Consider the following 288,358-nt stretch of genomic DNA (forward strand, 5'->3'; position numbering starts at 1 on the left):
AGACACAGGTCAGTTGTTCATCAAATGATTTTATGTAAGCTGCTGGATTCTCAAGCCTGCCCACAGGAGTGTAAGAAAGAAACACAGTTTTATTTTTAAAGAAGCAGTCTGAAGCCTTTATGCAAGAGTGTGACATGAGGGTTGCTGTTGTGACTCTTTGGACTAAAGATGTAAAGTATCTGATGAATTAACCAAAAGATCAACGATTCACTGCTCGTAACTGATGCTGATGTGCCCTTCAGCAATGATTATTAACAACTCTGGCGCATCTGCTGCCAAACATCCAATTCTGTGTGAGCTACCCACAGTAGAAAACAGCAGAAGGAGCTAATGTTATTCAATTGGCGCTGGTGTTTCATTACAAACCATTAGGTATCACTGCAATCCATAGACCTGCAGGATCAATCTGTGTGTTCAACTGCATGAGTAACCTGCTGTTTTTTCATGTCTTCCAATGATGTGTCCTTGACTAAGACTCTTGAACTCTTTCACTCTGCCAACTTATTTTCTGTTTAACTTTGTTTTACACTACTTTTACACGTATTTATATACAGTAGTCTTTTATGTGCATGTCTTCTTTTTCCTCATCTTATGAACCACTGGAGAAACTTAATTTCATTCTACACTGTGCAATGACGATAAAAGCACTGAAGTGAATTGAAGCCGTGCACCTCCAGTTGTAAATCTGAGCACCAGACTTGTAAATGAGGACTCCTCCTCAATGGTTTTTTGAGATAACAAAAAAATAAAGGTTTAAATCTAATCACGATTGGAGATGTCAAACTTGTGCCATAGATGTTTGTTGTGTTGAAATGTTATTGTTATTTTTCTACATGAACTCACACCATCTATAATGTAGACCCTTTACTTTACATAGAGCACTACTGAACCCTTAACACATTATATGTTTATAAAATATGCAATATATAGCAGTGGTGATGGGTGACTCTTACAGAGAGACAAGCCAAGCTAAGCAGAGCAGAGCAGGCACCTGGGTCTTCAGGAGTTGTGGCAAAGAAAGAGGCTAAAGTGAACATACATGCACATTGTATACAAAAAGCAACTAGCAGTTAGCTCGTTATGCTAACTGAGCTGGGTGAAGTGCTAGCTCTCTCTCGTGCTAGGAAGTAGGGGAGGAAGAAGGGAAAGGAGAGGAGGAAGGAAGGGAAAGGAAAGGAAGAAGAAAGTGAAATCAAATCAAGCAGCTTCTCTCTTTTCACTGTTTTGTGATTGCTTATTTCTTTTATTAATAAATAACAAATTGTATATTTAAAAAAATAATAATAATAATCAGAGTTGTAATAAGCTATGCTTCAGCCTATGCCTTTTCGGTCCAAATTTTCTTTTTCTGTACTTATTTTACTTATATTTTATTGTTTATTCAGATTGATGTTATTTTTCTTTCTTCATTTATTTTCTTTCTGGTTTGTTACTTTTCTTTTAATGACATGTATTGACCGAAATAGCCTAAACTAAACTAAACTAAACTAAAAAAAAAACTAAAAACTCTCTCTCTCGGCCATAACCGGCCTGAAAGGAGCTGCTGTAGGCTACTCCTGTGACAATACCATGTCCCAAACTTTTACAGCAATGCTGAATCAGTGTAATTTTCTCGCTTACGTAGTAACGTTACCTGCTCCTGTTGTCTTGCAGTTTCCACAAGTCTCCGAAGTCGGAACTGGGCTTGCATTGCATAAATGCGCACGCGCAAATTCCAGCCGTTGATTCTTGCTGCGTTCGAGACAACTGGGAAACATTTTTTCCGACCTCCTGAGGGTATGGACCGTTAATATAATACACCCATGGTATGGACCTCCTACTTGAAAAAGTGCAATGCCAAAACGCCACCGGAGGTCGGAGCTCCCACTCCGGGAGAGTCAGAGAAAAAAAAAATCTACCCTGACTTCTCCAAGAATCGGTTGTCTGACGCCACACAACAATCTTCACTTTTTACAGTCTATGGTGCAGAGCCACACCGTCGACGGTAAAACAACAGTCAAATACATTTGAACGTTACTTAAAGCAGAAGTAAGCGGAATTTTTGTGTTAATATATAAGTCTTAAATAGTTATATCTTCTGACAGCAATCACTTAGCCTACATAGAGTGTTTGGTCCGAAACACGGGTCTGTCAGTCACTCTGCTCTGCTGTAAGCCGAGGAGAAAACTTCTTGTATACTTCCTTGTATCCTACAACCTTTATCCAATGAGGAGAGAGAACGGCATGAAGGGCTGTGTGTGCAGCCAAGGGATGCGCGTGAATGTGGTGACGTAGGGACGAGGACCAATAGATCCATGACGAGGGCGGGGACTGCTAACTCCGTCGGCTGAGAAGAAGTTAGCCAAAACGACCGGATCGCTTACTTCTGCTTTAAGCTGACAGAATAGAATAGAATAGAATAGAATAGTAGTTAATCCTTTGCAGGAAATTATTGTGTGACAGCTCCAATAAAATTGGAATAAAAAATACGGATATGATAATAGCTATATAGAATAGAATAACTTAGGCTATACTAAGGAAACAGTAACAAAATCTGAGTAAGGAGACATAAAACATATTTACAGTAGCTAATTCAGTTTGGGCAGGATGAACAATTGTGCAATGTAACGTAATGTAGAAGTGCAAGTGTGCAACTCTTTAATAATAATTATTCTGTGTTACAGAGTCTGATGGCTGCCGGCAGGAAAGACTTCCTGCTCCTTTCAGTCTTCGCACCATCAGTCTATGACTGAAGGTGCTCTGCTGAAACACCTCCAGCTCAGTGGCTGTGAAGCATTGCTTCGGATGGAGGCCAGCATCCTCACCTTGACCACCTGCTGGACTGAGTCCATCTCAGCGCCGATAGTGGAGCTCGCTCTCTTAATCAGTTTGTTCAGTTTATTAATGTCTTGAGCTTCTCCCCAGCACAACACACCGAAGAACAGTAGGCTACACTGGCCACCACCACCACCGTCTGGTAGAAGGTGCACAGAAGAAGTCTGCAGATGTTGAAGGATTTTAATCTTCTCAGGAAATACAGTCTGTATAGCTTATAGCTTATCCAGACGCACTCCCAGATACCTGTAGCTGGTGACAACCTCAACCTCCTTGCCTTGGATGGCGACCGGGGCCAGTATGGGCCTCCTCCTCCTCCATAAGTCAACGACCATTTCTTTGGTTTTTGAGGTCAGCTGAAGGTGATTGAGGCTACTCCATTCCACAAAGGCCGCAATCGTGCCCATGCACTCCTCCTCCCAACCTCCTCTGATACAGTCGACAATCGCGTCAGAAAACTTCTGGAGAAAGCAAGCAGCATCTGAGTTGTATTGGAAGTCTGATGTGCAAACTGTGAAGAGGAAAGAGGACAATTGGGGCTCCTGTGCTACTCAGGAGTGTGCTGGAGACACAGTTCTTCAGTCACACAAACTGTGGCCTGCAAGTCAGGTTGTCCTCCATCGTCCAGTCCACCAGTGCTGGCTCCACCTGTAGCATCCTCATCTTCTCACTCAGCATTCCCAGCTGAATTGTATTGAAGGCGCTCAAGAAGTCGAAGGTCATGATCCTAAGAGGAGGGCCATGGGTACCGATATTGGGCTGGTATGCGAACTGTAGTGGATCCATGAGCGTTCTCCGCCTGGGTCTTAGATAGGAGAGGACAGGCCTCTCCAGTGTCTTCATGAGGCCTGTAGTCACTGGCATCAGCAGGAAGAGTCTTTTTGGGGACTGGAACGATGCATGACATTTTCCATAGTGTGCAGACCTTTCGTTCTGATTGAAGAGGTGTGTGAGGATGTTGCACAGCCGACTTGAGCAGATTCTAAGAAGTCTGGGACTAAAACCGTCGACAGGACCAGCTGCTTTTCCTTTTTTTTTAGTCTGTCCAGTTCTCTCTCACATGATGTTGTGGAACACAGTAAATTCATGTTGTTATTTCTCTTCAATTTGATCTGTTTCATTATTTTAAAATGCTTCATCTTTTTTAAATTGTTTTTGTGCCCTTTGTTATGTTTTTATGCCTCATGTGAAGCACTTTGAATGCAAAGTATGTCCCAGTCCCCCATGTTTTTGGTTATTGTTTTTGGTGTCACACGACCGAACGAGGCCAGAAATCAAGCTAGCTGTCATATTAGCTACATGATGAGATATACTGCTTCCACTCACTTCTTCTATTTGATTTTTTTTCTTATTCACTCTCAGCCTTGTTTTGTTTTGCCCTAATGGTCCATGGTCAATAACATTTTCCCATTTCATTATCAATAGTCCTCATGCCCATAATGAGGTCACTAGACACAGTACTAAAATGGACAGATGCATAAAAATGGTCATAATGTGACACTTTTGGAGCAGTGACTGGAAGTATGAGGGCATCATTTGAGTCTTTTTTTTCACCCTTTTCATTAGTTTTTGGCTGAAAATCCTCTTTTCATTAACTCTAACATGAATATATCTGATAGCAGACTGTAGCTGTCCTTGGTGGGAAAGGTTGATCTATATTCAGACTTTACAACCTTTTCAGCTGCACAAGGAACGATTTAGAGTTTGCTACTAACACAGTTGTATTCAATTCAATGTTACTGGCACTACTTACCTACTCACCCCATTTAGTTGTAAAACCTACTAATAACTCTGGCCTCATACAAATTGTTTAGAGCACAGTCACATGCATCAGTGTAACTGACCAGAATATTAAATGTTTTGTCACAATGAATCGTCCTTTCAGACTTTGCAGTGTGTGAGTTATTCTGGGAGACGGTTAACAAACTCCTCTGGGGGAGAATATTAGATTTGTTGGGATAAAATTGAGTTTAGCTTTCACGAGATAGTTGCTGTCGGTACATAAGAAATGTCTGCACGTCACCATGTCTTGATGGCGCAAAACGTGCGACAGTCAACAATCATCAAATTAGCCTTTCAAGTTCAGGTTTTTTCTGTCTTATCAAACTAAGTGCACAATTAACATGTACGATTTGTAGAGTTGTGAAAATTTTTTTGAAAGCAAGTGCACAGATGGGTGAAGTGAAAAGAATTAAGTATTTGCACAAGGTTATAAAGGTATGAATTCTTTTTTTTTTCCCAAATAAAAAACTTTCTAATCATAATGCATCCCAATACAGTCTCACTTACAGTTTAAAAAAAGTTAAAGCAACATCTTTCTAACATATGAAAATTAAATAAAGGCTATTTGTTGCTGGGTGAAATTATTTTTTTCTTGTGTTAATTTCAAAGATGTTGGAAAACTTAATTAAATGCAACAGTCAGCTGCAATCCAGCATTTATACTATGACATTTAAGGGCCATATTAACTTTCTGAACTGATGGTATCTTCTAAATGACACTTCTGCATCATGACTTCTCAGCTTGTGTAGCCGATGTCGATCTGGCCCTCTGCGTTGTGTTTCTCACGGCCTGCCGTAGGTGGGGTTCGATCCCACGACCTCCCGCACCGGAGGCGACGATGCTAACCTCTTCGCCAAGAGGTTGACAACCACTTGGCGGGTTGGTTAGCACGTCTTTTATGGGTGGAGTGAGTGCACATCCGTTACACTTGTAAAGACTTCTTATTTAACAAATGTGCTTCGAACAAAATGAATGCATTAGTATAACCGGGGAAAAAAAATCATTATTGTCATCTTAAGAAAGTACAATGGAAGAAACATTCATGAAAAGTGATACTGTGGCACCAATTAAAAGCTCTGAACAAAGAGGTGGTTGTGTTTTCCCTCATCTCTCCAACAGATGTCGCCCTAATGTCATATTTTCCAGCTCCACTTACAGTAAAAAAGAGTCAGAAAAACATAATCCAATGTTTATATTGTAGATATATTTATATAATATCTTTTTTTTCTTAACAGTGGAATTGAACCGTCATACGAGATGACCAAAAAGAAACAAAGAAAGAACACAATACAGTCAATAAACCAAACCTATAGAACATATGATTGTCACTTACTGAGAGTCACAAAAAAGTACATACTGTGAATAAATAATCTACAGAAATATGTACAATATGCACAACAAGAACTCAATGGAAGTGCAAATAAAGCTTTGGATCCCTGTACAGGAAATAAGGAAAGCAAATGTAGACTGAGCCAACTGTCCCCAACACACAGTATGAAGCAATAATTATCTAGAAGTCATAAATTTACAGGACATTTAGTAACATTTAGGCTTTGAACTCCTGCATTTAATGACTTTTTAATAATGAGCAGAACCAAATAAAAAAAAACAACAACTGAAATCAGAGTAAAATGAACACATTACATTATGTACAGTGTATCGCATTCCACACAGAACTGGAGAGTATTTTAATGCTCATCTTCCAATGAGGATCAAGGCAACAACCACGGGACTACAGGCGGCTGAGAGCGATAGAGACAGAACGATAGAGGGACCCAGAGAGGAGGCGACTCACTGCAGAGGAATTCAAAAAAAAAAAAAAAAACTGACTGTGCTCCTGCTGGCTTCCTTCGCCGGTACGGACAGAAACAGGCTGCGATATTTAACACTGTATAACTCTGCTACCTTTCCCATCTACGCCAACCGAAGACCAGGAGAACAAAGGAGCTGGTCAAAGGTGGAGCTGCTCGTATGGTTGTCGTGTGTGTACCTCGTTCCTGTCGAGCTGATAACACACAAACACGCTTAGAACAATGCACACATGTGAGAGCTGCAGTCGTCTGAAAAGTCCCAAACTTTTAAGTCTCTGAACGTGCTCGGTAACTCTGAGTTACCCAGAGTTCAAGTACTCCAGTGCCACCTCGTAGCAAAACTTGTACTGGTCCTAGAAGACAAGAGGGAAAGAGAGGAAAGATTAGAGAAAATGAACCATCTGATTCGAGGTTTGCTGCTTGGTAAATTAGATTAAGTATTATTTTATGAATATCAATCACAGAAACACAATATGAACTGAAATCACGGTCTTAAATCTACATTTTAACAGACTTCACCTCTTCAACACATATCACGTGAGCTGATATTGTGCTTTAGTGGTGCATATTTCCATATTACAACAGTTACACATAATCAAATTACAACCAACACATTTGCGAAACAGTGAAGCTGAGGCTGTAGTGCCTCAGGCTAGATGTCTGATTTTCTTTAATCAAAGCATAATAAAAAACAATTTTGAAGCAAATAACAAAAAAACTTGCAGATAGCCATTTGAAAGTCATCATTTTGTTCTGTAATGCCTTCATTGGATGGAGTATAGAAGAAAGCTGACAGAAAATGAAGGGTAAAAAAGGTCCAACCAGAGACTTAAAGCTGTAGCTGACCTGAACACCCTGCAGATAAACTCTAAGTATATTTTCAGTCTCCATTATCCAGAAAAATACAACAAATTTCATTTAATTTTCAATACTCAACTATGGAGGGAATCAAATCCTCAAGCCACACATTTTACAACAAGAACACCACTTTCATGAATTAGTGAAACAAGCCCTTTAAGCAATCAATAACCACATTAACAACATTTTACGAAAGCCATCTCTGAAAAAGACTGTTGAAAGGGCTTCTCACCAGTAGGTCCACCATGTTGGGTTTATTGTTCCTCAGTGTTTTGACGGCGTGGAAAACATCCACAGAGCGCTGGTGCTGAAGCATCTCACAAACGATGCTGATGGCACAAAATGTTCCGCTGCGGCCGCCTCCGTTCCTGCAGTTAGAACAGAGGAGTCGAGCATTAGAAAATGAAATTTGATCTAAAGTGAGTTACAGAAAATTTGAAGTTCGATATAGAAGGTTTAGGTCTGAGAGAAAAGCTCATGTTGCACTGAGGAGTTGCAGAGTCGAATTTTTATTTTTGCTGCAGTGAAGCTTTTCAGTCAGTAGGTGGAGATGTTTCATTTTTAATGGCAGCATTGGGTGAGTGAACTTCTTCCTGCACTTGTGAGTGTTGTTGTTGCATGGAGGGAAACTTACAGACAGTGGACCACAGTGCGTCCCTCTCCCCCGTCGTACTCCTCCTGCCATTTGTCCACCTGTCGGATCAGCTTGAGGAAGGAGCGCTTGGACATGGGCGTGTCTCTGTACATGGGCCAGCCCAGGAACTGGAACTGCTGCACCATCCGGTAGCCGTCCTGAGGCTGGAGGGGAAGGACGGACACACCACACCGGTTATCCCAGGTTAACACACATAGACAAGGTGGGGGGGCGGGGGCGTTAATCGCTTTGTGTGTGTGTGCAAAGATGCAATCTGACTGTAAAGATGCAGGGCTGAGCTATAAGCCTCGATGGGCGACAACTAGGACAGGAGATGGATAAGGGCAAGAGGAGTCGCTGATGAGATGAACGGAGGAGATAGACGGGTTGATAGATGAGCACAGTTACTGCTGGAGACGGATAGATAAGCAATCTGAGATACAGACTCTCTAAATCACACTCAGACATATTGATCAATAACACTTGTCCGTGATCATGTGTGATTAGACTGTACCGCACTTAACATGCCGCTGGCGCCTCTGCCGGCCGCGAAATGCAACATGTAAATGTGACAAGCGATTATTGACAACCCGAGGCAGACTGTGTGTTGAGGTAAGGAGCTTACGCAGGTGAGCGCAGGTTACGCCAGATCCTGTCTGTAGCTCAATGTTAAAGGGTCAGTTCACCCAAATCACAAAAATCTGGACCAGACCTGCGCTGATAAAGTGTCTAAATAACATATTTTTGATTTTATTTGCCCAAGCTGTGAGACGCCCATGTCTTTGTTCCTCCATTCATTAAACAGTATGTGCACTGAATTTGTAAATTGATATATGACATACGTATGTGTTTAACTACTTATTACAGATCACAATCGGGTCTTTTTCCTTGTCTGGATCTTCCACACACATCATAGAGACTCCTTCTTCATAAACTAGTTCCAGCACTTCGATTATCTAGAGCAGTGGCCCCCAACCAGGAGGTCAGGGCTCCCCATGGGGTCCCAAGATAAATCTGAGGGGGTCACAGGATGATTAAAGACACAAATATATTCATTCTGTCAGGCTGCTAAATGTAATTAAAATTAAACTACCGTACAAAAGGAAAATTTGGCTGAACTGCTCACCAGTCATACTCATTACACAACTGAAAGCTTTAACTTGTGATCAGGGGTTATAAGGAGTCACGGCCTCAGTTCTGGCAGTGGAAAACCAAAAAGTATGGAGTCCTGAAAGTGTAAAACTATCAATTACTGAACAGAAGGAAAGTTAGAAATGCAACTCCCTCTCAATGCCATTAATCATCATTGTGAACCTTGAACACAAATTATTCATTGTGCATTGCAGGTATATGTAAAACTAAAATTATTTACACATCTAGATATAGTTCTCTTGAGAAGAGAAAATGTTCTTTTTTTGTAATTTGGGTGAAACAACCCTTGGAGACACATCCCTGCTGTACCTAAAAGGTGTTGATTGATGGAAAACTCAGAAAGTTCAACTTGTTTTTTACCTTTTTAACTAGATGTGAAAACTTCTTGAAAATAAGCTGCCGAAAAGACACGTGACTCGTGGCAATCACACCTCAGTCCAAGCACTGGTGCTGAGGCATAGTTAAGGAACATAATGATTGCCACTGCACAGCTTGAATGGATGGGCCAGCATATGAGTGGGATGTGTGAGGTGTGCAGTCACAGAGTAAACTGGCTGTTGTGATCACCCGCAGGGAAGAAAGACAAGCAAGTTAAAAAAAAAAAAAAGGCAGCAGAGCAGAAAAACTATGTGTCAACCTCCTCGCATAAATGAAGTGATTGTTCTTTTCCTCTAAACAAGTAGTTTTTTCTGTTTGAAGCATGACCCTACTGTGTCACCGTACCCGTGCTGCATTGTAGATCCTAAATATTCTGCTGATGATGTCTTCTTCTAAGTCGGCAGAGACGAATTCAACCTGGATAGGTCCATGGCGGTGGACTCCGTTTTCTGGCCAGTACTGTGGGCACAACTAAACAAAATAGGCATGTACACACACACACACACACACACACGTCCATTCGCACACAGATACATACAGGTATACCAGCGCACGCACATTAAAACACACACACACGCACGCACACAGGGAGGAAAGAAAAAAAGAAAAACACACAAGAAAAACAAAGAGAACAGAAAAGGATTCATTAGTTTTGGAACGAAAACCACGCAGAGTGATCCAGTGACATTCATTTAAACGCGTTTGAGAGGTTTACATGGAATTACAAAGTTCGAGGACACCAATGATGAGGCACAAGAGGTAAAAAAGAAAGAAGATGAATTGCGTGCAAGAGTGAAGTGCTTTCTTTTTAAAGTATGATGAATTGCTTCTTCAGTGGAGAACATTCAAAGAACAGCTGGAATTTCTGATCTGCCCAAAAAAACCAGACACAGATGTGGCGCAAGTACGAGAGCTTTCTACTAATCATCTGGCGCTTTGCACAACAAATCAAACAGAAATTCCTCAAAAACCTTGGCTAATTGTTTGCACCTCTTCAGCAACAGTGGGTTTCTTTTCTTTTTTTTTAAACTATATTTTTCAGACTGAAAGAAAACCTGAAAACTGTCTCTATGAAGAAAAACCTAATAAAGATAAGTTGATAAAAGGTTAATAATTTAGGTTATTGTTCCCAATCCGCAGAGCTACATGAACTCCTGCACTCATTTTCCAAATGTGCTCATTTAAACTGAATGTCATTTAATATCGACTACGAATATAAAAAGTGAATATTGTTAGATAGACTTTGCGCACAGTCAAACTATTATTATTAAGGTTGGTTTTGTAAAGTTTGCCTTCAGACATTTCAACCATTCTCTCACTCTGTATAGCTATCCATTAACTCCAGATAACAATATCTGTTTAAGCTCATGCTTTAGCTGATTCACAGTTGAAATAATCGGCTAATGGTGACATTTTATCTGCTACTTTTAGCTAAATATTTCAGTAATTTCTGATAAACAGCATATCTAGTTTAAAACAGTGGATATCTTTCTCTGCTACTTTTAGCGTTAACTATTTCAATAGTTTGTCAGAAACGGTCTGCTCAGTTAATCCACTGTTTTTAATCAGCTATTTCAGCTGTTTAGCGAAGGTGAATTTTAGCTAACTATTTCAAACATTTGTTATCAGAGTGTTAGCTAAAACTATAGTGGGAAAGAAGTAGGAAGAAGTAGGAAGAAGTAAGCTAACCCATATAAATGTATAAAGCAGGGGTCATCAATGTTTTTCAAGCGAAGAACCCCTAAACTGAAGGAAAGATGGAGCAGGGACCCCCTACTATAAAATTATGTTTTATATTAAACTGGGCCTAGTTCCATGAATGTACCTTGTTTTTGTGCATTCAAAATTAAACTATTCAAATAATACACCGGTTTATATATTAAACAGGTAGGCTACAGTGAGTAGGGGGCCGTGCCACTGCCATTTATAAACAGATGTTGATACCAATGCCAATATCAGCAATGTCTGTTAATTGCATGATAACCATGCATACAATCTATTCAAATTGGCATTTTTATTTGAAACATAATGTGGAAACCAAAAAAATATTAAAAAAATTCTAAACAACCAAAAATTTCACGACCCCCCCTGCAGTACCTTTGCGGACCCCCTGTTGAAGTCCTCTGGTATAAACTTTATACCAACTGTTTATTTGTAATAAAGCTATTGACTATTTCAACCATTTCACACTAGCTAACCATTTGAACTGCCAATTCATTAAGTAGCCATTTCAACCACTTCTTACTCATTACTCTCCCCATTATTTCTCTATTTGCTCCCTAACAAATTTATACTGTCAATTGTAACCCTGAACAAATTGGCAATTTTCTTTTTATATTATTGTAAAGTCAATACTTATGACTGATTTTTATAGTGCTAAATGCAAATTATTTTAATTGCCCCCATTGGATTTAAGAATATAGATGGTACAGTTGGTAAAAATACAAATATGTGGTAGGCCTAGTTCTATCCTTAATTAAAAGTATTAAGAAGCAGGTAGCCTTTTGACAGGCAGTGTTACTGACTGGCAACAGTGATGAAAAATACAGCAGGAGAAATAAACCCCTGGGACATCTTCATAAGAACAGCAAAATCTCCCCTATTTCTGCTCCTCAGGAGAGAGAAGCCCAGTTAAGAACATGCACCTGCCGAGCACACTGCCAGCCTCATCGCACTAAATCAGACTGCTGGAAGTGTACACACACCAAATGAACAAATTCTGACCAACACACATGCCCACATGCAGTCACACAGTCATGAACAAACACAGGGGATAAAAAAAGGGAGAGACTGAACTTGAAAAGAAGACAAATAACAGGCCTGGGTACATGCATACAGATGGACAAACAAATATATGCTCACTTTCTTTCTTTCTCTAACATGCAAAATAGCACAAACACATATACAGTCTGAGTGTGACAGCTAAAGCGTCTCTCCCCGGCTTCCTTTGAGAGTGCGTCAAAACCTGACAAATTCAACAGATGCAAAAACAAAGGAGCCGATGGAGGAGATAGTACACCACCACCACCTGCCTCGCCTCTATCTACGCCTTCCCGCCTTCCTCCCACCCCACCTGTGCTGTTTCCTTGGCTGGCTGACTGGCTGCCTACAGTGAGAATATTGAATGAAAGGCCTTTTCTACCCAGCCAGTCAGCCAGTCAGTCAGCCACCGAGGGAAAGGGGATTTGGATGGGGAGAGCAGCCTGGCTTCAGGCTTTGATCCCCGGGTGTTATGACAGAGCCTCGGGCTGAGAAATCTGGAGAGTCTCTTCCACAGGCCTGTCTCTCCATCTACCCTGCGCTTTCACGGCAAGTCCTCTTCCACTCGGCAGCATCTACCTCATTTCAAACATATTCTGTGTACACATATATAGTATATGTGTTTGCCGGCGCGGATACATCCTTGGGTTCATACTTGGGGGAGGAGAGAGAGAGAGAAAAAAAGAGGCAATCTTTCTCTGAATCCAGTTCCCACGCTGTTTGTGTAACTTTATTAGATACAGACTTGTGATGAAAGGAACTGCTCCGGGTGTCGTCTGTTTGTGAGCCTACCTCCGGCAATATCCCCGGAGGATTATTTTGTATATTCTTTGTGCGCGAGTGTGTTTGTGCACATGTATCAGGTCGGGTTTACCTGGGCTGGGTCAACGTCGTTGAGCATTACTATGGAGGTGCAGTGGTAGTCCAGCACCAATCTCCAGAAGTCCTTTACTGTGTTTGGCAGTGGGTGCTGGGTCACAATGAATGCAGAAGGCTGCTTGTAACTCTGGAGGAAAAAGAGAGACAAAAAGAAAGGGGGAAAAGGAACTGGTTATATAAACATATCACTGAATACATCTCATGCATATTATACAGCATGTAAGCTGATGACTTAAAATAAAACTATAACCACATCTAAAATAACCTCCATCCTTTGACCTGCCTCTCAGTGAGCGTTGTTTTCTAATGGAGATTCCATGTTAGGGAGATTATATTGGGATGCTGCTCTTTTAATGTGCTTTCTGGCTCCCGGAGGTAGCCCATATTAACGGAAAGGATCCTGTAAAAGGTCACCGACTCAATCCAGGCGAGAGCCAAAAAGTCCATCACTTGTCAAGGTGTTCTTTGTTAGGTCCACCCTGAATAAATTTATCACTTGAAAATTGCTATACATTGCATTTTCTGTTGTCTTGTGCTGCCTTTTAGTTATTGTGACATATACAACCACAGACAATTTAACCTGAGCGCAAGACAGAGGTGTGTTTAAGTATTTGTGGGGCAAGTCTGTCAGAGCAATTCGAGTCAAGTCTCAAGTACAGTGAGTCCTTGAAGGCCTGGAGGGAAGTATTTCAGGGCTGAATGCTGACAACTGAAATGGAAAAAAGAAAGAAAGAAAGAAAGAAACGCAATTTTTAAAATCTACAGCTCTATGACAACGATGTGAAATGATCCAAAGCTTTAAAACGGCTACTGGACCTTGAAGTGAGTAGATTTTGTCAGCTGCTGTTACAAAAGTGGAGAATAAACTTTTACCTGAGATTGAATGGTTTTGCTTTCACAGGGGACTGAAGGTTCAGTATCAAGGTAATCGTTCTGTTTTAACATAAAACCAAATGCAATCGATCTCACTTTCCTTTTACCGAGTTAACAATGTTCATTGACACTCAAGCTACAATGTGTATCATTGCAGTTGTTCTGAACTAAACTTCATAATATTGAGACACTTAATTTTTCTGCCCACATCATTTACAAATACAAAGGGATTATTAGGATATTAGAAACACATACAATTCAGCCCAGTGCAAACGATGACCTTGATAATAAAACAGAGCTGCATCAACACCTCTTTGACAGTGGCAACCAAAAGTCATGTTGAATTGAATTGAAGGCATTAAACTGGGGACATGTAGAAGAATCCTTGTTTTATAATGGACACAGCTCACAGTAAAATTGTGATGTTTTTCCTTGTACCAACTTGACAGAAAAAGCAACACAAGGGAAAGTTGCAGTTCACACAGAGACGGGGCAGCTGTAACTTCTTGTCCGTTAACCACTTTAAATTACAGTGATGCAATTAGGGAGAATCCAGATCACGCTGCTCAGGAATGTGGGAAAACCGGCTTAAAGGAATAGTTCACCAAAAAATGAAATTCAGTCATTGCTGACTCTGATTGTTTTTTTTTTCTCAAAGTGCATCTGGAGACCCGGGAGGGGGGTTCGTAGTCCAACGAATTCCTTATATGAGAGTCAATAGCGCCCGACACAAAAACGTCCATAAAACTACACAAAAACCCTGTAATATTCCTCCATGCTCCTCGTCCGCTGCAATCCAAGTGTCCTGAAGGGAGATAGTCCAGAGTTTACTGAAACAACGTCATTTAGGACATTTTTACAGCCTAAACAGTCCTGGATTGAATTTGCCTGGGGCGTGCTCTCGCGTTCACACGATGCCTAAATTACGTTGTTTCGGGTAAACTCTGGACTAGATCCCTTCAGGACACTTGGATTGCAGCGACCGAGCAGTGTGGAGGAATATTTCAAGGTTTTTGTGTAGTTTTATGGACCTGTTTGTGTCGGGCACGATGCACCACGAGAGCACGCCCCAGGCAAATTCAATCCAGGACTGTTTAGGGTGTAAAAATGTCCTAAATGACGTTGTTTCAGTAAACTCTGGACTATATCCCTTCAGGACACTTGGATTGCAGCAGACGAGGAGCATGGAGGTATATTACAGGGTTTTTTGTGTAGTTTTATGGATGTTTTTGTGTCGGGCACTATTATTCTCACAAAGTTTTGAACGCCCCTCCAGGGTCTCCAGATGCACTTTGAGGAACAAAAAACTACTCCAGAGTATTCATCAGCATGAGGGTGAGTCAACAATGACTGAATTTCATTTTTTGGTGAACTATTCCTTTAAAATTTGACGACTTCTTTTTTTTTTTTTTGACTCTTACATCCATGAGTGCAGCGTTGATGTAGTTGGAGCTTTCCCCGTCCATGGTGATGAGGAAGGGGAGGCAGCGGTCCGGGGGCAAGACGTCCATGCAGCGGTTCTTCTCGTGGTTCCTGGGCAACAGGGCGATGCTGCAGTCCTCCACCCGCAGCGTGGGAGTCACCATGTTCAGAGTCTGTCGGGGGTTGAAGCAGAATGATTATACAGTGTCACATTGACACTGGAAGGTACGCAGATACAGTACTAGGCGTCTTCGAGTGTGCTAATTATCTCCCGATATGGTAATTAACAATGCAATTCTTTAATCAGTTATGTTAGTGATAGCTCCGACTCCCCTGATGCGACCGTGATGAAACTTAGTGGGACATATCACTCTGATTGGTCCGAGGAGGGGTGCAACTATTACAGATTTAAGTGATATATTTGCTCCTGATTGGCCCAGAGGGGGACTGTGCCATTCATCAAGAGACAACATGTTTACTCTTGTTGTGAACTTATCCTGCACTTCAGATTAATGCCCCGTTAGGGATTCACATACAGAGACTTTTTAAAGGGATAGTTCACCCAAAATTCAAATTTCATTCTCATTATCTACTCACCCTCATGTCGACTAAGGGCTGGGAGAAGTTTCAGAGTCCTCCGTGCCTTCTCTGAGTTACAGCGGGGCTCCCTGCAGCACTGCATGTCCATATGACGGTTGCGAACGGAGCTCACTTTTCTTTGTCCAAAGAGACACACCAAAAAACATCCAAATACCTCCATACTGCTCGTCTGTAATGTCCCTCTTGTATTGAAGCCCCAACATGAGAATTGTTCAAAAAAAAAAAAAAAAAAAGTATATGTTTTAAGCTTGTTTGTAGCGGAAGCTCCCAGTGTTGCTCTGCCGGAATCTCGCACGATTTGCGGAGCCGTGAACTGGGTGTCAATGCAAATCGCGCGAGATTTGCACTGACACAGGCAAAGCAGTGAACTGAGACACTGGGAGCTTCTGCTACAAACAAGCTTAAAATATATAATATATATAATTTTTTTTCGGAACAATTTCTCATGTTGGGGCTTCAATACAAGACGGACATTACAGACGAGCACTATGGAGGTATTTGGATGTTTTTTGGTGTGTCTTTTTGGACGAAGACAGTTGGTATCCATTTGCACCCGTTATATGGACATGCACTGCTATGCCGAGACCCCCTGTAACTCAGAGAAGGCACGGAGGACTCTGAAACTTCTCCCAGCCCTTAGTCGACATGAGGGTGAGTAGATAATGAGTGAAATTTCAATTTTGGGTGAACTATCCCTTTAAGGATTCGCATTACAGAGACTTTTTAATGTCCTGAAAATGTCCTTACCCTGAACTCCTCCTTAATGGGGCTGGAGTTGGTCTGCGGATCCAGACGGTTCATGTCGTAGTACACAGAGCGGAGTTGACTGGCAGGTATAGTGGTGTCGCCACAGAGGCATGCCTCCAAGATGGCATCATGGATGAAGACATACTGCTCCTGCAAAAAACAGCATCCTCATTGCGAATCTGTCAAACCTGCTCAACTTGTCACAGCGGACAACGCTTGCAGAATACAACATTGTGTTTTTTTTTTTTTTTCTTTTAGCAGAGATACAGTACATGAGCCAGTGTTGCTGAGTATTTTTGCTGGGAGAATTCAGTGACCTTTCAGCAACCTTAACATGATTATTCTTTTAGTCCCATGGCAGTTTCTATGACTAATATTTGTCATTGTCCATGTTCAAAGGTTACATTACATATTTTTGCATTTTTTTGGTTCAAAGCTGATTTGATTTTCTTACAAAGCTCCACGAATAAAACTGAACAATCCATGACATTTTGAAAAAAAACCTTACACAATAAAGAGGCTTGAAAAAAAAAAAAAAAGGTATATTCTTAAACTCCCTGGCCTTTTCGGGTTTGCAATGAGTCTATAAAACCCAATGACCCCAGCAAGGTTGAGATTTCATCATCATTGTTGTCAGGATCAAGGCATGAACAAGGTTGATGTCTGAACAACAAAGACAATCCTCCTCGCTGCTGCAGAGTGAAACAGGAAATCGCGACACGTTTCTTCCTCCTCCTCCTCCTCCTCCTCACATCAGTCAGTCAAGCAGTCGACATGGTGACACGGCTTGAGGCTTGATGTAAATCTCTTCTGAAGTGACATTTTCAGCTGACACTCCCCTGTCACTTCGGACCAAAATCCGCACACATTCACAGGGGTCACTGATTTGCAGATTTACACAGAAACACGTGTTGCCATTTCGTTAAGTCTAGTAACCCGGGTTGGGGAACTGGTGACCTAAAGTGTTTCTAGACTATCCCGGGCCGGGTCAAGCAGGTCGGCGGTTGAATTAAGGCGGTCGCACCAACAACCCCGCAGATTGACAGAATTTATCTGAGCTCATAAACTGTAATCAACAACAACAAGCTCTTTTCATTTCATTTCTGCCGACAGATTAAAGCACGTCTGAGAGCTGGTGTCTGGCCGCGGGGCTGAGGAGCCGTGCCAACGAGCCTGAACACCTGCGAGGGGAAAAACGCACACATACACACACTTTGAAGGTCACTGAACTTGAAGGAGAGTGACTCAGGGTGAACAACATTTGGTCTCCAGTTACTCGAATCCCAATTCGGACGTCAACAATGAAACATTTGCCCATTAAGTCCAATGACGCTTGTGATTTAAAGGGAATTACGGTGAAATGATGCATTCAACGAGACTATGGACACCTCCAGATGGCCGGTGTTCAGAAAAGCGCAAAGTCCTTCGGTAGTCCACACTGGCATAAAGCTGGAGGATGAGCCGGGGATGTTTTCAGCCATCGCTATGAGCTAAACGCTGTCAGTTACAAGCCTCTAAACCCTTTTATTATGGCGTGTGTTGCCAAGTATGTGTGTTTAGCACCTTGGGAAATAGCTAGGGTGTGGAACACAGTAAATATCTTTTGTGAGAAATGATCAGTCAAAATGTAAAAGGGGGCCTGAATGACGACTACATCAACATCATCATCAAATCAAAGCTGAACATACAAACACCGGTCACGTGATATGAAACATCACTAAAGCAGAGCACTTCCTCTTCAGTCGCCACACAGAGCTTCATTAACATTTTTGATTCTTTTGTTACATAATTTAATGTACTGTATTGCCACTGTTTGAAATATGCAAGACTTGAACTGGAGCTTGCGAGTGACAGCGAAAAAATAAAATTAATTACGCTGCATTTTAAAAGATAATGGGCATCATCAGTCACTGGCACAGTGATTAACAACCTTTAGCTACTGGATCACCTAAGCTGTAGAATTAATGACTAATAAATGACAAGCAATGATGTATTTCTCCCCAAAACAATACATGTTTTTGGTTAAAAGTGCTGTCTTCTCTGCTATTAAATCTGAGCATTTGTTTTGGAGAACCAGAGAAGTGGGGCTTATGCTAAGAATTACTTGCAGATACTAGTTAATCCACCTTTGATGACAACAGCCTGTCGAGCTGCGTCCCCCCCCCCCCGACTCTTCCGTGTTTTTTTACTGCAGAGGCTCTGAGGACTGATCCCAGCTCTGCTGAGGCCACCGTGGGATCAGACTTGGCCGTACCTCAGTCTGGACCATGTTGACCCTCCGCGACCGCAGCTCCCTCACGCAGTTGTAGATGTCTACCACGCCCTCTCGCTCCGCCATGTCCAGCATGATGTCGATGACGATGAAGCAGCCTGTCCGCCCAGCCCCAGCACTAGGAACAAACATACAAATAATTAGCTTCAGAGGTAGTGTAGAAAAATAAAAAATGTGTTTTTTTGTTGTTATATTTCACTGGATTACACATATGATTGTAAAGGGTTAAAGGTTAATATGCTTTTATGACTTTAACAACCACATTTTTAACGCTAAGCTCCCAAAAAAGACATTTTATAAGTTAAGTGTAAGTGTAAGATTTGGAGTTTTCTTTGCCTTGAATTTAAAGTAGCACTATGTAACTTTTAAAAGTTTGAATATCATATTCTTCTCCTACAAATAAGAAGTTGAACTCATGGGTAATTCTCTACAGCTGCAGTCTGGCTTGGGTCGGTGTGGCCCCTGTTAAGCAAAGGTTACATAGCCTCACTTGAAGGTATCTGCCTCTGAGATTTCTGCTGCTGCTTTAATACACTGGAAGCAAATGGGATTTTATTCGCAGCCTTAACAGCAATGAGGGAAAAAAGAAAAATTACTTTTCCAGGTTCTCAGAACAATCTGTATTTTCTCTTTGGGATTATTTGTCTGGTAAAAAATGTTCTGATGATTATTTGTTTGTATATCTGCACAAGCTGGTTAGACTGAAAACAGGGCGATCGGTTCCAGTGCACACCAACCTGCAGTGAACCACCATCGGCCCGGCGTTGGTCAGGGTCTTGGACTTGACTCTCCTAATAAATCCCAGCAGGCCGGTGGCGTGATAGGGCACGCCGTGGTCCGGCCAGCCCGTGAAGTGAAACTGTCGAATCTCCCGGATCTCATGAGCTCCCCTCTGAGGAACAACAGAGTCATCGTGTTACAGAGCAGCAGCAGAGACACACGACTGGGATGTGGCGAGGAGACAGAGAGGAGAGGTCGTTCCAAAGCAAATACAGAGCTGGATTGAATGCAAACACTCACTTCATGGACAAGGTCAGGGAGGAGGGTTGAGCAAAGTTTCTATTATCTCACAGCAAACTGGATGTCCAAGGCTGCCGTGCCCGTATTTCTTTACCTCCTGTGACACTTGTCAGTCTTACCGGGTCCTTACAGGGACACGGGATTATTACCAGCCACAGCAGCGTGACTGGTGTTGGTTTCCCCCTGTGAGTCTGTGTGTGTGTGTGTGTGTGTGCAGGTCGTGTGATGGCAAAATGTGGTGCTATACTGCAGCAGAACAGCCACAGAGGCAGGTTTGAGCTCTCCGTCAGGACATGTCTGCCTCTGGGGGAAAAAAAGATTTTGTCCAACTAATAGAGTCGCAGCCATTGAAGATGCCGTCACCAAACTTTCCAGATGCGAGGTTGAGATCAAAATAAAAAGCCATGTTTTGAAGATGGATGTGGTCTGAGTCATGGACCAGCAGGCGAACATGTTGTGGCAGCTTGTGTGTGACACCACCATAAAACAGCCTCTGAATTATCTGTGGATTTAGTTCCTAGCAGGTTGCAATTGAAGTTTATTTTCTAAGGGTGGACCCCCGTTATCTGTTGCTACGGGTAATAACTTCAAATGTCACAGTAACCCTAAATCACTAACAGTTTGTTCTTCAACATTGATTAACCAACATTTAAAAGTTAAACAGGGGGAATGTAATGGCTGGAGAGGGCTCTGCTGGGGAAGCTCAGTAGATTAGGAGAACGGTATGTCCTCTCCTCCCTCAGCAGCAGTGGTGGGGGTACTGCACTGCTGAGAAATGCATCAGATAATGACTGATTACTTCGTCTGTTCCTGTTTAGATCCTCTTAGAAATTACTTTTCACATTTTTATATTTCATATGATCCTGGTAGAATATGTCACTATTTATTGTGCAATACTACTAGAAATTGAAGCTTAAAGGGATAGTTCAACATTTTGGCAAATTGGCCCATTGCCATAATCCCTATAGATAGATATCACGTGACGTCACACAGCGTTCGCAGCCGGTCACAGCGCCATCTTGGGTACCGACTTCCAAAGGCAGTCTATGGGCTGTGACATCAAATCTCACAAAAATAGTGGATAAAGCTTTTTTTATTACATGGCTCTATTGAATATCGTATTCCAATAATTTATTGATATTTCTGATATTTATTTACATCTTGATTTTGCATTTAACAGTCTGTTATTCCTGTTTAACAGATCGTTGCTAAGTAAAATACACCGTTGCTAGGGACGCCGCTCTGATCAGCGCAGCACAGAAAAGAGAAATCAGAGCGATAGATAAAACAGAGTGGCGACAGCTTTTGATTAGCGGCTAATTCAACAGCAGTGATGGATAACTGTACCGGAGAGGCTCAACATGAGCTTCATCTGAGGAATAAACGGCAGCTTTTACCTGACGGGAGACCAGAGAGAGAGAGAGAGAGAGAGAGAGAGACGAGGAGAGAGAGAGAGGTCCACTGGGTGAGCGAGATTCACTTTTAACGGGAGAGAGAGCGGCGCACCGCGCTGTCAAAGCTCGTCTCAGCAGAAAGGTGCTGGAGGTGTGTGCTTTCAAGGCAAGGCCATCAAAATGAGAAATATCCATATCCAAACTACATAAGGCAGCAGTCATTTCTGGTCAGAGAGGATGTGGCTGCACTGAGCTGAATAGAGGTGAATCAGTGTTCGGTACCCAGCATGGCGGCGGCCAGGTGGAACGCACCGTGACGTCACCTACTGATATCTATCTATAGTCATAGCAGTAGGTTTGTTACCTGCTGCTCAGAGCTACGCTATGGAGACTAATGGGATTTCTTGGTTTCCCTCATCAAACTCATCAAATACACAATCCAACAACTCCAAAACGCTCTGGTGGACAAGTTGTGACCTGCACATTCACCACGCTATGAGATAATAACAGAACGTTACAAAACAGAGTTGTTTTCGGGGTAAATTCATGCAAAACTGCTGATGCGCGTTCCCGTCGGGGGCAGTTTTTCATCAAGCAGTCTCTGCATTTTCCTCTAAAACAACTCTGTCTCGTAACGTTCTGTTATTATCTCATAGCGTGGTGAATGTGCAGGTCACAACTTGTCCACCAGAGCGTTTTGGAGTTGTTGGATTGTGTATTTGATGAGGGAAACCAAGAAATCCCATTAGCCTTCATGGCGTAGCTCTGAGCAGTTCACGGCTCTGCTCCGCCGTTCTAAAAATAGCTTGCACCGACAATTAAAGGTAACGAACCTACTGATATGACTATAGGGATTATGGCAATGGGCCAATTTGCCAAAATGTTGAACTATCCCTTTTAAGTGCAAATATGTGAAAAACCGAAATCGAATAATCCTCCATTATATGTTGTCAAGGACTTATTGTCCCTATATAACCTGGAGCTTCTTCAGTGGAACGTCTCCCGGCTGTGAGAGCGCAGCAGGCCGCTGATGCTGAGAAAAGTATGCATGCTGTTTAAATGAATTAAAAGGTGTGAGTGTTCACTACTGTACCTTCTCTACTGCGAATGTCCTGATGACGTACTCCGACAGCAGCTCGGTCTCTATCAGCGTCACCTTGATGTCTCTGTAGATCTCAGTGTCATCGGGCCAGTACTTACAGCACTTCACCTGGGGAGTGACAAAAGCGAGTGTTTTACAACCACGTGCAACATGATGCACTGCATTTACATTCAAAATGCTTTCTTTGCAACATCATACAAACCACTTCAACGTCTGCAAGTTGCTAAGCCATCACTTTTTTTTCTTTTTCTTTTTTTTTTTTACCTCCAATAAAAAGGTAATTGTCACATCACGTTACCTCCCATTTGCCACCTGATATTTCAGTTTCTGAAGCGTTTCTTTCAAGTCAAAATGAGATTCGCTTCGTATTAGTTTCGGCCGGCGGTCAAAGATCTGCAGCAAATGGGAATCTTATGTATCGATGGAGAGCTCATTCTCACATTATTGCTTTTTCATTATCACGTCGATAATGTGAAAATGGGTGTAAAGGTAGACTGTAAAGAAACCTGGAGCAAAGCAGGGAGGGCACAGAGGGGGTGTAAGATTTCACCACCTTAAAATTTTGAGTACCGGTGCAGAGAAATAGGACAAAACATAAAAAAAAAAAACAGTGTACCACAATTGGACGAGGGACGTATAATGACAATCCAATAATGATATGAAATAATAAACCCTCAGCTATTTAAAACAGATTTCCCCACAGAAATCTAAAACACCCCACTGAAAATATTACTTGTATTAGGTATCATAAGAGAGCAAAATTACCCCACCCCTCCTCCCTTCTCCCCCTAGTTCAATTAAACTGTTGATAGTGAGGGAGTAAGGCTGGTAATAGAGACTGAGATCATGGAGGTATATCAGAGAATGATAATTTTTGATGAGGGATAAATGCAACATCAGCCACAACTTGATTCAATTTTCATTTCTGGAGTCTATGCGCTGATTAGGAATGAAATGAGATTTTGGTTTGTGGAGTGACACAGACAGAAAGCGGGGAGGGTGAGGGGGGGGGGCGACGACTCTCAGGTCCCTCTCTCTGACACCCCCGATGACTAATCCCCGATGACAATCACAAATCCACCGTCCGCTTCCAGCCAGATTGAATTAGGCAAAAGCCATTACCTTATTAGATCACTCTGAATCAGGCGCCTGGTTTGGTGGTGGTGGGGGGGATCGGGGGGATCGGAGGGGGATCGGAGGGGGATCGGAGGGGGATCGGAGGGGGAATTAGCCTTTGGGCTAAATTATTCCAGCATATACACAGATGTTCTTTTGCTCAGTGTGCGACTGTGTGTTCACAGCTCTTGAACTCACTCTCTCCTACAGTATGGATAGTAGAAGTAGTATGGAGAAGAACATAGCTAAATTAAAGACACTACAGGACAAATGAAATGTTCACCTCTGACAATTGACTTTTGACTATATTTCTTTTTAGTCCTTGCCTCATCTCAATCCATTGAAATTACTTCTCATTTTTGTTTTGTTGTGTCTTTTTTATTCTTTATTTATTTATTTTTATTCTCTCTTTAATTGTCTGTGTACTTTTATATTCGCTTGTCTGTTTACGGTAAGAAGGAAGGATGTGTGTTATTACTGATCTGTAACAACATTTTGTAGGACTGGGAGGGGTTGGGGGTGGGAGGGAATAAGTGGTTGTTGTTTTTGAAAAAGGAAAAAGTCCTTATTTCTCATTGTATGTACTTTTGCCTGTCAAATGAATAAAAAAAAGAAGAGTATGGAGAAGAAGCCGACGTAGCATCACCTCATCACACACATCAGCAGCACCACCACCTTCTAAACCAAATCTCTCATACATCAAAGTGTGCCGAGCGCCGCCCCCGTGTGTGAAACCAGCAGGACAGAGTCTCTCTATGTGTGTGTCTATGTATGTGTGTGTCTATGCGTATGTATATGTGTGTGTGTGTGTGTGTGTGTGTGTGCGCCAGGATTTCCCAGAGTTCATCAGCAACTGTGCCGAGCAGATGGCCCACTGTGATATGGCGGAGTGATTTTATGGGGCCCTCTGTGGAGCCGCCGCCACTGTGACCAACTGTGCCTACCGCCCGCCATTGGACAAGGATCATATAACAGACGGTTTGGGGGCCGGGGGCCCGCCGAGGACGGCACCGCAGCTAAGCAGGTGTGGAGAAGGTGTGGGGCGGGGCGGGCTAGAGCTCAGCTACTGTAGAGGAACGGCCTAATGAGGTACCTAGAGATGGGGCCCATGAATCATTATCAGCTCTGCTACATTTAAGCCTCTCCCAAAAAAAAAAAGAAAAAATGCACATCAGCGAAATCAAGGTGTGCCTGTGTTTAAAGGGCTTTCAGTGTGAATGTGTTTAAAATTCTTAGAGAAAAATCCCCTGGCAGTCAAAGCATTACACTGTATGTTAAGACCTCCATTTTCTCTTGATTATAACCTAACCAGGAGGAACTACAGTGTGAGTTAAGTGGAACAAATTAGGACTGAAGTAGGGCTGTGGGATCTTTTTTTTTTCTTCTTCGCTCCCAGAGTTAGGCCACATGCTGTAGTGTGCAGAAAAGAAAAGAAAAGAAAAGAAAGTCAAGGCTCTGCCATTAGTTTGAACATTATGAACCGGCCACACCACTCAATAACAGTCCCCCTTTGTCCAATGAGGACAATATTAAGAGATGTTTCTGCTCAGAGGAGCCTGGTAGGAGCTGGCGGCTACAGCGCGGTATAATCTCCTGTTATAGAGCCACTCAGATGAAACAGTAGTCAGTCGCCTGGATGCCTCTCTGGTAATGAAGGCCATCAATCAGTTTCTTCTCACTTCTCACTGATCAGATAGATGGAAAAAAGAGCTGGCGGCACGCGAGACCCACGCCTCACTAAGCCAGAACACACACACACACACACACAGAGATATACACACACACGCACACAAAAACATCTGGGCACTGCTGATGTTCAAAGATGAAAAAAAAAAAGAAAAGATGGCTCCGTTTGCCTTGAGATACAATCAGACCGCCATTCGACGACTCGGGGGCAAGGTAATCTTATTTGGGATCTGCCGTTACAGTCGACGCGGATTTCATACCCACCCTGCCCACTTCCACCAGGTTGGTCACCATGACGATGGCTGCCGTGTTCTCCTGCCACACCATCCTCCAGAAGTCAAACACCGTCTCCTGCATGGGGCCTTCGAGAGACAGAGAGAGAGACAGAGAGAGTGAATTTTTTTACTCTTAAAAATTTCAGAGACGAGCCGCACATTCAAACGTCTCCTGATGAAACCGTTCATCAGGCAGAAACTGTCAGGAGAATATATAACTGCTCGTCATAAAGCCAGGCACGGCTTCCCTTTAACATTTAACACCTTCTTTCAACGTTTTTGTCGGCGGAGCCTCGTAATAAATCTGGACATTAAGTTTTCAGGATTCATTACGTTACATTCATTACATATATTTAAAGCGTTTATTGTTATACTCCATCAAGCAGAGCACAGCACCTGGATGAGGGTGTCAAACAAAAGTTATTCTTGAATTGTAGCACCAAGGACCAAGAGAGGAAAAAAGACTCTGTTCTATCAATACCATCGATCAATACATATCACACGTGTTGTTTTATTTCACACTGTTGCATTTTATAGTTTATCTGAAAAGTCTCTGGTGTCAGTTTGTATTAAATCTATGAAAAGTAACATTTCATGTGCTGCAAAGAGCAACTTAAATATTTACCATTGTTATTAATAATACATCAACTAGTGTGGCCAAAAGTATGTGGACGACCAAATTAAAAAAAGGCTTTATGCACAGCTCCACTACTTCCCGAACTTAAACCAGCTCCTTTATTTCCTGTCTTACATTATTGGACAAACTGATTAATCCAGGTGTGTCTGGCCATTGTTGTGAGGTCAGACACACCTGGATTAATCAGTTTGTCCAATAATGTAAGACAGGAAATAAAGGAGCTGGTTTAAGTTCAGGAAGTAGTGGAGCTGTGCATAAAGCACTGGTGTTTGCTGCCATAACAGCCACCACTTCTTTGCAGAGATTTTGTTCACAAAGTTTTGGGAGTCTTGGGACTGAGCCCCGAGAGCATCAGTGATATTCGGACGCTGATGTTTGGCGAACTCAAAGAGTTGGCGTTGCAGTTCATGATCACAAAGGTGTTTGATGGCGGTGAGGCCTGTGGTTCTAGACCTGGCTTTGTGCCCCAATGTTAAGACACAAGGGAACTTCAAGGGGCCAGGAAGCTGCAAGTTTGTTATTGTATCTGAAATATCACCAGTTCAACCCTCATGGCAAAAACAGCTGCTCAACTGCTCACAAAAGTACTTTTAACTAGGCCTGTGCATATTCTCATTTGTCCAGGTCATAGTATCTCAAAGGAATTTTAAATTGAAAAGGACGGCAATGTTCACATCCTAGACAGAGAGGACAGGTGGTTTGAAAGAGGAGTAAAAGAAGCCATCTATGTAAAAGTAGAGAAACCATCCCTCAACAGGGGAGGGGGTCTCAGACACCACCTATCTCCAATTTACAATGCTGCCCTTTCATCCCTTCCCAGGAGATTCAACAATCTAGTCTCTAAAAGAAAAACAACTGTTGACAAGTGGCAAGTGACTCCAACGACTGTCGTTATAACACAATAGGGCACTAACGAAGTCGAAACCAACTTTCCACCAAAGACAGTCACTCAAACGACTGTCGTTGGCACTTGGAGCAAAAAAATGTGAGGTGAAACGTCTTCCTAGACAAATAACCAAGTCCAGTTGCTTTCGATTTAAAATTCCTTTGAGATACTGTTAACTACTTTTCATTACTGTATATCGAATGTCAGTGGGCATTTACATGTAACTCAGATTGTGAAAAGATCTGCATTACATCGGGACAGTGGATGTAATAGATTCATTTTAAACACTGTAACGCACAATAATGATTTCCATCGCTCTTCCTCTAATTCTGCATCTGTCTCAACATATTTATTTCTGATTTGTATGAGTGAATGTATCTGTTTAATTCAGTGTGATATTCATCACCACATTCTTCTTAATCTACTTTACTCTGTCCATGTGCGTGCTGTAGCAACATGCTTTTTCATCATCGCATCACGCCAATAAAGCTTCTGTCTGTGTTTTCGGAGGCAGAGCGACTGTCAGATCAACTCATACACAATATAAACACGGGGGATTTGGAGGTATTACAGTCCTACAGCAACAATGCAGTTTATAGAGTATTTTCTCCTCCATTTTTCGCTCCTCGGATCGAGGAGCTGAAAAACACGTCAAGTCAGATTTATTTATAGAACTTTCTCTACAACCGGTTCATCGCAAAGTGCTTAGTCCACAGCAGAAAGCTTAAAAACAGACAGAAACAAGAGAGTACAAATTAATCACAAATTTCAAGATAAGGCTAAAGCCAACGCCTTCATGTGTGAGTGTGAGTGTGAGTGTGAGTGAGTGAGTGTGTGTATGTGTGACAGAGCTCAAAGTAATTACCACTACACCTCATCTGTTCAACACCAACCTTTCCACCGAACCGGACCCGAATGTGTCTGGTGAACATCGAAATAAATGAGCAGAGAGCCGTTCAATGCCTCTAATATTTAAAACTTCACTGAGCAATAATTGTGGATTGATGAGAATTTAATTATTATTCTGGTTAATTAAAATTATTAATATTAGTTTTAATCAAGCACCAAGTGGGGGAAAAAAAAAATTGCCTCTGACAAATTAATTAGTAAATGCAAATCGTGGCAGTTGTGCATTTTCCTGCGTTGGCCCCGAATTACCTGGAGACATGACAATTTATGCACAACACACACAGACACAGACACAAGCTGGCGACACAACATGGCACAGACACAAACCATTAGTGTTTGTCTTACTTTTCATTTATATATTTGGTGAATTGAATAAGCCTTAGGACTTTCAGGTCTGTTAAAAAAAACAGGTCGTGTCACAACAGTCACAGCGCCAGAGCCAACACCTGGTCGCCTTCATGTCCGACTCAACACTGATATAAAAAAACATTTTGCTTTTTTTTTTTTTTTTTTCAAGCATTCCTGTTTCTGTGTGATAGTGGACAGTTGAGAGGTGGTGGAAACAAACACACAGAGAGCGACAAACTTTGCAGCAGACACTGAACTAGACGTGTTGTAATCATAGTATTTTGTTATTCTACCTTTAGCACAAAGCTGAATAGTGGTTATTGTGGAATATGTGTATGTATCCTCACGACTAGAGCAGGGCAGAAGGATTCAAAGAGCCCTCACTCAGTCAGTAGTGTTGTGGTCAAGACCATGTAACCCATCTAAACCAAGACCTAAGGGGGGTGATACCAAGTCCAAGAACAAAACCAAACCAATGTGAGACCATATTCAAGAATCAAGACCATTACTGTATTCAGTGCCTGTACTGATAATAATCATCTGGCTTGATATTTACATTATTGCTCAACTAAAAGGAAAAGAAAATTTCATATAAAATCCAAACCACATTTAACTGAAAAAAACTTTGGATTGAACAGAAGAACACAGCTGAAGTTTCCTCCCACTTTGACACTGGTGCAACCAAGTTTTTCAGATGGTTACACAAGCATAAACATTTGTATTGAATTACATTACATAAATCAAAGTGAGCTAGTGACAGAGAGACATCTGCAGTTAAAAAAGAAGATGTCACTGCAGCTGTGGTCTTGACTGGTCTTTGAGAAAAAAGTCCAGCTCGACCGAGACAAGGCCAAGTACAAATTTTGTCGATTCTGAGACAATGCAGTCTCAAAACAACACTATCAGACAGTCACAGCTTGTGGCAGCCGCCTTACAAACCAATGGCTCGGCCATCAGAGGGTTCATTGTCAAATCAAAGGACAATCAGGGATTATTTGCCTTGAAATCTTAGTTTTGCAAATACCAAACTGACCAAAAGAGAGTCAATTTAAAAGAAACATATTTAAGAAAAGAAACGACTCTAGTCAATCAATGTTTCTATTGACCTGAGAAATAAAGCACTGAGGTTCGACTGTTCAACATGCCTGGTTCAAGGTATCCAATCATAGCCATGCAGTGCTGTTTACTGTTGCATCTCCTTCGGCAACACCAACCTGTTTTCTTACTGCTTCACTTTAGCATTGTTGGTTTAGCTGAGATTCATGCACCTTCATTAAGGAGGATTAGTTCTGCAGCAGAGTCTTTGTTGCTGCTCAGATGAGAGCTCCCTCAAAACCTTTTCTGCCAAAACTAATTCTACATCTATTTTCTAAAATCGTTAATTTCTTGTGTTTGTGGCGTCGCTCGCTTCGTGGAAAGGAAAAACATTTTGTTTTCAAATAGATGTCTGATCTCTCCATATCCATATTCCATCTAAAATTAATGTATTTGTTTATAGAAGAAGTTATAGAAGAAACAAGTAGACACCAGTTGCATCAACCTCTGAATCCCTTGTTTGTGCTCTTTATTGGTTTGTGTCTTCTGCAACAACCTAATTTCCCTCAGGGCATCAGGGAAGTGTCATCAACATTTTACTCAGTTGATTGATCAAGCCCTGTTTGATCCGCTCTCTGTGATGCATAAACAGCTCTTGTCTGTCTTGCCTCTAATTGTGTTCAAATACAGCCTCATGTGACAAGAGTTTAAAATCACTTCTATTTGTCACAAACTGCACAATGAAATTCAGGAGACTTTTTTTTTTTTTTGGCAAGAAAAAAAAAAAAAAAAAGATTCAAAATGAGCCATCATTTGTACAATCATGTTTCTGTTGCCAGCCTGTTCGTGCGTCTCTCCTCGGGAAACAAGAACATTTTGCAGAGTATAATAGTTGCATTTGTGAAAAATTGAGAAATGAACTTCTGCTGACTTCCCAATTGGATAGCTAGAAATTTGGAACAAAACTCCTCAATATCTTCCATTTGTATTCCCCTCGCTTCCTCTGCTATGCATGTGGTGGTTCGTCTTGATTTTAACTGCAGGACCTCAATCTCCAATTCCAGTCACTTCTTCCATTCTCTCCAGTAACTACCCAACCTGATTGAGCCGCCCACTCTGCTGCCTCCTACACTTGTCCCCGAGGGAGGATACACACTGCTGAGAAGTTTGAGAGAAGGAAGACTGAGAAGCAGGACAGCTGGTGTGTAGGACTTCAGTAACACAATAACACTTGGCATTATATGGTAAATCGTCCAATGGGAGACGCTCGCCAAGGCTTCAGCCGGCCAATTTATGTTTCCATATGCATGCGGAGCTGGAGAATAGGTGAGGAGGAGGTGCTCGGGCTGCGCTGAACTTGATAGCGCTCAAAAGGAAGAATGAATGATAAACAATAGTCTTTGTGGCAGAGGGAGGTTTTATCACTTCCACGTCTCGTTGTTTTGGATTTCTACAAATCTTTTACCAATCTTCAGAAAGCTCAATTTTAGATGAATTTTGGTCTGGATGTTTGCACCGAAGTTGATGCCGCAAACTGACACTGATCAGTCCTTTGTGATCATTATTGATTATATTTTTAAAACTGCAAGAATGCATGAAAGCAGCATAGAAACAGAGAATTGATTGATTGTTAGACTCTTGAAACAATCTGCATTTTTATCTTCTTTTATCTTTATCATCTTTTCTTTCTATCAGCAGACGCTAAAATGTTGTGGTAGTGCCACAAAACCAGATGGTTGGGTGGAAAGAAGTGTGTAACTTGGAGACTGCTGCTCTCATTGAAGTTTGAGTGTTTTTTTTTAAACTGTGATCATGATCCGTCCCTGATCTGATCCCAGTGGTTTTAGTTATTTTTTTCTTTTTCTCGAGCTTGTTACCTTCCTACTGGCAACGACTGAAGCAGTGTAAGTGGTTGTGCTGATGCAAAGTCTGGCTCTTTGTACTGACAAGGTTTTTGGGTTTCTTTTGCTAACCCTTCCTGCAAAATAACACAAATGGTTGCTTAAGGTTGTGACGCATGAAACCCTCACTGTTCAAACTTTCATTGGTGGCTATGTTCTGGTATATGATGATGATGATATAATGTAAGTTTTATAGGCATAGTTCAACATTTTGGCAAATTCTCCTATTGCCATAATCCCTATTGTCATAGGAGTTGGTTCATTACCTTTAATTATCTGTGCATGTTGTTTTGAGATCTGCGGGGCAGAGACGTGAGCTGCTCAGTGAACACAATGGAGGTGAATGGTACAGGTCCCCTGTCCCTCATCAAACTCATCAAATACACAATCCAACAACTCCAAAATGCTCTGGTGGACAAGTTGTGACCTGCACATTCACCACACTATGAGACAATAACAGAACGTTACGACACATGAAGCAAATACTTGGAACTACTTGTGCTTTTGAGATCACTCGACAACAACTCCGTCTTGTAATGTTACATGATTATTTCATAGCGTGGTGAATGTGCAGGTCACAATTTCTCAACAAGAGCGTTTTGGAGTTGTTGGATTGTGTATTTGATGAGGGACAGGGGACCAGTACCGTTCACCTCCATTGTGTTCGCTGAGTAGCTCACATCTCTGCCCCGCGGATCTCAAAACAACATGCACCGATAATTAAAGGTAATGAACCTACTGCTATGACTATAGGGACTATGACAATGGGCGAATCTGCCAAAAATGTTGAACTATCCCTTTAAGAACACATGTATTGGTTAACAACAAAGTCATTGTCTTATAAAAAGAGTCCTTGCTGGGTGTCAGCTCATAGTGTCAAGGACTCGAGCCACAGGTTATTGGAGGGAGCTACGAGGAGAGAGTACGATGTGCGCCGTGGAGCCGAGTTGGAGAAGTTTGGAGGAGTCACTTCAGAGAGGAGGAACACCAGTAGGAGCTTCACTTCCAGCTGTCACAGAGCTAATGCTGCTGCAGCCGACTCTGTGTTTTGGGACCGGGCCTGTTCCTCCGTTAAGCAGCGAGGAGTGTGACAGCTGTAGAAATCCCCCAGCCAGGTATACACACGCCGCAGCGCTCCTGATGAACGCTCGTGCGTACACACTCACAGGCAAACACGGGATACGATCCCCTCTTGCCCATTAATATTACATGGAGCAGACTTTGGCATAATGTACACTCACTTATCATTGATTTGCTCTCTCTCTCTCTTTCTATCTGCCAACCCTCTCCCGCCACCCCCCCCTATACTCTCTACGCTGCTGATGTTAACCTGTAAATAATAAAACTTTTGCGCTGCTGGTGACATTTGCTGCTTGTGAAGGAGGGGAGGGAGGGAGGGAGGGAAGAGCAGAGACGGCTGGAGGGGCTCGAGCTTGATGAAATTGAACCCCTTCCTGCATCATGAATATTTTCCACATCACCGGGAGGATGCAGGCACTTATCAGAGCCGTTTGTGCCCCGCTACTTCAGTGCAATTCACAGTCTCCACCAGGAAGAAGAAGCTCATGTCTGATCGGTATTTAAAAAAAAAAAAAAAAAAAACGATCCGCGGGACATGGAAATGGACAGAGGCAAAAAGCGGCTAACTATTGGAGGGCAGCGCCGCATGCATGCACTCAATCTGCTAAGTAGGCGAGCTGCTGTTGGTGTCGGTGCATCACTGGGAGTCTGTTGTTGTAGTGCTGCAGCAAAAAAAAAAAAAAAAAAAAGAGTCCTGGATGAGAGAATGACCTACATAATGACGAGCATAGCTTGGGTGATGAGGCTTTTATGGAGTGACAGCTGTTCTACCTGCCATTGTCACCTTGACGGAGCAAAGGGACTCGTCAATAAAGCCCCAGCTAATGAGCGCCATTGTAGTTTATAGCATAAGAGAACGGGGGACAACGTTATCCCACACGTCTGTCATATTAAGCGCACCCTCAACCACCTCCACAGCCAATTTATGACAGCGATTTTTTAGCTTATCCAGCACTATTGCGGGGCCTCATCACTTTCCCGAGCTCCTGCCGGTCCCGGCGGACTTGAGTGGAAAGTGTCACTCTCTGAAAAACTTTACTGTGGGGAGAGAGAGAGAGAACAGACTACCCTCCACCCCCCCCATTTCCAGGCATCGGTGCCAATGCCCAGGTGCTCTTTTCAGGTGCTACAGTATGCAGTTTGTCTGACTGAGAGAGACAGGTCTGTGTCTGGCTTTCCTATCATCTCTGGCTGCTCTTTGCCTCGGTGTCAGCAGACTGAGCCTTCCTTCCTGTCAGTCTGCCGGAGCTGATGATGAATTATAAAAGGGGCCTGCTCTCCTGGAGAATACAGATGTTTCCATACACACACACACACACACACATGCCTCCAACTCCTTCGCACTGGATGGCTCTAGTCAACGCAGTGAAAAAAAAGCCTTATCGCGCTTACGATACAGTCAATGGAAAAATGAGGACTTATTATGCAAGCTCAATGAGGAAGCAGGGTCTAATTAACTTGAACGGAAACACGTTTGGCTTCTTGAGCTTTTCATCTCGGAGAGGGTTTCTGTTTGCGGTGTTTCTTTGACTGCTAAACTCCATAAGCATGTTTTTAAATGAAATATACGCCGCCCCTTAATGACTGTAGGACGGTTGTAGGACTCATAATAATCCATCTGAAATCCTCTCGGCGCTGGAGCCGCTTGTTTTCGTGAACCGACGGCCCCGCAGGAGAGCGAGCCGGCACTTGACAGACGGCTTCGTTTTGAGTGTTTGACTCGGTGGTCAGCGTACAGCAGGTGCCACCGCGCATACGAGCAGAGCAGACAGACAAACCGAGCGGGCCGCCACGCCGCCTGATTGGTATGCCGTCTCTTTCTGAAGTAAGAGCAAACAGAGGGTTGTTTTAATTGAGACACTGAGGAAGAGAAGCAATGCACTAATAAACAGGTAATTATGCAACTCCCAGCTCCGCCAAAGCAGATTGTGAATCCATTAAGGCCTCTTCGCAAAAACGCCTCTTCCTTTTTTTTTTTTTTTTTTCCCCCTTCACTGGTTTTTTATTTATTTTTTTATTTTTTCTAAAGTGGTAGGCTACGCAAAATCTCCATGCGTGCAGCAAGCAGGCCTCTTGTGTGTGAAGGTGGGGGGAGCGAGGCCCTCGACGCAAAATTCATAACAATTAACCATCAATCAGACTTAACCTCTGGGGTCATGGTAAGTGCTCCTCTTCCCTGCGAATCTGCCGGCCAGATTAACACAGTGACAAAATGTGCCTGTACATGTCAGCTAATCCATTTATTTATTCAGCTTTCTCCCAGACTGCCTGATTAATCGCTCCCACACTGCCGATGGAGGGAAAGAGGGGAAGAGACGGAGAGAAGAGAGAGAGAGAGAGAGACAACATGCTGCTGTGCTTGCTCAGAGGTGTGTGTGTTTGTTGTGTGTGTTTGTGTGTGTGTGTGTGTGCGCACCGAGCGGCAACAGCTTTCCCCTGAACACACACTTGACTGAGCATCAAAGAGTAGTTTGCAAGAGCGTATGTAAACAACGATGGGGATGTTCAGAGAGATATTCGTGAACACCTGCACACATCCACTCCCCCACTCCTCCCCGCCCCCCCCACCACCTCCACCACCTCCACCACCGTACAAACAAGCACAACAACCTTAAATTCTCCCCCACACATTCAAACCCAGAGCGCCTTTGCATATTTTCACTTAGAAAACTTTTTTTTCCCCTCTCTCTCTCACCTTGAGTGGCGATGTAGTGGTTCGGCCGGTGGTAGCCCTGAGAACAGAAGACAAAAAGAAAACAACAAGAGAACGTGAGTGTCAGTTCGCCAGAGGTCATTTATCTCAAAAAACACACACACACATGTATGACTTTGATGATTTTGAACACACTTTGTGTCACTTAGCACAGCAGATCTGAACTGTATGGGATCCCTGTGAGAAATGTTTCTCGCTAAAACACAAATACTGTGCACAGTCGGCCTGCCAGCTGTCTGCCTGCTGCTGTACACCCATTCCTTTTTTTTTTTTTTTTTTTTTTCAAAACATATCTGACTCTGGTGAGGGGAAAAAGCAAAAAAAAAAAAAAAAAAAAAAAAAATTGCACAACTAAGAGCTTGTGATGGATGCTGCTGGATGCTGGATGCATAAACACTCTCCATCACGCACACTCTCTCTACATGCAGCGCACCTCTGGAGTGAGCAGCCAAAGTGTTGATAATCCCCAAGATACAACTAACAGCACTGATCTTCACAACAGGCCCCTAGTCTCACGGATTACTCTAATCCCTTCAAGTTTTTATTTGTGCAATTCCTTGTCTTCTCTCCAGAGATATGAGGCAGGAAACAAAACATTAGGACTTAAAGGCTCTTCCCCGGCCCTGCCTCTTCTTGATTGTCCGCCCCCCCCACCACCACCACCCCATCTCCCCACACCCACCCCTGCTGCTCTGCTTATCTCACTCATATTCAATTTAACTTGGACTGTGATTAACGCTCCTCCAATGAAGGGGAGAAAGACACAAAGGATATTTTCCTCACTCACTCTCTCTCATCCACAGGGCTCCTTCAGCTATTCAGCTGTCCTCCATTTTTAATGACTTCTTTATCTCTGGACTGAGGAGGAGATTTGTTTGTGCTTTCATGTATGTTCTGTCAAGTAAAGTGGAGGCCCAGTACGGCGTCGGATTAGAGAGGAAGCAAGGGCCCTGACAGTGACTGTCAGGTGAGTAGAGCGTACTATAAACTGACTTATGGCTCTTTTTTTTCTAAGCGTGTTACATTATGTACGAGAGAACAGAGATAAATGCAGAAATGTCAGTGTTGGGATTATTAATTGAACGAGATTTGTTTCCAGGGATGTGTAAATTACTAAAGGAGAATCAAATATGTGTTCTGCTCTTTGTAATTCGCTGCATTGGTTATTACAATTATCATTTACATTCATTCTTTCCAGTAACAGTGGGATGTTGAATGTCTAAAATATGCAGTGTGAAGTTTTTGCGCCCGTGGGCACGAATTTGTATTTTCAGTTTGAATATCATTAGACAGCCCACTTCTGTTGAGTGTGGTGTGCCAACCTCATCACCTGGAAAATTAATTTATATAGCACTTATTTGCCTTCCCGGATACATTTACAAGAAAACAAATAAGTGGTGCCTGTCTCCACCATCTTTGCTGCCGATGTTTGATCGTTTCACGGTGCTACATTGAAGTCATTCAGAAGATTAAGGCCAGATTACTAACATGGCAACACGAGCAACTTCCCTGAGGCCCAATAACCTTCAGGGCAGATCTGTGCGATCTTGTTTGGTGAAGAACCTCTTTGAAAACGAGATGGTTCATCTCAAGGGGTAATAAATGTATAAAAAAATCTAGTTTTAATGTATTACAATTAGCATAACAAGCACACTATGAACTGCAAAGGGCCTTAGTGTGGGTCTTGGCTTATTGTCTTCCATCTTGAGTCGCAATGGTTCCCAAGATAAATCCCATGATCAGTTTAAGGTCTAATAAAATAAAATGCTTGCATTTCTGTTTAATTCTTCTGACTTTTATCTACTTTTTAAAAATATTTTCCTGTAAATAGAACAGACAAATCTATCTTAGGTTGAATCATCAAATCTCCAGGTCAAAATCTGCGACAAGAGGTTTTCTAGTAAACACAGATTTGTTTAAAGGGGCTGCAACCCAAGTGAGCTAAATAAATAAATACATGAAAACACTGCTGTTGAGGTTCTGTGGGTCAGAATTTACATGCTGCACATCACTCAATAAAACTGTGTTTAACCAAATAAACCAGAAGCAGCGAGTCAGCGGGGGCTCAGTTTTGCCGCAGGGCTCCAGGTTGGATTAATCTCACCAGAGGAGGTGATGGTTGGGTGGAGAAAGAGCAGGACCGAGGTGTGTGTTCTGCGTCCTGTGTGTTGTGTGTTTGGAATATAAAACCAAGACCCGAGACCTCGTGGCCGGGACCGGCTATTTAAAAAGGAAAACAAATAAAACGCGTTTCCTCATCATGTTGATAAAACACGTAATCTGGATGGGTTTTACATTATCAATGAAGCATAACTGCCTGATGCAAATTAGGTGTAAACGAGCATGAGCGTGAGACATGGGGGCTAGGGAGAGGGGGGGAGCGGGTGCGTGAGTGACTTGATTTTCGTGCATTACCTCGCTACATGACACACACAACGCTCAGCAAACATTTTTTTTGCGCACACAAAGGGAACAGGCCATTACGCCATGTTTCCTCGCCTCCCAAATGTTTATGAAAATACTCAATCAGCTGAGGAGAGCAGAAAACACACCCAGCTGCCTCTGCTTACTCATACATGACTCGAAATAGTCGGCAGTATAATAGAGTACAATAACAAACACTGTGGGAAATGTTCTACACATAAGAGTTTATTGGGCAGGACAAGCTTTTAGATGGGTTAAAAGGCTTTCTGAAGAGCAAAAACATCATTACCCATCTGCCTGCATTTCTACTAAGTACTTTTCCCAATGAAGCCGGTAGAGCAGTGCAAATCCTTTTTTTTTTTTTTTTCTTCCTCCATCCTCTTTAATATGCGTATATTCTTATCTTATAATGGGGCGCTCTTTATTGTGAGAGTCTCCTCCGCAGCATCCCTTTTCGCAGCATAATGGACCATAAACTGAATAGTAGGAAAGGTAAATAATTTAAGCCCCCTGCATTTGCTGTGGCACACCTTGCATTATGAATTTATGTTTGAAGGCGTAACAAGAGATTACAAATTACCACATTAGAGGGGCGGGGTGGTAGGAGGGGGGGTTGGGGGGGGGAGAAGATGGGAGACGGGAGAGTGAGAGTTCTCTCCTAAGCAAGAAAACCACTTAGGGAGTCAGGTACATCACCAGCCCATTACACATGGAGTGGAAGCATCTGTTCAAAGAGGCCAATGAGCTGCTGCGATTGGTCACATCCTGCTACTAACACTGCTATTAACAGCAAATCAGGTCAGATCAGGAGGTTCCATATTGTCTGAGCTAAGTGAGTTAGATCTGTTTTCAAAGGGGAGGCTTGTCTCACGCCACTTTTTAACGACTTTTACTTACTGTAAAGGCATGCTGTGTCACTGACGTGCATGTAAGAAGCCGTGCTGCAAGTAGCCTCCCGTGGTAAGGAGGATAACTAAATCTCCATACGGGAGAGATAAACTGCTGCATCTGGTTTGATTCACTGCTCGGCTGAAGAGGTTTTGCAGTTGGAGGAGAAGGCAGCTGCCTGATATAGATGTGAGGCAGAAGTGATGCCGATACGCACATCCTCACTCCGCAATCTATTTTACGGAGTGCCCTCGCCGTCGCCGGGGAAAAATGACAACACTGTTTGTTGAAATGTTTAAAATGACCCGTGTTTACATTTTTCTCACCAGGAACTACCGAACCGCTGCAAGAGGCTGAGTCTGAGGGAGTAGTAGCGGGACTTTGTTATTGTGCAGCAAGACATCTGAGGAAGGAGAAGTGGGAGGACAGCTGGGCGCACAAATAGTCTGTCTTTGTCACCAGAGATCACAGTTTGCATCGCAAGTTCCTCGTGGTGTTGTTAAACCAGGACCACAACTCTTCCAACGCCTCAACGAAGTGATTTAAGTTCCCTAAACTTCACAAAAACCTGGTTCAACATGGAGTCGTAGGGTCAGAGGAACCTCATACTGCGACCGTCGAGTCTGTTTATCTATCGGTTTTATTTGTTTTAGGTATGAGGAGTTGTTGAATTCTATTTGATAAGACACAAATTTATCAAAGATTGATGATAACACAATAAAGCAGCAGATCAGTTGTAATGGCTGTTCTCGTGATTTTGAACTGCTCTGTCTGTGTTTGTTCTTTGTTTCTGTGATGTTCAAAGCAACATATTGTGTTCTCTTTGTGTGTCTTGTGTTCGTGTTTCAGTTTTCACCCATCGTTATAACTCTGCTAATTAATCATCCGTGACACTTCTCCCCCCCTTTTTTCTTCTCATTTTTGGTTCTCAAAATGTGTCCGTGCTGTTGTTCAAAGCAAAATCCCAAACTATAACCTCAGTTTCCCCCTGTGTGCTGGTTCGCCTTTTCTCTCACCCAGCGCTGTCAGCCTCTGATCTTTATTCCTCTTAATATATCCAATGAATAGACTGGTACAACAGCCCTCTAAAGTTGAATATAAAGGCACTGTGTGTGTGTGTGTCCCTGTCTGTGCGTGCATGTGTGTGCTTGTGATGGGCAGGCAGCAGGGGATGCGTGCTCCCTTAGGCTCCCCCGTGATGGCGGCACCAGCGCCCTCTCTCTCCCTGAGAGGAAGCGCAGTGACCTTTGCGTCGGTGGCGCTGGCTGGTGTGTGTACTTACATCAACGTAATTTGCATTAATGTAATCGGAGCTCTGTTCCCCCTCCAGGGCCTGCAGCCTGACACGGGAGTGATCATCTGGAAGAGAGGCAGAGAGGAAGAAACCAGCATTGAATTAATCATATTAACGAGGGCATCAGGAGAAGTGAAGGGGGCGAGGGACAGAGAGACAGACAGTAAAAAAAAAAAAAAAAACATGACAGCAAAGGGAGGGAAAGTGGCCATGGACGATTTGGGGGAACGACCAAACTGTGGTTGCTATTATAGGTGGAGCTGAGGAAAAGCAACATGGCTGCCATCATGTGACTGAGTAGGAGCAACAAACACAATGAGGCTGCTGTCAGTTTAAAACCTTGATGATCTGCACCAAATCAAATGAAGACCAATAAAATTGTAATTAAGTTGTAATTATAAATGTGTGAGCATAACTCAAATGCATTATAATAAACTGCACCACATGCACAATAAATATGGACATGGACCAATGCAGACCTAACACTATTTCAAACCCAAATCTGTTTCCTAAAGCTACATAACACGCCTTTAAAGCCGATAAGTAATCACTGAAAGTTGATTTTTCAACGTTTTAAAGTGACAGCAGCGATGTAAGTTGAAGAGAGCTGAAATGACATTTCCAATCAGCATTAATTGAGAAACTTCCATCAGGTTTGGATTAGTATAGTAATACTGTATGCATTAATTGTGAAATCAAATTTTTACATTTTCACAAACACTGCTGAGGCTACATGTTATGTGCCATATGCCGCACAGCTCATTTCTCATAACTGAGAAAGACACTGCGGGAAGATGAATATAAAAGTAGATTGGAAAGGTCAAAGCTGCTCTCGTTGGCTGATAATAAAACTCTGTTTGAGCAGCTTATAGTTATCCAGTCACAAGACTGGCCAATAAATCAGCCAGAAGAATGGGAACGGCACACAAAAATTCATGAGCGCTGAGGAGGTGCTTTGTACACACATGCAATAATATTCCCATATCGGTTCTTCATGCGGTTCTCATCCTTGCTGGCAGAGTCCCATGGCGCTGACTGTCCTTCAAAAAAGCTCTGAAAAGACAGAAGAAAACAGAAGAGAGAGGAGGAGGGGGGTGAAATATGGTGTCATGTGTGAGTACTGTAAAATGATAACCAGGCTAAAGAACACAGTCTTCCTCTTCCAGCTCCAAAAAAAAAAAAAAAAAAATGAAGGGATCATTGCAACAGAAAGGAAGACGTACGCACAGAGAGAGAGAGATATTCACATAGTTATTAGACATGAAACACAGGGAGGGCGGTGGATCCCGGGGAAGCTGTGTGTCAAACAGCGAGTGCCATTAGGGCAGAGGCGGCGGGAGTCACGCTCAAACCTCAGCCCCTACGAGCCACCGCTCTGAGTCTGTCTGTCTGTCTGTCTGACTGACTGTCTGGCTCATCTGAAGGACTCAATCAGCTCGTCGCTGGGAAAAAAAAATAAAGCCAGCTCATCGTCTACAGATCAAAACTGCTCCGCTCAGATTACCCTCATGAAATATTTATCATCTCTCGCTGGGGAGATTTCCATTCTGATGGCACACCAGGCACAATTAAGCCAAATTATCAAAAATACATCTCCACTGCCAGTCCACCGCTGTTTGGCAGGGGCGGGCGGATGGGCGACTGGGGTTGGGGTTGGTTTTTTGGCTCCAAGTAGACTAGTCTGGACAAAAAACATGTTATTGTTCTGTTTTTTTTCTTTTTGTTTTTAAATATACAGTCAGATAATGCACATTTGAGAAGTCAGCAGATGCATCAGGAGGCAGAATAAAGATCTGGGAGCATTTATCGAAGGTTAAACAGATTGTTTGGAGGGTTCTTTTAGTGTGATTAGCCAGTCTGAGGGAGCTGGATGCACTGTCTTCAATCATCACTGCTCTAGGACTTGATGGTTTCATTCATCTCAGCGGCGTGGCAGGCAGCGGGCCATTTGTCTCGCAAATAAAGGCCTTTCAGACACCACACAAGGACATATTCCTGTATTAAGTCCTAAGGATTAGTGATTTCACTGAGAAACAGCTTTAATATGCTAAAAATACGTCCCATCCCCTCCAAAGTGAAGATGGAAGCATGTCTCAGAGACAGATTACATAAGCCTCTCCTCCTGTGGCAGTATGTCTTGAGTAAATGCACGGGCCAATGTCGTTCTCCCTGTCACTCTGAAGGATACAGGTCTGGTATTAAGCATCCGAAGACAAATCATCTTCAAGCTGAAAGGCGTTACCTGGCAACTTTATAATCGTTCTCTTTTAGACTGAGTGACCCTGCCTGTCTCAGATGCTACAGTCTCATTCCTCCAGCTGTTTGAAACAGCTAAACTCAAGGGGGGGGGGGGGGGGGGGAATATAATCACGGCGATGAAGTAGTTTGTATCCACAGAGACAGGAATTATATGATGGTTTTAAATTTGAGGGCTAACTAACACACCCACACTGGGAATAATTGGCTACATGAAATTCACCAGATAGTGATAGAGAAACAACGGGTGTGTGTGTGTGTAAAAAAAAAAAAAAAATGTGGTGAAGGTCTACGAGGTGTTTTTCACTTCGTTGCATCTGCAGGTAGTTTTTCACCATCCTCAAATTATTCCCATTGGCCCCGATCCAACTTAGTGCGTTTTTAATTACAGGCTACCTGCTGTACTTCAGTCCCAGCACAGTTTGTCTGCATTGCCGTTTCTTTGTCCGTGACTACTTACTGGGAGTGTAAAGCACATTGCTTTGCTCTGCATATGGGGAAAAAAACGCTACATAAGGCGAAAACAGAGCACAACGTGGAAAAGTTAATAAAAAAAGAGAATACAAAAAAAGGTGCGGTGTGGTGTTTCTTATGAATCAATTATTCCTCCGGTGAGTGAGATAATAAGGAGACTCATTCAAACTGACTAGTGTTCATTTGTTAGTTGGACCATTAAGATATTCAGGGCTGTCACAGTGGCCCCCTCCTCACATTAAAACAAACACAATGACAACAATACATTTTCAATGCAGTTGAAAGTTGTTTTCTGTTTCCTATTTGCTCAATCAAACTGTGCGTCAATGTGCAAAAGACTTTGGACATGCAAAAATATCTTTGTATCAAACATGGCTTCATAAAGCTTTTTAAAAACTATACACATCGTTGAGTTTGCAAAATGTGAATTGGGTTTTTCCAGTTAACCAATCACCACTATCAAAGCTACAGTATAGTCCAAACTGGTTGGTTTGGCTGCTCCTCATCTGTTGAGTTGAGCGTCATAATTTGCTGGTTTCGAGTCATTATTTCCCCCAAATCCACAAGTTTTTACATTTGTAATGTAGGTATGCTTTTTGAAAAGCTTTGTAAAGCAACATCTGAGCAAAGTCTCGGAGCATTTATGGATCTCACCGTTCCTGATTGAGAGAAAAAAAAAGACTTCATAGACACACACATTTCACACATTTCATCATCTGAACACTGTCAAACAGTTTTACTGCACATAGCTTCTGTTGGTAAATGCCCTTTTCAGGTGTGATCATATATGTGTGAGATGTTTTAATCCCACAGGGCCCTATAAAAAAAAAAAATTAAAAAAACAGCCAACAAGCACCATCAATCTGTCAGGTTTGTGATATCATCTACAAGTCTAAGAAGAAGAAGGGAAAAAAGAAAAAGAAAACTCATAAATAACCAAAAGTATTGGCTTACCTCGTTTATCTGATCCAAAGTTAACGTACAGAATAACAAGAAGCATGGGTCAGAGAGAGATATAGTACAGTGTAAGTCAACAGGTTTAGAGGTGCACGAGGCTCCAATCTTATCATCAAAAATAAAAAAGGTTAAAAAGGGCATTAACCTCAGGACAGATTGATGTAGAAAAGACAGCAGGGAAACACAACATACAAATGAATCGCTCTAGCCAAGAGAGAATGAGCTCCATTATAAACTCTAAAGATCCCACAGGGCTTTTTTTTTTCTTTGCAGCAGGCTGTAGACAGCTCGGTGACAGCAGGGTAAAGGGACAGAGAGGCCAATGGTTCGTCATGGCGTTGCTTCCTCTTGATTGACTGTTATACGTTCGGGCCGCGTGAACCCAAAACACCTTTATCCATAATGGATTAGGCCTGGAGGGCAGCCCAAAGCACTCCAGCCCTTCAATGATCTGATGCTACAGGTAGCAATGTGGAGGCTGCATTATTTAATTCTGCAGTCATGAGGGGGAAAGTGGGGAGTTAATTACTGATAAATCTGGCCCACACATAGTAAAACTAAGCAGGGAGGAAGGGAGATGAAGGGCAGGAAAAAGGAAAGCAACGGAGGGGATGCGGGGATGTGTGGATAAGTAAGCTGCAGAAGAAAGAAAAAAAAGCAAGGGAGGGAGCGAGGACACAAGAGAGGTAAAGGATGTAAGTGGAGAGGAAGGTGGAGAGAGATCTGATGCAAGTTAAAAAGAGAGAAGGCGAGGATGGGGAGAGCTGATAAAGATGGACAGAAGATATGAGAGTAAAAAAAAGAGGCAGTACGATCAGTGGAAAGGGTCAGTGTGATGTGAGACAGACGAAACTGAAGCGATAGAGGTAAGACATCTAAAAAAAAAAAAGAAGGGTTTAGAAAGTATAGCTTGAAGCCACTCTGTTGCAACCTGGCTTTGGGGGGGTGAGACGGAGCTGTCTGGTGTGGTGTGGTGCTGAGGGACGGGCGGCGAGGAGGGGCTGGAGAGCCGCCAAACCCCTGCCAGCCTCCCCCACACTTAATGAGAGGAAATGAGAGTGATGCTCTATTGGGGCAGGAGGTGGTGGTGGTGGGGGGGTCTTTTGTTTTGGTGTCAGCATGAGGCACGGTGTCAGATTATGGATGCTGTTGTGTGACAACAGTCCTGGGAGAGCAAGTGGGCTGCCATCGCCGGTTGCTTTATCGGACTTGATTCAGACAAAGGAGGGAAAGTGGGAGGGTGTGGTGGACTAACATGGAGCTATAGCTGCTCCTCACACCTTTTTGGAGGAGGAGGCCCTTTTTCTTTTTTAGTCTATGGCTGAGATTCAGAGGGGAACTGGGGCAACAGCATTTGACACACACACACACACAAACACACAAACACACACACACACACACACACACACAAGGACGTGAAAATGCACAGTCGCTGCAAACAACATGGAACAGATGAACAACAAAACGAATCACACCGTAAACACACTGAGACGGGCTACATTAACAATTTATCATAAAAGTGCATCTGGGGAGAAACAAAACAGTTCTGCTGTGCGGTGCAAAACAGAGAGAGAGAGAGAGAGAGAGAGAGAGAGAGAGAGAAATAAAGAGAAGAAGAGAAAGAGAGAGAGATACAGAGACAGAGAAAGCAACACAGATGAAGCCTCGTATTAAGACTGATAAACATCTCCACTAAAGAATCTCCATGGAGACGTTACGACGAGTCTATCACCGGGCTTTATTTGTGTTTCCAACCTTTATAGCTTCGGGGGGGGGGGGGGGACAACTCGGGGGTTGCGTCCTACCTCGTACTCCTCCTTGAAGCCGTATCCCTCGGCGCACTTCATCTGGGTGATGTGCTGGAGGAGGTCGGCCACGCGGATGGCCGGGTGCAGCTGACCCGTCTGGTACGGCACGTCCACCGGCTCGCGCTTCCGGAGGGAGTGAGTGTGCGACTGCACCAGGCTGCTGGTGTCGCTGCCCATGTTCTGGCTCTCGTCTGCGAAGGTGTGGGAGGGGGGGGGGGGGGGGGGGGACAAGAAAACACAGGGACAGGCCAGAGCAGGTCAGGATGGAGAGGCAGGAGCTCACCTCGCATGGCTTTAATATTAGTAGACATGTTATAAGACATGTACTGGTGACATAATGCTCCAAGCAGTAAATGTCAGTGGTGTTTTATGACTCTATTGTCATGTAAGGCCCGAGATAAGCTCTCTTGGCGTTGTCAATCTTTCTATGTACACACACCGGTCCATATCTCACTTTGAGACCGTCTCCATTAACAGATGGCACCATTACCTCATTTACTGTTGAGCATTATGTCACCACCCTCCAGATTGACAAACAACTCTCAGCTAGTAATCTGTTTGTTATGGATGGTCATAACAACACAACATCATTGAGTAATATGATGAGTCATGTGGTGAGAAGGTTCAGGTCCATCTGCCTCAGTGTGTGGCTGGAAAGTGTTCGACATCACAGGCCTACTGTCCTGTACAAAAGTATATTATAGCCATTTCAATATGAGGCTCTTACTGTACACTACAAGTGTTTAATATGGCTACTGTCAAAATAAAAAGCACCAGTGAGCCCTCAACTGCAAGAAACAGTATAGAGCGGTCATAAAAGAAAATTCACATGAAGATGCTGTAAAACAACAAGTTTACTTTTCTTTTTCTTTTTCCTTTTTTTTTTATTGTTGTTGTTCACTGGCAATACAATATGCCGAGTTGGGCTGCAGCTCATATTTGCGAGTCAGAGTCCACTCCAGCTCTTTCATACTGTAATCCAGTCAGTGGCAGACATGAGGCACAGATGCTGTGGGGAGCCAGCGGACGATGGAGGGTGTCCATAAACATGGAGGAGGAGGAGGAGGAGGAGGAGGAGGATGTGAGGGGGTGTGGTGGGCCACAGTGAGCATGTTGCAGCAGGCACCGTCGGAAGCATCACACAGACACAGCGTGAATTTGACCCCTGCCACCCATTCTTCCCCCCACCAAAAAATGAAAAGAAAAATTATTTAAACCTAAAAAAAATAAAGTTCAAAATAAAAACAAAAAGAAAGAAAGAAAGAAAGAAAGAAAGAAAGAAAGAAAGAAAGAAAACAACCCAGGAGGGAAGCGGAGATGGGAGGAGAATGCATGGGGTGATGCTGCCATGGGGCACTGCACGTATTTTGACCATGCTAGGCTAATGGTGGCGGCTTGGTGGCACGGTACGGACGGAGGGTGGTGAAATGCTAACATGTCCACTGGTCATGCAATAAAATGTCGTAATGTCCATGTCAGAAGCAGCCTCTCACTTTCGGCTCGCTTTCTGAGTAAAACACCACCTCCTTTTCCCCCCAACCCAGGGCCCACTTGGGAAAACTTACCATTAATGGGCACTTTTTAGATAGCAGATACATAAGAGGTTACGTATGTAAAGAAAGAGAGAGGAGAAGAGAGAGGAGAGAGGGGATAAGCAACAATACAGCATGAGAACCTGTCACAGTAGTGTAGTGTTTTAGAGCTACGCTATTAAAAGGCAAGATCACATGCCTTCCCTAGTCCAAACTGCCTCGGTAGAAAGCCTAGTCAAGGGGAGGGGGGGGGGGGGATGTTGAGTGGATGGATGGGGCAATTTCAACAGTGCAAGACAAAAGTAAAAGAACAAAAAAAAAAAAAAACAAGGAAGTCATGGATTTCAAGGGGGAAAGTAATGGTGAAATACTGGCCGTCTTTGGAACAAGCGCTAATTGTTTCCGATCTGTAACTTGCACATTCTAATGATGCCAATTATTTTTTGAGTATTCTGACATTTTGAATTTCTTCCTCTAATTGCTATAATTATATTTACATGTGCTAGTGGTGACACCTGTTTTTATGCCTTCTTTTTAAACAAAAAAAGAAAAAGAAATGCGCTATGAAATCAAAAAACATTAACAATCCGCTATGATCTAATCAGTTTTGATCATTAACCTCAACTGATGAGACAATGCTGTGACTGAATGTGTCACAACTGAAAGCATGTAACCTTTTCTGGCTGCTGTAATTTCATGTTAATTGTTTCATGCTTTATTAAATGTGGAACTAACATAAGCAGCTGTCACGACCGCAATGATGAAAGACACTGCTTCAAGTTACACTAATGTGGAAAAATAAAAAAAGTAAAAGAAAAGAAAGAAAATACGCCCTAACTGTAAGTTGTGTACGTAAAAATGAAGTTATGGTGCTCGTGGTGAAGCTGGGGTAGAGTTGCTTATTGCATCTTTCTTCTTGGCCTTGAGTATTAAATTATTACGGTTCTAGTGCCCCACTTAGTAGCAACATTATGTGCTCCGCTGGTAGGAAAGCATCTGCTCATATAAGATGCTGCACTTTGGGCTGCTCTGCATATTCAACAAAGGCCAGTAATAATTAACAGAAGAACAAAATGCTTTTTTATAATTCTATTTTATCACTGAACAGGATGAATAAACACTGGCAAAACCAAAACAAAAACAAGTAGGTCACTAGCAGTTAGCCAAAGGCAGGGGGAGCGACATTAAAAAGAATAATAGAAAAGGTTGTTGTTTTGGAGGGAGGGAGGGGAGTTAAATGCGTAGTGAGGAGAGAGAGGGGAGGGAGGGAGGGCAGCACAGCTAATGCTAGACTTTACATGTTTAGACCGAACGCAACCCGTTTTTGGAAATTTTTTGGTGAGGGGTTGAGGGGCGGGGGCTTAGAGAGAGAGAGACCTCTTTCTTTTTCTGTCTCCCTCACACTCTGATTTTGTGTTTGTGTCTCAGTGCAGCTGCTATGGCTTCAGCACACTATACAGGCCTTGGCGCTGGGGCAAACTGCCGCCGCCGCCGCCCCCCCCCCCCTTCCACCCCCAAAACTTCCCCCCGCCGTGCCCCCCTTCGACACTCCCCCACATCCAGTCCACATGTCTGTCCATGCATATGAGAGGTCAAACACGTATGTGACATCACACGCACGACACGCAATGCGGATGGGATGGAGTGAAGCCAGCCTCAGCCCAGGAGAGGAGAGGAAAGGAGAGCCCCCCCCCCCCTTGTTTGACGGGGTAGGGGGAGGAAGGAGGAAGAGGGGGGGGGGAGGAGGAGGAGGAGGAGAAGGAGGAAGAGGAGGAGGAGGGAGAGAAGCAGCAGGCAGGTATGAAGGTGAGGAAGCCATCTTTAGTAAAAGAGCCAACCAAAACCAAAAATGGAAAAAAAAAGTCTGTGCTTTTTTTTTTTTTGTCCTCACAGTTAAGTCTCCAAGCAGCCATCTTATGAATGTAATGTACTGTAATTCTCTTTGACATTGAAGTAAGAATAAATAATCAACAGCAATGGGAAAAGAAAATGTGTCTCACCTAAGATAGCAGTTGGCACAAAGGGATCTGCTCATACCCCCATAACAAGTGCAGAAGTTGGAGGAGGAAAGAGAGTTGCAATAAATAAAAAAAGTCAACATAAGTTCACAAAAATAAAAATAAAAAAACAGCAACAATAGAGAATAATAACGGACAGTTTTTTGGTTTCTTGCCGAACTGCGTGACAAAAAACTTATATTTTCTCAAAAACAAGCTAATTATACAGTAAGTTGAGTTGATTATAAATCTAGCTGCCCTTTACTCCATCTAATCAATGAGCTGTGATCTGATTACATAAGACACACAATTACAGATATTATTGGGAGAAATTGAAGTCATAATTGAACAGCTAAATTTCATCTCAGCAAAGCGATAGAAAACATTTTTGTGTCATAACCAGAGATGTAGCGGGGTGCAAACCCATCTAAAGTCAATTTATCTACCTCCTCATTTGTGAAATCATCATTTAATTTCTAAAGCACATATGAACTCTATTAGGTACAATTATACCACACATTACAGCCTTAAATGTTCAGCTAATTAATACTTGTTTGAAAATATCGTCTCTTGTTAATCTATGCCGCTACTTTTCCAGGTTTCATGCTGACTGGATTTCACACCTTCTGGTTTCACTCAACATCACTGCACATACTAAGCACTTCTTTGTTGACATACAGGATAAGCGTGAGGAAATAGTGTACAGCGTATGTTTACCTGGGTAGTAGGAGTTGGTGGGGATGGAGGTACTGAGAGTGTTGGCTTTTGGCAGCGTGAAGGAGGAAGGTGATGATCCGGCTACAGATGAAAACCAAAGAAAACACAACGACGAGGCATCAATAGTCAATAGTATTGCTCAATATTGCATGGGGTATTCAGAAAATCAACTTAAAGGAAAAAAAAATACCACTGTACAAGAATACTCCCCTTTGTATGACTGCTTTCCAAATTACTAAAACTTCACCAAAATGACAAAAAAAACACAAAAAAATATGTTTACACAGATACCCAGGGGCAAATTGCATCTCTTTTTTTCTTCTTTAAAAAAAAAATAGCCAAACAAACAAAAATCCATTCACCTCCATTGTGCGGCAGTGGCGGCTGATATGTCTGAGACCTTGAGCAAATTAAACTACTTTGCTAGGAGGTTAGAGAGAAATGTGTTTCTTTGTGATTTAGGTGAATGGACCGTTCCAATAAAAGTACAGAAGTATAAGGAGTACAAATTTAACTCAGGCCTCAGGAATCCAGATTAATATATCGTCAATTTTTGTCTTTGTTTAGCACCATACAGTAGCTTCCTATAAACCCAATAAGACACATATTGACAAATCTTGTACCCTAGGGCCTAACCAACACTCCACAACTTAGACATCTTTAATAGACAAACTGAGTAAAACCTGGAAGTCATTGTTGCTAAATGGAGCTGCTAAATTTGATTGTTTCAACCCATAGAGGGCAGTCACTCAAACATTTTTACAACAAAATATGCCAAATTGAAATACCTCAAGACTAAAATGTCAAGAACAATCAATCAACAACTCTCATAAACACCCAAATACATTTTATTTTCAGCAGAAAAAAGTGGTTTGGGAATTGAGATACTCTTTAATGCTATTGCTATGTATTTAATGCCGTTTAAGATCTTTATTGTCACTGTGCATGTTGGAGCATAAACCTCCAGATGGCTAAAAAAGAGCTAATGTTAGCATTATCAAACAGCTGTTTACTTACCAAACTAGATTAAATTAAATGAGTTTGGTGTCAAATCTTATTCACTTACTCATCAAGAGCTACCTACAGTCAGGGTGAAAGCAGTTGTTTTGTTTTGTTTTGTTTTGCTTATATTTCTATTCTATCACTTGTTTTCTTATAATGAAATTAGCATGCTAACAGCTTAGCCCTGATATGGTAGCATCAGTCTGCCCTGAAGCTAATGCTAAGAGCTAACTCTGTTTTTGTAAACACAGTGTTGGCAAACTATTATTTAAACAGCTGTTAAAGGGATAGTTCAACATTTTGGCAAATTGGCCCATTGCGATAATCGCTATAGTCATAGCAGTAGGTTCGTTACCTTTATTTGTCGGTGTAAGCTATTTTTAGAACGGAGGAGCGGAGCGGCAGGCTGCTCAGAGCTACACTATGGAGGCTAATGGAATTTCTTGGTTTCCCTCATCAAACTCATCAAATACAAAATCCCAAAACTCCAAAACGCTTTCGTGGACAAGTTGTGACCTGCACAATCACCACGCTATGAGATAATAATAGAACGTTACGAGACGGAGCCGTTTTCGAGGTAAATACAGAGTCTGCTTGCTGAAAAACTGTCCCTGAACGCAACGCGCATCAGCGGTTTTGCATGAATTTACCTCTAAAACAACTCTGTCTCGTAACGTTCTATTATTATCTCATAGCGTGGTGATTGTGCAGCTCACAACTTGTCCACGAAAGCGTTTTGGAGTTGTTGGGTTGTGTATTTGATGAGTTTGATGAGGGAAACCAAGAAATTCCATTAGCCTCCATAGTGTAGCTCTGAACAGCCTGCCGCTCCGCTCCTCCGTTCTAAAAATAGCTTACACCGACAAATAAAGGTAACGAACCTACTGCTATGACTATAGGGATTATGGCAATGGGCCAATTTGCCAAAATGTTGAACTATCCCTTTAATGCTAATGTTGACTATATAGAATAGGAAAAACGTACAAATAACTGTTTTAAAAATTGAGTGTATTGTATAGTAATGAATCATCATACTTACAAATGACAACTATTGATTTCATAAACTGTTGAGTCTTTTAAATGTAAAAGTGCTAGGCTACTCATTATTTACTATTAGTGTTAACAGTAGCCTATCTCTGTCAGTGTTGTCTTCTTTTCTTTTTGCTTTTCTTTTAATCTATGTTTTTTTCTTTTCTTTTTGTTGTTTTTTGCACATTTACTGCTTGCTACATCTCGGTTTTATTTAACAAAAAATAAAAAAATAAAATAAAAAACGTATCACAAAAAAGTAGCCTATCCTTATGCATATGACATAGCCTACGTTAGATTACGATTTATGTAAAAACTTAATCTACAAAATAACTGCTAACTCTAAAGTTGGTCCACAACAGAATCATAATTTAAGAGTGGTAGTTCAATAACCTCAAAGCTATCCCAGTTCTGCTTTTTCTGTGCCAGAGTAGAGCAGTTTTCATATGGACAATAGAGCAAATGCCCATTTGGCCTTTTGGCAACCTGAAGTGTCACCTGGTCGCACAACAAAATAAGGGCTTTTTGTACAACAGAGCCAACTGTCAATAACAGGGTTTGGGTTATGAGTGCAGGTTGTTCAGGAGTAAGCTTAAATCTGCCAGTCATGATGTTTTGAGCCAAAGTGACACTATTGACAGTCATGTAAGGTCATGGAGAGCACGCCAAATCTTAGAATACAATATAGAAGACATTAGCCTACACTGACAGGCCGGGTAGCCTACAGAGTAATGCATTTAAATCATTTACGCTGGCAGACAGATTTGAACATCCTATACTAACAGACAGTTAATCAAGGTCAGAGCATCTTTGGGGCTCATCCCCTGCAGGGGTGCGGAGACAGAAGCTGCTGCAGAGTTTTAATCTGATGGTTTTGCCTGGGATTATACCAGGTCAAGCCCTGGGTGCAGACTTAGCCGAGCTGTCTATCAACCAAGTATTAACTTTAACCTGGGACGGAGAAAATTAAAAGGTTATCACACCGCAGCACGTCTAGTAGCCTATGTGTTGTGTATTTCCACCGTGAGTTGAAAACAGAACAAGAGTTTAGCACCTCATGACAGACTTTTAGTGGTGCTCATTTTTTATTTGAGAGGCTTTGAGGCCAGTTTTAGGTAGGCTATTCCAGATGTCTTATTGATCAGAATAGCAGACACTCCTCTGACTACTAACAAGCATGTTTCCACAAACATTTCCACAGCTGACCAGTTATGGTGTGAGTATCAGCAATTGGATCCTTTATGTAGCCTAAATTATTAATAATGCCAATTTAAGTTTACTTTTACCTAATTTGACAAAAAATAATTAGAGAAACTAAAGAAATTTAAAAGCAGAATATGTAAAAAGGATAGAACAAACCCTTCAGGGCTTGTGAAGAAGAATGAAAAAAATGAAACAATCTCTCCCAAAATCATATCAAAGTATTTTCTGTCAAACGAAAGTAAATTCTCTTCAGCTGTATTGAAGAAGCAGTTTCCCTGCTGACTACCAAGAGCGCTGGTAACAACGGGTAGTTTTTCAAAAGCGACAAAATTACTGTCAAATCATTTGCACGCACTGAATAAAGTCTTGGGTGGAACAAGGCAGAAAAACAAAAAACAAAGGGATGTGAAGACAGTTGTTCATTAAAAATCCATTTTCAAAACTAATTTATGCAACTAGTTGTGGTAAGTGATAAAAAAAGAAAGAAACAAAAACACCTTTATCGTGGTAATAAAAAAAAAAAGAGTTTTGATTCCCATTGTTCTGCAAAATTTGAGATTTTGTGTAGCAGGAAGTCAAAACAATTATGTTACCAGGACACGTCTGTTCAAATGTTGAAATTTTAAATGCAAGAATGAGTTGTTGTTATTTTACTTAGAAAAATGTTCCTAACTCCACGGTTGACTTGGAAGAAGACCAAGATTCACATTTTCATCAGCCTGCCCAGTGCGACTATGTCCTGTGCAGCCAAGTTTGATTTCTTTCTCACCTGACCAAACCAAATAAATTGCTTCCAGCCTGCTCGGCGTGTGTGACTGTAAAAAAAAAAAAAGAAAGAAAAAAAAAAAAAAAGAGGCAGGTATAGGGCTGATGCTGACCTGTCTTACCTCGGCCGTTGAGTGTGAGGGTACACTCGCTGCGGCCGTTGAGTGTGAGCGCACACTCGCTGCGGGTGTTCAGCGTGTGGTTGTGTGTGTCCATGAAGGAGAGCGCCTCGTCACAGTTGGTGCCCTGCTCCGTGTAGCTCTTGTCCATGGAGTTGACCATCACTGTCATTTCCTGGCGGGTGCTGTTCAGTGTCTCCTTACGCTTCTTAGCCAATTTCCTTTCACAAGGCGGGGGGAAAGACATAAAAACAAACAATCAGACAAAAGCCAACAATGACTGCGCTTGAATTGATCTGATATGATACTGGCAGCGATGACTCATAGATGTAATGAGATGGCGGAGCTAATGTGCCCCTGGTTTTGGTCACATTAGGGTTTATTAGGGCTCCAGATGCTTTTTGAAGCAGTGATATATAAATCCTTGAGGATGTGGAAAGGTGTGACACCCTAACCCAAATACATCAGGAGGCCCTGATGATTTAAAATTAGCTTATAGTATTTGGGGGGCTGGAAGAATTAGAGTTATGAACGGTGAACTGAAACAGTCAACCTGCTTTTATTGACCTACTTGGAGTTGATGCGCTGGAGCCTACAAGCAATCTGTTCCTAATCAAACACCATTAAAGCATCGAGTCAACACGCAGACACACACTCATACACTTCACATGTACGCACAAACACACACTGTCAGGAGAGGGACGCTTATGTAAAAGCAGATCACATTTCACTTGTCCTGAGTTCACAAATGAGACCGTTCACAGTCAACACCCGACATACATTCATTAAATACGTAGTACAGTCTTGTGACCAGGGGTTGTTGTCAAAGCTCAGAACTAAAGGTCATAAGTGTTTGCTGCTGTGACGTCGGAGCCACTTTCAAAACAGTGTCCTGTACAGAGGATCCTTTCATGAAATGTGAGTTTTAGTGTCGACTTTTAAGTGTCCTATGTTGCTTTTGTTCTGGCTGAAATATATTAGCAATATCATTTTGTACCGACATTAACAGTCCCCAGAGGATGAAATCGATGACTTTCAGGACTCCTTGACTCAAATCACAATTGTTTTAGGGACAAGTCTTTACACAAACTAAAAGGCACTTTCTGTGGATAGACCTTAAAGGGATAGTTCAACATTTTGGCAAATCGGCCCATTGCCATAATCCCTATAGTTTAAGCAGTAGGTTCGTTACCTTTAATTGTCGATGCAAGCTATTTTTAGAACGGCGGAGCAGAGCCGCGAGCTGCTCAGAGCTATGCTACGGAGGCTCATGGGATTTCTTGGTTTCCCTCATCAAACTCATCAAATACACAATCCAACAACTCCAAAACGCTCTGGTGGGCAAGTTGTGGCCTGCACATTCACCACGCTATGAGATAAGAACACAACATTACAAGACGGAGTTGTTTGCACCGACGAGCATAAACCTCCAGATGGCTAAAAAATCACATAGCACTGCGCCCTACTGTACAGCATTAATGCTAGCACGGCTGTAAAACGTAAACAATATGAATAAAAACGTGATTTTCCTAAACGACTTCTGTAAATGTAATATTATTGTTTTATTTTTCTTTTGATGGGCTACTCGTCTTCTGTCTTTTGTGTCTGGTGTGGAACTTTTTTGTTGCATAACTTTGTACTGACTCCATCAACTTTTTAAAAAACAGCTGGACACTGAGAATCACTGAACCTGTGAACTAAGGAAGGCCTTAAACTGCAGTGAGGATTTTGTCCGACTGCCGCATTGTAAATGAATGTACACCACACGAGACCTTAAAACTCTCCTCCTTCACTAACTTTGCTCAAGTGTCCTATAAGTACGGCTCTGAATCCCTGAAGGTGTGTCACTCTGACGCTAACCCCGGCCTCTGACCTCCTGGAGGACGGAGCCACTCGCATTAAGAGGATTTCCCTCTGGCGATACATAATGCATCACATTATCACTCGGAGGAGTTAACCCTCCTGTACTTCCGTAAAGGTTGCGCTACAGAAAAAAAAGGCAAACAGCTTGAGTGGGAACATACTGTATAGCTATAGCTGTATCTGATGGCTGCTGCTGCTCTGTAGCTGGAGGGGGAGCAAGCGGTGTAAAAATTAACTATGGCAGCCCTCACACTGATCCTCGCACTTTGTTACTCTCTGTGTGACCCCTCTGCCTATTTGAATTGCAGTCTCTCTCACGGACAACTGCTGTCTAATGACGCACTCCTGCTGCTTTGTTTTCGCAAATCTCCTCTGTTTATTCAATTCCGTCGCTGTCTTGTGCCATATGGCAACAGGCCCCCGCTGCCTTCAAACAGTCATTTGCTCTGAAGGCCGCGACGTGAGGCTAATAGTGGAGCCGTTCTTCAGAAAGGAAAGTGACAAAGTAGTGACATTTTCATCTGCCGGACCCACTTTTTGTCTTTAATCTGCAATTAGAGTCAGGAACAAAATGGCAATCTTGTCTCTGTTTTTTTTTTTTCCATTATTGCTTCATATTGTAATAAGGAGTGAGGAGGGTAAAGGGGGGAAGAGGGGGAAGCTGTATGTATACCCCAGGCAATGATTCGGCTCTGTGTGAACTCATGAGGAAGACTGTTTAGAGTCACTATATTCCTGGTTTTAATACTGTATCGCTGGTCTTATTTCTGCATCTGCTGAGACTTGGATTTCCTCTTTCCTGGCCGGGGTAACAGCTGAAGTCGGAGCGCCGGAGATAAACGAGGCTGCACAGACAACCAGTGCCAAAAATGAGGAAAGCACCAGCAATACTGGGATGTTTGCTAGGCACGGTGGGTGTTAGATGAAGATTAATTGGCACGCTATTCTCTCCTCATTTGTAAGACGGGAAAATTTAATGATAGATGACTATATTACAGGATCTGATGTGCTGGGAGATAGTACAAGAAAGTGTACAGTAGCGTGTTTGTGCGCGTTGATGAATGTGACCATTTATCATATCCCCGGATAGTTAGCGTTATAGCGGCGCACATGGAAAAATCCCAGCGAAAGAAATTTGTAGAACTGATTGCTCGCAGGCATGCCCCACAATAAAATCACAACATTTCCTCTGAACGTGCATATTAAGGGGGCGAGACAGACAGATGGCAGAGACGTCTGAAGCAAAGAGTGAGCTAACATGCCAGGTATCTATAACAGGCAACTCTCATTAGAGATTTTGTCTGCAGTTCAGTACATGACAGGCCCGGCATATCTGGGATCTAAGTGAGCAGAGCTCCCGACTCCACCGGTTCAGCTACAACAAAAAGGGAAGCTGCTCAGATTGTACGTCTGAGCGTGTTTGCCAGAATGTCTGTTCTGTGGGAGGTGACGCTGCTGCAGCTTCTAAAACAAGAGCTTCAAAACCTCAAGCTCAGCATGGTGGGCCTCATTTCAGCACCGGAGCAGCCTAAACCTTGTGACATTGGGACAAAGGAGGCTTCATTAGAGGATCCACACACATCTGCGGTGTGTGTGCGCGGTAGATGACTGACATCCAGCTGGGAGGGGCAACAGAAGCGTCTTTGATTAACCCAGTGGGGGCATTTCAGTAGTTGTTTGCACTCTGTCTCATTTCAAACTTGTCTCCGTCTTTAACACTTTCCTCCACGAGGTTGTCAGTGCAGCCCCTCATCTGTATACTCCCTTTAGAAGTCAAAACAACAGAAAAAGAAAACTATTTCTCATTGCAGATTCAGCGACGCACAATAACTGTTTATCTGATAACATGATTGCTTTCATTGATTTGGTAAAACAGTGTATTTTTTAGCACACAATAAAATGAAGATTGTCCCTCATAACTTTACCATAAGAAACAGAAGGAGCCACAAGATTTAGGACCGAAGAAGTTAAACTAAAAGAATTTAATAAGAGCTTTGCAATAATGGGGACTGAATGATTAGGGTGCACTCAACAAGGGCGTTACTGCTCTCCTACACAACCTCTACCCTGCTTTTCTGGTTCATCTTCACTTCCACTGTCAAATGAAGGCATAAAAAGCGCCAAAAAATAACCAATGGTAAATTTGCTGAATAAAATATGTGAATATATTTTAATTTACTAATGAAATGTATGACGTGTCACACTCTAGGGAGTTGGTTTTGTAGTATGGTGATTATACTGTATTCTCTCATAGGAGTAGTAATCTATAGTATATACCACTTTGTTGGCAGTAAAAAATAGTACATAATCTGAACATGCATAATTGTATTTCTGCTCCCTACATTAAGATTTAGTTATTTAAAGTTAAAGGGATAGTAGTTCAACATTTTGGCAAATTGGCCAAAATGTTGAACCAAGTTATTTTTAGAACGGTGGAGCAGAGCCGTGAGCTGCTCAGAGCTACGCTACGGAGGCTAATGGGATTTCTTGCTTTCCCTCATCAAACTCATCAAATACACAATGCAACAACTCCAAAACGCTCTGGTGGGCAAGTTGTGACCTGCACATTCACCACGCTATGAGATAATAACACAACGTTACCAGACAGAGTTGTTTTAGAGGTAAATTCATGCAAAACCGCTGATGCGCATTCCCGTCAGGGGCAGTTTTTCAGCAAGCAGTCTCAGCATTTGCTTGAAAACAACTCCGTCTCGTGATGTTCCATTATTATCTCATAGCTTGGTGAATGTGCAGGTCACAACTTGTCCACGACAGCGTTTTGGAGTTGTTGGATTGTGTATTTGATTAGGGAAACCAAGAAATCCCATTAGCCTCTGTAGTGTAGCTCTGAGCAGCTCATGGCTCTGCTCCGCCGTTCTAAAAATAACTTGCACCAACAATTGAAGGTCACGAACCTACTCCTAAAACTATAGGGATTATGGTAATGGGCCAATTTGCCAAAATGTTGAACTATCCCTTTAAGTTATTGTATTTCTTGAGCACTACATATATCAGATTCCAGCCTAACATTACAAAAACATATACAGTGTATGTCATTTTCAATGTTTCATGTGAGACTTTAACATACCAAGACTTCCTCTGTTGTAGTGTTGCTGTCTGTACGGCGCCAAATAAACATGATACTGTATGTAGTTAAGTAAGAGGCTGATGATGAGTGCAACTGTGAATTGAGCCAAACATAATTTTTTAAATATATCTATTTAAACTTCATTATTCTGTGCATGACATCCCTCCGCCCTGCTCGAGCTGCTCTTCCTCCTCTCCCCTCCCTCATCAACATGCAGAGCTCGTAGGTGCAAAAAAAATCTGCAAGGCTTGTACCAATTAATGTGATTCTTGCTGCATGTTCGGCTTGTAAGGTTTAATCAAGGTGTTTGCCCTGAGCACATTGTGTTATACATGGTACATTTAGTAGGCCTCCCATTCTGACACTGAGTGCAATAGAGCTGATTATGAAAAGTAAGATTTCTACAGAGTGGTGGTGGCGGTGATTCATATTTCTGTCTTTATGTGTGTTTCTTGGTTCAACAATGGAGAAAAGCTATTTAGATATTTAAAAGTTAATTATAAACACAAAGAGGGGCTGATTCTATTTTGGCTTTTCTCAGGTTCTCTTGTCGATACAACGACGCAGACAAACACACTATCAGCATGCAGATGTGTTTACCTTTCGGGCTACTCTGTAAAACGTATGCACTCCTCATACCTTAAGGGATTTACGATATAAGTGACCACCTGTCAGATGGAAATGGAACATGTCACTCCTGAATAGTGTCGGGGGAGGGGATTTGTTTTTGTTTTTTTATGAGCCGATACAATAAAAACCTCCAGCAGAAACATCAGGCATGACAACAATATTTATAGGCTGAATTCATCACTACATAGTTCATACAAGTCTTCCGATTTTATCTCATGTCATGTCGTGTTGCTGCTGTGTTATATCTTTAAAACAGAGTTGGACGTTTAACTCTCAGGCCTCAAAATAACAGGTGGCAGGCAGGACAAACATATCATTGTCCTAAATAATGACTTCAAATAAAATCATTCAAAGCATTATTAATGTTTTGGTTGTTGTACGGCAGCTCATAAAGTTGGCAAAGAAAATGTTTCTGGCGACTTGACAAGTGCTCAGTCCTTTTAGCTCAATTTTGGTCTCCACCGCCTCCTCAGCAAACTATCAGGCCTTTAAACTGCTATCTGCTGCAAAATATTTGTGTGTCTGCTGATTGGTGCTGGGTAGGTGGTGTTTAATATATGGCTTCATGTACAGTACATGAAGTACAGATCCTTCTCTGACCCTGAGCCACGACATTCAGGTTACACATGAACCCTACGCCTAGCCTGAACTTGCTTCTCTGCAGATTTGCAGAGAACTGCAGAGAGATCAAGATACACAGCCCTATTCATACGTTTGGCATAGCAATTAATCCATTGTTAATGGAAATATATTAATAACGCAGCTTTTAAATTAAGAAATGTTTTTTCTTCTGTATCGGTTGCTATAGAAAACAGAAATGTGTAAAAGACCAATGTTGATATGAAGAAGAAGATAAACATCCAGACTAATTTACTTGCATTAACTTCTTTAAGTTTTAGTTTTTTCTGTGCGGTGTAAACTTTTGGATTTTATGTTTATGTTTTTCACTGAGAGACTCGTTCATTATGATAAAATAAGCATGGACTGTGTTAGGTTATTTATTAAGAGAAATCTAGTCATTCACATCACATACCTGAGGTTTGGCAAGTCTGACAAGTCAGAACGCCATACGCTAAGTGTGTTTCTACTTAACACGCCCACTGCTTGATGGATGAATCCGACTCTCTCGGGAACAAAGACCCAATCGCAACCCTTTGCCCTGTGCCAATTGATCTCCCTCTCGTCCCCAGCAGCAGCAGCAGCAGCAGCAGCAGCAGGCAGAGCGGCCGGTACAGCCACCTGATTAAAGAGCGGTCATATATTTGATCACACATGTAACCGCATCCCTAATGAGCGCGCTGACTGATGTTGTGTGGCGCGATAACCCCCGCAGCCACCTCTGGCAGTATACCTAAAGTGCATATTTTGGCGACTGCATGATGTTCTCATGCCTTAAAAAATGACTTTGATGAATGCATGAGAGCATTAATAGGGCTCATCAATCATGGAGGTGTTGTAATCTCATGGCCGGCGAACGAGGCTGTCACAGGAGCTGCAGATGAACACTTCAGAGAGAAGAGCTTCTTAAGGATGCAGTCCATAATTAATATGACAATATAAACTTTGGATATATGCAGAATATTAGTTACTTGGGCTGCGCTAAGACTCTTGGTAGAGTGGTATCAGAGAAGAGGAAAAGGACTAAACATTCACGATCTTCCAAAGTGAAAGTCGGGGAACTTCCAAATTAGCCGACATGCCTCTGTGATTCCATCCCAGGGACAAATAGAGGGAGAAAAATGTCAGGAATGGGGATTTTTTCTATTATTGAATGTGGCATCACTTGATGCACAACTTGATGCCACCTCTTAGTGACCTCCCAGGAAAGTATTTTGGTTTTTACTTGGCAGTACAGGCCTAGAATTGAATATCCTGATGCCTCCAGGTGAAATGTTTTCATTACACTCAGAGTTTTTTAATCAATTTACTCTGACAACACATGACAGAAGTGCAAATTAGATGGCAAGTATAACATATACCGCCTCTGATATGAAACAATGTATGTGCACTGTGCCTGATGAATCCGTACAACTGCAACAAGCAGCTACAGTGGAGGAGGACTAGGTGAATACGAATCAATCAAATCATCATTTAAAATCATTGTGGAGTGGATTCTAGCGGTTGAAATAATGCATTACTCCTTCTAGCCATTCATAAATATGTAAATGAACAGACATCATGCATGAAAATGTAACAGGGCCGTGGCAGATTTTCCATCACAGCAGTTAACCAGGGGGTCGGTGTGACTTGTTGCAGCGATTGCCCCTTTTCTTCTCCGGTTTTATTTACTCCCCATATTCCCAAAGTGTGTTTTATTATCTATTAGTATTTGCTGCTGTCGTGGCGCATTTCCACACGGGGAGGATCATTAATCCTTCATCCTTATCTAGCTGTATATTATGTAGTTATCTTGTCAGCTTTGGAGAGGAGTCACAACAGTTACGGCTCTGTGGTTCCCTTCTTTTTAAATCTAAACAGCAAAACCCTCAATTCATTTTGACACATCAGACTGTGGAGACGCGTGGACGTGGCTGGCTGCTGCCGAGGCTACTATTGCAAATCAAAACCTTACTGTCGATTGTTTGTTCGGAGCTGGAACATCCGACCTGAAACCCTGTCAATCAAAGCAAGCACGCCTCCGAAACATGGAACTGAATGTCCCATTAATGGAAAAATAGAAAACAGCCATAATGGGGGATAATGTATTGACTTGTGTACAGGATATTGGGCTCTTTCCCCACTGTCTATTTTGGAGCCAGCTTTACACCGCTACAAAAACTACACTACATCCTAATGCATTTCTGTCGCAGCTGCTGCACACATACACGCACACACACTCACACACACTCTCTCTGACACACATGTAATAATTAAAATAACAAAAAAAAAATATTTTTGATTATTTCACCGACTGTCTCCTCTTTTCCTGCCGAGCTCGGCCAATGTGTGTTCACAGCTTTGATGACACCACCCCTCTAAGTCATCGGGCTTTCCATTCAAGACAGCTGTGATCTAATATGAGTGACACGCTGAGTATTCAGAGTAGTATTATCTCCAGGTGTATTCGAAGATGTGCTTTGATGCGAGGCAGCCTCCATTCTCTCCTCTGATCACAGTCATCTCAAGACAGATTAGTTGGCATCCTTCACAAAGACCGTACAGAGGGAGCCTATGAGCTACAGCGGAGAAGGCAGAGCTGCAGAATAAGCTTCTTTACCATTCAGAGGTGTGATGTGCAAGGCGTCTGTTATATTAAGAGCGAAACAAGCAAGCGCCACGGCTATTGTTTTATGATGTTGGAGACATCTAAATAGAAAGGAGGCTAGTCTGTGATCACATTAGCCTGGTCGGTACGTGATGCAAACGTCTTATCAGCTAAAGACACAACTCCACCATCACCATAGAATCAATGGGATGGACGTGCAGAGACCCAAAAAAACATGCTCGGGGAAAAAAAAGAAGAAGAAAAAAGCAGAGAGAGAGAGAGCAAGGGAGAGATAGAAAGAGAGAGAGAGCGTGAGGTGGTTTGATGACATAGTGAGAAGATGGAGCAGGGGTAGAAACAGACTTGAAATTACCACATGCATATGGAGCCAGATTGGTAGGGTCAACATGTTAGCTCATGCTTTAAATTTTCAGCGTAATACCGATAACTGAACTGTGAATCTGTCAATGCTGCGCAGCTATTGATTGCATATTTTCTTTTTAGGCATTTGCAGAGAGTGTGATACATGAGTGCACTTGAACCACCTCATTGAGGTTCAGGGCACAACTAAAGCGTAGATGCACAGTGATAGGCACTTCAAAAAAATCTAACTTTGACAAGTCAACAGAGATGGAATCATTGGAGGCGAATGAAAAATTCACACTCAGTAAAAATGCAGTAGCTTGCTGCATTGATTTTTTTTTTTTTTTTTCCTTTTCACAAGATGAGTTTGGCAGCCGTACAATCATTAAGGCAGTTTAGTACATCATTTGATAAACAAACCCCCCCCCCCCTTTAAAAAAAAAAAAAAAAAGAGTCTTGCAGAAATTACGTCTGCAGTAACTAACATGCTTCTGTGTTTCTTGCGTCTCACTTGACAGTTCAGATTTGGTGGGGGTGCAGCTGCGTCTGTCTGCTTTTCGTCAGAAGTCGTGCCAATGTGACATACAGTGTGATGCGCTCATCGCGTGGAGAGATGGCACCGCGGTGGCGTGTTCCTCCGGTTTCCCCCAGCAGAGATTACAGTTGGGGCCTCTGTAATAGCTCTGGCCGGGGAAGGAGGATGACATGGCTCTTTGCATGCATGGGAAAAACAGCGTGTGGGTGAGAAAGAAGCATGGCACTAACATTACACAAAGTGGTTACTTACAGGTAGTAAGTGTAGGAGTGATAGGTTCTTCTGCCGAGTGGGGTGGTGGTAGGATTTAAGCAGTGGAGGAGGGGGGAGGGGATGGAATGAAAAGGAAAGAAAAAGTAAAAATATATTAATGTTTGAAAAAAGAGTAGAAATGAACAAAATCAGATATGGTGGCATACGTGGAGGTAAACTAGTGATCGTGAGGGAAAAAGGTGATCGCTTGGAGTCATGTCATGCTTTTGCGAGTATAGGAGGGGGGGGGGGCTCAGTAAAGTACATGTACGACACGAAGAACTCTAATCAAATACATATGGAGCTAGTCTGCACCATGAGATTGACAATCAGACACAACCCCCCCCCTCCGCGTCCCCCTACACCCCTCCTTACACTTTCTTTCTCTTATGAACGCATCATTCTATCCATCTATATAAAAAAATAAAAAAAATTACCATATCTGACCTGCGAGGCTGAAACTTAATGAGCGGTTTGAATGTCTACGCACAACTCCTGATTCCCTGTTGGTGACAATAAATTACGAGAAAATTCAACCAATGAAGTCATCTCCATCTCTGGTTTGATTAAGGCTAATTGAAAACAATTCCATTAGTGCGTGCCGATTCCTCGCACCCACCCACTGATGGCTGTGCTGTGCTACTCAGACAAGGCCCCCCCCCTCCACCCTCCACCCCCCACCGCTGCAGAAAATGAAGAATCATATATTACTGTCAAAAATAAACACGGAACATAGTGATCTTATTAGTACACAACTAAGCCTTCCCACTCACAGCTACGTCTACCTCTTCATCTGCTGCACTGACCTTTACTTTTCATTTCAAGACAATCAATCGGAAATTTAAAAAAAAAAAAAAAGGAGAAAGTATGGTAAAGTACGGCTAACACACACTGAGACTTACTTCTTCTTTTCTTTTTTATCTTAGTGTTTGAAAAATCGAGATATTAAAAGGACCTTGTGCCCAACAATATATATAGATATATAAATAAATAAAAAACCTCTGCAGAAGCTGCCACTGTATTATTCCAAGCCTTGGTGTAGACAAACGGGGGGTTGATATTTGCTGAGCTTTAGCTCCTCTGATTGCTGGGATATGTACAGAGCACCTCTCTCCAGCATGGGGTCCGGGGCTAATGTAAACTTAGCCTTCAGCTACGCGGCCATCCTCTTTTCTTTTGGAGCCTTTCATCATATTTTCTTTCTTATCTCCCCTCTTCCTCAGCACCATACCACAGGCCTCAAAAAACATTTCTTTCCTATTCCCATTCCGATGTCGTTGAAGCGCTGCGCATTTGTTTGAGGGCGCCGTGGAAAGGGATTAATTTTTCATGGCACACTGTATCTCATGGCTGTAAACAGCCTTAATGGGGCGTATCAACATAATCAAATTAATTATTTACCACGACGCTGACAATACTACCGTTTGAGGGAGGAATGTGCAAAGTGACAGAACAGAAAAACTGGATATTTGTGAGCTCTCTGCGACTAAAGTTCAACCTCCTCTTCCACAAATGTGAATTTAGTGATTTATTTCAGCGAGTAAGAGAAAAAAGGCTTACCTTTTCTTCATGAGGAGCACCACTCCCAGGAAGATGATGACGAAGAGGAGGATGCCGGCGATGACCCCGGCGATCTTCACCGTGTGGTCGGTTTGCTTCTCCGGCTCCACCGCGTCAGGTTTGTGAGTGGCTGCTCCTGGAAAACATCACAACAAACACATCACAAGATCAAACAGAGCACAGAGTAATTAAGGCTGTTTGACTGTTTGCTATTGTTCTGCAGGAAACAAACAGCTGAAGAAGAGGAAGAAGAAGACGTCTATATTTTCAGTATTTCCTCTTATTGATTCTGACTGTGTGGACGACTGAGGTTGATTAATCAATACGCTGATATTCTGTGGCATTCTGTGGACCGGGAATATCAATACACATTTATTGGCTCAGAGTAATGTTTATTTCTGAACACGAGAGAGACTCCCTATTGTCCCGCAGACTCCACCTTTAGCTCCGTCCTTAGTGGGCATCAGCGCTCTGTGGATGGAGCTGCACTCGGGGAGATAAGTGTTGCACCATCTTTACCCTTGGTTAATCATGTTTGGGGCAAATGGTTTGCTGGGCTGTAGAAAAATGTAGGTTGCAGAGCGGAGGAGATAATACCCAGGAAGATAAAAAAGCCTGAAATAACTAAAACATTAAATATCAGCTCTGGCGGAGATAGCCCAACAACGAGAGAAAAGAAGAGAGAAAGGGACGGGGGGGGCGAGGGGGGAGAGGGATAAAACAGAGCAGCTTGTTCTAACAGCATCTGCTCCCTGAGAAGTGATAAGAAGCACTCTGAGGAAGACGACGTTGCTGGAATCACAACTGTCCACCTCAACAACACCATTATTCCTTGTCACCAGGGGTAAATTTAGAATGATAAATTGTTATGTCAGACAAATCTGTTCGACTGGGCTTCCTTCACTCTCCTCGGCGTTGCCATTTCCTCTCCCTATCAAAAAAAAGGTAAATATCCATCCCAGGGTGGTGGTGACATATTGTTCCTGCGCTGTGGTGTCGCTATCAACAGTCACACCTTTATTTATTTAGATGTTCTTGTTTAGTTTCTTTTCCTAAAGGCAGAGTGGTGGCGACGCATTAACAATCACATCTGGACTAGGGTTGTCACGATACCAGAATTTCAGTAGTCGATACCAATACCTGTGAATTTCCACGATTCTCGATACCACGATTAAAAAAAAAGAAAAAGAAAAACAGAACCCATGTACTTTTAAATTCACTACTTTATTGAAAACTGTTTCAAACTGTCAAGTATTTAACGTAACTGTGCTTCAACATCTTTTTGCACAGAATTTAATAGGGCTGCCCCCAAATATACTGGCAAGAATCGACACGGCTCGCCGAGGGAAAAGTTGTATATGACGGTACCAGAAAAAAAGCAAGTATCGATTTATTTTTTTCATGTCGGCATCGAATTGGTACCGAAGTATCAGTTCTTGTGACAACCCTAATCTAGACTGATGGGAGTTGGTTTTGTCTCAATATACTGATACAGGATAATCTTACAGAGACAAATCTACATTAAAGTGTGCAGAGGTCTGTGTTCAATATTCCTCCATTCAAAGCTGAGAAAACTTTTTGATAGTTGGGGGACGCTGCGCTCCTGGAAATCCTCCAGATCTTCACGGCGAGCACTCCGGCATCCCCCTTTTTTTGTGTGTTTACAGTTGTCACAACCGCAACAGCTACCAACCACTTAATCTCCCCCCAGAAATAATGAGAAATATTCATGAAAGAGGATTAACTCCTGTCAGAAATCTCCAACATTGACACATCAAATGACAATTGCACCTCAAACAGGTCTTTCATGTCCGGTAATGCTGAGAAGATGAAGGTAGGAAGACGACGTCTGCAAAAGGCTTTGATTCAATCTCACTGACTATATGCAAATAGCAAGACAATAAACAAAGAAAGAAAGAAAAAAAAATCACACACACATGCAATAATCTTCTGCTTTTGTTTTCATCTTGAGAAGAATCAGCAGTGTGGCCGCCACAGGTTGTGGGCGGAGCTACTGAGATGGTCAGAGACCGACGACTATGCATAGTCTGGGGCCGTTGACTCAAGCTAATAAAATGCGGTGAAACTTTTTAATCTAAGGAATATAATTTACAAGAAAATCCCTGAGCCATTGAGTTAACCTTTTTCTTTTATTGTATTACAAGTTTTTTTGTCTATTTTATAAGTTTTATGTTGGTGAAACACTTTTACTTTGGTGGATTTGGTGATTCAGACACCAGGCTCTTCTCCTCTCTGAAGAGCCTGGTGACGCAAGGCTAGACTATGCAGAGAGAGACTATATAGGGTCTGACCTGTTAGTTGGTTGTCGCCGGCTGCCGGGGCGATGCGGATGTACGGCGTTGTGAGCTGAGTCACGAGTATGGCAGCTGAGTAGGGTCAGTGGATCCAGGATGGCATGCAGTAGGTAGAGACACAGAGAGAGAGAGACAGCCACACCAATCATCATGCAACACTGAGGCAGAGGAAAGACAACTGTTACAGTATTAAGACAGCATCTCTTCAGTCAAGTTAAGTCACACACAACTTTTTCCTTTTACATCTGTGGGCTTAATGTGGTGCATAAAAAAAATGTGTCCCTTCAGGTGATAGATTGATCCTATGATCCTTCCACTTCTCGTATATGCTATTTGACTCGGGGCTATCGAGCCATGCAGATGGAGATATCTGGAAGTCCGCAGCAGAAATCCATAGCGGAGCTGCATGCAAACTCCACAATATACGAGATTGTTGGGGCGTGTGACAGGACCTCCCACGGCTCAGAACAGAGTGTGACTAGGGCTCCCTCTGGCCTTATCAATTCTGCTCCCCGATCAATGGTGCTTAGACTTCATCACCCCTAATGTGTGGAGCAGGATGCGCAGGCAGCATAGCTAAGTACCTACAGACCTCGGTGGGCGCGCACGCTGCCTCCCAGTCATGGAAAAACACATGTTCTTGATCAATCTATTGACCAAGTTCACGTGAAGAGCATATCACCCACTACTTGAAGACGACTACATGTGAAGTCAGAGCTGTTTCTGCTGTTTTATTCAATGAAGGGTGAGGCTATGTTGTCAGTATGCGTGGGTTTCACACTCTCGGTCTGAAACATGCTCATTTTGTTAAGTTAAGTTCTCAGAAAATCAAAACACGGCTGATGTTAGAAACGTCCTCATTCACACCGTCTGATCCGGTCCTACCTTTGGTGGCCACTCGAACACAGTCGATCTTGGTCTCCTGTTGCAAAGACAAGAAATGAAGAAGACAGGGAAAGAAAAGGAGACAGACGTTAGACACACAAAGGCATCGGCACACTTGCAGCGGCAACAACAACACCTATCTAAGAACCCGTGGTTACAACAAAAACAGCTCGACCAGCTCCATGCTGTCCCCTATCATGTGTTGAGCTCAACGACTGTGACACAAAACGCAGTTAGGCGAGAGGGCCCATAGCACAGATTAGTGGTGCTGAGCTGCTGATTTGTCAGCCAACAGCGATCTGTCGGCTGCCTGCGGCTCAAGGTGGTCAGCCACTGTGGAGAAACCAGAGCCCTGTGACAGGCGACACCAGCCCAGCATGCGGGGCTCCAAAACGACACGTCAGGGAGGCTTTCTGAATATGTAATGGAGTTTCAGCCTTCAACAACACACACACACACACACAGACACACAGATACACACACACACATATGCGTCTCGTGCTGTTGTCAGAGAAGTTTCTTGTCAACAATGGTCTAGTGAACAGGAAAAAGGACGCAGACAGGAACAGGGAGGCGGTGAGTAGCACAACACAAAAGACATGAGCGCCGTGCCCCCGTGTTTGACCCGGGCCGAGCCGTCCATCGAGCGGCGAGCGGCGAGCAGCAACACACACGGGAGAGAGAGACGGCGTTTAGAGACCACGGGAGGCAATAATGAAGAGAAGAAAGGAGGAGGAGAAGAAAAAAAACAAAACATCCAGCGCTCAATGTGATCCAGGGTGCATGTGCATTCCCATTACTGCAGCTTTTAAGCTGTCAGATGGTCCTTTTGTTCATAGCGGCTTTACAAGAAGTCATATTAGATTTTTATTTGAATAAAGGGATCAAAAAAAAAAAAAAGAAAGAAAAGGAGGTATGGATGGCACTCACCTTCTCTAAGTGCTAATTTTGTTTAAGAGGCCCAAACAAAGCACTCCAACATCATTAGACATTAATTAAAGCTTGCAGTTTTATCCATTGACAGTGATGGCTTAATGAAAGAGAATGCATTTGGCCACTGTAAATCAAAACACTGGGTATGGAAATAATGTCTCTATCACTGAGACGGAGCTTTATGCTGTGTCAACCAGGGACTCTTTCATTTTTTTTTTGTTTGTTCAAGGGAGAGTATTATCAACACGATTCATACCACTCACCCATCGGCCCCCCCAGGAAAGTTTCACACCGCCGGTGCTTTTACTCTCAAGAGCAGAACTCACTAATTGCATGGGGGCCCTGCCTCGCGTGTCGCTCCTGTTGCCTCCTTAAGGACGTGCCGGTGTTTCTCAAGGAGGCTGTTTATGGTGATTCTCATTCAGGACCACAGGCGGTGGGAGCTCTCGAAGCGGCCGCTGAGCTGTCTGTGCGGGAGGAGGGGCCGCGGCCGAGTGCCACTCCATGACAGAGGCTGCGACCTGCGCGATCGGTAACCCTGTTGTTGTCGCCTGCCTCCCACACTTAGCCGCCTCCGGGTCGACCGCCTCTCTTAAATGCCGTTGATCAAAGCCTCGTCTGGCATTTGGCATAAAGCTCCATTGGAAAAGGCAGGAGGAGAGAGAGGGGGGTGGGGGGGTGGGGCCCGTGGTAATGGAGGGAAAGAGCATGTCACTGCATAGAGCAGCACATCCCAGGCTCGACCCTGCTGCTGCAGCCTATTAAAGGGATAGTTCACCCAAAATTGAAATTGCACTCATTATCTACTCACCCTCATGTGGACTGAGGGCTGGGAGAAGTTTCAGAGTCCTCCGTGGCTTCTCTGAGTTACAGGGGGTCTCGGCATAGCAGTGCATACTGTCCATATAACGGTTGCAAATGGACACCAACTGTCTTCATAACAAAAAGACACCCCAAAAAACATCCAAATACCTCCATGCTGCTCGTATGTAATGTCTGTCTTGTATTGAAGCCCCGAAATGCGAAATTGTCCCGAAAAAAATTAAATAAGTCTATTTTTCAAGCTTGTTTGTAGCGGAAGCTCCTCTTCCCAGTTCGTCAAATTTGGACGAACCAGGGTCTGTCCTCTTCCCAGTTCGTCCAAATTTGATGAACCGGGAAGAGGAGCTTCGAGAAGCTTCCGCTACAAAACAAGCTTGAAATATAGACTTATTACATTTTTTTCGGGCCAATTTCGCATTTCGGGGCTTCAATACAAGACGGACATTACATACGAGCAGCATGGAGGTATTTGGATGTTTTTTGGTGTGTCTTTTTGTTATGAAGACAGTTGGTGTCCATTTGCAACCGTTATATGGACGTGCACTGCTACGCCGAGACCCCCTGTAACTCAGAGAAGCTACGGAGGACTCTGAAACTTCTCCCAGCCCTTAGTCGACATGAGGGTGAGTAGATAATGAGTGCAATTTCAATTTTGGGTGAACTATCCCTTTAAGAGTGCAGACGGTGGTGTTGGTGGCGGTGGTGTTGGTGCACCACCACCACCGCCACCGGAGTACTGACACGTCTACCAGAGGCCGCACGCCGCTGTGTGCATGCGTCTGTGAGCTCAGTTACTGTGGAGAGTCAGGGAGCTCTGCACTCACTCTCTACACTTCAGTCCCTGTGTCACTGAGGCCGTCTCCACAACCACAACCATGTTGGGTGTGATTTGGGGCCTGATTAAGAAGATTTTGAGCCCATTTTCAGGCTTTTTGCAAATGATTATTTGTCCAAGTAATCCTCAAGTGTATAAAATGTTCTTGTACTGCACAAATGTCTGCACAGTAGCCTAGAACTGCAGTCGGAGAACGAGAACAAGCCACTGGTGGGTTTTTTCGTCATTTCTCCCTTACATTGTCTTGGATCCTATGTGTTTGAAGATCCCTTATTTTTAAAACCAAGAGAGCCATGACTAGTTTTGTACCTTCATCGACCAGATTATTGAACAGCTGATCTGGTCTGGCTTGTGTATGCTAGTTAGGGTGTGTGTGTCTCTTTTTAACATTTGTTTCATATTTTTTAACATCTTAACATTTGTATTTATCTATATGTATTTATCTTGTATTTATCCTGTTTAAATATGCACTGATGCTCTTCATTATTGAAGTTCCTAATGGAAAAATAAAGTTCTTTTAAGTCGAAGTTGAAGTTGAAGTATGTTAATACGACTAATTCAGTGCTCCAAATCATGTTGGAGCCTCCGATATCAAATCATAAATATACATGTTTGATATATTTACACATTCAGATCTGACTGCCTCTGATGGAAACACCCACTTTAGCCGATGAGATCGAGCAGATCGAGACCCATCACCAACTGGATGTTGGGTACTTTTACAGCTCACAAACATGGCAGCTAAATGAGCCAAATGGAAAATACAATAAGAAGAGCAGCTGGTGTAACAATGGCAACAACACAAGTGACTCTATAATGGGAGGGAAAAGGTGATCATGCAAACTTTCAGGAGATCTCGTGTCTGGGCAATCTGTCGGGTCAAACTTCACCCTCAATAATCTATAAACATTTAAAAGTAAGATGCATTTACAATAAGTCAGACACGTGTAGTTCCTCCACTACATTTGTTTGACAGTACAAATACAACAAAGTAAAATGAAATTTAGTGGAGATCAAGTATAAAGCAACACATTTGATTTTGAGTTATTGAGTTATTTTCTACACTGAACACAGACTGGACAGATTTTTCTCATTTGTAGCCACGATGAAGCTTCTGAGTCAAAACAAGAAGAGTTGAGGAACACCCACCCCGTTGGCGGTGCTGACAGCCTGGTAATAGATGCTGTAGCTCTTCTGGGGCAGCAGAGGGGCGTTCCAGTAGCCGTTGTAGGTCTTGTTGTCCCCCACCGTGAAGGGCTGGGGCGAGTGGATGCCGCCGGCGGGGAACTGAGCAGTGAAGTAATACTGCGAGTTCAGCAGCGTGGCGTTCTGGAAGTGGATGGGAACCGGGTAACAGCGCAGGATCTCCGCTGTGCCGCGTGCCCTGCGTGGACGTTCCTCCTCCACCACCACCTGGTAGGCGCTGCAGACACAGGACACAAACAGAGTTAATATAACAGACTCCCGCATGCTGCCAATGGTGGCAGAGTTTCTAGTTTCTATACAACAGACACAGAAATGCACGTGTGCAAAGAGACTAATCTGTATTTAGATGTGAGGCGGAGGAAATCAAAGCACTAAGATTTAATACAACACATGATCATGATCATGCTATTTAATAAACACCAATCAGTCTTGATAGTAAAAGACTGTTGTTCTGACTCATTAGTAATTTGATTTAAAACTAAATTTGTTGTTTCATTTCTTTTCCACAGATCCATGTTTTAAATCAGTCAAAAATAAATAGATACATAGACTCTTTATTGTCATTGTGCAAAAACAAGGAAACGGGTGGTCTCCATGTGACAGGTACAGGTGCCTCAAACATAAAAAGAATACACCCACACAGATACAAATGCAAACAAAGTGTATAAATAATAAATAATTAATTATGCAGGGTTAAATTTAAATGTATGAGTCCAAAGAAAGATAAAGTGCATTGAGGGTCTGAATGGCTGTGGGTTACAACATTAAAAACCAATCACTTGTTTTGATGTTATGTCTGATGCATGAGAGACCTTTTAACACGTTTTGGTGAATTTAAAGGGATAGTTCAACATTTTGGCAAATTGGCCCATTGCCATAATCAAATACAGAGACTGCTTGCTGAAAAACTGCCCCTGACAGGAACACACATCAATGGTTTTGCATGAATTTACCTTGAAAACAACTCTGTCTCATAACGTTCTGTTATTATCTCATAGCGTGGTGAACGTGCAGGTCACAACTTGTCCACCAGAGCGTTTTGGAGTTGTTGGATTGTGTATTTGTTGAATTTGATGAGGGAAACCAAAAAATCCCATGAGCCTCCATAGCGTAGCTCTGAGCAGCTCACGGCTCTGCTCGGCCGTTCTAAAAATAGCTTGCACCGACAATTAAAGGTAACGAACTTACTGCTATGACTATAGGGATTATGGCAGTGGGCCAATTTGCCAAAATGTTGAATCATCCCTTTAAGTTAGAAAACAGGAGCGGCATGGTCGTCTAACCGGATCTGGGTTCGATCCCCAGTCTATGGCATGTTTGCATGTTCTCCCTGTGTCTGTGTGGCTTCTCTCTCTCTCTCTCTCTCTCTGGGACTTCAGTCCAAATACAAGCACACTACATTGATTGGTGACTCTAATTGACCGAAGGTGTGAATGTGAGAGTGTGTGAGTGTTGTTTGTCTCTATGTGTGCGACCTGTCCAGGTGTACCCTGCCCTCGCCCTCTGTCAGCTGGGATTGGCTCCAGCCCCCCTGCAACCATGTGCATTGATAAGTGCTGGTGCAGCTAATAGATGGATTGTTAGAGCTGCACTCGAAGGTAAATAAATGTACATGTCAACGCTTGAGGTCACGAGCAGCTTATCTTCCTTAAATTAACAAATAAAAAATTCAGTTTTCAGGATGAACTCAAAACTACAGTGCAGGAGAACTGGGCAGGGACGCGGGACAGGGCCTGACATTATTTGCTTTTTTCATTATTCAACAACTGAAAAGGTTAACGGCTCTTTCCATTTCCTCTCCGCCCGAGCCCTGTGTTTAGCTAGATCAAAACTGCAGCCCTCTGTGTGCCTCTGACAGAGATGACATTGTCTCCGAGCCGACCACTTAGCTGGAGGGGGAGACTGACTGTCTTATAGGCGTTCATGTTAGTATGCATCTCGCATCCACCTGTTAAATCTATTGAGTCGCTGAGTGACAAAGAGTCTGTTTACAGCTGCCACGGAGAATAAGCAGCCATGATTGGGGACTAGTGTTCCATCTCCAAAAGAGTCGCAAACACAACAAGTTATTATCACAGAAGTTACACTGCTCGCTGAACGAATGCATGAAGAAGCGTGTGAGGGAATGAATGAAGGAATGAATGAATACTACGATGCAACATGCTCCGGTGCCCCAGTTCTGCAGAGATGATTGTTGTGTTTGGAGCAATTTTCTTTTCCATGATCCTCAGAATAAAAAAATAAAAAGATAAATTGTTCAAAGCAGCACTAATCCTAATGCACGTGCATGAGACGACCAGTTTTTGCTTGTTTCATGTATACTTCAATCATTTTTATAGTGATGGATGGACTTTTATTTGTTATTGTGGTCACCTCAGGTTCTCAGCTACTGTACAAGATATTATTAGAGCAGCAGAGTTTGACATGACTCGGCAAGCTCATCCCTCATGACCGAGCACACGGGCTTGATGTGCTGCTCATGATGAGGATCCATGCACTCTGCATCACTCATGCTCTCATGGATCTACTGTATAATGTATGGCAGTTCAAAGCTATGATGATTAATCGAAAAAAAAAATAAAGATTTGAATGTCCAATGCATGTTAACATCAGTTTGAGACCTTACCTACTCCATGATTTCCTGGATTTCTCTTAAAAAACCTAATATTATGAGCAGATATTTGTTAACATAGCAACCACCATGTTCTCTATGTCCCTCATCATTGGTGCCAAATTGGATAAATCCTTGTTCAACTAAATATTTAGGAAAATATGACCAAAGTCTGCAGGAAATTACCTGGAAAAATAGATGATGACAAACTAAGGCCATACCGCGCAAGAAAATGAATTAAATCACGCACATGTACATTGCTCTCTTTGTGAATCTGTGTCCTTAAAATAATTGTTTGCCAGTTTATTCATCTATTTTTTGAAAAACAACCATTTCCCAGTCATTGTGGAGCATTCATAACCATCTAATATAAAAATGAGTGGGCAAGGCCGGGCAGGACATAGAGCCTGGATGACCCTGAACATTTGCTTTTATTAAACATTATCAGAACAACAAGTGGGAGAAAAAAAAAAAAACTTTATCTGTTAAATCTGCAGTGTATTGGCTGTACACTTAAGCTGTGCTGTGGCAGTACAAACAACCCCAGAGATGATCAATTGTTCCCTGCGGTTGGTACTGGATGATTAACTGTCCCCCTTGTGTGTACAGCATATGCTCTTTAACCCTATAGTTTATCATAAGATGCTTGCAGTGTCATTAGAAAATCCCCCTTTGCTCCTCATTGGGTGTGTCCCAATTCCTCAGAGCTCTCCTGTTTAGCGCCGGGTTGGGAGGTGATGAAATATTTAATCCAGCGGAGAGTCTGCAGGAGAAATCAGCCTTTAATTACTGTTCCCCACTGAGAGCAGAGGTCAAAGGGCAGGAGGAGACGGTGCACGGGAGCCACTTAAGTAGCTCCAGAGCAGCAGAGAAATGAGTGATGAGGCAAGCGAGGAGGCCCGAGCCAAAACACTGCAGGTCTGATGTCATCGGGTTTCATGAGTATGACAATAAGTATCACTTGAGGATGTAAACCGAGGATAAAAAAAATGACAGCAGATATTTCTAGAGTTGATAAATCCATTCAATCTGCTATAACTTGTGGCCACAATAACACACAGAGTGACTAACAATTGTTTTGTTTTCACTTTGCTGCAGAAACGTTCGCCGCACTCGCATCTTGCCCATATTGGTACTTTATATTCCAAATCAATCTGCAGATAGTGAAATAAAAACAAAAGCCGGCTCCCCGCGGGTGGCTCCTTATGATATGATGATGTGGCTGTGCCATGACTTAATGACAGACACAGTATGAATGGGCCTGGTTTCCTTTCCTCAGGCAAAATACCAAGTGCCAACGGCGATGAGGCTCCAAGGGTAAGAGCTCTTGTAATGTGGAAATCTAAACCACTGCTGCGCTTCTGCAGAATATTTACTGCAGCAACGAAAACTTAAAAAACTTGCGCACAATAAATTTGCAATTTAATAAAAAAGTGTTTTGCTCATCTTTGGAAGTGATAGAGACTGTAATATCTACTTTACTGGTTTTCACAAGTATTTTTCAGCAGTAAGTTGCTGTATGCTTATAAAATATTAAAGGGCCACCATTCCTCGGCGTCTGGGAAATATACTGTTTTCACCTCCTCCTGGCTGCTGCTTAGAAAATGCTAAACTTGACTCATGATTTGAAAATGCATCGATTCCTTTATTTTTCCATAATTACTGCTGTCATGTTAATGTGCCTTTGAGCAGCTGACACCTTGTCACCTCATGCCGAGTTCACAATTTACAGTATGAGTCATTTTGACAGACCAGAGTGATTTAGTCATATTCTTGATTTAATTTGACACGAATGAGCAGCAGAATAACAACAAAACAACAGATGAACGACCACGGCTTCATAGCAAGAACAAAACTCCCTGGTAGCTGCTGCTTGATTTGATCTGATAGGAGCCAGAGAATCGGAGGATACAATACTCACATTCATATTGATGATGATTATCTAGTGACAGAGGAAGGATTCAGATGAGTAACAGAACCAAGTGTAGGAATACTGTGAATTTAAACTGCTTAAAATGTATAAGTATTAGCAATAGAGCTGTCTAGGTTGATGCTAAGTCCTCTTCATGCCACCATTTCTTTTTGGATGTGCAGTTAAAGGGATAGTTCAACATTTTGGCAAATTGGCCCATTGCCATAATCGCTATAGTCATAGCAGTAGGTTCGTTACCTTTATTTGTTGGTGTAAGCTATTTTTAGAACGGAGGAGCGGAGCGGCAGGCTGCTCAGAGCTACGCTACGGAGGCTCATGGGATTTCTTGGTTTCCCTCATCAAACTCATCAAATACAAAATCCCAAAACTCCAAAACGCTGTCGTGGACAAGTTGTGACCTGCACAATCACCACGCTATGAGATAATAATGGAATGTTACGAAACGGAGCCGTTTTCGAGGTAAATACAGGGTAAATACAGAGTCTGCTTACTGAAAAACTGTCCCTGAACGCAACGTGCATCAGCGGTTTTGCATGAATTTACCTCTAAAACAACTCTGTCGCGTAACGTTCCATTATTATCTCATAGTGTGGTGATTGTGCAGCTCACAACTTGTCCACAACAGCCTTTTGGAGTTGTTGGGTTGTGTATTTGATGAGGGAAACCAAGAAATTCCCTTAGCCTCCATAGCATAGCTCTGAGCAGCCTGCCGGCTCTGCTCGGCCGTTCTAAAAATATCTTACACCGACAATTAAAGGTAACGAACCTACTGCTATGACTATAGCGATTATGGCAATGGGCCAATTTGCCAAAATGTTGAACTATCCCTTTAACACATCTTCTGTTATAATGGCCATTGGCTCGAGCAATAGTTTCTGAATACGTTTCAGGAAATGAATCCGCCCGTAGTCGCAAACTAAACAGTTAGCACTCAGATGGCGCTGCAATAGACAACGAGTCAACGACAGTTTAAGTTGGAAATTCAGCTACAAAAACCTGTCAAGTTATATACCTACAGGTACAAATAGTCACCTAAACCCGACCGACACAAACAAGATTATTGGCAGTTACTGTCGCTGTGAAATGAGTGAGAGTTTATCTAGCCTTAAAGGGACAACGAGGAGTTTCTATTTGGTTATAAAAAAGTCTCACGTTAATGTGATGAATCTACGTTACCCACACATGTTAATGGGCCCATTTTCGATAAATATATCGGTTTCTCTCTTATCGTTATTTTGTTATTATTAGTGGTGGCGGAAATGCTGGTCGAGCCGACCAGCGTTTTTTACTTTCGGTTTCGCGGCGAGTTATGAGAATAACGCCGCCGAATCGCCGTTTATGGTCGGAACTACGACGGTATGTGATCGTCTTCCAACCTCTGACTTTAATTCTTGATGAATGAAAACATGAGTCCGTCTCGCGCCGGTCAAAGAATTTCACGGTGCACGCGGAGGCTCATAAATGTAGTGTGAAAACGCCTCGCTTTTCCAAAACTCCTCGTTGTCCCTTTAATTAAAAAATGTATGGTTCATTTGAAATGAATTGCAATCAACTATGCACACATGCAATTAATCACGATGAAATATTATTAGACATTATACCATATTATATGAATAACCTTAAGATGCGATGGGAAAGTATACAAAAAATATTCAAGCTGTGCTATAGTATATTATCATTATTATCAATGCATAAATCTGTGCTTTGAATGTTGTTGTTTAATGTGGAATTAATGTAAACAGTCTCCAAATGTTGTTAGTGTTAGTTTAATCTATTGTAGTACTATTGTTATCATATCTATTGTAATTGACCATCTAATCTATGGGCAGGTCCACCAGTTTATCACAGGGCTTTAAAACCTTCAATACAAGCTGTTCAATGTACACAGTGACATAAACAGTACATTGTTTGTTTCAGAAACTATTGGAGTAGAAGTATTGAGCTGCACAACATTTAATGGCAAACATAATCCCCACCACCACCACCACCACCACCAACCACCCTGCTGCTGCAGTCCTCAACGTCTCTGCCCGAGAAGATGATGATGGAGAAAACACGGAGAGAAAGAGGAATGAAGGCAGATGCTGCACGGTACGAATGGTGTAAGCTGTTAAAAGTGCTCCGCCAGAGGGGCCGACGGAGCAGACCTGTATTCCTGCAGTAGCGCTGCAACCTGAGCTGACACCAATTAGGCCTCCTCCAGCCTCGCTGCCCGATAGATTTCAGCTCTGCCGCCATGTGACGCCAACCAATTATGGCGGATTGACTCGGAATCGACTGGATTGTGACCTGAAACTCAGATTTATTTTTCATGTGGGCTGATAGGGGGAGGACTGCAGGCTGTTTGAGCAGATGAGGGAAGGGGTATGGGGAGCATTTCAATCACTGTCTCCCTTCTCTCCCTCCCTCTCCCTCTCTCTCTCTCTCTAATGCTAATCGGTTGGCTCTATATGCCTATATGTCTGATTTAAGAGCGGTTGTAAGTAACACACTTCTCCTGACCCAGCATCCTTCCTCCTAGCCTCTACCCCTCTTGCTCTTTATATTTCCCCGGTGTCCATGGAGCTATAAAGCAAACAAATTAGAAGGCGCCATAGATTACAGTTGCCATTAAATCGTAAAAAGCATTGAGTTGTGTCACGTTTAGGCACAGCTATTAGCGTTTGCTATGCCGTGATCAAAGAAAGTTAGTGCTTATTTTAGAACTGTAGAGAATCACTTAACTGATTTCAGGCCGTGGTTGAGCACAGATAATCTGATGCTACAGGGAAGCAGCGCCACTGGAACTCCAGTTTCCTCAACATGATACTTAAAAGGCTACAAAACTGCTGTATTTTATAGCTTCTGCTGTTTACGTACATGTGTGCGAGTTGCGCTCAAGGCAAAGGTTACGGCAGGAAGAGAGAGAGAGAGAGAGAAGGGGCTGATTTGGTGGTTTGAATGATAAGGAAAAGCATCTCGAATCGTTTATTTTCTGCAGAAGCATGTAAACATTTATTTCGATGCTACGGAGTGAGGAGGCGTATTCTGGCCCTGACGAGGGGGCCATTGCAAACATTAGTTTAACGCGACATGACTGATAGACAGTTCACTAATCCTCTTAAAGGAACAGTGTCCCCTCTGGTAAAAACTGTTCCCGGCTACGCGTGTCGTCCCCAGAGATTAGAAGCCAAATCCAAGTTGGAAATGTTATACTGATTAGCAATTACACAAATATGACAAATTGACTGCCTCCCTCAGCAGTGACAACGTCTGCCCAGATCTGTCTGAAATATGATTTGACTTCAGCATGACCGCAGGGCGCACAAGTGAAACGGACATTTGTTGTCTGTTATGTCTTGCTTTTTTTTTTTTTTCCTTCTTTTTTTTTCTTCAAATGAACCAGCACTATCGTGTCATCTTCCAGCGCGCACCCCTTTCCTGTATTACAGCAAAACAGCTGCTGTTTGAAACTCAAATGTCTGGATCTCTATTACCTCCCAAACCCAATCAGCGTGCAAGACTGCCTTATCAAATCAAGCTTCATGCTGCTGCACTCTGTAGTGCTGTGTGTTCTCCCTTGTCAAATCCCTGTTTCATAGGGGCTTTAAAACTGATTTCCTAAAGTATTCAATTCCGAAATGAGCTACCCACCGCTGCACAGAAGTGACGGCTAGTCTTGCAACATGAGCAGCAGCAGCACACATCTCGATCTACCTCCGGTGTCAAATTTCAAGTCGTTGGTGGACGAAATGCAAAACTCTTCAATCGTTTGACTGGATCAGCTATGTTCACTCACTTTCCAGGGCTCCAGGTCCTGAACGCTTTGGAAAAATCATCCCTTAAATATGTGCCTTGACTGCAGCTGCAAACGTCACTTAGTCATGCATCTCAACACTCAAACCCAGAAACAGATTAGAGATGTTGTTGCTCGGGAAAATTCACATGACTACATTTATCATAACTGGCCAGACAGCAGATCCCAACAGACCGCCTAGCTCCTCTCCTCTGAATGGGTGCTACTTTATAGTCACCTTAAAATTTCAAAGGCATCTTGTGTCACTCGGGGTTGGAGGTGGGAAAACACCTTCAAAAGCCTGCCATATCTCGTCTTGGGGGCCTGCATCGTAATCTCCCCGCCTGTTCGCTGCCCCTCCGCCACCTCCTTTCCTTTGCAATTCATATTTTTCAGAGACACCGGGCAACACACATGAAGGCGGTACAGCGGCCTTTGTGTCCTGCGAGACTTGAGAGAAGTGAGGAGGGTGGGAAGAGGTAACATGCACCTGAAAACCTCCAAAGTTCAGACATGGAGAGGCTCTGCAGTGATCAAAGGATGCTTCAATTAGCTGTGAGGTGTGGTTGTGCCATGTACTGAACTCCGCTGATGAATGGCGATGAATTCTTTTAATGGATAAACTTCAGAGACTCATTAAACATATATGACTCGTTAAAACTAAACGTCTGTATCAAAACACACTATTTTTTTCTTTTTCTAACAAGCACTCAGCCTCTAAAAGAAAAGGATTACGTGGGTCTCAAACCAAAGTTTATATCTCCAAATCTCTCCCAATCACTTTCATCTGCTCCTGAGGTGAGCATGCTTTCCAACAATAAACAAAAGAGGAGCCCAGCATGCTAATTAATGGAAGCTCAGATTCACGGCACTCTGTTAATTATAATTAGGGGTTTGTAATTAGCCCACTGAAAGAATGGCAGGCAGAGTAAGGCCTTCTGAATTGTACCTGCGAGAAGATTAAAAACCGATCACGCTGTCTTTCTTGCTCAGGCCTCTCCGTTCGGCGCTGGGCGCATTAATCTGGGCAGCTGCACATACAGTAAACATGAGCTGACAAGCCTGACTAAAGATCTCCAGGCTGTAATCTTTAAAGGACTCAGATGAGTTGATAGTGTAAAATTGAGTTTTACAGCGAGAACAAGTGTTTATCGCTCCTCATACGGAGAAGTTAACCCACTCTCTCAGGGTCCCGGTGACTGAAAAGCACAAGCTGTCGTAGGCCAAGAACATAAAACAACTCATAAAATAGACCTTTTTTAAATATTGGAATGGGCAATTCAGTACGCACGGCTAACTCCCACTGCTGGCCTAGAAAGGAGGTAGAAAGGCACTTGTCTCCTCAGATATAAATTAAGGTGACAGTTCTTCTTCTAACCTGCAATGCATGGCGATGCTCTATGGATGAGACTAATTCCTGAAAGTGCCAGCGGGAGCCGCAAGTGCTGCTCTTATGGATGCGATCCCTCACTGGCTTCCCACTGCAACTGTTTTTTTGTTTTGTTTGTTTTCGATTGGGGCACACAGGGCAGAGCAAGAAGAACCTTAATTCACCTCAAATGCATTTTCTCTGGCGGCGCCCAACGAACAACATGTTATTTCATGGAGTGCTTTGACATTTATGTAAATGTGTGTATTTGCAGAGAGAAGAAGAAGAATTTAAACGTCAAACTCATGTCTGTGCATTAGATATGACGCCACATCAGTCAACCAGTGCCCATGAAAATAAACAAATTAGCACGTTATACCTCATTAGTGTTGGTCCATACAGTAGACATGTGTTGATGGGCTAGTGTCATGGTCATAATGGTTATTGCGTAATAATAATGATTGCAAAAGACGAATGAATGGAAAAATAGGAGCTAAAAAAAAACACTTGAAACAACTATGAGTTAAAAAACACTTCAAAAGAGTGTAGGTGTTAATATCATACTTCATTGTAAAGATTGATTAAAAAGGTGATAATTCATTGTTTTTCATAGGTTTTTAAGGTAAAAATGGAAAAAGTTAAGAAAGATGAAAAGATGATTTTAATTTAAAATGTTTTATTCACCTTCTGTTATATGATAGAAAATGTACTTAGGTTACTGTGCATTCTTGAAGCCTTGATTTGTTTACTATTTTTCTATAGCTAAATTGACACACGAGTTTGGTGAAAGTGTCAATCTCTTGTTGATTCATTATACTGTAGCTAAGCTACGCTAATGGTCTCCAAGTGGTTGCCTCGTATCTAATGTGAATAAGTTATCAATATTCTCATCCAATTACTCAAAATAACATGCAAAATGAAAATACTATTGTTTTCATCACTGAAAATAGAAATATACAGTAAACTGAAACAGTTAATAAACTGAAGCACTTTTCTCCTTCTTTTAAACCTAGTTAGGAATAGGAATCATTCATATTGGCTTGGGAATGATCTGATAAAAAAGCACAAACAAATGAGCTTAGTTTTATTAAAACTGCATTAACTGAACAACCCAACGACTGATAATGACCAACAAAAACATCATCCAACCAGCAGCAGAGCTCCTGCCAGAAGCCCACAGCGGCCTTGAGTAAACCAAAACGATGACTTTTGCACAACAACTTGGCATTTAAACAGAACAGCTGCACTGCTTCCCTAATAATGACTAACAAATGCAGCATCAAGCAGAGGCAGAATTTCTCCGCTCCACCCCCCCCCCCCCCCCCCCAGAAGCCCGCAGTTGGATCGGGGTGGGCAGCCTAGGACATAAAAGACACGGTAAAAGGCAAGAGATCCTGAAGCTAGCCTTGGCTGCACCAGAGCTTTGTTCTCATCTTCAAAGGCTACGCTTCTTCTTCTTCTTCTTCTTCGCAGGATCAAAAATCCACAAACAAATAAAGCTCAGAAAATGAGATACATACAGTAAGGTGTTGGATCCCCCTTGCAACTTTCCTTCACGGTGGGGTATCGATAAACACAATCTCTTTGATACATTTTTTGTTGCTGATGGCGGTTCCTGGTATTTTAATTCACTGTTTTGTTGCATTGTGAATGTGAATATGTGTGTGTGTGTGTGTGTGTGTGAATGTGAATCTGTGTGTCCTTATTGTGAAGGCCTACCTCACTGGTGCACCTCTGCTCTGGGCAGGTTTCAGCAGAACAGTCACCGTGCTGTCTGTCTGGTTCAGAGAGGTCTCCTGGTCGTACGCCGGCATGGAGGGAGCTGAGGAACGAGAAGTTAGCGCAGTTTTTAGTTTTTATCCATGTTCTCGCCTTGTGACTCATTCGGCTCGGCAATAAATAGAAAAGAAAGCAAACCTAGTTTTCTCATTTTTCCACTGAGCACTCTTTTTTCTTCTTTTTTTTGCCTTTGTACCGACATAATTTAATCATTAAGTGTAGCAATAACAGAGCAGTGAGACATTAGCTGCTGTCACAAAAGTATCTGGCTGAGAGAAAGTCTTTAAAGTGGTGCACAACCACACACGCGCACACACATCAGAATAAAAACTGAGCAGAGCAAGAACAAATGCAGACCTGCCTCGTGGTCATCATCTATATCTGTCCCAGGGTTTCTGGAAACTAAAAAAGCATTTTGCCTGCGACCAATAGGGAAATTCTGCAAAATCTAATGTAATAGCCAGATTTACAAAAACACTTCAGTGGATCAGCGTTTGAATAAAGTTTTTTCTTCGCTTACAAAAAAGTAAGAATTTAGGAAGAGCGATATCAGTGAGGCTCTGTACGAAGCAGATTTCATTTCATTCACACATTTGGATGTGAGGCGCTTATACTCGGTGGTGGGTTTCTTTATTCAACATGATCTACACACACACACACACACACAGACTGTCCATGCCGTTGACCCCTGCTGACCTGAAATCTTGGTGGTGAACTGGGTGATGACAGGGGGGCCGTAGCCCTTGGCTGTGCTGGCGCGCAGGGTGAAGGAGTACGTGGAGCCCGGGTAGAGGCCTGTGAACATGTGGGTGGTCTCGTTGCCCAGCTTCACCACCTTCCCACTCTGGTTGGAGAGGTCCAGCTCAGGGTCAAAGGAGCTCACCGCCTTGTAGGAGATCTAGGAGAGAGAGAAATGAATATTCTGATGGCGGCCTCTGGTACTCCCAAGTTTAAGCTCCGTCTCTCTTCTGCCGGAGGAGGATTTGTATTCATACAATGAAACCGTTTCATGTTGGAGACATTCAAGTGGCTCAGAGAGCTGGAGCAGATACTGTACTCATGGCGTTTAGGGTTTGTCTGCCATTGCATTTACAGTAGCGTATAGAGATGGACAATAGTTTCTATGTGTAAATATACAGAAAACTATTGTGCAGTATGTTTAACCTATTATGTATAACCATGTTCTGCTGTATATTACAGTATAAACATATTATATAGTCTGAAACACCAATATAAAAGGTTTTTTGAGATGTAAATAGACAGGAAACAAGAGTTGCTTAAATTCTGTTTATAATCATAATAATTAGGAAATGCTAATTAAAGTGATACTGAGCCTATTTGCAGAATGTTTACTAATGTGCATAGCTACTAAAACACAATTAAAGTTTTTTTTTTGTATTTAGACAATCAAAGCACATGATTAAGGCCAGGGCAAGACGGCCATCTTCTACATCATAATAATCATATTACAATACCAATATAATGATACTGTTTTTATGGAGTGTATTTTAAAACGTGAAAGTTCTTCACATGAGGCAACAAATTAAAAACAACAAAATAAAAAACAACAACATTTGACTAAAATTTTAAAGTGTTAAATGTTAGTTTAAGACAGAGTTACTTGAAACATGAGGCACGTCATGTTAAAACCTTGTTGTCTTAAAGATACAGAGGACTCTCGATCAACCTCGAGTCAACCTGAAGAACGTCATACAGTATGATATATAACGTGTAATTTTGTTCCCTGCTCTTCGTTCTCATCAAACATCCTGGAAGCAAATGCAACTTCCAAAACAAATACAAGCATCAACACTTATAAAAGATGCTGTTGCAGTGTCTCTACAGTGATGGATGTGCATGTTGTTGTCGCCAGGCGGACTTGGACTCCACGTATCTGGGCCCGTCAGCTCACAACATTAGCAAACTATCCGCTCCGCACTTCCAAATGGAGCCACAAAACAATATATTAAAAAGTAATTTGTTCTCTCTCTCTCTCTCTCTCTCTCTCTCTCTCTCTCTCTCTCTCTCTCTCTCTCTCTCTCTCTCTCTCTCTCTCTCTCTCTCTCTCTCTCTCTCTCTCTCTCTCTCTCTCTCTCTCTCTCTCTCTCTCTCTCTCTCTCTCTCTCTCTCTCTCTCCTGTAATGTGGGAGCATCTGACTTTATGTCAACCAGGCATTTCCAAAATTAGTGAGATACACAAACGCTGCAGAGAGGGACCGTCTGGTAGCCGGGGTTAGATCCATCTGTAAAAAGCGCAGGTACATGTAGCCCATTTGTCAAACCAAGCTGATGCAAAGCTTGTGGTGTTTCAAGGAGAGCAGAAACACTCTTAATGTATTCCTTCTCCATTAATAAACACACAGGGAGCTCTGGAGAGAAGCATTAAGGTGAGTGTTTTTGCTAATATCCATTTTGAATAACTCTAAAGTCCCACTTTAAGGAAATGCCTGTGCTCGTACAGGAAAACCTCCATTATAATTCCAATTAAGGAACACAAAGGGAGTTTGGAGTACTACATAATTTGTGTCCATCAACTTTTGAAATGCTTCGAGGCCTTCTCATTTAGTCTTTGTCTGTGAAATGAGTCTGTGATGCCAAATCCTATATCATAACATTTCAGACAGAGGAATTGGAAATGACTTGTCAAAACTGGGCACATGGACGGGCGTTTACAATTATAATGGAACTGACGGGAAAGATAATAGCGGACATTTGAGCAAATTAATTTGGGCTTGCTTGGAACTATTACTCCACCTGAAGTATTAAGCTTTTTTCTTTTTTTTTAATATCGCATTGATTTACTTTTCTTTTCCTGTAAATGTCAATGAAGTGTTCATAGAATAATAAATGCCCATTTAATCCCCTGCACCTTTAGCTGCTGTATATTGTTTTCCTGTTATAGCATAGAAGAGCAGATTATTTGCAGATGAGTTATAACCATCTAATCCAGACCTACAGTAAATATCAAGCAAATCAAATAGACTGCAGGTTTTATGAGAATAGCCATTTTTAAAGTTTTACCTACCGTAATAGTACTCTGAAAATGCTTTTTATTTATTTATTTTTAAATAATACAGGCTATTTTCTGGGAAAAAAAGGTAATGGGATTCAGAGCTTTTATTCAATAAACAAGAGATGCAGCCTCAGAATTAATTTGTATTTGCTAAACATGGCTGATGAGCAGGAAATAGACGGAGGATCTGCTGTATGGCTTCAAAGCATGCTGGTTCATGTCTGTCTGTCTGAGAGGCTGTCAGTTAAATGGCATTCAACAGAGCTCGGTCAAAAAGGAGCGGAGCTGAAATCTCTTTGATATCAGGCCTTGTCAGACGCATTTCACATGGAGTCCTTTGATAATGTCAATTCAAAGCAACGTCCTGACTTATAAGAAGTAACTTCTGGGGGAATACCACCAGAATACATGGTGGGTTACTCTCTTAAAGCAGAGAGTCAGACTGGATCGGTGTGAGGGGAGGAGGACACCTGGAGCGAGCTGCAGGTTTGTTAGCTTCTCCTCATCTGTCCCATGTTTAAGAGAGTAACGCAAATATTTATTCCTTATCTACGTATATCTGTCTATATATACAGTATATTAATCCAAAACTGAAGCTGTGGAAATCTATAACGATGCTTTTACTCTACACTAAAACATGCAAACACCTGGACGTCAGTGAGTTATAGCTTATTCTAACGAGACACATTAGTATACCGTTACAGCTTTCTAGACGGAGAGAAGTAATTGCTGCAGCGTATGAATACAACACCCAGAGGTGGGTATTTTAAAGTGAAACACATTTGCCTCTCAACATAAATATGAAAGAACGTGACAAAGCGGCAACAACGCACGGTGCAGAGTTTGCCCCGAATGCTTTTTACTTGTAGCATGAAATTTTAAAAAGATCAACAACTAAAACATGTTGCTGTAAAAGTGATTAAGTGGGCACTAAAACCCACCGTTTTTTTTATGGGCAGTGTTTTTCTGCACCTTTTTAAGTGCCACAGGAAACAACGCCGGCTCTGCACACCACATGCCTGAATAAACAGCGGCGGTATTATGATCCCCGGCTTCGATTGAAACGGCTCAGCGGCTCAGCGCCGGGAGAATATCCATTTCTATATTTCATTCACTTTCGGTCACCTGATGTCACGGCCGGGCGGAGGATGGAGCGACGTTAGGTGTTGCGTTGCTTTTACTATTCAATCTGCTCTCCTTCTCCTCCTCATTGTGTGTGAGGCGCGGCCCTGTCAATGACGGCTAACCTACTCAAAATCCCAAGCGTGAGCAAACGGTGACAAGAGGGAGAATCAACAGAGGAGAATCAATCTGTGGGAAAAGGCTGGAGGATTACTTCCACCTTAAGAAGGTTAAGATCAATGTGTATATACATCCTGTGTGTATGTGTGTGTGCGTATGTGTATGTGGAGTCTGTTTCTATTACTGAAGACTCAACCCAGCTCCCAGACAAGACCGGCAGGGGTGGTGTGGAGCCTTATGTCAACATTTGCTTGGAGCTGAATCGTGATATGTGTTTCGAGGTGTGTTTCACAGACTTGGAGAGTTTCTTTTAGAGGTCGCACATGTGTCAAAGGACAGAAGACGACAGTGATGTGCAGTTGATTCAAGATTCAAATTCCTCCATTGTCATTCACACTGTGCTCCGAGAAATAGAGAGGAGGAGCAGGATGAAGGGAAGAGCACCTGAAGCACAATACAATACGAGAACAACACAAAAGAGGTAATAAATAATGAAGTGAGCTAAATAAGTATAACTATTAAAAATGTATAAAAATGCACAGAATAAATCAAAGTCGGAGGAGCATCTACATGTTTGGAGAACCTAGTTAAGTTGCAATGCATTGCTTTATAACCTCCTGCAAAATGAGATTCCTGCTTTACTCCGATGGACCTTTGATTGACGTGCTGAAACAATATTACTTTGTTTCAATCTTTCATGGAGAATACAAAAACGAGGAGGTGCTTGAGGAACCTGGTGCCTGGTGCCAAAACCCCCGGTCTGTTGTTTGTATTTGAAACACAAGAGCATCCATCTCTCCTGGTAAAACAGCAGCAAATTATACTACAAATATACGGTATATAATAAATATACTAAAATACCTGCATGGTATTTCATACAGGAGATGGAAAAAAGAGACCAAGATAAATGAATTAATGCGTCTAAAGCCTGGTTTAGTTAAGTCAGGATAATTATACCTTGACTGTTGAATGGTGCTTAATGGTGCTTATGGCCATGTAGATATTCAGCATCCATTACTGCAGAGAAGCAGGTCTGCAGCCACGCCAGCAGCTCAGTGAGACTGTGATGTGGCACAGTTGGTGCTTTGAGCTAAATGCTAATGCGAGGCCTACGATGACAATGTTAATAACAACAATGTTGATGTTGAGCAGCAGGTATAATGTTTACAGTGTTAGTTTAACATGTCAACATGGCTAGTGTTTGCTAATTAACATAAAACACAGAGTACAGCTGAGGCTCATGGGAAGGTCGTGAGTAGTGTGGATGTGAGGATGGTGCTGGAGGAACAGATATCACAATTCATCCTGAGGGAGACGTGAACGTGGACCGAGCCGAGCGACTGGGACGTTGGCGTCCCTAGAGCCACAGACCTGACTGAAAATATTATAGCTAAAAGGGAAAAGGCCGCTATGACGACAAAGACACTATGAACCTCTGAAGCAAAACCATGCTGTTGGTGTAATAACTATTAAACTATTATTTAATGTATTCATTAAAAAGCAATTTTTAATTTGAGTTTGAGCTGTAAACAAAGCTTTATCTTATCTCATCTTATCTTAAAGGGGACGTATTATGGAAATATCACTTTTTGTAGGCTCATATATTTGGGTGTTTGTCTTGCCTTCAGGTCCCCAAAATGTGAAAATTGACCAAAAAAATTGCAATGTGCATGCTCCCTAGGTTGAAATCCATGTGGTTTTACGAGCTGTTCCCTCAGTTGTCTTCCAGTGATGTAACTAGGATTCAAATTTGCATAATACCACCCCTACCTGGGACGGGTAGAAGGGGCGGGGCCTGATGATCAGTGGTTAATTTGCATTTAAAGGGACAGGCAGGGCTGTTTTGAGAGGATGAAAAGAGCTGTGATGTTTGGGGTATTTTGACCGACGCATGTCACAGACATGTCTTTAAGACACCTGGGAACTATTTTAATTTGTGGAAAGGGGGCATAATATGTCTCCTTTAAACCCTACCTACTGTATTCTGTTAGATTTACCCATCTACCAATGTAATGCAGGGTGACCTCACAGTATATATAAAGATTTTTACAGCATCTTTTTCTCTGTTACTTTTGTCTCTGTCCTGCTTCACCTTTAGCTCCACCTCTGGCTCTTCCTGATTACATCACCTGGCCTGAGAAGAAAGGGTTAAAACCTCTGGGTGCCAGCATCAGAAGGAAGAGGCTTCTTGTTGTTGCCCCTCGGCTGTTGGTATCCAGGTCTTTTTCTTTTTTTTTTTTTTTTTTGCATTTTTATGTGAAATAAACCCTTTGTTGTTTTAGAGATGTCTTGTGTCTCCTTTGATTTGGGGTCACTGGTGGAGGGCCGGTGCCCCTCAGGGCCACCTCTGGCCACCTCTGCCCACCTCTGGGTCAGGTGTTACACAGAGGAGGAACTCTCTCTTTTATCCTGAGGTGAACCTGAGTCTGAAAACTCTGCAGAAATGCCTCCAAACAAGTAAATAAATAAACAAACACTGGACTAAGGGGGTTTAATTCATAATCTCTCTCTATGATGCGCCTTTGTTGCGTGGGCAGATGCAAACATTCCCAAGCTTAAGAACACAAAGTGATTCGCATGATAGAAATAAATCAATAAGAACATTTTTCAACACAGCGCTGTCCATCTCAGCTTCAACAGGACTCACAAAAAAAATATTTAAAAAAAACTTAACTGATTGATCAATATCTCTAACTGAGTTTTGCTGTGTACCTCGTACTGAGTGATGATCCCGTAGGTTTGCGCTGGTTCCCTCCACTTCAGGATGATTTTCTCCTCGTAGGCGCTGCCCTGAATGGAGTCCAGAGGAACAGCACCTGGCACTGTGGGAAATAATCACACACACACATTTGTTTCTTAATAAACAATTCAACCTGAAGCAGAGCGGCGATTTTCCAAGGCAAGAAAGTAAAAAAGTCTAAACAGCAGGATGTCCTTGATACTTATTTTTCGATTTTCATTCTTTTCCATCTTCCATCTGTTGTTTCCAAAGTTAAAAAATGTTGTCAATACAAATTGGATGAAAGCTGTTCCGACTTAGATTCTTAGTTTATTTATTTAATTTTTTTCTCTATTTATGATTTACCCAGCCCAGCACCTCACGCTGATGTGCATAAAACAATAAACAAAAGAGCTTTTCAAGGACCTACAGTACACAAATGGCAATGAGCCAAAGTCAAACACATCATCATAGGAATATGTGAGATTATTTGATGCCGCCGTCGCTGAGAAAAACACACAAAATAACACACAACGTGAAACGTGTTCAACAGCGAAACTGAGCACGTTTCACACAGATAAGAAATGTGTTACAAAGATGAACTAGTGAGCCCACGGGAATAGTGGAAATCTTAATCTTTCTGCAATGTTTACTTGTACTGAGACGCTGCCGCCACAGAGATCTGCTCCTTTAACCCCTCGTGCGAATTGCTTTCATTCTGTAAGTGAAACAGAATGATGTAGAGATGTCGTTTTTTCTTTCTTTTTCTTTTTTTTTCTCCAGGAGTTATCTTCAAGAATGCAACTACAGCTACACCCCTGTCTGTACACTTTTTCCCATGGGACCTTAAACACACACAACATTGCACAGACAGTGGGAAACAGTTGCCACTTTCAAGTTTCCAACCAGAGATATCTGAGCCAGACATGACAAGACCCTCTTTTCGTCAGCTGAGCCTGTTTGTTATCTGGCGGCCGGGGTTCCTTGAGACTTCTATAGAGTTCATTTCCTGTGTCTGCTGAGGCAACACACACGATCTTTCATCTTTGGAGGAGGTGAAACAACGATACAACACAGAAAGGCTTGATGTCTGCATGACTTCTGCTGTGCTCTCCTGAAAAATATTTGGAAAATCCCCCAAAACTGTCACGAGTGGCTACAAGCTGTTTGTGATCAGGTGACACTTTAACACACAGACGTAAATGTCACAACTTTGAAACTTTGTTATTTCTTACGTTGGCTTCATGTTAGCTAGCAGTTTCACTTTGACGTAGACTGTAAATAAAGATGGACGTAGCTTCTACAACCTCACCAAAAATGCCATTTTGAAACCTTGATATTGAAATTTAAACAAATATTTGTTAGTTAGTTGTCATGTAGGAGCAAATTAGCCTAAGAGACCGAAACAGTTTGTTTGTACCAGGCTGTAAATGTGTTTATGAAATTTTTTTTTTTTTTAAATTCTATACTGCATAATGACAATAAAGTGATTTGATTTGATTTGATTTCTGCTTTAGAGTTGGACATTTTAACATGGGAGTCTATGGGGACTGACTCACTGTTGGAAACAGACTCTAGTGGCCATTCGAGGAACTACAACTGGGCTTGATAATATCATTTCAATTAATAATATTGCCCTACTGAATTTTAGGCTACACTATATTCGAACACTTAATGTATGGTTTATATCATATTACATTGGATTTAAAGATAGTTGCATTTGCATTTGTCACCAACCTCTGTTGAGCTTCCATGACTGGAGTCTAAACAGCAAATTAATATTTGATAACATGATCTTACATAGCTGTCATCATGTATAATTACACAAATGAATAAGCAAGCTATCAAATATTTATTATTGTTTATGAATATGTACAAATCCTTCAACTACAACTTTAAAACTCATAGATGTGTTGAAATTAATGACATTTCTTAATTAAGATATTTTTTTAAGTTAATTAAATGCAATAAATATGTCAGTAAGGGAATTATAATTTATTATTTTCAATATTATCCTTTAGTTTGATTATTTGTTTGTTGGGATAAGTGTTTGTGTTTCACTTTTTTCATTGTCAAACTGAGCTAACTTCAGGTTAGTACGTCTGTACCGTGTGTTTTATGTCAAAGTGCCGTGCACAGAGCAGCCGTCCATCACACTCACCGTCCTCGTCGGTCTGAACCTCGAGCTCCGTGCTCTCCTTGACCCCCTCCGGGTTGCGCAGCACCAGCTTGACGCTGAGGTTGGTGAAGGGCGTCAGGTTGTGGATGGTGTGCTGAGGGTCCCGGCTCTGGGTGTCGTAACACACCTCCTCGCGGGTCTCCTCCTTGCCGGCCACTCGGGAGCGGTACTGGACCGTCAGGTTGTAGCTGTGGCAACGGGTCACGTTGTAGCCCAGAGGCTCCCAGCGCACCGTCACCTGCTTGGACTGGATGTCCACCACTTCCAGCCTTTGTGGGCCATGCATGGGCTCTGTCAGGGTGGACACAGACAGCAGAGAGTGAGCATACATCAAAATAATCAATTAGGCCGTATGAAATGACAGCTAGTACAAGATAGTTTCAATAAAATCAGGGAAATGACTGAAGTCTATGCCGGAGCACAGAGACGGCCATGTTTCTTTAGGTTAAAAAAACAACACTTGAGACCAGGTCAATACTTCTTTTTTTATTCATATTGAAATACACCACTTCAAAATGATCAGTTCCTCTGGTTTTACTATTCATAGGTATGTGTTTGAGTAAAATGAACACTTTTGTTTCATTCTATAACCTACTGACAAAATTTCTCCCAAATTGGAAATAGAGCATTTATTTGCAGAAAACGGCAACAGATCAAAATAACAAACAAATTCTGGTGTTTTCAGACCTTGTATAATGCAAAGAAAACAAGTTCATATTCATTTTAAAACAACACAACACTACTTTTTAAACTTAGGAAGAGTGTTGGAGTTCAATAGACACTGGAATCGACGGCTGCCATACATGTAGAGAAGCTGATTTATTAAGAACATTTTGGAGTGGTCTCAAGCTGTATTTTCTCTATTTGGAGTTTCTTTACTACCATAAAATATTTCTTTAAATTTCAAAGCCGCAGCCTGATACTGAGCGTTGCCACATCCCATCACCGTTGCTAACTGGCTCTAACAGCAGCTGCACACACCAAGACGCCACAGGTCTGTTGGTGGAAACCCTCAGCAGGAGGTGTATCATCCCTTCAGAGCGTGCCGTTCCTCTGCTCCTTCTACCTTGTCCTCTGCCTTTTTCCCCCCACCGCTCCTCGCTCTCTCTCTCTTTCTTTCTCTCTCTCGCTCTTTTTCCATCTCGCCCAGTGGCGGTCAGCTATTAGCACCACACTGATACAGAGTCAGCCAGCCTGTCCATCCAGGCAGGAGACAACCCCCACCGCCATCCTATCACCTCTAATCACATACACTGTGTCTCCTTGCCTTTTCTCTTCTATTTTCTCCATTTTCTCTCTCCCTCCTTCCTTCCCTCCATCCATCCACCTTCTCTCCCTCTCTCTCTCTCTCTGCGTCTCTTCTCTCCATTTCCTCTCCCTGTCCATCTTTCGCTGTGGCTTCCCCATTTTCTATTTCCACCCTCTCTCCCTCTTTCTCTTTCACCTCATCTCCTCTCTCTGCCCCCCCTTCCCCACCCTAACCCCACCCCACCCATCCATCTATTTTCTTCTCTCTCTCTCGCTCTCTCTCTCTTTCCTACGGGAGGAAAGCAGCCCAAGCACAAGGTAATGGGATCAATTTCCATTCCAGGTTAAATTCGCAGTCCATTTCTCTGGAACTTAACACTTTACCACCTATTAGGAAGAGCCAGGGCTCAATTTCCCCGTTCCCCAGGAGACACAGTCCAGCGATTCAGAGGCAGCCGCGGCAGCCATGTTTAACATTCTGGAGGTGCATGGCCAGGAGGTGGGGGGGGGTGGGGGGTGGGGGGGGGGCGGACTGGAGTTTCAGCATGCTTGTTCGTTTCTTCCAACTGTGCAAAGGACACGACAAACAAGCACAAGTCTGCAAACAACACTCATGTGATGCTCCTACATTCATACCTGCTGATATATTTTGGATGGGAAAAAAAGGGTAAAAGGGAAAAAGGATGGGAAAAAAGCATCAATAACTGTCTTTTTTCCCATCCAAAATCATTTTTTTCCCTCCTAAATCCATGTTTTTCTCGCATTTTTGTCTTTGTTGATGGAAACAGTCCCGAGCTTGACAGTCGCCTAGTAAGGTCTACCCAGGAAGCTAGAGTAAACAGAGGTACGTGATAAAAACACATGTTAACACTGCTCTCTTATGTTAACAGAGTTATGCAGACTCAGTGTTGTGTGGTAAGGAACTGGTGGATGTTGTAGTTATATTTTGAGTATTATATAGAGGCCAAAGTCGCGTTAGAAGAACTGCCCCCATTACTTTGCTGTTTAACTGCATTGTAGCGCAGCTAGCAGGAGGAGAGCTACAGTACGTAGGTCCGGTCTGCACATATTTTTCTCGTATTGTTTCCTATGGTCGCACTCAGGGACCTAGAGATGTAGAGCGTTACTTAGAAAATTACTGGAATTCTCCTTTAAATAACTTACAGGAACACAAGATTAAATCCTATATAGAGATGCTACAAGATAGAAATGAATGTCTTTTCATGAAATTGGGTCATGACATGACACATGACAGAGGTTTTGTACACGGTAGGTAGGATACTGCAGGAAGAAAACACAGCGAGAGAGAGAGAGCGAGAGAAATAAAGGCGACCTGCTAGTTGAATGAAAGATGGAGCGCTTGGATTTCACATAGAGAAACAACAGATGTGATCTCTCCTGCGCTTTCATAGAGCAGATGAAATAGCATTATAAGGGCCTGAGAGAGAGCAGAGCAAGAGCTGTTAAAGACAGACGGGGGATGGGATGGCAATGTGCAGCATGCAGCGCACAAAGCTGCACAAAAGTCTACAAATGATAATATACAGTGAGGAAAATGGAAACAAGGCTTTGGTAAAAGGAAGCTGCAGTGGTAATTAGCTTCTGTTTAAGACGGATTTGTCGCTGCAGGTTTAAGCAGAGTGCAACAAGTCACTAAAAATCCTAGACAGAGCTCGTGTGTCAATCAGCTTTTATGAAAAAATAAGACAATAGGTGAAGGAAATATATAATTTTTTGGCTGATTGAGAGGTTATAGGGACGTTAGGTCTTGCAAAAGAAAAGGTGCTTTATGTTCCCCCTCTGAATTGCGGTGTTAAGAGTACTTCTTTGAATTTGTGTGTCACATTCGATAAAAGAGGCTCCTGGCAGCGCTGACCTTCTGCGATTGTAAAAATTCAAAAGAAATGTTCATCTTTGGTGCAGACTGGTATGTAAGACATCTGCCTTCAAAGTGATGGGCTGCAAAGTCAAACATTCAGAGTAGGAAGCGCTAACAGACAATAAGTTATCCAGCTCCACCATGTTGAATGTAATAATTCACAAAGTGGTCCATCATTTGAAACTAATTTAATCAGAGCAACACTAAAAAGAAAAAAAAAGAAAGAGGGAATCTAAGGCAGAACTTGGCAGAATCTGGCGAAGGCAAACAGGCCTTTTCAAATCGGTTGCGATGTTGGGAAAGCCATCCAGAAAATAGAAGTTTAAACCCCTTTATTTGCGGAACTATCTGTTGGCCGCACTCAGTAGGCAAACGGTTACACTAAAAGCACAGAGAATTGCAGGGTGGCCAGGCACAGAAATCAAATTAAACCAGATGCTCTCAAAGTGACAAATGCACCAAAGTGTGAATCTCGAGCAGACGTGCACGAGCACCGGGGGCCGCCGCCAGGGAAGTCTCTTTTTCATGGAGAAAAGCGTCCAAAGGAGGAGACTGTCACACTCCCATCTTTGTGGAGCATCGCAGATCCGCAGATCTTCAGGTCGGCTGCGCCCCAAACGCTGGCCGACGGAGAAACGACGACGCCAACAACGAGAATGGGGGGAAAGCACTTGGGGGTGGAGAAATGGGATTGTGAGGAGAGGTGGACCGTAGCACATAAAAAAGAGAAATTCAAAAAGAGGAAGCCTTATATTCATATGTAAATTTAAAATGTGTCTTTTATTGGCATGTGCTAAGAACATTAGACACATTTTGGCTGGTGCACCAACAGTAATAGTGGAGGTACATAAAGAAATATTGGCCAATTTCGTAAAACGGCTCCTATGAATAATTCTATAGCCTCTCCCTGGAGTTTTGTGGAGAAAAGGCTAATTGTTTGTTGCCCCATTGGCTCCCTGTAGTGCAAATGCCAGCTGTCTGAGGGAGGCAGTAAAAATGTGAGGATCTGTGGCGGACGCCCAATCACAACTTGTACCTCATGAGTCAGAATGACATCATCTGTTTGCATGAACAACAAGGTGCCTCATCCATTTCAGTGCCTGGTCATGGTTGACTTTGAAGAAAGAGGAGAAGAGAGAGAGAGAGAGAGAGAGAGAGAGAGAGAGAGAGAGAGAGAGAGAGAGAGAGAGAGAGAGAGAAAGAAAGCAAGAAAGAAAGAAAGAAAGAAAGAAAGAAAGAAAGATAAAACACCCTGTGCCCTCCTCTCCTGCTTAATCTGAAACGAACAGGTCGTGCTGAACGGTTGTGCATCCTTTTAAAAAATCCCTTTGTGCGTGGATGGGGAGGCTGTGCAGCCATTTTCATAGAGGCCCATGAATGACAGCTGATGAGATGAGCTTATTTACACCAGCCTGCTGCGGCCGCTATAGTTGTGTTTTATTGACCGAGCAGTAAGAGGCTCAGTAACAAAAGCACAAACACAAATCACGACAAGGAATAACAAGGGCTGCCTCTTCAACTCCGTACCATTTGTTTGTTTTTTTTGGGGGGGGGGGGTTTATTCTTAACACTTTTCACAAGCGATCGCACACCGGGGGCGACATTCGGGTGAAAGTGCTGAAAATATGACTCTAATATCTCTCCAGTATGGCAGATATTTCTAGTGGAATAGAGTTATAATAATGGCCATGAAAGCATCCCTTGGAGCAGGAAATTACTGAGGTCTATCTTACGCCAGGGCACAGATGAGCTCCAGTCAGAGCCAGATTGGTATTCCAAGCGCTGGACAAATTATCACCTGCCCCACACTCGCTGATGTAATTGAATAATTTAAAATTTGACATTTACATTGAACTATTAGTGATTTTTTTTTCATCATTACGGCGTGACATTTAAATAATGTTTTTTTTAAATCATCAGCACATTATTGCCTCTTGTTAATTTGAACGGGCCCTGCTCGCGCCACCATGACGCATGGCTGCAGCGATGAGCATGAATTTCCCCAAAAAATATGAAACCACACACACACAAAAAAAAAAGACAAGACAACAACAACAACAACAAATAACCACATGTTGCAGCCGTCTGTCCTAGAGGGGGCTTCAAATGGTGCACTTAGCCCCTGGGTAGAGCGAGACATTAGTCCTGGATGAAAGGAAACAAATTGGGCATGTCCGGAGCGCAGGCACTTTTATGTGAGACAAGTGTGTGCCACGCGTGTGTGTATATATAAGAGGGGAGGAGGACAATGTGTGTTTTCTAGCGTGTTTACGGTCTTATGCGTAGTCATTCGGAAAGCCAGGATCTTTATCAGATCCGCATTGATTAAGAACAAAAAAAAAAAGCCTGGTGCTGGCACTTCCATCTCCCTGCTCTGCAAACACAACCAGGAGGGAGGGGATGAGAGGGAGGGGAGGGATGGTGGTGTTTGGTTGAGGGGCAACTACTTCCCCAGTGATTAGAAACCCCACAGCAAGTCGATGTTGCCCCTGAGCTCAGCCGCCGTCTCACTGGGATGAAGCAGCTCTCAGGTGGAGGAGAAATGCCTCAACTTCCACGGGATGGCATGTAGACTGTCAGGTTGGTTTCTGGAGAACGTCAGCGGAGGTTTGTCTCACTCACACACACACACACACAGACACACACACACACCGAGGCGCCTTTGTGGAAGACAGAACCAAAACAACATGACGGCGACGACGGCGGCGAAGATTAAATCCTGGTCGGAGGTGCTGTTGTCATGTAAAGTGTTCCTTTCCCAGGCACCGAGGCCTGGTATTGCCATCACTTATCTCTCTCTCTCTCACATTGCTGTGTGTTTTCTCCCCCTGTTCTGTTTGAGTGGGGGGGGGGGGGGGGGGGCTGGGGGGGAGGTGAACACATTTGTTTGCCTCTTTCTATTACATCTCAGTGATAGCACTGAGGCCATTGAGGTAATGACATGGGTTTTACACTTAGGAAATCATTTTCATATCCCGCAGAAGCGAGCTGTAATGATAGCTTTTGATAACCGACAATCAAAGCTCCATCACCCTCCTAGAGTGCTCCTCCGTGCAATCCTCTGGAGGAAGACAAAGAGGGGAGGGAGGGGGTTAAGAGGGAGGGGTGGAGGGAGTCATGAGTGGGTGGATGGGTGGGTGGGTGGGTGCAGAGGGAGGGGCTGGCAGGGTGGAGAGAGAGAGATAAGGACTCAAGAGGCGGAGGGGCCAAAGTTTTTGCTGCCATTAAATGCAACAAGTCAAACCGGAGGGGGCGGTCGTGTGTGTGTGTGTGTGTGTGTGTGTGTGTGTGTGTGTGTGTGTGTGGGGAGTGGGGGGGGGTTCGGTGCGTGTACACATGATATAATTGATAGCACTTAAAAGGCACCGTACACGGACCTCTTGTGTTCCAACGTCACCCTCTACACCCATTACACAGTCAGAGACAAATGCCCACAGGCTCAGGACATGAACACACACACTTACACACACACACAAACACACACACACACACACACACAGAGACGCGGACACACACTTGAACACATACACATACACACAGATGCAGACGCACACACACACACACACACACACACACACAGAGACGCAGGCACTTTGCCCGAACACCTCGGAGGCGTGGATAATCACAAGGATTTATTGAATGGTGGTGGTCGCTACTCACTCTATCAAGTCCTTCTTTATAGGCCTTGTGATAAATGGCACTGCCACGATGGGTGAGGATGAGGGGCGGAGGGGCCCCCCCACTCCCACCCCTCTCACCCTCCGCCTTCTCTCCAACACGCTGGATCGAATTGAAACCACCAGAATGAGCCCCGGTCTGCCGGACCGGGCCGGGCTGCCACCTTGTCTGATGAACGCCCTGAAGCTGTAGAGGTGGAGATGAATGGGTGACTGCCTTCCTGGTCTCTCTCTCTCTCACTCTTTCTTCCGTCTCCCTCCCTCCCTCCCTCCCTCCCTTTCTCCCTCCCTCCCTCCCTCTCTCCACTTCTCACCCCACTTCAGTCCACTTCTGTTGGAGTTTGCTTCTTATTAAAAGGAGTTTTTTCCTTCCTCTTCCGCCGTCGTCGCCAACTGTTTGCTCACGGTGGGAACAGCTGGGTTTCTCTCTATAATACTTTAAGGTCTCGTCCTTCCTCTGTATAAACTGCCTTGAGATAATACAGCTATGATTTGATGCTATACAAATGAAACTGAACTGAACTGAATTGAGGACAGAAATAAAGAGGGCGAGTGAAAGACGATGAGACGAGTCGTTGCTGTGTGTAGGTGCTCATCTCTGCTCATGAATGACCGACCTATGGCGCCTTTCGAAGCAAACAAACAACCCCGCGGGTATGAAATTTGAAAAGAATCATATACTTCAATAGCTTATAATTATATTTATGTATAATTTTTATGTTCGCAACATTTAACCCTTTGTGTTTTCGCTTGGCATTCAAACCTTTTCCTATCAACCCATGTTTATTTCCGGTTTAAAGTGAAGATACTGATATCTGCACTGAGGAAAGTGATGTTTCTTTACCTCAGACCTCAGAAACTCATGCTAACATGAACATATACAGTAGACACCAAAACAACAATGATTTGTTACTGATGAAAATATTTACATTCGATGATTGCGGGATAAAATAATCTCTAAATAGGTTAATGAAGGTTTATGCTGAGTGGATAATGGAGAGAGGCTTATTAACTAATAGAATAACAACAGATTACATCAGTGTTTGAGTCCCCACTTGATTTGAGACACTCAGAATAAAAATGTGCAAAAGTGCCACTATATACATTTATACCTCATAAAAATGCATGAATCCGGCTCATAAAAATGAGTAGGTTCTGTTTTCTGCATTTATATCACACCACTCACTGTGAATCTCGCCTGATAGTCCACATATGTTGAATATTTCCATGGAAATTGTAATTTCATGAATTAATAATGGTTACTTACTACCATCATGTTTTGTAATATACTGGTTACTGCAGTCGTTCAAAGCCCGCTGCAGCTAAAAGGGGCTCTACAGTTAATTCATTGTGATTCAATGAAGTGCTACTCCGCGGAAACCAACTGCGAAACCCTTGAGGTGATATTCGCTTCACCGAGCACCTGCCGCTAGAAGACGTAAAAAAAAAAAAAAAAAAAAAAAAAGTTGAACATGTTGGTTGAATCTTCTTAGATGAGGAATAAATAAATCAATAAATTACAACTGGGTACAAAATGTCAGGAGGTAGTCTTTTCCATCAGAGACCATTTAGAGGGATTACAAAGAACAGGCCTGGTGACTGTGTCTCGGGGGCAAAAGGTGACGGGAAGTGCAAGTCCACCGAACAAGATGAAAACAAATGGGCAGCCGGTTGATGGGAAGAGCAGAGGCAGAGGAGGTGGAACTGGTTAAATCAATCTTTCATTTCGTTTCCACCAATATGCTGTGCAGTGATTGGGGTCAGAGTGACAGGTAGAATGACCACCATCACAATCACCACTCACCCACCCACCCGCCCACCCCCTCATCCTCCATCTGTCTTAACACATATACACGCCCACAGAGAAGCCGTCTCTACTGTCACAGGGCCAGGCTTTGTCTCTCCTATATGTTCAGGTTGTATCCTGGCGGGGAAAAGTGCCTGCAGGGTCCGGGGTTTACAAACGGGAAAAGAACACAAGCCCTCATTTACCGACGGAGGACACAATCTCTACAGGAGCAGTGGGAGGTTATCAAGGTGATTCTTCAACTTCAACGCTCCCCAGATGGCCCCGCGTGGCATTGTCATTTATCGCCCCCCCCCACCCTTCCCAAAAAAAAAAAAAAAAAAAAAAAAACCCTGCTGCATGTGTCGCGCTCAACTCAGGGTGTTACCTAGAGTGTAAATCAAAGTGAAGCGCTTGACTTTGTGAAATGGCTGCTGTGTTTTCTGAGCCACCTACTTAGGAGATATACGAGGGCTAAGATCTAGCTATCTAGGTGGGGGGAGGAGGAGGAGGAGGTAAGGGGGGTTAGGAATTATGGGGAATAAATCGCAGCCGTCCTGACGTTCCCGTCCTTTAGCGAAGGAGGAGATGCAGAAATGTTCTTGAGTTAAGAGTTATACAACCCGACTGAATGAGTGCTTCCTGGACGCCTAAGCAAAAAGGGGGGTGTGGATGGGGTGGGGGGGCATCTATAATTCAGCAAAAGGATGGAGGAAATCTGTGACAAAAATTACAGCAGATAGACCATGAATAATTAAACACGGAGAATAGAAACATTTAAAGACCTTGAGAGGCTTTTCGGTTCAAATTTTGAAGAAAAAAAAAAAACACCAGAAAAAAAAGAAAAATATCTTATCCGACTAAACTACTGCTATTTATCACTCTCCTGAGGCTTAAGAGATGAGGATGCAAACAACCTCCATGATGACTGTTTGTGAGGCGGCTCTGCAATAAGAAGACGACACCAAGTTTATGTGCATGTCACCAGGGTGGTGTTTTTGTTTTTTTTCAAGTGTGTCGATTCCTCAGTGTTTGAGCGAACGGATAGATGGAGTGATGGAGATGAGGAAAATAACAATAATGAAACAGCTATAAATGCAGAGTGTCTCTCTTGCTCTTGTCTATCTTTTTCCCCTTTTCCAACCGCATGCAGTCGTCTGAGGATGTGTCCTTGAGAAGAACACAAATTGCCTTTTGCGGCGCCAATATCATAGAACACAATTCGCCATTCTACTTCCAACCGCCTGCAATAAAAAGGGCTTTTATTGTGGTCCTCCTATAACCTTCCTGCACACCACAAACTCAATCTAGCCTGTTTTTCTCTGACTGACAATGAAACACAAATTCAATGGGGCCTCGAACCAATGCTTTTCATTTGCCGCACCATGGGCGATATATAAACCCTTTGGGTCACATGACCGCCCGCTATTGTGGGTGGCGAACCAGACCAATGTTATCTGAGATAGTGAGGTGAAGAGGTGAGCCTCTATTCACGGCTCGAGGCGACAATGGCATTAATTAGAGACATCAAATCCTGCAAACAATGTCCCGTCCCTTTAGACCCAGAGAGACAGATCAGCTCCATCTCAGCTTTGAGAGGGGAAAAAAAAAAAAAAAAAAAAGTAGCGACTGTCATTAATGGTTAGACCTCACCGAGACAGACGTGCATGATGAGATAGAGGGTTTAAACTGTAGATGGAGCTGACAGGCCGTAATTCTCCCTTTGATGACCAAATGTTAAGGCTTGGTGAGACAAGAATTAGCCAGCTGCAATATAACCAGGGTCAAATGAAGGTGTAGGCCTTTGTAGAGATATAGAGTCATAGATCACGAAGGCTGAACAGAAATGGGACGCAGGATGGCGCCTGCTGCCCAACAACCTGGACAACACATGACTTCTCTATATGGGTTCTACAGTACATCCTTTGGTTTTCACTGTTGTACCATTATCTGTTATACCAAATACTAACATTTTAAAGAGGAAGTCCAATCGCTTTTCCACTGTGTTGCTAACCCTTGTCCTGGCCATGTGCATTCGTTTACAGTACAACGAAGCTGGTGAGAAAGAAATCTATAGAGTGGTAGATAATGTTATATATCGTATATGATGTTACGACGTGTATATTTGTATAGTTGAATCTGTCTCATAAAACGGAAAGGTGAAATCCGGCGATCTGGTTGGTTGTTAACTGTGATATAATGAGCGTATACCACAGCTACTATTCTAAAGCCAAAAGACAGTCTGTGTTTTTACGACTGAAATAGACTAAATTAGTTGAATTCACACGTTTAAGGTTAACTTTCACCTCCGGGAAGGGTTAACAATGGTAGAGTGGATTGAGCAGTGACCTTCACCTGAAAAAAAAGCTGAGGAAAAGACGATATGCAGAGCTAACGTCCGGAGAGTTGGGACTATTTGGGATTATGGGGCTATTTTAGTAGATAATATATATTTCTGGTTGAATAAAAACTACATGAAATTGATTTCTTATTCCTCTTTCATATTGCCAATATTTGTAACCGTTTTATAAAAGCAATATATCACTTCAGACCATGATATACGCTAATTATACCACGGCTACAGCTAAATGTTTTGGCCATATTGTCTTCAGCAATGCATCTTGGGATTGGTCGGGACCATGTCCACCTGTCTGAGGCTTCGTTGACCATGAAACAAGGTTGCATTTTAGGGGGAGCCTCTAAAAATGGGACAGTCAATCGGTCTTCAATGCAACACCTGAATGGGGACACAGCTAATGACACATTCAAGTGCACCTGGGAGAAATGTAAACTGATGGTTAGCAGGTTAGCAGTTGGCAGCAGGCTAACAACGTGTGTCCTATTTCTGTCCGTCAGTTAAACTATGCGGCATCGCTCTGACTCCAACGGTTTTATTCATCAAAAAGAGTTTTTGTACATACAGTATACGCCATCACTTCTACCTAAACTAATGGTCTGTAACGCCTTTGCCGTCACTCCATCTGAAAGACAACTCCGTTTTTTAAATCTAAATCTGGCCTCGACCAAACCTGGCTAAAAGTTCTTTGGTGGAAAAGAACATTTGCAAACTTTATGTGAGTGGTACCGAGCCCTAAACGTCTACATCAGGTCGATTTTCTTGTCAGTCAGAGTGAAGGGTTTCTTGACAAATTAAGTGTAGATGGTACTTTTTAAAGCACTCTTTGACAGGTGAACAATGGTTGAAAAATAAAAGGAAAGGCTTTAAGTTGCGTTAATCAGTCCGATCATTATTCACCACTTTGTGAGCTTTAAAAGCCAAGACGATGGAAGGAACAGTTCATTTTCCGGCGTTGGACACTTCACTGTGCAGCTTATAGGACTTTTATTATGACAACAATACGTTTCTAGTGTTTGTGTGGGATTCAGAAACTTTTCAAGGTCTGCCAGTAATTGTATTGTTCAGATGGAAGTTTTACTTTTCTATAATAGGATCTAGACACAACAGCAGCACTTTCATAATATGGTTAATGTACAGTACCTTCAGTATGGAGAGAGGAATGCTTTAAAGGACAACTCCAAAGCAACCTTCTCGTCTTTGTTTAGTGTTAACTCTTAGTCCAAGGCATTCTGTCAGTATTTTTTATTTTATATCCATAAACATAATAAAACGCTTCTGATTAGGTTGTTTTTTAATCATAATTGTGCAAGTTGAGTTTCATTTGAGAGCAATTATATATATAAAAAAACACTTTCTGAGCCAAAAAGCAGGACCAGATATTACCAAGTAGGGTGTTAGCGATACCAGCTGAGCACGTCATTGTTATAAAAGCTTCTGATGCACAAACAGACAGTTCAGGTGTGTTCAGCACACTGGCCAGCAATCTGCATGTTTTGTTATAGTAACTCTGTCAACATCTGTGTGGTGAATCAGAAGCTTTAAATACATATCTGTCAGACTAAAACATTTTTTCCTTTCTCTTTCTGGGCATGTTTGTTTAGTTTATTTGTTGTCATTGCATAAGAGCATATAATGACATTTTGTTCGGCAGTCTTCTGCAGCAGCAAAACAATTAAAAAGTTAGAAACATCAAGTGCACCAAGGGTCAATAAATAATTAAATATCAGCATTATTAAAATGTGAAATACAAAATATACAGCAAAGGCAAGACACGTTATCAAGTCATGTCGTAAATAATAATAATAATAGTAATAATAAAAATATTGGATCAGATCGGATCAGATGTGCCATCACTATTGCACTATTGCACTACTTGCATGTAGTATATTGTCTTTTATGCGTGTGTGCGCGTATGTGTGCATGTGTGTGCACGTGCGTATGCTGAGGGGGATTTGGGGGGGGGGGCGGTTAAGAGTTGAGCAGGATGTCCACAGCTCTGGGGTAGAAACTGTTCTTTAATCTTAGAAGTCCCTTTTCCAGACTGTACAGTATATGATGTGTTTATTTAATATTACCACACTGTTTAAGTGAGCAAATGTTACTTCCAGCTTTTACAGTTTGATGTCACAAACAAGCAATAAGAGATTAAAGAAAACACGTATATATTGGCCTTAGTGCACAATAAAGCCAATAATGTTTATCAGGGGAGTTATTTCTAATGGTCAAAGTTGTGAAAATTGTGTTTAAAATTCACATTTCAAGGTGTCACGTCGCTGCATCAGTGTCACAGGGGGAAAAAGACTGTGCAGTGACTCCATCAGCTCTAGCTTCTCCATGTTGTTGTTGTTGACACGTTTCTTATTTGCATCAAAACAGACCTGGTCTATCGCAAATTAACCAGGAGGCTAAATGCAAATAACCAACCTTGGTGTGGGTGCACATTAATTGCGCAGCTCCTCCCTTCTCTCCGCTGTTATAAACGACTGTTTAAACGAGGGCTGATCCCTGATTAACGCTGATTCCCTCGTGTTTAATAGCACTCAGTGCAACAGAATGGCAAAGTAGAAACAAACAGATGAGACTACACCCACGTGGCGCCCCGAGCGCAGATGGAGACAACTTATAGATGGAGATGTGGAGTTGGCAGAAGCCGGAGTCTGAGCAGGTGTTTGGACCCAGCATGGACGTCGTGTACTGCCATTTTTAAAAGCGCCCGAGAGCCGGGGGGACATCAGAGGCCACGGGGTGGAGGGACGAAGCACACAGGACAGACTGTTCTCCCACCATGGAAACTAGTATGAAATTATCTCCGTCTGAAAGGTAAACAAGTGCTGTGTGGAAGGCACACGCTGTGCAGAGGCTGTGCGACATCATCAAGTGAGAGTTGATTGATTCGGTCTTTGTTAAAGTGACTAAACGAACCGTTGGCGGCTGATGTGGGCTGAATAGACGGGTCTGAGAATAACTGTATAATTGGAGTAACAAAGTGCCCCAGATGTACACAGTGTTGCCGCAACAAAACGACAATCAACACGTCTGCGATTGTCTTCACCCAAAGCAGGGTAAATGCGATGTGAAGACAGCAAATACTCTTACACGCAGACATGAAGCGCAGCTCAGACTACAGAGGAGTAGTTGTTTAAAAAGGTTGCCCATCTGCCGTCCTAGTGTGGGCTGGAAATGGTTTCTCTGTGTGAGCTGGACTCTCAATGGTGTTGCTGAAATGCAGAGCACCCCGCTGTGATCCCAGGGCATCACCTGATATTATGGTGTCTTCCTTCAAGTAGCACTTACCAAGCGTGGAGCGCTCTGAAGTGGTAAACAACTTCACACAGACACAAATTTCACATGGAGAGGGAGCGCGGTTAGCAAAATGCTTTTCTCTCTTTCGCTGTAAAAAAAAAAAAAACGTTTGGCGAGTCATTTTGGCGAGTGGGAAAAAGAGGGAAATAACAAATCGTAACAAGTTGTGAAATCCGACATCGATGGCGGTCCGGAGACATGACGATATGCAAAAGCAAAAAAATGTTGTTTGAATCATTCTGCAAAACCCTTGAAACCCACAAATAACCCCCGAAAGCAATCACAGAGCCTTGGATAAGACATTCTTTTGATGTTCACGGGGAAAGTAATGAAAGTGCTTCATGGGAAAGGAAACCTTTCAAGGCTTCCCCTTTCTTCCTCCTGCTTTCTGAATTGAATTGGTGGCGTCCTTGCATTATACATTCCCCATTTTACAGAAGATTGAATTAAAACATCCTTTGTCATCAGAAACATTGCTCAGTTTGCGAAGTGACCAAGACATGGCTATGAATAATTATTGGAGAGACGGTGCCGTAAAGTGGCCACAGATTTTCATTAGCGCCTCCAGACAGCAGTGCAGCGAGAAGGAGAGGAGGGGGACGCCGGGCCGAGGGCCTGTCTGTATCAACAGTGATGTATCACACAGCCCTGTGAGTCTTAACCGTTCAATTAGGAGCCTCTGCTGAGGCCCGGCCTGTCAGTGGGGAAGACCAGCAGAGAGTCGGACAAGATCAAGAGCTGCTTCCTCAAACACACTTCAGGAGCCGAGGCCATCAATCTCCCCGACTGTGACCGGCGGGGTGGCCGAGGGGGCAGGACCCCCACTGAAGCCGGGCCCAGGCTCCGAAGGCTGCACAGGTAGGGCCATTCATCCCTATCAGCCGGACTAAAAATGAATAAGCTCATGACCTTCACAGTGGGAAGAGGGGGGGTTGCACCCTGGGCAGGGAAGGGAGAAAAATCTCATTTTCATCAGCATTTTCTCTGGACACCAAACAGCATTAGCCTGGGAAACTGCTGAGCACCGGGTTTGTTTTGTTCCCCGAGTTGGCATCCTAGTACAGCATGGGAATTTAGCTGGTTAATGTTGTGAGAAGGGCAATTTGTACAATATCATCAGGCGTTCTCAAAGTGTTTATGTACATGTTTGAGTTTGAATGGGCCCACAGTATAGAGGCAATGTAATGATCCAAATATAAGGTGCCACTCTGCTTCACACATGATATCAATCTGTGTTGCTGATGGATTAAGAAGCTCACGGGGCATTTGGAATAAGAATTAGGCTGAATAAACGAGTAGTTATAAAAGTTAACCATGTGGCGGGCCCAGTTTTCATCCAACTATAAATCATATCAATTATTCTGACACGCAGCTGTTCCAAAGAAAAGTTAGGAGTTAAAAACCGTTGTTGTTTTCCAATGGTCCAATAGTTGTTGTTTTTTTTAAATATCAGTTTCTCTGTTGCATGTAAAGCTCAAAAAGTAAACACAGCTCTAATTGTTCCAGGTGCAAACTGCGGAAAACGAGACGATTTATGTCCATCTGCCAAACATCTTAATGAAGATCTATAAGGTACAGACAATGGAAGTATAGTGGGCTTTTGTCTACTATGGAGAAATAATGACCCAAGTAATCTGGCGATGATATATGTTGGGCAATTGTTGTCTTGCTTCATGCGCAATGAGTTTTTTTTTTAAGAGAAAACACAATGCAGCTTTAGCAACAATGGGGCCCTGATGGCTATTTATTACACGCAGGGGGTGATTTGCAATAAAAACACGAATCTTTTTGAAATGTTTTGTTTGTAAGAGTAAATTAGGAGCAGTGCAAACTCAAACCCAACAAGCCCAAGGCAGCAGTAATAATTTCTTTTTCTTTTTTTTCTTTTTTTAAAGCTGAATGAATAGACAGCTTGAACTGCTTTGACCACTCTTTTTCACACGATTGTTGTGAATTTCAGTATCTCTTTCTCCATCTATTGAAGTGGGGAGGACTTTTTGTTCTCTGTTTGTATCAGACTGTCATTGTGTCGGAGCCGTGCAAATAGCCGACAGTGAAAGTGAACCTCGTATATTTTTTTTTTACAGCTGTTAGCGCCATTAGCTTTAACAGAGCTGTAGTCTTTGTCTTGTTGTTTCAGGTGTAAAGCAGCTAACGGCGCCTCGTACTGAACAAAGCCAACGTCCTCCATGAGCGTGGGTTCAGTCATACACGGCGTCGTGAGGTATAGCCAAGTTGTTTTCATCGCTGTTGTGGCGCCGGCCAGTCTCTTCTTGTTTTGATTCCCTGAATTATCCACAAGACCGGGGGATTAAACACAAACACTGAATAAAGTCAGTGAATCACCGACACTGTCTGGTGGAGACTCTCTCTCAAACAACTTAAGATCCAGACATCTGATTCTTCATCTGCTCTGGAGTTGAAAACAAACAAGGTGCGAAAAGTACTTCAAAAATGTTGCTCAAAGCTGGATGCAAACATCAATGTGGACCTCCTCTTGTGGGGTACCATGATGCTAATGCATGTGCACAGAGGTTGTGTTATTAACTAATGGCACAAACCCTTAGCATGACATTTGGGATAGTATTAAAGTACAACTCGGTGTGTATATTGACATACGTTTTGTTATTTTTAGGGATTTCAGTGAGGAGAAGTTACACATGTGTTTTCTCTCTCTGTCTCTTTTTGTCCTTTTTAAAAAATTGTTTTTCATTATGTGAACGCTGCACGCCGTCACAGTCAAGGTGTTGCAGTAGTTTGCGTTATGTACATGTCTTTGATTTCACAATAAAACTTGTATAACTTGAGGAGCTTTTCGGAGTTCAAGGTAACTATGTTTATGTGTTCATGAGTGTTGGACTAACTCACAAAGACACTTCAGGTTTGGTTTTCAATGAATATGTGACAAAGCCTGAGAAAAATCTCAGTGAATCTGTTCATGTGAAGCTGTAAAACAACAAAATGTGTTATTTCCCAAACTCCCACTGGTGCTCTGTTAGTAATTGTAATTTTTGGCCTCACCTGCACATCTGGTCCTGGCCCTCAGCGGGGGTCCCGGGGCCCCGGTGCCTCCCTCCAGAGGTCTGGTCAGCAGAACGCTGATCTCGTACTCGGTGTCTGGGTCCAGGTGGCCGATCTTGTGCGTGGTCTTGTCGACGGGCTGCAGGTCGTACATGGTGCCCGACACCGTGCGGTACTCCACCTCCCTGTCGATGATCGGGCCGTCCCCGTTGATGGAGTTGGCGTTCAGCTGGATCCACAGGTAGGTGGCGCCGACGGCCGTCAGCTGCGGCGGCGCGATCGGCACGGGGGGCTCTGAGGGCAAACAAAAAAAAAACGTATATTTTTTGGCTTTTTGGCTTTATTTGATAGCACACAGTAGAGATAGACAGGAAATGGGGAGGCAGAGAGAGGGGGAATGACATGCAGGGAAGGGCCGCTCTACCCACTGCGCCACGCACCGCCCCACAAAACAAAATTTTTGATTGTGTTTGATAAACTACAGTGAAATGCGGAGAGTCTTCACAATACAGAAGACAATTATATATTTTTAATTTGTGTAAAAAAAAGAATAATAATGAAAAAAAAAAAGAGCGTCGACATTCTCAAGAAAATAAGTGGTGATAAATGTTTGTACCAAGCAAACAAGATCCTAAAAATCAATTTGTTCTTTTAGGCAATCAACCACATCAGAATCCTCCCAAGGCCCCGCGAGGAGTATCTTCATGTTTTCCAGTAAACAAGGTATTCAAGGAGATCCATGCAGTAATCAATAGTTCCAGCCTGGTGAATGGACTCTCTCATCATCCGCCGCCGTACACAGACTGAGTCGTGTAATCATCACGCAGGCACATTTTGAAAAAAAAAAAAGTGACGGCAACGTGAACCAGAGGTGTGAACGAAGTCACTTGGCAAATGCTGCTCCCATTGAACAACGTATTGATTTCCATCAGAGACCTTGTATAGAAAAAGCTCGTTGTAATTGACAGTTACTGTAGGCGACTTGTCGTCTCTCTCTCTTTTTTCTCTCAATCAGGAGCTGGTTTAATCTCTCAACTCACGACTGAGGCAGAATTTTCTCATTTATTTTGAAGCCAAAAAGCTTGAGAGGAAAAAATATAACTCCAGAGTTTGTTAACTATTCTCACCTTTACTGGACAAGAATAAAGGCTTTAGTGTAACTTCACTGCAATTATATTTTTTGACACAATATGAATCCTCCGTAAAATATAATGCACTGATTTATGGTCAAAACTGAACTGCTGATACAACATGGCCGAACATAGATAGACAGATAGATTTATATTCAGTCCCTGTGTGTTCACACTCTGCACTGGTTTCTGGTGCAAATTCCACTTCCTGTGAAGAACAAAGCATTTCTTTGGACACTGATCTACTGATCTGAGGAGATGTGAAAGAGACCAATCCACCAGCGACGGAGGAAACATTCATCTCTTCTTCCTTTGCTACAAATATCCATGTCACACACTGACACTGCTCACACACTCCCCATTATGAAGTTCTGCATTGATAGTGAGACTCAAGTAGAGGAATGCATTATCAGTATTGTTGGCAAAAAAAAAGTGCTCAATGGAGAAAAATGTCAGTGTTACACAACCGTAACGTGAGAATTTCAGCTTAATGTTAATTCTAAAATGAACCAAACAGCCACAATAATAACAACAGGTTTTCATACTGTGAATCCTGCAGATACATTCAGAGGCCATTTTATTAGGTACACCTGTACAACTGCTCATTAGTGTAAATATCTAACAGATCAATCACATGGCAGCAACTCAGTGTATTCAGACCTGTAGATATGGGGTCAAGATGATCTGCAAAAATTCAAACTGGGCATCAGAAGAAAAGAAGAAAGATGATTTAAGTGTCTTTGAACGCAGCGTGGTTGTTGGCGCCAGACATGCTGGACTCAGTATTTCAAAAATTGTTATCTATTGGGGTTTTTCCACGTACAACCAACTCTGGGATTCACAGAGAACGGTCCGAAAAGAGGAAATATCCAGTGATCAGCAGAAATTAGGGCCAACAGGACCTGAGGTCAATGGTCAGACTGGTTCACGCTGATAGAAACGCAATAGGCTTAACGCAAATAACCACTTGTTACATCTAAGGTATTGAGAAGAGCAAAAACGTGCTTTGTTATCTTCGGCTACCGCTGTTCAAAAGCAGGTCAATTTTTGAGACAAATGATTTAATAATTCAAACAACATGGTGAAATAACTCAAGAGGAACTGAGAAATTGTTTCCAAGCGTCTTCAACGGCTTCAAATGGTGTTCGGAAATAAGATTTAGAAATTTAGAAATGAGTTTTCTGCTTCTATTCCTCAGGTTCTTAATGAAAATAAAAGTCGTCCTCTCTTCAAAAATGAAACAAATCACATCTGACTGAATCTGTTCCGAGTCCTCATCAGCATTCGATGCATTTGTTTGGATTCTTCTGCAAAGTTTTTCTCTTCCTCAAGAAGTTCATCTCTTTCAGATAAATGTGGTGTTCTTCGTCATCCTTGAAGCTGACCTCTATTTTTTTTCCCCCTTTCTCCACCGTTATCACCAATATTTGTCTAATCTTTGTCCAAACCTTGTGCCATTTGTGATTTTAATGAGGCTTCTTGAAATGTCAGACATGTTATTTCAACTGCGGGATATTTTCAGGATTGTATTATTATATAACGTGATGTGGGGACAACGCAGCAACACTTGAAAAGGTGTTAACAGATTCATCTAAGTCTCTAAGTACAAAGACAGACATACATGTAGCGACTTTCTCTACACACAAAGTCTCTTTATTCATTCATCCATGTTCTGTTTTGTTCCAGTTTGTGGCGACAACAAAACAAGTCCTCCCCTCCCCACCACCACCACCACCACCTCTATCTCACCTGGATGTCTTTCATGCTTCAGACACTGTCTCCTGGTGAAACCACGAAACTTGCCACTGCCAACAAAGAGCTACGACCCACAGCTGAAGCATTGCTTAGGAATCTGCCCTTGTCACGTACTACAATAGTTACGTGTCCCAGAGGCCGCGGCGAGTAGCTCTAATGAGCACACACATGTAACAGAGTAATGCCATTAGTCGCCTAGCTGCTTCTGCTGGAGTTGTCATGGAGAGGGAGATGCCTCCTGGCGCATTAGGAGAGACACAGAGACACAGAGAGAGAGAGCATAGGCCGAGGTGTCTGACGGAGAATTGGAGGCTCTCCCTCAGCAGATGGTTACCCCACCGTGACCTCCTCTCGCAGGTCCCTAAACTCCCACTAATCCAAGCTTCCAGCGTCGCTGTCAAACATCACCTAAAGCGAACCGGCTAATCCAGCGGGTCCTCGACCTGCACTCACACGCCGCGCCGCCGCGCCGCAGCGGTCTGGCTGCTGGAGCCAGACAGGACGGGGAGGTGATCCGAAATCTGGTTTGAACAACAGGCTTGTTTTGATGGTCTTTTATACTGAAGTCTCTTATTATGTCTTAAAAGGGGTTTAACTGAGTTAAGAGGCAATATGCCCCAGTTCAGGACAGAAAACAACACAGGCTCAATTCTGGGATATCGTCCCTCCTGGTATGGCTGTGGATCACAAAATATTGGTACTGTAATGGTGCTTGGCGTTTATACTATCTTGAAGCAAAGAATTGGGCTTAAATGCATCAACCTGTGCTGGTTCTTCAGAGCAGATAACTCAGATTTTCTTTGGCTTTTATTTTCTTCTCTTGAGAAAAGCAGATGGCAAGTACAATTAAAGGAACAGATGTAATTTATATCTCAATAAATGTCTTTATTCATTAAAGAACCAAATTAAAAGTAAGAAGTTCATAAAGGAACTTAGTTAAAGTAGAAATGAGAAATATGAATAAATTAGCACCGTCGTTTTTTTTTTTAATGAAAAAAAATAAATACAGTCCAACTTCTGAGGAGAAAAAGTGTAATGAAGGTTCCCACCAGGTTTTATTGACACGTTCATCAACAGACTCGACGGACTCATGCCATGACGACGCCCCATGATGCACGGGGACCAAATGGCCTTCGAACTATGACTAAGTTTCTCGCTGTTGACTCAGTCGTGACTGATTCACGCTTCACAGGATGACAGATTCAACCAACTCGTACCTACACGACTTATGATGCTTGTTATTATCCGTTTCCTCTGACTTCTTTTCATGAGATACTGTAACCTGGGACACTGTCCCAGGAATAAAAAGCAGGAGCTCTCCGGTCATTCATTCAGTCTTTAAAGGGCATTTCCAGTCCTAATAAATATCTCAGGTCACCTATGATCAGTTCATTTCATACCATCCATACGTGTGGACGTTTATAATTGTTTTTGTTCAAGAATCTATCATTTTTTCAATGTTCATTAATGGGCTCCGGACTAATTTTAAAATTGTTCTGTGGTCGCCAAGTAACGTCCTTTTGAGACCATCTTTTAAATTTTAAAATTAGCTTTACTATTAAATTAAATCAAAATTCGAACTTACTTAATGCTTCCACATTGTTCCTTCCTGGGTCAGAGAACAAACGCCCCTCTACTGTTTTGTTCTCTGACCCGGAAAGCGACCACAGAACAATTTTAAAATTAGCCCATTAATAAACACTGAAAGATTCTTGAATAAAAAAACGAGTATAAACGTCCACACGCTGCAGTTGGGAGTCTGGATGGTATGAAATGAACTGATCATACTGTAGGTGACCTGATATCTGAGGGAAACATTGATTACGACTGAAAATGCCCTTTAAACTCTGCTACTGTGATGCATGGACACCACTGCTGCTGTTCAATCCCATATTTTGCCGTTATCACCTGAGACCATTTCTGCAACAATATGACTAAAGGAGCATGACATATTACAGCAATAAGCATTTCATTTAACTTTGAAGAGTTACTGCTTCACAAAAGCAACAGCAGGTTATGGTGATGAAATAATTCCTGTAGGTGCAGCAATCCCCCTGTTCAGCAGCCACAGCAGACGGATTACCGCAGTGAAATACACTCAAGTGCTGGAACACTTTAGGATATTAACAACTCAATTCCCACTGTTTAAGCCTCACGAGGCAGCGCTGCGGTCCTGGAGGCGGCAAGGCAGCGGCGCCGAACCGAGCTCTGCCACTGGCCTGGAGTTTTCAAAGAGGGCGCGACGGCGAGCAGATGACAGCGGCGGGGGCCAGACGCAGGGGTCAGCGAGCAGCTGTTGTCCTGATGTTGACCAGATAGGCGAACGGGGGCCCTGGCTGGCGGACAGCTGCGTCCTCCTCTACCGCAGCACCTGCCCGCCTGCCAGAACGCAATCACACGAAAAAGACACTACTAATGTGCATGAAACAGCACACGCACACACACATGCACACACTCTGGCATACCAATGGACACAACAGAAAATGACGAACTGAGTAGAAAAACAAACTCAAGCTGCAGCTGCATCGATTGTTTCCATCATCAGTTCATCTCCTCCTCCTTCGTCAACCTCAACTCTGTAAGATGGGACCTCTACATCTTTGCTTTTTGGGTTTTTATTTTAATTTTTTTGCTCCTTAAATTATTAACAGTTTCACTAAATTGTCATTCATTTCTAAATTGTTATTTAATTCTTTTCCTCTGACGTTCCCATTGATCAGCTACTTGCTTCAGCTCAGTTACAAAGCCTCGACGCACACACACACACACACCTTGCCGCCCATTTGCTATTCAGAACACAGGGAGCGATAATAAGAGCTGCCACTCTGCCGTGTTGTTAGATTAGTTAGACCTGACTGTTTATAAGTCTTCCTTTCATTTGCCTGTTACATCCACTGAGCTCCTCTTGTTAAGATGCACAGGGTCCTCATTACGTCGTGCGCTCTTCTAATTGGGCTGCTGTGGGTAAAGAATTGATCCACTCCCCCATATGAGAAGAAGAAGAAGAGGTGGTGGCCATGGGAAGAAAAAAACCGACCGGCCGGCCTTCGATTTTCGGTGGCTATTCTCATTAGCGCTGACACGGCCGCAGCCTTGAGTTGATGGCGTGGCCCAGAATACGGTGTTGGGAGCTCCAGGTGATTCCAACCAGGCCGAGAAAAAGAAAAAGAGCCAGCGCTCGGACGGACGGGGAGTAATTACCCCCACCTTTCCCCCCCCTTTTCAGAACCACTGGCTGCACTACAGGAGAGCACATCACAGGGGTTCGGAGGATAGAGGGGTAGGGGGGCCAATGCACTCGGCCAATCGGTACAACGCTCTGGAAATACATGCAGCGCACTTCCACATAGGCACATAAATTTGACTGAATACTGGCATGAAAGCAGAAGTGATTATCTGGGATAATCAAGCATTCACTCTCCTCATGTTGAAGAAAAAGGCAGTGTATGGTAATGAGAGGAGGGAGGGGGAGAGGAGAGGAGAGGAGAGGAAAGTGGGGTGGGGTGGGGTAGTAGGGAGGTGGTGGGGGGCAGCGTGTGACTGTAGCAGCCTCATAATCCACAGAATCGCTCCATGGTCACTCCTCCAAAAAAGCGAGTCACGGTTACGCGGCGAATACACATTTAAAGGAGGATTTACGACTCAGACACGACGCTAGGAGGGTTAAGCTCTTGTTTTACGACTGCTGCGATAAGAGGAGATATCAGCTTTTTTTTATGTGTGACACTTATAACCGTGAAAACGCCTCTTTTCTTCCTCCGACGACTTAGCTTATGTCGGAGTCGTTGAGGTGTGAAGTCTCTGCTGAATTTAAAGAGGGTTGCATTACAAAAGTCAATGAATTCCTAAATCTAGACAATTACTGCATTTTAAATATTTATGATAAAGCACTTTACACTAAACTGGTTGGACTTGGATTGAAATATATATATATAAATATTCTATCAAGTAACAAATTGAAAGCAACGATCAGCAAAAATATTGCAGTCTAGTGAGTACGTGTAAGTGCGTGTGATTGTCTTGCTGAATTTATGCACGAGTGTGGTTTAGAAAGCCTCCAGTGTGTCAGTAAATTTTCTTTGAGTACACCACTGAAACCCACTGATACACTTGGGCAGAGAGACTTTATCTCCCTCTTCACTCTCGCTATGTCTGGGCCCGGCCATTCTCGCATGATTGACAGACCTCGATCTGGACAGCCAGGATTAAACCTATCAATCACATAAAGCTTGGAGACAAAAAAAAAAAAGAAAAAGAAGAAGACGATGAGAAAAAAAAAGATGAAAAAAAAAATCGGAGCAGTAAATTCAATTGAGAGCACAGGGAGAAAATTGAGGTGAAGAAATATAGAAGGCCATTACCGGGCTATAGGGCTGTAGGAAAGTGAGGCCTTGCAGGATTTAGTTTCAGACGACTCCATAAATTCATATCAAATGACTGCAGGAGTGAAATATCAGGGAGGTTACTGTAAACCCTGGTGCCTCTTGCCTTTGTGATCTTTTTGGGGGAATTGTGCTCAGTCAAGGACGAGCCTCTTCACAGCGGAAGTATTAAAGTCCTCTGGATAACAAATCAACATAAAAAGCTAGTATTTTTAGCATCGCCTGAGAGGACATTTTCATCTACCAAAAAACATGCAACGGTTTCCTGTTTATCTCCTGTTGACATTGCCGTGCACATGGAGGTCATGCGGATGGGGAGCGTTTTTGCGCCGTCTTGGGCTGGGCGTTCATTCAGACTGTGTGTTTGCGGGGTCCGGTACTTACGTTTTATGGTCAGCTCCCCATAATTGGACACTCCAACGCCTTTGTCGGAGTGGACAATGCAGCGGTAGCGACCCGAGTCGCCCTTGGTCGTGTTCTCCACATCGAAAGTGCCTATGAAGCGCCGGTTGTTCCAAGGTTTAGTGGCTTTCATCGGGGCCTCCCGTCCAGCGATTCCCTGTTTTTTGGACCCGGGACAAAACACAAACACAGCAGCAGCGTGAGCCTCCGGAGTGGGAAAAAAAGGGTTTAATAAGCAAAGTGGCCTGACCTTGTGTGTTTCAGAAACTCTGCACGAGTGTACTTGTTGTCTGCTGTTGCGCGTGTTTGTTTGTGTCCTATCGTTCCCATCGGTGGCTGATAGTAGGGAAACATTTATCACACCAGGATGCACGCACGCACACACACACACACACACACACACACACACACCAGCACGAACGCACAGTGGGCTCTCCCCAGCTGTCACCCCTCACAGCAGGCAGATGGGGGACATTTGCTCATTAGAAATATTTCTTCATTACTGTCATCGGGGGACTTCACTTAATGTTTGTTTTCCAGCTCCTGTGCTAATGAGGACGTGTTTGTTAAAATGATGGAGTACCTGGCAGAGGACCTTTACTCGGCGTCATGCTCCCACTGATCACACGTGTGACAGTGTGCTTAGCAGCAGAGCCGGCAGGGTTATGTCTGCCAGATGCACTACCTTCGCTGCTCCGAACAAGGTCAATTGAAGACTGCTGCGCAACTCGCTTGTGCCGGATATAGTACACAGTATCCACAGAGCCGACATCTATATAGGTTAAGACCATACTGCGGTGATCTGAGAGACCTGTAATCCCCTGCTTTCCAGACGCAGAGGCCGCCGGAAAAAAAAAACAAGAAAAAAAAAAAAACGTGGCGAGCAGGTGAAATATTAAACACAAAGGAAACGTGTGATGATTTCAGCGATTTCAGAGTTAATTTATACAGAGAATTAATAAGTTGTGAAATGCTGGACAGGAAAAGAAGCATAAGTTTGATATATGCCATGATATTTAAAAAAAAAAAGAAAACCAGATTAAAGGAACAGTTCACCAAAAAATTAAATTCATTATTCATTTATTCATTATTGACTCACCCTCATGCTGATGAATACTACGGAGTAGTTTTTTATTCCTCAAAGTGCATCTGGAGACCCGGGAGGGGGGTTCATAGTTTAACGAAAACTTTACATGAGAGCCAATATAGGGCCTGACACAAAAAGTATAATATAAAACTACACAAAAACCTTGTAATATTGTAAATAACATACTGCTTGTCCGCTGCAATCCAAGTGTCCTGAAGGGAGATAGTCCAGAGTTTACCCTAGACAGTCCTGTACAGTCTGATATTCACAAGCGTCAATGTGAGAGCGCGCCCCAGGCAAATTCAATACAGGATTGTTTAGGCTGTAAAAATGTCCTAAATAACATTGTTTCGCGTAAACTCTGGACTATATCCCTTCAGGACACTTGGATTGCAGCAGACGAGCAGTGTGGAGGAATATTAAATGGTTTTCGTGTAGTTTTATGGATGTTTTTGTGTGGCTATTGACTCTCATATAAGGATTTCGTTGGACTACAACCCCCCCCTCCCAGGTCTCCAGATGCACTTTGTGGAAAAAAAACTACGGAGTATTCATCAGCATGAGGGTGAGTCAATAATGACTGAATTTCATTTTTTGGTGAACTATTCCTTTAATCTGTTTTCATCGCCTCTGCACCGTGGCCCTTAGATCAAGGACATTATTTCCAGTAGGTTTGACCATAGTAGGTTTAACCAATGGTTACTGATTTTGAATTGTTATTTTCTCAAACAATATCAGTGTTATCATCCGTTATAAGCAACTCTGTGATTTGTTTGGTTTCCAGTCTGATTTCACCTGGATAAAATGCCTTTGCTTCCTCTTTGCTCTCTCTCTCCCCTTTGAAAAACGACTGGAGAACCTGTTTGATTAAAGGAAGACACAGGCCTGCAGGGCTCAAATACCTGCTGGCACGACAGGTGCACCACTGACTCCAGATCAGACGATTACATCTGTTCAAGTCAGAGCAAATTCATTTACAAATGACCCGGGTTCTGCTCGCGCTTCCTCCTCCTCCTCCTCCTCCTCCTCCTCCTCCTCCTCCTCCTCCTCCTCCTCCTCCTCCTCCTCCTCACCTGGAGCCACAGGCGGAAGTTGTCCCTCTTGCGTCCATTGACGGTGCAGTGGAAAGAAGCGGTCTGTCCAGCGTTGACCTCCACTCCCTTTATAGTCAGGAAGTGAGGTGTGTTCACTGGGGGAAAAAAGACAAAAGGGGGGGTAATATTCATCAGGCGGCGGCAGAGAGGTTCAATAACATCAATAGAGTTCAGCTTCTCTGAAACGTCTTTGTACCAGAGTGAATCACCAGCTCTGAGGGTGAGAGTAGCCACCCAACGCCCACATCAAAAATCCACCAATTTATCCTGCTGTGTCCTCATAACTCTCCGTCACCCACTTCGTTTCTCTTGTGCCACGATTTGTATGTAAAATTGGAGAATAGAAGGAGAAGGTGCCTTGAACGGATACTGCTCTTTTCCTCGCCGTCTAATACCCCACGGTGCCGAATACCGACATCACTTTGTAAGGTATATTTCAACTCAGTCTTTAAAATGAGACACCTGAGGCCAGACTTGCACCTACCGAAAACCCAATTTCTGCTGTCTCTTAACTGCATCCTTTCATTGATTGAGCCAGGGTTTTTTTTTTTCCTTTTTTTCCAAAAGCATTATTCTCTTTCTAACTGTGCTCATTATCAGTGTGCTCACTGACTGGGATAGTCCACAGAAAGTAACTTATGTAGAACATTTTTGATTAGTACCGCTATTCTGCATAAGAAAATAGGGCAATTCAGTGGAGCGACCTTGATTCGAAACATAACCAAATCTCTAAAGACTTGGCAAAAGCTAATTCTATCACTTTCATCATCGAGACTTTCACTTCTACTTAATATTTCATAACCTCATCTTCGAACTCTACCTCCTCTGTAACTTTGTCCTGTCAATCCGCCCAGTGCAGAAAAAGACAAATCTATTTTCCCCATTGCCAACGTTGTCTTCTTTAATGACGACAGCGGCAGCGGCAACAGCGGCGGCAGTGGCGGTGGCGGCAGACCACCCAGTGGCATAATCACACCTTTGTGCTAAATATTCCACACGGTCGTATAAATAGAAAATTAATTGGCTGCGTCTCCGCCGAGGAGTCGCTCCGATCACTTTGCTTATCACTCAGAGGAACCCAATTGCCACTGAGTGGGCTATTGATCCGCCCGCACTTTTTTACACATTTAAACATTGATCACGTCACAAGGCCTCATCGATTTACTACAGATACATTCATATGCAACACCTATCGCTATATAAATCCATCGTATTGACATAACATTTGTAGGAATTCAACTGCTTTCAAATGGTTACCAGGTCATTAGCTCCTAACAATCAGGGCTTGATACTTAAGCTATGAGTGGAGGAGTAAAGTATAAATCAATTGGTGAAAACCCGTGTGGTATTGATTTAGACTTAGACTGTGGGGTGTAAAAACCTCTTAGTATAAACTTAAGGAGTGCCATATGGACTAACGTGACTCTCGGCACTCAAAAGCATAGATAGATTCGAGGAATCCTGAAGAGCCCTCATCTCATACTCCCACAGCAGCGGCCGATCGCAAAAAGCTGAAGCAGAGAAATTTTAAATATGCCAGCGATTACATGTTAATTTGTTCTGCAGTGCGCTCTGAAGTGCTTGTACTTCGATTCAGCAGCAGAACTCCAAACATCTGAGAGACAAGATGCTTTCCTGAATATCCTTCAGGGGGGAGGAAAGAGAGAAAGAGAGAGATGGAGGAACCCAAACACAAACAGCAGCATACTGTACGGTGGTATTTGTTTTTTATCTTCTTCTTTTTTTTGGCACTTTTTCTCCCATCTCTCACAGGAGAGATTTAACGCAGCCACTCCAACATTATATCCCGAGCACACTCCAGCCTGTCAACTGTATGCTCATAAATCTTCAGGGAGGTAGGAGGGAGGGAGGTTTACACTTTGGATTGACTGTAGGATACTCTTTGAAGGCCTTTTGTTTGACTCGGAGGCCTTGAATAGAACAACGACGCAGGTATTTGGGAGAGTGTCATGGAAAGGACAATGACTGTTTGATGATATTCTTTTATGGTGAGGAGAAAAAAGGACTTACTGCACTGGTGGCCCTGGACCACGACGTCTTTGATGGCCAGCATGCCACGCTGCCCTGAGGTTACGGCTTCAAACACAATCTGAGGAGGAGAAAGGAGACTCATAACACCAGTGATAAATGGGCGCGTGTCTTCAAATGGCACTTGAGTGAGGCTGCACAGAGAAGTCCAGCTCCCCCGCTAATGCGATCTGCTCTCGCGGCCCGAGCCGCAGCTGGTCACACAGCTGCGGGCCACTGACATTATTTCCACAATATGTCACGGCTGATAGGTGTTATGACATGCAAGTGTTAAATTAAGTTTGAGCCTTGAGACGATTAGCACACAGACTGTGACAAGCACGTAGTGTTTGGGAGGTGAAACACTCAACATGCTAAACAATGTCTGAAGGGTCAAGTCAACATAATTCAAAATAAAACACATTTTCTTTCTCGCAGGCTTTTTATGTAATCTGTACAGGTTTTTGTTATGTGTTACAGCCTTCATTCAATTGCAATGTAGTGTAGGTGAAAGTGCGTTTTAGTTGGTTAGTGAGAAACATCCGTGGTTTCTATAAATTAAAAACAGTTGTAGCATCAAAACCTGTTACATAACTTTCAAATGAACAATTAATTAAATCTCACATTATGAAGATGTTGCTTAATTTTGACCATATATGCAAACATAAGAGTGAAACAGAGAGAACCTATTAACAAATCGGGTGTAAAACGCTGATTATAACCTTAAATCTATAATACATTATTGGCAGCAGTATATCTGATTTTCAGTTTACACCCTAATTAAATAAATTTAATCAAGAGTCAATGAGAGGTCAAAAGTGTCGACCATATTCTGTTACTTCACTTCTAAAAAGGTCGTACGTTAGCGAGCTCGTGTTACACTTGGCAGCTCGTGGGTGTAAATATTTGGTAACAACTACTCTATCCCCGCGAACAAGTGTGGTGCAGACTGTTTAATTCAGTGATGCATAAATTAGGATTAAGATTAGCTGCTGCCAGTGGCGCCTGGATACTTTAAACTGTTTGTAATATTTCCATTTAATAAATAGTCCCTATAAAAATCTATCTGCATGCTTAGATGCCACCGGTGTGTGAACATGTGCTTTTATTCCCTGCATATATTAAAAAAGGACGCTGCTGCTGCATTTCACAGTTGCTCCGTATCAAGTGTTACTTGCTCGACATGTTTGTTGCCATTTCTGACGACGCAAAAAAAAAAACCTGAAATCAAGTGCAACTGTGCTTAGCAGGGTTGAACAAGCTGCTATTTTAAGGGGGAGGCACGAGCTCTCCTGCAAAACAAATGGTCCTGAGCCGTGACAGAGGGCGTGTCCCGGCAGAATGTCAGAGTTATGTACTCCAGCGTCTGTAGTGTGATAAAAAGGGAAACAGAATGTCAGTCCCTTCCCAAACCCAGGGCGTGGTGCGGAGACCCATTACACCACACACGCTGCTGCTACACATGTCTCGCATGCCATTATTGCCTAAATATAAGCATATATCTGACTGGCAAATGGTATATATATTAATGGATATGTTCCGTATATGGTGGCGCCCAGAAACGTATGTCCTGCCAGCTGTAGCTGAAGCTGCTGCACACACGCATGCATCTGAGATTCCTTTTGTAGCCTATGAATGTGGAGGCAGAGATAGTTACCATTGTCATCTGGGAGGCAGGATGCCTTCAGATAAGGCTGTCTAATTATAAATTTTCTTTTTTTGTCTCATGAAATATGAAAGTGAATGTCTTGGGTGCCAATTATGGCCTCATTACAGGCTAATTTAAAGGAAATTAAAAGGGCAACCACTCCATATATCGCCACCAGACAAATGAACTGGCCCCCTCTCTCTAATTGAAATCCTTTGTTTGTGCAACAGACATCAGTCAGCCTGCCTAATAGCTGTGATATAATTGATTCCAACATCAATGATAGTGCAGTGCATAATTGGGCCTGACCCACAGAGTGAAAATATTCACATGGGACGAAAGCTGTTGATGTCACGGGAAAGTTCACCGTTCTCATTTGTCAGAGAGACAGACAGTGAACCCAACATTCAATGTCTACATCACCATGGTGGCGAGCCCTCAGGGACTTGGATAAGTACTACATTACAGCAGGATTGATTAGCTCTGCCATAGGCTGTACTGTATTGAAATCAAGATAGATGAGGACATTAGGGTTTTTCTTTCTCTATGCTGCTCTGCTGCGTACCACGATAAATAATGGCTTTTCATCTTATGCGCAGAGTATATTTTGAATATCATGTGCAGGACATACAGTATGCAGAGCATGCATTGGATTTGCTGAAAATTGTAGTGTTTATCACAGTGAGCAGCAGTTTCTTTTTTTTGTTGTTTTTTTTTTGTTTTTTTGGAAAGCATGACAATCTCAATTAAAAGTTTTAGGGATGACCTGACAGAAGAGTAATTATCAAGGGCTGAAAGGCTCATGATGACTAAAAGCCGTACCGGTAATTAAAAAATAATTTCCAAGTATCAGGTGGCTTCCCTTTGACAATTGCGTAGGTTACTATGCAATTAAAGATACCTATAATTAGTGCCATGTTGTTAATTAGTGACAATTTCAAGCATTGGTCTGTCTTTTCTTGACTGAGAGCAGAGCTAGGATCATTAGCATCCTCACATTTACCCGTGTTGTCACATCGGCTCTGGAACAATTACAAAGCGTAGACAAACCTTCCTCTGAGGTTTCAAAGGCAACAGATGCTGGGAGTTTCCCTGAACACACACTGGAAAGCATAACACGTCATTTTGGGTCGAAACGCTCGCCACAAACAGCATGTCAAAATGTTCGCTATGGTATTGAGGATTTTAAAAAGCAACACACAGCTCTGTTTAAAGGGGGGGCCAAGTCAGAAAGTCTGAAGTTCACAGAGAGAAAAGCTGGGAAAGTAGTTTTATTTCTTAAAATTTCAAAACCGAGTTATGGATCCAGCTATAGCGAGATGTGTCAGATAAACTCCTTCAGTCTTTAAGTTATCTTGAAGTGAACTGAAAACATTTGACCAGACTGGCTTTGCATCATTATGTCACACAGGGGTCACCACCAGCCCGTCGACAGTCGCTCATCTTGCACCTTCTCAACTCTTCTGTCTTTCTTTTGTCCAATACGCCGCTCATTAAACTTCCTGCCTTGCATTCGGCAGTGAGAGAGGCAGAGCTCAGCGGTGTGCCTGCCTTGTTAACTAAGTTATCAGGGCGGCTGTGATGAGCAGGCAGGAGGGACACCCCTCGGCTCCAGCGTGGACCGGCTCTGCCAGGCCATAATGAAATAATTCACCAAGGGACGGTCTCCCATTGGGAGGTGAAGGGGTTGCCCTGCATCAATTAACATTTGGTGGACTCGTGGAACAAGCCCAGTGAAGACTAATAGCCAGGCAAGTGTGAAATCACCTTGCCCCGGCCAGCAGTCATGTGCATTGGTAAGTGAAAATGAGTTTTCAGAATTGGAAAAAGAGAAGTGGCTCAGATGGAGGGGGGAGAGAGAGCAGATTACCAAGGATACCGCGGTAGCTCCAGAAATCAATAATCTTAGGTGTTTTGAATGAGCCATTGTGTGATTGTTTGGGCCCTCTCAAATAATAAATTTGTCTTGCTCCACCCAGTGAACAGGCTTTAATGACTTTGGCTCAGCTATAAAGGTTGGCTTACAATGCCTAACCTAGTTTTGTAATGAGACATTATGAAAAAGACAGCTGGATCCACAGCACGGTTCATTTCTTTTCCCCCCCTCACCTGGTAGAAGTTGGGCCAGTAGGTGCTGATGGCGAGCTCCACCTGGGCCCAGGAGCGTGTGGCTGGACCGGACACGTTCCAGACGGGCATCCCCATGGGGCTGTTGTTTTCTTTGATGTAGACGTTCAGGTGACCCGGGTGGCTGTTGTCTCGGCCTCCGATGTAGTAGTGGAAGATGACGCAGTGAGTGTCGTTCTCCTTCAGCTGCGGCGTCAGCAGTAAGGCCTTCTGCCCCGCAAACCGCCCCGAGGTGTTCACCATCATGAAGGCTGAACCTGCAACACAAACGAGAGGCGTACGTCGTAAGAGCTGAGAAGGTTTAATTGACCCCACTGATGCAGTTAGTGTCCCGCTAGTTCGACTCTATTATTCCACTCTCTCCCAACTCTTCAGATCAATAAATGTATAAAATAGCCCCCCAAAAATAATAAATATTGAAATAAACATGTGTACTAACATTCATGGTTCCCAGATGTTACATCCTATTTAGAATCTTTGCCTCTTTGCCTTTCCATCACCACACAAGAACTGAATTATCCCATAAAATCATTAGAATTTCAATCAGACATATATTTACTTTGTATTTAGTGCTAATCAGCTGGATAACATGTTATACCTATATTGTATGATGAGCATCAAAACACGTCAAGCATGTTGTGTTTCAATGTTTCACCACTGTTTTATTTCTCAAGCTATTTTTAAAACGGCGGAGCAGAGCCGCGAGATGCTCAGAGCTACGCTACGGAGGCTAATGGGATTTCTTGGTTTCCCTCATCAAATACAACTCCAAAACAACTCGGTCTTGTAACGTTCTGTTATTATCTCATAGCGTGGTGAATGTGCAGGTCACAACTTGTCCACCAGAGCATTTTGGAGTTGTTGGATTGTGTATTTGATGAGTTTGATGAGGGAAACCAAGAAATCTCATTAGCCTCTGTAGCATAGCTCTGTGCAGCTCGCAGCTCTGCTCCGCCGTTCTAAAAATAACTTGCACCGACAATTAAAGGTAACGAACCTACTCCTAAAAATATAGGGATTATACAGTAGCAATGGGCCAATTTGCCAAAATGTGGAACTATCCCTTTAATAATACCCTATATCCCATGGGTTTTAACCATTAACACTATTACAAGTTAGGTGGTTAATTACCAACAACCTAAACTGGGTATAACTCCACATTTTTGATTCTGCATTTCAAAAACTCAACATCACTAAAATCTTTAAAATAAGACATCAAACACTAATCTATGAGGATTACAATAGTGTTATTTCATAAGTTACACAAGACTTGCAAAAACTCTTGTGGTACAATGGAGGCTATGTTATCATTATTGCATCTGATTCTGTTGGACGTGTTGGTTTTCGATGCGACTTGTTAATAATAGAGCAGAAAAATGTCACAGACAAGAAGCAGATTATTAGCAGCAATCAAGTCCTCAGGTTGAATAGAAACTAAACAAAAGCCCTAATCTTATAAGAGTGGGCAGCGAGCAGGTAAATGACTGTGCTGAGACCTTTACTATTAGCACTGAGGATTGTAGCATGTGACCCTTAATGAGAAAACACTCCTATCATTGGATTGATGGAGACTCTCTAATCATTATCATTCATCAAAATAGCAGGACAGAGAAAGACTCATCCTAAAAACACTGGATATTTGAAACGTTTTTTTTCCCCTAAATGATAGAGAGAAGGGAAATGATGAGAAATCAATAAGTTAAAATCTATTTGCCGAGCAAGCCCCATTTAGATTTTATCGCTTTGGTTCAATATTAAAGGTTAATCTAATTCTCTCCCCTCTTGCCAATGAAACAGAAGTGAGAATTATTATATTGGCAAACTTTCAAGGAGACGCAGAACACATTCTATTCGTCATCATCCTATTTAACTTGGCTTGGTAATGAGATGGCACAAATGGTAACAGCATTTGAGCCGCAGCCAAGAGAGACTCAGTTTATGTTGAAATACATGTTTTTTTTTTTTTTGTAATAACTTGAAGGCACATTTTCGCTCTGAGGTGAGACAAACAACCTGTAGACGAGAAGCTCCGCTCTCCTTCAAGTGAAGTAGAGCCGAACCCGCAGAGGATGTGAATGTTTGTCAATAAATTTAACATCTGGCGATTCATTCAGATGTGGCATTAAAAAAAAATTAGGAGGGAGCGTGTTGTGGAGGAAGAGGAGGAGGAGGGAGGGAGGGAGGGTAAATAACGTCAAGTAAATCGGCAGGGCTCGGTCCCTGAGCGTGTCAGCCAGACAGCCTCTCACAAAACCCTATTTGTTCCATCAATGACTCGAGCTTGCCCACTTGTCTTGTTGTGCTGCACTTGTAACGCTCACCAATTCCATATGTCTCCAGCTTCAGATAACGAGTGGGGGGGCTCTGTCATGTTTACACAATGAAACAGGAGGAGAGGGAGCAGAGCAGGAGCAGCAGGAGGAGGAGGAGGAGGAGGAGGAGGAGGGAGTTGAGATGACACAGAGTCAGCCTCGTTGGCTTTGTTTGTCAGGTACAATTGAGCTGTTGCTTTATAATGAACATTATATCTTAGAAGAGAGAGACTGTAAACTCTTAATGTCTCTCCCATGCATAACACAGACCAGTTTAACCACGGCAATCATGTGGTGAAAGTACGTGATCCCACTTTAGTGTTTGTTTGTGTTCGCAGCCTGGAACTCATGGATCACACCTGGAATACAGAGCGTGTGGAGCCAGGGAGCTTTTTGCTGTGGATCAATAATAAACTGAGGCTTAAACTGGTTTCTGATCAGTTCTAACAGGTAACCAAACAAGAACAAGATTCATAAATTCATAATATTTTTCTAATTTTTCCAATCAACTCAAACAAATTGTGATAATCTGTGTCCAAAATGATCAATCAGTCAAAATCCAATTACAATTTCCTATATATAGGACGCTCAACACTTTATAACTATCATTTCTCATCATCTTAGTAAATATTATAATATGTAGAGCATTGAATTATGGGATTGTTAGAAGAAAATAATGTATCACGATGCATAGTGAATACATTTACACTTGGCTATGTTGGGAGAAAAAATCACCCTAAAAAAAGTAGTTTCATTGCAAGTTAACAACCCACAATGCAATGCTTCTTTCTTATGGCTGTAGTAGAAGTGCATGAATGTGGGGTTGTTGATGATGATGATGTCACACGACTTGTCGACAACCTGTTGAGCGTCTGTCTGTTGTGGTTATAATTTCGGACACAGTCATGATTGATCTGTGTGGCTGCATGAGAGGATGAATGAAGCACGCTCAGTTGTCATGGAGATATCTCAGTTGTCATCACGTGACCTAAAGCCATCACGGATCTGTCTCTATGACAACGTTCCACTGGCATCACATGATGTCAACCAAGACATCGCCATGACAACTGAGCCATCTCCATCCCCAGGAGAAGACGATATGGGATAAATAACCTACTGTACTGTACATGATTTAATTGAAGATTTAAGTTATATTTAGTTCATATTTGTATGTAACTTTTTGTCTGTTCACTTGTATGTTTGTGATTTCACTGGAGCTTTAATGTTCGAGTGTGTCACACGAAGACATTAATAATATCTCCCTGTGTTTACTGTAATAACAGGCACCTTTTCAAGTTGTGATTAGCTATTTATGACGGTTGGTTTTTCTGTGTTACAGATTTTCCTGCACAGCATGATCCCTCCGCTGTGATCCACCATTGTGAGCGGCACAACTGCTGTTCTCTCTGTGCTTTTTAATGTATTATTCACCTTTAGTTTGTCTCCGATTCAAGTGCTGGGCCCTAATTATTTCTGAGGCTACGCGGGAAGTTGTGTAACGTACACATAGAAGGGCAGGAGATGAGTCGACTTTGAGACACTTGTTTGTCCAACCTCGATCAGGTGCTTCAATGCGAGGGCTCCGAGGTCTCTTTAATAACATTCAGCCATCTGCTCTGGTGCTCAGGACTGTTTTTTTTTTGTTTTTTTTCGCCCCTTTGAAACACCAGTAACCCTGGGAGTGATGCGAACCAGCATTAATAATCAGTTGATGAATTGTTCGGTTGTAGACGACTAAGACACCGGCATCACCGCTGCATTTGACGAGTTAAACAGGTGGATTACTATTGGTTTCAAACTGCCACATTGTGACAGCGCTGCTTTTCGTTGGTAATTAGAGATGAACATATCAGATCCCTCAAGCAGCACTCGTATTGCTTTTTTACTACCATGCTAATGAAACAGTAATAAAACAATAGGCACCTTCAGTGTGTAGTCACTTCTTGTTTTAAAAAAAAAAGCTGAATGCAGATGTTGTTGGTATTTAAATGCACATACTTGATGGGGATACGTGTAAATATTAGACTATTTCTTCCCGACTGTCAGACGTCGCTGCAGAACTGTGGCTGCGAGGCCGTGAAATTCTTGTCACCGAATTTGAAGCCTGTAAATCGTCTTGATTTGGGTCAGTGAACCCAAACGCAACAGGGGGAAAAAGTCTCTGCTTCCCTCAATTATTGACCACCATAAAACATAAGAATACGGCATTTCAAGTGACAGTGTGACGCCTCATCGTGCTGCTATTGTCACTGTCTAACAAAAGATGACAGGGGAACAGTGATTGTCATTCAGTTTCTATGCTCTCTGAGCCTAATGACCACATACTGTGCAGGACCTGCTGCACCATGACAAACTAATTAGCCAGCAAGACTAAGAGCAAATTATAATGACACTGTGTTAGTGCTGTGCTAATGTGCTAGTGATGCACAAGGGTTTTTTTTCCCCCCCTCTCTCTTCCTCTTTCTCTATTTCTTGTGCCCAAACAATGGTGCGTTCAAGACCAATTAAAAATAGAGAGCTCTCGGCACACTCAAGGCCCGTCTCTGCAACTCTGCAAAGGCCAGTGCTCTGAGGTATTCAGGAGAACAGATTTATTATTATTTCAATGTAGGCCAACTTCACCTTAAATTATAGTGATTGCTGTAGATGGAGAACATGGAGAAATGAATTAGTAAAAGGGGGAGACGCTCCTGTTGCAGATGCTACATGTACTCAAGTTGTTCTTCATCACCCTGAGATCTTTTAGACATTATTAACAAGGACAGCGTGTGTGCATAAATAATGGTTGCTGCTACACAAATAAAATATAAACCATGCATTGATTATCATCAGACTGTCTGACTGTGGCCGAGCCCACAATTCAAAAGGTTGGTTTAAAAATAAAGTGTTTCATATTTGGTCTTGAGCCAATTTCTGTAAACGTCTGTCATTGAGTCAAGTGTTTTATTTTAATGAAAAGGAAAACTCTATTTTATACACATATATAACGAGCACTACTGCATACAGATCAGGACGTGCATGGTTACGAAGACGTGAGGTTAACACACCTGAATGTCAGACTGAAACTGACAGTTGTGGGTAATGTAGGAACCATGTTTTGACAAAACAGAGGAATGGGTGGAATAAAAATGGACATTATCTTTGGTTATCCTGCATCATGTTATTTGGGTGCAATGCTAAATCATTAAGAAACAGCATCTATGCTAAATTAAATGCTGTATTTTCTCTCAAAGTCTAAAAAAACTGACAAATATCTGGTCGGCACCAATCCGACACGAGCTTTCTACCAGGATGAAGTCTCTTCCAGCGAGTGCGAGCCCACAAATGTTCAGGTTCAGCTGGACGTTAAGTAAGCCAGAATAACAGCCTCGGTGGTTTTAATAGTATCATGAGCCATTGAGAGGGAACCGTGGACATACTGCAGGGGAAGGCTTCTTCCATCAGGTTAATCCTCCACCCTGTCAGGTCACTCACACTGGCAGAGCAGCTGGGAGTTGGTGGCAGCTTGTGTCAGTCCATATGGGAAGAAAAGTCCCTTCGGCTAAGACCGGAAGCATGGTGACAAACTGGTAATGACTAAAAGGACTAAACGCTTTAATTTCATGGGTTTTTAGCACCTAATCATTCAATAAAATAACTTTTTCGGTGGCCACGCTGGTCTTTCTGTCGAGGCAATGGGTCTTGTACATTAAAGTCTATTTATCTGAAGATAACTACTCTGACATTATCCGGAGGAAACAGGCAAAGGGTAATGACCATAATCCTTTGAAAGACTAACAAAGTCTTTTACAAAACAATCAAACTCAATTTAGAAATGACAGCTTTTCAGGATTACAACAATGTGACAGGACCACATCCTAATTTTATCTTTCTCTGCCCATGTCTTTAGAGGCTGTCGTTTCTTTTCTCTCGCTCTCTCTTTTTTTATTTTAAAGTCATTGTTGGAAGCAGGAGGAGGTTCAGGGCTGGTGGAGAGGCAGACAGAGACCCGAGACAAATGTCAGATGAATCCTATTAACCCCTTTCTGTCGAATTCATACTTCCTGGTTTGACTGTATAGGAATGGAAACACTCTGCAGACAAACCAAAAAGGTTAACCAGCTTCCAATGTGCAAATCAGATTTTCCTTTTAGACATACGGATCCTAATAAAATGCACTACACAGTGGAGAGACAAAGCAAAAATAACCTGAGCTTCTAAGTGCCTACATGACTGCGTATTTGCATATATGAGCAGTTTTTCTTAAAAAGAGGGAAAAGTCTTTTTAATTGAGATACAGTCTGATATAATTTAGTTCACGCACATAGGGTACTGTCTAATCCTGAGCATCAAAGTCTATAGGTTGAAGGTATTTAGATTAATTATGAGTTGAGTGATGGTCTGAGCGGAGGATATAATTTGCAATAATGACTAGCGCTCATTATTTCTCCTCCATTCAGGTCCTGAACTCTGTGAAAATCATTATGTGGGGGAAATCAGAATGAAGGGGCGCTCTTTAAACCCAAACCCTCAAGGTCTCATTTGCTAATAAAATTCACAGAGGTCACCGCCGCAGAAAAAGCACGGCGGCTGCTTCGGAAATGTCAATGAAGACAGGGCTATTCTCACTGTCTGCCACCAATCAAAAATGCTCTCGCTGTGAGGGTTAGGCTGTTAATGTGAACATCCGTGGCCTCCACTCAATTTCCCAGAACTTTCCCAGTGTCCTTTGAAACATGAAAGGGGCCTGATAAAATAACACTGAATAAGTTTGGGCTCTCCATATGAAGGACCTGGCAGGTCTCTTTTGACAGTGTCAAATGGATTCACCTGAAACCATCCATCATGCGCAACACGTTTCAGCCCTGTCATTTTCGTCGGGGGGAACAACTGACCCTTATTATGTTCCCTGGCAGCATCCTTTGTTGGTGCATGTCAATCAGCAGCAAATTCTTAATGGCTTAATATGTCATCTTAATATGCAGTGCGCACTGGTGGCGCTCCACTGCAATAAATGGGTCATATAATGGCCCATTTGCCTGATACAAACCCATTACACAACACGCAGCGTTTTCACGTGAGTCACCTAGCTGCATCATTAGCCTTAATTGCACATACCATGCACACTAATGGAAAAAGATACAGTATACAAATATGTCCTCCATCATAACAGGACAGTGTGCTGTCATAATCCTGTTTATAGTAATGGCAAAAAATCCTGTTTACTCGGACCACGGGACGCTTTTTAAGCCCACAAAACTCGCTAAATTGAAAATCACGGTCCGTCAACCCGCCCAAGGAATTAATTCATGAATTGATCAGACATTGTAATTTGTTGTTCCTTTTCGTTCCCTAATCATATAATGGGGTTTCTCCTTAACCCCGTAACCTTGCCAACGCCGTGCAAGGTGTGATTTTCACACAAAGTTGTGAATGGCTCAAAAGCAATTAGCTTATTTTCACAACGCGGCGCCCCTCCCTCCTCAACGGTAAATCTCATCTTTTGCTGATGTGATTTAAATTCTGATTAAATTTCTCACGTCCTTCAGTCAGTGGGTGCTCTCTCTCTCTCTCTCTCTCTCTCTCTCTCTCTCTCTCTCTCTCTCTCTCTCTCTCTCTCTCTCTCTCTCTCTCTCTCTCTCTCTCTCTCTCTCTCTCTCTCTCTCTCTCTCTCTCTCTCTCTCTCTCTCTCTCTCTCTCTCTCTCTCTCTCTCTCTCTCTCTCTCTCTCTCTCTCTCCACTCAAGTGGCTATAGCTTCCTTCACCTCCTTCATCTGAACGGCGCCGTAAACAAGGCTGGTTGTCCAGGTGAAGGCGGAGGAGCTTTGTCAATTCATTACCTCCTGATTGAAATGGTCAAAAAAGGTGAACGGTTTGCCTTTTAAAACGATCCGGCTTATCCATATGTAGCAGCCGCCCTCTATAAGAAAGGCACGGGTCTTGGGTTCAAGAGTGAGCTGCATTTGCATGAGCGCATTATGAGCCTGACAAGAAAGAAGAGAGAGGGAGAGAAGATCACCGTTACCCCTATGAACAACCTCCTTCTGCCAATGCTTCACCATTGTCTAGGTGTCTTTATCGACCCAAGGGCGCGCTATCAAAACAACAGACCCCGTGCAACAGGGAGACAAAAACATTCAATTTCTCTCCTGCAACATATTTAGCGCAGACATTAAGAATAAAACAATAAGTAATCTAGCCTGAGCTGCACTTGCCATTGTGCCTAGCATAATACAAAAAACACTAATTAATCTCAGTTAGAGGACCTTCTTTCTCCTCCTACTCTTGCCATTATTCCCCAGAACGAGTCTCAAGGGAGAGTCAGAGAGCAGCAGCCTACTGCTGGCAACATCCATGACACTATCAGAGGAGAGGCAGCCTCTGCACCAGCTGGGCCACACTAAAAACAGCTTCCTCCATAATGGCAGCTGGACAACCACCCCCAGCCCCCCTGCAGCAGCACCACACTGCAAACTTCCCCACGCGTGCAGCTTCAGCCACTCTTGTAGAGTGCAACACCACATTGGGGGAACTCAGACAACACAGAGAGGGGCGGGAACTACAGAAATCAAAACAGTTTGTTGATTTTTTGTTTTTTTTCTTATGGCATGATATAAAGTGTCTTTGACTCAAGTGTGGTAATTTGTTCATCAAATAACATGCAATCAAAGCCAATATCTGATTCTGACAGAAGTGCGTCCAGCTCCATCCTCCAAGGCAGAGTGAGTGTTGTCTTGGCTGAGATGTTTCTATTATCATTGCCCAGGACAGATGAGGCTTGTTGGTTTATAACGGGACCGATAGTGACAGTTCAGCCGGGGGTTTCTCCAGTTGGCTTGGGGGAGGGAACACGCCGGGGAGTGCCCAGGCAGACATGCAGAGCCTCAGAACTGGGCTGAGCCTCCCTGAAGGAGCCAAAGCATGCAATCAGAGCAGCGCACAGGCATAAACACGGCCGCTCTCTGTCCAGACGTAGCAATTAGGTTGGGAGAGGATCATCGTAAACAACCAGGAGTTTTTTAGGCGCTGCTCGTCTCCTCTTCTTCTTCTTTTTCGTGCGACCAGAAGGCTTGTTGTTGTTTTCCCCTGTTGTGTTTTCATTTCACTTTTTGCGTTTTGCTGCTCTTTTATTTACATGTTAACATGGAATCGGGCCAGTTTGGTCTTTGGTTGCAGTGTGAGTTTTTGTAGGATGAAGGCGAGTCCTCAGTGGGCTGACATCAAACTCTGCTCAAGGCCTCTCATGAGTGAATCCTGTACACTCACCACACTGACACAGCATCTTAATTCAGGATGTTTCCTATTGATTTCACAAAACTTTGATACTTTTTTTTTTTTTTTAACAGACACAGTCCAGACAGTGAGCAGCTGACTTCAACTCTAACTTTTAATAAAATGAAGAAATCAAATTACTGCATAGTGAACTTGACATTTTATTTCAGGGTAAGACTTAAGGTTTTTTTTTTTTATCAAAGATTACAGTAGTTATACCCTTTGAAAACTCTGCTTTAAAGTTCAGGGCTTTTTTCTTTATTTTACTTTTTATAGTTCCCACTTTTTAACAATATCTGTGCATGGCAGCTATGGTATGGTAATGGTTGGGACTTGGGAAAGACTGTGGCTATAACAATAAACTATAGCTAGAGGTAAGGTTTAGGTTAGAAAACTAGATTTTGCTGCAGCTCAGGAAAGATTGTGGTTCTGGTTGATATAAAAAAAAAAAAAAAGCCAACGACAGAAACAATCAGAGGTGTCAGGTTGTTGCACATCCTTGTTTTCCACTTGCACAGAGCACATTACCGCTGGTATTGGCATTGGATGTAGGTAATGGATGTAAAATATTAGGTGTAGAATTGTCCAATATAGATCTAATTTTTAGAGATATTGGGCTGGGAGTTTACATATACTCTAAGTGGTAGATGTAAAAGATTTTTTCCCATTAGCTGTGAAAACACAGCCAGGTTTTTTTTTTTTTTTTCCCCCATCGTTTAACATTCACATTGACATGAAGAGCTCTCATAGTGTTTTTGGACGGCCACTGTCTGGAGCCAATTTTAAAAAAAGAAAAGAAAAAGAGGTTTGAGGCAGAAGGACCGTCTGTTTGGAGCCCGTTTCGTTTCCATTTCCATCCCGGTACAGCAGGTAGGATAACAATCTGTTCCCCGAGTATGATAAGGTCGTTTTGTGAAGATTCATAAGTACAGGTTGAGAGTGAGGCAGCAATCAAAGGTGTGATAGCTTTTTTTCCCCCACCAGTGTGGCTTTCACCTAAATGCATTTCTACCCATCAACCCCCTCTCCAGTAGCCCTAAAACAATTTCAGCCGTCAAGTACTCTACATTTCACATCCCTTTCAATGCGGTCAAAGAGGAGAGATTACAATTTCGCGTGGCAGGTTGAGTGCTCGCGCTGAGAAATGGAGAAAGAGCTGCAACCTGTTAATTACGCGCAATTCAAGTTGCACAGGTAGAAAACAAGCCTTTCTGAAGTGTACTCAGACTGGGAGGCACAATCAGGGAGGCCTCTTTACCAGACATGGGTTTTTAATCAGATATGTTAAATTTAGAACATGTGCGACGTGTTAATTTGTAGGTCAAGGCTTTTCCAGATTTCGCTGTAACCTTTGCCCAGACTCTATGTGTCCTGACATTAATCAATTGCAATGGAAAAAAGTCGACACTTCCCCCTCCATGGAAAGTAATTTCTCCGGGGCGGTTCACCACACATCATCCTGATGCACACACAAACAGGTCTGGGCATTGGCTGCTTAAAATTAGTGAGGGCCTGCTAATTAATTCCCCCTCTGTCACTGGTGGGGGGGGGCTGGTGCAATCTATCTGTGATGCAGCCTTTGTGAGATTAGGCGTCAGATAGGGGAGGAAAACAATATCCATTAGTTTGCAACGCTACCTTTGTTATAACATGAAAACAAAAAACAAAAAAAAAGAAAAGAAACGTCATTCCATTAGTCTAATTCCTTAGGTACCTTCTGCTCGGTGGTGGTGATATCTCTGCATTTCAAATGAAATGAAAAGCGATCAATGGAACATTAAAGAGACAAATTGTGTGCGACAGACACAAAATGCAGGGAAAGGCATTTTAATTAATTTCAATATGAGGCTGATGGAAAGACTTCTTTAATTAAAATGGATCTGAGTGTTTTGATATCGAATGCTGCCTTTGTCTCAGTTCTTGTGAAAAGATCCTGGAAAGAAGTTGCATCAAAACAAAAGGAGAAGGAAAACAGCGTTTGTACTGTTTGAAGAGGAAGAAGAATATGGAAATGTTGTTTGTCTTACACGATTTAATGGTAGCACATGAACATATAAGCTGTGATCCATATTTATTAGTCTCGGAAACTAACGTTGCTTACATGGAGACTTACAGTATTTTCCAATTACAGTCAGATTTATAGCATCATTAGAAAAAATGTACCATGTGAGGCTGTATATCAGCAGACTGAATGGGCCACTCGATGATGAATTTCATGCCATGCAACGGATAAAAAACTGTCAAGTAAATGTTCTATCAAATTAGTTGCATGTTTGCATTATTGATTATCATTTTGGAGCAATATTAACTTACCCATACCCATATTAACTTACCCATACCCATTATTAACTATCACATTCAAAGGAGTTAAAATTTGGGAAAGTGTAAGTGTCCACTATCAATCTGATATAGCCTATATCTCAACCAGATTGAATGCTGTTTTGAATAAGCAGGGGAAAATATTCCTGTATGTACAAAGACACTTTGTTAAGGGGAAGGGTAATGAAAACAGACTATGTCAAAAGGTGCAGACTACTTCAGTGATGTATTCTCTGTATAGTGACAGACAGAATCATCGTTTCTCCTTTTCACTGAGCCGGTGTCACCGTCCTTACCTGAGGGCATCCATGGATCTGATGAAGGTTTCTCTCTAGTGTTGCCCTGCTCCCAGTCAAGGTCATCGTCTCTGCCTTGGCTGTACCCACACGCTGCCAGCGGCTTCTCAAAGTTACAATCGCCTGCGACAAAAGGAAGAAATTTATATGGTTATACATTTTTTCCATTAACTTGCAGCTCAAATGAATGAATAAATTAAATTCTCCTCTTTTTTTCCCCAGTGGTATTCATAATGCAATATGCCAGACAATGAGATGCATTTAAGTGAGACAGAGTGAAGGATTACTGTAGTAGGCGAGGCACAACATACATTACCATCATTAGCAACACGGCAGTCCAATTTCACAATGACAAGTATGAAGTGTCCAAACTCCATCATCGTTACGCATTATGTTCCCAAACTGCACAACCATCAGGGATAAACTGATTTATTTTCCTTTGCGGCCCCAGAACTTTGCCGTTCATGCGCCCTTACTCCACAGAGCCACTCTAATCCTTTTTACAAGCTGCTTGCAAAATGACAGCAAGCAACCATTAAGGCCAGGCTTCAACCAGGCTTGGCGTGTGATCGATTAATACAAATACCCCTTTATTCCTCACACCTTAAAGGCCACACAGAGAATGTGAGAGTTGAGCTTTTTTTTCCCCCCAAAGTGCTTTTCAGTCCACTCATAAATCTACAAAAAAAAGGCATGTCAAAACAATATGTGGCTGGAAAGGAGTCTGTACAAAGAAAATAAATGTAAAATGTAAAGGTCGCTTTTACACTGTGGGAGGTCATTTTCAGAGAAGCCAGGTGACTTAGAGGAGAAATGGACAAAATGATATACATGTAAAGCCTCAAATACATGATTATACATGTGTTTTTATTTATTTTTGTTTCATAACAGATGTGCAGCATATGTGCCCAAAAATGAATCCAAAGGAGTGAATTTGAAAATGTTTGCTTGCACATTGCTAATAAATTTCTAAACACAGATGACATACAAATTTTATTGCCTCTGGGAATGTCCTTTGCGCCAGAATCTGTGCCAGGCCAAAACCAATATCTCATCTCTTACAAGCTCCCTCTGACATTCTGCTGCATAAAGGCTACGAGCCGGGGTTTTTGTTTTCCCATTTATCTCTCCGGTGACATTTACAGTACAAGTGCAAATGAGTGGCCAAACGAGGAGAACACAGGATAATTAATATCCAGCTCCATAGGGCAGCTGCTAATGATATATTTGCTGCTTTGTCTGTTTTTCGAGGGGGTGGACATAGAAACTGGAGTGATTGCCAAAGTATCGCAGGTATAAAGGTTGAGGAACACAGGAGCTTGTGCAGAAATATTCGATTGGCTCCATCCTATGGTCTATAACACGTCACCATGGCAACCTGTTAGCAAGTTCGCTAACTGCACCATGTGCGTCAGTGTGGCTAAGGTAAGTGCTAATATGTGTGAAACATCAGGGAGAAGCTAACAAGTGACAGAGCCAAAAATAAAGAGCAAGGAGATGAGGGGTTCATTTCTCAGGAGTTAGCACATGAACTAGAATAACTGACTTGGATTTAACACACATACACAAAGAGTTCAGAGAGCTCTGTTTAGGGCGGCTAATGCTAAAAGTAAACAGTGGTACGCCAACATGTTAGACATGCTAAAAGCTCACTGTGGTGAGTCTGTTTGAGTGTGACTTCCACCCATACAGTCAAATGTTGATACAATTAACTGATTATTAGACTTCAGTCTCCAGAAATCTCCTCCACATGGCCTATGACTCTGAAGAAGCAGCTAACATGTGTTGCACTGTAGCTATTTTCGGCCTTTTACCAACAATTTGAAAAACATGTGAAACAAATTAACAGACAATGGGCAGTTGTCACAGTAGAAAGCATAGATATGAATCACAACATCGACGATGGCTGTCATGGTTTCCTGAAGCAATTTAATATAACCTTAATGTTATTAGTAAAAACCTGTGCTGTTGGCTCTATGACAAGCCAAAATGTCTGCCATGGTTGATTCATACGAACAGCGATAATGCGTCTTATCACTTAGTGTCACTCAAGTGTTGTTATGATTTATTGTAGCCTATTGTTATTTCAAGTGACTCGTTATCTTCTTTGGGCAGTTTCTTGTATGTTTCTATAAAATCATAGGCTATGGGCATATCTTATCTTATTAACTTCAAGTTTTAAGATTAAGCTACATTTGCTCTGACTACTTTATATCTATATAGGCTATTACTGAATATTTGCAGTGGTGGAAGTGACCTATAAGTGGCATTTACTTCAACTTTTAGTTGTTATAGTTATAGTGTTGTTTTGAAAACGTACTTACATAGTAATTAAACTAAATGCAACTTTACATCTCCACTCCATTTAATTTTAGCATTTTAGTTGTTGGTTACCTTGCAGGTTCAACATACAATATATAAAAATGTGATTTATCTCTATAGCCTACATTCATATCCATACAGGCTACAATAGTTATGTTTTCCCTCCAAGCTATGTTGCTGAGCTCATTAGCATTTTTTAGCAGCTGTCGTGTGCCATTGTATAATTGGGTGCGAGTTCTGTGGAGGAAGCTAAACAATGGATCCGCCCACTGCATAACAGCATAATACACAGCCTGTACAACCTGTGATGTTAATTGTTGGTTAAATGTAAAGCAGCAGAAACAGGTGGCCTAAAACTCATTCCCAAGACTAACTCAATTACCATCAACATGGCCTTCAACAAGACTCCTACCCTCAACAGTTTAGGTTGGAGCTGAACGGTGGCCACCAGTGTGGACCGACTCCCCCAACCTCCCTGAAGTGACTATGAAACTGTAGGCACATGAAGGCGACGCTGAAAAAGAGCTTGTACTTCATGCTCAGTCAGCTTCCTCTCTAAATAAATAAAAATCTCTGTGTTGCCAAGATGTAACATGGGGGAACATTAACATGAGTCTTTGGCTGCGGCGTCACAGGGACTGGCTCTGTTCCATCAATATTTTGACTCAATAGTTCCAAGATCCATAGCCCTGTGCCGCCCACCTTCCTCTCACAGCGTGGTGGAGCTCAAACAAACCCAAAGAGGTGGCTTTTATTGGTGTTTGATATTCAAATCGATGGAGGAGCGAAATGGATTCTGACTCAGTGGGTGATGGGAGAATTTTGAATGCTGAAGTGGAAGGGAAAAAAAAGCCATCAGAAAGAATATGCATAAAGCAGAGCCCATTTCTTGTTTAATTTTGAGAGGTTTAATTTTTTTTTTCCTTTTAAATGTCAACTCTGTGTTCAATAATAAATCAGGAAAATGAGAGGGGGTGAGGTCTCAATTTGAAACCTCATCCCTTCAAAAGACATCATTAACAGATCGGCTCTATTAATGATTCTCTTGTTTCTGAGGTAATTTGAATAATAAAGACATTAAGAAGAAACATTTAGGTTTCACTTGCATAGATTTTCAGTTGGAGGCAAAAAGAGATTAGCAAAAAATACATTATAAATATTACACATAACAAATATGTTTCTTTGAAGGTGCTTTATTTGCTCCTTTCACCAAACCTGTAGCAAATTGTAATGCTAGAGGCTGAAACAACGCCAATACTAGATAGGAACACCAAGTGACCATAAAGACAGGGCAACATGGTGTGAACAAGCAATAAATCAATTTGCATTGCTTTGATTGGTACACAAGGCTCTTGGTATCAGATTCCAGTATTGGGGAATTCTCCAATAATGCCTTCAACTTGCCATTGATCTGCCATTGAACTGTTTTGAACTGGAGGTAAACATTCAAGCATCTCGTTCTGGATTAGTTTTCTCTAATGTGTGACTTCACCAATCACATGTTGCATGCCATCAATACAAACTGCAGCTTCTTAAGTCAAGAGACGAAGTAGACGTAGTACACATGCATGCAGATGAACGCATCAATCAATAGCATCATAATAGTCCTTCTCTCTGTAGGAGGTTTATATCGCTGCCAGTGTGTGGCACAACCCCCATATAATCAGCTCCGACAGCTGCTGAAATAGATATCCCAACGAGAGGCTGCCAACTCTCTGAAGGAGATTTAACTTTCAATAAAAGCTGCTATGAGGTGTGGGTAGTCTGGGAGTACAGATGAATGTGCTCCACCCTGTCAACATTCCCCTTTCATGAGAGGCAGGCAGCTTTAGCTAAAAAGGTGGCCCCAGATATGTCATGAAACAATTTATTCCTGAGTGAGAACACACAATACTCTTTATATTCTCACGCAGAGTGCATTTCAAAGAAATCTATCCATCTTTTCCTGGACTGAGCCAGAGGCCAGAATCAATACCTCAACCCCTCAATGCTGGAGCCAATTTCTCCTAAAGATTTTCAAGTCAGACTTAAAAGGCCCTTTGTTATTGTACCTGTAACAAAAGTAAACTTTCAGCATTAAAAGCTGCGTGTGTGCGAGTGTGTGTGTAGAAGTTTGGTTACTGTGGTGCGGTAGCATGGATTCTAGTGAACGAGTGTGGGAGGGTTTGTGTGGCTGGAAATGATGTGATGTTGTAAAAGCAGACATGTGGTTAGATATCGAATGAAAAGATTTCTAAAAAAAAAAAAAAATTGTTCAGGTTCTTCACTTTTGAAAATGCTCTCCTAATTTGGTTATTTTCATTAAATAGATTTCAGAGAAAATTGTGGTTATTCAACATCCATTTCAGAGGCGCACATCTAAAAGCAACAGTTGGTTCAAATCTTCAGCTCACTCTCTAGATGATGTCCCTCTTATTTTTTCCATTTATTATACGCCATGCATTTGCAGCCAGTGAGACTAGCATTGAGACAGAACCAGTGTCTCCTTACTGTATGCTCACTGATTAAACATTATGTCATGTTTGTTTGCAGGCAACCAACTTTCAAATATGTTTCAATATACCTTTAATGTGTTTTCCATTTGACACGACCTAATGCAGAGGCGGAAAGTTTCTATAGGCAGAGGATCAACTCATAACTTATAAAGTACAGAAGTGGCGGCTGGCACCTTCTCCACAAGCGCATCTGTACAACAGATACGAGCTCCGACATACAGCAATTACTGGTCACTTCCTACCCAGTAATTTTGAGAGTTACATTTGACATATTACAAAGCAAGCAGATGAACGGCGGTGCCATTAATGTGGAGTGTGCTGCAGCTTCAGTGGCATCAGAGAGAGACTATCCTCTAAGGGAGGAAACCGAGCCCTTTTCCAGCATCACCGCTGCTTCAGTCCCAGTGGCAGATATCATTGCTGCAAGACCTCCTTAGCCCCTCTGCCAATTCTGCAATTACCAGCCATCCAACCTGCTCTGTCTGGCTAGGAAATCGCAGGTCTGCTCTTCGCCCCAATCTGCCTCCACGACTGCACTTGTTTTAACAAACATCTTGTCTGCCGGCGTCCCCGCAGACTGAAACCACAAGGCAATCTTGGGTAATTTAAAACCAATGTCGACTATCTCCCTCCACCACGGCCAGTTTAGAGCTTCAAAATCCTGCAGCTAAGCCCCTTAGGGACTGATAGGCCTTTTCACTCTGGCCCTATTTCACTTATCTATTGGCAGCTCCTGCCAAGTCCTATCTCTGTACTGAATTGCATGTATATATACTATCTGTTTGGGGACTTTGAACTGTGGGAAGGGATTTAGACAATCAATCTCAATATCATTATCAATCACGTCTTGCTGTTCACCACATTGATTCGAGGCGAAATAAAGAAGTTGGAGTGGAGATTTCCACTGATAATCTGCCTGGCTGAGCCATGCACTTGTCAGCAATGTTTTGCAAAACAAAACCGACAAACCACATCTATAGCGTAACAGAACCAAATCAGGGCAAAAAAAAAAAAAAAAGAGAGCAAGAATGTCACATTTTCAAGTTAAGACGGAGGAATATGGCTTATGATGTATGAAGCTATGAATATTTTGTTTTTAAAACACCACGCACAAATTCATTATTTAAAAAAACCCTTTGGCACTATATTTAGTTCAATACCTTCTCATTATAACAACCCCCTTTTGCCTTTCCAGGACTCTTTTTTTTTTTTTTTGTCTTGTCAGCCAAATATCAACTTGATGAATGTGCTTTACATCAGGAGTACAACATAGTTCCTGATCAAATCCACCCTTGTGCGCGGTTAGATGTACATCGAACATGACAGGCAGCCTTCTCCTTAGATATGCTAAATTTTGACAGATGATTTTGAAGCTCTGTACGCCAGCACCGAGCTTGACGTTCTCTTCTACCGTGCCTGTCAAGAACTTCCAGTAAATGACTTCAAATCCATCTCCATTCGGTATAACCTGCCAGGCACCAATTAAGATGAATATGGAATCTAACTCGGAGACATGGGAGATCCTTATTGTCATTTCTTCTCTAGGTAATAAAAAAAATTAGGTCTACAGGTTTTGTCTGCACGGCGACATTCATTGGCGACGTACGTAGATTATTAATATAACTATTATTATCATATCATGACGGTTTTTCATTTTAATTTTGATTTTCTGTGAAACTAATCTCAAATTTTGTAAAAGATCATTTACACACCCCCCAAAAAAAAAGAGTGCTCTCAAATGCTGAAGGTCAGATTTAATCAATTTCAGTGATTCAGTTTGCAGAGGTGGCTCATGCGCATCCTGACTTGACAGCAACAAGCCTGGTTAACAATGGCTTTTTCCTCTATTGTTCCCAGCATACTCGTTCTTGTCTCCAGCCGCAGAGAGAGCTACAGTCTGTCTCTCAGTGTCGTCGCCCTCCTGAGAGCGAGGGAGCGAGAAAATAAGGCTGTTTCCTATTCAGCTTAGTGCCTGTTGATACACTGAATGGCAGAGGGAAATAGGCTTGTTTGGATTCCCATTTTCCTGCGCACCCCCTCCCCCCTCTCCTGAAATGATATGGTGACTGAGCATAAAAGGCACTCTATTAAAATCACTGTTTATTTGTTGCACAAGTTAAAACTGCAACTGAGGAGAGGATGCGTTGTGTTCACTGATGTGAGGAAAAGCTGTAAAAAAAAACGCTAAGACTTCACTTGTCAAACATCCTAAATGAAAAACAAAGAAATATCCTGCGTGCGTCTGAACGCCCCCGCTGCTGTTGATGTGCATCCTGTGCTGCAGAATCAGCTCGTGAACACGGTTTAAAGTGGAAATAATCCCCCGCATTGATTCACAACGTAGCTCAATGCTGCTGGACTGGAAATTTAAACTTCCTCCAGCTCGTTTTTTTTTTTTTTACATTTGATCCAGGTGTGATGGGCCACTGGCCTGAGCTTCAATCAATGACAGGCAGTATGAGAGAGGGGAAAAGATGCTCTGGTTTCCGGTGGAAGATAGACCCAGACCTGGACGGGGGGAAAGAGAAAAAGGAATAAAGGCCTATAGCCTGGGCTTAAACCCCCTTGGCTCACTCCAACAGAAAACAACATCCCTATTCCACAGTGGATGACCCTTCAGACTTGAACCACTTCAATCCTCTCAGAATCTGCTAAGTCAACAAACCTTTGAATTCTGCCTGAGGAGTGAAACAAAGAGGGGATGAAATGCTAATGTCAGTATCAGTAGCTTTACCCCTCTGAGTTTCCCAGAGTCTAATTTGTCAAACATGCAAGTAACAATGCCAGAAATTAGCCCAAAGGGAGATTTCCTCCAGAGGAGAGAATGATTATGTTTGATCAGAGAATAAACAAGAACATTAACATGCTTTGTTGGTTTTCCAGAAGTGGAACAAATGCATGTTTTTATGTGTGGAGGAGGGAATAATTCAAGGTTGAATGTCAAAGAATTAGGAGATCGCTAAAGCTAATTAGAAAATGTAGAAGAATAGAAGAAAGGTTGAATCAATCCCTCCTGAGAAGGAGAGAAAAATCTAGGCCACGAGGCGACGCTTGCGCATTCAAGGCAGAATTATCAGCTTGATGAAATATCATTACTTTGCTTTTGGTGTCGTGACATATCGTCAATCACGCACAGGCGGTGCGTTTCATCCCTCGCCCACATAGACGGACGGACGGGTGGACGGTCGGCCGTGATCCAGCTTGGCAAGTCTGACCAACGCGTTGGGTTGGGAGCGCCGGAGCACCAGGTGGAGGCTGGAATCCGAGCCCAGGTGAGAGGTTACGGTGCTGATCTGAGCGTCGACTTGACAGGTGTGGCTGAAGAGATTTCAATCCCAGTGGGAGCTTTTTCAAAAAGGTGCCGTCTTAGGGTCTTCACCTGCGCACTTCAAACGCGCTCAGACCCTTTGTTTCTCTGCCGAAGCCCCATAAATCAGTTACCTGAAAGGGGAAAAAAAACCCTGTGGCCATGCTTAATCCTCCGGGGTTGGAGGGAGCCGGGGTTTGGAAGGCTGGAGGCATACGAGGCCTCGCTTTCAAATTTACAGCATGTGCTCTGGTTGTGCTTGGCAACAGGAGAGGCTGGAGACTGGTCAGTTAGGAGGGAGCGGTCTCATCTCCCTGAGTTCAACTACAGCCTCCGCTCTTCACAGCCATGGCATTTTAAGACAATGCAGATAATTACGCCAATGAAGTTCATCAACGGCATTTGTCATGACATTTCTCGCTTATGTAAAGCAGCTGACACAATCATCATCCACACGATTTTTTCTTTTTCCCTCTTGTAGCCTGAAGTCATTGTCTGAAACTGACATTACACTTCATTTCCACTGTGTCAAAACGCTGCCCAGTATCGCAGCTGATTGGCAGTAATTAGGTATGCACTATTAAGACTGTCAAAATGCACGAGTTATGTGTAAATACAACAAAATGTGAGTTTAATTTAACCGCTTTCCTCTCCCAGTACTGATTCCCTCACCCCAGCTCCTGCTAGTATTTACTGGTTTTAAGATCTGTTCACCTAAATGTGTGAAACTCATCGACATCCCTGCTGAGGAAGGTGACATGAGGCCGGGGAAAGCTGTGGCACTTGGACTGGCGGACCACCATTAACAAATGAACACAACTGATATTCATTAAGAGTCATTATGAAGCTGTAACAGGCTGCAGCTGCTTAGCTTAGCTTATCATAAAGACTGAAAACTGTCTCCCAGATGACGGCCCTATTGTAGCTACTGATAGTAAGAGTAATAATAAATGCAATGGGCTGCATTTATTTCATTATTTATACATCTTGGTCTTTGTTGCATTGAAACATTGATATGTGATATTGTAATTATAAATAATTGTAATCTATAATGTCCCAACTGGTTTCCAGTGGAGGCTGAACTGGGATTAAAATGCATTGTGAGTGACATTATTTCAGTGAACCCTGCAGAAACCTTGATTACTCTATATCAAATAATGGTAATAATGACTTTACTCACAAAAGCACAATATAGGAAAACATTAAACAGCTCAGACGAATAAATGAAATATACCTATTCTGCATGAGCCTTGGCTGCTAACCTACTTTTAATACGATAATAATGTGCAGGTCACCTCTGTGCAGTGAGTGACAGACTACCGTGAGACAAATGAGACTTTTCAGCCGGTTTGTTATCAATTCTGACAGTAAAGTGGTATGAATAAGTCAAGGAAACAAAGGAATTCCCTGAGTCTCATTAATATTATTAATTTTTAAATCCAATTATTGTATGATGGCTCGTGACCTATTTTCTGATTTAAGTGTCCTATCAAAACCTCACACATCATGGAGTGGAGAGAAACCTTTAAGGTTTTCCAATGACTCTCCAGCTCCTGCAGGTTCTTCCCATTGGGAGATTTTGGGTTTCCAGGCTCGGCCGCCGTTCTGCCGTGTCCCCTGCAGGAGAATATTATGATCTAGCTACTGTAACATCCAGGTGAATTATCACAGGTATTAGTGCGGAGCACACAAACTTCCAAGGCCCAGCACCTCTCTGATCTCTCGTTACACTGCAGGTTTTTTCATTAACAGCGTGACAAACGTCCGTATAAAGTCACAGTGCAAGCACATTCTGGGAGAGGAGGGAACTTACACTGGGCCAGTGTGAACACAAGTCAGAGTTACTGTGCAAAATAATCTGATCGGCTCAGTGTATGAATAAAAAGGCTGTTTCAAACATGAACAGGAGAGAAGGAGCACTATAAATAACTTCTGCTGCTCTTTCTTGACCATGAAATTCACAATATTGATAATACATACTTAATGTCTCATCTACAGTACAACAATCCAGGCCTGTAAGATCCAAATATAATAAAAATGTTTTTAATTGCCTCTTTTATGTGGGTTAGGGGTGTTAGGGTTAAGGTTACCACCACACAGCAAACCTTAATTGTTTTGGAGATGTTACAATCGTAATAAATCTCAATCAATAAAACAGATTAAATCAGCAATATGGCAATATTCTGTATCTTTGTCCTCTCCATTTAACAGCCGCTTGAATATTGGTACTTGGGCTCCTTTGATTTATATCGAAAACACTGCTCTTGAAAGTGGGTTTTTACTCTTTCTCTGGCAACTTACAGAGAAAATGGTGAAATAAAGAAATAAAGACCCAGTGATGAAAATAAGCCATATAAAGTGTGCTGCTTCAACACATGGAAACTTCTGTATCCATTATAAGACAGCAGTTTCATCGTCTTCAACCACCGGAATAAACCTGTATTCCCTCTAAAAAGGTCATACAGTACATGTATGCAACAACACATCTGTAAATGTGCCAACCCATAGCCATGTCAAGTCTGTGTTGAAAAGGTCAAATCAGTCTGATTCACTGTGCGGATAAGGAACCAGAAAGGGGACGTGGTTAGATTGCATTTTAAAGTGTCAAGTGTGTATAAAGAATGATGCTTTGAGTACTGCAATCACCAAAAGTAACAAAAAAAATAATAATAATACACAATTTTCCTACAGGTCAGGGTCCTGGTCCGTGGAAACACTTGACAGGTCGACATTGAGGTAAAAGTCTGAAGTCTAAAAGGTACTTTAAGCTACATAACCTAAAATAGTCTAATGACACATATTCAAGTGCTAATTCATGGAACAACAAAAGCTTACACTCTAAAAGTTACAGCCAAGCATCAAAGAGACTTAAAAATAGATGTAACGTGCACTTTCTTCTTCTTCTGGGTCTGGTCAGCACATGTGCTGTACGGCATTTTGAAGGATCTGTCATTTGTTGAAAGCGTCTCTCAGATCAGGAGAAAAAAAAGGAGCTTTGTCAAGTGCGCTAAGTGATAAAGGCGACAAAGTATCTGCTTTGGAAGTGTAAGTCAACAGACACATTTCTGTGACATTTACATTCGCTCGGTTTAATGTGGCATGCTGAACAGAGCTCCTAGTCGACATGTCACGAGCGCTGCCTGGCTCTGAGAGAAAGAAAAATACTGTGAGACTCAGTGTCCATAATTACATACCGCTGTATAGGCTGCATATATAGGTGAGCGGGCAAGAAGCTGAGCGAAGGATGTTAGTCATCAGTCACTTTATGTTGTCGCTGCTTTAAATATCACTTGTGTAATTTAGTGAATGCAGTTATTTTCCATAACGGTGCGTGGAGTGCTCAGTAAAACTATAAGCACAGAGAAATACACAAGAATAGTTTCAACCACAACAAAAAAAACCTTAACTTTTATCTGCAGTGTCTGGAGGCCAATTAATCACAAAAACAATGGCATGTGTCAATCTGTCCGTGCGATCCCATCGGTCCCTCAGAAAATCTGTCATCGTCTGAATGACCACAAAGGTCGTGACACCCATGATACTCGTACATTTGAGGAAAACGTCGGATCCAGTCAAACATCACGTTGAGTCGTCTGCTCTGCTTGACCATCCCAGAGGCCTTTCGGCCTATATTGGTTTGGCCAGAGGACCCAAATCAATCACAAGACCAGGAGAGCTGCCAAAGCGTTCTTTCACACCCCAACACTGCGGCACTCACTGCCATGTTTAGGCTATTTTGACGTGGTCTCAGAAATGTCACGGACATCAGCAGGGACAGCGCGCAAATGCCGTGGGGCGAGTAGCTGTCATGAATTTGAGCTGGAGAAAAAAGAAAAAAAATCAAAAAAAAGGATGAGACAGAGGAGGGTTTAAAGATGATAAAGACATGATAAAATATTTTATGACAGAAACTATTAATCGCAGAAGCAATAACAAGCAAAAAAGTTTCGTTTCGTATGAACCCAGCAACGTGGTCTCCAGTCAGGTTTACATCAAATGCTGCTAATCCGGCATCGTGAATGAAATGATCCCTTTGAGGGAATCTCACTGTAGCACAGATCAACAAATTGAACTAAACCGCAAAACACACAAAAGTGCCTCCAGGCAATGTGAGATTAGTGAGAGAGTGGGAGAGAGAGGGGGGGAGAGGAAGGGAGAGAGGAGGAAGGGGGGTAGAGGGAGGATAAAGACAGGGAAAAGTGGGTGGGAGCGGGGGTGGGGGTGGGAGGGTCGCTCGATCCTACAAAAAAAAAAAGCTAGCTTCAAGACTGCTGAAGAATCGACCGCAACCACAGGGTATCGCCTTCGATGCTAATACACAGAGAAACACAAGACAGACGCACACGATCGCTCTCATTTATACATGAAGATGAATCCATTAAGACAGAGAGACAGGAAGATACAGCACAAAGAGACTGAAACTGGTGACAAGTCAAAAAAAAAGAGGGAAAAATATGAATAAATGAGCAGGAAAAAATGTGCAAATGTTGTGTGATGATGAGTTTTACAAAACAAAGTGAATCATCTGCTGTGGCCTTCATAGTCACCAGATCTCGACCCGTGTGATTCATCTCATCTGACCAGAGTTGTTTTATTTGCGAAGGAGCGTTATAGCCTGAGCTCGTGCGGTGTCACCATCTCATTCGAGTCACAGAGCTGAGATTTTCCTCCAAAACAAATCATTACCTGACGGATTTTTTGATAATCTGGGACAATTCAGATGCTGATTTCTGTCACTGGAGAGTTAATGATGATCCATGAGAGACTCAAACTGGGGCCCCGACATCTTACTCAGACACTTCATGTTGGTTTTTCCTTTCAATTTGCCACTCATCATCTGTTTTTATTTGATTTCGTGTCATTTGAGAAAGTTGTGCGCTTCAATTTATGCCTTTTTTTTCACACAGTCACACAAACACAAGGTACAGATGGTCCTGCTGTGTATCTTATTATGTATATACCAGTGATAATAATCATCAGATGGCCTTGGTAAAGAGAGAACAATAATAAAAAATATATAAATAAATAAATAAAAGACAGTTTCACATTCCTGGATTTTACTGTGTTGAATATTTACATGGAGACAGGAAGGAAACCAGAAAGTTGTTTTCCCCACTCGTGACTACCGAAAGTAAATTGGAAGCTTTTTCATTTGACCTTGCGTAGCCCACTTCCATATGGCAAAGTGAATCTGAGAAAAGTACATGGTGTGATTACACAAAATCTGGTCAGTTGATGTTACTCCAGCATCCAGATGTTTAAGTGAAAAGCCGACAAGGAATTTTACACTATGACCATCTGTAGTGCTGACCTGACATTACCGGCGGAAAAAAAAGAAAAAAGCTTCTGGCTTTGAAAGCATCTGAATTTGCATTTCCAGCAATTAAAACTGCACTTATTCAAAATACAAACATGGGATTCTGTGAAGCACAAACATTGGAAACTTTTAACTAACACTGCGGCACTTGGGATAAACCATATGCATACACAAACAAACAATGCACAAAACACAAACTTATCCAGCAGATTGAGAGTTGGCAAACTTCCCACAGCTTCCACACGACAAATCTGAATATGATGATAACTGGCGCCCGGGAAGCATTTTGCTCCTTAAAAGGAAAATCTGAACATTCAGCTGTATTTCCAAAAGGATTTGTGCATAAATGCATTATCCATCTTGTGCATAAAATTAACAAGCTGTGCCTCATTCTGACATTCACGAGCTTTCATTTTCTAATGATTAAGGTGCGAAGTTGCAAAGTAAGTGGTAAATTTAGCACCGGATCATTTTTGTGGATTGTGCCTCTGGCTTCGGCTCGTAAATGAATTAAATGTGTGAAACTTTTCGAGAAGCATCTTCCATTTCACACACACATTTCATTAACCTGGAGTTCATTCATTATTGCTGTGGGTGTGGGGGGGAAGCAGCAGCCCCCCGATATAATTGCATTACTGGGGTTGTAGGGCCGTGGCTAATTACTGGCTGAGAACACAACATAGGCACTTAGACATCAGTCTGATGGAACAAACCACAATGGTTTGTGACAAGAGCTGTCCTCCCTGGAGTTTCAGGAGAAGACATGATAGCACAGTAATTCATGACTCATAACAGAATCACATCATCTCCATAGCATGGAAGATGACACAAGGACACTGAAATCATTTGACAAGTTTACTACAACTAAGCTGGGAGAGCGGATCTGACAGCGAACGGCTCAAACACCAGGAACAAGTCACAATTTGGAATCGTTTTAATCAGCACGTTCAAGAAATCCACACACAAAAACTGTTGTGGTGGTGATGATGCAGGTGCAGCAGCAGCGTGGTTGCACTATATTCACACTGAGTAAACTGGCTGCGAGCCACACAGCCACACGCTATGGTCTTATTTCAGTTAATCTGTTTACGGGGAGCCTTTGAGTCCCTGCAACTGGGTCTCGCTGGTCGCCAGAATATCCCAGCATTATGTGCAGCCTCGCGTCCACAGAAAAAAAACAGTCGACCTGCAACCAACTAAGGTATAGTCAAGTCAAGTCACCTCTGATCGCTCCCCCTCCTTGCACCCCCTAAGTGAGGCTGCACTGAGCTAAATACTAATGTCAGCCATAGCCAATGTCTGCATGCTAATGCCCAGCAACGTTAACAACTTAAACAACTTTAGTGCTGTGTTGTGTTTAGTGCCAAGTAGCAAATGACAGCATGTTTGTTTATTCGAGGTATTCAGTCGTTCATTTTATATTCTGAATGTGAATGTCTGAATCAAATTTGACAATTCGCCCAATACTTGTCATATTCACACTAATGTCACAAATATCAGCATCGTGTAGCAGTAGTAATAGTAAAGTAAGCCAGGAGGATTCATCCCCTTAGCATCATGAATCACTGTACAACACCTGAGGGCAAATCCACACAAGTTGTTAAGGATACTTCATCCTCAAGCAAAGTGGTGGACTTAGTTTTAACACTGGCATTAAAGGTAGGGTTAGAAATCCCCTGAAAAACGGTTCTAGCAGGCCACATTTTGAAAATACACAAGTCAAAAGTCGCAGCCCCTTTCCTCAGACTCTGAAGCCACGCCTTCACCTTTCCACGGACGTAGGTGAAGACACCCAACGCGCATCGCCAGAGCTACACTGCCACCCATCAGACTGTATGTACTGAATGTATTGACCACTCTCAGGATAAAAGGACCATTTCACCCAGTAGGCTATAACAAAAAGCGTTTCTGAACATGATTACCAACCATAACTTTAACATGATAAAAAACAGAAAAGGTGGACGGGCAAAGTTTAACCCAAAGCAGTAACACCCTGGGGCTGAAAAATGAAACTTACAAGTAAATGCCAAAATTTGCAGTTCTTGAAATGACCACTTGAGGTTCACTCCAAAAGTGAGTCAATCCCCCTGTGGAATTAAAAGCATTAAAATGGCAGAAAATAAACATGTTTACAGCCTGGTACACAAAAAAAAATCATTTAAGGTTTGTTCAGTTTCAATGAAAAAGGAGCATTGTTTACATACTGTAGCTGTTTTTTGCTTTATTTGGCTAGCTAGATAGCTAATGTACACCTTCATGGCAACTGCACAGGGGGGTGAATTTTTATAGACTACAACTCTAAGCTGCTTTGAGTGACAAGTGGGTGACAGGTGTGTATTCCTGCCACAAAATGGTATGCACTGAAGTCTTGGCTTCATTTGCGCCCCACCTCTTTTGGGATTAGCCAGAATTTGGGCGGAGTTTGGCACTGACGAGGCGGCAACAGTTGGGCAATGGGCAGCTCACTGAGCTGTAGTCGAATGTAACAACTCTCTGTGCATTCAAGAGTGGTGCTCTAACTTCACCAGCAACAGCAGCATCAATATCTACATCCACATTCACAGTGGCCATTTAGCAGCTACAGCATTCAGCCAGGAGACCAGTGTGTGGGTTTGACTATATACAGCGAAAGAATTGCAGTTCATAGAAATTGCGTTTTGTCTCTAACTGTGGTTAGGAGTCTTTAAATTGGTCTCACTTCCTTTCAGCCCATTCATGTAAAAACCAAAGCGAGAGGCCTGACATGAACAGCTCGGATCCCACAAGTTACAGGAGGCTGAAACATTGTCTGTCACCTGGCCTCCCTTATCTTCTGCCCAACACAATGTGTGACTCATTGCGGCGCCGAAACTTTCGGAGCTCATGAAAAGCGTTTTTTTTTTGGACAAGACATCCACAGCAGCATATTTCTTCACAATCAAAGCTTTACAAAGGAAGAAAAGGAGAGCGCAGACGCTGGAGAGTTATCCTCATGAATCTCTGGCAGGGCTTTTTTTTCCCCTTCTTTATCCTCCCACCGACAGCTTGTCTGATTCTTATAAAACCCATCCGTCACTCATGTCTGTTTGTCTTTCATTGAATTGGCTGGAGATATCTTATCCACTCGTTGACCTTGAGAAACAAACTAAGAGTTTTTTAAATCTTCATGCATTTCAAGTATTCAACTTAAGGCAAATATTTTTTTTTTTTTTTTTTAAACACAAGGGAGAAATAATTGGAAAATCAAAGATGAAGAATGGGAGGTGTACAAATTCTCCATCTGCCTTTCTCTTGAAAAACCTCTCTGCAAAGCTCACCAGCCCCAAAGATTGTGGTGTTGAGAAGCCAGCCCAGACTCCGAGGCTGACTAGTTTATTTTCTCTCTGCCATTTTTATCTCTCTGTTCACATGCTGTTCAGTGTCCATTTATCCGTGGTGAGGGCTTCTCCTTGGCAGCAACGATCACTTTCAACAACAGTCCCCGCGAATCAGAGCGACGTGTCACATCGTTCCAGTGACAACTAACGACTACCAATGTATCCGGGCAGGCTGCCAGTGCGCTGGGTTAGGAACAGCCAGAGGGGGGGAGGAAGGTTGGGAGGAGGAGGAGGAGGGGAGGGGGAGATGGTGGAGGTGGTGGTGGTGGTGGGGGAGTGGGACTGCACGCTCCAAGGAGACAGAGGTTTTAGCTCACCAGTGGCAGCATCAAAACCTCACATCACATCCCTTCAGTCAACAAAGTCCCTTACACATCATGTGCCGAGAGATGAAATCAATCTGCTTTGAGAGGCTGACTCTGATACTGTATGTCTGGAGGCCGGCGGAGACAGGAGTCAGGGAGTCCAATAACACAACTGAAAGAGGGAGGGAGGGGAGAAAGGCATGGGGATGGGGGTCATCATCTGATTCATGCAACTGTCCAGTCAAACCCTCTTTTCCCTCTCGCTCCTTCTCCTCATTTGCATTCCCAAGGTCAGGAAGGTCAACAAAACTTTACTTAACATGTATATTTTTTTGGCATTAAGATTAAGGGTAAAAAACACACCATCCCCATAAATAAACACTAATTGGTAGTTAATTTTCTTAGTTCTTGCCACGATGATCCATTGCCTCTGGGCCACTATGAATTATTCATCCGAGTGGCAAAACAGCTTTATGTAGAAACCTACAAGGCACCGCATTCATTATGCTATCATGCCGAGTAATTCCAGGCACTGACGGCTGGTATTAGAATAATATGCATATTGGGTATTCTTTTTTTTTCTCGGGGCATTGGCAGGCAGTAATAGCGCTTCCGTTGGCAGGGACTGAGAGGGATGCAACACCCCTCATGGCTGACAAAACCCCCTTGTTTTGACAGAGGATTGAGCGAGGAGGGGAACGAGTGTTTCAGCTCTGCCCTCGCGGAGAGAGGATTAAGCTGTGTGGTCGTGCTGCCGGGTGGCACAGGGAGTTGGTAGGATGTGTTATCGTGTCAATCCTCCCTCCCCTGGCACCGCGGGATCTTTGCGCCGGCCCCCCGTGACTCCAAAAAGGAAAAGCACCTGGCCCGGAGCTCATCAGGCTCACCGGTCTCCCTTGGGAGCAAAGAGCTGCATTTGCACGTTTTTCCTCGCCATCCCAAGCCTGGCTGACTGCTGCAGAAGGACAATTCAAAGACATGTTGTATACTGTGTGAGGCTACAGGTTCTGTTTGTGCTCAGGAATAAGCTTCCCCCCCTCTCCACGGCGCTATCGCATCCAGAGCCCTGTGTGTTTCTCTTCTGTACACAAGTTTGTGGCGACAGCAGCAGAGCGGGGGCGACGAGTCGGACGGGAGATGGTAAAACAGAACTGTCAGTTCAGAGCAGGGCGAGACTGTTAAATGGCAGCAGGCGCCTGGCCGAGGTATCCGTCTTCCCAAGTGCTCCCTGTCTCTGCAGATATAGGCTCTCTGCTCCGGAGATACCTCGTCTCCGGAGGCCCGCATCACGTCCTCAGGCTACGGAAACAACATCATGAGGGGAGCACGCAGGGAGCACGAGTGGGCTACAGCTGGTTTTTCCCCCCTGCCACATTCACATCACAGGCTGGACCAGGAGCTCCATAATAAGGGCTGGTGTGGTGATCGTCAGTCAAAACAAGAATTATTTTCCACTAAAATATTCTCAAATACTTTCAAAACCGTTGTAGTCTAGAAAAACTTCCACTTTTCAAAAAAAAAAAAGGCAGCATGGAAAGCGCTGGAAAAAGGTAGTAGGTGACCTTTGAACCTTTTCCCAAATGACATAGTCCAACAGACATATATCTATTGATCCAAATAATTGTTTTCCGAGAGAGAGTTCCTTTATTGAAGCAGGATGAAGGTTGCCAGAAAATTGTGTTTTGGGGCACAAATTAATTTCAGTTAATCAATTTGATGTTTTCAAAGCTCTATGGTTGACTTCTGGCTCTGAAAGTGTCATTATTTTTATCACATAATGACCCATACTCAGAGAAAAACAAGACGACTGGGTTGGAAAACTTGATTAATGTTCAATTTCTACTGTGGGTAATGAATTAGGTACAAGAAACAGGGTAATTGCTCCCTGTTTGTCTTTGCCTGGTATCATTTAAAAGATTGCGAGCCATTATGTCACTTGGTCAACGCGGACGTCATGCTGAGGAACAATAAAATGTGATCTGTTGGATAGAGCGTTGCGCATTCGGGGGAATTATCTGCATTTCAGGAGTTGTCCTCATTATATTCAGTATCAAACTGTGTCCTGCCAGATATTAAGGAGCATTATCATCATACATGCCAGCTGGGGTGGAATCGAGCCCGGCTCTGGAGCCGAAACTGGGAGCTGTTTTACATGACATTCATTTCAAGAAATTAGACAAACTCATGGGCCTGGGTCAGGTTTGTCTCTCGTCAGACTCTAAACCACATTGAAACCATATCCTCAGATTCAGGGAGCACTTCTATACTTCTACACTTCTATAAGGACAGGGGCTTTTCAATATTTTCTAATTCAACAACACACACAAATGAAGGACAAGATTTGACAGCTAAGAAAATGCTCCTGGAAAACCAAGTCTGCAAGACAGCTGCTGTTGACTTTCTCCTAAGAGAGCAATACTGTAGATATATTAAACATGTTAAGCAAATCTCTACATATTCCCAAGTAAATTGAAAAGATGTTTAAAAACTTATTAGCGGGCAAAGGATAATATCCCTCCTGGAATTAGGGATTGACAGAATTGGAGCAACTCAGGCGAAACATTAATTAAAACGCAGGGTTTGAATGTAGCACCGCTGCAGCCAGCGGTCTGTCTGGTATCCAGTCCAACGACATGGCAAGAGGCCACGGTGCAGGACCTAATGTACGCGTCTGAAATGTCAATGCATATCTTCAAGATGATTGCATTTTAAGAAACATCAGCGATGCAAGACCGAGTCTTTCAGACAACTCATTTTTCACTCACTGTGGGCAAACCTTACAAGGCGTGACACAAAGTCACACACTGCTAGAGTACAACAGTAATGAAAAATTGTGATGGAATCTAGATAAGAGTGATATCGTAAATCCAGAGGCAGAAACCAAAGGTGAATTTTCAGAGTAAATGTCAGCTCCTCCCACAGGAGGATAAGCCTCTGTGCCTCGCCACCGTTACTGCTCCACGAGTGCGCGTGCAAGTGTATTAGTGCAAGATAAGGTGCGCACGAGGGCGTCCCATTTAATTTCTGAAAATAGTACCCTTTTTACAACTGTTCAAGATGAACTTCCACCTCGCCGGGCTACTTACAACGATTAGAATGAAATTTTCAAAAATTGTCGTCTTCCGCAATTCGAGATAATAGTCCAATGAGCACACAAAACAATGTGACCTCGTCTGCTGACCCTCTTTGTGGCATGGAAATTGCCTCTAATGACATGCTGTAGCACAGACATATTAAAAAGATTTCTCTTACAGCTTTGCCAATTGACACATCCTCCGAAAAAATTCTCCAGATGCAATAAATACGGTTAACCACTGCAGCAGAGTAGCAAAAAATCCATCTTTTGCCTGCAGCCACGATCTTGCATCACTCATTCTCAATCACAATGTGGTACCCTGATGTAATATGACAACTACATGTGATTTTGAATTGGATCCAGAGGATAAAATTACCTCATTTTTACAGGATGGAGTTTGTTAGGAATGTGTTTTAGACATAGACATATATATATATATATATATATATTTATATTTATAGCAGCAGTACACATGGGCATATGAAATTATGAGGCCAGCCATCAAAGAAAAATACATAATTATCTTGGATAAAATGAATTTGCATGAATAACTTAACAAAAATTAATAAGACTAATCCTAATCTACCTTTTTTCTTCGAGTCAGGTGCTCCTGGAAAAGCTGGACAATCTCTGGGGATTTCTTCAATTAAAAATGTGACACTAAAGCTCAGACCTGGTTATTATAAATCTCATCCCACCTTCGTTTCATCTCTCAGAACCAAATCACATATTTTTCTGTTGTCACTGCTGAGGCAGGCACTAATTACGACTCATACATAATCTTTTATGTAAATGTTTCTTCTTTTTTTTTTTTGCCTTGTTTGATCTCGGCGTGTAGTCGAGGACAGCCAGATCACAGACTTGGGCTAGATCTGTCACTCGAGTCAGAAGGAGAGAAGTGAAGTGGAAGGAAATCTGATTTGTTGTGATGTTTGTCGGCCCGTGAGCACAGAGGATGTTTGATCAGGTCATTACATGCAGGGTCTTAAAACAACATGGTCAAACCGCCCCGGATCTTTTATCCCCCATCTTCTGGGACGAGCGAGATTAGCCTCAGATGTGAAGTGGTGAAGATGGAGGATAGACGGGGATTTGAACACCTTTTAGTCTCAGGATTAATCTTTCCTAAGCTGCAATGCAATCACTTCTTTATACAGCTCTTTAACTTAATGAAATGCTGGCTATACGTCGGAGTAAGTCGGCCCTTCGTAATGAACTGTAAAATGGCCCATATAATTCTGAATTTCAATGGCAGATAATGATTGGCAATAGAAATAAATGGGGCAAATAGCAGCCATCAGTATGAGCCCAGCCGAGCAACACAACTCATACTGTACCTCATTTGCCATTACTCCGACATAACATGAGAGTCGGCCCCTGTGGTACTTTCTGAGGCATAAACACAGCTGGGAGCATGACAGATAGAGGCCGGGCTGTATGCTGCTCCTCCTACCGACAGAGAAAGGTCAGCCCTGACACGCTGGAAGGACCCCTTGAGCTCTGGTGGACATAAGGGAGCTAAACTGGCTTTACTGTGGGGCAGAGCGGTCAGACAACAAGCCTAGGAAGAGCTACCGACAGCCTCGGGCACGTCCGCTCCACTCCACTCCACTCCAAGCCGGAGCCTAAAGGGCCGTTTAACCGAATTACAAAAGAAACACCGTAGTTACTCACATGCAACTCCTGGTATCTGACTGTGCAGGTGACATTACATTTATTTGCAAAGGTTTTTTTTTTTAGATATCTGCGTGAAACGTCTGCACAGGAACTGATTTCTTATCACCGTCTCACAGCGAGGGTCTGCGGATTAATGAGGAAATTGTTTCTAGAAAGACACTTTGCTGCAGATTTTTTTTCAAATTGTGTGCGCACAAATACATTTTTATCCATCCCCCCACTGTACTGAGGAGGCAGGAGAAATATCAGAGGTGGGCAAACCTGCAAAAAGTACAAACACTTTCTGCCTGGCTCCTAGATTAGGTGTGAGAAAATTTCCTTTTTTTATAGATTTAATACAAGCCAAATGCAACTTGCTTGTGGGAATTGATATAAATGTTAAAATGTACTGTAGCACAAGTGCAAAAGAGCCATAAAGTTCACTGAACTGAGTCAGTGCTGTATGTTATAGAGCATTACTGCCTAATATTAGCCAGCCACCATAAGTTACTGGTTATACCAAGACCATAGTTTTACTGCTATAATATTAAAGGGACAATGAGGAGTTTTGGAAAGCGAAGTGTTTTCACACTACATTTCCCATGAGCCTCCGTGCGCACTGTGAAATTCTTGGACCGGTGCAAGACAGACGAAAGCGAAAACATTTGCCAAGAATGTTCTCATTCATCAAGAATGAAAGTCGGAGGTTCAAAGACGATCAGATACCGTCGTAGTTCCGACCATAAACAGCGATTCAGCGGCGTTATTCCCATGACCCGCCGGGCAGCGTCCGCAAAACCGAAAGTAAGAAATGCTGGGCAAGTCGACCACTAAATAATAATAACAAAATAACAATAAAGACAAAAGGATATATTTATCGAAAATGGACCCATTAACAAGTGTGGGTAACGTAGATTCATCCACATTAATATGAGACTCTTTTATAACCAAATACAAACTCCTCATTGTCCCTTTAATATAGCTTATGAATGCATGGTCTTTACACACTTCAAATACAAGCACTTTTGTTATAAGCACAACTCTATTTGATTATTTTACTTAGGTGCATGCCAGTCCGTGATAAAAACCCGGCCAACAAGAAGAAAAGGGACAAAGGTTCATCCCAGTCAATCCAGACTCTTTGAAAAGTGGCAGCTTAAGAGAATGACTCGACGAGACATAATGAACAGGAGAAGATTGAAAAGGGAAAAACTGCGCCGGGTGGAAAATGTGGTTAGTGAGGCTATCTTTGGTCAACAGTGGGGAGTGCAGGATTTTTGATGAGAAGAGTGTAGGTGTTTCTTCCTCCCGCATGTTCTACAAATGAACATGACGGGTTTAATTCACTGGTGTGAGGGCCGGACCCGCTGTCCTCTCCTTTCGTCCTGCCAGTCTGGATACTGCTTCTCTCGCTCCCTCGCGCCACGGTGTCACCAATTAGCCAGGGCCCGGGTTTCATTAAGGCATCGGCGCTGCTGCCTGCCGCCTTCTGTCACATCCCTGATAATAAGCCTGAGATGGGTCTGCTACCTGACACACGGGGGGGAGGAGGATGAGGAGGAAAAAACACACTAACTGCGCACACGAACGCACACAGGAGACACGCAGACACCAGCCTGAGCAGCTACACGTATCAAAAGTGCACACTTATGGAAAGTGGCCATCCATCGTCGCGAGATTCACACACTATAAACACTGTCCACATGTTTATGTGCACAAACGCCTACACACACGCACGCTTGGACGCAGTTGAACCGTCAGCGCTCGGGTGTCTTTTGTTGAGATAATTATAGAAATGAAGGCTGAGGGATGAAAATGCAGAATGACTGGAAGAGGGGAGGAAGGAGATTCAGTGTGTGTTGCTCTCAAACGAGAGTCGTGTCAGTTTTGCCATCATCAAGCATCAAGTAACGACATGATATAACTTTAACACCTGGATACAGAGTCCAAGAATCAAAAGATCAACCTCAGCAGTTGAGTCGATACCAAATAGGCTCGCTGCATTTTATTGAAGATACTTAAACACTGTAAACAAACACCTCTACAAGAGTTTAAACTATATAACAACCTTTATCTAATATTGGAAAAGCTGAAGGCTCAACCTTCAAAACAAGAGTCAACAATCTCACCACCAGATCTATTTAGTAGCTGTTTTGGAGCTTTTGGTCACATGGCACGAACCACATCTTACATGTTTAATAAATACAGATGATAATTGATGAGGCAAAATTAAAAAATCATGCTGTTGTGGATGGGGATGCAATTTGCTAAATAAATCTTGGAAATAGTTACATGGTCAAAAAAAGAGAAGCAAACATCCAATGCCAGCTTTTGTTATTTTCCAATATTCAGTTGAGGATACAGAGAGAAAAAAAAAAGACAACCTTGAGGTTTGATACCCAGTCCTAATTATATCCAAACTTTTCTCAGGATTTCCAAGTCCAGTCACACAGCAGCCTACTGTGGACTGAAACTACATTTCCTCTGTACATTTCTGTCCTCCCATCACAGTATTTCAGCCACAGCAATGCTATTCTGACAGTTTGGAGAAAGCACAGCTGGGGTGATGCAGGGGTGAGGTTTTCCCCAGGGAGAGGAACCTGTGGGTTGAAGGGGGGAGATTTTCAGACACACAGGTGCTGCTGAATATTAGTCTTGTGGCAAGAAGTCTAGGCTCATGGGAGTGAATTATTCATCCTCTGAACCCAGCCAGCGTGCCTCTGCCTCACCAGGCCACTGCAATCCTGATCTGCACTGTTTGATGCTGCTGCACCTTCCCACAGACTAAATGGGGCTGTGGAGCTGCTCTGGAGATGAGCCACACCGGCCTGTCCATGGGAGGACTGAGTGGTATGGGGGAAAATTCACACGCTTATAAGTTTTTGCACACATGAACATGAGAAAAACTAAGTTTCTCCTACTTTTTTTCTCAAAAAGATGCAGCAATAAACGCAGCAACATCTATTCGATGTGGTACACAAAGCATAAAACAAGGCAAATAAACTACAGTATATAAGATTTTTTTTTCTACCTATTCTGACTGCAGACGTAGGATTATTTAAGTAATAAATTAATTAAATCGTGAGGCTGACAAGGACATGAGTAGGTTGGATATAAGTTCTGGCACTGAAACGATTCACCTTCGTCTTCATATCTTGGCTTCGACAAATGTGATGCAGAATGGAGTGAAATACATGCTCAGAAACAGTGCCAGCTATGAAAGGAAACACAAGCAATTTATTAAATTACTCGCACTATAGTGACAAAAAACAAATGGGAAATGAGAGACAAATTGATATTTTTTAATTAGTGTGAAAAGGTCAACTTGTTGTTAAAGAGGCAGTTTGGAGGTTTCGGCTCCCGCAGAACAGGGTTTTCTTACTGGGAGCTGGTGGTGGTGGTGACTGTGACTCAACAAGAGCTTTGGTGGCCATTGTTGTCCTTTTTAATCCAAAATGTGTAAAACGGCCACTGAGATGTTATGTGTTATTAAAGGAAGATGTACAGCAGCCTGCTACAGTTGAGTCACTATCAGAAAGTGACGAGACGGGCTGGGGCTAGCTGGTTAGCACGCTAACTTATCTACCGGTGAATTCAGCTCTTATTAACAACTGTTAGTGTAACAGACTGTGTAGCAATATTTAAACATACAAATGGCTCCTTTAATGAGTTTCAATTTGACATGAACTTAAATACCTGTCAGTTCCAAAAACTAGTATAAAACTGCTCAGCTAATATCAGGTAATGATACCAGTTAAAGGAACAAAATAAGAAGGAATATGCTGTTAAAATTATAAATACGCTGGCCAATATTTAGATTTAGAATAACAAGTTGTTTTAATGATCTTGCTTTTGATGTATTTTAGCTTGCAAAGAGCTAACAGAGCTCAGGAATATAATATGCTTCTGGTTCCCTTGACACAAAGTCTATGGGTTCTTTCGAATTGTTTTTTGGTTAGATGGCTGAGATAAGGTCAACAAGAGCTTGAGATATTCCAACTTTTTTCTTTCTATAGCCTAGGTAATATAAAAGCCTTAGAGAAGGCCGGTTGCTAACAACTGGCTTAGACGATAAAGATTGTCACAGACAGTTAGCATCATCACGAAAAACAATCTATCTACCAGTCCACTTTAACGGCCTTGTTGTGTTTATACTTAAACAAACTAGAACTTATGAGAGAAAATGATTTTGTAGAATAAGAGTTCAATAAAGCTACAAGTTGAAAGTTAAGTGGTGAAATTCACGTAGCATAATGTTGGTTGTTTACTGACCAATTTGCTTTTTTACTTCTTCCAGTTGTAGCTTCGAGAATCATAGAGGTAGTTTTCATTTAATATTATTGTGCTGAACAAAAGATGCAAGTATCATTAACTTTTTTTTTCACATAGCTTTTTGTTCTGCACTAATCTAAAAGCCAACGTTAAAATCCCATTGGCTTTTTGTCGAGGGAACCAGGGTGATGCTAACTTGCAGGTTGGCAGCATATATTACCAGCAGCAGCTTTCTTCACTGCATAAAGGCTACAAATTGTGTAAATGGTCACGAGTTCAGCAGCCAACACAATGAAAAGTATTAGGAGATAAAATGCACAAAGATGAGAAAACTGGGAAAGTGATAAAATATACAGTTTTGTTCTGAATCCAGCAGCTCAGGATTTTTGTCTTGTCCCTGCCTCCTTTTATAAGAGTTTCTACAGCCTACCTTCAGCAGGGATCCTATTATGAATAATGCCCCATTTAGAGATCTGGGAACGGCAATAGGGAAATCCTCGGTTAGCCTTGGGACTTGCTCAAAGACTTAGTAGGACAGGGAAAAGATATGTTTGCAAACCTTAGCTTCGGCAGTGGGTAATGATATTCAGACTACAGAAAAAATATTCACATTGTGTTCAGAGCATTTTAGATGCAGCTCTCCGCGGGGCTACAGCGAGCAGAAAGACAACTGGACAAAACTGCTTTAGAACTGAAAAGCCAACAAAGTGAGGCTGTTTCACTTTAATGCGATAGTGTCTAAGAAATATAACAATCATGTCAAGTTAATTCTACTCCACCTTGTTTAAGTCGGTTGCTATTTGTCATGATGTGTGAAGCTGAGGCGGTGGGACTGATGATAACGTTGGTGTCGCTGCTCGAGGCTTTCCACATTAATTACTCCTCCTTACGCCCCGATACCAAGAAGTCTCGCATCCAAGTGAATTTATCTTCCTGGCGGGCAGTGCACTATCATTGCAATCAACTTGTCAGGTTTGCACCGGTTTGTTTATTCAGATGTGCATTATTCCAAAAACATGTGTTTTCAACTTTGTTTCCGTTTGCAATGTGGAGCTGCACCCACACTTCTAATGACTCCCGTGCCCTGTAATTTCTTTAGCGTGGCAAACTCTGATTACAGGGTGGGAGTCAAGCTTCAAGCCAAGCATCATCTTTTCCAGTTATTGTTTTGTGTTTGCTCCGTCTTTAACACACGGGCCCTGCAGCTGTGTGTCTCAATAGCTGTTTCGATGAAGCAGTGTTTAACGCCGAAGTGATTTGGTACAACGGTTTGCTGCAATACAGCCCATGGCAACTGATTTTCAATGCATTGTTTGCTCAGGCATGCTGGCAAATTAAACAAGGAATCTGTTTGGAAGTGTTGCAGACATCAGTGGTGCCGACTGATTGTCCCTGATAGTGGTGGACGGTCCAGCAGTTAGCCAAGTTGTCCCCAGAAGAGCCATTAATGTACGTGACTCATGTCAGATCTCAGCGAGTTAACAGACTGTCACAGGGTGGAGGGAAAAAAAAAACACGAGTGAGAATATAACTCATGTTGTGATAAGAGGTTTGCCACTTGGTTAAAGACTAAAATTGTGATTGACAGTAAAGGAAAACACTTTCTGGACCATGTGATAACTTCCTTTCCCCATAAGCTTCCTTCGAGTTTAAGGGCATGAAGGGGTCGTTCACTTCACCATCCTCATTTTCCGAATGTTACGCTAGAGACAACAGTTCATCTTTTTCCTTCAGCACCGTCGTCTTCCTCTCTCTGCCTCCCTCTGCTTCTGAAGGCACGGACAAACCTTCCTCCCCTCCCTCCTCCTCCTCCTCCTCCTCCTCCTCTGGCTCTGTCAGCTCCAGAGAGTGACCACCCTGCGCGGTGCGGAGCGTACAGTAATGCCATTAAACCTCCCCCTGGGGAATCAGTCACGCGGAGGTTTGAGCTCAGGGCCAATACAAAAAGAGGCCCATTTGAAAAGGAGCCAAGCCCAGCCTGGGGAGGTCAGAGGGCTGTTTACAGAACAACAGTCTCTTATCGGCTGCATGCTTCCCCGAGGAGTCTCCACCACAAACAGATAACAGCCTCCAAATAGGCGCCAGAGTGTGACCGATAGGAGTATAATCAGGTACATACTGCTTTGGGAGGAAGAAGTGGAGGATAAGGGCGGGTAATAGTGTACTCGACTGTTAGCAGTGAGATCACATGCTACAGGAATACAGCTGCTTTAAAAACATAAAGTATAGTAGGTAAATGAAAGTGCAAACTTGCTCCGCGCCCCCCATTAAAGGGCCATGCAAAATGTATATCATGATTTTTTTTTTTTTTTCCCCCACATGCTTATAATCTTTATTCAACAACACCGCCGGGGCCTAATTCATCCTCGGGGATCGCTTCATTATTGAACAGTTAAATGGTCAACAGGTTCAGCCAAGGCAGCTTTTAGCACAAGGGCAAATAGACAGTGTAAAAGCCAATTCAAATAACTGGCACTCAAACAAGGCCTAATGCATTAATGACTGGATGACGTGCGCTAATGTGACGGCAACAGATTCAGACTGACAGTAATGGAGAATTTTGCCCCTGGTTATACTCATAAGGCCCGGATTGGGAGAGGCGGAGGACGGGGGGGGGAGAGGAGGAGGAGGGATGTACACCTGCCTGCTGCCTGAGCCTTGACAGAAGCTTAATAAATAACAGGAGACAAGGTGAAACAGCAGAAGCAGCGCCCCACCATCCCCTCCCCACCGGTTCCACCACCTACACGAGTTGTGCGAGCAGCAGCAGCAGCGGCAGCAGCAGCCTATACTGACAGCCTTTTGGCATGAAACAGAGTCTCCTCTATAAGTTAGCAAGTGCACTTGTCCCACGAAAAGAGGCAACTTGAGCTTTTCATTAAAAAAAAAAACCTTTCAGCCTCGTCAACTGCAGCGTCACAAAGAGGTGGCGGCGGCCGGTTGTTGCAGGGTTTTTTTATGTGACAGATTTCAAATTAAGCCCCCCACCCCTCCATCCCCGCCCCTCTCTTCTACTTCAGGTCAAGGCTGCATGCTCACATGAACCAAATATCAAAGTGGGGCTCTATCAGAATCAATTTCAATTCACATAATAACCCGTGGGTTATAGGCGACAATGCTGAACAGAAAGCAGCTGATTGAACAGCAGGTTCCGAAGAGGAATGTGCCAGGGGTCGGGGTCAATTCAATCTGAGCGTTATAAAAAAAAAAATAAAAAAAAAAAAACATCTGCGCGGCTGCCAGTCGTCGGTCACCGATACTGATTTAATTCTCAAGATAGCATGCAGGCGTGAACGATTTGAATAATAAAAAAAAAAAAAGAGAAAGAGAGAGAGAATAAAATGTGAGTACAAGTGAGCCGACATGCACCGTGGCGTTCGGAGGGGAGGCCTAACAATCAATGGGAGTAGCCTAGACTCACTGTACAGTAATGTCCTGATTTAAACTGCTTCTCCCACTCCTCCCCGCTTCCCCTCCTCCTTCTCGTCACCATTAATAACAATTGAGACCCTTGGAGCATTAATTAGTGAAATTTTTTCCTGTGTGCCTGCCTGGACTCTCTGAGCCACCTACAACGAATGCAGACTTCTGTAAACATGATCCGCTGCATAGTAAGTTGTTTTTGTACCAAGGATATTTTTTTCCCCACTTTTTTTTTTAAGACATGGTGATGAGATCACTGAATTGTTCGAGCATGCCAAACACACACAAACACACAATCTCTCTTACAAACACCCCCCACTCCTCCTCCTCCTCCTCTTCCTCCCTTCTCTCTCTCTCTGTCTCTCTGTCTCTCACTCTCTCTTCATTAGGCAGCCCCTGTGCTGGCCTGTGTGCGATTCATTAGCTTTTATCCTCTTCATTTGAAGAAGGAGCTGTGTATAATTAGAGCATCTCTGTTTGTCCAGCATCCTTCACACAGTCACATCTCAAGGCCAATTATCATTCCACTGCAGAGCTCCCGGATAACATAGCCACATCAGCCGCCTTCGAGAATGAACTTCAAACTATTACTACCTCTCAAGAATGTAAATAAAATCGCTTGCAAATCAGCAGCTAATGATTGAATGTGGAGTGCCACTCCAGGGATGTGAAGATGATGATGAACCATATTGGCAGACTTGGCATCTCCCAAGATTATACTCACTTTCTTTTTTGCCGCAAAGTGCTCGTGATAGACCAACACTGCACAGTGAGTCACATGCTTTTTGTTGTGTTGACTCCCCAGCACCTCATGGTCGTCATCATCATCATCATCACATGTTTGAGTGTTTTCAACTGTAAAGTTGGCTTATAAGGTTAATTCAAGATTTAATTTTGCAGCCATTACGGTAAATATATATTAATCTAAATAATTTTGCATTGTCCAATTTTCAGGACAATGCAAAATGATCCTAAACAAAACGCATCAAAACAACCTGAGAGCTTTTTATGGTCAAACAGAGGAATGCTCTTGAGCGGCCAGGTCAATCATATGACTCAGTACAAATTATCATGTGAAACAGAGAGCAGCAACAACAACAACCACACACAAGCGGGGATTGAAGATAGCTGCACCACACGGATGATACCAAGTGTCTGCTGAACTCTGCATGGCTTTTCTTGGGAAGGGTCTGACACCAAATATTAGAAAAGAAAAGTCAGTCAGACTATCAGTTATGATTTGCAGGAGCTTCATAAAACAACTGACATTATTCCCTCGTGCAGGAAACTGACTTGGTGTTTGGTCTTTGCATTTATCTTGTATTTGGAGGATTAAGTGCGACGACTTTGTTGAAGTTCACGTAGCTCGCTGTGCTCTAAAACTGGCGTCTGTGTATTAAAAGAGCTACAGTTTCACACTGTTGATCTTTAAGTGGATTTAAAAACATGCAAATTAAAGAAAAAGGGAGGTGAAAGTCAAGACTTGAACCTCGCTCTGGCTGTTTGATCTTAGATCTATTGTGCGGGAGTACGAAGCCAACAAAACAAAAACCTGTCATTGTGCAAACACGGGGCTGCGCTTGCCGCCACCTTCTTAAGCCTACCTGTAATACCGCTTTTATTAACTTTTTAGTTTGTTGTCACACAGCAGTTAAATATCACTGCTGATGTGACAAAGGTGGAGAAACAATGGAAGATCAATGGATGACCATGATCTCAATCTCTGCACTAGTCGTGTCACTTGCTACTTAACAGAAAAGTCCACTTAACACTCAGTCGTGCATTGCAATGCATCACCAGGCTGCTAAGGAGTTATTATTTTACTTTTTTTTTTTTTCCTGGTGTGTTCATTTTTCCTCAACCTCCCTTCATCTTCTCCTTCACTCAGTAATTTCCTTGGAAGCCCTAGTGGCAACTTCCAGAGAGCAGATGCTGACTTTTCCCCATGAACACACAGCTGAATAATGTGTCAAGCTGTGCGACCTTTACTCACAACGCAACATGTTTTGTTATAATAAGTCTAATGGGGGATAGCAAACTGTTAGATAACCTTCTCTAACATGATGGCGTCCTCCTGGTACAAAATCTTCGGTCTAGAAACACGGTGATGATGACGACGACAACGACGATGATGATCTTTAATTCTGCAGCGACCTTTGATGCTAATGTTTCAGATAGTGGTTTTTTTATTTTACGGCCTTAGAAACAGCTTGATGTGACATCACGCTGTCTGTGTTTGATCAGTGATCTGTGCAAAAGAAGAAAAGGACCTCAACGAGGAACATCACTGATGGCTGTTCTGCAAAGAGTGTGAAAGGTGTCATTTTCCTTTAAGAGCTGCACTGTTTATTTGTTCCTGGATGTTTAAAAAACACCCAAAATACACTGATACTGACATTACATGGGCCACATGCTTTGGATAATAGGGTGCGCTGGAGTCCTGCATGAAGACACGTTGGAAATCATTAGACCTGCTGTCAGTCTAGACACTTCAAACAAAACGGTCTGGGTCTAACACAGCAGCACTTCATATTTACTGGTTCTTAATGTTCATTTTTTAAACTGACAACCCCCCTCCCTCCCTCCCTCCCTCCTCCTCTTTCTCTCGAAATCTACCAGCCAGGATTGGTCTTGAGACAGCCTTGCTGACAAACTCGGCAGACCCTTTTCGAGGAAGTCACACACGTACCCGCAGTGTTTGAACAGCTTCAGTAAATCCTTGTGTTTCCACTGCCTTCATTATCATCATAATAAAAAGTGTCTGAAAAGCAAAGTTACAGAAGAATGTAGACACCTCACTTTCTCCTTTGTACTATCATCAATCACCATGAAGCTTTTTTTTTTTTTCTTCTCCTACAACATTGGTTGAAGCCATCGTATAAGAAAAAAAAAATCACATGCATATTTAATTTCATTCTCCACTGGCTCACACAAAAGGAACTGCCACCCATCAGGACACCTTTCGGAAAAGTCTCTATTAAATCTGAGTCAGCTGGTAGAAAACAAAAGGAGGGAAGAGAAAAAAAGAAACATTTCATGAGTGAAGAACTATCTAAATTATTGCCAGACTTCAAATGAAGTGCTCTTTATCTTCCCAAGCAGCCCCAACGTGTTGTTTTTACTCCTTAGTCACAGCTTGGATGGCAATCAGGATCGGTCATCCAGGACGCTATCAGCAGCAGTCACTCTGCAATGACAAACTGCGGCTCTGCGCTCCGGAGCATGGGCATTATTCTCAACACACGGCTCACCCCTATCAGAAAACAAGGCAGGTTTTATGGCTGCTGGAAAAGGTGGTAAACATAACAAAGCGCACAGCTCCCTGGAATTTAATGTGCTCGGTCAAAAGACAGAGTATAGATATCAAAGGCCGGGCCCTCTAAAAAAAACACTAAAAAAAACAAGGGCTTGTCCTCATAATGTAGAAAACAGAAGCACTAGCCATACACAACAAGTGATTTATAATGTTGATTTCTTTTTTTCCTTCTTCTTTTAACTTTTCTCTCTGGACCCGGAGCATCCAAGTGGGCATTGTGGATGCATAAGGAGATGGGGAGGGGGAGCAGATACACGTACAGCAGCTGCATTTACAAGTTCACAAGGGAAGAAGGAGAAGGTGAAACCGATCCAGTGTGATGCTGCTGATTATGCAGTCGGTTTGGGTTTTTTTTAACGCGTAAATTAAAAGACTTCCAAAAGGACTGCTGCTCTCCGTGATCGAATTGAGGCAGCAACAGTCACAAGGTGCTGATACTGTGCACTGAAGTGGACTGCCGCTCTGGTTACCTCAGTGATCTAATTATCAACATGAGCTGTTAGCACATACTCTCCATAACAAATGTCTGGGGCCAGGGCGTGCAACCAGGGCTCATATTTAGCCCCCGTACCTCCTCCATCCATCCATCCATCCATCCGTGTGTGGCTAATCCTGTCACCTAGCCTCAGAGAGTAAAACACATCCAATTGATTTCTTCCTGGTTTACATATTTACACACACACTCATGCAATTAGGAGCACATTTATCGACAGTTTCGGCACCACTGGGAGCCCTGCAGTGCGGCCCACTCCAATAAATCTCCCGGTCCTGAGGCTGCCAGCGGGCAAGACTGATAAGCTTCACACAAAAATGGACTGGGAATACTTTGAGCTCCGGGGTGTGAGTGTTCTCTCAGTCGCAAAAAATTGACCCATGGCATTCAAACTACTTGATAAATGCTATTTATTCATCACCATTTTTTTTTATAAAAGCATCTCCTGTAGGTGTGAATAAGTCAGATCCCTGCTAGGGACAGGAGCAGATTGGAGAGATACACATAAACAACATATAAAAAGGTAATTTTCTTCTGGTGGCAAAGTTGTTTTGTTTTGTTGCCTCCAGTGTTGTGATCAAGCTGCGATTCTGTCAAAGCGACGACGACGACGACGACTCGGCTGGAGCAACAGCAGTGCATCTGAGTTCTGATCCATGAGTGTGACTTGTGGTGCTCCACTCTTGAGCAGCTTAACTTCCATCATCTGGGTTATCATGTTATATGTGTGCCATGCTGCCCCCTACAGGCTCTCTGGAAAATGCACCGGCTTGTCTTGTTGAGTCCCACACAGCATCCGACTCCAGAGCTGAAGCCACACATCCCAACTACAACTACAACTCATACAGACACACACCTCACTCCACCTCCCCAGAGTCGGAGCATATGGAGCCAGTCCATTTTCATAGTTTTATGATTTCTTTTTGTTAAAGTGCAGCTCTAATTGCATTGGCAGTATGGATCACCTTCAGACCGGACACCCATTGATTGGCATGAATATAGGCTAATGTGCTTTTTTTTCCCACTCCCCCACATATAATGCCATCATGGTCGAGACAGCAGAAATTACCCCTTCAGGGGCTAAATTAGACTCTGAATGTTAAGTCCCCTTTAGGCAATCTGCAGCCATTACCAGTGAAGGTGAAAGTCTGCACTATTATGTGAGTAATTCTAATAAGTCAAATCACTATATGGCACTAATCCTTGAACTTTTTTTTCTCTCTCTCCACAAAGCTCTGAACAGACTTAGCACAAAATGAAGTTGCCCATGCATATGAAAAGCTTTAATCTGAGTGGGAGTGCAGTGTTTGTGTCTTCATGCATCAACAACCTGTCATAGAGTTAGACAACAAATCTGTCATTAAAAAAAAAGGGTTTTTAACACTTTTCTGAAACATCCCAGTGCACAAGGAAACCGTTCTATTGAAAACAAGAGGAGGCTGATTGACTGTTAACATTTAACCTCATTAAAAACAGCTTTTATAACTGGGACAGAGCAAATCTACTAAATGCAAAGTAGGCTATATTTAATAAAACTATTCATTCTGTAAGAATTAGTGGTGAAGGAAAAAGAGTGATGGGGGGGGGGGGGGGGTAATTAAAATATGCCAATAAGCTGCTGTGCATACCCTCCAGTAGGACATTAGGAATCTGTACAAAAAGTTGAATTGTTTCTGCATCTCAACTGAAACAGCAATAAAGAAAAAACTTGCATAATTCACACTGGGGTTCATAATGCTGCACGAGAACCGGACTGTCCCTGTGTACCTGCCCTGCACACGGAGATCGTTATAGGGATGAAGTTCGCCCAGAGTTCACGGTGGAATAACGACAGTGGGTCTTATTTGGCTTATCACCTCGCCGCCGTATCGCCTATAGCCTATACACTACAACCAGCAGCAGCAGCGCGTGGTGACACTGTGCGTGAATCTGCTTGAGGTTAATCACATTAGACAGCAACTTATCAAGATAAAGTTAGACACCAACACTGAACTCCGTTAACTTGCGGTCATATAGTAGAAATCGAGGCACTGACAGCTAGAGGAGCGGGAGCGGAGCAGCGGAGCAGCGGAGCAGCTCCGGTGCCACCTGCTCGTTGCGCACACGCACAGCCAAAGGTGGGATAGGATACCTCTAACGACTGGTGAATGACTGCCACACGGCTCAGACTATCACCTGCAAATATAATGCAGGCAAAAAAATTCACGCTTTTCAACTTCTGACTGCCCCCAAAAAATGTCACCTTCACGTTGCGTTCACGGTGCCACGTCTATGCGCACAAATTGCGAGTAAACTAGGATGAGACTTGATAGTGGCCAAACTGAGTTGAAGCGCAGTCTCCCTCCACTTCGCCACAAAAAACAAGCCTGTGCACGAAGGCTATCAAACCCCCGTGCGTTCAAACATCTCCAGGTAAAAAAAATAAAAAATAAAAAATGTTCTTACCTTTAAAAACTTCCCCTCGCGCGGACAGCAGCAGGGTTATCGCAGCAAACAAGCAATTGATAACTTTATCCATGTCGACAGCGGCCGTCGTAGCGTTAACCCCCCCAGCCGCGGGGTTAACTAGCAACTCTTCTTTTTTTCTTCTACAGCAACTTGAATCCTACCAAACCTACTTTTAGGGAGGTGTTGCAAAAAAAAAAAAAAAAAAAAAAAAACCTAAAGTCTTCGTCCTGTCCTCCGTGCTGTCCGGGGGAAGGGGAGGTGAGAGGACAACTGTCGCCGACACGGCTGCTCCTTTGCCCGGCTTGCTCCCACACTTCGAGGAGGAATGTGTTGAGTGAGTCCTGATTCCTGAATTACGCCTGGATTGAGTTGGTCCGCGGCTGTGTGTGAACGCGCAGTCTGGCCGGTAGAGGGCACGTCTGAGCCCCCGCCTGCCTGTGAGCGAGAGGACAGGCGGAGGTGGTGTCCCCTCCTCCTCCTCCTCCTGCCTCTAACTGTGACTCTATTGGCGTTTATTTGGACCAGCTGTGGAGACTGAAATTAGTTGAGGTGTAGTGTAGAATCAGTGGGCTGCTCCTCCAGTCAGTCATCACTCAATTAAGGTGGTAATTAATTACTCAATCACTAATTTGTGATCATCATAGGATAATTTTTCATATTAATTAAAATCAATTATATTACAATTTATGTTTTTGCTTCCTCTTAGGACTACCAAGGAAAACCAAATGTGTTAAATGGTATTCAACCTTTAACATTTGGTACAAGGGGACAAAATACTGAAAAGCACCATGTTAATACAATAAATTATTTAAAGCAGAAGTAAGTGATATATTTGTGTTAATATAAGTCTTAAATAGTTATATCTTCCGACAGCAATCACTTACATAGAGTGTTTGGACCGAAACACGGGTCTGTCAGTCACTCTGCTCTGCTCTGAGCCAAGGAGAAAACATTTCTCGTATCCTACAGTTTTTATCCAATGAGGAGAGAGAACGGCATGCAGGGCTGTGTGTGCAGCCAAGGAACGCCGTGAATGTGGTGACGTAGGGACGAGGACTGTTATGGTGCGTTCAAGGAAACTCGTAACTCGTGTTTTTCCGACCTGTGAAGTCGTACCAGTTCGATCTGGTACGAGTTCACGGGTCGGAAGTTACGAGTGGCCGTTATAGTGACTTTCACAGGTAAAACAGGTCGAAAAAACACGAGTGGGTTGCCTGGAACGCTACAAAGTCGTAAATTGTGACTTGAAGCTGTAATTTACGGTTTCAAAAGCCTGCCTGGAACGCAGCATTAGCCAAAACGACCGGATCGCTTACTTCTGCTTTAAATATTGATTACGTTTTATATGTTCCATGGCATATGGAGCCTATGAGAATATATGAACTCTCAAGGAAATTTAAATCAATTGCAACTGGACTTGGTTATTTGTCTATAGGAAGACGTTTCACCTCTCATCCAAGAGGCTTCATCAGTTCATGTATACGCATCTGGACCAGGCTCGGACTGGTCCAACTATCTGGTGTGGAGATACAGGTATTAGATAACTATGACCTGGACAAATGAGAATATTCACAGGCTTAATTTGCAGTGTTTTGTTTTATTTGTTTTATTTGTTAGGATCCCCATTAGCTGCGCTCTAGAACACCACTAGTCTTCCGCTTAATTTGCAGTGTGTTAACCTGGTGACAGATCAACCTCAAGTCCTCAAACACGAAGGAGTCCAAAACAGAGGAACCACGAGAACACAACGTCAGCACCAGTCAACTATGGATCATTCACTGCATGTTCATCAGCAGTAATGTGTCATTTTCTGCAGCAGACTCAGATATCGTGTCTTCAGTTCATTACGTGTTTATCATGGATCAACAGTTTGAGCCGGGTTGTATAGGATTGGGAACTTGGGTTCACACAGCTGTGATCGTATATAATATGATACAAACTGGGAGGCATGGATCTCTGGTATATCCTTATTTTTAATCTGGTTAAACTATAGTGATAATCTCATCGCCAATATGGATGCACTACTTTCAGAAAATCACATATTTGAAAGGAAAAAAACAAATGAAAATGAATCATGTTGTTGAAGATCATATAATTTAGTGGATATTCTTTGACCATGGCAAAGAAACAAGAATTTACCAATGGTTATCAATGTAATGTGATGTCCATTCATTAGAATGTGGTCAGATACTGATCATATAGACTGATAGTGGTCATAAAGGTTTTACAGTTTGGTAAATATGGACGATTGACATCACCCAGTAGCTTCAAATCACATGACTCTTTTTAATGCTGATCTTGACACCTTCATTTATGAACTTCATATATTTCTATATTTAAGATCTTTGCCAGCTAGATTACCAATCATAGTTCAACCTGTGTGTCCTCTCCGATCAAATTCACACATTGATCCATGATGGGCGACATTCAAGAGGACCTCATCAGGTGACCTGGCCAAACAAGACCACATCATCAAATCTTTTTGTTTTGTCTTGTTTGGTTTTTTTCTGCTTCGATAAATCAGTAATGATTGCTTATTTTAATTTATGCAAATATTTGTTCAAAATTTGCTTCATCTGAGACGGTAAGTGCAAACAGCACCGGGGTATTTTCCTCGCAGCAATCATCAAACACTGAGATGGAGAGGCAACTAATGACAAAGTCAACCAATGTCACTCCCTTATTGTTTTTGCATGCATAAACACATGTGGCCATTTCACTTGTACCAGCAGTTTTCATGGCTAATTAAAATGCAGCCAGATTGACATGGCTCCACATTTAGTTTCAGAATGACCTCCTGTTATGTATCAAGGGTACGTGCATGTGGCTCCAGTGCTTCTTATACTACACAACAGACAAGTATAAGCCAAACAATGTCAGAGGCATTTCACAGAAACGCCTCACGTCTCTTTGTGGTCTTTGGGTATTGTCTCAGCTTCGGCAGTTGTGTTGGCAGGAATGCATGAATACCAGTCTGAGCAGAGCTGTCACGGGAATTGGACAGAATGTAACTGACTCCGATTGGATGCAGAGGAATGAATGGATAACATCATTGTCTGCAGAGAGAGACAGACAGAGAGAGAGTGAGTGAGTGTATGATTGAGGGGTAGGTTCTCCATAAACACAGTCCTAAAGTCATGTTCAAGAAATAAATCACAATAACACCCTTCACTGGTTCCGACCATTTATCACTTTTAGCCGTCAATTTAAACTCTTTTCCATTTTGGCTAACTCATATCCATCAGTCTATCTATCTATCTATCTATCTATCTATCTATCTATCTATCTATCTATCTATCTATCTATCTATCTATCTATCTATCTATCTATCTATCTATCTATCTATCTATCTATACCTTTTATATGTTATCTACATATCTGTTATGTTTATCTAGACTTTGCTGCCAACACATTCATTTCGTGCACTCTCAATCACAAAAATATATGATTTTACATCCTGTCAAATTAGTTATAGGCCTATCTCTAAAAAAGAAGCCCAGACAGCTGCTGGTGAGGAATCACTGTGGTGGTTGCAACAACAACAAGCCCCTGAACCACTCACATTATTGAAAACACCTCATGGCGGCCTTATGGTATTTTAAGCTAGTAACATAGCTTCCTCTCCATCACATCCTCAAAGCTTTGACATTCCACTGATTGGATGGAGAGGATCAGACCAGCATCAAAAGAGTCCATATTTAGGCCTCAAAGGTTGTGACAGTGGCTCGTGCGTTTTCGGTGACTCACAGTTTCTGATTTCTGAACAACATCCTGAGCCGCTGAATAGGTGATATTGACATTTCGTTGTGGAGGGCTGCCACCAGCAGAGGACGAACCCCCGGCAAATCTATTCTCCTTCATATTTCTCCCTGCAGGGATGGTTTCAATCAGCTAAACGTAAGAAAGATGAGATAAATAACCCTTTGTAGCAATTGACACGAGTGGCAGTGGAATGCCGTTTGTCAATAAATGCCAATAGCCTCACCTTACGTGAGGAGTCTCAGTGTGACTGAATTAATCGCACAACTTAAACTGCACTACAAAGGAAGACTTATTAAGTCTCTCCTCGTGTGGCTGCCCGACAACAGTGATTTTGTCATTTAATTCCATTGTGATTATCCTGCGCCTTGATTGTCACAAGCTCAATACACCATTGATTAGCTGTCCTTCATTATGGGAAGTTACTCGCCGCTAGTGATGCTAAACTGTTTTCTAAAGCTTTGGGCTTATAAACGAATAATAGCTACCGCTGAATGAAGCACACGGGTGCCGTGTCTGTGTTGTGTGTTCACCCACTGGTTATATCTCGCACAGCGTCTCATTATAAAGCAAAGTTATCAGAGCACACAGCAATTAAATAAGATCAGGAATTTCTACAAAGCCTGGTATAACTGCAGTCAAGGGTGCACAGCTGACCACCAGTGAGTGAGCACTGTTCACTGCAAAGAGGCTGACTGTCTGCCACACAGCAAAGGATCATTTTAATTAATTGTCATAGTGGTTAAAGTGTGTTTTACTTGACTGTGCACAGGAGACCCCGAACACCGCTTTGTTTTTTTTTTCTTCCCCCAATTACAAATAAGTTCTATTAAGTAAAGTTAAGTTTGGTTGCTTGAAGGAAATGTCTCCTTCTATAGGCTATCTATATATAGACAGAAAGTGTGTGTGTGTGTGTGTGTGTTTAGGTCCTCTTAAATAAGTGACACAAGTAAGTCAAAGTCCTTGTATACTGTTTTATCACTAGAATAGTAACAGCACCACAGAGCACTAATACCTGAATTCAGGTCATCTGACTCACACTGAGGCAATATCTTTATAGGTGCTTTATTTGACAACATGTCCCATGATCACTATCTGGGACAAAGACTTATTCAGGAGGGGTTCATCCATCATGAATGCCTGCATGTGAGTGTGTGTGTGTGTGTGTGTGAGTGAGAAAGAGAGAGAGAGATAGTGTGTGTGTCCATGTGTGTGCGTATGTGGAGATCTCAGTATTCACTTTGGCTCGTGCAGTACCAGGTACAAACCAACAGAGGTCACTTTATCATCTTTTCTACAACACATTCAATCTTCAGTGAGACTGGTTAAAAATGTACACGACCTTCTCAAAAGGTGCAGAGACACACACACACACACACACACACAGACACACACACACACACACACACACACACACACACACACACACACACACACACACACACACACACACACACACACACACGTGAAGCTCGCTGATGTCCAAGCACAAACACAGAAGACAGAAGCCACAGGGACAACCCGGTGGTAACAGATTACACATTGATTGTCCGGTGATACACTAAGGTAACCATCACACATGATGTCATAAAGCTGCTCTACGGTTGCAGTTCTAGATTTACAACCATCCATAATTTATTTTACCATAGACACTCTTATTTTGGATAAACAGGGATAACACATTTTTCTGTACCACAATGACTAGAACAATAAAAAAAACTTCTATCCTTTAAAAAAGTATTTACCTGAAACTTCAGTTTGCATGGATGTCATTTTGAAGAAATGAATGTTCGATCATATAATTTTGGGGAGTTATTGTATTTTAGTTTTTAAAGCAGTCGAACATGTTTTGTGTATGCATGTATTTATCCGTACAACCTTGTTGCACATTACAACACATTTGCAGTTTAATTAGATTTCACATCAGCCACTACAGCTACAGATACACCTAGATTAATCAGTTTGTCCAATAATGTAAGACAGGAAATAAAGGAGCTGCCTTAAATTCAGGAAGTAGTGGAGCTGTGCATAGAGCCCATTGTTAATCTTGCTTCTTTTGGTGGTGCAGTCAAGGCAGGTCTGTATTGGTATTATAATCCAAACTCAAAGGTTGACTTTAAAGTCTTTCTCAGCTTTAATTAAACGTTTACCTAAAGTTATCTTGGTCTCACAAAGCATAACAATTGTTTTTCCATAAATGCTTTCAAACAGTTGGCATTACAGCCTCAGATGAGTTGCCATCCTGTAACCCTGCTCTGATCTGTTGGTAGTGGAACAGGATTTAATCAGTCTAAGTCCCTGTTGTGTTTTGTTTTATATTTCTGCAGATCTTAAGCCCCCCCTGCCCACTACACTGTTCTTTCCACTGACCTTTCCCACCTGATCCTGATGTCCTGAACGCAACAGAGTGGTGAGCTGTAGCTGAACTTCCTCACTGTCACAGAGCCAAACAAGATCAACTGATTAGTAATCAGCCAACAAATGTAGGCCTGTGATTTTTTTTTATGTGTGTTTGTGTCACCTATCGTGACCTTTTCACTGTGGATTAACAAATGTTTAGACATAACACAGCAGTTCCTCATCCTTTATTTATATCCAAACGTTTATATTACATATAATATGAAAAAATCTATCTAAGATATCCTGTCTTGCATCACAATATCTCTGTCAGACAGTTTGTGTTATCAGAGGACTCGGAGCATGACTACCACGTGCCGCGGGTCAGATTTGTGCCAACATCCCATTACGACACACTCTTTTAGACACACACAGACACAGCGGTAGCCCCTCACGTGGGTTTGAGGTAGTTATAGAGGGCGCTGAGCCCTCCTTGCAGCACCTCCTGAATAGGTTTGAGGAGGGGGTTGTGGATAATATGAAGTCCTTTATCCAGCGGGTGGCAGGCCAACCTGCCGAGCCGGCTCAGTAGATACAGTTCCACCGGTACATTTTGCAGGTCATTGAAGTCAACATTGAGGAGCTCTAAAGACTCCAGAAAACACAGTGTCTTGGGCAGTGAGTGGATACTGTTTCCCTCCACGATGAGGATCTTCAGGTTCACCAAGTCCTGGATCTGGTCCGCAATTGTCTCCAGACGGTTGCAGGCCAGGTGGAGGAAGACCAGGCCTTTCATGTTGTAGACACAGGTGGGGATGTGGGCGATGCGGTTGTGGCTGAGGTTAAGTTTGGTCAGACTGTGCATGGCTGCCAAGCTGCCAGGGAGGCCCGTGATCTGGTTGTTGGCCAGACTGAGCACCTCCAAACAGGTGCAGGAGCCCAGCTCCTCGGGGACCTCGCTCAGGCGGTTGCGACAAGCGAAGAGCACACGCAGCTTCTTCAGGAGGCCGATCTCAGGCGGGAGGCTGGAGAGGTTGTTGCCCCACAGGTTGAGGATCACGAGATTGTCCAGAGTAGCCAGGGCAGGGGGCAGAGAGCACAGGCAGTTCATGGACAAGTTTAGCTTCTGAAGCTCCCGGAGCTCCCACAGCTCAGCTGGGGTTTCGTCGAGCCCCCGCATGGCTAAACTCAGGGTGCTGTAACCAAAGTGCACCGTGGCGTGTCTGCGGATCCTCTCAGCAGCCGAGGACAGGCTGGGCTGATCGTCTCTCGAAGCACTCCTCCTCCTTTGACTCATATTCACCTCATTCAACTCCTTGTTGGAAAAACTGCGAGATTGCTTCCCACCCATCGTCCTCGCAGTAATGTTGATTCTATCGCCTATGACAAGATGTCAGCATGCGATTAACTGAATCACCGGCACTTGGAGCATTGAGAGGGTTGCTAAAGATAATGGCTGCTGATTGATCTCCAGGGTTCTTGAACATGGCACACAGCACATGATCAGCTCCAGTGGCACTGTGGTGTCTGGTTGTTGTAGAGCTCCTGATGTTTGGCAGCAGTCACAGAGTCCTGGCTTGGTTTTTCCGAGTGGAGTTGGACGCTGTTGTAACTGAGCAGCAGTTGGTCTCCCAGACCAACTGCCTGGTCTTACTGGATTTCATTCCCCAGCTGGTCCTGTCACTTTGCAAGTCCACAGATAGCACTATGCTCCCCACCCACTCCAGGAGGGGAGGACTGGGGATAGGATGCTGTGTGAGCTCAATCAGCTGAGGTCACTGCGATGATCTCATAGCCGAACACACAGAAATACACTGGTGCTCAAAAACACTGTCACACTTGGTACACAACCATGTCCATTCTGTCACCTACGCTGTCTATGTTTTTAATGATACTCTGCATTTGAAATGATTCAGATATTTGACATACCATTTGCGACATGCCCGATAATCTCTTCACACTTTCTGCATTGTTCCCCTTGTCTAAACTTAAATGTGGCACCTAGCCGACAGCCGTGAAAACACAGTATCATCTCTCAAAAGAGTAGCTAACAGTTCTTGGAGGAATTAGTGAAACCTTATGCACAGACATGCGCTGGTTTAATCTCAAGTGCAAAAGGACATGGAATATTCCAGTACGTTCCTGGAAAACTCTTCCGCGGTTCAACACTTCACTCGAGCGTCCCAGAGGGGCAAAGCTGTCTTTATGTGAGAGAATATACTGTAGTGCATTTACATTTTAGACTGTCTTTCCCCCCAGCAACATACACACTGAGGGGAAAAAAGCGCTTAATGCTTTTCCCCTAAAGAGTATCTTTCTAGCGTTGCCACACTGAAAGCTATTTGTCCCACTTCCTTTCAAAAATGAAAAGAGGAAAAAAATCTAATATTTACTTTGATTTGTGTGAATAGTCTTAAAGTATGTCTGCTTCAGAGTTGTAGGGCAGGCCAGCTATCTCTACATGTATTTGAGGTACGTGAGTATTTCCATATCATGGCATTTAAGGCTCACTTATGAACTCAATGAAATATACTTAAAATGTTGCTTTTTACTCAACTATATGTATTTGATAACTTCATTTTTTCTTGTTTTTGTTTTTACCAGAGTGAGATTTTACAGTCCAGCCATACAATATATATCAGACATAGAGGTCATTGGAAGAAAGATGTGAAACCTACAGTTCACTATCTGTTTGGCACAAAACAACCAATAGACAAAGTCAGTGAAAGAGGCCGAGCCTGGTATCACCCTCAGGAGGTAGAGACCAAACACGGAGCTAAAATAGTATTTTGTATACTTAAATATATAACAGACATAGAGGTCATAGGGAAAAAAATATATGAAACCAACAGTTAACTACCTGTTCAGCCAAGAGACAAAGTTAGTGAAAGAGCCTGGTAGGTAGAGACCAAACACAGAGCTAAAAGAGTATTTTGTACTTAAATTCAGCATGTGGCCGGAGTAACGCTGTGACCAACTTGCACAAAGTGGCCAAACAAAACAAAGCAAACAACCAACAAACAAAAAAAACTTAGTGATGTAGGTGAAGGCTGTGAAAACTTCATCCACCAGTGTGTATTTCACACAATCTGCTTGTTTTTTGGACTGCAGGAGGAAAATGAAGTATCTGGAGGAAACCCACACAGACATAAGAGAACATTCAGACTCCTCATAAAAAAAGCATAGCTCGCCGGTTTGCACTCAGGGCCTTCCCGCTGTGAGCCAACAGTGTGCTACTCTTCACAAGTTTGCTCCAAAGGGCTTTATAGTCTATACAGTATTTGCTACACTCTATCCTTTGATCACCGATACATATGAGAAAGCTTCATGAAAAATCCTTTTCACAGGGGAGAAAATGTGAAAAATCTTAGGAAGAGAAACAGCGGAGAGATACCTCTGTCAGGATAGACATGTGACAAATGTACTACAAGTACAGCACAGCATGTACAATGAGCTGCTAGCTGATAGCCAGCCACATTGCCTATTTGTATGTCCAGTTCCTGTTATGATGAGCCCTCAGTGGAGCAGTTATTCAGATATCCATTAATCTTATTAATTGTTTTGTTTATTATGATGTCTGAATGTTTTTTACTTGTCATAAGTAGTTGCTAAACAGCTTTTTGTTGTTTTTATAACAATGACAAATAAAAGTCTGTCTGTCTGTCTGTCTGTCTGTCTATCTATCTATCTATCTATCTATCTATCTATCTATCTATCTATCTATCTATCTATCTATCTATCTATCTATCTATCTATCTATCTATCTATCTATCTATCTATCTATCTATCTATCTATCTATCTATCTATCCATCCATCTGTTCTGCTCTGTTTTCAGGGTTGAAATAGGCCTATATATTTCAACACTTTTTGTTATAAATAGAATAAATAGATAAATAGAATTTTTGCATATTTTTGGGGGAGGTGTTAAGCCCATATAGGCACTTACCATTCTTGTTTCATTTCTGTTTTTGTAATTGTCCTTATTTTTTTTGGTGCAAATGAATAAACTAAACTGAACTAAACACAGAAATACATTGCTATTTTCTCAACAAACAAAAAAAGAACTTTCATCTGTCAAAAGAAACTATTTTTATCCATTTTTTTTATTGGCATAAGTATTTTTTAATTTTTTTTTTGAAGACATGTGTCACTCAAATGATTTAAATGGTTTTTGAAACAAGAGAGGTCTGCACCCACGAGCTGCGAACACATTATAAAAAAACGTTACGGGTGTAAATTGGTCCTTGGACTTGATCCACTTTCCTCGACAGCCTTGCAGAGTCTGACCAGGACTTAGAGTGGCCTTAGTCATCATTCTTCTCCCAGTCCGGTAATCAAAGTACTCGGATGACAGTTAGCAGTGATATCCAACTCTGGGGACCTGGTGGCTCTTCTCTGAGCACGGCTGCATCAGCACTTATAAATGACGGGTGCTGAATTGGACACTGGAGATATGGCTATTGGGGTGTGTTGCCCATTCAGCCAGTTGCTTGTGCAGCATGTCTCATCTGGACATTTTTTTAGTAAAGGATAATACCTTGGCATCACAGTCACTTTGTGTCTGACTGGTGCATTTCTTGTGTGTGTGTGTATGTGTGTGGTAGCAAGCAGTATTACCAACATTTAATCACAGTCGTTCAGTTTTAAGGGGGAGAGCTGTGCCACTGTTTTTGTGTATATGTGTGCCACAGCTAATTTCACAAACAGCAGGATTGCTATATCCTGCCATCCTCTATTTACATGAAAAATGACACCTCAGCTGTAACCGTCAGAGAGCCCACCACCCCCCTCTCTTCCCCTCCCCTCACTCACCCACCCACCCACCCACCCCCATATGCAAGCATATCCACAGAGTGGCAACACGAGGCTGAGAACACATGCTGTCAAATATGCAGAAGAAAAAAAAGCTTGGCTTCATATGCATATCCCCTCATTATGGGTTAACTGTAGCATCGCAATACCTGGATGAAGCCGAGATGGACGGACAGATGGAGGGAGGGAGTGGGATGGATGCTCGATGGGTAGGTGGATGAATGGGCAGAGGGAATAATGCTCATTTCTGTGACAGAGAGATGTCATCATGACATACCTCTCCATAACACACCATCATCTATCACTTCGTCATAATCTTATGAGGCATGAATCTTCATTAAATGCTCTTTTTTTATCCTGTGCATGCTTTTTTTCCTCCCTCATTTCCACCAGAGGAACATGTGTGGAAACAGCTTGAGATTTAAATTACAAGAAAATGGGATTTACCATTCCTCTTGCATTCGCACAACACCTTAATACAGAGTCCCATTAGCACCAAATGAGGATGAGTTATTCACTCTGAGAACAGTTACACCCTCCAGTCCTCAGGGTGACAAAAATGATCTCATTTGAGAAAGCTCATCTGGTTATGTGGCACAATAATGACTCTGGATGAGCTACCTTTAGAGACTCAAGTTCAAGATATATACCATTATTACTTGTTCATTACTGTGGAGGCTTCTGGCGATGACAGATGATATATGGCCTCGCTGCCACAGTATCTGCCGTAGGTGTCTCTGTCCCGTTGAAATGTAAGGAGTACCTGCCAAGACCTGAGGCTCTTTAGAGTCTATATTGCAGACACATTACTCCCTGGAGCCAGCGCTCTTATTGAGGAATATGTTCCCTCTTAAGACAGGATACAAGACAAGATCAAGTACGGGAGACAAGAAATATGCATTTTTGCGAGCCCATTGAGTATTCCAGACAAAATTAGCCCCATGAAAAGGGAGAGAGCTTGTGAACAGGGGTGGATGGCGAGCCACCTGAGCTGATAATCGTCTATTATTCAGCAGGTGCAGATGTGAATATTCACACCACTGGACACTTTCCATTTGTGCATGAACGCGTGCGCACGTCCCGTCGGCTAATGGAGTCGGTGGAAGTGGCTGTGCATTTTCGTCAAAAAAAAAAAAACGAGGATATGTCACAGATTCGAATTGCCATCTGGAAATTGGCTGCAACACCGCTCGGCCCAAACCTCCAGGTGACACAAAGGAACTACTCAGCAATGCAAATTAGCAGCGAGGAAATTTGAGGGAGTGTCCAAAAAGTCAGCTCGGAGGCGCGGAGTGCTAGGCCAAGAACATTTCATTTCAATGTTTCAAATGTTCACTTATTTACCAGATTGGACACACTGAGGTTGCCCCAGGCTGCCGGTGCGAGTCATCACCATGCAATTACTGTATATCAAGCCGGTTTCAGCATAGCAAGACTATTTTGAAGACAAATCAGTGCCGAAAGAGCACAAACACATATTCATAACCAGTCTACATCTCCTTAGAATATTTTTCACCTTCTTATCAACTCTACGTGACGCACCTCTGCTGAGTATCTTGTAATCTACTAATCTCTTTCCCCAGGCCACACGCCAGGTATCTGTACTTAGATCTGTAGCGAAGCAGATTCATCTTGAGATAAACTGGGACAACATGATGAATAGATAATAAAGGCACCCAGGGGAGAGCACTATCCGGGTTAACTCCACCGCATAAAGATACCATTTGTAATGATGGCTGGAATCAACAGGGAAGTGCGGTGAGCAAAGCTAACAGGGCTCCAAAGTGACCAAATCAGTCCTGACTTTGCTGATGCAGCAGATGGGGAGTACAAACCAATTGTGGCTGTGACAACAACAAGCAGGGTGATGAAGTACCGCCGAGCAGCCTATCTGGGTCTCACCTGCTCACAGCGACTGGCTGCTATAGGCTACCGAGTGCTAAACAATGCAGTCGCACACAGCGAGCACTGTTGCACAGTAATCACGACGAGATGAACTCCCAGTGCTTCGGGATGGCAACAAGATTGACTGATTGATTGATTGATCTATAGGCCAGGCTCTGACCTCGTCATTTCATGCAACCTCTCTGCAGCCACCTACCTACAAGAGATAATAACAAACTTATTTTCCAAAGCTGCATTAGAGACAGAGCAATACGGCGCCAGCTAATAGTGTGGGCGGGCCAGGCACGAGCCGCAACTCCACTGCAAGGCCCCTCAGAAAACATGTCTCTATAATACAGTAACTCACCAAGGACGTTCCAGATAATGGCATGGATTTACTTGAAATTAAAAGCCATGTCGAAGTTTTCTAGCAAAATCATGGGACCTTGCAGCATGATAGCTCTTCTCCAAACACGTGTGCTAGCAAGAGTGGCAGCTCACTTTCAATCACCCTGTGTTGACCTTGGAAAGAAAATGATTCTTCAATATCGAGAGTTGCTATAGCTCTCCGACGCGACTGAATGTGTTGAATCAAATTCCCTCCATTCAGAGAAAACCTTAGCATGGTTGCTCTCTGACAGGCCTTTCAGAGTGTCTTGCTTTATATACAATCAGGCAAACAAAAGGACAACAGTCTCTGCTCATGACAAGGTTGATCCAATCAGTCATATATTCAGGTGTTGATCGGGCTATCCTCAGCACAATGGCCTTTCAGTGTTAACTCTCATTCTTCCTCCAGTCCCAGTGTTATATAAAGGATTAATAAGTTATAACCATTCCTTTCAATACAATGTCAAATCCAAAAACTGATCAAATTGTCTAGCTTCACCCCAAGATTGAAAAAATAACTGCTAAGTATTTTTATTTTGTCCTTGTTGTATTCAATTAAGCCAAGTTTATTTACATCTGATTGTTCTGTCCAATTTCAAAACTGATTTTTCAGTTCAGTTGTTATTTGTACAGGGTCAGTTCATAATGTAGCTACATAACCTCAAGGCACTTTACAGTCCAAGGTCAGGTTCTTCCTTTATTATAACAAACCAAGAGTAAGCACTAATATAATATGATATAGTATTTCCAATAATACTGTGATTACCCGAATAGAATAGAAATAGAATAGATAGAGAATACATTACAAGACAAGGAAAAATATACTGGATTAATGCCAATATCTTTTTCTAATGTGCCTGTCCACAATAGGTATAGATATGAAGTTGTCGTCCTATGAAATGGGGTGGTGGGTTTCAACTTTAATACATTAACATGAGCTCATATACAGTATAATTAGATTATATTGCTTTGGTTGGGGCCTGCTTAGGGGCATTTATGTATTTATGACAACAGTACCCTTTTATTGAAGAGCTACCTTTTTCCAGCATCTGAACCAATCTGTCTTGTATGTGACCATGATATATTTCCATTTAAAAAAGAGGAAGAGGAAAAAAAAGTTATTGAAAGCACAGCATTATTTCTCAGTTAATAAAACTTCATTTTAAGGCTAACAACAGCAGTAGGCCAATACAGTGTTCAGGGTGAAAACGACTAACAAACGTCCTCCACCAAAGAGGCCTCCAACAATCACAGGCCTGAGGCCAGACCAGACCAGGTGCACATAGGAGCTCAGGTGCACTGGTAATGAAGACTACTGGCTCAAATCCAGGGGTCGACCGTCAAAAATTATTATTAAAGAAAAAAAAGTTTGTACCTGCTTTGTCGGAGTTATGGTGCCTTAATGTGCTATGGTAAAGACGACGTGAAAAGTGCACATGAACACCCTCTCATGTGGTATTTTCCACTGGGCAACTAGAATTTTTTGATGCCAGAGTTGCTGAGATGAGAATAACCTTTGACCTTTTCAACATGGCAGTGAGCAATGCAAGATTCGTTAATGGTAGTAAAAAACGCTTTTAAAAAGCTAGCCAAATAACCAGTGCTAAATCTCCATGAATATTAATATTTACCGTTTGAGTTTTGATAATTCATCTTCTTGCTGTAAGAGATGAACTAGGCAATCCAAGATTGTTTTACCATATACAGTACATGTAGATGCCGCACGTGTCATATATCTATGGTTTTACCCAAGTAACAAGTCTGAATCTGTGTGTCCACCATCTTTATTTTCTCTGTACAACAACAAAAGCACATGAACACAACGCACTGGTAAATACCATGTCACAAGTGGAAAATACCATCTGTACCATAGCACATGAAGGCAGCATTAGTCCAAAGATGAACTGAATGTCTTCCCAGTCCAGCAGTGGAGGTCGGATTCGTTAACCGAGATGTAGAAGTCCACCATCTTCTCGGGGACTAACCACCTCTTCTTCTCCATCATGTGAGTAACTGCAGAATGTTTGTCTCCCTAGTGACCAGCTGCTGTGACCATGGTAACTCAGTGAACGTTCCACTCACGAACTGTGTCACTGATATGAAGTTTGTTTTTTATGTAACTATGCTAGGTGGCTAACAGTTAGCATCGCATTAGGAATGAAGGATGTTGGTAATTAGGGGAACGTGCCCATGTATTATGTCTATGAGCGTGTCTATGTTCCCACAGCCCTTTGTTCCCTCAGCCTTATGTTCCCACTGGACTCTCTGTACCTATCTGGACTTATATCTATCTGGCCTGTCTAGCCTCTACCTGGTCTTTTTACTAAACTTAACCAACTCCTTTCTTCATTGCCTAAACCCAACCAATGGTGGGACCAAAGGGCTGTGGGAACATAGGGCCTAATTTTCAGTGACAACAAAAGTTAGAAATGTGGGAACATAGGGCTGAGGGAACATAGGGCTGTGGGAACATAGGAATGACCCCGCTAATTAGTTTCTATTTGTTTATACTGAACACAGGGAAACTTTATCCATTCGAGTGACTTGTTGTGTGTTTAGTCACTGCTTTCACTGGCCTTCACAAAATCTTTCTGACTGAAAACTTGAAGGAAGAGACACGGTTGTGTGGCTAATAAGAGGCCGGAAGTTGTAGCCGTCATGAAAGTGGTCTACCGGAGTTTGACATCATGAGCATGTTGGTTTCATAATAAGAAAGCCATGGCGGACTACAGTAGCCTACATCAGAATACAACTACTTCTTCTACTACATGAAGAGGTAACCAACCTACATGAAATCACAAACTAGTCCAATTTCCATTCATTTACTGTAACGAATTCATCAACTGGCATTTTAACAAAGTCCTGTTGTTTAGCCTATTTAATTCATGGTGTCAATCAAATATTTGATCACATGTTCAATTATAGCTGGCTGGTTAATGTTTTTCAAGGTGTAGGTGTAGCCTGGTCTCAGTGGAGTTAAAAGTAATAATGTCAATCCAGGCCAATCAGAGGCCGTGAAATGCTCCAGAAGGTGTAGCGGTTGCAGTACTGTAAGTGTTGGCATTATAGAGCAACCACGGCAGTGGAGCAGCAGGACAGCAGGGCAAGAGTGAGGAAGTAGCTCTGCCAGTATGAACAAGCCACCTTGGGTGGGTGTGTTGGACATATAATACATGAGTTGTCTGCTTGAACGAGGCCGTGGTGGTGTGTCAGGTGCAGAGGAGACACTTATGTTACAAAGTTCTCATTGTGGGCTGATGATTTTTATGTTCATACCACCAGAAGTAGGGACAATAGCATCTGACAAGCTCTGTTCTAGAAATTAGGATGCTTGCCAGACCATCACTGCCAGCAAGCCATAAATGTTTCATGTGGTGCTGATATGGTAATCATTGGATCCCTACAATGACACCTTGTGAGAGTTGGATAACGATGGCTGTCTTTCAGGCCTGTGTGACTCTGGACACAGTCCAGCAGCTGAGGCAGAGTCTGAAGTGTGAATTTGCCAGTTAAAAAGGCCATGTTGCATCCAATAAATAGGTAAAAGACTGAAAGCAGTGCAAGTAAAGGTGTGGTGAGTGTCCTCACGCACCACACACATACATATATATATATAGACTCCCTGGTGAAAGATGCTGCACAAATGCATTCCTCTGAGTTAAATATGCATTCCATTTCATGGGGTTTGCGAGTGGGTCCAGGTGCCCGTTGGTGGCACAGGCCCAGCTGGAGGATGTGGCTGACTCGCTCCACTGGCGCTCAGGCTGGCATACTAACAGAGCCAGGGGTGCTTTCACAGTGAGTTGAAAGAGGCTGGCGCCGGAGCCACACACCCAGGGTTCAGAGACGCAGGCTCCAGCTGCATGTCCACTCACTCACATATAGCCAAAGGAATTAAATGACTGGAAACCTAAAAGTGTATTTTTTTAAACCTGCAACATGGTTTTGTGGCAGAAATATTGATCTTGTGACATTAGCAATCATGCACAACACCAACGACATCTCAATCGCATCTGTGACTTGTTGCACGCAAGACCGTGTGAGATTAATTGTTGGGGTGAAGAAGAAAAAAAACGAAATTTTCCAATCACAAGGGATGAAGCAATAAAAGGCTGACATGTCTAAAAGAGCTTAATGTATTATTTCTCTGAGGCCTGTGTAAGCCTTTTATTAAAGTGAAACAATCTTGTCAGACACCTGTTGTTCTTACAGGGGGTATTTATTGTTGGCCTATGTCAGCGCACTGTAATCCCTGGCTAGAACATGGCTGTATTACCAATGTGACCTATTCTTGGTCACCGTAATTTCCCGAGAGCATGTATGGGTGTGTATGTGTTCGGTGTGTGCGTGTATATGTGTTTGTGTGTGTGTGAAAAAGAGGGAGAGGCAGAGAAAGTGATAGTGTCCATGCACACAAGTGTGTATCTGTGTGTGTGTGTGTTCATCCAGATTGCAGGCACCCTTCAGCCATTTCAGTTGAGCTTTTTTTTTTTTTGACATCCAATGTCATGCAGAACAAATCGCCTATTGCTGACACCAGTGATTTCTTGTCTCCCGTGCTGAGAAGTGTATGTGGAGGCAAAACAGTTGGGTCTTACTGACGGGGAGGTTGGACATTTCTGTGATTAAGTAGTAATGGCCCAGGACGTGACAGGGAAGCGGGGGATTTTGTTGGTCATAGAGGGCAGGAAAAAAAAATGCACACCCTTGGGCATATGGAGCTATTTTAGAGAGAGCATATAATTATTGCAAGAGTTTTGCTACCAAAACTCCCTAAACTGGTATTTAATGTGTGAGAAAATGTAAAAAAAAAAATAAAATAAAATAAAATTGTAGGACCGCTGTCAAGAAAATGCAACAGTCTGCATCACTTATGTTTTGTTGTACTACATGCGAAATTATTGACATGCATAAGTAACATTAGAGTTGAACAGGGAAGAGGACTCTCATCATTTCACCACCTTCGCCACGCCTGCCTTGAATTCCAGTGTCTGCCTATAGGCTTAACCCACTAATTGTGGCTTTAGTTCCTATGGTATTGCCACATGCCTGTGGTTTGGTTTAAGGGCCTCAGTTATATTAGGACCTGGGTATTTTAACTTCTGTAATGGAATACACCATCATCATCTTAAGACAATCAAGGATCTATGTCGCCTGATTTATGTGTGAGGTTGTTGAGGAAGGATGTCTAATTGTGATGCACAGATTGAGAAATGTACCTCCATGCATTCCTGAGTCTGAACCAAAAACAAGAGATGGAAATAAACAGCAATTAGTCGGTTGTGTTTCTACGGGCTCATGATAGTTGATTGAGCACTTACAGACAGGTCTATGGTTCTGTAAGTGGGTTCAGTGTGAGGTATAAATGGTGTTATGGGGACATCTACTGGTTAGTGTTAGAACAAGTGAACAGCCTGTACCTTTGATTCATCTGGCAGCAGTAGTCTGATGATAATATGCTTCTAGGGATTAGCACATGTACAGCATGTACTGTGTGTGTTGTGGGATGAATTCATTGTGCTTGTTCTGTATTTCTCTTTTAATTATTCCTTTGTATGCAACGCTGCTCCAGCACTAGTGACCTTTCTGTAGGATTGTAGCACGGTCTACATACTGTAACCCACTTCAAACAGCAGAAACTGAGAAATTTCTTGTTAGCTGTGAACAGTCTGCTATTTATTCTCACAATCTTCCCTCATTTTATTGATATATTGAAATGTTCTGTTTTATAGTAATTGTCTCCGTAAACGATATATTAAATGATATTTCAAGACCTTACTCACACTGTCAGGATCTAATTCTAGTAGAAACATTTTTAAATATCTGGTGAATTTTTAAGGCATTTAGTTTTAATTGTATTGGAATTAGCATTTGTGGTTTATGTTTGATTATGGAGTATGGAAATTGCTCCTTGGGTTGTTAAAACCACATCATATTTTCTGAAACAATACAAAGTACCCGACATCTCTGTCCTCACTCCAGTGTGTTGAGTTTTTCCATGGCCCACAGTAACATTCATATTTTGATTTATTGTGATTCTATAGTGGTCATGATCTGCTCCTCTTCTTTAGTAAATGTAGTGATACCAAAGTGTAGTAATGCATGACTACAAGTCAAAGAGCCCATTGTGATGCAGCATAGGCAAAGGTGAAAAGTAAAATGTTCATTGTACGTTGCATAATTGCTCCTTTCAGAAAATGTATGTATGCAGCAAGCATTTTAGTTTTGACAATTAACTCTTGCAGTTGACACATCAGCAAAAGTAATACAAGTGCACTGAAATTACGTTGCATTAATGGTCACTCCATGGTACTTTTAAGACGGTATATGAGAAGTCCATAATTGCATGACATGTGAACTAATGCTTTAAAAGCTATAAAACTATTAAACAATAAGAGACCCCAGGGGTTAACCAGCTTACTGTCGCTTAGTTTGAACTATAAAATGTCATCTGTTTTGAATGTTAAATCTTTCATTTTCAAAACCATAGTTGTTCAAATCAAGTCAGTTTTTATTTGTGTTGGTCTGAACACACTATATAGAAAATATTGTACATTATCTCAAAAAATAAATTGGTGTGTAATGAAATAGCCTGCTGAAAACTGTGTTTTAGTGAAGAAGAAAGTAGCATAATACGGAAATATTCAAGTAATGTGTAACCATGTTATATATTCTAGTGGCAAGTGATATGAGTTATCACCCATAATTGTCTTATTATCAATACTCTTAGCGTTGTTGTAGCTACTTCTAAATGATCATCACATGTTTCCAATGATGCTGGGTGAGTTTATTTAAGCCTGTTTTAGCCACAATGTAGCCACTCTGATGCATAGATAATGTGATTACACAGACCTGTGTTACATTTTTCGTTACATACCGCCCTGTGTCAGTATATGAAAGAAATGTCGACGGTTTTCCTGCCCCCTGACCCTAAACAACACAGCACGTCACAATGCACGCGACGGCCAATCACATTCCAGAATCTTCGCGTTGTTGCCAGACGAGCAGCCGCCTCGTCCAATCAGAGTCTTACAAGACGCACGAACTCCCGCCTTCAGCCGGCGCTCGGCCAATCAACGCGCAGCAGTAATTACTAATTCATTACATTGCAAAGGGGAGTGACGCAGTTATTGTAGATCCAGATACTCCATGCTTTTTCATATGACCTGAAATAACATTTTTTCCCCCAAAGTGTGGACGTAAATTTCCTCATAAACACAGGAAATAAGAAGGATTCCTGCTCTTCGTCTGGAGGTCTGTATGTCTCTGAATCTCTGCTCCTCCTGAAATTTTGGATGCCATTCCGGTTGGAGGTTGCGGAAGACCCCGAGGACTAGATGCGATAACCAGGACGAGATATGCCGCAGCCGAAATCACGAAAAATCGCCATCCTCGGGTACAGATCCGTAGGTGAGTTTCCGACTCAGACGGAGTGTGGGATGAATTGCACCTGAAGGGCCTCGGACGCGACGCTGAGGCTTTATTTCAGCGGCCTTTCGGGTCAATTTAAGTCCATTATGAGAGCGGTTTACGCCTCCTATAATAGACTTAAATTATAGGGAGTATGATCTGTCACGCAACATCTCTGAGCGGGCGAATGAGCGCCACCAGGTGAGACATGGATGGCCTTGTGATTTATTATCACATGGGGCCTCCCATGATGTGTAGCCTCCTACTACATGATCAGATATTGTCCACGATAACGCATCTTATTATTGATACGTTGCCATCAATGAACCGTAACGCACGCAGCTGCGTAAGTTGGTGGTGCCATGCCCCATGAAGGCCTGCAAGGACCAGGAGGACCACTGGATTTGACGCATTACTGTGCAGTTTATTTTATCGCATCTGAAACCTGGAGAAGCGCAATTTGTCTGCGGTAAAAAAAAAAAAAAAAAAGGATGTTCAGGGCGGCAAGATGGCACACACAGATAGCAGCACCACGACTAGAGGCCCAGTCAGCATGCCAGCACTAACACACACGGGGAAAAAAAAAAATCTATAGTGAGCTGATATAATCTCTGTGCAATTTGTAAACAGATCCCATAGTGTAGTGTTACAGTAGAGCTCTGTGATGGTGCATTATGGGACTTTTATAGCTTTACTGGTATTTTAATGTGAATTATCATAATTATCTCTGCTCATTCCTTATTTTTGATCTTTTTCCTGAATATTCACCTGAGCCACTGAACATAATGTGACATTTTTATCTAAAATTTATTAAGCTTTTGTCCCTGTCTCTAATCATTCTTTGTTTATTTTGCAGGAAAGTCCTCCTTGACAATTCAGTTTGTGGAGGGCCAGTTTGTTGACTCCTATGACCCAACAATAGAAAACAGTAAGTGAGGATTGAGTGGCCTATTGCACCTTGATACATGAGCAGGGTTTCCCCCGGGAAGCCGTTCTGCTGAGGTGATGATGAACCACCCAGATCCTGTGAATCTCATCTGGTGGAGTTGTTTCCACACTGAGAACATGGCGCTGTGAAAGGTTGAAAGGTTCATGTTGCGTTTCCCAAATTTTTAGCACCTCTGCTATGAAACACAGTGGGAAACACTGACTAATATCTTGATAATGAATGTTACATGCACTCAGTTGCCACTTTATTAGGAACACTTTGCTTTTTTTTTTTTATTATTTAGCTCACGCTCATAGATACAAATGGGGTGGGCATGGTCAAAGAAACACCCATAAACTACTATTACTATTGAAATAAACTTTTTTTTAAAAAGTAAGATGTAAGAGAAACCAAAAAAATTTGACCTTAATAAATGATGGGTTTATCCGCTGAGGTGTACCTAATAAACTGGCAGCTGAGAACATCTAGCCTGACACTTTTAACTAATTAGTTCATTAGTCTGCAAGGTGTCAGAAATAAACATAAATAAAAATAAATCAATATATTATCACACGGGACAAAGAAAAAGACAAAATATTTTAACACTTGAGTAACTGGAAACGTGTTAATGTTTGACATTTTGCCTCAAACATTAACATTATCAGTTCATTCATTTCAAAATTGAATGTTATCATTAATATTTCAGCCCGCAAATCAATTAATTTCATCATCACATCAGCTCTCATGTGAGGTTTAGGCTGTAATGTCCTTGGACTCTTAAACTATTCATAAGTTATTCATGTGTGGTAATGTGTTTTATTATCAAGCTGTTGGTCAAAGCCTCAACAACAACAATTAAACCTAGTGGCCTAGCTCTCAGTTGCCATGGAGACGCCTCAGTTGTTATCACATGACCTAAGTATGTTATTGTGGTCACATGATAACAGGTGGTTATATATCCTCGCGTTTACTCTAAATTTTTACAGTATAGGACGGCAACTGACAATTATTCTCATCCTTGATTACTTTCTAACTCTTGTATTTGAGCAAATTCCTACGCAATACTTATTATTTTGTCTTACCAATAGTCCAAATCTCAAAAAACGTAATTGTAATTAATATATTGATTAATTGTAAGTCTTATGTGCTATATCATCATAATATTATTTTGGCACTGATATGTCATTATGTAGCTTAATTGATTAAACTTAAGTTGATTAATGGATGAAAAGTGTGGTGCCAGATAAAAAAAAAATCAGACTAGGTAGCTATAAACTTCTTTTTATTCCACATTCTGCTTATTTGTTGCTTTTTGTTTTTTAGTAGACATCTGACATCATTTAAACTCTATGGTTTGATTTAATTTGAGTTGTTTCCCAGAAGAGCACAATGTTCCCTCTAAACAAACGTGTCCAAACACCACACCAGCTGATTTCACCAGTTTTCACACTCTCAGTCAGTCAGACAAACAAACTTTCTTTCAAGAAACTTCAGCTGAAATAGTTTTTTTTTGTCGAAATGAAACCCTGCTGACTCTCTGATTGGTGCATGCATGGACACCCCCCGGCTTAGACAGGGATCTTGCTTGAAGGTATTTGCACATTACATTTTGCTGAAGGAGGAGGACATACTATAGTAATCCATCAACCTCCTAAACACATATATTCCCAGACTCTCTGGAGACTTGAGTAAACTTTTACCTGTAGGCGCTTTCTCTTTTCGCCAACATGTTCATGCTCACATACCACCCCGCATCTCTCGTCGACCGTGTGGTCTGCGTCTATAAATAATCCATGGACGGTTAACATAAAGTGAAGTATCAGCTTTATCAGCGAGATGCTGCAGGCAGCGCTATCCCTCAGTCCCACTGTAGATAATATGACCCGTCTCCAGGCAGATATTGACATTCCTGTGCCGAATGAACTCAGTGGTCCCATGCAAACCAAAATGGATCCATAACGTAACAGGGTTGTGTCTTCTTGCACATCTCGAGATCTGCAGACTGAAAACATAGGAGTAATGAACGTTTTGTTACTCTGTTATTTGTAGCTCTTGGCTGTGTCGGTTTCTTATTCTCCATCCATTAATATGTTATTTTGTTATTTCTGTTGATTCATTTGTAATTTGTCTTTTCTCTTGACTGCAGCGTTTACCAAAATGATCACGATAAATGGACAAGAGTACCATCTTCAGCTGGTTGACACAGCAGGACAGGTAGGATGTTGTGCATTTTTTTAGTAGCTTGTCAGGGGTTTATTGATTTCTGTGTAAATATGTGTTTGTGTATCGGTGCTGTTTCATAATTTTGGAGTTAATTCAGCTTCATGACGTCTGATTTCTTCAGCTCTCTCTCTCTGTCTCTGCAGGATGAGTACTCCATCTTCCCACAGACTTACTCCATAGATATAAACGGGTACATTCTGGTCTATTCAGTCACATCTAACAAAAGGTAAACATCTACCATTTAAAAAAAACTACAAATATCTATTTCATTCTGTATAATAAATCAGACTGCACTGATTTCATGAATATTGAAGCTGAAATTTTCCTCTCATCTCTTCCAGCTTTGAAGTTGTACAGGTTATCCATGAAAAACTGTTGGACATGGTGGGAAAAGTTCAGTGAGTGTCGCCCCTGTTCTCCTTTTACCGTCTAATGCAGTCTAAGAAACGCAGTATGTAACATATCATCCGTAAATGACATTGTGCCATTTACTTTCTCTCGAACGCAGAGTACCAATTATGCTCGTTGGAAACAAGAACGACCTACATATGGAGCGGTATGTCCTAATGCGCACTTATATATATATATTTCACATTATGTCTTCTGTACAGTATGTAAACACACGGGGAAAAAGCATTAGCCTGCTTTTAATCATCATTTCTGTTTGGTTTCTCATCACTTCAAAGGCTCCCAGAGGCAAAAAAAAAACGAGCAAAACTCCACATTTCTGACATATGAGACCAAAACAAAACTGCAGAGCAGATGTTAATATTTGGTTCAGGGATGACCTAAATAAAAAAAGCAGCAGCCATTTGCACCGAGCTATAGCATGTTAGAGCTGGTCTCTGTGCGTTTTGTGTAGTCGTTCAAACATGGTTACCAGAATCAGTTACAAGAGTGGATCTTCGAGGAATTTCACTGTGGGTTTGTCGTAGCCTGCACTGCAGCCTAGCTGTGAAATATTTATGTGCTCCATCCTGACCGGCCTGCTGTCTGTGGGCTTTTTTTTTCCTTCTTTTTCTTTAGAGTAATCAGTTGTGAAGAGGGAAAAGCATTAGCCGAATCCTGGAACGCTGCCTTCATGGAGTCCTCAGCTAAAGAGAACCAGGTAAGAGCCGAGCCCGTACAGGTAATAATGTGATTGTTATCAAACCTTTTTATCTGCTTATATATAAATATATATATATATGAGCATTTGTGGCTCAAAATGACTTAATAATATACGCTGGTTAGCAGTGTCGCCTCACAGTAGGAGGGTTCAAACCTGTCAGGCAGCTGTGGCCTTTCATTGTGGACTATACATGTTCTCTCTGTAGTTGTGTGGGTGGCCTCCCACAGTCCAAAGACATTGAGGTCAGGTTGACTGGCAGCTCTAAATTGCCCGTAGGTGTGAATGTGAGCATGAATGGCTGTCTGACTCTCTGTGTCAGACCTGTGATTGCCTGGCAACCTGTCCACGGTGCGCCCTTACCTCTCACCTTGTGTCAGCCTGGATCGGATCCAAACATGACCGATGGATGGATGGATGGATGGATGGATGGATGGATGGATGGATGGATGGATGGATGCACCAGAGTTTTATGTGACCGGTGTGACAAAGAAAGGCCTCAGTCTCATGTTATGAACTTATAATCCTTTAGGTGGACGTAGGGAGTTGATACAGAAGCAGTGAAAACAGCTATATTGTGTCTTCTGCAGCTCTGAAGGGAGTTTTCCTATGTCTAAAAATAAAAGCACAGGGAGACTTGGAGACTACACATTTGTAACAGAAAACCTGTCTTACATTGTGAGGACATCGAGATCAGAACACCTTTACCAGATATCAAGTTGCCTTATGCGTGTAGGAGGTGTAATAGGTACCATTTTTTTATAACTTGATCTCAACATGGGATTGAAGGTCAGGATATCTCTGCCTCTATTTTTAAAAAATTTGACCATTGTTACCTTTCTATAAAGTTATTTTGTGTGGGATCCCATACTGGATTCAAATGGTGCATTAATGTACATATGTACTTTAATGAAACTATTTGTGTGTGTGCTGCAAACCGATACGAGTCGGTCTTCTTCAGTTGCATTTCTCACACCGCTGACCCCAGCAGTCGATAAACGTGTCATATCGAGTGAAAATATGGAGCCTGTGTTATTTAGACAGACTTGCACTTGCCCCTTATAACTACAGGTGTCGCAAATCGGCCAGAACTGAGATATTAAAAGGCTATAAATTATTTTAAAGCTGCACTAATCAATATTGTCATCGTGTCAATTCACAGTGATGAACCCATAGAGAGTTATCACACTAAGCTCTGCAGCCTGCCTCAGATCTGTGAAACATCTTAGCAATGTTTTCACTCAGTACGCACTAGCTAGCTTCCCAGCAACAAACATACAGAGTTACTTAACCAGCATGTGAAAATTGTGGAGCACTACCAGCTGAAGAGACTACCTCAGGAGTGAATGGAATAGTGTTTAAATAAGCCGCTGTTTCTCAACATTAGAATGACCCTGTATGTTGTTGTGATAATACAGCTTGATACGCTGACCCCAAGTGGCTAAAAATGTAGATGGTCAGAAAGTTTGTCCGCAACAGTTTCCTGGACGAAGCACATTGTTTTTATTTTAGATAACATTGATTTACATTGAGGAAGAGTCACCGACAAAAGCTCATAGTCAACAACAACACGTGCAAACAGAAATCGATTTCTGAAATCCTCTGTCCATGCTCCGATGGGTGTATTTCCCTCCGCAACTCCCGTTCCCATGCAGGAAGTCAGCTAATCTGCCTCAAATCAAGTTAGCCAGCAGTATCGCTCAGCTGTGTGTAACTACGGACAAAAACAACGCCTGCTCTGTTGCACGTAAAACCAGCGAGGATCCGACGGACGTTGTGTCTCTGCACTGCTGGAAAATTAAAAGTGGTGTGACCGAGACATGTGACAGCCTCTTGAATGTGTGTGTGTTTGTGTGTGTCGTTTTTCTCCTCAGACGGCCGTGGAGGTTTTCCGGAGGATGATCCTGGAGGCAGAGAAGATGGACGGCGGCGTGCAGCCAGGAAAAACATCCTGCTCCATGATGTAGAGCCGCCCAATCAACACACAGGACACTGCACTGGGATATCCCGTTACTTGAAGGCTAGCTGCCAGTTCTCCTCCACCTCAGCTGACTCCACCCTCCCCCCCCAGGGTCCTAAATATCCAATACTGTCTATTTATGGCTCTGAATCCACTGTTCCACTGTTATTTATCAGTATTTCCTCTTCTTCCCTTTTGTCATCCTTGGTTTTCTTTGTGTGTTTGATAAAAGAAGGATGAGTGGTGGTTCCCTTGTCTAATATTTCCCTCAGTCCACCACTCCTCCTCTATCTCTGTGCTCAGCACTGATGCAAAACATAGAACATCATTTGGGTGTATCAGAAAAAAATGTTTTCCTGTGCACAGTAATGTTCAGTTCAGTTCAGTTCAGTTCAGAAAACTTTATTATCCCCCGAGGGGGCAATTTGTTGTGCGACAGGCAGAATTACACAAAAACACAAACAAGTCAAATACAAAACAAAACAAGTGCATTTCATTAATGAACGACAAGCATAAGGCCAGAAGACAGTAATGGCTTGATGCATCTTAGCTTCTCATTATGCCGCTCCCATACGGGCCACGAGCCCTTATCTGTTTAAATAACACAAGATAGGAGAAGACGACAAGAAATGTCACGTCTGCCATGCATACGCTCTGAAAATGGTTAAGTAAACACGAACGTTTCTTCTGATACATCACCAGCTGTTTGGTCCCTCCAATATACAGCTCTTTTTCTACTTCATCTCCACGCAGTATCCACCTCTCTGTTCCTCAGTTTTGTTTTCATAGCGGTTACTGTCAGCCAAAAAAGAAAAGAAAAAAAAGAAATCTGCATCCATTTTCTAATGTTGAAAATGTTGTACAAATGTTTTTGATTGTAATCATTAAAGCAAAAAGTGGTTATGTAAAGCAGGCCTGAGTGTGGATCATTAGTTTTGCTGATGTTTGTTTATTTAGAACAAGCAGAAATAATTCAATGTGCTTTCGCGGGAGCAGTAGAAAGACGAAGAGGATAAATACAGACAATGCTCAAATTAAAAAGTTTAAAATAGATTAAAGAGAGTGCAATGTTCATGTGCAGGGAGGAATTTAATGAGCCAGTTCAATACAGTAAACAAAGGCCTTACTGGAGAAGAACCACGAGGTAACATCAGCAAAATCATCTACCAATACATTTTTAATCAGTGCTTCTATAATCGGTAAGTTTGGAATGCTTCTGGCATTTTAAATTTTGATTTAGTGAAATAACATAGAAAATAAACATTGTTGTTGCTAATTACAAACAACACAACTGGTTTTGACACACTAGGCGCTAAAAAACTTGCTGGATTTCGAACCAGATGCTGCACTAACCCACTACATTAGTAATTAACTCATTTGACATCAAAAATAGGAGGAGGCATCAAACCCACATCCTCGGTTCGACCATGCTGTGTCATTTTGGTTAAAGACACGTGAGCTCTTTCTTAAGAATCCTTCAATATTTCATCTGTGTGTTCAAAATTTTCAAAATTCACAGAGGATTGAAGCCGCAACCTCAAAACTTTAGAGCGGGTTGGGTTGGTTACCCTGAGGCATTTGTACTGACACTTCAGAGTTGTTTTTCTCTGAGTCTTTTTGAATGTTGGTCTTCAAAATGCAGCGAGACTGAGAGGGATCGAACCCACATCCTCAAAACTTCCAAGAGCTCCTCTAACTCTGAAAAAGACATTTGTTAGAGCTGTTTTAATGTTTTCTTTAGGTGCATTGTCCTCTTAACATCCAGCAGCTCTTTGGCATTGGATTGTAGTATTTAGTGAGTATGGCACGCTTCGATCGTACCCTTCACCTTAAAACATCTCAATGATCCTTTGAGCTGTTCCCTCTCTGGATGTCGGGCTTTAAAATTCACCAAGATGACGTTCGGTCTTCAGAATTCACAGAACCTCATACGATCGAACCTCATACACTTCTAAGCAGTTTTCTAACATGTTGAGTTACAAAAAGTTCGGACAGGCCATGTTAGATGACGGTGGTCAAGACGTACAAGTAGCAGGATCATTCAGAAGTTTTAGCCTTGTAGGTTTGATCCTGAGGAAACTGGTTGTATTTGGAAATCTCACACCCAGAGGAAAGACTCGAAGGTTTTAAGACGTAGAGACGGTTGTGCTGGTTCAAGCTCAGGGTGTTGGAGGACTTCAGTAGCTGTAGGGTCGTGGGATTGGTCCCTGTGAGGTTCGTTAACTTTTTAAGTCCGATGGAAAGAGTCGAAATCTCCAAGAACTCCTGCTCAACTCTTTTTTTTAAACACCAGAGGGAGGCATGTGCTATAGTAAATTCACTCATACATACTGTATATACACATACTGTCTGTACTGTATATACATGAGCCTCATGAGGTTCAAACTCATCCACAAGCATCTTCCAAGGAGAACTCCAACACCATGAGCTATTTGGCCTGATGACTGACCTTTTTTTTTCCCGGAAAAAAAATTTGCCTTGAGTGTTGAACTTCAACATTCACCCACAGGCCCTCAGGATCCAACCCAAAACGTCAAAACTCTGGAGCGAGCCTCCTACTCCCTCTGCTGCTTGAACAGAAACTCTCGAGCTTGATATCGCAGAGAGATTTCAACCACTTTTCATCGGCGCGCGTCGCTGACACTTATCATCTTGATTCCTGGAAGTTTGATCGAGCTCTGTAGTGTTATTAAACGCTTAATGACACAAGAAGATAATCAAAGATATATTTTGGTCCTAAAAGTGATGATTACTTCTGCTATTTCCCATGATCATGACAGACAGATTAAGTCACTGACCTGATGTGGTGGTTAAAAAGAAAGTGAAAGAGTTTCAAACATAAGCAGAAACACAGGCACGTGCTGTTTTTCAGACTCCTTTATTCGTCAGGATAAGAGGTTTACAGTGTTTATTTCTTTTTTCTTTTCTTTTTTTTTTGGTTGTTTTTAATGTAGCTGCTGAATTCGTACATGTGCTCACACCAGGAAGTCGCTCGCAGCCTGCAGAAGTCACAAGGGGGCGAATTCCTCCGTGAACGTGCGCCTACTCCAACAGATTGTAATGTCCTTTGATTTTTCTTTATGGTTAAAACCTTAAAGGGTGTTGCACATGTCGTCGGTACAACACGTCATCCGGATGTAGGAGTTCATCCTCAGCATTTCGCAGTCTGACATAGCCATGCATTTCTGGTAATGGCCATCTAGGAACAGAAAGAAAGGAAAAGGGTTTCTTGTTTTTTCTTCAAACTGAAATGATGTCCTTTTATTATGTAAGAAACACTTAGTTTCTGACTTACAGAAGTTGTTGTCAACTCTCACTTGCTATGCAGCAGTGAAAATTGAGTTTTTTTTTAGCAGTGATGACCTCTGAGCTGTAACTTATCGAGAGCTCACAGCAAAGATAGCATTTTTAGGTTTTGTACTGGAGATGGTGTATACGTACATGGCTCTCTGAGGAAGTTGGCGGTAGCACAGGCATCCTTTCCTGGTTTGCACGTCTCCACGCTGAGTTCACAGTCGCCTCCGGCCCTTTTGGGGACGCAGCGGTGGCAGGTTAGGGCCTCACCTGCAAAAGAAAAGCAGAAAGAAAATATTCAAGTCATTTTTTCTGAGGGATTCTCGTTTAGTTCTTTAAAAATGTTTACACGTTGTTATGATTTGATTCATTCCTAGAAGAGGATTGAGACGCATTGTCGGTCTTGTCAACTGCTTTTTATACATAAATTACTTTCACTTCTGAGATAAGAAGTTAAAAAAAAGACCCATCTGGTCTGCAGTGATTGTGCTCCTGTGCAAAAGTGTAAAAGAAATCATGTCTCCCAGCTCAAGTTTGTGTTTGTTCAGTGGAGAATCAGTGACAGACTCACCGGCTGTAAACAGCAGGGCGACGGTTAAAGCCAAGACCAACAGCTTCATTGTTCTGTTCAGTAAGGTAGCCTAGAGATAAAGCACAGATTTGATAATACAATATGTACCGTACCTTTGAGTGCAGCTTATTTCACATGTCGCACGTCCTCTGTTGCGTACAAGTCTCAGACATAGTAACATAATGTGATTTTATATATTTTTACGTAACTGTATTTAAATATTTGACACCAATTCAATGTGGTAATAACATTTCATTGGAAATACATGTAATTTTTTTTAGCACATATTGATTTTTTATTGATTGCTATGACATATATTAAATTAAAAAGAAAAAAAAACACCTTAAAGGTTAAACACACAGAATAAGAGAAAACCTGTCGTTCTATGTGCACATACCTGTTTGATTTGTCTGTCTTGGTTTCTGTCAATGACTGAGACTCACTTATCGACTCTCTCTCTTTTTATACCTATTCCCGCTTTGTTCTGTCTTGGCAACTCCCATTAATTGGTGTATCTCTGTTAAGTCTATATACTTAGCACCTCACTCACCCTGGGTACACTGTGTGCAGGGGTTAGAGTTTCCCAATGTTCAGATTCTTGCATTATGCAACAGCCGTCCGCCCTTTGTCAACTACTGTACATAATTTATGAGACTTTTGTAAATATTAATGTGTGCGATTGTCACAGACTCAAAGAAAGATTTATACGAGTGGGATTTGTACCTTAAGAGGACAAGTGGATATTAGTCAAAGGTACAGTATGTTTGCTTTAGGTGGATTACGCCTGATCAATATGAGGTATATATAATACCTTTGGCTTAGTTGTCTTTAACTGACATTCACACCAGATATGAACAGACACTCGATAAATACAAAGCATAGAGTTGAATGAAAGAAATGAAAGAGAATAAAACAGAAAAGTGGCTGATTGTTATAATTTAAAAAAATGAAGGATCTCTTTACCTCCTCAGGTGAATCTCCTGCAGTGTAAAAGTTTAAAGAGACAAAAAAAAAATACAACAAAGAAATTCTCTAATCTTAAACTCCACCTCACTGAGTTTTATCTCTGCCTCTGTACATGAAAAACAGGTTTTTGTGTCCTGCTCCACCTGCTTGACCTCAAATCTTTTTCGCTGTGTAATGTTGCTCTGCCATCATAAACCCAGACGTGGATAAGTAGCTTTAAATCCACTGTAGATCGACACCTTTCCTCCTTTTTTTCCCCTCACATTTCCCCATTTTATTTACACTTTCCCTCCCTGTTTGTTTTCGTTCCTCGCCTCCCCTCATCTTGGACACAACCCAAATATTACTCTGCAGCCTCGACTGCGAGTGCACCATCACCCTCAAAGCCCCAATCAAAGCAAAATCTCTCTCCCATCTATTGTTTCGCCGTCTAGAGCCAAAGTCCAATATCAGCACTGGCACATGTAAGGGAAAGTGTCCATGTGGCAAAATGTCTAAACCCCCCATTGTTGCGCCTTTGTTGCGGCGGCCTCGCGATACCACCGCGCTCTCTGTCGGCCATATATATGTGGGTGTCCAAAATTTTTCAGCTCTTATACAGTTGTCAGTAGTTTTGGAAAACAGCAAACTGTGGAAAAATGTCTCAGTACTCAGGAAAGGTGAGTATCTATCACACCAACAGGGATGCAGCCACAGACGGCAGAGTATTTCCCAAAACAAAAAAAGTCAAACACAAAAAGACAGTGATGTAGATGTCTGACCTCAGATATTACACTTTCTGATTGTGTGTGTGTGTGTGTGTCAGAAATTTTCCTGTGACAAGGAACAAAAAAAAAAAACCTTAATCTTCAAAACAGATCGTGTTCTATGAGGGGAAATGTTTCACTGGGAGGAAGCTGGAGATCTGCAGCGACTGCGACAACTTCCAGGACCGAGGCTTCATGAACAGGGTCAACTCTGTCCGTGTGGAGAGCGGGGCCTTCGTCTGCTTCGACCACCCAGACTTCAAGGGCCAGCAGTACATACTGGAGCACGGAGAGTACCCTGAATTCCAGCGCTGGAATGCCCATAACGATCACATGGGCTCCTGCAGGCCAATCAGGATGGTAAGAGAGACTCTGTGTGTGTGTCTGTGTCTGTGTGTGAGACAGAGAAAGACCCCAGGGACAGATAAAATATTTGGTTGATAAAAAAAAAAAAAAAAGGCAGACTGGCACATGTGTGGCCTCATTTGTGCACACACCTGTTATTTAGATAAATCAAAGTCAGGGCTCATGCATGAAGTTAGTGGTATAGCCCTGAGGCTCATCAGCAACTGGCAGCTTCTCACATCACATCACGACGTATTTACACCGCCGTCGTGCTCGGCTGAAAGAAAAGCACTTCAGACACAGATGGTGAGCTATACATATCGCCAACTTTTCGATTTCTATAGGTGTAAATGTTAGTCCCCCCCCCCCCCGTCACATCAAGGACGAGGCCTTGGGGTTTTTTTTTTTTTCTTTGCAGTGAGGTGAAGCCAAACACTGTTGCTATGACTCAGCAAGCTGGCATGTCATTATCCTCCCCCCCCCCCCTTCCCACCCTCAACCCTAACCCTCACCCCCTCCTCCCCACAGCATGGAGAGCACTACAGGATGGAGCTGTTCGAGGTAGACAACTTCGGCGGCCAGTGTGTGGAGCTGTGCGACGACTGCCCGTTCCTGCAGGCACGAGGCCTGACCAAGAACTGCGTCAACTCCCTCAGGGTTTACGGAGACGGAGCGTACGTGTCTCTGTGCAGCGAGTGTTTGATTTCACACAAAGGACACACACACAAAACATACAAAACATACAAAACATCCTCTAGAATATGTCGGGTCTATTCTTCTCCTTCGCTGGTGGTGGTGGTGGTGGTGCTGGATGAACTTCGGTGAACTTTTACCAACTTTGTGTGACCCCATCTGAACCGTTAAAGGTCACCGTAATTTCTCACGTGCCTCATTTGGTAGGCCTATTTAACCGTGCAGGTGGTTTAATATAGGGCACGTCCAGCTGTGAGGACAAATTAATTTTGTCTGTGGTGCCAAAAGCTCTTGAAAAATTTTACTAATTAAGTTTTTTCACTTCATTACCTAGGACTAAAAGGAAAGCAGGGAATATAAGGGTCCTTAACTAGACTGAAATCAGATGAAATGATGATCCCCATTTTGCTTTCTAGATTTCTAGTTTGTTGGCACACAAGAAAAATACTGTTATAATAAAATATATGATACATACACAGACATTTACAATATACAAACACACAATCTTACAGGTAAGAAGCTAAATACCTCTCCTAATAACTTCAGGTGAGACGACAGGAAAAACTAAGTAACTGGGAAGTGATTTAATTCTTTACATTTCATTTTTCTAATGGTGTTAGAGGCACAAACACAATCCCTTTGATCGATCCTGATTGTGTTGCAGTAAACACCTCAAAGTTGGACTGTGCTTTAAGGTGCGGACCATGAACCGCAATGTATTCCTGGGTGTTGGGTCGGCTGTATCGCATCTTTCTCTTCATTACCTGTCGCCCCCGACACTGAGAACATAAATCATCCTCAAAATATTGTATGTTTTATTTATAAAGAAAGGGGAAAAAATCTCACAGGTGAACTAAAACAATCTTCACGACTACAAAAAGGTAGGTGAGACAATGTGTTATACTTGCCCTTTTACAGTATAAACATCTATTTTAGATGTACACAACCCAAGAGAGGAGGAATACTGTCAAATACATATCATAAATTTTAACTCGTATGTTTTAGAAGTTGCCTCATTTACACATTTTGCCACATACGCAAACCTGCCTTCCTTTGGCTTTCCTCTGTGACACTGAATATTGCACATTCAGACTTCATCATTCTAAATAATGATGTATTTTTCCCCAAACAGCTGGGTGCTGTACGAGGAGCCTAACTACCGTGGCCGCATGTACATCGTGGAGAGAGGAACCTACTGCACCCACATGGAGTGGCAGGCGGAGAACCCCAACATCCAGTCTGTCCGCAGGGTGGCCAACTACTTCTAAAACCGTCTCAGTGTGTCTGTCACACGGTGCGATGGGGATAAGAAAAATAAAAACACTGTAGAGTAATCTCATTCTGACTCTGTGAGGCTGTAAAAAGAAATAATAATAATAAAAGATGAATAAAATGTTTGACATTGTTTGTTGATTTATTTTTGTACTGAATTATTCAAAGGCTGAAATAAAGTAGTGATCCTTACAATATCTTCAATTTCCCCTTTTTTCCTCTCCTTTTTTATGTTCACTCTTTTGTGAAACTTCCAACTTAACCATCGCATTACACTGTAGAAATGGCTGCAGGCTGTGATTCAGGTAATTGCTTTCTGTTATACGCCATAACTACAAAACCTTTTTAAGTGCTTTTCCACATACTAATGGATTCATTACTGGGTTATACAAAGCATTGTGAATAACACTGAACACAGATTATCAGATGGATGGATGGATTGATGGGCATTTTATTCACCCAGGAGATAAATTAAATGTGTTGATATTAAAGAAACATTATCAACAGAGCAAAGTGCAAACAAACAAACAAAACAAACTTACAAGGACTTAAAAAGCAGTCAGTCGGCCTTTCAGCAGACTCATTCGCTCATAGAAATGAATCGTTGGCATTCAGCAGTGCACAAAAGAGAGTGTGTGTCCTCTCTCTGTATAGTATATATACAGTGTATAAATCAAGAGTGAAAGAGACATATTGCACAGGTTGAAGCAGCGTATCGGCACCTGCCCTAGGGAGCTCTGCTACCACCTAGTGTCATTTATCTATTTTACTGTGAAGTCGTGACGCTCACCTCAGGGTTTTCAAAAGGGGGAGCACAAAGGAGACTTTTTTTTCAGCTGCAGAGACACAAACACATGAAAATACACGAACGCTCCAGATACAGGAGGAGGAGGAGGAGGAGGAAGCTGATGCACAGGAGCACAAACTTTGAATCAGTCGTGGATGGATGAAGCTCTACATGGTGTTTATCCACCCCTACTGTATATATTCAGCTTGTGTTACAGTTTTATCACATGTATTGAGTTGTATAATGCAGAATAAGTGAAGACTGGCTGCCATGTGTTGCGTTTACTGACATCAGGGCATAGTTTCATGTTTGTTTTCACTGCCACTGCATCAGTTCTTCACCCTGTGCTCTCTTTCTTCTGTGGATGTCACATCACGGTTGGACCTTTAATGAGTACCAGTGCTTTTCGCTTCCGACTGTCATGACAACAGACCATCTATCTTTACAAGGTTTCACTCGTGGCCTCTATTGAGTTACAGGGTCAATATGGGACGGCTTAATGAGGAAATGCTTTGTCTTGAGTTACACTCAATGGCACTAGTTTAACGGCGATTACCTATGGCTAACCTTATTCCTCGGCCATTTGCTGCACGGATTGGCCGGGTGTCACCCAGCGTGCCATTAGTCTGGACGTCGAAGATGAGAAAGACAGAGAGGGCTGAGAGCGAGGCTTTAATGGCATCTTAACAATGTCACTGTTGATTTTCTGCAGTGATGGGATTCGTTATTTTACACAAAGGGACTGAAGTTTTTCAGACAGAATGTGTCTTGAATGTGACAAAGACAACTATGTGCCAGGATACTTTATAATTGCAGGCAACTATTCTGTTTCAGAGACTTCAGAGACAAGCGTTAACACCTTAAGAGAGGTAATTATAAAAGAGAAACATGTCCAACTATAGCCAGAGGAAAAATAAATTACGAAGGGGAATATTTCTCTGTTGACTGAGAGACTGGTTGAGATGATTTTCTTGTTTTCATTAAACACCACAGACTATTAAAAGCACACCATACATGAAAATTAGGGGATATTGCTGTAATAACTTACATTTCCTGTTTCATAATGAGTATAAAATTATGATCCATGGTTTTGGTTTTTTTGTATATTAGTGTGTGGGATCCTTTTTTATATTTAACCCTGTGCTGTGGTGAAATCAGTAATTAGAACGAATACATTTTAAATAGCATTTATTGTATCCTGTTACTCCAAATTAGGTCAGCTATTTTTAGCACTGCCACTTATGCATAAAAGATCATTCAGATAGGGGAAGAAGAAGAAAAAAAACACCTAAGAATTTATCACAGGAGGATACTACTATGGTGAGAGATATTTATAACATTGACAAAGAGGGGGAAAGCTATATCCTATTATATAATATACATCTTTATCTATTGTATATAATAGGTATATGTTATATTGCCTACATGTGGTGTGGGCTAATTTAGATGTTTCATTTGTAAACGGGGCTTCTCTATTGGTGCAATTTAAATAAAAATAACAGTATATGATCTATTTATAGCCTGTTTTTGACTTTGTAGCTGTAGCTACTGCACATTACTTCAGTCACACTGTTTTTTTTTTTTTTTTACTCATATAAAGAAGCGAAACACTTGACTTTTCCCCGCGTTTAAGCGCTAAATTCATTAGGAGCTGGATTAAAAACTATAAATTTAAAGATAAGTAGCGACAAAGTCGAGCCAGATTGTTTAAGACCAACTCTGACGACAGAAAGTGTAAGTGTTATATCAGCTGGAGGAGTCGGGACAAACACCAACCAACGTGGCAAACACCACATTATTTTCCCCCCTCTCCGACCGCGTATTCCCTCTTTGTTGTTGCTTGCTGCTGTTATCGGTGTAAAAGAGGGGTGGGATGATGAGGGGGGGTTTATATATACGATTAAAATAATGTGATAATTATCGACACGAGGCTGGAATAAAGTCAATTCAGGCGTGTATCTACGGTGTCGCGTTAAGGTCACTCGCTGGCTGCCTGAATTCCCCTCTTTGTGTTTACACATCCGGGTTTCCCTGTTTGCAGCCCATTCCCCATTTAGAAGCCATTTTGGACACAGATCAGTAACATGCATGTAAACCCCGACCGACCTCCCGACGCAGCGGTGCTATAGCTACTACTCAAGTGAATAACCTTAAAGAGAGAAAAGAAAAAAAAGGAGAAAACAGATAAAACAGCGCCGGGGTTTCGTCTCGGATGGTTCTGCTGCTTCCCACTCGGTGTTTGGATCCGGTTTGCGAAGAGAAACGCCGCGTTTGGTGATGGACTGAAAGAGCCCGACGGTCCATTAATCGCTCCTGTTTTTCTTTTTTTGTGTGTTTTTTTTCTCTCTCTCTCTCTCTCTTCCTCCTCGCAACATTGTTGCACCGTCGCGGCTATTGACACGCGCTGTGGCGGTGGTGGTGGTGGAGGAAGAAGAGGAGGAGGAGAAGGTGGTGTTGGTGTTGGTGCTGCTCCTGGTTGGTGGTGGTGGTGGTGGTCGTGGTGGTCGGACTGCTGGAGGGACCGGAGGAGGCCTGTGGTCGTTTTGATCCCCCGCTGGACTCATGTTTTGGACGACAAGCTGAGTTTTATTAAATGTTCGCGACGGAAAGCGGGGGGAAATCTCTGTGCTGCATTTAACACGGAACATGTCTTTTTCATGGCTGACTTGTTCACTTCTTCTGGGAACTTTGTGCGCAGGTAAGCTTTTCCTGAAATCGCTACAGTGTGATCTCCTCCTCTCCTCTTTCCCCCCTTCTTTCTTAATTTGTTACATTGTCGCGAGCTGGGTCCGTTTGCTGTGTGTGTGTGTGTGTGTGCGCGTGTGGCTTTCCAAACCCCGCGCACGAGTTCGCTTTTTTTCTACGTTTTGTTGTATAGTAGGTTGTGTTAAAGTTTGTTGGCAGTGGATGCTTGTCGTTCAGCTGTGGTTAGGTTGGGGTTTATTCTCTCCACCATAATCGGCTTTTCTCTGTTTGTCGCTTAAACACATATATTTTCCCCTCCCTGGAGAATTGTTAAAGCAATAGCTGCTGCGTTTTTTTATTTTATTTTATTTTACATTAATTAAACATATACATCTCATTGTCGTTAAATATGGCGTTTTAGCGCTGTGGAATATTTAAAAAATATATATTTATATCCAAATGTAGAACTGTTGCGCCCCCCGCCCCCCTCGCCTTTCTTAACAGTGGCAGAAATAGAAGGCAGCAGCTGCATCAACATCCTGAAACCTTATAGGCTACATCTCAGGTCTGCACTCTTGTTTTGTGGTTACAGCCTGAACAAGAGGAGGGGGATACACACACACACACACTTCCTCCTTTTGTTTTGATTTGTTTTTTTTCTTTCTTTCTCTTGTTATTGTTGTTGGTTTATTTGTTTGAAATAAACAAAATCAATGTGGTTTGATTTGCAAGAAGAGACATCATCAGCTGTGAATTCAGGTTACTGTTACACACACTCGGCTCCCATTTCCAAAGCCTGCCACGTGAAATTGAGCATGAGGCTTGTTTTTCTTTTGTTTTGCAACTCATATGGGAGACTGTTGTCTTTTTTTTTTTTTTTTGCTTACACATGAACATTAACGCACATCTAGCCTAGTTTAAAATGACACCACATCTATTTTTACAAAACAGTATCATCCACGTTTCCCCCTCCTTTGCTCCTGTTGATGAAATGATTTTCCCCTTTTCTCTCTTTTTTTATGTTTTTCTCGAACAATGATAAAATTTTCATTGAGGCACAGCTGTCTCCTGTGTGGCAAATAGCTCAGTGGTTTAATGCCTTTATGGTTTATAGATTAGGACTCGGGGAGTGTAGCTATAGTGTATAAGCTGCTTCTCCAGAATTCATGTTGTTGTGGTGTAAGCCTCAGTAAGTGACAGAGGGAGGGTGGGTGGGGGGGTTAGGGAATGATCTTGTAGTAAAAGTCCTCCCGGATCATGTGACCACAGATATCAGAAATGCCATCTCGGCTCAATGGAGCATTGAGCATCACTGCTCTGTGTGTATGTGTGTGTATGTGTGCGTATACATATATTTGTGTTATTTGTCCTTACAACCTTCCTTCCTTTAATAATGAGCACCATGTTTGGTTATTACATAGGCTACATCCCCATATCACCATAATGAAGTCCATTGTATGCTGCTGCCGGACAGCTAAATGCATGGATGTGTAAGTGGATGTGTGCCTGTGAGTGTGTATATGTGTGTGTGTGTGTGTGTGTAATGGGTTGGTGGGGGTAACACTGGGGGATGGGCAGCCTCCTATAGGCAGGGATTTAAAGAGACAGGCACTATTTTTTTTCCCCCTGTGAACAAAGATTAGGCTTGAATGTCCATAAGATGTTGTGAATGACACGCCACGCTCCGTGTTATCTGCTTTACTGTTCATCAGAAACATGTCTCCCATTTGCCCCCCGTGAGTGTGTCCAACATTAAATCCACTAAGAGGGATAATAAAAGGCTTTTTTTTTTCTTCTCCCTGTAAGGAAACGTTCAACATCAGGAGACTGACAGCTATTGTCACATTTGGGCTTGGTTTCCTCTTAAAGAAGAAGGTCTTATCTGTCCTTCCAGATGTGTCATACTTCAGGAGGATGCACGAGTCCTTATCTATAGACGTAGCATGTTCTCGCTCTGTGTGTGTGTGAGAAAGAGTGTGTGTGTGGTGTTTCTATACCACAGCAGGGCAGATCATTGTTCTTCCACTGCCAATTAAATCCTGTCATTTTCCTCTTTTTTTTCCACTTGTTAGCCTCTGAAAAGATTTTTTTCCGTGAATGGTATTATGCTGAGCTACTATTCAGCAACAATTTCTTAGCCCAGAGGAACTCCCTTTTTTTTTTTTTTTACTACAGAGAGCTCCCAAACTTGGCCATGTGCCAGAGTGATGATAGAGAGGCTCTGCACGGAGAGATGTTTCTTTCGTGCCACTGACTGAACGGATCCTGCGCCATATGTCTCTGTTTCCGCCCCTCTGAGGTTCAATTCATTTACGTTGTGATCTGACTGAGGCCTTCTGTCCATCTCAGGGTACAGTCTGGGCGAAGCAGAGACCCGGGAGTGCGTGTACTACAATGATAACTGGCGTACGGAGAGGACCAACCAGAGCGGCTTCGAGCGCTGCGAGGGGGAGAAGGACAAGCGACTGCACTGTTATGCCTCCTGGCTCAACTCCTCAGGGACCATCAAGCTGGTGAAGAAAGGCTGCTGGCTGGACGACTTCAACTGCTATGACAGGTCGGGTCACTGAGTGAGGTCGTCTCCACCCGTGATTTCTAACATTTTTATGTTTCAGGTTTCTGGCTCACGCCCAGAGCGACTGGCAGCGAGTGCAACAGCATCTGCATCTTTATTCCTATGACCTGGGGCGTCCTCAGGGCCACAAATAGCAGCTCCAACACAGAAAACAATTTGTCAGTTTGCCAATCAAGTGGAAAAATTAGGGAAAAAAAGAAACATTTGCACTTTGCAGCTACTCAGATGGTGACAATTGAGCTGTTTTCCCCCCTTTTTAGCATTTGAATGTCTATAGGTTTTCACCAAGGGGTCGGACACAGCTCTGTCATCTCATGCTGAGGGAGCAGCAGTTCTCACTTTGCTTGTAAAAACATCCCAGCTGAGCAGAAAACAATGGCCCATAACAATGAGATGCAGGATATGCACATTACCAGATTAACTGTGGCCCATTAACATATTGACTGAAAGGCTTATTTACAGTCCCTTTTATCTCAGACATTAGTCCCAATACACATCATCACGCAGTGTAAATATGCACATTAAGCTGCAAACGCAATGATACAGGGCTGCAACTACTGATTGTTTTCATCAGTTTAACTGTAAAATGTCAAACAAATGTGTGATCAATTCTCCAAACCTCATAGATAATCCATTTACAATGATATACGACACAGAAAAGTAGAAATTATGCAAATTTGAGAAGCTGATACAAGCAAATCTGTTCAATTTTTACTTGCAGAGTGGCTAAGAGCAACAATAACAAAAGAAATAGCTATTGATTCATTTTAATTTTATGCTGCTCTATGAATCCAATAATTGCTTTGCGTATAAAACCAGACAAAGCAGAGGGCACAGAGCTTACTGTGTCTACACAACATATGAATATACTTATAAATGTATAACAGGTTGAAGTTAATCTTGATATAAAATGGAGACAGATTGAGGGGGGGGGTTCCCACAAGTAGGAGTTTATTTTGGGAAAACGCTCTGCGACCAGCACAGCTCCCATTTATTCTCTCTGGAAATAACCGGCTAGTTTGCTGCTCAGTGTCCACAGTCCAGTGACGGCAGATACAGATACGGCAGCACCAGCTAGACCGCTCAGGATTTGAGTTAAGTCAGGAGGAGAATTTCAAAAACCCTTTTTTTATCAGCAGCAGCCTGTGCAGACTTGTGTGTCACAATCAGACTTATCTAGTTTTTTAATATTCCAGCCACAGCGTTTTTCTGAACAAGCTGGGAGACCTCTGGTGGCTCGTTTCGAAGGCGAGCTGGAGAAAAGAGAGCCGCAATAATGGATCTTAGAGACGACACAGCTGTGCATAAAATAGCTCTTTTTTGTGCAGCACTTGGCAGCTTTTCTAGTGCTAAATGTAAAAAGTAGTTGTGAGATTGGCCCGCGGTGTCTTGAGTATTTCAGGGTCAAGACTGGAGTTGTTGAATAGCGGTTAAGTGACGGCTGTTTTCAGTGAGTCGGTGGCTTTTTGATGATGATCAGCATGTGGCTACATTAAATCAAAAGCAGGTTTAGCAAAAAAAGAGAGAGAGAGCGCGTGAACGCATATAAATTGTAGGTTACTTTGGACGCAGCTGCAAAATATGTTGACGGTTTCCAGGGAAATTGCTCTGGCTTGAAGTGCTGTTGGCTGTAATTACACAGAGGGAATATAATGGGACCCGGGAAAGTAAATTTGCTCCTGGTCAGTTCAATCTGAGAGAAAAGCTCTGTAAAAAAAAATGAAAGGCGACGAACAGGTGGGCAGGTCTCGGCAAGTTAAGAGACAGTGTCACAAAGATTAATTGTGGTATTAAAGAGCAGGGATGTGCTGTGTTAGAGATCCAGCGCTCCCTCTGACTGAATTTGGGAACATTTTCTGACTTGGGAGTAATGAGGTAATAAACCAACCAGCCATAATATGAAAGCAGGTGACTGGTTTTAATGTTGTGATTGATCTGTGTGTATTTTTTTTTTTTTCCTGAGGGAAGCCAAGAAGTCGTGGAAAATAATTAAAACTACAAATTAGGTTTCAGATTAAATTAAATTTGATTCAGAATGAACCTTTAAAACGTCTCACAGATTCAGTCACCAGCTTTAATGTTAGATTTGATTGTTGTATATTCAAAAGAAGTACATTTAATCACACAGGACTAGGCTATAAATTGAGTCTTTTGTGTTAAAGGGATAGTTCAACATTTTGGCAAATTGGTCCATTGCCATAATCCCTATAGTCATAGCAGTAGGTTTGTTACCTTTAATTGCAGGCTAATTTTTAGAACGGCGGAGCAGAGCCACGAGCTGCTCAGAGCTACGCTACAGAGGCTAATGGGATTTCTTGGTTTCCCTCATCAAACTCATCAAATACACAATCCAACAACTCCAAAACGCTCTGGTGGACAAGTTGTGACCTGCACATTCACCATGCTATGAGATAATAACACAACGTTACGAGACAGAGTTGTTTTGTTTTTTGGATTGTGTATTTGATGAGTTTGATGAGGGAAACCAAGAAATCCCATGAGCCTCCGTAGCGTAGCTCTGAGCAGCTCGCGGCTCTGCTCTGCCGTTCTAAAAAATAGCTTGCACCGACAATTAAAGGTAACAAACCTACTGCTATGACTATAGCGATTATGGCAATGGGCCAATTTGCCCAAATGTTGAACTATCCCTTTAATATTATGTGCTAACATAGTTCCATCATCAAATAATGAAAGGTGAATTCACAGAATAAATATGGCTCATCTATGTCTCAGAAGTTAGATTTTCTGAGTATCCAGTCGGCTATGTCGTCATAAACTCCCTCTGAAGCTCGGTTACCCTGAGTTCGCAATCCAAGGTGGCTGCAGCAAATAAAAGCTGAATGTTTCACTGTTTATCAGCCACTTAGTCTTGGTTTTGTGTCATTAAATTAGTCAGATTGAGAGTACTGTGCAACTTCTACCTGTAGACATGTTGTGTGTTTTCACGCACAAACCATCATGTAGTGTGTTGCTATCGGCTGGTATTAGTTGACAATCCTAACAACATCATTAGCTAACAAAAGGCCTGAGTTTCTGACTTGTTACCAACTCGTTAACTCAGATGTGACATCATTTCCATCTCCGAAGTCAAAATATTACTGTACGCTTCAATATTTCATCAACAACAGAAGCAGAAGAGTTTTACTTGGTCCCTCAAGTTGAAGTCAACATCCCAAAATGCTGCGTTGGTTTTACTGTCATGATGTTTTGGCTCCGTTTTTAATTATTAAAGCAGCTTTGACGTGTGTGTTGTTGGTTTATCGGAGCAATAATGTGGAGTGTGTGTGTGTGTTTGTGTCTCATCTGCTGTTTTTTAGGCAAGAGTGTGTCTCAATGGAGGAAAACCCTCAGGTCTTCTTCTGCTGCTGCGAGGGAAACTACTGCAATGAACGATTCACCCACCTTCCTGACATGATTGGCAGTGGCAACCGAGGTGAGCAGCAAATGCATCCCACATACAGTACAAACACAAAAAATGGCTCTTTGCCCCCCCCCCCCCCCCCCCCCGAGTAGTGAGAGCTTGAGGTTAGGCCTGCGTCTAGTAGTGAATAAACAAAATGTAATGACCCGCCGTTACTGTGAGCCGTTAGGCAACTATTTGTAAAAAGAATATATGATTTTAAATGTATATTTTGGGGGGAGGAGGAGGAGGCATCAGGAAATAGTCTGGGCCCCGGGCATTTTCAGCTAATCTGTGCTACATTTGCAGAAAATATTACATTAAAAAAACATAACGATGACCCTGAAAAGGATAAATGTTACAAAGTGGAAGTCAGCTGGCTGTTAACGACACAACAACCAGACATGTTGGAGCTTGGGCCTGACTGATATGGACACCTACTGACATGAGGGGAGTTCCTATAACCAATCAATAAGCCAATATTCCTTGTGTTTACATAAGCACATGTTTTTTTGCAATGATTGCTAAAAAATATGGTTCAAACTCTTGTGGCAAACGTGTATTTAAAGAGAGACAGAGGAGTTTGCTTTTGGTTATAAAACAGTCTCAAATTAATGTGGATGAATCTACCTTAATAAAGAGATGAAAAAAATCCACACACCAAAAGAAGCTCCCGTAGACAAGGATTTATTAGCACGTGACGTTTCGAGCAAGACGCACACAGCAGTTTGAAAAAGAGTGTCTTGCTCGAAACGTCACGTGCTAATAAATCCTTGTCTAAGGGAGCTTCTTTTGGTGTGCGGATTTTTTTCATCTCTTTAGTGTTCCCTCCTTCGATCCTGCACCCATCCCAAGTGGGCCTTTTTGGATGTGCATGTTTTTTCTTACAAGTTTCTTTCGATGAATCTACCTTAAACACACATGTTAACAGATCCATTTTCGATAAATATATAGTTGTGTCTTTATAGTTATGTTGATATTATTATTTAGTGGTCGATCCGCCCAGCATTTCCTAGTTTCGATTTCCCGGACGCTGGTCGGGACTACGACGGTATCTGATCGTCTTCGAACCTCCAAATTTCGCTCTTGATGAATAAAAACATTCTTGGCAAAAGCTTTCACTTTCGTCCGTCTTGCGCCAGTCCAAGAATTTCACTGTGCGCGCAGAGGCTCATGGGAAATGTAGTGTGAAAACACTTCCACTTTCCGAAACTCCTCGTAGTCCCTTTAAGGCTCAACATTTTACTGTTTAGCTATAAGTTGTTTTTATTATTCAAAATGGCCTCGGTGGAAAATTAATGTCATTAACACATGATTATTTGACAAAACGGAGGCTGCCACTTTCCAGTTTATTTCTATAGAGTCCAGTTATTTGTCAGTCAAGCGTCAAGGTCAGAAAATCTTGATAAAATATTACTTTGCTTTTTAAAAAACAGTCTGTGAGGGATATATGTGTTGTGTTGCTGCTAATAACCTACATGCTGGTAACGCTGACATGCTGTAATTATTCTGTTCCTCCTCCACAGTGAAAATCCGGCCTCCACCCAGAGTGCCGTCCCTGCTCAACGTGCTGGTCTACTCCCTGCTGCCTCTCTGTGTGCTGTCCCTGGCCCTCGTCCTGGCCTTGTGGATGTACCGCCACCGCAAACCTCCCTACGGCCACGTGGACCTTAGCGAGGTGAGACGGGACGGGAGGACACGAACAAACACGCTAAACTCTGACCCCCATCTGAAGCAGCCCACCTGTGTGAGGGCAGTCTGTGGCAGAAGAATGACAGGTTTTTTCTTTTTCTGTTATTTAGGATCCAGGACCCACTCCCCCATCGCCCCTGGTGGGTCTGAAACCTCTGCAGCTGCTGGAAATCAAAGCCAGGGGGCGATTTGGTTGTGTGTGGAAGGCCCAGCTGATGAGCGAATATGTCGCTGTAAAGATCTTCCCTGTTCAGGTATGAAGCAACAATAACCCAAGACATATATGTGATTTGTTTTTATCTTGTTTAATAGTGTTTTTTAGCCTCAGTTTGTGCCTCTCATGTTTTCGCATTATGTTTGAGTCACAGTGTTAAGAAAAATCTGTATCCTGCAACAACAACAAAAAACATACACTCACAGCAGTTATAAAACATGCAAACATCTTATTTTGCATGTAACTATGAATATATTGGAAAACAACACGAGAATATACAGTTACAATACATTTTATATTCTGAATGCACTCTATAATTTCCGGGCACTACCTTAGTTACACACCAGAAATAGTATTTTTCATTTAAATAGTTAATCTTTGATTTTGGATTTTGCCTTTTATGAATTCTGGGTGTGAGGTTTCCAGGATTGTTAATATCGTTAGATGTTTTTGATTAAAAAGGATGATTTCGTTTCAGTTAGGGCTACACAGTTAATTATAACATGGCCAAGTGCAATATCCAACTCTCACATGATGCAATTTAGTTTTGTTTTGTTTTGTAAAATGTGTCATCCACCACATTGTTAAGCATTGTCAGCACCATAAATGTTGCTGCTACTGAGACGATCGGTCCAACTAATCATATTGTCAATGTCAAGATGTGAAGGGACAAGACCAACAAAAATCACATCATTAACTTTGTTTTTATTAAGTGAAAATGAAAGTAAATATGACAAATCACATTGAAATCACAATAGCTGCTTGTATAGTAGATTGTTCAGCCCTAATTCTAATATATAAGAGACACGAACCAAGGCTACCAGCTCTGTGTAACATAAACACAAGAGTGGAGCCTGTTATTTTCTAAATTGCTTGTGTGAGTCACGAAGACCTAAACATAACTGATTTGTGTGTGTGTGTGTCTGTGTGTGTGTGTTCGTGTAGGATAAGCAGTCATGGCAGAATGAGCGGGACATTTTCATAACTCCTGGGATGCGACATGAAAACATCCTGCGCTACATCGCTGCAGAAAAGCACGGCAGCAACCTGGAGACGGAGCTGTGGCTCATCACAGAGTTTCACGAGAGGGTGAGGACACGTCTCGTCTTACACAACCTTATATACCCACATATAGCAGAACCATGGTGAGGTTATAGGGCTGCAGTGTTGACCAGGAGAGCTTTCCAATAAAGGCATAGGTCCGTTTATTTACCTCAACAAAAGACCCCCACAGCTTTTATTAAAGACGGGATTTTATTACTTATGGTTGGCCTGTTGTTCCCAGCATGCTTTAAAGAGATAGCTCATTTTGTTTTTAAGCATGTGGCGTAAAAAAAAATAATACAAGCACTTATGTCATATACTACAAGATTTGAAAATGACACCAATAACAGTATAAGACCGTTAGAAAACCTTGTCTTGAATAATAAAAGCTACAACAAGAGCTGCTGGAGCATATTTGTGCAATGAGTTTCAAGGCTTCATGTTATAACACCTGTTAAATGTTTTCACTTGGTCCATTGTACGTCATTATTTATTATCAACTGATAAATAACACCATGCACACACGACAACAAATCAGGAATAATCACTAGAGATGTTGCATTGTTTCTCATAGATACAGGATTTGCATGTAACTACATTTTACACATGTCATCTAAATGCCTCACATGCAGATGTGGGCAGAGCCTTCAGAGGCCTGTAATCCCACCCACTCACTACAGGAGACAGGTGTGTGGCCAAATATTAGGTTCTAAAAGGTTTACTCAAGGCAAAACTGGAGTGGTGTGATTCTATCTACATGAATCTAACTGGGCAGCCACCCAAGCAGAGTCTATGTATAGTAAACACTGTGTTGGTAATGTCTCTCTTTGGGAGAAGTGTTATGCTGCTTGGTGCCTTTACAGAGGGTTTAAGTGGATTTATAGTCATTACAAAATGTGACAATATGGGAGTCCCTTTCCATTTTTTTTTTTTTTGCCCAGGCCTTACGGAACATTATGAGACAGAGTTGTTCTTGTGGTAAATGCAGAGACTGCTTGCCAAAAAACTGCACCCCAACAGGAATGCGCATCGGCGGTTTTGCATGAATTTATCTCAAAAACAACTCCATCTTGAAACATTTCATTATTATGTCATAGTGTGGTGAATGTGCAGGTCACAACTTGTCCACCAGAGCGTTTTGGAGTTGTTGGATTGTGTATTTGAGGAGTTTGATGAGGGAAACCAAGAAATCCCATTAGCGTCCGTAGCGTAGCTCTGAGCAGCTCACGGCTCTGCTCCGCCGTTCTAAAAATAGCTTGCACCGACAATTAAAGGTAACAAACCTACTGCTATGACTATAGGAATTATGGCAATGGGCCACTTTGCCAAAATCTTGAACTATCCCTTTAAAGAGGGACTAAGCAGGCTGTTTCACGTGGTTATGCTACATTTTTACTAGGGATGTGAATCTTTGGGTCTCTCACGATTTGATTCCGATTCTCATATGCACATGCTCATGATGTGCATCACCTCGGCGCTGCTGGAAGAAAAAGAAAAAAAGGACGGGCGCTCCGCTGTCAAGCCGGTTCTCCTGCAGATGAGCTGCTGCTGCGGTTCCTCTCTCTCAGCCTGGTGTTTGACTGCACTTTGTATGAAACGAGTTCAAAATGTAAAGATCTAAGCTCACCTGAGCACCGTCAGCTGATCCAGAGCTCAGTGGATGTGACTGCTCTGCTGTAGCGCGTGTGTTTTATCGCGGAAAAAAACAAAACATCGATCGTCCTCTCAATCGAGGGTCGGTTTGCTTTGGGCACACGCCTAGTCACATAGCCTACATTCAATAGAGCATTTTAATCTTATCAGTTGACGTTTAATAATCGGTTAACAAGCGTCTTAGCGTCTTGATTGCTGCAACGCCGTGTATGGAAGCCTGTGAGGGCGCGGAGAGAGACGATGGAAACGTGATTAAAAAATCGATATTTGAAGATTATGGAAAGATCCAGAATCATAAACAATGTTTCCATCCACATGTTTTTATTGGCATTAAGCAATATCGAATTAAAAATGCCTTATGGACACAGTAAAATTCGATTAAAGGTTGGGTCTGGAGTTTTGTGCCCAAAAATAAACATTAGACTTGTACAAATGAAATCTGTCTTAATCATCATCGCCTATGGGCTTCCACTCCTGTGTGGTGGTGGCTGTGTCTTTTTTCTTTTCCTTTGAGGTCCTGACAACTGCTGCTGTCAGGGGCAGGAGGCTACACAGTTGAGCCCGAGAGGAGGGGCCGAGTTTCAATGTTTTGTTTACAAATTGCAACGAACAAAACTCCAGAGCATAAAGAGTCATTGTATGAAACATTTTCACATTTTCACAAGATGTTGTTTTGGGAAAAAATTTCAGTAAATGTGTTGTTCCACAATAACACGCAAGCAACAACACGTCACTGCACGGTCTATGTACCCCCTCCGTCACCGCGACATGAATATCGATAAAAAAAGTTAATACGGTCGATCTCATTGGATTTTCTCTTGATTGATCGTTAAAAACAAATGCACATGGCCGGGCGGAGGGTTAGCAAAACAGAGGGAAATCAACCAGACTTCCATAGTTCCTCTTTAAGAAAACACAAATGCAAAACAAATCTCCCATGACACTGATTCAAAATTAGATTAACGTGCAGATATTAATTGCTGCTCTCTTGTGTGTCTGTGTGTGTGTGTGTGTGCGCAGGGCTCGCTGACGGACCACCTGAAGGGTAACACTGTGACCTGGACTGAGCTGTGTCACATAGCAGAGACCATGTCCCGCGGCTTGGCCTACCTCCATGAGGACATTCCCAGCTACAAGGGGGAGGGGCCAAAACCCACTATTGCACACAGGTAGGAGAAACAGCAGCTGTGTGAATCTGAATCTGAAAAGCAGCCTGTATTTAATATTACCTCTAGCCTTTTATTAGTTGAGCTTTTTTTTTTCCTGGTTGTGCTGGATTTAGTCTTCTCACCTTGGAAAATTCACGGGCTAATTTGTGTGACTCAACGCTTCTATAATTACAGGATTGTAATAACGTCTAAAATAATTTTTCCCAGGGACTTCAAGAGTAAGAATGTGATGGTTCGAGATGATTTATCCGCCATCATTGGAGACTTTGGACTTGCTGTACGATTTGAACCAGGAAAACCTCCAGGAGATACTCATGGCCAGGTAATGAAGTAACGTCTAACTGTCAACTTGTTTTGTTTTTTGAGGTGTTTTTTTTTTTGCTGATACATTCACATTCAGGTGTCACACAGTTTTTTCCAATTTACACCTTCTCCGTTACACACACACCGACTTGAAAGGAGTGAAATATTTCTGCAATTGAATCATCTCTCTTGTGTCAAACCAGTTTTTAAAAGAAAGAGACACAGAGATTCAAAACACACGATTGAGTCAGTGTTTCTGCAGAAAGCAGGAGTCATGAATAAAGCACACGGGGACCTGTTTCCTGTTGTAGCGGTTAATGATTCATCAGGAAAAGAATTTAAACCTGGCAACAGAGGAACAGGATAAGTTTGCAGGCCGCCGCTTTAAGTAGAGCCAGTTTATACCCAGGAGCAAATCTGATACTAAGGCTTTTTCACATTGCTTTATTTGGCTTGTGGTTACATGATGTTAAATGTCCAGGGGTAATAAGGGAAGTTTCAGAACAAGCAGAAGCCACAAATCTGATGTAGGTGTTAAATAAGAATAAAAAAAGACTCTGTTATTTTTAAAAATATGTCTCTATATGTGGCTGCTCATGCACACACTCTCCCTCCGCTGTCCTTCCAGGTGGGTACGAGGCGCTACATGGCTCCAGAGGTGCTGGAGGGAGCCATCAACTTCCAGAGAGACTCCTTTTTGAGGATAGACATGTACGCCATGGGCTTGGTGCTGTGGGAGCTGGTGTCCCGCTGCTCAGAGGCCGACGGTGAGTGAGTCAAACGGCGCAGGAATGCGGCTTTGCCCTCGGGTGATAAGGTCACTGTGCTTCAGGCTGACCTAATAAACAAAGGATTAGTTTTCGTTTTTTTTGTCTGGGAAAGCCATCTGATCAAAGGTCAAAGGTGCAAACGAGGCTGAGGTTTCTGTTTAAATACAAATACTTCTTTTTGTAATGCTTCCCCCTCCCCTTGCCTCTCCTCAGGTACCGTTGGCGAGTACATGCTGCCGTTCGAGGACGAAATCGGCCAGCATCCCTCTCTGGAGGATCTGCAGGATGTGGTCGTGCACAAGAAGATGCGTCCAGCCATCAAGGAGTGCTGGCTCAAACATCCTGTGAGTTAACTGTAGAAAAAAGTAGCTCCTGCAGTTTCAACAGGACGCCACGTTTGTTTGTTTGTTTTTTACAGTAGGTGCGTTTCCATTACCCCAAGAAATAAGCGAAACCTAAATATCACATAAAGAAATATGGTAATGGGAACGCCTACATTTCGAAAAACCTCTCAAATATTGTTAAAACTAAAAATTGTTAAATATTGTTAAAACATTTTTACGCTCTCATTAGGTGTTTTTCAGACGTATGTAAAAGTGTACCGCAAAAGTGTTATGGAAACACTTATTTCAGTTCGGTTGATCTTGAAATTTTGTATCCACAGTTCGTCCGTGAAATCCTCATTCACAAAAAGCCCTTATTCCTCCCCGCTGCCGCACGTAAGGGCTTTGTATTTGAGCAATCGAGCGCTGCCTTCGTCTTCTGTTAAAAACAATACAGCTGAGATCGCTGTCCCAACACCATGGAAAACACAAGACGCTTACGTCCATTTTCCTCAAAAGTAAAGTGGGATATCGCAAGACTAGACTTTACGAGAGTTGCAGCTCATTCGCAAAACACCTTTCAATGGAAACACTTGCAAATAACAATTGAAATTTCAGAAATATCGCTTTTATTTTGCGAAAACCTGTAATGGAAACGCAGCTTAGCCTACTGTCTGAACGATGAGATGAGAACTAACTTCTGGGTTTTCGTCTCGGCAGGGTTTGAGCCAGATGAGCGAGACCATCGAGGAATGCTGGGACCACGACGCCGAGGCACGATTGTCGGCCGGCTGCGTGGAGGAGCGCATCGGCCAAATCGCCAGGATGATCAGCAGCACTACCTCAGACAGCCCCGTCTCCATAGTGACGTCTCTCACCAACGAGGACCTACCTCCCAAAGAGTCCAGCACCTGAACGGGTGACACCATCCTCCTCTCACCCTGAGCTCCTGACTTTTTAATTTTTCAAAACCCAAACTCAGCGGATCTCCGTGAATATTTAACGAAAACAACTAGCAACTTGAATGCAGCTGCTATTTTAAACCCGATACTGGTATTTTTTTTTTTCCCCCTCTCCCGTGTTTTTAATGTTTTCAGTGTTTTTAAAGTCAGATCTTACTAACACATCCATCTGCTGTAGTTTTTGAAGTAGTAATAAGCTATGCGATGGGCACATCTGATAACACCCATGTGTCAAATCTTAAGTGTTGTCATTACCTCATGTATTTCGTTTGTGTTAGTCTGTGTGTGTGTGTTTTTTTTTTGTTTTTTTTTAATTACCTCATGAGTTGTTCTTGTTTTCGTTTTCCTGTCTTGGTCATGTTCGTCTGCGGCCAAATGAAATGAATCTCTGCTCCAAACCTCAGACGACGTGCTGCACACCTCGGAGGAACCGTTTTGAGACTGTTAGAAAAATATATTCATCTTCCTCAGGGGTCGAAGCTTCTCTGAATTATTTTTTTTTTTCCTTTTTTTTTCTTTCTCAACTCGAGTGTCCTCCCTTGTTTTAAACTCATGAATGCCTCAGAATGGAAAAATAAGATCAAAAACATTGGAGCACAGCTGTTTTATCCTAAGGGAGCGAGTGGAAAACGGAAGCCGAACAGTCGTACTGGACATTTTGAACTCTTTGAAGATTTTTTGGGACGAGCGTCTCGTCCCCCCCCCCCCCGGGGAACTACCTCTCAGGTATCCAGTAAGCTTCTTTGAAATATTTTCTCTAATTTGAGAGGCAAGCTATCCAGCTAGCTATCATGGACATATTCCTGGATTTTTTTTTTCTTTCTGTTTGTTCGTTTGTTTTTAAATTGTAAAAAAAATTCAGAGTTACTCCTTTGCCAGTGCCAGGGGCATTGACGGATGCTGTCTGGAGTTGCAATGTTACACATTCTTGATTTTAAACTGTGTTTGAAGCGTGTGTGTTTGTGTGAGTGTGGACGTGTGTGTGTGTGTGTGTGTGTGTGCCAGAATTGAAGACTTAAATGATTTGAAATGGATAGCGAGTGTAAGAATCATGGACAGGTATTTGGGCTTTATCCTTGCGAGGGCCATACTTGAGTAAGCAACATGTCTGTTTTTTGTTTAGTTTTTTTTAATTTTCATGGGTGTTTTGTTCAGTTGACTCAACCGGACACCAGTCCCCCAGATACCTCAGTCACTGTACGTCATGCAAGGAGAGCTCAAATGGTTGCCTTTGTCTCAAATGCAATGCCATAAGTTGTACCATAACATGAATACCATACATTGAATGTCCGTTATGCTGCTGTGACTATTCCAGGATACTCAAGGATTTGTAGATGTACATGTATTCTTTGTTAATATAACGCTAACATGTGATAACTATCCATGATATTATGTGAGGCTAATATTCTGTTTTTGTGTTTTTGACTGGGTAAGCCCTCAGCTGCTTACTCCTCCAGACTGACCTCAGATATTCTGACAAGTACCTCAGGCTTTTTCTACATGTATATCAAGTTGTGTTATGTATTTTATTGTGTTTTTAGTAGTTGAGATATTTTATTGCCGGTTGGGCCTCTGTGTCTGTGGAGATTTTTCTTTTTTTTCCTTCTTTTTCTTTTTTTTTTTTTCTCGAATAGAGCCTGACCAGTTGTCACGGTGTTAATGCTGTACAAACCTAAAAGAAGAGAGGCAGATTCTTGTAAATAGATGTGCACACACACACAGTTTCAGAACACTAATCTGTTTTATTAAAAACAAATGTAAAAAAAAAACAAAAAAAACAAACAAACTAAATCAGGGCATTACAGTTCTCATGTCACAGAAACAGAAAGGGATTCCTCAGTTCCACCTCTACATATTTTAAACTCGCCCTGTGAGATATATGATTTATTATGAATAATGGTATCATCAGTTGTCTGGATCAGAAGCTGTGTAGGTAGCACTCGCATCACAAATCTTAGTATCATCCCCAATAAAATAGAAATAAAAGACAGATAAAAAATTTTAAAATACAAAAAAATCCTAATGGTTTGGGGGGCAGGTGGCTTCTGTGATTGTCCACTTGTTTGTAATGCCAGTTTGAACAGTATTACCTCAATATTAACCCGCTGATGTGATGTTCAGACCTGTTCAGTGATAGTTTAGCCACGTTGGACGACACACAGGCTCATCTGTTGTGCTTTGATTAGTGCTGTGGAAAGATGGTGATTTTTTTTGACCGTGGTCTGTAACGCTTGCCTGTGCAGTTTTTGATAAAGAACACGTGGAACAAAACAAAAAAAACGACAAAAAAAAACAACAGCATCAATACAGAACAATGTTTTGAGTGTTTGGGGAATCATTTGACGTGTCTATAACCACATTGATTGATTGACGTTTGATAATGCAGCCCCATTAGGACTAATGTAAAACAGTGGCATGCGTGTGGTCCAAGGGTCCAGCAATATTTATTATACAGCAATATTTGAATCTCGTAGTTCAAGTCATTAAACTCAGCTGTGACTTAGCAGTTTTCTTCTGCGGATCAATGACGTACATCTCACCACACACACACACACATCCACCTGGATCATGTTCTGATTCATCTCTTTGTGTGTGAGCTGTACGTGAGCCAGGTGTTTTCACGTAATGTGCCAGAAAAAAAACAACGATGATCGTGTAGGAAAACACTGCTGGGATCAGTGGTAACCTCCAAATGCTGTCTTTAACACCCAGCTCTTCTGAACAGAAAAACCAGTTACCTCATGCAGTACTTCGTTAGTAACACTAACATGGAGTCAGTCTCATCTTCAAAAACAAAGAAAAAAAAAAAAAAACGATAAGAAGAAAAAAAAAAAAAAAAAAGGAAAGTATCAATTATCGTGTATATATTTACTTGACAAAATGTAAAGGGTTTCTTCCTTTTCATGTGTGAATCCTGTGAAAGCAAAGCCTTTTTATTTTGATTTACAGTCAACATATTGTTCATTTCTTGTAGCGTGAATGGATGTTGGACTGATCTGTGTGACCCTCCCTGTTTATGTGAACTGTGTGTGTGTGAGAGAGTGTGTGCGCGTGTGTGTGTGTGAAGTGTATGTTGGTTGGTTTCACTAAAACAGTACGAATGAAAACTTTATCTGTGAGTTGAAATGCTTAGAAATATAAACTAGATGAGAATACATCCATCTTTTTGTATATTGAAATAAAGACAAACACTGATTAACCATGATAATGAACTGCTTTGATATTTTTGTGTTACAATCCATACATACTGGTGTCCCACAGAAAAATGGCCTTTGTTGTTGTCATGCAAGAGTTTTCAAATCTAGATATGCCAGCAGGATACTTTGTGTACAGACATTTAAAGCAGAAGTAAGCGATCCGGTCGTTTTGGCTAATGCTGCGTCCCAGGCAGGCTTTTGAAACCGTAAATTACAGCTTCAAGTCACGACTTACGACTTTGTAGCATTCCAGGCAACCCACTCGTGTTTTTCCGACCTGTTTTACCTGTGAAAGTCACTATAACGGCCACTCGTAACCCGTGAACTTGTACCAGATCGAACTGGTACGACTTCACAGGTCGGAAATACACGAGTTACGGGCTGCCTTGAACACACCATAAGGTCTTGTCAGCCGATGGAGTTAGCAGCCCCCGCCCTCGTCATGGATCTATTGGTCCTCGTCCCTACGTCACCACATTCACGCGCATCCCTTGGCTGCACACACAGCCCTTCATGCCGTTCTCTCTCCTCATTGGATAAAACTTGTAGGATACAAGAAAAGTTTTCTCCTCGGCTCAGAGCAGAGCAGAGTGACTGAGAGACCCGTGTTTCGGTCCAAACACTCTATGTAAGTGATTGCTTTCGGAAGATATAACTATTTAAGACTTATATTAACACAAAAATATCGCTTACTTCTGCTTTAAAGTAGTCCTTCTCAAAGGTGAGTACAAGTCCAAGTTCCAAGTTACTGTAGCCTGTTAAAAGAGGACTATAGTGCATGTAAGATGGTCAATTTGTAATTTTGGACTTAAAACTCACACTGGTGTTTAATGTGTCTTGTGGTGAGGGTAACACATTTCTGTAGGAATAGGCTACTGTTTGATCTATAAAAGTTTGGTTAGTCTAGTCCAAATAGTCTCTGAGTAACTTAGAAAAATGTGTTGCAACTGTCCCCAGTCTCCCCTACTTAGAGACTACCGGTATTTGGACTAGGCCAAAGGCTTAACAAACTTTTATAGATGGCTACATGTGTTTGCTAATTAGCCATACCATTAAAAGATGGTTACATATGATCCTATCACAGAGACAGAGGTTTTCATTCATAGGCTGGATCAGGATTGCACTTTGCTTTGAACAACTGGAATAAAATTAAAGCAGAAGTAAGCGATCCGGTCGTTTTGGCTAACTTCCTGTCAGCTGATGGAGTTAGCAGTCCCCGCCCTCGTCCCTACGTCACCACATTCACGTGCATCCCTTGGCTGCACACACAGAGAGGACCGCCCCTTTATGCCGTTCTCTCTCCTCATTGGATAAAGGTTGTAGGATACAAGGAAAGTTTTCTCCTCGGCTTACAGCAGAGCAGAGTGACTGACAGACCCATGTTTCAGACCAAACACTCTATAGAAGTGATTGCTGTCGGAAGATATAACTATTTAAGACTTATATTAACACAAACATTCCACTTACTTCTGCTTTAAGTTAAAAAGTAAGAGTGTTATGAGTATGAAAAGCCTCTGTGGAGTTATCAACGTCCTGTATTAAATCATGAATGCTGTGCAGTGAAGATGCCAACAGCTTCCTCCTTGTTGATCTTCTGGAGGGATCTGGAAAGGGGAGCAGCAGCAGACGAGGACCGGACAGTGCTGCACTCTCGTAGAGTCTGTGGTGACCTGGAGTATTCCACTCTCAGAGAACCCATGAGGAGCCAAAAACGCTGACAGACCTGAGAGACACATGTGAAAGGCAGAAAATTACAGTGCATAAATAACACAAGACACAAACTAAAATACAAGTTATGATACTTTTCCATCAGAAATCACAAGAAGACTCTTACCTGCTTTATTTTTGCACAAGTTCCCTCCTGCGTCTCAATGTTTCCTTGGGTTGGAGTTAGTTACTTTGGTTTCTCCACAACAGGCTGGGCAGAACTTGTCAGCAGCTCTGAAAAACTAAAATTACCTATTAATTTGCACCATGACACATCATGGGCTGTGCCTGGAAAGCTAGGATAATAAGAGGTCAATCTTATACAATGATGTGACTTCATACATTCAATGGCTGGTTTACTACATATACCCTTGTCCAACCTGCAATCCCATACAACAGCTCTGTCACAGAATGTGTTAAAGTGTGTTAAAAATGGAGGTCAGATAGTGTTAGAGTTGTACCGCCTGTATGCATATACCTAGCATATATAATTAATTCTCTATATTACCCCTTTCCCACTGGCCAAAAAACCTGTTTAAACCCTGTTGTTAAATCAAATAGTACATGGACTAATCTTAGGTAAAAAAAAAAAAAAAAGACAGCATTCAGGACCAGATATATTTAATGAGTTATCTAAATACACTTGAATAAAAAATTAACATGTTTAATGTAACAAATATTTTATTTTGAATTATTAAGGTCCAGTGAGGTCTGCCCTTTGCCCCTGCTTCTTGCTGGGGCATGTTTCAGGTGGGTCTGGATCACAGTTTCAATGTCTGCGTCTGTGGCCTTGATGTTCCATCTCTTCACAGCAGCTGGAGAGAGGGCACAAGAAAAAATTAAACATTTTTACAGAGCGCCGATTCCGATTTTTTTATTTAACCAGGCAGAATCATTAGGAACGAGTTCTTATATACAATGATGGTCTGACAGATGTTAAATGCACTGAATAGATGGCAGGAACGCTTTGTTTTGGGAGCTGAAGGAGTAATGAAAGAACCACTTCTTAGACCCACACAGTAGCCTGAATCTGATGTTTCCTAATAAAGCCTATAGGCATTAACAGTCTATGGCTGCAGCCCAGCTGAGTCCAGGATAGCCACATGCAAATGAAACCCATTCAGTAATTTCAGTAATGTCAATCTAAGTTTCTTACACTTGATCACATGACACAGCTTTGTCGCCTTAAACGGATGTTTGTCGCATTGTCCCCCTCCATGCATGTTGTAATTTGACATGACTCCATTCGTTATGACCCTGTAAGACAAAATTCCTGTTAGCATTTTGTACATATAACAAAATAAAAACAGCACCAAAAGAGTTTGACATTACATCATTGGATATAGGATGTTTTAGGAAAAGTGAATCACAGGCCCTACTTATGTATACATGATGAACTGCAGATATCAAATTGTTTCAACCGGAGAGGACATCTCTGGGACTTTATCTCAAATTCCTAGCCCATGTCTATACATTTAACAAGGTGTATTTACATAATTTGCACATGTGACTGTGATGGGACACTGGCATTGTAAAGCTGGCAAGTTCATTTGACACTCACAAACACCACAGCTTTGAAATACAGTACAATTGATATTAAAAGACTTGCCTGACCTATGTAACAGCAAGAGGAAAAACTTTGTTCCTCCCATGTATTGTAGGCTACCTCTATCATGAAGAGCTTCTCTCCCACATCTGATGTCATGTCAGAGCTCCCAAGTAAGCATTTATTCTGACAGGGTTAATTGTTATCTGTACGCCCAGCACAACTCCCCTGTACACAGGTTGTATAGACTTTTCTCACACTTGACATCTGTGATAATATTTAATTACTACTTAAACATACCTGTTTATGCACTTGGTAGTGCAATCCTTAATGTTCTTGCCACCAACTCTGGACCACAAGGTTATCTGTAATGACAGGACAAGAATGCTTTACTTGAGACAAATGTAAACACATTTTTTGAAAAACCATCTGCTGTGTGTTGTCTGTGGAAAAGAATTGCGGTTATGTGGGATAAATACCCTAAAGTCGTCCGCCCCTGTTTTAAAGTCCCAGAAAAGTGACACTGGATTCGTCTTCTGAGTTATGTGTGAAGTAAATTGGACAAATGGTGATCAAAACAGGCCTATGTGAGGGACAGAGACACACAAATATAGGCTATTACTGCTTTAGGTAGAGAGATAGTCACATTGATTAACTATGACATTATCAGGCTCAGTAGTGTTTAATGATGGAATTTTTTCTTTGACTCTGCCACGAGAAAAAAAACACAAGATATTAACAGACAAGAATTCATGAGCTAAATACTAAATAGATAATGTCAGTAAGAGCATAATATGTGTAGGTTTATTTGAAAAGGGGGCCTATGGTAGACTATTATGAATGTGAAAGTAGTAGTACAAAAGTAAAAGAATGTGATGACAATAATTTCATTACTCCTTAATGGGGAATTAATTTGTGAATCTCTCCATCTCCCCCTTACTGAGGAGAGAGCAGTGCTGCTCCCTGCTTTCTCTCTTGACATCAGCAGGGTCGTCAGCAGCATTGGCATAACCTGGGCTCTGGGAGGCTCTGGGCCAACAACATTCTCCTGGAGCTCAGTTACTGGCCCTTTCTCCTACCTGCAACACCTCTTGGTCTTTGTTTGGCATTCTGATTCCTTCATTCCACCCTACAACACCACACACACTCCTACTCCTACCCATGCACTCACATCACTGATCATACAGACCACACACACACACACACACACACACACACACACACACACACACACACACACACACACACACACACACACACTCATGGCCGTTTTGTGACAAGTAGCTGTTTTGGTCTGTCAAATGTGTTTGTAGTGAAGAGGGAGATCTTATCACATTAATTTGGATGGTAGCCTAGCAGAAGTGAGTGATATATTTGTGTTAATATAAGTCTTAAATAGTTAGCCTATATCTTCCGACAGCAATCACTTACATAGAGTGTTTGGTCTGAAACACGGGTCTCTCAGTCCCTCTGCTCTGCTCTGAGTCGAAGAGAAAACATTTATCGTATCCTACAGTTTTTATCCAATGAGGAGAGAGAACGGCATGCAGGGCTGTGTGTGCAGCCAAGGAACGCCGTGAATGTGGTGACGTAGCGACGAGGACTGTTATGGTGCGTTCAAGGAAACTCGTATTTTTCCGACCGTGAAGTGGTACCAGTTCGATCTGGTACGAGTTCACCGGTCGGAAGTTACGAGTGGCCGTTATAGTGACTTTCACCGGTAAAACAGGTCGGAAAAACACGAGTGGCTTGCCTGAAACGCTACAAAGTCGTAAGTTGTGACTTGAAGCTGTAATTTACGATTTCAAAAGCCTGCCTGGAACGCAGCATTAGCGAAAACGACCGGACCACTCACTTCTGCTTTAAGTTTTTTTTAATGAATTCATGTCATGTGAATGGCTCTGTGAAGTAGGCCTATAGAAACTGAATATGTTCTACAAAAACAAAATGTTTTTGTCAAATGTGTTTGTAGTGAAGAGGGAGATCTTATCACATTAATTTGTGTGATGAGTGTGTTACAGAGTTCTATATCAATGTCCTACAGTAGGCTATATCAGGCTTATTCGTCAGTGTTTTATGTTGTCATGATAATTAATATATGCTGAGAAACAAGTCAAACACAAATCAAACAAATTCTACAGGAAAGACCAATTTATGTTTAAAGGATCATAGGGCAGAATTTGTGAGAAAATACCCATGCGTTTTACGTTTTTTAAATAATAATGGGTGAGGAAGCGTTCAAAACCAAAAAGAACGAGCCCACCCGCGTATCTCTCCATTGCCTTGAACGGGTCTGTGCTGCAAAATGCGCTGCAATTCAGGGGGTAGAACAGATGTAGACATCCTTGTTAATTTTATCCACGTTTAGTTGGTGTTGTGGTCTACTGCATGGGTTCTCAACTAGTCTCACTCTGGGACCCACATTTTCCCATGGTCATTAAGTCACGACCCACTTTTATAGATTTCAAACCAAGATTATTATTATTTTTTTAAGCCTTTAAAAACTCATTTTGCTCTTTATTGAGCAAAGTGCATTCCAGAGCACATGAATGAAACTGAGGAGGACCATGACAACTGCATGTACGGAAGTGAATAAAAAAATATCAAACTGCACAAAATGGAGACCAGCAACATATACCAGTGGTTCTCAACTGGTGGGTCGGGACCCAAAAGTGGGTCGCGGACCCGTTCTGGATGGGTCGCGGACAGCCGGTCAAAAAAGTAAATAATATTTAATGCACATCTGATGTTGGACATGTCTTTTATTTTGAAAAATAACTTAGGCTATATTGAAAGGCACGCGTCACGTGAACACATGCAGTTGTAATGGTCCTCCTCAGTTTCTTATTATTTGCTCCATTTGCTCTGAATGCAAAGATATCAGTTTCTTATTAGCCAGTACATCTCCCGCCCGGAGATGTACTGGTGTAGGGGGCGAAACATCAGTGAACGGCGGTCTCCAGCTGACGACCCTGCAGCTGCCCACACTGGCACCGGAGGAGGTGCGACAGGCCGGAAAGCCGAAGCAGGAACCAACACCTGACCTGTGCAATGATCTGGCCTGAATGCAGTGAATCTTGTTTTGTTTTGTGGGTCTTTATTTTGTGCAATTTGATATTTATTCACTTTTGTGAATATGCTCTGAATGCAGAGATGCATTAGAAGTCAAATATGTGTTGTATATGTTGCTGGTCTCCATTTTGTGCAGTTTGATATTTTTTTATTCACTTGCGTACATGCAGTTGTCATGGTCCTCCTCAGTTTCATTCATGTGCTCTGGAATGCACTTTGCTCAATAAAGAGCAAAATGAGTTTTTAAAGGCTTAAAAAAATAATAATAATCTTGGTTTGAAATCTATAAAAGTGGGTCGTGACTTAATGACCATGGGAAAATGTGGGTCCCAGAGTGAGTTGAGAACCCCTGACATATACAACACCTATTTGACTTCTAATGCATCTCTGCATTCAGAGCATATTCACAAAAGTGAATAAATATCAAATTGCACAAAATAAAGACCCACAAAACAAAACAAGATTCACTGCATTCAGGCCAGATCATTGCACAGGTCAGGTGTTGGTTCCTGCTTCGGCTTTCCGGCCTGTCGCACCTCCTCCGGTGCCAGTGTGGGCAGCTGCAGGGTCGTCAGCTGGAGACCGCCGTTCACTGATGTTTCGCCCCCTACACCAGTACATCTCCGGGCGGGAGATGTACTGGCTAATAAGAAACTGATATCTTTGCATTCAGAGCAAATGGAGCAAATAATAAGAAACTGAGGAGGACCATTACAACTGCATGTGTTCACGTGACACGTGCCTTTCAATATAAGTTATTTTTCAAAATAAAAGACATGTCCAACATCAGATGTGCATTAAATAGCCTATTATTTACTTTTTTGACCGGCTGTCCGCGACCCATCCAGAACGGGTCCGCGACCCACTTTTGGGTCCCGACCCACTGGTCTACTGCATAACTTTATCCAGAGCAGACACTTCTCTCGGTTGAGATGTGGCTTGGGAAAAGGTAAAAAAAAAAAAAAAAAATACACAAATGGCGATGGTGTAGAACGGGTATCTACGATGTATTAACCATAGGTATTAACTAGAGGCACTCTAGTATTAACCACAGTATTAACCACAGGTATTAACCAAACGGCTGAACACCAACGACGCCTCATCACTGATGCTACTGTGTGTGACACAGCGCCCCTCACTCCACAAACTGGTCTTACACTGCCGCCTTGTGACACATGTTGGGAACTGCAGTTGAATCAGATACTCTACTTCTATCAAGATAAACCATGACAAGCTGCGAACAGCGAACAGTCAGGACGTTTGCGAACGTTAGTTGTCGTTTCCAATGAGATCTATGCCTGAAATCTCGCAAGAGTGTGTTGTTGAGACAGAGACAGGTCTTGAACAAAGTTCATTTTCTCCTGATTTGTCCGTCTGAAATTTGCCATTTTAGTGTCAGAATCTTCAGAGGAGATGTGGCTTGTGAAAAATGACTCCAACATTTTTTTTTACTTCCGTGACTCTGGAGCAAAATAATCGACCATAATCTTTGTTCACGTTCACTTCTCTCATTGAAGTCAATAGACTCAAAACTAGTCCCCTGAAGGGGGCGGAGTCGTGGAGAAACCCACGTGACACAGACAGGAAGCTGGCTCGTCATGGGGCGTCTTGTTTCTAAACCGTCTTTGGTTGAATGTTTTTGAAGGAAGAAGAGATTTTCCCCCCGTTTACTATCGTTTCATGTTATAAATGGAATCAGTAGTAGGCTAGTATTTTGAAACGACACAAACATCAAAGGTGAAAATAAAGCCACAGTATGCGAAGTTTTTCCTCTCAGACCGATGGTGGGTGTGGATTAAAGGGGCATAAATTTCCCATCAGCCCCTTCGGTGCGCGAGAAGATAGATATAGATAAACATAGATTAACCAAATGAAAGTGCTAATAATAAAACAACATCATCATATGTAACGAATTTAACACATTATTGTAAACTTTGTGTGGTGCATTTTCTGACGTTTGTTAATGTTATATGAACCAAAATATTGACCATGACGTCACGGGCGGCACCATGATGGAAACATTGCTCTGACTGCAGGGGTATATATACAGTACAGTAATATGATATTTTCGTGTTACTTCGGTAACACATATACTAAAATTGGAACGATACAGAGAAGATTAGCATGGCCCCTGCGCAAGGATGACACGCAAATTCGTGAAGCGTTCCTCATTTAGCGTTTTTGCGCACTTTTGCGCATTTTTTAAATTTTTTTTGACATTTTTTTTGAATTTTTTTTGAATTTTTTTGAATTTTTTTGAATTTTTTTAGGAAACTTAGCATGGTTCCTGTGCAAGGATGACACGCAAATCCTCCTCTAGCGTTTTTGCGCATTTTTTAGCGTTTTTGCGCATTTAAAAAAAAAAAATTGAATTTATTTTTTAATTTTTTTCAAATTTTTTAATTTTTTAGGAAACTTAGCATGGCTCCTGTGCAAGGATGACACGCAAATCCTCCTCTAGTTTTTGCGCATTTTTTTTTGCGTTTTTGCGCATTTTTTTTAATTTAAAAAAAAAAAAAAAACATTTTTTTTTTTTATTTAGGAAATTCTTTTTTTATCATATTTGAGACATTATACAAACATGACATCATACAAACATGAAGCTAACCATAAATCTAACCCAAACCAGATAATTTCTAGTAGTGTTGAGTCATAAACTTAGATAAACATAGACTTCCATACAGCAGTCATCTTTGTTTCCTGTGAGCCAGCGCCGCTACCGTCGGCCTCCAGCAGGTGGCTTCCAACATTATAAATCACATTTTGAACACGGTAGTAAAAACACCGCTGATATAAACGTGTTTTCAATATAAGAGTGTCTTTATGGCAGACCCTCGGATATCCTTTAATAGCTCACTCCCTGCCCAGTCCTTTCACCTGGTCTGTGTACAAGAAAATCCAGGTAGGGTTCACTGACTGACGTCTGTCTGCACGTACAGAAAGCTCTACTCTTTATCACTCTCTCTCTTTCTTTTTTACGTATTAGGAAATTCATTTAAAAAATCTTTTGAATTGTACTTTTGCCTTTGTCCCATTCATCTCCGGAGACGATTATGACTATGATGTGCATGTTCATTATTAGTGTTTAGGAATAAAACATTTTTTTAGTAGTTTTACCTTTATTAATCTCTGGAGAACTGTAAATTGGCAGGAATGAATAGGCTATGGCATGCTGTGCATCACTTCACTATAAAATGTTTAGGGACTTACTTAAACACAAATGAGATGTTAAGAGAATAATATTGTGACCTTGATCAAATAGTTTTTTAATGACCAGTGTAATTATGTCTCTCTCTCTCTTTTTTTTTAAGTAGCCTACGAGGAAATCAAGAAACATCTTTTGAATTTCTATGTCTGTGTGCTATGAATCTCTGGAGAGACTAGGGATTAAAAACAACAACAACAAAAAAAACATTGGCACAAATTGGATGATAAGAGAATAATATTGTGACAGTTGTTTTTGGATTACCCACGTGATTATGAACATCTTTCTCTCTTTTAAGCACTAGGAAATCAATAAATAAATCTTTGAGGCTACTTTTGCCTTTGTACCATTACTGTAATCTCCGGCTGGAAAACCGTGAATTTGCAGGATTGTAAATATGATGTGCATGACTTCATTACGAAATGTTTAGATTAAGAAAAAAACTGAAATAGCAGCACTCACAAATTAGTCTTGAAACATTTATTAAACGCACAGCAGTGCCTGACGGACGCGTTTCAGCCCTTGGCTTTCTTCAGCGTGAGACTGCTGAATGGGTGTGACCCATATAGCTATATAACCTCCCATCTCCCTCGAAAACACCAGCTGATAATCAATCAAACACTTAAGTCAAAAAATAATAATAATCATCACGTGACACAGAAGATTATCATACAAGTGGCCAATGGGTGTTCGGAAACTTACAACATAGCCTACTTAATAAGATGGCCAAATACAGCATAAAGTCACGTCTTCACTGGATCAAATATCGCGTAGTGAACAACACAAGATCAATTATGTCAGATCAAATACATCACATAGTGAACATCATAAGTGTCAAACATCTTAGAATAATAATCACATAAGAATAATCGATTAAAAACAGTATACAAATATTAAAAAGAAACGAAAAAATCGAAAAAAATCGGAAATATATAGGCTATCTATCCCCACCAGAGTCCTCTACACAGGGATTCTTAGTGGTGACCTATCAAAACCTATCCACTCAAAATCTAATTTGTGAGTGCTGCTATTTCAGTTTTTTTCATTGTTTCGATTTTTTGAGCCGGCACCCAGTTTTATCTTTACACAAGAGTCGAGCACGCCATTCCCTTTGTTCTCTAAATTGTTTGGGGTGGTGCTCCACTTTACGCAAAATGAGTGGATAGGTTTTGATAGGTCACCACTAAGAATCCCTGTGTAGCTAGAGGACTCTGGTGGGGATAGATATATATTTCCGATTTTTTCGTTTCTTTTTAATATTTGTATACAGTTTTTAATCGATTATTCTTATGTGATTATTATTCTAAGATGTTTGACACTTATGATGTTCACTATGTGATGTATTTGATCTGACATAATTGATCTTGTGTTGTTCACTACGCGATATTTGATCCAGTGAAGACGTGACTTTATGCTGTATTTGGCCATCTTATTAAGTAGGCTATGTTGTAAGTTTCCGAACACCCATTGGCCACTTGTATGATAATCTTCTGTGTCACGTGATGATTATTATTATTTTTTGACTTAAGTGTTTGATTGATTATCAGCTGGTGTTTTCGAGGGAGATGGGAGGTTATATAGCTATATGGGTCACACCCATTCAGCAGTCTCACGCTGAAGAAAGCCAAGGGCTGAAACGCGTCCGTCAGGCACTGCTGTGCGTTTAATAAATGTTTCAAGACTAATTTGTGAGTGCTGCTATTTCAGTTTCGATTTTTGAGCCGGCACCCAGTTTTATCTTTAGCCTACACAAGAGTCGAGCACGCCATTCCCTTTGTTCTCGAAAAAACAAGCACCGAGGCTACTTAACATAATAATATTGTGACATGTTGATCAAACATAACCCCAGTAATCATGAAAAAGCGGCTCCAGCGGTGCCTCATATCGACACTGGTCAAAGCTCGGAGACAAGTTACAAAGCGAGTTTTATTTTGAAGGATATCACGGTAAGTGGATTGTTAATATTTGCGCTGACTTTGCTTCAAGGGGTTTTAACTGGGGGCCCAAAACCATCAGCTCGATGCGGGATCGAATCCGGCCCGGGGCATGAGCTGTAGGCCTGGCCCAGTGGCGGAGCCAGGAAATTGTCTGTGGGGTGGCCAGGATGGTCATGTGATCATTATGGGGTGGCAATGTCTCACTGTAAAATATAGCGATATTTAGGTCACCTACTGTAAACCACACACCTCCATAATATTTAAAACGCAGGCAATGATGGAAAATATCAACTAATATTCAGTGTATCTAACTTTTTTTCTTATTCCTGCAAGTAAAGTAACAAAGATGCTTACAGTACACTATACAAATGTAGTACAATATACAGACAACTGCACAGCGTACTGTGATGAGAGGATTCGGGAGATGATCAGCTCCGCTTGTAGTGATCACTATGAGCTCATTCTGTTGGTGTATCAGGAATACACAGACATAATTTGAGAAACAGTTGTTTTATTACAGGCTGATCAAGCTACAGTATAAACACACACAAATAATGGCCAGCAAATTGGGTCAACATAAGGATTCCAGTCATAGACAAGGCTTAAGGGCTACTGTGCAAATGCACAAAACAGTTACTGCAGTGAAGTTAGTTTGAAGTTGGATATTTGACAGACATTCGCTCACTCACCCGCTTCTCAATATATTAAAAATCCATATAAAATATAAGATGTGTTCAAATGCAATAAAAACAGGTGTGTCTCATAGAGGAGGCTTAGCTCTACCATCCTGTGTTGATTTTGAGTCAACAGGTCACATGACCTGGGAGTTATTGAGCTCTAATGCTCATATTTACAGTATAAAATAAATCAAAAATCCATATAAAATATTACATTTGTTTAAATGCAATAAAAACAGGTGTGTGTCATAGAGGAGGCTTAGCTCTACCATCCTGTGTTGATTTTGAGCCAACAGGTCACATGACCTGGGAGTTATTGAGCTATAATGCTCATATTTACTGTATAAAATATATAAAAAATTGATATAAAATAGTAAATGTGTTTAAATGCAATAAGAACAGGTGTGTCTCATAGAGGAGGCTTAGCTCTACCATCCTGTGTTGATTTTGAGTCAACAGGTCACATGACCTAGGAGTTATTGAGCTCTAATGCTCATATTTACAGTATAAAATACATTAAAAATTCATATAAAATATAAGATGTGTTCAAATACAATAAAAACAGGTGTGTCTCATAGAGGAGGCTTAGCTCTACCATCCTGTGTTGATTTTGAGTCAACAGGTCACATGACCTGGGAGTTATTGAGCTCTAATGGTCATATTTACTGTATAAAATATATTAAAAATTCATATAAAATAGTAAATGTGTTCAAATGCAATAAAAACAGGTGTGTGTCATAGAGGAGGCTTAGCCCTACCATCCTGTGTTGATTTTGAGTCAACAGGTCACATGACCTGGGAGTTATTGAGCTATAATGCTCATATTTAGAGTATAAAATACATAAAGAATTCATATAAAATATAAGATGTGTTCAAATACAATAAAAACAGGTGTGTCTCATAGAGGAGGCTTAGCTCTACCATCCTGTGTTGATTTTGAGTCAACAGGTCACATGACCTGGGAGTTATTGAGCTCTAATGCTCATATTTACAGTATAAAATAAATCAAAAATCCATATAAAATATTACATTTGTTTAAATGCAATAAAAACAGGTGTGTCTCATAGAGGAGGCTTAGCCCTACCATCCTGTGTTGATTTTGAGTCAACAGGTCACATAACCTGGGAGTTATTGAGCTCTAATGCTCATATTTACAGTATAAAATAAATCAAAAATCCATATAAAATATTACATTTGTTTAAATGCAATAATAACAGGTGTGTGTCATAGAGGAGGCTTAGCTCTACCATCCTGTGTTGATTTTGAGTCAACAGGTCACATGACCTGGGAGTTATTGAGCTATAATGCTCATATTTACTGTATAAAATATATAAAATATTCATATAAAATAGCAAATGTGTTTAAATGCAATAAAAACAGGTGTGTCTCATAGAGAAGGCTCACCTCTACCATCCTGTGTTGATTTTGAGCCAACAGGTCACATGACCTAGGAGTTATTGAGCTAAAACGCTCCTATTTACAGTATAAGATACATTAAAAATTCATATAAAATAGTACATTTGTTTAAATGCAATAAAAACAGGTGTGTCTCATAGAGGAGGCTTAGCCCTACCATCCTGTGTTGATTTTGAGTCAACAGGTCACATAACCTGGGAGTTATTGAGCTCTAATGCTCATATTTACAGTATAAAATAAATCAAAAATCCATATAAAATATTACATTTGTTTAAATGCAATAATAACAGGTGTGTGTCATAGAGGAGGCTTAGCTCTACCATCCTGTGTTGATTTTGAGTCAACAGGTCACATGACCTGGGAGTTATTGAGCTATAATGCTCATATTTACTGTATAAAATATATAAAATATTCATATAAAATAGCAAATGTGTTTAAATGCAATAAAAACAGGTGTGTCCCATAGAGGAGGCTTAGCTCTACCATCCTGTGTTGATTTTGAGCCAACAGGTCACATGACCTAGGAGTTATTGAGCTATAACGCTCCTATTTACAGTATAAGATACATTAAAAATTCATATAAAATAGTAAATGTGTTTAAATGCAATAAAAACAGGTGTGTGTCATAGAGGAGGCTTAGCTCTACCATTCTGTGTTGATTTTGAGCCAACAGGTCACATTAATTTTTTATATATTTTATAGCCTACAGTAAATATGGGTGTTAGAGCTCAATAACTCCCAGGTCATGTGACCTGTTGGCTCAAAATCAACACAGGACAGAAGATCTAAGCCTCCTCTATGAGACACACCTGTTTTTATTGCATTTAAACAAATGTAATATTTTATATGGATTTTTGATTTATTTTATACTGTAAATATGAGCATTAGAGCTCAATAACTCCCAGGTCATGTGACCTGTTGACTCAAAATCAACACAGGATGGTAGGGCTAAGCCTCCTCTATGAGACACACCTGTTTTTGTTGCATTTAAACACATTTACTATTTTATATCAATTTTTTAATATATTTTATACAGTAAATATGAGCATTATAGCTCAATAACTCCCAGGTCATGTGACCTGTTGGCTCAAAATCAACACAGGATGGTAGAGCTAAGCCTCCTCTATGACACACACCTGTTTTTATTGCATTTAAACAAATGTAATATTTTAAATGAATTTTTAATATAATTTATACAGTAAATATGAGCATTATAGCTCAATAACTCTCAGGTCATGTGATCTGTTGACTCAAAATCAACACAGGATGGTAGGGCTAAGCCTCCTCTATGAGACACACCTGTTTTTATTGCATTTAAACACATTTACTATTTTATATCAATTTTTTATATATTTTATACAGTAAATATGAGCATTATAGCTCAATAACTCTCAGGTCATGTGACCTGTTGGCTCAAAATCAACACAGGATGGTAGAGCTAAGCCTCCTCTATGACACACACCTGTTTTTATTGCATTTAAACAAATGTAATATTTTATATGGATTTTTGATTTATTTTATACTGTAAATATGAGCATTAGAGCTCAATAACTCCCAGGTCATGTGACCTGTTGACTCAAAATCAACACAGGATGGTAGAGCTAAGCCTCCTCTATGACACACACCTGTTTTTATTGCATTTAAACAAATGTAATATTTTATATGGATTTTTGATTTATTTTATACTGTAAATATGAGCATTAGAGCTCAATAACTCCCAGGTCATGTGACCTGTTGGCTCAAAATCAACACAGGATGGTAGAGCTAAGCCTCCTCTATGAGACACACCTGTTTTTATTGCATTTGAACACATCTTATATTTTATATGGATTTTTAATATATTGAGAAGCGAGTGAGTGAGCGAATGTCTGTCAAATATCCAACTTCAAACTAACTTCACTGCAGTAAAACAGTTATGTTGATGGTCTGGAATGTTGTTGAAATAAATTGGAGAAACCTTAGGGTGAGCAACAGAGGAGGGATCCCCCAGGACGGGCAGACATGCAATGGATGTTGTATATACAGACAAGAAAACAATTTACAACACATTGTTCACCATCTCCTGCTGTGGGTCTGTCTGTTGTCTGTTGACACCTGTCAGTTGAACCACACACACGATAAAATATTAATAGGAGGATTTGGTCATGTCGGGTTTAAATTATACTATACTATTACCTAGCATTGTTACTTAGAATGTAATGATTAATTGCAATACATAAAGTAAACAGTAGCTGTGGGCATACCTACCTTGTGATGAGCCCTGCATAGGTTCTGTGGTGACAGTGTCTGAAACACAAATGTTGAAACTGTCAGTAAGTCTTAATGATTTTATCAAGCATAATTACATATTATATTATAGGTGATACAAAAGGCAGAAACGGCAGGCAGTCACAGTGTGCAGTAGCTACAGGATCTGTGTTCTCATCCTGTTCCTGTCAATCCTCACCACTGTCCCTCCTTTCAACATTCCCTGTCTTTCTACTGAAGTAGCAGGCAATTTTTCTTTTCATTTTGCCTGACAGGTAAGGCGGGCAGCAAAATACATTAAGTTATCACACGACTATCATTATTTGAGTGTTTATGCTCATGCTGCTCTGCTACAGAGAGTAGCAGCATGCAAGTCACTATTAAAATATATTGTGTGCTGAATGTGTGGGGGAAAAAACATTGCAGCTGGTGATTAATCAATGGTATAATGATGTCTATTTTTGCAAAAGACTTGTCTTAAAAATCACAAAATACACACAATATAATACAACGTAAATGAGGGCAGTCAGAGCAGACTCTCCATTCGCTAATGTACCACAAGGAGACCATGTATGTGTCTGAAATGCTTCAGAACTAGAGTAAAGTCACAGTCAACAAGTAAGAAAACTCGACCAGAACCGACCGAAGTGATCATAGAAAACTTACCTCCAAAGGTGTCCTTGCTTGGCGACAGCGTATTATGACAAACTGGCTGCTCCTGCTCTGCTCTGCTCTTCTGCTCTGCTCCTCTGCTCCCGCGGTAAGTTTGTTGTGTGCTGCAGTAAAATGCGTCCGTGCGGAAACGGCGGTAGGGCGGAACTAAAGTTCCGCGCGCAGAGCCGTTTTTTGTCAAATTATGCCCCAGCCATGGGGGTGGCCAGTGGGGTGGCCAGAGAGTGGCCACGGCCACCCCAACAAGGTCATTTAATCGTGAGTTGCTCCACACCGTCTCTGCTTGCCCCCCCCCCATACATTCGGCTGTCTCTCATTGGCTCAGAGCACACTTCTACGCGATGTCATTGGCTCCTGAATGGGACCAAAGTGGTTATTATTATTATGGGCATTTGCAACAGGCACTCATGCACGGTAAAAACGAAACTTATCGGCGCATGAGAGTGATCGATCCTGTTACATATTGAGGATCTTTGGAGCCGTCCGCGGCCACAGCAGCTCTCCGCAGCAGCAGCAGCAGCAGCAGCAGCGGGTCGTAGTGACAGAGACTGTGTGAATGCTTCACTGTCGCAGATTCAAATACTAGCCTAGTAATCGCCCGGGCATTTAATTGAACAGGCTTTTGACGGCCTTTGGAGCACATGCGCATATTTGCACGCAGGCGATTATTTGGTCGAGTAACGAGGTGGCAAACGTAAATGTAACGGAGTAAAAGTATATTTTTTAACTTTTAAATGTAGTGAAATAAAAGTAAAAGTCCTGATTAAAAAAAGAACTCCACTAAAGTACAAATCCTCAAAAAAACTACCTAAGTAGTGTAACGAAGTACATCTACTTCGTTACTATACACAATCTGTCTATCAATCCATCTCGATCCATATCTCTAGAGCACTTTTCCTGCATATGAAAAATTACACACAAAGTTCAACATGCAATATAAGACAGTTCAAACACTGTTCTGTTTATAAATAAATTATTTTTAATCATAACATCTCACACACTTCTCTTCTCATTGAGTAATGTCTATTTGTCAATCCGTCTGCCACATCTGTCATTTGATCGCTATTTAATGCCATACTCGTGTGCAATAACCCACATTCAATGCCATATTTAGTATAGTGCAATAACTCTACACTTTGACACTTTTTGTTATTGTAATTTCCCCTTGGGGATCAATAAAGTTTTCTGATTCTGATCTGTTGTGCAACAGTTAAGTCATGTGCAAGTGTGTGAGACGTGTGTCTGAACAAACGTGTAGAAAAAAAGGCTGCATTCATTTCAACTCTTTAAATATTTTATTAAACACACAAAAAAGAAAAAAACACACAGTCACACTTTTTTAAAGGCACAGCACACTTTAAATAATTTTTTAATGTTTTTGTCAGTCCTCCTGCTCCTGTCTGTCCTGCTGTCCCCTCTCGTTTCCTCTTCCTCCACGCAGTGGTCCTACTGCGGTGTCCTACCCTCCGGCCCGTCCTCTGCCTGACAGTATTCCTCCCCCTTGAAGAAGGCGTGGCCAGAGTCCAGTCTTTTGGGCTTCCCCCAGACGTCCCAGGGAGTCCCCGGTGCTGGCTGGACGCTGGCCTGGGAGAGGAGCTGCTGGTCTCTTGCCGCCTGGACCTTCCGGCGGTGCACAGTGCAGCGGGCAGGCGAGGGGCCTGAGGCCGCCGCTGTGGAGGAGGAGGTGGACGGAGCCTGGTCTCGCTCTACTGCAACACACAGAGGCGACAGTCATGTCACTGGTGGAGCAGAGTCAGTGTGGGAAACATTTCCACATTTTTTGTAAAGCTTTAAAATGTAAAAACCTTTTTTCTTGCCATGTTTCTTCTTCTTCTCCTCTTTAACTTGTGTGGGTGCTGTAGAGGTGGAGGTGGACGGAGCCTGGTCTGGCTCTACTGCAAGACACAGAGGCGACACTCCAGGTACTCAGTGGCCATGAGATACCAGCCGTCGATGTCCAGGACCCTCCGGACGGTCCTGTAGAGCCCAGGACACAGGACCAGGACACAGGCGGCAGCTGGAGGGAGAACAAGAGAAACACAAAGCACTTTAATAATTGAGGAAATGACTTTATGGGTGAGGACAGCAGTGACTTCTGAGACCTGACAGGTGACATGTTAGACAGACAGCTTTACCTCAGCACTGCTAGCAGGTGGTGGGGGAGGGAGGAAGGCGGGTGCTGGCATCTCCTCCTGGTGACGGTCCCCTGGTCCCGGTGGTCCCGGTGGTGGTGGTGTGGAGGGAGCTGCTGACTCTGCTGGGGGCTGGTCAGGGGCTGCAGGAGGGTCCATGGGGGGGGGGGGGGGGGGTGCTCCTCCTCCTGGGCGGCCTGCAGCAGCTCTTCATCAGTCACCTCCGGGACAGTGGCGGCTGCAGCAGTGGCGGTGGCAGGAGGTGGATGCAGCGGTCGGAGAGAGAGAGGGGCCTGTACTTGGGAGGCTTAAAGAGAAGTACAGTGTTTCAGTGAGATGAAACAAAAGATTAGAGACTTGCAGACAGCAGCAGCAGCTTTTACTGTTTAACAATATACAATGGACTCAAAGGTAGAAACCAGTTCATTACTTTTAAAACAAGTTCAATCAGCTCAGATATTTGCAGTGTATAGAGCAAAATATGAAGAGCAGTCAAAATGAAGCCCAGCCTCTCTTTAATAAACACTATTCCACATCTAACACTTTATTTGTACTACTTACACTCTTCCAGGTCAACTACCGCCTTGACCAGCTCTTCGTCCGAAGGCTCCTCAGAAGATGTTGACGCTGAGGGAAGAGCTGGTCTGGAGGAGGCTGCAGTCACACAGTCAGAGAACACAGAGCAGAAAGAGAGAACATGAGAAAAACAGTCCAGTTGAACTCTGCAATGTGATTTAGACTCAGACTGCACTGGAACTGGACTTGCCTGGAAATGCAGGTTTCGGTGCGCACAGCTTCTGCACCTTGGCCTGCATTTCCACCCCAGACAGAGAACGCCACCCAGAGAGAAAAGCCCTGATGACGGGGGCCAGAGGCCTACAATGACAAGAAATGACACACAACAGCATGTATAAAATACTTTTCTGCAGACAGTGCATCTATTCATTTTTAACTAACATCACAGCTTAGAACACGTACGTTGATTTACTCTTGGCGGCCAAGACAGAGGCTGTCCTGCTGCTGCTGCTGCTGCTGCTGCTGCTGCTGCTGCTGCTGGTGGTGGTGGTATAGGTTTAATAATGTCTCTAGAGGATTGATATGTGACAGATGTAAGAATATAGGCTAACGCCCTAGGTAGACATGCACTGATTCTTTACACGGTAATGGCGTCCGTCTTGTCGTCTATGTGTGTCAACACGGTCGCTGTTAACGGTCGTTATTACTAAACCGTTACAAACACACATGTAAAAATGAATTACTAAGCTCATTTAACTGATAGAATAAGGACATTTATGTCCACTTTACAAGTAATAGCAGGTCCGAACCGCCGGTGGCAGCAAAACCTCCGCTAGGAAGAAGGCACTTTAAGAGTAAATGTGGAATAATAAGAAACAAACACAACAATGGGTAACAAAATTGACTCGTATGTGTTTTATTTTACACGGTCTAACATTCGGCTAATAAATAAAGCACTGTAGATAAGTATTAAGTGACTTTTACACTCACCAGAAGTCCTCCTGTCGGGTCTGACGGCAGAATGACAGCGGCGGAGCGGAGCAGAAAACATGGCGGAGCCGTGACACAGATACGGCTCCTGATTGGTCGCCAAAAGTTGGATTCTCTCAATTGACACAAATACGGCTCCTGATTGGCTGAGGCCGATTGAGACCGGCCTCAGACCGTGAATATGAGACAACCCGTGGTTTTCAGACTTATAACAATACAACACATACTGTATATCCGGCCCAATACGGCTTAAACTTAATGTAGGTGTGTGTATTTACATTTTGAAAGTGTCATTGATGAGTTTCGAACCCGCTCCTCTCTGGAACTAAGTGTGATGGCCATAGACATATAAAGAGGGTTATTACTGTAAACATTATAGACATATAAAGAGGGTTATTATGTAATGGTGGAGACTCGTCGCCCCCTGGCGGCGGCCGGCGGAGCTTCAGGGACAGGGCTGCAGTAGCGGAGCTCCGCCACAGGGGGCGCAGTGAGCTGGGAGGGAGGCAGCAGCCAGAGCGTCAATTTAATTCATTTACGTAAAAGGGACAGTGTACATTTCAAAAATAAATGTTGCCATTTGATGCCCTGTACCAGATTATAGCTTTAAGCTAATTTGCATCTGTAGTCGGATGTTAAAAATCTTTGAAAATCGCCTCTGACCCGATTTCAACCAAACTTGTGCGTTGGGCTGCAGTAGCGGAGCTCCGCCACAGGAGGCGCAGTGGGCTGGGAGGGAGGCAGCAGCCAGAGCTGCTCTGATGGAGTCTCTAACTCTACATAACAACAAAATTGAGGCAAATAAACAAAAATGAGGATTGTTTATTTGCCTCCATTTTGTTGCTATGTACAGTCAGAGAATTTCTAATATTGAGGAGAAGTGCCACTCTCGTCCTACTTCCGGGTTTTCGGTACACGTCTCTGTCCATGTGGGGGCGCTCGCAGGCGAGTGCAGAATGAATGGGAGTCAATGGGGATACACCCCTGAAAATCCACTTTTCTCTGGAAATAATTTTTTGTCAAGTAATTTGAATATTATTATCAAAAGGGGGAAGCAATAAAATGCACTTGGCTGAATATTGGATTTTTTTAAGTTCACTTTTCTGTTCTAAAAAGCTGTTCAAAAAACATGATGACGTCACAGACAAGAGGTGCTGCTTTACGGTAATTTCTGAGTCACCTCAGAGCACGATGACAGCCCGTCCAGCCCGTCTACAGAACCGCGGACCGTAACCATGTTATAACCTATAACATAACATAATAATAATAATTTTTTTTTAAACATTTAATGCAGGCGATCGGTTCATTGTAAAACATTTATTTATTTATGTAAATGTGGTGAACGTAGGAGGCTACAGAGCCCCCAGGCAGCACTGCTCTCTGTCCAATACACACATGAAGCTTCACTTTTCATTCAAACAATAAACTAATGCTACTGCTACAATTAGCCTAGATTTCATCAACCAGCCGGTGGTAAACCTCTAAAAACCTACGGGTAAGTTAATTAACGACCGTTTTCTCCGCCGGGATCGACGACAGAGGTACGCCGACCGAGCACGTCAGCAGACCGGCTGCTGCCGCTGTGATGTCCCGGTCATTGCTCCACAGGTGCAGCTTCACTTCTCCGAAAACATCGGAGCAGACTTCTAAACAGCCGTCATTTGGATAAACTGACCGCATATTGGGAGACTAAACAGTTACTTTCTCGCTTGAAAAAATATTAAAAGTTAACAAAAGTGCATAATAACAGCGGTACAGAAAGAGATAAAACAGCTTTTCGCCCGTTTTACAGCTACTGTGTCATCAGGTGGGATCTCTGGTCGTAAATAGAGAGCCTAAGCGGAAGCAGGAAGTAACGGTCACCATGGGACCTCAACTCGGAAAAACTCGCCATTCAAATGAACGGGACTGAAAATTTTATTTCGTGATCCGTTTGAATTGTGCCATGAGAAAAAAATATGTCCTCTACCTGTTTAAAACATCACGTTTCATCCCGAGAAATCAGCAGTTTGTTGTAAAGCTATTGTAGAATAAAATTCAGAAGAATCTGTAACCAGAAAGACTACAGGTCGCGTAGGTGACGTCACACTCCAAATGCCGCCCTTTCCCGTGTCAGTTGGTGACGTATTTTCTGTGGGACACAGATCTGTAGTCCGTGGAGCGGTCTTTACACAAAATACATTCTTCTGTTGCCGTTTTATGATAAACGGCTGATTTCTCGGCACGAAACGTGATGTTTTAAACAGGTAGAGGACATATTTTTTTCTCATGGCGCAATTCAATCGGATCACGAAATAAAAATTTCAGTCTCATTCATTTGAATGGCGAGTTTTTCAGAGTTGAGGTCCCATGGTGCCGTTACTTCCTGCTTCCGCTTAGGCTCTCTATAGTCGCAAGTCCGTCACTGACCAATCAGCATGCATTAGCAGAATGCTAGCGTTTTATGGGCAACAACAGCCCAACCTGTAGGAAATCGAAAGGACAAAACTTCTCAACAATTTCACTTTTAACCTATAATCCATATTGATCTTGCAGAAACAACAACAATATTTGCGATTTTTTGACTATTACCAGGTGAAAGGGACAAATTTAGCCTTCTAGCTCCATAGGGCCCCATTCATTCTGCACTCGCCCGCGAGCACTCCTAGTGGAATTCTGGCGGAACTGCAACCAAGTTCGATACAATGGGGCTAATGGAGAGTGGCAAGGCTCGTCATTAGACTGGCTCTGGTACAGTTTGAGACTCCATCAGAGCAGATCTGGCTGCTGCCTCCCTCCCAGCCCACTGCGCCCCCTGTGGCGGAGCTCCGCTACTGCAGCCCTGTCCCTGCAGCCCACTGCGCCCCCTGTGGCGGAGCTCCGCTACTGCAGCCCAATGCAGAAGTTTGGTTGAAATCGGGCCAGAGGCGATTTTCAAAGATTAACGTTCGCGGGTGTAGGAAAAGTCCTCTATGTCCCAAAGTTTCTTCAAATTCCTCCAAAAATCACATTTCTTCAAAATTTCTCCAAATTTGGATATGTCGTCTGGGGGGCCGAGGGCAGTCCAACGCAGAAGTTTGGTCAAAATCGGGCCAGAGGCGATTTTCATAGATTTTTAACGTTCGTGGGTGTCGGAAAAGTTTTTTTTGACCAAAAATCAAACATTTTCACATTTTCACAACATGTTATTGTGGAAAAACACATTTCATGAAATTGGAACAATACAGAGAAGATTGTGCTGGTGCCCAGGATGGACACGCAAATTCGTGAAGCGTTCCTCATTTTTGTTTATTTGCCTCCATTTTGTTGTTATGTAGGCTACAGTTTGAGACTCCATCAGAGCAGCTCTGGCTGCTGCCTCCCTCCCAGCTCACTGCGCCCCCTGTGGCGTAGCTCCGCTACTGCAGCCCTGTCCCTGCAGCTCACTGCGCCCCCTGTGGCGGAGCTCTGCTACATCCGCTTCACACATATTACCCATCAGCCCTTGCGGCGGCTCCGTTCTGCCCGACGTCGGTTCGTTCGGTCGAACCGGGCCACGTCTGCAGCTGGTGGCGGCGTCAGGTGGAAGACACAAACACATACACAATGTGTTAAAGTGGGGACACACACACACACACACACACACACACACACACACACACACACACACACACATACCAATGTGTTAGGTTAAAATGGGGGCGAATGTTGTTGAACCGTTAGTGAGGGGTCGCGGCTCCGTGGGGAGATAACAGTAAAACATCTGAAAATGACTCACTTTTTTGCTGAGGGCAAAATATCAGTTTTTTAGTACCAAAAGTAAAAAATTGCCCCCCACACTTAAAGTGTTATAAAATTGCTTTGGATAAAGATATTGGAAATGTGTTACTTCCAGTTTGTAGAGATAGGAGTCAGCTTCAATTTGATATGAAACTTGAAAGTCTTTGATGAGTGACGTTACCAGAGGCCTGTACTGCGAAGGAGGCTCAACATACCTAGGCTTTGTGCTCAAGATGCAGCTCAACAAACCCTCAAGTCCGCAATCAGAGCTAAACGGTAGCCTACTGTGACGGTGGTTATCAACTTAATTAGTCAAGTCCGGTTCTCAGCTTTGTGCTCTGCGCGCGTTCACATAAAAGGGGGCGTTTGACGTCATATTATTCTACTTCCGCACGAAATTGATCCACAACGGGCTGATTTCAGCCAAGACGAGTGAATATTGTTTTAATGGAGAGAGTGAGCGATATTAAAAAAAAGCACGATCACAGCCTGAAGCAACAGTGTTGCTGCAAATATGACAAGAGAGGAGGCTGCTTTTAATTTTTCTGACAGCTCTTGCGCTACTTTTAAATATGAAGCTTTATCCATATAAACTAGAGCAACATCAACTGTCATTTTAAATTGTGTTTTATATTGTTATATATTTCACTGATCGCAACCTATAACGCGAGTGTGTGTTTTATTGGAAGCGAGGCTGGATAGGTTACAGTGAGGTTTTTTTTAGGTGCTGTAGCTACAAGCAAATCTCATAAACAAAGACCTTTTTAAATGTGAAAACAGCGGAGACTTATTCAAGATTTGCGTTTGGGCAACACTGAAATATAACAGGCGACACATCGGAATTAATTTATTCACGGCCACATTAAGTGAAATTATTAACTTTACCGATTATCCATCTGATTATCTGTCCTGCTGTGAGCGAACAACTTCTATCAGTGGTGACTGACTGTATATAAAAGTAAAATATAGGCTATAGTCTAATATATAATGAGCTCCTGACGCTCAGCTCAACGGGTGAGGAGGCGGAGACTCAGCGGAGACGCTCAGAGAGAAAGTAAACAGCAGCGATCAGCTGATCTCTCCCTCCGTACAAACGCTCCGTTCTGATCCAGCTCCACTGGACTTTCAAAGTAAAGGTGCCGCCAGCTGTAAATGAGTTAAAATAGTGAAACAGCGGCGCTTTTATAGCCGGTTTTATGATTAAACTCGGAACATAACCTGGTCGGGACCAGGTTATGAGCTAAGCATAAGTTACCATGGTGATCTAGCCTCGTTAAAAGACAGCCACCGTCGCAGTACAGGAGAGGCTGGCTTTACACTCATCATACCTCGCTAACCCACTAAACTGGCTTCGCAGTACAGGCCTCTGGGCAACATCATATATTCATAAAAGTGGGTTTGTTTTGGTCGGGGTTGGTTGGCACACTCATGTCAGGGTTGGTTGGCACACACAAACCAACCCCAATATGCAGTATACATATATTAAATGTGATTAAACATAATTTCATACAATGCAGTGCACTGAGTGCAAGAAATGGGCACATGACTTATGCAGTGAAATGGGCCACACAGCCTACATATGCCAGTACTGTAATTCCAGTGATTCTATATAGGCCTTAATGTAAATAATCTGCATCCACCCCACACAGCAAATCTAAAACACAGTGAGATGGAAATAAATACAAATACAAAGATGTGATATGCCATATTTAAGAATAAATTCTGTATTCATTGAATATTTTCTCTTTAAAAAAAAAAAAGAAGCTCAAATCATTTACTGTTTGATGTTCTGTGTACATGTTATCTTGTTCGTGGCCTTAGATGCCCTGTTTTAGTGTTATACGTGCAAATATATGCATGCATATACATGCTATCTTCTTAAATTTGAATATATTAGAATTACATTTCCAATTTATTATTGGTTGCTTCATCCATTCATTTTTACATTGTGCCAACCAACCCCATGAAGTGTGCCAACCAACCCCTTGTCGGGGCTGGTTGGCACAAGTGCGCAGTGTGATTTTATTCATAAATAAATAGATTTTAGAATATAACTGTGGACATTGAAATGTGTTTAGTTAAAGCTGACACCTTAACCTTTCATTTAATGCTGGTTTGAATATTCTCACATAAATGATGCCAGAGTGCTATGGCAAAGAGTGAAAAGTGTGCCAACCAACCCCGGTCTCCCCTATAAGATACAGTGGGACAAGAACTTTTTTACATTTATACATTTAGACTTACACGGTACTGCACTACAGCATTTTATAAGTAGGAAGCACTTTGACAGTATTGTACACTACAGTAATAATGGTTGATGCAGTAGGCATGTACTATACATTACTGTAATTTTACTCTGCATCACATAGGATTACAAGACAACCTCACAGAGGTGGAAGAGACTGAGCCCATTACAAACAATGGCATAAGGTTAAAAGAGATACAATGTAAGGATGACATTACTGTATCTTTGGGAATATTGAATCTGTTTCAATCGCTACAACTGACAGAGTGATGTAGATGAAAATGTGCCAGGAACGTCTGGATGTGCAGGAATGATTTACAGTACTCTGTAGGTTCAGTTACTATATGTACTGCAACATTGTTTATGTAAAGTTGTACCCAAAGAGTGTTTCTTATGTTTGTTGTAGATGACTGTAGTGTATTTTTCCTTTGCACAATGCTGTGAACAAATCAGAATTGCAAAGAGCATATGCAGTAGAAATGTGAAACATAGGCTATTCAGTATCTCCACTAAATACAGTAATGTGTAACTTTACTGTAGTTTTCACATGGCTGTACAAGTAGTGTATAGTGCTGTCTTGAGCATTTTCAGGTAGTATCATCACTTTTTGCATTGGAAAACACTTAGAGAATAAAGTGTCCTAATGAAAACATGACAAAGCCATTTGACCATCTTGTTCATAAACGATGGTGTCAGGACTTCTCATTTTGACAACACTGACAGTTTCATACTTGCTTTTGAGGGATGGACAATCCATTTTGAGCAAGTGACGCGCTTTTGCAGGTCATCCACTAGGTTTTGCAGTTTGCAATAATTGTTCTGAGAAATGCACTAACTGTTGTGCAAATGTTAAGAGTGATGTGAGAAAAGCACCAAAGCGACTGAAAAAAACTGTAACAGGGGGCGCAGTGAGCTGCAGGGACAGGGCTGCAGTAGCGGAGCTCCGCCACAGGGGGCGCAGTGGGCTGGGAGGGAGGCAGCAGCCAGAGCTGCAACAAAATTGAGGCAAATAAACAAAAATGAGGAACGCTTCACGAATTTGCGTGTCATCCTGGGCACCAGCACAATCTTCTCTGTATTGTACGGAGCCCGTGATATATCATGGAATAAAAAAAATATAACTTGTGGCCACGAAATAGCAAGTCGTTCCCACGAAATAAAGTCGTTCCCACGAAATAGCAAGTCGTTCCCACGAAATAGCAAGTCGTTCCCACGAAATAGTAAGTCGTTCCCACAAAATAGTAATTCGTTCCCACAAAATAGTAAGTCGTTCCCACGAAATACCTAAATCGTGGGAACGAATTACTATTTCGTTCCCACGAAATAGGTATAACGTGAGCGAAATACTAATCCTACTCCTGGACACATATGCGCCGATTCCGTGGGCGCTCCGGTGCACGAGCAGCCACCCACTGACCAGGTTGAGCACCCACTGAGGGGGCACGCCACCAGATGTGCATTTCTCCGTGCGGCCTCGGCCCCTCAGCTTTGTGTCTGTGGGTAGCTCGTGTGTGCGTAGCCTGTGTCAATGTGTGTATTAACACTAGAACCGCCAACATTCTAATCCCCCTTAAAACGCCACAGCGGTCTCGTCATGTGTAATTACATTGTTTCCAGTCGCAAACAGTTCTGTAAGTGGAAAAAATAATATTAAATTTTTAGTAGTGTTAGTCCTTCTTCATATTATGTTGTGTTGGGGTCTTGATTGGATGTGGTTGGGGGGTTAGACTGAGTGATGTTACAGCACCGCTTGTTGCACCTACAGCACACACGTCTGCCTACAGTTGAAAGTGACGCATCTGGACACGTGTGCTGCTCTCATGTCAAGAGTCGATGTCGCTGTTCACTGGATTTTTATTTTTTCTAGGTCAGTTTGTTATCAACTCCAGTGTTTTACAGTTGTTCTACCTGGATAGGCTACTACGTAGTTTAGGCTCCACACAGAAACCTGTTATTACCGGACTGGACAGCAGCCGAGAGAATTAGGCTATTATTACGTTATAATTCAATAATCATTATGAACGAGAGTGAGTAGGCTATATATATGGCGCTTTATATAACACAGACTAATCATGATCTAGTCTGTCCTGAGCCCACAAAATAAAGTTTGTGAAGTGTCTGTGTAACGGAGCTCCACGCACCTCCGTTACACAGACAGTCCGCGCACCTCCGTTACATCTGCACGGAGCACACGTCAGCTGACAGCAATATCCTCATCATTATAATACCTGAGCCACCAACCGATCCCCCCTCCCTCACGTCCCGATGAGTCTCCTGGACATATCCTGTATTCTCTGATTTTCCTTTTTCTTTTCTAACCGGCCTGTTTCAGTTATTGCCCGTATACACCCGGTCTCTCTCTCTCTCTCTCTCTCTCTCTCTCTCTCTAACTGCAAAATGGAAACATTGTAATAATTGCTGGACACAGCGATCTATAACAGCCGGTGCGAGGTATAATTGCTCAGAAATCGAGTGTGTTTCATTTTAATAAGTTGTAAGCTTCAGAAACCATTAAACACATATATTTAGGAAAAGTCACGGACTGGAAGACCTGTAGGTTTAATGTAAACAGAGTAGGGTAATTTACATAAGAAAAACACAAACGGTCTCACGTCTTGGCGGTTCTAGTGTTAATCCCTCTGTTCAGCATCTCTGTTAACCCTTGGATGCATGAGCTATCAATACCTACACTCTTCCATGAGTGGGGTCAAAAATGACCCCAATTAGAATCAATGCGTTTTTGCAATGAATGTCTTTAATTTTGGTTAAAGATGATGGTTTTCATTATATTTTGGTCAACAAAAGAGTGATTTCATTTTTGACATGTTCATGTATCACTTTTTATTCACATTTGATCACAAAACAATCAATCAGGTATCAAAAAATGTCAAAATCCATTGTTTGTGTGTCCGTCTGTCTGTTTGACTATGGAGGATAAACAGAGAACATTCAGTAGATCCGGGGACCATAACACTGTCCACACATATGTAAACACACAAACATCTTCTCTCTTCTCACTGTGTGCAGTGGGATAATTTGTTGGGCAAGGTCCTCAGGAATCCTAGCTGGCCTCCTATAGAGGCCATGATACTTTAGATGAGAAAACATAAAAAGGACAATGTTTGAATGGCACACAAAACTACAGTATAAACCAATAATATGTAGCTATGTAAGTAAATGTCTGTGCATTTATATAAATACAGTATGTAAAATATAATATGTAATATGTATGTAAATACACAGACATGCATGCGCACACGCACGTGCACACACCATATACATACATCTCATCAATAGTCAATAATCGTAGGCCCCTATAACGGGTTAGCTTTTATTACAGGGAAGTTATAGATATATTATGAGTCTCACTCTCTACACAACAAATGCAGTTATGTTAGCTACCTTACTATACTAGCTAACATCAAAGTACTTTGCAGTTAAGATAAATAATGCCTACTTTGTAACAACAACTACTTTGTAACAACAAAGTAGGCTAATTTGATGACAATAATACTAACGTTATACTCTATCACAGAAAAGTCATGGATGTGGAAAATAAGTTCATGAATGAAGATAATACTTACATGTATGTTGCTGTGTAAAAATTACCTCCTGGGTGGTGAGACTACTGACATCAGATGTGTAAATAGGACAGTAACAGTATACTGCCAGTCAGTGTTGATAAGAATCAAAGGTTCCTTGGAAATTCCATAGGAAATGCTTGGGGTCATTTTTGACCCCGCTTATGGAAGAGTGGGGTAGTGATACAAAAACTGCAATTTCTTAAAATTAATGAAATATTTTTTTAAAATACAAATGGCCTCATGTCACAAACATGTTTTATGAGGAATACCTGGAATATGAAATTCTAATTACTTTTAATTTCAAAGATATTGAAGAAAAACAAGCCATGGGGTCATTTTTGACCCCACTTATGCATCTAAGGGTTAAGACGAATAAACACAAATCACCGCAGAGCGCGAGCCTGGCACAGAGGTGCGCGCTCTGGCACATCTGGCACAGTCGGTGAACGGGACCGAAAGGAAACTGGCTCCGCTCCGCGGCTATTTCGCGTCCAACGTCTATGTTAAGCACATGTTGTTATTGATATTGTAGCGTCAGACCCGACGTAACTACAACATAACACAAACTTATCTGACAGCTCTCACTTCTTCCTCTGCTCCTCCTCACTCACCTACACACACACAGACACAGGACTCTGTTCCTCACAATCACCCCAGCCCCTCAGTTTCTCATCCAACCATACAGTCAGTCAGAAATCACACAACTTAAACATCATAACAACAACATTACATTACTGCGGGGTCTTTACAATATTTTCAGAGCGAGGGGAGGGGGGGTCCTGTAGACTATAGACTATTGAGAGCCAGGTCGCTGCAATAAGGGGATCACCGTGGCCTGTAATGCGAAGGAAGCTTCTTGGTAGGCGGACCTAAGTTGCCCTTTGATCAAGTATTGCCCATTTGGTGAGTGTAAGAACATCATTGCCAATGTAATGAATGAACACCAGGTAGTGACTATATAACCAGCTGTGTCACCCTATGTTCGGCTTACCTCTGATGAAGACGCACACCGCATCGAAACTTTAGGTGTTGTGCACCTTTATTAAACCTCTGCATTAGCTATATGGAGTGCTCCAGTGGTTTCTTTTGAGTTTAGTCCTCTGTGAAATGACCCAATTGTACCTTTCTGTCATTTTAAATCGTGTTTTATATTGTTCACTGATCGCAATAACGCGAGTGTGTGTTTTATTGGAAGCGAGGCTGAATAGTCTACAGTGGGTTTTTTTAGGTGCTGCACTACAAGCAAATCTCATATTGTCTCTGTACAAAGATAACAAAGACCTTTTTAAATGTGAAAACAGCTGAGACCTATTCAAGATTTGCGTTTGGGTAACACTGACATATAAGGCGAAACATTAGAATTAATTTATTAATGGCCACATTAAGTGAAACTATTAACTTTACCAATTATCCATCTGATTGTCTGTCCTGCTGCGAGCGCACAACTTCTTTCAGCGGTGACTGACTGTATATAAAATTAAATATATAGGCTATAGCCTAATATATAATAAGCTCCTGAAGCTCAGCTCCACTGGACTTTCAAAGTAAAGGTGACGCAGCTGTAAATAGGTTAAAATAATGAAACAGCGGCGTTTATATATTTTTTATGATTAAACTCTACTGGAAACAATGTAATTACACATGACGAGACCGCTGTGGCGTTTTAAGGGGGATTAGAATGTCGGCGGTTCTAGTGTTAATACACACATTGACACAGGCTACGCACACACGAGCTACCCACAGACACACAGCTGAGGGGCCGAGGCGGCACGGAGAAATGCACATCTGGTGGCGTGCCCCCTCAGTGGGTGCTCAACCTGGTCAGTGGGTGGCTGCTCGTGCACCGGAGCGCCCACGGAATCGGCGCATATGTGTCCAGGAGTAGGATTAGTATTTCGTGCTCACGTTATATCTATTTCGTGGGAACGAAATAGTAATTCGTTCCCACGATTTAGGTATTTCGTGGGAACGACTTGCTATTTCGTGGGAACGACTTGCCATTTCGTGGGAACGACTTGCCATTTCGTGGGAACGACTTACCATTTCGTGGGAACGACTTACTATTTCGTGGGAACGACTTGCTATTTCGTGGGAACGACTTGCCATTTCGTGGCCACAAGTTATATTTTTTTTATTCCATGATATATCACGGGCTCCGTAGTATTGTTCCAATTTCATGAAATGTGTTGTTCCACAATAACATGTTGTGAAAATGTGAAAATATGTTGCCTCTAAGTTACTCTACACAACTGGATGCAAATACCTCAGGGTGAAGCCCCACATCAACGGATGGATAAATGAGCTCAAAGCAAGAGGGTCTGGCTGCAGACCTCCACTGTCAGGGCGCTTCCTTGCAGACCTCCACTGTGAGGCCACCTCCACTGTGGGGACGGAAGTTGATTGAACACATAAATCATATTTACATTATTAAGCCCCAAGAAATAAAGTATGGTCATATGGGAAACTAGAAACTAGAACAAAAGCTCAACGGGCACGCTGCACATTGGTTACTACCAGTCTATGGTTACCACGTTGGTTAGTGAGTTTAACTTGAGTACCGCTAACCACCCGCGGACCTCTGTGGTGGCGAGGGGGTAGTCTGATCGACGGGGGGGGGGGGGGGGGGGGGGGGGCATTATTGACCACTTTTCCTATTCAACATGTTATTGTGGAAAAACACATTTACTGAAATTGGAACAATACAGAGAAGATTGCGGTGGTGCCCCCGCCAACAAAGCCAAACCATTCTTCTCTGTTTCAATTGACACTACTGTGTGTCAATTGAAACAACTCCTGCCATTATTGACCACTTTTCCTATTCTTCATGTTTAAATTTAAAAAAAAAAAACTTCATAAATACAGGGTTAGGGTTCGCTTTTATTTTGAAAAGCTTCCAATCAACTTCCGTCCCCACAGTGGAGGTCTGCAAGGAAGCGCCCTGACAGTCGAGGTCTGCAGCCAGACCCCTCTCGCTCAAAGTATACAAAGAAATGTTGGTAATTTGGTGATAACCTACTCCCAAAAAAAAAAAAAAAATGTTTTAATGTCCTCACGGAGCCGCGACCCCTGGTTCAACAACATCCGCCCCCATTTTAACACATTGGTGTGTGTGTGTGTGTGTGTGTGTGTGTGTGTGTGTGTGTGTGTGTGTGTGTGTGTGTGTGTGTGTGTGTGTGTGTGTGTGTGTGTGTGTGTGTCCCCACTTTAACACATTGTGTATGTGTTTGTGTCTTCCACCTGACGCCGCCACCAGCTGCAGACGTGGCCCGGTTCGACCGAACGAACCGACGTCGGGCAGAACGGAGCCGCCGCAAGGGCTGATGGGTAATATGTGTGAAGCGGATGTAGCAGAGCTCCGCCACAGGGGGCGCAGTGAGCTGCAGGGACAGGGCTGCAGTAGCGGAGCTACGCCACAGGGGGCGCAGTGAGCTGGGAGGGAGGCAGCAGCCAGAGCTGCTCTGATGGAGTCTCAAACTGTAGCCTACATAACAACAAAATGGAGGCAAATAAACAAAAATGAGGAACGCTTCACGAATTTGCGTGTCCATCCTGGGCACCAGCACAATCTTCTCTGTATTGTTCCAATTTCATGAAATGTGTTTTTCCACAATAACATGTTGTGAAAATGTGAAAATGTTTGATTTTTGGTCAAAAAAAACTTTTCCGACACCCACGAACGTTAAAAATCTATGAAAATCGCCTCTGGCCCGATTTTGACCAAACTTCTGCGTTGGACTGCCCTCGGCCCCCCAGACGACATATCCAAATTTGGAGAAATTTTGAAGAAATGTGATTTTTGGAGGAATTTGAAGAAACTTTGGGACATAGAGGACTTTTCCTACACCCGCGAACGTTAATCTTTGAAAATCGCCTCTGGCCCGATTTCAACCAAACTTCTGCATTGGGCTGCAGTAGCGGAGCTCCGCCACAGGGGGCGCAGTGGGCTGCAGGGACAGGGCTGCAGTAGCGGAGCTCCGCCACAGGGGGCGCAGTGGGCTGGGAGGGAGGCAGCAGCCAGATCTGCTCTGATGGAGTCTCAAACTGTACCAGAGCCAGTCTAATGACGAGCCTTGCCACTCTCCATTAGCCCCATTGTATCGAACTTGGTTGCAGTTCCGCCAGAATTCCACTAGGAGTGCTCGCGGGCGAGTGCAGAATGAATGGGGCCCTATGGAGCTAGAAGGCTAAATTTGTCCCTTTCACCTGGTAATAGTCAAAAAATCGCAAATATTGTTGTTGTTTCTGCAAGATCAATATGGATTATAGGTTAAAAGTGAAATTGTTGAGAAGTTTTGTCCTTTCGATTTCCTACAGGTTGGGCTGTTGTTGCCCATAAAACGCTAGCATTCTGCTAATGCATGCTGATTGGTCAGTGACGGACTTGCGACTATAGAGAGCCTAAGCGGAAGCAGGAAGTAACGGCACCATGGGACCTCAACTCTGAAAAACTCGCCATTCAAATGAATGAGACTGAAATTTTTATTTCGTGATCCGATTGAATTGCGCCATGAGAAAAAAATATGTCCTCTACCTGTTTAAAACATCACGTTTCGTGCCGAGAAATCAGCCGTTTATCATAAAACGGCAACAGAAGAATGTATTTTGTGTAAAGACCGCTCCACGGACTACAGATCTGTGTCCCACAGAAAATACGTCACCAACTGACACGGGAAAGGGCGGCATTTGGAGTGTGACGTCACCTACGCGACCTGTAGTCTTTCTGGTTACAGATTCTTCTGAATTTTATTCTACAATAGCTTTACAACAAACTGCTGATTTCTCGGGATGAAACGTGATGTTTTAAACAGGTAGAGGACATATTTTTTTCTCATGGCACAATTCAAACGGATCACGAAATAAAATTTTCAGTCCCGTTCATTTGAATGGCGAGTTTTTCCGAGTTGAGGTCCCATGGTGACCGTTACTTCCTGCTTCCGCTTAGGCTCTCTATTTACGACCAGAGATCCCACCTGATGACACAGTAGCTGTAAAACGGGCGAAAAGCTGTTTTATCTCTTTCTGTACCGCTGTTATTATGCACTTTTGTTAACTTTTAATATTTTTTCAAGCGAGAAAGTAACTGTTTAGTCTCCCAATATGCGGTCAGTTTATCCAAATGACGGCTGTTTAGAAGTCTGCTCCGATGTTTTCGGAGAAGTGAAGCTGCACCTGTGGAGCAATGACCGGGACATCACAGCGGCAGCAGCCGGTCTGCTGACGTGCTCGGTCGGCGTACCTCTGTCGTCGATCCCGGCGGAGAAAACGGTCGTTAATTAACTTACCCGTAGGTTTTTAGAGGTTTACCACCGGCTGGTTGATGAAATCTAGGCTAATTGTAGCAGTAGCATTAGTTTATTGTTTGAATGAAAAGTGAAGCTTCATGTGTGTATTGGACAGAGAGCAGTGCTGCCTGGGGGCTCTGTAGCCTCCTACGTTCACCACATTTACATAAATAAATAAATGTTTTACAATGAACCGATCGCCTGCATTAAATGTTTAAAAAAAAATTATTATTATTATGTTATGTTATAGGTTATAACATGGTTACGGTCCGCGGTTCTGTAGACGGGCTGGACGGGCTGTCATCGTGCTCTGAGGTGACTCAGAAATTACCGTAAAGCAGCACCTCTTGTCTGTGACGTCATCATGTTTTTTGAACAGCTTTTTAGAACAGAAAAGTGAACTTAAAAAAATCCAATATTCAGCCAAGTGCATTTTATTGCTTCCCCCTTTTGATAATAATATTCAAATTACTTGACAAAAAATTATTTCCAGAGAAAAGTGGATTTTCAGGGGTGTATCCCCATTGACTCCCATTCATTCTGCACTCGCCTGCGAGCGCCCCCACATGGACAGAGACGTGTACCGAAAACCCGGAAGTAGGACGAGAGTGGCACTTCTCCTCAATATTAGAAATTCTCTGACTGTACATAGCAACAAAATGGAGGCAAATAAACAATCCTCATTTTTGTTTATTTGCCTCAATTTTGTTGTTATGTAGAGTTAGAGACTCCATCAGAGCAGCTCTGGCTGCTGCCTCCCTCCCAGCCCACTGCGCCTCCTGTGGCGGAGCTCCGCTACTGCAGCCCAACGCACAAGTTTGGTTGAAATCGGGTCAGAGGCGATTTTCAAAGATTTTTAACATCCGACTACAGATGCAAATTAGCTTAAAGCTATAATCTGGTACAGGGCATCAAATGGCAACATTTATTTTTGAAATGTACACTGTCCCTTTTACGTAAATGAATTAAATTGACGCTCTGGCTGCTGCCTCCCTCCCAGCTCACTGCGCCCCCTGTGGCGGAGCTCCGCTACTGCAGCCCTGTCCCTGAAGCTCCGCCGGCCGCCGCCAGGGGGCGACGAGTCTCCACCATTACATAATAACCCTCTTTATATGTCTATAATGTTTACAGTAATAACCCTCTTTATATGTCTATGGCCATCACACTTAGTTCCAGAGAGGAGCGGGTTCGAAACTCATCAATGACACTTTCAAAATGTAAATACACACACCTACATTAAGTTTAAGCCGTATTGGGCCGGATATACAGTATGTGTTGTATTGTTATAAGTCTGAAAACCACGGGTTGTCTCATATTCACGGTCTGAGGCCGGTCTCAATCGGCCTCAGCCAATCAGGAGCATAGACTGTAAAAAGAATGGACGTAGCGTCCGTGACGTCACCCATTGGTTTTGGGGAGTCTGTTTTGTGCCGCTACTACGGGGGTTTGAGCCGCGCCATGTTGGATTCTACTTGCCATATTTGGAGCGGTGCGGCCGTTGGCCGGCCGAGAGCCCGCCCACTGGCCTCGTAGCAGCGGTCGCCGGACCTGTCACTCAACGGTTCTGCGCCCTGATTGGCCAGAACTTTAACCCTAATAATAGTAAAACGGTAGAGTTTAAAAAAAATTCACCCCCCTCAGAGTGTGTGCGGGGGTAGAAACTATCGATTGAGACCAAAAAAATAAAATGTACCAGGCTGTAAATATGTTTTTTTAAGCTGTAAAATCGGCTATTTTAACATGGGGCTCGATTGGAGTTGCTCCCTTCTGGAGCCAGCCCCCAGCGACAGCCGAGGGGATTGCAGCTTTTTGAATGCGGAAGTGAGCTTCACTTCTCAGACCGACAACTGCCCCCTTGATCAGGAGCCGTATTTGTGTCAATTGAGAGAATCCAACTTTTGGCGACCAATCAGGAGCCGTATCTGTGTCACGGCTCCGCCATGTTTTCTGCTCCGCTCCGCCGCTGTCATTCTGCCGTCAGACCCGACAGGAGGACTTCTGGTGAGTGTAAAAGTCACTTAATACTTATCTACAGTGCTTTATTTATTAGCCGAATGTTAGACCGTGTAAAATAAAACACATACGAGTCAATTTTGTTACCCATTGTTGTGTTTGTTTCTTATTATTCCACATTTACTCTTAAAGTGCCTTCTTCCTAGCGGAGGTTTTGCTGCCACCGGCGGTTCGGACCTGCTATTACTTGTAAAGTGGACATAAATGTCCTTATTCTATCAGTTAAATGAGCTTAGTAATTCATTTTTACATGTGTGTTTGTAACGGTTTAGTAATAACGACCGTTAACAGCGACCGTGTTGACACACATAGACGACAAGACGGACGCCATTACCGTGTAAAGAATCAGTGCATGTCTACCTAGGGCGTTAGCCTATATTCTTACATCTGTCACATATCAATCCTCTAGAGACATTATTAAACCTATACCACCACCACCAGCAGCAGCAGCAGCAGCAGCAGCAGCAGCAGCAGCAGCAGCAGCAGGACAGCCTCTGTCTTGGCCGCCAAGAGTAAATCAACGTACGTGTTCTAAGCTGTGATGTTAGTTAAAAATGAATAGATGCACTGTCTGCAGAAAAGTATTTTATACATGCTGTTGTGTGTCATTTCTTGTCATTGTAGGCCTCTGGCCCCCGTCATCAGGGCTTTTCTCTCTGGGTGGCGTTCTCTGTCTGGGGTGGAAATGCAGGCCAAGGTGCAGAAGCTGTGCGCACCGAAACCTGCATTTCCAGGCAAGTCCAGTTCCAGTGCAGTCTGAGTCTAAATCACATTGCAGAGTTCAACTGGACTGTTTTTCTCATGTTCTCTCTTTCTGCTCTGTGTTCTCTGACTGTGTGACTGCAGCCTCCTCCAGACCAGCTCTTCCCTCAGCGTCAACATCTTCTGAGGAGCCTTCGGACGAAGAGCTGGTCAAGGCGGTAGTTGACCTGGAAGAGTGTAAGTAGTACAAATAAAGTGTTAGATGTGGAATAGTGTTTATTAAAGAGAGGCTGGGCTTCATTTTGACTGCTCTTCATATTTTGCTCTATACACTGCAAATATCTGAGCTGATTGAACTTGTTTTAAAAGTAATGAACTGGTTTCTACCTTTGAGTCCATTGTATATTGTTAAACAGTAAAAGCTGCTGCTGCTGTCTGCAAGTCTCTAATCTTTTGTTTCATCTCACTGAAACACTGTACTTCTCTTTAAGCCTCCCAAGTACAGGCCCCTCTCTCTCTCCGACCGCTGCATCCACCTCCTGCCACCGCCACTGCTGCAGCCGCCACTGTCCCGGAGGTGACTGATGAAGAGCTGCTGCAGGCCGCCCAGGAGGAGGAGCACCCCCCCCCCCCCCCCCCATGGACCCTCCTGCAGCCCCTGACCAGCCCCCAGCAGAGTCAGCAGCTCCCTCCACACCACCACCACCGGGACCACCGGGACCAGGGGACCGTCACCAGGAGGAGATGCCAGCACCCGCCTTCCTCCCTCCCCCACCACCTGCTAGCAGTGCTGAGGTAAAGCTGTCTGTCTAACATGTCACCTGTCAGGTCTCAGAAGTCACTGCTGTCCTCACCCATAAAGTCATTTCCTCAATTATTAAAGTGCTTTGTGTTTCTCTTGTTCTCCCTCCAGCTGCCGCCTGTGTCCTGGTCCTGTGTCCTGGGCTCTACAGGACCGTCCGGAGGGTCCTGGACATCGACGGCTGGTATCTCATGGCCACTGAGTACCTGGAGTGTCGCCTCTGTGTCTTGCAGTAGAGCCAGACCAGGCTCCGTCCACCTCCACCTCTACAGCACCCACACAAGTTAAAGAGGAGAAGAAGAAGAAACATGGCAAGAAAAAAGGTTTTTACATTTTAAAGCTTTACAAAAAATGTGGAAATGTTTCCCACACTGACTCTGCTCCACCAGTGACATGACTGTCGCCTCTGTGTGTTGCAGTAGAGCGAGACCAGGCTCCGTCCACCTCCTCCTCCACAGCGGCGGCCTCAGGCCCCTCGCCTGCCCGCTGCACTGTGCACCGCCGGAAGGTCCAGGCGGCAAGAGACCAGCAGCTCCTCTCCCAGGCCAGCGTCCAGCCAGCACCGGGGACTCCCTGGGACGTCTGGGGGAAGCCCAAAAGACTGGACTCTGGCCACGCCTTCTTCAAGGGGGAGGAATACTGTCAGGCAGAGGACGGGCCGGAGGGTAGGACACCGCAGTAGGACCACTGCGTGGAGGAAGAGGAAACGAGAGGGGACAGCAGGACAGACAGGAGCAGGAGGACTGACAAAAACATTAAAAAATTATTTAAAGTGTGCTGTGCCTTTAAAAAAGTGTGACTGTGTGTTTTTTTCTTTTTTGTGTGTTTAATAAAATATTTAAAGAGTTGAAATGAATGCAGCCTTTTTTTCTACACGTTTGTTCAGACACACGTCTCACACACTTGCACATGACTTAACTGTTGCACAACAGATCAGAATCAGAAAACTTTATTGATCCCCAAGGGGAAATTACAATAACAAAAAGTGTCAAAGTGTAGAGTTATTGCACTATACTAAATATGGCATTGAATGTGGGTTATTGCACACGAGTATGGCATTAAATAGCGATCAAATGACAGATGTGGCAGACGGATTGACAAATAGACATTACTCAATGAGAAGAGAAGTGTGTGAGATGTTATGATTAAAAATAATTTATTTATAAACAGAACAGTGTTTGAACTGTCTTATATTGCATGTTGAACTTTGTGTGTAATTTTTCATATGCAGGAAAAGTGCTCTAGAGATATGGATCGAGATGGATTGATAGACAGATTGTGTATAGTAACGAAGTAGATGTACTTCGTTACACTACTTAGGTAGTTTTTTTGAGGATTTGTACTTTAGTGGAGTTCTTTTTTTAATCAGGACTTTTACTTTTATTTCACTACATTTAAAAGTTAAAAAATATACTTTTACTCCGTTACATTTACGTTTGCCACCTCGTTACTCGACCAAATAATCGCCTGCGTGCAAATATGCGCATGTGCTCCAAAGGCCGTCAAAAGCCTGTTCAATTAAATGCCCGGGCGATTACTAGGCTAGTATTTGAATCTGCGACAGTGAAGCATTCACACAGTCTCTGTCACTACGACCCGCTGCTGCTGCTGCTGCTGCTGCTGCGGAGAGCTGCTGTGGCCGCGGACGGCTCCAAAGATCCTCAATATGTAACAGGATCGATCACTCTCATGCGCCGATAAGTTTCGTTTTTACCGTGCATGAGTGCCTGTTGCAAATGCCCATAATAATAATAACCACTTTGGTCCCATTCAGGAGCCAATGACATCGCGTAGAAGTGTGCTCTGAGCCAATGAGAGACAGCCGAATGTATGGGGGGGGGGCAAGCAGAGACGGTGTGGAGCAACTCACGATTAAATGACCTTGTTGGGGTGGCCGTGGCCACTCTCTGGCCACCCCACTGGCCACCCCCATGGCTGGGGCATAATTTGACAAAAAACGGCTCTGCGCGCGGAACTTTAGTTCCGCCCTACCGCCGTTTCCGCACGGACGCATTTTACTGCAGCACACAACAAACTTACCGCGGGAGCAGAGGAGCAGAGCAGAAGAGCAGAGCAGAGCAGGAGCAGCCAGTTTGTCATAATACGCTGTCGCCAAGCAAGGACACCTTTGGAGGTAAGTTTTCTATGATCACTTCGGTCGGTTCTGGTCGAGTTTTCTTACTTGTTGACTGTGACTTTACTCTAGTTCTGAAGCATTTCAGACACATACATGGTCTCCTTGTGGTACATTAGCGAATGGAGAGTCTGCTCTGACTGCCCTCATTTACGTTGTATTATATTGTGTGTATTTTGTGATTTTTAAGACAAGTCTTTTGCAAAAATAGACATCATTATACCATTGATTAATCACCAGCTGCAATGTTTTTTCCCCCACACATTCAGCACACAATATATTTTAATAGTGACTTGCATGCTGCTACTCTCTGTAGCAGAGCAGCATGAGCATAAACACTCAAATAATGATAGTCGTGTGATAACTTAATGTATTTTGCTGCCCGCCTTACCTGTCAGGCAAAATGAAAAGAAAAATTGCCTGCTACTTCAGTAGAAAGACAGGGAATGTTGAAAGGAGGGACAGTGGTGAGGATTGACAGGAACAGGATGAGAACACAGATCCTGTAGCTACTGCACACTGTGACTGCCTGCCGTTTCTGCCTTTTGTATCACCTATAATATAATATGTAATTATGCTTGATAAAATCATTAAGACTTACTGACAGTTTCAACATTTGTGTTTCAGACACTGTCACCACAGAACCTATGCAGGGCTCATCACAAGGTAGGTATGCCCACAGCTACTGTTTACTTTATGTATTGCAATTAATCATTACATTCTAAGTAACAATGCTAGGTAATAGTATAGTATAATTTAAACCCGACATGACCAAATCCTCCTATTAATATTTTATCGTGTGTGTGGTTCAACTGACAGGTGTCAACAGACAACAGACAGACCCACAGCAGGAGATGGTGAACAATGTGTTGTAAATTGTTTTCTTGTCTGTATATACAACATCCATTGCATGTCTGCCCGTCCTGGGGGATCCCTCCTCTGTTGCTCACCCTAAGGTTTCTCCAATTTATTTCAACAACATTCCAGACCATCAACATAACTGTTTTACTGCAGTGAAGTTAGTTTGAAGTTGGATATTTGACAGACATTCGCTCACTCACTCGCTTCTCAATATATTAAAAATCCATATAAAATATAAGATGTGTTCAAATGCAATAAAAACAGGTGTGTCTCATAGAGGAGGCTTAGCTCTACCATCCTGTGTTGATTTTGAGCCAACAGGTCACATGACCTGGGAGTTATTGAGCTCTAATGCTCATATTTACAGTATAAAATAAATCAAAAATCCATATAAAATATTACATTTGTTTAAATGCAATAAAAACAGGTGTGTGTCATAGAGGAGGCTTAGCTCTACCATCCTGTGTTGATTTTGAGTCAACAGGTCACATGACCTGGGAGTTATTGAGCTCTAATGCTCATATTTACAGTATAAAATAAATCAAAAATCCATATAAAATATTACATTTGTTTAAATGCAATAAAAACAGGTGTGTGTCATAGAGGAGGCTTAGCTCTACCATCCTGTGTTGATTTTGAGCCAACAGGTCACATGACCTGAGAGTTATTGAGCTATAATGCTCATATTTACTGTATAAAATATATAAAAAATTGATATAAAATAGTAAATGTGTTTAAATGCAATAAAAACAGGTGTGTCTCATAGAGGAGGCTTAGCCCTACCATCCTGTGTTGATTTTGAGTCAACAGATCACATGACCTGAGAGTTATTGAGCTATAATGCTCATATTTACTGTATAAATTATATTAAAAATTCATTTAAAATATTACATTTGTTTAAATGCAATAAAAACAGGTGTGTGTCATAGAGGAGGCTTAGCTCTACCATCCTGTGTTGATTTTGAGCCAACAGGTCACATGACCTGGGAGTTATTGAGCTATAATGCTCATATTTACTGTATAAAATATATTAAAAAATTGATATAAAATAGTAAATGTGTTTAAATGCAACAAAAACAGGTGTGTCTCATAGAGGAGGCTTAGCCCTACCATCCTGTGTTGATTTTGAGTCAACAGGTCACATGACCTGGGAGTTATTGAGCTCTAATGCTCATATTTACAGTATAAAATAAATCAAAAATCCATATAAAATATTACATTTGTTTAAATGCAATAAAAACAGGTGTGTCTCATAGAGGAGGCTTAGATCTTCTGTCCTGTGTTGATTTTGAGCCAACAGGTCACATGACCTGGGAGTTATTGAGCTCTAACACCCATATTTACTGTAGGCTATAAAATATATAAAAAATTAATGTGACCTGTTGGCTCAAAATCAACACAGAATGGTAGAGCTAAGCCTCCTCTATGACACACACCTGTTTTTATTGCATTTAAACACATTTACTATTTTATATGAATTTTTAATGTATCTTATACTGTAAATAGGAGCGTTATAGCTCAATAACTCCTAGGTCATGTGACCTGTTGGCTCAAAATCAACACAGGATGGTAGAGCTAAGCCTCCTCTATGGGACACACCTGTTTTTATTGCATTTAAACACATTTGCTATTTTATATGAATATTTTATATATTTTATACAGTAAATATGAGCATTATAGCTCAATAACTCCCAGGTCATGTGACCTGTTGACTCAAAATCAACACAGGATGGTAGAGCTAAGCCTCCTCTATGACACACACCTGTTATTATTGCATTTAAACAAATGTAATATTTTATATGGATTTTTGATTTATTTTATACTGTAAATATGAGCATTAGAGCTCAATAACTCCCAGGTTATGTGACCTGTTGACTCAAAATCAACACAGGATGGTAGGGCTAAGCCTCCTCTATGAGACACACCTGTTTTTATTGCATTTAAACAAATGTACTATTTTATATGAATTTTTAATGTATCTTATACTGTAAATAGGAGCGTTTTAGCTCAATAACTCCTAGGTCATGTGACCTGTTGGCTCAAAATCAACACAGGATGGTAGAGGTGAGCCTTCTCTATGAGACACACCTGTTTTTATTGCATTTAAACACATTTGCTATTTTATATGAATATTTTATATATTTTATACAGTAAATATGAGCATTATAGCTCAATAACTCCCAGGTCATGTGACCTGTTGACTCAAAATCAACACAGGATGGTAGAGCTAAGCCTCCTCTATGACACACACCTGTTATTATTGCATTTAAACAAATGTAATATTTTATATGGATTTTTGATTTATTTTATACTGTAAATATGAGCATTAGAGCTCAATAACTCCCAGGTTATGTGACCTGTTGACTCAAAATCAACACAGGATGGTAGGGCTAAGCCTCCTCTATGAGACACACCTGTTTTTATTGCATTTAAACAAATGTAATATTTTATATGGATTTTTGATTTATTTTATACTGTAAATATGAGCATTAGAGCTCAATAACTCCCAGGTCATGTGACCTGTTGACTCAAAATCAACACAGGATGGTAGAGCTAAGCCTCCTCTATGAGACACACCTGTTTTTATTGTATTTGAACACATCTTATATTTTATATGAATTCTTTATGTATTTTATACTCTAAATATGAGCATTATAGCTCAATAACTCCCAGGTCATGTGACCTGTTGACTCAAAATCAACACAGGATGGTAGGGCTAAGCCTCCTCTATGACACACACCTGTTTTTATTGCATTTGAACACATTTACTATTTTATATGAATTTTTAATATATTTTATACAGTAAATATGACCATTAGAGCTCAATAACTCCCAGGTCATGTGACCTGTTGACTCAAAATCAACACAGGATGGTAGAGCTAAGCCTCCTCTATGAGACACACCTGTTTTTATTGTATTTGAACACATCTTATATTTTATATGAATTTTTAATGTATTTTATACTGTAAATATGAGCATTAGAGCTCAATAACTCCTAGGTCATGTGACCTGTTGACTCAAAATCAACACAGGATGGTAGAGCTAAGCCTCCTCTATGAGACACACCTGTTCTTATTGCATTTAAACACATTTACTATTTTATATCAATTTTTTATATATTTTATACAGTAAATATGAGCATTATAGCTCAATAACTCCCAGGTCATGTGACCTGTTGGCTCAAAATCAACACAGGATGGTAGAGCTAAGCCTCCTCTATGACACACACCTGTTTTTATTGCATTTAAACAAATGTAATATTTTATATGGATTTTTGATTTATTTTATACTGTAAATATGAGCATTAGAGCTCAATAACTCCCAGGTCATGTGACCTGTTGACTCAAAATCAACACAGGATGGTAGAGCTAAGCCTCCTCTATGAGACACACCTGTTTTTATTGCATTTGAACACATCTTATATTTTATATGGATTTTTAATATATTGAGAAGCGGGTGAGTGAGCGAATGTCTGTCAAATATCCAACTTCAAACTAACTTCACTGCAGTAACTGTTTTGTGCATTTGCACAGTAGCCCTTAAGCCTTGTCTATGACTGGAATCCTTATGTTGACCCAATTTGCTGGCCATTATTTGTGTGTGTTTATACTGTAGCTTGATCAGCCTGTAATAAAACAACTGTTTCTCAAATTATGTCTGTGTATTCCTGATACACCAACAGAATGAGCTCATAGTGATCACTACAAGCGGAGCTGATCATCTCCCGAATCCTCTCATCACAGTACGCTGTGCAGTTGTCTGTATATTGTACTACATTTGTATAGTGTACTGTAAGCATCTTTGTTACTTTACTTGCAGGAATAAGAAAAAAAGTTAGATACACTGAATATTAGTTGATATTTTCCATCATTGCCTGCGTTTTAAATATTATGGAGGTGTGTGGTTTACAGTAGGTGACCTAAATATCGCTATATTTTACAGTGAGACATTGCCACCCCATAATGATCACATGACCATCCTGGCCACCCCACAGACAATTTCCTGGCTCCGCCACTGGGCCAGGCCTACAGCTCATGCCCCGGGCCGGATTCGATCCCGCATCGAGCTGATGGTTTTGGGCCCCCAGTTAAAACCCCTTGAAGCAAAGTCAGCGCAAATATTAACAATCCACTTACCGTGATATCCTTCAAAATAAAACTCGCTTTGTAACTTGTCTCCGAGCTTTGACCAGTGTCGATATGAGGCACCGCTGGAGCCGCTTTTTCATGATTACTGGGGTTATGTTTGATCAACATGTCACAATATTATTATGTTAAGTAGCCTCGGTGCTTGTTTTTTCGAGAACAAAGGGAATGGCGTGCTCGACTCTTGTGTAGGCTAAAGATAAAACTGGGTGCCGGCTCAAAAATCGAAACTGAAATAGCAGCACTCACAAATTAGTCTTGAAACATTTATTAAACGCACAGCAGTGCCTGACGGACGCGTTTCAGCCCTTGGCTTTCTTCAGCGTGAGACTGCTGAATGGGTGTGACCCATATAGCTATATAACCTCCCATCTCCCTCGAAAACACCAGCTGATAATCAATCAAACACTTAAGTCAAAAAATAATAATAATCATCACGTGACACAGAAGATTATCATACAAGTGGCCAATGGGTGTTCGGAAACTTACAACATAGCCTACTTAATAAGATGGCCAAATACAGCATAAAGTCACGTCTTCACTGGATCAAATATCGCGTAGTGAACAACACAAGATCAATTATGTCAGATCAAATACATCACATAGTGAACATCATAAGTGTCAAACATCTTAGAATAATAATCACATAAGAATAATCGATTAAAAACTGTATACAAATATTAAAAAGAAACGAAAAAATCGAAAAAAATCGGAAATATATATCTATCCCCACCAGAGTCCTCTAGCTACACAGGGATTCTTAGTGGTGACCTATCAAAACCTATCCACTCATTTTGCGTAAAGTGGAGCACCACCCCAAACAATTTAGAGAACAAAGGGAATGGCGTGCTCGACTCTTGTGTAAAGATAAAACTGGGTGCCGGCTCAAAAAATCGAAACAATGAAAAAAACTGAAATAGCAGCACTCACAAATTAGATTTTGAGTGGATAGGTTTTGATAGGTCACCACTAAGAATCCCTGTGTAGAGGACTCTGGTGGGGATAGATAGCCTATATATTTCCGATTTTTTTCGATTTTTTCGTTTCTTTTTAATATTTGTATACTGTTTTTAATCGATTATTCTTATGTGATTATTATTCTAAGATGTTTGACACTTATGATGTTCACTATGTGATGTATTTGATCTGACATAATTGATCTTGTGTTGTTCACTACGCGATATTTGATCCAGTGAAGACGTGACTTTATGCTGTATTTGGCCATCTTATTAAGTAGGCTATGTTGTAAGTTTCCGAACACCCATTGGCCACTTGTATGATAATCTTCTGTGTCACGTGATGATTATTATTATTTTTTGACTTAAGTGTTTGATTGATTATCAGCTGGTGTTTTCGAGGGAGATGGGAGGTTATATAGCTATATGGGTCACACCCATTCAGCAGTCTCACGCTGAAGAAAGCCAAGGGCTGAAACGCGTCCGTCAGGCACTGCTGTGCGTTTAATAAATGTTTCAAGACTAATTTGTGAGTGCTGCTATTTCAGTTTTTTTCTTAATCTAAACATTTCGTAATGAAGTCATGCACATCATATTTACAATCCTGCAAATTCACGGTTTTCCAGCCGGAGATTACAGTAATGGTACAAAGGCAAAAGTAGCCTCAAAGATTTATTTATTGATTTCCTAGTGCTTAAAAGAGAGAAAGATGTTCATAATCACGTGGGTAATCCAAAAACAACTGTCACAATATTATTCTCTTATCATCCAATTTGTGCCAATGTTTTTTTTGTTGTTGTTGTTTTTAATCCCTAGTCTCTCCAGAGATTCATAGCACACAGACATAGAAATTCAAAAGATGTTTCTTGATTTCCTCGTAGGCTACTTAAAAAAAAAGAGAGAGAGAGACATAATTACACTGGTCATTAAAAAACTATTTGATCAAGGTCACAATATTATTCTCTTAACATCTCATTTGTGTTTAAGTAAGTCCCTAAACATTTTATAGTGAAGTGATGCACAGCATGCCATAGCCTATTCATTCCTGCCAATTTACAGTTCTCCAGAGATTAATAAAGGTAAAACTACTAAAAAAATGTTTTATTCCTAAACACTAATAATGAACATGCACATCATAGTCATAATCGTCTCCGGAGATGAATGGGACAAAGGCAAAAGTACAATTCAAAAGATTTTTTAAATGAATTTCCTAATACGTAAAAAAGAAAGAGAGAGAGTGATAAAGAGTAGAGCTTTCTGTACGTGCAGACAGACGTCAGTCAGTGAACCCTACCTGGATTTTCTTGTACACAGACCAGGTGAAAGGACTGGGCAGGGAGTGAGCTATTAAAGGATATCCGAGGGTCTGCCATAAAGACACTCTTATATTGAAAACACGTTTATATCAGCGGTGTTTTTACTACCGTGTTCAAAATGTGATTTATAATGTTGGAAGCCACCTGCTGGAGGCCGACGGTAGCGGCGCTGGCTCACAGGAAACAAAGATGACTGCTGTATGGAAGTCTATGTTTATCTAAGTTTATGACTCAACACTACTAGAAATTATCTGGTTTGGGTTAGATTTATGGTTAGCTTCATGTTTGTATGATGTCATGTTTGTATAATGTCTCAAATATGATAAAAAAAGAATTTCCTAAATAAAAAAAAAAAATGTTTTTTTTTTTTTTTTAAATTAAAAAAAATGCGCAAAAACGCAAAAAAAAATGCGCAAAAACTAGAGGAGGATTTGCGTGTCATCCTTGCACAGGAGCCATGCTAAGTTTCCTAAAAAATTAAAAAATTTGAAAAAAATTAAAAAATAAATTCAATTTTTTTTTTTTAAATGCGCAAAAACGCTAAAAAATGCGCAAAAACGCTAGAGGAGGATTTGCGTGTCATCCTTGCACAGGAACCATGCTAAGTTTCCTAAAAAAATTCAAAAAAATTCAAAAAAATTCAAAAAAAATTCAAAAAAAATGTCAAAAAAAATTTAAAAAATGCGCAAAAGTGCGCAAAAACGCTAAATGAGGAACGCTTCACGAATTTGCGTGTCATCCTTGCGCAGGGGCCATGCTAATCTTCTCTGTATCGTTCCAATTTTAGTATATGTGTTACCGAAGTAACACGAAAATATCATATTACTGTACTGTATATATACCCCTGCAGTCAGAGCAATGTTTCCATCATGGTGCCGCCCGTGACGTCATGGTCAATATTTTGGTTCATATAACATTAACAAACGTCAGAAAATGCACCACACAAAGTTTACAATAATGTGTTAAATTCGTTACATATGATGATGTTGTTTTATTATTAGCACTTTCATTTGGTTAATCTATGTTTATCTATATCTATCTTCTCGCGCACCGAAGGGGCTGATGGGAAATTTATGCCCCTTTAATCCACACCCACCATCGGTCTGAGAGGAAAAACTTCGCATACTGTGGCTTTATTTTCACCTTTGATGTTTGTGTCGTTTCAAAATACTAGCCTACTACTGATTCCATTTATAACATGAAACGATAGTAAACGGGGGGAAAATCTCTTCTTCCTTCAAAAACATTCAACCAAAGACGGTTTAGAAACAAGACGCCCCATGACGAGCCAGCTTCCTGTCTGTGTCACGTGGGTTTCTCCACGACTCCGCCCCCTTCAGGGGACTAGTTTTGAGTCTATTGACTTCAATGAGAGAAGTGAACGTGAACAAAGATTATGGTCGATTATTTTGCTCCAGAGTCACGGAAGTAAAAAAAAATGTTGGAGTCATTTTTCACAAGCCACATCTCCTCTGAAGATTCTGACACTAAAATGGCAAATTTCAGACGGACAAATCAGGAGAAAATGAACTTTGTTCAAGACCTGTCTCTGTCTCAACAACACACTCTTGCGAGATTTCAGGCATAGATCTCATTGGAAACGACAACTAACGTTCGCAAACGTCCTGACTGTTCGCTGTTCGCAGCTTGTCATGGTTTATCTTGATAGAAGTAGAGTATCTGATTCAACTGCAGTTCCCAACATGTGTCACAAGGCGGCAGTGTAAGACCAGTTTGTGGAGTGAGGGGCGCTGTGTCACACACAGTAGCATCAGTGATGAGGCGTCGTTGGTGTTCAGCCGTTTGGTTAATACCTGTGGTTAATACTGTGGTTAATACTAGAGTGCCTCTAGTTAATACCTATGGTTAATACATCGTAGATACCCGTTCTACACCATCGCCATTTGTGTATTTTTTTTTTTTTTTTTTACCTTTTCCCAAGCCACATCTCAACCGAGAGAAGTGTCTGCTCTGGATAAAGTTATGCAGTAGACCAGTGGGTCGGGACCCAAAAGTGGGTCGCGGACCCGTTCTGGATGGGTCGCGGACAGCCGGTCAAAAAAGTAAATAATAGGCTATTTAATGCACATCTGATGTTGGACATGTCTTTTATTTTGAAAAATAACTTATATTGAAAGGCACGTGTCACGTGAACACATGCAGTTGTAATGGTCCTCCTCAGTTTCTTATTATTTGCTCCATTTGCTCTGAATGCAAAGATATCAGTTTCTTATTAGCCAGTACATCTCCCGCCCGGAGATGTACTGGTGTAGGGGGCGAAACATCAGTGAACGGCGGTCTCCAGCTGACGACCCTGCAGCTGCCCACACTGGCACCGGAGGAGGTGCGACAGGCCGGAAAGCCGAAGCAGGAACCAACACCTGACCTGTGCAATGATCTGGCCTGAATGCAGTGAATCTTGTTTTGTTTTGTGGGTCTTTATTTTGTGCAATTTGATATTTATTCACTTTTGTGAATATGCTCTGAATGCAGAGATGCATTAGAAGTCAAATAGGTGTTGTATATGTCAGGGGTTCTCAACTCACTCTGGGACCCACATTTTCCCATGGTCATTAAGTCACGACCCACTTTTATAGATTTCAAACCAAGATTATTATTATTTTTTTAAGCCTTTAAAAACTCATTTTGCTCTTTATTGAGCAAAGTGCATTCCAGAGCACATGAATGAAACTGAGGAGGACCATGACAACTGCATGTACGCAAGTGAATAAAAAAATATCAAACTGCACAAAATGGAGACCAGCAACATATACAACACATATTTGACTTCTAATGCATCTCTGCATTCAGAGCATATTCACAAAAGTGAATAAATATCAAATTGCACAAAATAAAGACCCACAAAACAAAACAAGATTCACTGCATTCAGGCCAGATCATTGCACAGGTCAGGTGTTGGTTCCTGCTTCGGCTTTCCGGCCTGTCGCACCTCCTCCGGTGCCAGTGTGGGCAGCTGCAGGGTCGTCAGCTGGAGACCGCCGTTCACTGATGTTTCGCCCCCTACACCAGTACATCTCCGGGCGGGAGATGTACTGGCTAATAAGAAACTGATATCTTTGCATTCAGAGCAAATGGAGCAAATAATAAGAAACTGAGGAGGACCATTACAACTGCATGTGTTCACGTGACGCGTGCCTTTCAATATAGCCTAAGTTATTTTTCAAAATAAAAGACATGTCCAACATCAGATGTGCATTAAATATTATTTACTTTTTTGACCGGCTGTCCGCGACCCATCCAGAACGGGTCCGCGACCCACTTTTGGGTCCCGACCCACCAGTTGAGAACCACTGGTATATGTTGCTGGTCTCCATTTTGTGCAGTTTGATATTTTTTTATTCACTTCCGTACATGCAGTTGTCATGGTCCTCCTCAGTTTCATTCATGTGCTCTGGAATGCACTTTGCTCAATAAAGAGCAAAATGAGTTTTTAAAGGCTTAAAAAAATAATAATAATCTTGGTTTGAAATCTATAAAAGTGGGTCGTGACTTAATGACCATGGGAAAATGTGGGTCCCAGAGTGAGACTAGTTGAGAACCCATGCAGTAGACCACAACACCAACTAAACGTGGATAAAATTAACAAGGATGTCTACATCTGTTCTACCCCCTGAATTGCAGCGCATTTTGCAGCACAGACCCGTTCAAGGCAATGGAGAGATACGCGGGTGGGCTCGTTCTTTTTGGTTTTGAACGCTTCCTCACCCATTATTATTTAAAAAACGTAAAACGCATGGGTATTTTCTCACAAATTCTGCCCTATGATCCTTTAAACATAAATTGGTCTTTCCTGTAGAATTTGTTTGATTTGTGTTTGACTTGTTTCTCAGCATATATTAATTATCATGACAACATAAAACACTGACGAATAAGCCTGATATAGCCTACTGTAGGACATTGATATAGAACTCTGTAACACACTCATCACACAAATTAATGTGATAAGATCTCCCTCTTCACTACAAACACATTTGACAAAAACATTTTGTTTTTGTAGAACATATTCAGTTTCTATAGGCCTACTTCACAGAGCCATTCACATGACATGAATTCATTAAAAAAAACTTAAAGCAGAAGTGAGTGGTCCGGTCGTTTTCGCTAATGCTGCGTTCCAGGCAGGCTTTTGAAATCGTAAATTACAGCTTCAAGTCACAACTTACGACTTTGTAGCGTTTCAGGCAAGCCACTCGTGTTTTTCCGACCTGTTTTACCGGTGAAAGTCACTATAACGGCCACTCGTAACTTCCGACCGGTGAACTCGTACCAGATCGAACTGGTACCACTTCACGGTCGGAAAAATACGAGTTTCCTTGAACGCACCATAACAGTCCTCGTCGCTACGTCACCACATTCACGGCGTTCCTTGGCTGCACACACAGCCCTGCATGCCGTTCTCTCTCCTCATTGGATAAAAACTGTAGGATACGATAAATGTTTTCTCTTCGACTCAGAGCAGAGCAGAGGGACTGAGAGACCCGTGTTTCAGACCAAACACTCTATGTAAGTGATTGCTGTCGGAAGATATATTTAAGACTTATATTAACACAAATATATCACTCACTTCTGCTAGGCTACCATCCAAATTAATGTGATAAGATCTCCCTCTTCACTACAAACACATTTGACAGACCAAAACAGCTACTTGTCACAAAACGGCCATGAGTGTGTGTGTGTGTGTGTGTGTGTGTGTGTGTGTGTGTGTGTGTGTGTGTGTGTGTGTGTGTGTGTGTGTGTGTGTGTGTGTGGTCTGTATGATCAGTGATGTGAGTGCATGGGTAGGAGTAGGAGTGTGTGTGGTGTTGTAGGGTGGAATGAAGGAATCAGAATGCCAAACAAAGACCAAGAGGTGTTGCAGGTAGGAGAAAGGGCCAGTAACTGAGCTCCAGGAGAATGTTGTTGGCCCAGAGCCTCCCAGAGCCCAGGTTATGCCAATGCTGCTGACGACCCTGCTGATGTCAAGAGAGAAAGCAGGGAGCAGCACTGCTCTCTCCTCAGTAAGGGGGAGATGGAGAGATTCACAAATTAATTCCCCATTAAGGAGTAATGAAATTATTGTCATCACATTCTTTTACTTTTGTACTACTACTTTCACATTCATAATAGTCTACCATAGGCCCCCTTTTCAAATAAACCTACACATATTATGCTCTTACTGACATTATCTATTTAGTATTTAGCTCATGAATTCTTGTCTGTTAATATCTTGTGTTTTTTTTCTCGTGGCAGAGTCAAAGAAAAAATTCCATCATTAAACACTACTGAGCCTGATAATGTCATAGTTAATCAATGTGACTATCTCTCTACCTAAAGCAGTAATAGCCTATATTTGTGTGTCTCTGTCCCTCACATAGGCCTGTTTTGATCACCATTTGTCCAATTTACTTCACTTTACAGGTGTATTGCAGTGTGAGGTGTAAAAGAAAGAGAGACACTCACCAGGTGAGATACACACACACACACACACACACACACACACACACACACACACACACACACACACACACACACACACACACACACACACACACACACACACACACACACACACATAACTCAGAAGACGAATCCAGTGTCACTTTTCTGGGACTTTAAAACAGGGGCGGACGACTTTAGGGTATTTATCCCACATAACCGCAATTCTTTTCCACAGACAACACACAGCAGATGGTTTTTCAAAAAATGTGTTTACATTTGTCTCAGGTAAAGCATTCTTGTCCTGTCATTACAGATAACCTTGTGGTCCAGAGTTGGTGGCAAGAACATTAAGGATTGCACTACCAAGTGCATAAACAGGTATGTTTAAGTAGTAATTAAATATTATCACAGATGTCAAGTGTGAGAAAAGTCTATACAACCTGTGTACAGGGGAGTTGTGCTGGGCGTACAGATAACAATTAACCCTGTCAGAATAAATGCTTACTTGGGAGCTCTGACATGACATCAGATGTGGGAGAGAAGCTCTTCATGATAGAGGTAGCCTACAATACATGGGAGGAACAAAGTTTTTCCTCTTGCTGTTACATAGGTCAGGCAAGTCTTTTAATATCAATTATACTGTATTTCAAAGCTGTGGTGTTTGTGAGTGTCAAATGAACTTGCCAGCTTTACAATGCCAGTGTCCCATCACAGTCACATGTGCAAATTATGTAAATAAACCTTGTTAAATGTATAGACATGGGCTAGGAATTTGAGATAAAGTCCCAGAGATGTCCTCTCCAGTTGAAACAATTTGATATCTGCAGTTCATCATGTATACATAAGTAGGGCCTGTGATTCACTTTTCCTAAAACGTCCTATATCCAATGATGTAATGTCAAACTCTTTTGGTGCTGTTTTTATTTTGTTATATGTACAAAATGCTAACAGGAATTTTGTCTTACAGGGTCATAACGAATGGAGTCATGTCAAATTACAACATGCATGGAGGGGGACAATGCGACAAACATCCGTTTAAGGCGACAAAGCTGTGTCATGTGATCAAGTGTAAGAAACTTAGATTGACATTACTGAAATTACTGAATGGGTTTCATTTGCATGTGGCTATCCTGGACTCAGCTGGGCTGCAGCCATAGACTGTTAATGCCTATAGGCTTTATTAGGAAACATCAGATTCAGGCTACTGTGTGGGTCTAAGAAGTGGTTCTTTCATTACTCCTTCAGCTCCCAAAACAAAGCGTTCCTGCCATCTATTCAGTGCATTTAACATCTGTCAGACCATCATTGTATATAAGAACTCGTTCCTAATGATTCTGCCTGGTTAAATAAAAAAATCGGAATCGGCGCTCTGTAAAAATGTTTAATTTTTTCTTGTGCCCTCTCTCCAGCTGCTGTGAAGAGATGGAACATCAAGGCCACAGACGCAGACATTGAAACTGTGATCCAGACCCACCTGAAACATGCCCCAGCAAGAAGCAGGGGCAAAGGGCAGACCTCACTGGACCAAATTCAAATAATTCAAAATAAAATATTTGTTACATTAAACATGTTAATTTTTTATTCAAGTGTATTTAGATAACTCATTAAATTAGGGCCAGGACTTTAACATGTTAATTACGATTAATTAATTACACAAAAATTAACGCGTTAAAAAAATTAGACTTAGTGGATCAACAGAAAATGATTTATTCGGATAACGTGAGGATTTTAAGTTTTTCTGTCGCACAACAAATTAAACTGAATGTGTTTCGGTTTTTGACTGAATTGGGACGTGCATAGATATGAACTGTTAACATCACAATTTCCTGACATTTCACTGACTGACTGATGAATTTCCTATTACCATCTCTTGATTAATCAAAGAGGAAATATTAATTCTGATTGACTGGGTTGGTTACTGTGTTAGTTAGCTTGCTGCAGAAGTTTCCCACCTAGTCCTGTCAGCCGTCGCTGTGTCGCCGAGCCTCTAGAAACAGATTTGCTGTTCCCCCTTGTCCTGTGTGACCTGGCCTCAAAGGTCTCGCAATGCTTAAGATGAACTTGTTTGTATGAGTTGTGTGCCACAAGACGGCACGGTTCAGAAAAGTTTGAAAAATTGAAGTAGAGAAACTGCACGCTGCATAACAAGCTGATTTACACTAAAACTGAACTACTATAGACTACGGAGCTGAAACATGAAGCACAGCAGAGATGACTTAAGAGTTTCAGGACCTTTAAAATGTGGTGCTGTCATGGTCGACTGAGCCAAAGCTTTTCAATGTTTTGTTTTAATTTTATAATTGAAGCATTTGTTGACGTTTTTTCCACATTTAATTTTTTGACATATTTCATTTTGCAGTCCTCTCACCCCCGGCAGGCCCCTCACCCTGGATACCAGTACAGACATATTTCTCATTTTCATTCTGAGGCCTGTTAAAGCCGGATCTGTGTGTAAAAGTTGCAAAGTTGCAGGTTAAAGGTGAGAAGAAGAAAAAAAAAGCAACTTGGTCCGAGGTCAAGTGACAGCAGCTTTGTTGTCTGGATGTTTGCCCTTGCTGATTCAATGGAGCAGTGTTTTCCAGGTCATGGGATTATTCATTCACCAGTATAGTTTGTTGTCACCAAGTGGTTTTTAATGCCTCTGTTGAGGAAAACATATAGGCCTAATAAACAAACATTGTAGGCTATTTGAAAAAAAAAAAAAAAAAAAAAAAAATCTTCTGCCCTTCCTCGTACTTCACCCACAATTGCAGCCTGCTCCTCGTGGCCCAAAGCACACCTTCGCGCACTTCCATTGGCTCCCGGGACCCGAATAGACAATGAACGGGGCCAGAGGGCATTCCTCGCGGATTGGCCGTGCCGTAATCCAGAGGTCCCGCCTTGCTCCACATACACACTGAACGGTCACCAAACTGTTTACATGGCCGATTGGCCGGACACACTCTAGGCAACGCCCCCCTCGTTGGCAGGCAGGGCACTGACGAGAAGCAAGCGAGCCAGCGACTTTGTGTTTTTCTTTCTCAGCGCGACAAACAAACTTAAGTAAATGAAATGTGTCACATATGAACCGGATAAAAACGAAAATTGAACATATATACGGCTAAATGAATGTTTCCCCCCGGTTAGCGGGGCTCTGTTACCGTAGCACCCGGCCGCTCGTTATCCGTGTTCCGGCAGACAGCGCTCTGTCCTCGGCTCGCTGCCGCACGGGTGCTCCGGTCCAACTTCACGGTACTTTAGTTAGCGGGGTCTTGGTCGACAACGTTGAAATAATTCAGATATAATACCAGAGCGGTTCTATATGTATGCCTAGAAGGACTTTGGTAATACCGAGAGAGTATTTTCATCGTGTTTGACTCGGGGCTAACGGTGCGGCTATAGCTAGACTATAGCTCGCTCCAGGTCATTTTACCCTCTGTGCAAACGTCGTGTAACTTTACACCAAACGTCAAGTAACCATAGACTGTAAAAAGAATGGACGTAGCGTCCGTGACGTCACCCATTGGTTTTGGGGAGTCTGTTTTGTGCCGCTACTACGGGGGTTAGAACCGCGCCATGTTGGATTCTACTTGCCATATTTGGAGCGGTGCGGCCGTTGGCCGGCCGAGGCCCCGCCCACTGGCCTCGTAGCAGCGGTCCCCGGACCTGTCACTCAACGGTTCTGCGCCCTGATTGGCCAGAACTTTAACCCTAATAATAGTAAAACGGTAGAGTTTAAAAAAAATTCACCCCCCTCAGAGTGTGTGCGGGGGTAGAAACTATCGATTGAGACCAAAAAAATAAAATGTACCAGGCTGTAAATATGTTTTTTTAAGCTGTAAAATCGGCTATTTTAACATGGGGCTCGATTGGAGTTGCTCCCTTCTGGAGCCAGCCCCCAGCGACAGCCGGGGGGATTGCAGCTTTTTGAATGCGGAAGTGAGCTTCACTTCTCAGACCGACAACTGCCCCCTTGCAAGTAACGCGGCACATTTGACATATTTACATTGGATTTGACATGTTTGACGTTGCTTCTGTTGTGATGCAGCACATTTTATATATTGACGTGTTTTTTAACGTTGCTTTTGTTATTCATGTAGCCTACAGTAACAGTAAGTATGTACAGTAACAGTAAGTATTGTACTTGATGGTTGTCAGTCACATGAAGAAGTTACTGTCCCAACACCGTGTGAGAGAGGGCCTCTTCTCTCTCTTTTTACTTCACACAAACACTTTGATCTGCCCTGACTGACACTTATTCTCATCCCCCTGCTGTCCTGCTCTTCTCTGTTGTCCTCTTCCTCAGGTTGTCTTGTGATAAAAGAGTGATCGGGCTGATGAGGGAGCGCACTTTGGGGAACAGTGCCTCCCGCCTCCATGCGACTCTGATGGAGCAGCACACCACAGAGTGCATGTCGCGGTCGATGAGCTACCTTTCCGTGCTACGCAAGCTTCGGGTTCCAGGTGTGGACTCCTCAGGTCATGTACGTGGACCGGGACTGCTGCGCCGCCCACGGACAGTGCAAGGTTACTCTTCTTTTTTTTTTAACGGAAAATTAGATACCCGTTTTAAAATCAAAATTGAATGTATTTTATTTGTTCTTTTTTGTAAGAAAATACCTTCAAAGAAATTGTTTATTATTAACCTTTTTACTCTATTAGCAAAATTCCATATGTAAACACCAGCAAATTTACTAAACAGTAACCCAACTTTTTTGTCTTCATGTAAGGCTATTATAAGTCATATCTGGACACACTTAAAAGTTAAAAAGCTTTAAAAGCGTTAGTTTTATATTATATATTGTATTACATTTGATTCATGCATTACTATCATTATGTTGTTTTTTTTTTGTTATTGTCCCAAACTGCATAACCTCGAGCATTCAAGGCAAACATATTGACAATCGCCTTGTACACTACAGCTTTGTGTAGATAAAGTTGAGGGGATGGGGACGTTGCGGTGACGGAGGGGGTACATAGACCGTGCAGTGACATGTTGTTGCTTGCGTGTTATTGTGGAACAACACATTTACTGAAATTGGAACGATACAGAGAAGATTGCGGCGGTTCCATGGGGCGAGGAAAAGCTCTCCCTTGGAACCACCGCAATCTTCTCTGTATCGTTCCAATTTCAGTAAATGTGCCGTTCCACAATAACATCTTGTGAAAATGTTTCACACAATGACTCTTTATGCTCCACCACTGACATGACTGTTATTTCTGTCTTTTGCGGTAGAGTCAGACCTCCACCTCCTCCACAGCGTCCGCCTCAGGCCCCTCATCCGCCCAGAGATGGCCGTCCCGTTGCATACAACCAGAGATCATCACGATCTGTCTGTAGAGACACCAAGTGACTCTTTTGACTCACTACACTCAGGGGGGGGGGGGGGGGGGGGGGGGGGGGTCTATGTGGAACAGACCCTGACTCTGCTGCCTCTGTGACCCAGGAGACGAGTGACAGCTCTCACAGCCCGACACTTCCACCGTCATGTGACCCACCACCCTGTCAGATGTTCCACAGGCAGTCAGCCTTGGCTTTGTCACGTGTCAGGTGAGTGCTGAGCTACACACTTCTTTTTTTTTTGGGGGGGGGGGGGGGTGTGTCTCTCTTCCACTCACCTCTGTTGATCACCCTTTACCTCCCTTTAGACTATGAACAGACTCAGACTCTGCTGCCTCAATGGAGGAGCCACCGCCACACTCAACGACCAGGAGATGGACAGCTCTCACAGCCTGATACGACCAGTGAGAGACCCCCACCACCACCACCACCACCCCCAGAAATCAATGCAGGTACTAATTGTGTGTTAACAATAAGCACATGACAGTATCCACCACTTTATTTCCCCATGATCCATTGCATCACACCACAACGGAAGTCGGTTTTAGTAGCATTCTAGCCATGGATGTATTAGCGAGTGGCTAACTGGTAGCGTTAGCCACCGGTGTAGGCACCAAATGTGGGAGCTCCAGGCCGCCAAAACCGTTTTGACTAAATCTGATGTTTGTTAAATCTATAAAACG

At 42.3% G+C, this 288,358-nt stretch overlaps 6 protein-coding genes across 7 annotated transcripts; 3 read left to right on the plus strand and 3 right to left on the minus strand.

Annotated features, from left to right (window-relative positions):
• Window positions 1-6,632: 6,632 nt before the first annotated feature.
• On the minus strand, window positions 6,633-173,621 carry LOC311000849 (receptor-type tyrosine-protein phosphatase mu; the record flags this gene model as incomplete). Its single annotated transcript, XM_083991711.1, has 31 exons — window positions 6,633-6,760; window positions 7,498-7,633; window positions 7,900-8,063; window positions 9,775-9,900; window positions 13,064-13,195; window positions 15,363-15,536; window positions 16,711-16,860; window positions 18,965-19,100; window positions 19,720-19,874; window positions 22,490-22,606; window positions 25,565-25,662; window positions 35,067-35,103; window positions 39,679-39,755; window positions 40,656-40,743; window positions 45,183-45,376; window positions 49,432-49,512; window positions 53,607-53,770; window positions 65,046-65,181; window positions 68,246-68,282; window positions 71,985-72,258; window positions 83,449-83,551; window positions 84,205-84,406; window positions 90,476-90,585; window positions 92,644-92,952; window positions 109,935-110,228; window positions 117,586-117,760; window positions 119,764-119,879; window positions 121,816-121,894; window positions 125,570-125,844; window positions 137,766-137,888; window positions 173,549-173,621. The coding sequence occupies 31 exons, from the start codon at window positions 173,619-173,621 to the stop codon at window positions 6,707-6,709; spliced, it is 4,389 nt and encodes a 1,462-aa protein (XP_083847837.1). The 3' UTR covers window positions 6,633-6,706.
• On the plus strand, window positions 165,970-226,490 carry LOC311000850 (activin receptor type-2B-like). Its single transcript, XM_083991712.1, has 12 exons — window positions 165,970-165,982; window positions 211,568-211,735; window positions 214,072-214,279; window positions 217,615-217,730; window positions 219,224-219,375; window positions 219,500-219,643; window positions 220,549-220,692; window positions 223,321-223,469; window positions 223,677-223,791; window positions 224,401-224,539; window positions 224,756-224,886; window positions 225,586-226,490. Exons 2-12 carry the CDS (start codon window positions 211,684-211,686, stop codon window positions 225,778-225,780), a joined length of 1,545 nt encoding a protein of 514 aa, XP_083847838.1. The 5' UTR covers window positions 165,970-165,982; window positions 211,568-211,683; the 3' UTR covers window positions 225,781-226,490.
• LOC311000423 (uncharacterized protein) lies at window positions 180,010-181,224 on the minus strand. The gene has a single exon (XM_083991133.1). It carries the CDS (start codon window positions 180,996-180,998, stop codon window positions 180,099-180,101), a length of 900 nt encoding a protein of 299 aa, XP_083847259.1. The 5' UTR covers window positions 180,999-181,224; the 3' UTR covers window positions 180,010-180,098.
• On the plus strand, window positions 193,863-201,180 carry LOC311000407 (GTP-binding protein Rheb). 2 transcript variants are annotated; one of them, XM_083991115.1, is made up of 8 exons: window positions 193,863-194,144; window positions 195,001-195,072; window positions 197,219-197,286; window positions 197,439-197,521; window positions 197,637-197,693; window positions 197,804-197,851; window positions 198,322-198,403; window positions 200,278-201,180. In XM_083991115.1, exons 1-8 carry the CDS (start codon window positions 194,093-194,095, stop codon window positions 200,368-200,370), a joined length of 555 nt encoding a protein of 184 aa, XP_083847241.1. In that variant the 5' UTR covers window positions 193,863-194,092; the 3' UTR covers window positions 200,371-201,180. The 2 variants fall into 2 exon arrangements, with proteins under 2 accessions (XP_083847241.1, XP_083847242.1); XM_083991116.1 differs by lacking the exon at window positions 197,804-197,851.
• On the minus strand, window positions 203,226-204,710 carry ly97.3 (lymphocyte antigen 97, tandem duplicate 3). The gene is made up of 4 exons (XM_083991141.1): window positions 204,626-204,710; window positions 204,229-204,298; window positions 203,805-203,927; window positions 203,226-203,562 (listed from the first exon to the last, which is right to left on the minus strand). Exons 2-4 carry the CDS (start codon window positions 204,275-204,277, stop codon window positions 203,456-203,458), a joined length of 279 nt encoding a protein of 92 aa, XP_083847267.1. The 5' UTR covers window positions 204,278-204,298; window positions 204,626-204,710; the 3' UTR covers window positions 203,226-203,455.
• LOC310999994 (gamma-crystallin N-A-like) lies at window positions 205,773-208,246 on the plus strand (the record flags this gene model as incomplete). Its single annotated transcript, XM_083990629.1, has 4 exons — window positions 205,773-205,853; window positions 206,052-206,300; window positions 206,814-206,959; window positions 208,111-208,246. Exons 1-4 carry the CDS (start codon window positions 205,833-205,835, stop codon window positions 208,244-208,246), a joined length of 552 nt encoding a protein of 183 aa, XP_083846755.1. The 5' UTR covers window positions 205,773-205,832.
• Window positions 226,491-288,358: the final 61,868 nt, after the last annotated feature.

Source organism: Trachurus trachurus (genome assembly GCF_905171665.1).
Source record: "Trachurus trachurus genome assembly, chromosome: 17".
NCBI classification, from domain to species: Eukaryota; Metazoa; Chordata; class Actinopteri; order Carangiformes; family Carangidae; genus Trachurus; species Trachurus trachurus.

Excerpts from the sequence above, each read along its gene's own strand:
- LOC311000423 (XM_083991133.1), bottom strand. The coding sequence starts at position 180,998 with ATGGGTGGGAAGCAATCTCGCAGTTTTTCCAACAAGGAGTTGAATGAG.
- LOC311000407 (XM_083991115.1), top strand. The coding sequence starts at position 194,093 with ATGCCGCAGCCGAAATCACGAAAAATCGCCATCCTCGGGTACAGATCC. Across the intron at positions 195,073-197,218 it reads TGACCCAACAATAGAAAACA|CGTTTACCAAAATGATCACG; the intron begins GTAAGTGAGGAT and ends TCTTGACTGCAG. Across the intron at positions 197,522-197,636 it reads TCAGTCACATCTAACAAAAG|CTTTGAAGTTGTACAGGTTA; the intron begins GTAAACATCTAC and ends CATCTCTTCCAG.
- ly97.3 (XM_083991141.1), bottom strand. The coding sequence starts at position 204,277 with ATGAAGCTGTTGGTCTTGGCTTTAACCGTCGCCCTGCTGTTTACAGCC. Across the intron at positions 203,928-204,228 it reads CGCCCTGCTGTTTACAGCCG|GTGAGGCCCTAACCTGCCAC; the intron begins GTGAGTCTGTCA and ends TTTCTTTTGCAG. Across the intron at positions 203,563-203,804 it reads CAACTTCCTCAGAGAGCCAT|ATGGCCATTACCAGAAATGC; the intron begins GTACGTATACAC and ends TTCTGTTCCTAG.
- LOC311000850 (XM_083991712.1), top strand. The coding sequence starts at position 211,684 with ATGTCTTTTTCATGGCTGACTTGTTCACTTCTTCTGGGAACTTTGTGC. Across the intron at positions 220,693-223,320 it reads TCACAGAGTTTCACGAGAGG|GGCTCGCTGACGGACCACCT; the intron begins GTGAGGACACGT and ends GTGTGTGCGCAG. Across the intron at positions 224,540-224,755 it reads CCGCTGCTCAGAGGCCGACG|GTACCGTTGGCGAGTACATG; the intron begins GTGAGTGAGTCA and ends GCCTCTCCTCAG.